The 255,663-nt window shown below is 51.1% G+C and overlaps 6 protein-coding genes, 1 long non-coding RNA gene and 3 pseudogenes across 14 annotated transcripts; 7 read left to right on the forward strand and 3 right to left on the reverse strand.

Moving 5' to 3' along the window:
* The first annotated feature begins 19,668 nt into the window (after positions 1-19,668).
* Positions 19,669-27,360, forward strand: CDKN1A (cyclin dependent kinase inhibitor 1A). Its single transcript, XM_036249242.1, has 3 exons — positions 19,669-19,757; positions 23,897-24,340; positions 25,848-27,360. Exons 2-3 carry the CDS (start codon positions 23,908-23,910, stop codon positions 25,895-25,897), a joined length of 483 nt encoding a protein of 160 aa, XP_036105135.1. The 5' UTR covers positions 19,669-19,757; positions 23,897-23,907; the 3' UTR covers positions 25,898-27,360.
* Positions 27,361-37,993: 10,633 nt separating this feature from the next.
* Positions 37,994-38,083, reverse strand: LOC118622187 (annotated as a pseudogene).
* Positions 38,084-39,053: 970 nt separating this feature from the next.
* Positions 39,054-65,434, forward strand: RAB44 (RAB44, member RAS oncogene family). Its single transcript, XM_036248665.1, has 12 exons — positions 39,054-39,178; positions 43,015-43,232; positions 51,111-51,222; positions 52,837-53,011; positions 54,488-54,634; positions 55,246-55,336; positions 55,679-55,774; positions 57,587-57,774; positions 58,320-60,244; positions 63,951-64,032; positions 65,224-65,338; positions 65,423-65,434. The coding sequence occupies exons 2-12, from the start codon at positions 43,026-43,028 to the stop codon at positions 65,432-65,434; spliced, it is 3,150 nt and encodes a 1,049-aa protein (XP_036104558.1). The 5' UTR covers positions 39,054-39,178; positions 43,015-43,025.
* An 846-nt stretch (positions 65,435-66,280) lies between these two features.
* Positions 66,281-69,941, forward strand: LOC118621424 (ras-related protein Rab-44-like). The gene is made up of 3 exons (XM_036248729.1): positions 66,281-66,494; positions 68,194-68,270; positions 69,612-69,941. The coding sequence occupies exons 1-3, from the start codon at positions 66,438-66,440 to the stop codon at positions 69,700-69,702; spliced, it is 225 nt and encodes a 74-aa protein (XP_036104622.1). The 5' UTR covers positions 66,281-66,437; the 3' UTR covers positions 69,703-69,941.
* Positions 69,942-76,767: 6,826 nt separating this feature from the next.
* LOC118621573 lies at positions 76,768-83,279 on the forward strand. The gene is made up of 4 exons (XR_004957729.1): positions 76,768-77,110; positions 78,454-78,596; positions 82,465-82,536; positions 83,192-83,279. It is a non-coding gene; the product is annotated as an uncharacterized LOC118621573 (long non-coding RNA).
* Positions 78,159-162,146, reverse strand: CPNE5 (copine 5). Of its 3 annotated transcripts, XM_036248895.1 has the most exons (22): positions 161,985-162,079; positions 146,980-147,020; positions 146,159-146,205; positions 126,315-126,418; positions 125,789-125,828; positions 125,519-125,595; positions 123,633-123,692; positions 121,628-121,678; positions 121,281-121,344; positions 109,808-109,911; positions 105,451-105,555; positions 98,072-98,113; positions 96,014-96,089; positions 90,737-90,790; positions 87,267-87,328; positions 83,324-83,370; positions 81,807-81,988; positions 80,886-81,013; positions 80,553-80,655; positions 79,860-79,917; positions 79,396-79,469; positions 78,159-78,362 (listed from the first exon to the last, which is right to left on the reverse strand). In XM_036248895.1, exons 1-22 carry the CDS (start codon positions 162,077-162,079, stop codon positions 78,159-78,161), a joined length of 1,818 nt encoding a protein of 605 aa, XP_036104788.1. The 3 variants fall into 3 exon arrangements, with proteins under 3 accessions (XP_036104788.1, XP_036104789.1, XP_036104790.1); XM_036248896.1 differs by lacking the exon at positions 121,628-121,678 and having other exon boundaries at positions 161,985-162,146; XM_036248897.1 differs by lacking the exons at positions 78,159-78,362; positions 79,396-79,469; positions 79,860-79,917; ... (11 more) ...; positions 121,628-121,678; positions 123,633-123,692 and adding an exon at positions 124,794-124,941 and having other exon boundaries at positions 161,985-162,146.
* Positions 142,352-142,778, forward strand: LOC118621572 (annotated as a pseudogene).
* A 13,963-nt stretch (positions 162,147-176,109) lies between the features above and the next one.
* On the reverse strand, positions 176,110-197,932 carry PPIL1 (peptidylprolyl isomerase like 1). Of its 2 annotated transcripts, none has more exons than XM_036248639.1 (4): positions 197,667-197,932; positions 193,498-193,652; positions 177,751-177,819; positions 176,110-177,190 (listed from the first exon to the last, which is right to left on the reverse strand). In XM_036248639.1, the coding sequence occupies exons 1-4, from the start codon at positions 197,720-197,722 to the stop codon at positions 176,970-176,972; spliced, it is 501 nt and encodes a 166-aa protein (XP_036104532.1). In that variant the 5' UTR covers positions 197,723-197,932; the 3' UTR covers positions 176,110-176,969. The 2 variants fall into 2 exon arrangements, with proteins under 2 accessions (XP_036104532.1, XP_036104533.1); XM_036248640.1 differs by lacking the exon at positions 197,667-197,932 and adding an exon at positions 195,501-195,537.
* Positions 197,933-204,113: 6,181 nt separating this feature from the next.
* CUNH6orf89 (chromosome unknown C6orf89 homolog) lies at positions 204,114-246,467 on the forward strand. 5 transcript variants are annotated; one of them, XM_036248229.1, is made up of 10 exons: positions 204,199-204,283; positions 211,141-211,249; positions 213,617-213,812; positions 215,843-216,050; positions 216,510-216,723; positions 234,437-234,591; positions 234,716-234,855; positions 235,868-235,997; positions 238,762-238,885; positions 241,493-246,467. In XM_036248229.1, exons 4-10 carry the CDS (start codon positions 215,862-215,864, stop codon positions 241,585-241,587), a joined length of 1,047 nt encoding a protein of 348 aa, XP_036104122.1. In that variant the 5' UTR covers positions 204,199-204,283; positions 211,141-211,249; positions 213,617-213,812; positions 215,843-215,861; the 3' UTR covers positions 241,588-246,467. The 5 variants fall into 5 exon arrangements, with proteins under 5 accessions (XP_036104119.1, XP_036104122.1, XP_036104120.1 ...); XM_036248227.1 differs by lacking the exon at positions 213,617-213,812; XM_036248228.1 differs by lacking the exons at positions 204,199-204,283; positions 213,617-213,812 and adding an exon at positions 205,380-205,476.
* On the forward strand, positions 217,684-222,560 carry LOC118621245 (annotated as a pseudogene).
* Positions 246,468-255,663: the final 9,196 nt, after the last annotated feature.

Raw genomic sequence — 255,663 nt, forward strand, 5'->3', positions numbered from 1 at the left:
GTTCATGGATTGGAAGCATCAACATCATTAAAATGTCCATACTACCCAAAGCAATCTATAGATTCAATGCAATCCCTATTAAAATACCAATGCCATATTTCACAGATCTAGAACAAATACTCCAAAAGCTTATATGGAACTAGAAAAGACCTCGAATAGCCACAGAAATCTCCATCCTCCCTCATCTCTGATTGTATAACCAGATATCCGGTTATACTACAAAGCCACTATAATAAAAGCAGCCTGATACTGGCACAATAACAGGCATATAGATCAATGGAACAGAACAGAGAACCCAGAAACCGACCCATGACATTATATTCAATATTTGACAAAGGAGGCAAGAGCATACGATGGAGTAAAGACAATCTCTTCAATAAATGGTGTTGGAAAAATTGAACAGGAACATTCAAAAAAAAAAAACTAAACCACATCTTATACCATATACAAGAATAAACTCAAAATGGATGAAAGACTTAAATATAAGCTGTGAAACCATAAAAATCCTAGAAGAAAATGTAGGCAGCAAAATCTCAGATATCACACATAGCAGAATTTTCACCAATACATCACCTAGGTCAAGAGAAACAAACAAACAAAAAAAACTATCAATACAAGGACTACATCAAACTAAAAAGCTTCTGCATAGCAAAAGAAACCAGCATCAAAATGAAAAGGGAACCCACTGTATGGGAGAACATATTTGCCAATGAGGTATCACTTCACACCTGCCAGAATGGCTGCCATCAACAAATCATCAAAGAACAAGTGCTGGCAAGAATGTGGAGAAAAGGGGACTCTAGTACACTGCTGGTGGGAATGCAGACTGGTGCAGCCACTATGGAAAATAATATGGTGTTTCCTCAGAAAGTTAAAAATGGAACTGCCATTTGACCCAGTGATCCCACTTCTAGTAATATATCCTCAGAAACCTGAAACATCAATCAGAAAGAATAAACGCACTCCTATGTTCATAGCAGTGCTACATAAAATAACTAAGATCTAGAAACAGCCCTAGTGTTCATCAGTAGATCAGTGGTTAAAAAGCTGTGGTGCCCTGGCCAATTTGGCTCAGCGATTAGAGCGTCGGCCCGTGGACCAATGAGTCGTGGGTTCAATTCCGGTCATGGGCACGTACCTCAGTTGCTGTTCGTCCTGGCCCTGGCTGAGTTGTGTGGGAGGCAAACCAGTCAATGTGGCTCTATCATGTTGATGTTTCTCTCTGTCTCTCTCTCTCCCTCCCTCCCACTCTATCTGATAATAAGTAGAAAAATGTCCTCAGGTGAGGAATTAAAAAAAAACAAAAACAAAAACAAAAAAAGCTGTGATACATTTACACAATGGAATACGTACTATGCAGCTTAAAAAGGAAAGATCTTTTACCTTTTAAGATGGCACAGAGGGACCTGAAAAGAATTATGCTAAGCGCAATAAGCCAGTCAGAGAAAGACAAGTATCACACCATCTCACTTATTTGTGGAATATAATGAACAAAATAAGCTGATGAACAAAATAGATCCGGAGTCATGGAAGTAGGGGACAGACTGATGAGCCTCAGAGGGAAGGGGGTTGGGGGTGGGCTGGAAGAGATAATCCAGAGAATTTATATGCATATGTACTTAACTAATGGACACAGACACCAATGTGGTGAAGGCAGGGGAGGATGGGAGTGGGGAAGAGAGTGTCAAAGAGGGAAGAAAAGGAGGACATCTGTAATACTTTCAACAATAAAGATAAATTTTAAAAAATATTCTGCTCGGGGTTCAATATGATTCTTCAAACTGATGCTACATGTTGGGTACACTGAGGTATCAGTCTGGTCTTTGTCCTGGGTTCCTAGAAGGGAGCTTCTAAATCCTCCTGATTTTCCTGAGTGATAGGAGTGTCTTTGTTAATCATGTTGGGGCCCTCAGACCACACCTGAGTTCATGTTAATGATGACTCAAGATGGGGGCTGGTCACACCAGAGAGACCAACCATGTGATTAGAGGGTTGGGGATTTCAGCCCTGATATCAGTCCAACTTCCTCTGAGGAGGGGAGAGGGGCTAAAAATTAGGTATAATCAATCCTGCATCTATAGTGAAATCCCAATAAAGACTCTGGACACCCAAAGCTTGGTTAAGCCTCCTGATTGGTGAATGCATTGATGGGCTGGAAGGTGGCAAATTCTGATTCCACAGCGAGGTCTCCTGGAAAGTCTATGTTTGGGACCCTCCTCCAAGACCTCACTCTAAGTGTGAGTTCTGGTTCTGGTTTGTATCCTTTATAACAAAACTGTAATAATTAAGTATAGAACTTTCCTGAGTTCTGTAAATCATGGTATCTGAAGGGGTCATGACATTTGTAGCCAATTGATCAGAAGTGAGGATGGCCTGGGGACCCTTGAACTTGCAGCTGCATCTCAGTAGGACAGTCTTATTGGGGACTGTGCCCTTAGCCTGTGGAGGCTGTGCTAACTCTCGGTGATGTCTGCCAGACTTGCATTGTGGTGTTGTACCCATCTTTCTTCACTCTGGAAAGAGTTCAATGTTAGACACACGTGCTCATCAAATACTACACTGATTTACTGAGAAACCTGTAACGACTCCCCATTGCCTGTTTTTTCCATACGAGCAAACTGTGGCTCTTCTGCTTGGCATCAAAAACATGCCAGCCCGGATAGAGTGGCTCAGTTGGTTGAATGTTGTTCTGTGCACCGAAAGGTTGCTGGTTCGATTCCCCAGTCAGGGCGCATACCTGGGTTGCAGATTCTATCCCCGGTTGGGGCATGTACAGAAGGAAACCCATCGATGTTTCTCTCTCACATTGATGTCTCTCTCTTTCTCTCTCCCTTCCTCTCTCTAAGTATTAACTCAGGTGAGGGTTAAAAAACAACAACAAAAATCATGCCAACCGAAGAAACAATGTCATACCTTTGATGTTAAATAAGACAGTATAAAATAGAGGCAATGTGGTAGATGGTGTTAATGTTCCTTTAGTGGATATTATTGGTGCTCTGCTCAGATTTTCTCAGATCCCTTTTCAGGTTCTGTTTCTTCTCCCAATTTCCATGTGATTTTGTTTCTAAGAGTGAGGCACCTGTGACTCTTCTTGAAGGACTACTACAGGGTAGTAGCTGCTTCACCCAGGTTCCAAAAACCAAGAGAGTCTAGTTGGTTATGTACCCTTGGAGATGTCCTGAACCAGACTGATAGCTGTGGAAATATGAAGGCCTAGCTCCTCTGCCTTGAGTTGGGATAGACTCTTAGGTATAATTTACACTCCAGAAACCCCTGCAGGATGAGGCTTAGTCCAGGACTTTGCCTGACATTATACCCTTAGCTTTGTCTCCTTCCCCGTCCTGCTCCCCTACTCCTTTTCTGGATTCTTGTAGGAATACTTCTTAATAAATCACTTACCACAAATCTTTGACTCAGGGTCTACTTCTGGTTAACCTAAAACAGTTTCCACTCATTCACTACTGAACAGGTTGCCACATGACTTGCAATGCCTGGGGGATAGGGGAATCTATTTCTCAGTCCCCTCTGAGTCAGGCGGCAATGTGATGTGCTTAGAATGTGACGAGAAGTAATGTATGTTACACATTATTTAAGAATCATCATCTGTTACTAGTATTGCTCTTTTCTCTGGGGAACGGCCAAGATAGGGGCTGCTCCTTCAGCCTTGATCCCAGAACATGATATGCAAAGCAAAACCATAAGAGTGACAAGAATACATCTTTACTATTTTAGACACTGAGATTTTGGAGTTGTTACTACTGCATAAGCTAACATATAATATAGGTAAGGCAGCATAATAGTTAAGAACATGTGTCCCGGAGTTAGATGGCCTGCAGTGAAAGCCAAGCTCTACGACTTACTATCTGTATGAGCTTGGCCAAGTTATTTAGCTCAGCCTCAGTTTCTCCATCCAAAAAAATGGGAATATTAATGATATCCACATCATAAGGTCATTAAGGGGATCAAATGAGTTAACACATATAAAGTGTTTCATCAATGCCTGGCACATGGTAAGTGCTTAATAATTATTAACTAAAGTGAACTATAATTATGAGTGATAGCTCATCCCCAAGTTTTTATTGTTTTCTCCCACAACCACTGAGCTTGTTGGTCACTCCCAGCATCCAGTCTCAATTTCTATTTGGGGATCTATGTGGTTTTGTGGAAACTGACTTCACTTGGCCTAAGAAGAGACAACCAACCAGTAGTGTGCTGGTAACCTGTATCCCAGGAGGCTTGGGAGGGAAGCCAATTTCCATGGTGTAAACACTCCCTCCGCGGACAATTTCAACCTACCAAAGGTTTAACAGGTGGCTTGCAATATTCTTGAACAGTGGACAATCACCTGGTGAGCCAATACTCCTCTATGCCTCTCCTCCAGCCACAATACGTAAGAGCGAGCTGCCCCCACCAATGAGAATCTCAGGACTTCTACCACTGTAATCAGACATAAACATTTCCCCTGCATGTTGTAAAATATAAAAGCTTTCCAAAATGTATTAAATTGAACATATGAAATTCCCACTATTTAATTAGTTTTGATCTATACCAAGGGCAATTTTAAACGATTTCAGCCTAACAAACAGATTGAATGCACAGGAAAACGTCAGAAGAAAGGAAGAGGGATATCCCACCAGAAGCAAATCTGAGGTAGGACCATGTGGATTTTAAAAAGAGATGTTAATTCTTCACTCCATAATGGGTATTACGTATAATTTTGGGCAATTAACTTCTTTATTATTCAACAACATACTCCCTGGAAAGTATCATATTATACTGTACGAGCCTATCTAACATCTTTATTCTTCCAACCTTGTTTTCGTGGCACTAAACCTGGAGTCCTTTTCCATCAGGGGCGAGGAATTCAGAGAGGCCTTAGCAGATTTTGGCGAGCACCTTTCGACAGGTTTTGGGGGGCTCAGGGTCAGGCTCCCCAGGGAGTTCCGTTTGCCTGTGGCGCGTCTCTCGCCGTAACTGCGCTCACAGCGCCAGGCGCTGGGGACCCGAGTGGGGCGGGCCTCCCCCCTCGGCGCCGCCGGACGCTCCCCTCCGAGGCGGGCTGCGAGGATTAACGGGGCAGACGTGTCCGGGGCAAGGAGCTCGGTCCACAGGAGCCATTTACTAAGACCACGTAAACACCGGCGCTCCTACAGAGCCCAGCCCCCGCGGTGACGCGCGAGGCTCCCGGCAGCGCCTCCACTGCCACCGCGGCCGCCGGCGCCGCTTCCCAGCAGCCCCTGCGGCGGGCGTGGCCCCGCTTCCCAGAATGCCCTGCAGCTCGGTCCGGCGGCGGCCGCGGCGGCCAGAGGTCTGGCCCGGGCATGTCTTGGCGGCCGGTCCCAGGTCCCACCGCGGAGGCCCCCACGGTGCCACTGCCTCCTGCCACCCGCCCCGTCCCACGCGAGCGTCGTGTACGTGGACACCGCACAGCCGGCACAGATACATCAGCACACGACAGCACACTGCTTTCGGCCGCAGATGACCTCTCCCCGCACCGAGCAGCGCCCACGCACCACGGCGCACGGAGCCTGCGCAAAGCCCACACAAGTGCACCTACGCCGGCGGCACGTCTCAGCGCCCTCAGGGAACACAGAACTCATCCTATAACACACCAGACATAGCGCACACAACGCATCCCTTACACGAGCACATGCTACACACACCCTGTGTTTTGCCAAGAGACTGTTGGAGTCACCCACGCATGGAGTCAGACGTCACACACACACACACACCACAACGCACTGTTCCCTCCTTGCATGATTGATACACAAACATTCCACACTACACCAAACATGAAATATACACTTAACTTCTGGCTCAAGAAAACACATATTGATTGCACACAAATGGCATGCATATGTTACACGTACAGCATACTATACAAGCCCTACGCATATGGGTGCATCTCACAAACATGCAAACATTACGTCTTCACACACTCAGCAGTATACCTCCAACACTCAAACCTAAACGTACCAACATATCCACACTACCCACTGCTCACAGCATGAATAATCACTCACATATCCACCACACTCAGCACAATGGACATACAGGTCCTGTCTGGTAGCTTGATACCACATCAGACAAAACCACACCCACAGCTGACCCACACAACCCTAGGTACACCTCCGGTGACCCCGTCTCCTGTGCCCAGGACTGGCCTGGTTTTAGCATTGAAAGTTCTACATCCTGTGAAATCCCTCAATCTCAGGCAACCCAGGACAGCAGTCACCCTATGCATTATTCAAATCTATCTGGCCTGGACCCCTAATTAATACAGGTAATAAAGTCAGGGTAAGTCTGGAGGCAGGGAAAGGGGGCTACAGTGGCCCAGAGGGCAGGAGCCCCAAGTCCCCTCCCCCACTCCCCACCTTGTCTGTAGGAAGTAATGCAGTTAGGGAGGAAATGCCTTTCAAATGAAGTTGCTGGCAGCACCTTCCAAAAAAAGGAAAGAGGCCGAGAGGCCTAACAACACTTGCAAAGCACTTTTACTGAACTTATCTCATCTGATCCTAACAAAAACCTGTAAGGTAGGTAGCTAAGTGCTATGACACTGATGCCAGAGAAGCACAGGCACCTGCGCACGGTTACATAGCACCGGTGGCAGGCAGAGCGCGTCTGTAAGAAGGCCAGCTCTCTGTTCACCCACCCAGGCTTTCCCCCTCCTGCCGGCTGTCTGTGTAGGCCTCTATCCCCCACCCTGGTTGAGACACCTTGGCTAGAATCAAGAAGCCACCTGTCTTGAGCCACCACCTTCAAAAGCCTTTCATTCCATCCTAATGGGGCAAGGCGCCCAGGCTGCCCCACCCTCAGGGTGGATTAGGCCTCCATCTCCCTGTTAGGGTTTAAAGTACATCAAAAGAGTTCCCTGTACCAAAATAGCTCTCACAGGCCCTGTCTGGTAGCTTGAAATCAAACCAGGAGAGACAGACCCTTTTTAGGTAAAGCCATTGTGCACTGGGGGCCCCTGCTCAAAATTCACCTGCACCCCTGGGAGGGACTCCCACACTGAACCCTCCAGGACCCTAGCTGGCACTGTCCCCCCTGTTACTCCATGCGTTGCAACACACATTGCCTAATGCCAGCTTTCAAATGGCACTGGACAGTCACAAGTCCTGTGAGAACGGGAATGGAATGGGGAAGTTTGTGACTGAGTGAGGGTGTGAGAAGGGTGTAGGGTGACTTGGACAGGGAAAGACAGGATAGTAGAGATATGGGGTGTTGAGGAAGATGGGGACACACCGTTGGCAGGAGTGGAGGAGACCCTTAGTCTAAGGAGGAAGGCCGAGGGAATACCACGAACTTCTCAGAGATGCCAGGAAGAAAAGGGTCAAGTTATAGGGTGGGCTTATGTTGGGGGTGGAGAGGTCAGTGGGAGGAGGCTGTTTGTGGGGGGACACTGGTTCATTGCAGGCAGCACCCTGAGCATGACACTTGAGCAATCACAGATTGTTCCTCTGTGGAGTCCTGAAGAAAATGTAAGAACATGGGAAAATGTTTGTGATGTAATGATAAGTGAGAAAAAAGAAGGTTACAAAACAGGAGATAGAGTGGGAGCCCTATTTTGTAACACTGGCTGGAAAGACACCAGAACGTTAGTTGTTGTCATCCCCGCTGCAGTGAGGATGACTTGCATTTCTTCTTGGATCCTGTCTATACATTCCAGATTTTCTGTAATAAACTTGGAATATGATTTTTATACATACCAGAGAGCATTATTTTAGAAGAAAATTAATTGAGTGCTTATTAAATTATGCAGTTTGACATACCCCATGGTGCAGAGAAATGTAAGCCATGCCACTGCTCCAGGTCACCCTTAAATCCAGTCATGGCACCGGAGTGGTGTAGTTCTGTGCACAAGAACGTGGCCTCTGCCCAGGTCAAGTTCCTATTCTGCAGCTTCCTAGCGGTGTGACCTGGGCAGGTGCCTTGACCTTTCCTTGTTTTGGTCGCCTCATCTGTAAAATGGAAATAATAATAATAGCACCTGTAAGGATTAGTTGAGTTGATACATGTGAACACTTAGAAGAACACCCAGCACTGGACAATCACGACCGAAGTGTTAGCTGCTACTTATTAGTGGTTAAGAGCTTTGCCTCTGGAGTCACCCTGTTCAAAACCATGTTCTGTCTCAGTCTTGGCTTAGGCAAGTGATTTCATCTCTGTCTCTACCTCAGTTTCTTAATCTTTAAAATGGGGGTGAGGCCCTGGCTGCGTAGCTCAGCTGGTTAGGGTGTCGTCCTAATACACCAAGGGTCAGGGCACATACAAGAGGCAGCCAGTGAGTGCATAAATAAGTGGAACGACAAATCGATGTTTCTCTCTCTCTCAAATCAATCAATCAGTCAATCAAATGGGGATGAAAGTAATGGTGCTTCATTCATTGAATGGTTATAAAATTAACCGAGTAACCATGGATAAAGTATGTTACTCAGAAGAGTGCCTGACACATAAAAAGTGCTCAAAAAGTGGGAGCTGCTATAATACTAATTATTATTATTAGTTATTACTATTAGTATTGGGGGAGGCAGTGAATGGGGGTAAGGAACCACCAGAGCACCCTGTGTAGAGCCAGCAGGGGGATCCAGGGTGCATGAGACGGGCTCGGCTGGGCACTGCAGGATGGGCCCATTCTCCAGGTTATTCTGGTCCTTTAAATTTTAAAACTGTGGCCTCCAGATGCCACTCCTTGCACATCTGCCACTACATCCCTGATCCATATCTAGCCATACACAGAAGTGGACATATGGTGAAGTTAACAAAGGGAGGCTTCCAGAACCCTTTATTTGCACGGGAAATGCCTGGCAATATTATATTGATAATTGAGTCTTCCTTTTTTATATAGGAGATGTCCATCATTGCATCAACTTAGACCCCAACTGGATCCTCCCTTGGTTTTAGGAAGGGGTCTCCCAATTTAGACTTCCAAGGCCCCATCTGCTGACATCCAGCCCTTTTCTGTAACTGGGCCTAGTCACCAGAGACTATCTGGGTGGTATTGTTGCCCATGTGAGCCTGGTTTCCTTTGTTACTGCTACATAGTATTTCAGGTCTCCTCTTGCAGTCATAGTCTCTACCTGTCGCCATTGGGTTGATGTTATCTTGAATGAATGAATGAACGAACGAATGAATGAACGAACTTGCCTGGGGGTAGGGAACAAATGAACAAATACTGTACATTCTGAATCTGGTTTGTTCTGAAAGGAAAATTAACAGCAGGGTAATTCCTCTGTCCTGGAGTGAAGCAAGGCCCTCAGCAGACAGAGAGGACATTTTTTGCATTTATCTTCAGATAGAGTGGGAGGGAGAGAGGGAGGAAGAGAGAGTGAGAAACATTGATGTGAGAGAGACACATCGAGTGGTTGCCACCCACATGACCCCATCCGGGGCCGGGGACAAACTGCAACCGAGGTACATGCCCTTAGCGGGAACCGAACCCGGATCTCTCTGGTCTTCCGGTCGATGCTCTAACCGCTGAACCAAACTGGCCAGGGCTGGAAGCATTTTGTTTTTTTTGTTATTTTTTATCCTCACCTGAGGACATTTTTCCATTTTTTGTTCAGATAGACTGGGAGGGAGAGAGAGAAATATCGACATGAAAGGGACACATCGAGTGGCTGCCACGCACATGAGCAACCATGGCTGGGGACAAACTGCAACCGAGGTACGTGCCCTTAGCGGGAACCGAACCCAGGTCTCTCTGGACCGCAGGCTGACCCTCTAACCACTGAGCCAAACCGGCCAGGGTTATCTGCAGTTTTTATGTCCCTATTAGTGTGAACACCTCGCCCTCGGACCTGGGGTGACCAATCATTCTGTTCGCCTGGGACTGTGGAGTTCCTTGGACGAACTCACAGTGCTCACACCAGGACGATGGGTCATCCTATACAGAGCCCACTGGGGGTGTTACAGAACACGTCACATGTACCTTATTACCTGTCTAAAATCTGACAAGCTTTGGATTCTGAAATCCATCCGTCCCCAAGGGTTTTGGGTGAAGGCGTGTGGACTGTCTCTGGAAGGAGCCAGCCACAGTCTCTAGGAAGGAAATGGATGGCTGGAAGGGAGGGGGTGGTTTGGGGGTGGGGGGTTCATTGCATATTATTTTGCATCTTTTGACTGTGAACCATGTGAATGTATTATCTCTTCAAAAAATAAATACAGGAAATAAAGGAAAAACAAAACTGCACTTTTGACTAAACTGCAAATAGAATTTTAAAGATTTTTTGGAAAAAAGAAATTACTGTGCTGCTGTTATTGATACTGTCAAAACAATATTTGTCTTTCAGATTCTGCTGATCCCAGTGCATCCTGTCCTCAGGGCCACTTCGCCTAGTGAGCCCTAATTTGGGAGTCAAGAGATTTGCTCTATTTTCTAAGCTCCGAGTGCGGATCGGGTCTCCTGAAGCAGCAGGTGGATGGACCCCGGCTCTGGCTTCAGCAGCATGCTCCCCAGCCCCAGGCGACTGTTTCCTGGTGGGTAGTTATTATTTCAAAAAGTCAAGAACAATCATGCAAAACAAGTAGAAACAGGCTGGGTCAGCTGAAAAATATCCACATGCTCCCAGCCTGGGTCTGGGAGATATAATTAGCTGGTTTCATCCAGCCGTGAGTGGGAGGCTTGCTCCTCTGACACCCAGCAAGGCCAGAGGCTGATGCAACAAAAGGCAAGCCCGGGCAAGGCCAGCCTGAGAGGTGCCGGGAGATGCTGACTGGGCTCTGCGGTGCAGGGGGTGGGGTGGGCGGGCTGTTCCAGAGTTGGTGGGGGCACAGAGCTGGCCTCCTGCCCACTCCGCCTTGAGCTCCCACCCCACCGACTCTCAAGGGTCTGCTGGGAGCTTTTAAAGGTGAGAAGGGAACCTTTGGGCATGGATAGACTAAATCAGGGTTCCCAAAGCTGTGAGGGTGGAGGGTGAGGAGGATTCAATCACTGGGCAGATTTGTCAAAATACCTGTGAACTTGTGTAGCTGGCCCTCACCCAATTGTAATTCAGTTGGTTCAGATAGAATCAGAAATTGGAATAATGTATTAAAGATATTATTTTAACATGTAATCAATGTAAAATAAGATAGTTTTACATTTTATTTTACTAAGCGTTCAAAATCTGGTGCCTGGTTTATACTTACAGCATTTGTTAAATTTTCATTAGAAAATTATCTGCATTTAAATTTTTTTGCCTTTATTGATTTTAGAGAGAGAGGAAGTGTGTCTGTGTGTGTGTGTGTGTGAGAGAGAGAGAGAAACATCAGTGAGAGAGAACATCCATTGGCCACCTCCTGCATGCTCCCCACTGGGGATCTGGTCCACAACCTGGGCACCTGTCCTGACTGGGAGTCAAACCAGAGACCTCTTGATGCATGGGTCAACGCTCAAACACTGAGCCACACTGGTTAGATGAAAATGATCTGTATTTAGATTTTATAAAATTTGCAGTTGAAAAGTAGATTCACATACCTAAGTTACTCCACACATATTTAAATGTTTTCCAGTAATACTGCTATCAATTTAAAAACTTACATGTAAATTGATTAAAATTAAATGAAATTTAAAATTCAGTTCCTCAGCTGCATTCATCATGTTCCACGTGTGGAGCAGCCGCGTTGGGTCGCACAGCTCCAGGCCGCACAGGTTCATCTGCCGTGGAGGTGGTGCGGGTGGGAGAGGTCCAGGAGGGGGATCCGGAGCAGACTGGGGCCAGTTGTGGGGGGGTAAAGTGGGGAAAACAGGTGGCAGGCCTGGGCCCACATAAAAACCAGGTGGGGTGACCAGCCATGACTCCCACCAAGCAGCACAGGCCAACCCATTCAAGGGGAGTGCCCCCTCCGGGCATCTGTAGGGCTGGGCTTCCTCTCGCCAGGGAAGTGCTGGCCCTCAGGCCCCTGGGTGGCTCCTCTCAGAGAGGCTATTCCCTCCACTGCCACCACAAGGGATCCTGGGGGGTGCATGAGGCTGGATCTGAGCAGGCTCAGAATTGGTGGGTGGAAGGGTCTCCCTCTTCCCTTCCCTACCTGTGGGCAGCCAGACATTTTAAACCACCTGGCTGATTCCAGCACGAACAGAATCCAGCTGGTCCCACAACAAAGAAAAAGCACCAAAACACACCTCATTCAGGCACACACAGCCTGAAGGGCTGGAGGATTTATTTTATTATATTTATTTTTTATTTTATTTTATATTTTTTATCTTCACCCGAGAACATTTTTTTCCATTTTTTGTTCAGATAGAGTGGGAGGGAGAGAGAGAAATATCGACATGAAAGGGACACATTGAGTGGCTGCCCCCCGCACGACCAACCAGGGCCGGGGACAAACTGCAACCGAGGTACGTGCCCTTAGCGGGAACCGAACCTGGGTCTCTCTGGACCGCAGGCCGACGCTCTAACCACTGAGCCAAACCGGCCAGGGCTGGAGGATTTATTTAGCTACATCATGTTTCCAGGTAAAAGTCTCCATAAGAAACTCGCTTTGAAACTCAGCCTACTGGAGTCAACAATAAAGACTTGGTTCCGGAACCGATGAGTCCCATCGAGGAAGGAGCAGCAGCAGCAGCAGCGACAACAGCCATCACTAAAGCAACCAAGTCAGATTCTTCCAGCCAAGAGTGTGCCCACCTCACCCATACCAACCAGTCCGTATTCTTTTTCTCTGGTAGTTTCAGATTCCCACCGCTCCCTTCCACCTCAGCCCGTAGGCCCTTCCAGTTTGGCACGGGACCATTCCTCACTGAGAGCGCCACAGGTGACATCCACATGCAAGCTCCTCAGTCGGAGACGCTGGTGGCCTCGGTTCCAGCTCTGGACTCTGATGCTGTGACATAGAGCAAATCACAGAACCGTATAGTTTTCCTGATGAGGATGAACTACCCAACCCTGCTTTCCACTGTCTATGTCAGTATCTGTCACCCGTAGGCCCTGGCTGGAAGCGAAGGGTTCTTCTCTCAGCACCTTCGCTGGTGCAGCGTTAGGTCTGTCGCTTGGGCAAACCTCATCTAGTAGGACAAGCTGAGGCCATTCAGCCTGTAGTCTAAGAAACAGCCTGAAATTCCAGAACCTCTCCAGTATGGTGGACTTTGGATTTCTCTGATCAAAGTAGTAGTACCTACCAGATTGTACAGGAAAAAGATATTGAGGTCCAAGAACACCCAGCTTACAGGAGCACTGTTCTTGTGGGGGCCCAGACACTCAGCAGGAAATGACTCACCTGAAGAAGGAGAAAGGGTTCTCCCCTGTCTCACTCCCCTGCTGTGGCAGAGATGGCTAGCAGGTCCTCACAAATATGTGCCCCCATCCAGGGACTACAAGGAGCCTTGCACCTAGGTGGAGCCCCAAGACAAGTCCTTGCCAAGGGAATGTGGGTAGGAATTGGTTGCCAGTCACTTCTGAGGCAGGTGTGAAGAAATGCACATGCCTTCATGCACTTCCTCCTCCCTCCAGCTGGAGGCAGAAATCCTGGGGCCCTAGGGGACAGTGGAGCCACAGTCTGGAAAGTCCTTGAATCAGCACATGGAGGTCAGCCACTCGGCCAACCAGAACACCTCAACTGTATTCATATATGAGTGAGAAATAAACGTCTATCTGGTTATCACTGAAATTTGAGAGTTTACAATGTTACAATGGTTGATGTCATCCTAACACATACCCCTACTTTTCTTCCTACTTCTGGCCCTGAGCTGCCAGCATTTACCCAGGAGGAGACATTGGCAATTATTCCTCCCAGCAGGGGGCAAGTTTGTTAGAAACCATTGAGGGTGGGGGTAGAGAGCTACCATCTCTTCCCTGGCTCCGAGCTCAGCTCCAGTGGGGCCACCAGCATTTGGGGTTTGGGGGTTGCAGCTGTTGCATTTCACAGTGGCTCTGGTGGCATTATGACCATGTGTGACACTCAGAGCCATCCTAGAGAAGACAAGGACAAGCAGCTGATGGGGGGCAGGGGAACAGAGAGGGTGGGGCCACGGCGTGAGCCCTGGATCTGCCCTGACCCTGCCTGTGTCACCCATGGGGCCCATGGGGCCTTCACTTCCCTCTGCAGTATGAGTGTAGGACACCTGTTCTGGATGGTGGCAGGAGAGGGTGGGGAGGGGGAGAAGTACGATAACGGGTCAGAAATCCTGCGATCACTTTGTAAGTTAAGTTTACACTGCTATGCAACCAGAGGATCCAAACCCAAGAGCCTCAGAACTTTGATGTATGTGGGGCTTTTTCTTGGGAGGGGCTTAAAAGTCATTAGTTAGGGATAAAAAAAATAATAATGAAAGGGTGCAAAATACCTGCTCTTTTGCTGTCATCCAGAAGGCTGTTCTGAGCTACGGAGCCTGGGTAGAGGGGTGTCTTGGGGGCTTTGAGGCCAGTTCAGAGGACTGGACGGTGTCTGTGAGCAGTTCCCCTTGCCACCAAATGTCACAGTAGCTGAAATTCCCCATTAGTCCTCCATTCCTTTGGATTCCTTTTTTGTTCCTCCACAAAAATGTAAGCAATGATAATCCCTAACATGTGTTCAGTGCTTTAGACTTATTCCAACCATCCTGAAACAGACAGACAGTGAGGCCCAAACCCTGGGCACGAGGCGTCCCCAATCACTTTTCTCCTAACAGGAAGATTGTGGGGACAATTCTACTCCTAGGTATACATCCAAGAGAAACTCTTGCACAAGTGCCCCAGACACATGGGTAAGAATAATCATAACAGTCCTACATATAATAGTGCAAAATTGGGGCTAACCTAAGTGTCCATTGACAGGAGAAGAAATCATTGGATGCTAAATAACAGTGAAAATGACCCGTTTTCCTAATGCACTGCTGCATAACAAACCATGCTAGAACATAACAGCAACCACAACCATTTATTTGCTCATGATTCAGTTTAGGCAAGGACTCATTGGGGATGGTTGTCTCACTTCATGTGGCTTCAACTGGGACTGAAAGGTAACTTTCAAGATGGTCCCACGCACCAGCTGGCCTGTTGATGCTGGCTGTCAGCTAGGACATCAGCTGGACCTATTGGGGAGTCCCTCCATTGTCTTGCATGTGGCTTCTCCACATGACTTCTCACAGCACCATGGTCTCAGAGTAACCAAACTTCTCACATGTAGCTCCAGGTCCCCAGGAATGCAAAAGCAGAAATTGGTAGACCTTCTCAAGGCTTAGGACCGGAATGGGCACAGGGTTACTTTGGTCCCATTCTGTTGACGAAAAGAAATACAAGCCAGACATGGGGGGGGGGGGCGGGCAGTGAGAATACCCAGAGGTACACTGCATTGAGTGCTGCAGACTTTCATAAACCACCACCACCCACAGCCACATGGCTAAATCTTAGGTAAGTTATGCCATAGTAACTAATAACCTCCACATTTCAGTGACTTTCACACATCTTTCTCACATATGTATCCCACACAGGTTGGTGGGGTGCTCTGCTCCACACAGTCACTCAGGAACCCAGGCTGATGGAGCCTTCGCCATGTTGAGATGAGACCTCACATTTGCCACAGCCACGGAAGACAGAAGGGCTGGAGAATTTCACCTGGTCTCAGCCCTAAGGAGACAATGTCACTTATGCTCACATTTTATTGGCTAGAATGAGTCACATGACCCTGACTAACCTGCAAATGAGTGCTGGGAAATGTAGAGGAGCACATAGGAAAATCGGTGAGGATTACCGTCTTGGCCACATGTGATAAAACCATTGAAAACAAAGGAAAGTTCAACATGAAATTCAAGAGAGTGTTTACTTCCAGGTAAGGGAGGAAGGGGTCTGGATGGGAGAGAAATTCACAGGACAGGGTCAGTGATTTGTGAAGACACCGAAGCCTAACCTCAGAGTGCAGGCTAAAAATGGCACTTCTGTAAATATTCACTGAGCCCCAGCTGAGGCTGCTAGGTCTCAAAGGTACAAAGATGAATAAAATATGGGCTCATCCCCTCCAGCTTCCCAGCTCAGGAAATGCAGTAGGCACCAAGCAGTCCAGCAAAGTACAGCGCAGTGGATTGCTCGCCAGGAGCTCTAGGAACCAGAGGGAGCTCTGAGAAGGCCTCCCCACAAGGGGTCATGTAAGCTGGGCCATGAAGGACCAATATGAGTTCGACCAGTGGAGAAAGGAATGAAGGTGACATAGGTTGATCAGGAACAGGGAACCATATGTGCAAGCCCTTCACTCTTGGGGGGGGGGGGCTGCATTCACTGCAGTACCTCACCACCTGCTAGTCCTTAAATGATCTGATCACATTCACATGCTGAGCTACCCGGCATCCTCTGCAGGACCCACATTCATTCTCTCCCTGGCTGTGGGGAGTGTTGGCTGCTAATGCTTTCAGTTGAATCCTTTTTTAGGAATCAGCCACAGATAAGGGAGCTCTTGGACCCAAGGTCAAACGCACCCCCATCCCTACTCCCACTGGTAGCCGCATCAAAATGACTGGTGAAAGCAGGCCCTGCCCCCTTGCTTCAGGGAACTCTGCGGGACCATCCTAGCTCCAGAGCTCCCTGTGGGATCAGCTGAAGCCTATCTGGGGCCTTCAGCCTACAACTCCAGTCCTCTCTTTTAGCCCAATCCTGTTTTCTTTATACCCCTACAGGTGTTAATTGCACATATACTCCCAAGAAACATCCTTCAAGCAAATCTCCACTTCAGACTGCATATCCTGGGAAACCTACCAAAGATACCACTAAAGTGCAAATGATTACTCAATTTCAACGGAGGCCTTCCTTGGAGGTGTTTGCATAGTAATAACAATAACTAATATTCAAAGAGTGATTTCTGTGTGCCAGGCACTATGCCAAGTATTTTGCCTATATGATCTTATTTAATAAAGAACAGAATTCATGACAAAGGAATGAATTTCTCATGGTGAAATTTCAGGCTTAAGTAAGGTGAAATTTCCAGTTCAGGGATGCTAGCTGGAAGTGTTTGTGTAGCACAAATTCTGTCACAAATTTCTCTGCCTCACTGTATGGTCAGTTCTGAGCTTTGTACTGGCTGGGAATAGTCCCCAGCAAGTCAGGGTGGGGTCTCCTAATCTTATTCTTCCTTAACAACAACAGTAACGACAACAGCAACAACACAAGGCTTATTCTGCTTAGTAATGTAATATCTCTGTTCTGCCTCTTCTCTGGGGTCTCACTTCTTGGGAGCCAGTGTGGAGGTAAATTCCTCTGAAAGCCGACAGCTTCAGTTTGGGACTCCCCGGGCCTCTTCTGAGAAAGGGTAACATTGTTCCCAGCACTTCCTCTCCCTTCTTGGAAAGTTCCTGCAGCCACCACTGAGTCCTCCTCACATCCTCCTTTTTCAGGCTTGGGTTTTCCACTTTTCCTTTCCATCATCACCTCCCTCCCAGGTGGGGGCTGATCTGGACCTTTTTGTCCCCCAGGTTGAGCCTTGCTCCATCCCTAAGCTGCCTACTTTCCGGGAGCATGCCCAGGCAGCATGCTGCTGCCCTGACCAGCCCACTGGCCCTCTGGCCCTCAGGAACATGTCCGAGCATGTTGAGACCTGTCGCAGAAGAGGCTGATGCCTGTTTTGTCCTTGGGGCTGCCTCCTTTGGGGGAAATAGGGGTAGGGTAGTGGGAGACAGGAGAACCTCAGAGACCCCAGGGCAGCCTTGTTTTGAGTTTTTCTGAACAGAATATGTAGTTTTTAGCACATCCCTTGGGACTGGCCTGAGATCTGTGTGTGTGTGTGTGTGTGTGTGTGTGTGTGTGTGTGTGTGTTTTGGGAGTCAGATCTCCTGTGTGACGTCTAACAACTTGCTCCTTTGCCCTTTTCAGGGAAGAAGTCTCTTTAAGAACGTGCCTGGCTATGCATTCAAGTGTATGGTTGGAAACACTTAGTAAGTGCTTTATAGATATTTGTTGAGTCCTGTTGTGGTGGTGGTGGTAGTGAGCTAAAAGTTGTTTTAAAAAAACCTCACTTTCCAACAACAACAACAAAAAGAATTATTTCATTGTGAAGCTCCATGCCACAAAACTGTAAGTAGTTCAATACTAGCCTTCATTAAAATGTTTCCCCCCAAAGTAAACAGTCAGACAATGTCAAGTCTATTTGAAAAGCCTGAAAGCCCAGGGGATTCAAGGCAGTAGGAGAATGTGCCTGTTTTCTGTTGGGCTTTTGACAACCCAGCCTTTGGGTGGTGTGAGTATGTGTGCGCCGGGGGAGTAAAGGGAGAAGAAGGAGTTTTGTCTTCCCTGAGGTCAGCTGTGTTAGAGGAAGAAGACTGGGCATGTCTGGGCAGAGATTTCCAGACACTGAATAGTCCTAGATGTCAATAACTGTAGCTGCTCTAAGCCTGGATTTTATTTTTTTAATGGGATTTCTGTTTAGACTTACACTGTTCTCTGCAATTTTTTAAAAGCAGAAACTGCAAATGTTTTAGATGAAGAGAGGGGCAAAGACCGGGTTCAAGGGGGGCTAGGAGTGTGGAGGTGGGTGGGCACATATGGGCATGCCACTTGCTTTTTTCTGTGTCTGTCAGAGGCATCAGGGGACATTTCCAGAGATGTTCGTCATCAGTGTCACCTCCATAAACTGTCTGGAAATGATGGGTCCTAGGTGTTTCCCTCATTCTAGAGCAGCAGTTCTCAACCTGTGAATGGCGACCCCCAAAGGGGTCGAACAACCCTTTCACAGGGGTCGCCTAAGACATAACAGTAGCAAAATTACAGTTATGAAGTAGCAGCAAAAATAGCTTTATGGTTGGGGGTCACCACAACATGAGAAACTGTATTAAAGGGTCGTGGCATTAGGAGGGTTGAGAACCACCCTGAGCCTTTGAAATAGGGCAGCAAGCAGAGGGCTCTGGGCAGGAGGCAAAACGCCTTTGTCCCAACCATGGCCATTCGTTTGCTGCATGATCTGAGTAATGACACTGGACTTCTTTGAGCTTCAGTTTCCCCAGCAGTGTATGTGGGCTGTGTGGGGAAGTATCCAGGAGATAACTCACTCTCCAAGTCCTTCTCCCCTTCCTAACCTTCAAGCCCGTGGCAATCACAGAGGCTTCTTCTGGTGAAGTGAGAGTGGTGAGGGGAGTGAGGGGAAGGCGAAGGGAGGTCTTTGCTCACGCAGGACTTCCCCCTAGAGACCAGGATCCCCTTTCTGAGAAGCGTCCCCAGTCCCCTCCTTCCCCCGAGGCATTGCCAAGCAGCCCCTCCTCACCCCTTTTGTTCGAGGCCTCGACTGTGAATCAGAGCACTGAATGTGCTGCAGGCCTTCCAGAGGCTTTGCTGGGGGTGTCTGGGTGCCCTGGTGCTTGGGGAGAGGTGTTCCAGTGAGGGACCGGGGGACTAGTGGTGGCATCATGGGGGGCTTTTCTGGGAATTGCAAAGTGAGGCGCATTATTGTCGTTTGTGGATTTTTATATACTATTAATGTCACCCCTTTTCAGGGCCAGAAAGTGGGCTTACTTTAACAGTGCCATTCCTCCTGGGCAGTGCCAACTCACTTCCCAACCCCAAGCCCCACATCCGCGGCTCAGGGCGCGGAGGAAATGTTCCAGCGCAAGACCCCGAGCGCGGGGCGCGGGGGATCCTTCGGTACCGCCGGGCTGGAGGCAGGTGTCTGAGCTCCCCGGCTTTAGTGCGCCGCCGGCGGCGGAGGGAGGGCGGGTGTCCCGGGGGAGGGCGCTCCCGCGCAGTCCCGCCCCTTGTCACTGAGTGAATAAAAGGACCGCCCTCTGGGCGGCAGCAGCTGAGGTGTGAGCAGCTGCCGAGTCGGTGGCTGGGAGATCCGGAGCCGGTCGCGGAGGAGCCGAGACACAGAGACCGTCCGAGGTGAGGGAGCCGTGGCCAGCAAGGACGACCCCGGGCTGGCGGCTGGGAGCTGAGCCGCCGTGTCCCCGTGTGTCCGTGCACGCCCTTACGTGTGTGTCCGCGTGAGTGTGTCCGCAGGTGAATGGCATGCGTGGGTCAGTGCGTGGGTCTCGTTGCTCACGTAAGTGTCTGGAAGTGCGAGCTGACGGAGCCGGGATGTGCGGGGACTGCGGCGGAGGGAGGAACACGAGAACAAGGGATCGCTTGCCACGCTCCCTTCCCCTTGAAACTCTCCCGTGAAACTCGGGGCGAGGAAGGCGTGGACAGGGCGCGGCTGGCCCGTGGCGTGGGCATGAAGCCGCTGTCCGTGGAGGGGCGGGAATGCCCAGCGCAGCAGGTTCATCTGGGACCCGCTCCCGGGCAGCTCTCGGATCCATCCCCGCCCAGATCTCTGAGGTCTGGGTCCCAGACGCCGTGTCCGCCACCCCGCTGGGCGCTGAGGTCAGCGCGGCTGTGTCCCCAGTTCTTGGGAACAAGTCGGGACATGTCCTGTAAGGGCCAGCGAGGAGGTGACTCACGGTGGCAAGGAGACCCCAGGGAAGGGGACGGGTGAGGTCAGAACACCGCCTGGGCTGCGGGACAGTGGCGCCCCAGGAGTGCCCTTCCTTGCCCCTCACCCCCGAGTCTCTGTCCCCCTCATCAACACAGTGACCTATTTGGCTGGCACATAGTGTTCCCAGGGAAGCCGGGACACCGGGAGGTCCAAGACCGGGTGTCCGGTTCCGCCCCAGCCCGGCCCTGCGGTGGGCAGGCTCGCTCCAGCCTGTCAGTGCCCAGCGACTGGGCGTGCGGTCTGCCCGGTGGGCGGCGGGGCGGGGTCTCAACTCGGAGGGCAGAGGCTTCGCGTATCCGGGGCTTGGGGCGCCCGTCCTGGTCCAGAATTCCCTCTCCGAAAGCCACAGGGCTGAGCCGAGCAGGAGGGTGACTCGCCCTTCGGGTGCCCGCCCAGTCCCGGGACCTGGGGGTGGGGTGGGGGTGGGGCACTTCGCCCTCCTCCTGCAGGAAAGAATCTTGGAACTGAGTTTGGCACTTTAGGGCGTCCAGGCAGCTCCCTCCCTCCATGTCGCGTTTCGGGGAGGACTTTCGAGCTGTTTTGTTTTCTTTGTTCCAGTCTATTTTTATTTTCCAGGGATCTGACTCATCCCGTGCTTTGGGCGTGGAGATAAGGTGGAGGGACCAGATCACTGCGCGCCTGTGCACTCGAGTGTGTGCGTGCGGGGTGTGTGTGTGACAGAGCTGGCGCCAGAGCGCTCGCGGTTTCCCAACAGGGGGTTTCGGAAGCCGGGTTAGGTCAGCGTGACGTGTTCGCGCCGCGTCCCCCTCCCCTTCCCCCCTCCCCAGCTGAGAGTGACGCGCGGCTGGAGTGGAAGCTAAGTTTTGGCGGGCAGGGAGCACTTTGCAGGAAACTGACTCATCACAACTCCCTCCCGCTGTCCTAGGCTCTGCCCACGCACCTCCCACCCGCGCGTGATTTCCTGGAGACTAGCTCCCTCTTCAGGCCCCGACGCGAACAGTACACACGCCTTCCCGCGGGATGCGGCTTCACCCGCCTCTCCTCCCGTGGCTACCCCTGGGCTCGGCCCACGTTGCCCCCCTCCACGTCCTTTAAAGCCCCCTAAAAGAGTATCCCATTGGTTCAACAGTGCTTACTGAGTGCTTACTGGTTTACTTGGGGATTAGAGTTAGTTCGAATCTAAAGCACAAAGCCAACGAAGAAAGGTATTCTCAATTACCTGTTTGTAAAACAAGGGTTTGTGTTTTCTAGTTCTCTCTGAACTGGGAGTTATGATGATGGATGAGAGCAGGTTTTCCTGAGGCCCCTGTGAGAGCCATAAAGAAGGGGTGGTAGGAGAGAGGATCTGTGACTGGATTACGGTCCCATCTTCAGCTCCTAGAAGCCAAGGAACATCCAGCTTCCTGATAAAGCCCCAGGGGAGTCCCTCCTCCTGCTCTGAGGCACTGAGGCCTGGGATGTCCATTTTTGCATCCTCTGTGTCCGCTCTTGTGTGCCCATCTGGGGAACTGCCAAGTACTTGTTTAATCTCCTTCAATTTGGTCTGGGGAGTGAGGGGCCTTATAGATCTACATTTTGAAAAAGCTCCCCAAGAGATTCTAATGGGCCTTTCTGGTTAAGAAACCTCAAAATTAGTGAGGGAATAGGGTTCATCACCAGTGCACAGAACTCGGGGCAAATAGGTCTGGGTTCAAATCCTGACTGTGTGATATGTAAGCTGTGTGACCTTGGGGAAGTTTCTTAACTTTTCTGAGCCTTGGTTACCTGGTTTGTGAAAAAAATAAAAGAGCCAATATACCCACTTTTTAGGACAATTAATATCTGTAAACTTCTTAGAATGGCCCGGGCACATAAAAATATATAAATTTCAATCTTTGCCCTGAAGACAGTGGGCAAAGGTGATTTAAAGGCTCTGTACCGTGTACCTCCTCGTTGGGGCAGTGGCCTTTGACCGTCTTTAGCTGTATGGTTTGGGGGTCAAGTATCATTTCTCTTCTGCCCTTTAAACTTGGTCTGAGGTCACCAAGTGCTTCCCCTCCCCGATCAGCTGAGCTGTGGGCCGCACTCATTGTGAGAGGTGGAATGGGGAGCAGTAGGTGTGTCATGGGTCCAGGGCTTCCTGCCCCAGGAGATCCCAGCAAAGCTTTCATGCTCAGAGCCTGCAGATCAGGACTTGTCCCCAGGAAAACCCAGTCCCTGCCAATTTCGTGCAGCCGCTCAGTCCTGGAGTCAGGCCAGAGCAGGGCAGGTGCGTGCCAGTGCTACCGTGGCTTTCCCTCTCCTGAAGTGGGAGGAGAGGGACTGGCCAGACCCGCCGCCTTTAATTTTCTTTGCCTGCAAAACGGGTTCCTTGGATGCAGGCAACATGGAGCAGGGGCTTCAAGGACATCTAGAGTCTAGACCAGATCACCTGATGGGCCTGGCAGGATGTAGCTCAGCCTGGGAGAAACTGTGACTCTGTCCTGCCCTGCCCTGCCCAGCTCCTCCTCAGCCCCAAGCTACTAGCCTGATGACATCCTTATGAAAGGCGCTCAGCCTACAGCAGCTGTCAGCTGCTGTCTAGGATGGAGGCTCAGCCAGAACTGAAGGCAGAGAGACAATAATACTCTGTTTTCCAAGCACGTCTATAAACCAGGTGCTGCTCTAAGCACATTCTCTACTCAGTAGTCTTCACATCTGTCCTCTGAGACATTTACTATTATTGTCTCCATTTTACAGATGAGGAAAATAGAGCCCAGAGAAATTAAGCCGCTCGTTCAGGATCAACCAGCAGGGCCTGAATTCCAACCCAGACCGTCCTGCTCCATAGCCCTCGCTCTTACAGCCTGTCAGCTCTGGTGGTCTTACAGCCCACCAGATACAGCCTGTCAGCTCTGTGCCATCTGCCTTGCCTAGAGGGACTCCCTGACCAATTGCTTGATCATGCTTCAACGGCCGTGCTCTTTCAACTTTCATAGAGCCAATTTTATAAATGAGGAAACCGAGGCCCAGAAACATTAAGTGACTTTTCAAAGTTTAGATAGTAAGCAGCAGAGGCAGGCCTAGATCCCAGGTGTTTTTTGCCCCAAACTCCAGGGTACTTTTAAGTATTCGAGCAGGGTTACTCCACATGGGCATCTGGGTAGGGGCTTCAGGAGGCTGGAGGCTGTCAGCCTGTCCATTCATTTGGGAACTGACCTCCTGGCCAAGGCTGGGAAACTGCTGGACTCAAAATTCACACGTACTTGGGTCATTCACACCCATGAGGGACACCTCAGGGGGGGGCAAAGTAAATTGATTTTAGCTGATAATACCTGGTGGTAAACAGGCCCCTGATCCCTTCTATTGCAATAAACTTTATTGACATAAGCTTGCCTTCAGCTGCTCACTCTCCCAGTCACCCTGGGGTGCCATGCTGGCTGAGCTCTGCCTCCACCCAGCGTCTGTTGGTGGGAGGTTGGGGGCCCTGTGGGAAGGAGGTGGTGGAAAATCAGCTGGAAGGAGCCAGAGACACCCTCTCACCTTGGGTTCTAGTAGGAGGACCTCACCTAACAAAGCACAGGAGGGTCTAGTTTCCCAAGTGACCAGGGCCTTTCTTGTGTCTCAGCTGTAGGCACCATGTCAGAGCCATCCCGGGACGCCCGCCCGATCCCCCGTGGCAGCAAGGCCTGCCGTCGCCTGTTCGGCCCGGTGGACAGTGAGCAGCTGAGCCGAGACTGCGACGCGCTAATGGCCAGCTGTGTGCAGGAGGCCTGTGATCGATGGAACTTCGACTTTGTCACTGAGACACCGCTGGAGGGTGACTTCACCTGGGAGCGTGTGTGGGGCCTGGGCTTGCCCAAGCTCTACCTGCCCTCAGGGCCGCGGGGGGCCCAGGACAACCTGGGAGGAGGCAAGCGGCCCAGCAGCTCACCTGCCCGGCTGCAGGGGGACCACGTGGACCTGTCACTGTCCTGCACCCTCGTGCCTCGCTCTCCTGAGCAGCCTGAGGGGTCCCCAGATGGGCCTAGCACGTCTCAGGGCCGAAAACGTCGGCAGACCAGCATGACAGGTAAGGACAAATGCAGAGAATGACACTGTAAGGGACCAAGACTCAGAATTTATGGTGCAAGGGCTGACCTGTCTGGTCCAGCTTGCTCATTGCGAGGGGGAAAGAGACCCAGAGAAGGGGAAGTGACTTGCCTGAGGTCACACCGCAAGTCTGCAGCCAAGACCAACTAGCTATCATTTATTTGGAACATTTATTAAGTGCTAGCCCTTCTGCCCTGGCTGGTTTGGCTCAGGAGTTAGAACATCGGCCTGTGGACCAAATGGTCACGGGTTCGATTTCCAGTCAAGGGCATGTACCTAGGTTGCAGGTTTGATCCTCAGCCCTGGTTGGGGTGGTGAGGGAGGCAACCAATCAATGTGTTTGGCATCGATATTTCTCTCTCTCCCTTTCCCTCCCTTCCACTCTATCTAAAATAAATAAATAAATAAATGCTAGTCCTTCACTAAATTTCTAAGGTAGATTTCATTTAGTCCTTATAGCAATCATATGACATTCTTATCACCCTTTTAGGCAAGGAAACAAGGGTCAGAGGGGTAGATTTCCCTAAGGCTGCACAGTGAATTTGCAATGAAGAGAAAACTAATGATAATAATTTCCTAGCTGCTCTATCCCAACTTAAATCCTCTTCCCCCATCACACACACACACACACACACACACACACACACACACACACTTTCTGCCCTTCTTTGGTTTGTTTTGGTACTGTTTTCTTGTCAACAGCTAATTCCTTGTCAGTCTCCCCGACTAGGATGTTATCTCCACAAGAAAGAGATCTGTATCTCTCTGTTCATTGCTGAATCCCTAGCAAGGTGTTTGGCACGTAGTAGATGCTTGATAAATAATGTATGAGTGATGCTGATGTTTAGGCACTTACTAGACTAGTCCCCAGACCAAATCCTTTATAGAGAGCGTTTCCATTAATCCTTAGAATAGCATACCAGTGTTATCCCTATTTTACAGATGAGGAAACTGAGGCTCAATGAGATGCAGCCAAGAATCCCACAGCAAATTTACAGCTGGGTCAGGACTAACAATAAGGATAACAACAGCTAACATTTATATGGCCAGGTGTTGTGCAGAACACTTTGTGTGGGTGACCTAAGGGTATCCTTGGAGCAGTGCTATCTGGCAGAACTCTACAGTAATGTAAATAAATATAGAGTGCCACCAGCCAACAGAGCTGGTCAGTACTTGACATGTGGCTAGTGTGGCTCAGGAAGTGAATTTTCATTTTATTTTAGTTTAGTGAATTTAAATGACCACATAGGACTGGTGGCTACAGTTTGGGGCAGCTTGGGTTAGAGCAGGCCAGGAGTGTAGGTCCCCTTATCAATCACTGTGGAGCAGGATGCTCTGTAAACGCCTTGGGGGATGGGGTGGGTGTTGCCGGAGTTCGTCCCTGGACTTGGCCTGTGTCCCTGTGGCCCCTCTGCGGTTTGCCTTGGTTGAGTAGCCCCCGTGCCCTCTTCCTCCTGGCCTGGCTGACCTCTGTTCTCTTTCCTTAGATTTTTATCACTCCAAACGCCGGCTGATCTTCTCCAAGAGGAGGCCCTGACCTGCCCCCTGGAAGCCGGTCTCCTGGAAACACAGGCCTCCTGCAGGCCCATTCTACATCTTCTGCCTTCGCCCTTCAGTTTGTGTGTCTTAATTATTATGTGTTTTAATTTAAACTCCTCATGTATATAGCCTGTCCGGCACCACCCTCCCACCCTGTCAGCTGCTGGTATTAGAATTATTTAAAGAAAACATCACACATTAGAATGGTAGGCTTATTAGATTGTCAGATATTTTTATTATGTAAACTGGTATTTAAAACCTCCTCATCCTGTGCTCTCAATCTCTCCGTTTCTTTTCTCCTGGAGGTAAGGTGGGGCCTGCATGACCCTCACCTGCTGGATGGTGCTCTCTGGAGGGCCTGGCTCCCTCTGTTCACTGTTTCATGGACAGAATGAAATTCTGCTCCTTTCCTTTATTCTCAGACTCGAATTCCTTATAATCTGAGAAGTAAAGAGATAGCACTTTGAAGGGTGCCCAGCAGAGTGGGGCATCATTCAGACTCTGGAGTCCCCTTGTCTTCTCTAAGGTTGGGCAGGGTAACCTTGAAGTAGGTACTGTTTGGAAGGGGGTGGGGATTGGCCCCTCCCTGATGCCCCTCCTGTCCTGTGAGGGCATGGGAGAGGGAGGGTCCTGCAGCGAAGCACCCACCTCCCTCGTGCCCCATGCCGCTCACGTGGGAGCCTCTCACGGGGTTTGGCTTCCACTGTTGGCTTCCCGGGACTTTACTAGGAGCCCAGGTGCCCCCTTTTCCAGCTGGGCTTTCAAGTCCTCTCTTCTCTCCCCCCACGTTCTTTCCATCTAATCCCCTCTCAGTCCTGGGCAGCTGCTCTGGGGTGCCTGTCCCCCCAACTCAGTGGATTGGGAGGGAAGGGGCACACTAGAAGTAGGTTCCCCAGTTCTACCTCAGGCAGCTGGAGCAGCGAGCGCCCCTCCTCTGAGCACTGGGGGTAGAGTCCTGGGTGGTCCCACAGGCCTCCTTGAGTGGGGATCTCTCTGATGGAGGTATGTGGGTGGGGGGAGCAGGGTTTTCTAGGAGGGAGAGTGTGACACTAGCCTCTGAAACTCATCCAAGGCTGTTCCCCACCTGCTCCACCCCTCTCCCATGTCGTTGCACTTTGAATAGCAGCGGAACAAGGAGCCAGGTGTTTCAAATGATGGGCTTGAGGCTATGGCTGGCTCGCCTGGTGGGCTGACCCAGGCCTGGGCGTTGTGAGTTGTCTTTCCTGGCACTGAACCCTGAGCCCACAGAGGCACCAAAGCACTTAGTGTGTCTGCCCCAAACACCTCCCAGCTTCTGTAACATCCTGGCTCCCATGTGTTCTGGTTCTCCTGTCTTTACCTAGACTGTGCACCTCTAAAGGGTAGGGACCACGTCCTATGTTGCTCTGTGCCCTTCAGAGCCCCCTACCCCCACCCCACCCCAGTATTGTGTATACAGCTGGTGCTCAATAAATATTTCTTGGTGACTACTTGTAAATATACCTTGTTATTTTTAAGAGTAACTAGGCAGAAGTTTTTGTTTGTGTGTTTTTGGTTGTTTTATCATTTAAAAAATTAGGCATTTAAAAATTTTAAATGCAAAAAGCATAGCAAACAGAAAGACTATGGGGCAAAAAACAAACAAGAACAAAATAAAAACAATAAATCATCAAAGATCTCTGCAAAGATCACCATTGTTTTTGTTTTTGTTTTTTTTATCCTCACCCGAGGATAATTTTCCATTTTTTGTACAGATAGAGTGGGAGGGAGAGAGAGGAAGGAGAGGGAGAGGGAGAAACATCGACGTGAAGGGACACATCGAGTGGCTGCCACCCGCACGACCAACCAGGGCCGGGGACAAACTGCAACCGAAGTACGTGCCCTTAGCGGGAACCGAACCCGGGTCTCTCCGGACCACAGGCCGACGCTCTAACCGCTGAGCCAAACCGGCCAGGGCAAGATCACCATTGTTAATAGTTTGGTTTGTTGTGTGGTCTTTTTTAGTAAAGAACATAAAGTAGCTTAACATCATTACTCATCGGGGAAATGCAAATTAAACCACTAGGCACCTATGGGAAAGACTAAGATGAAAAAGGCTGATAATGCGAAGTGTTGACGCAGACATGGAGCAACCGAAACTCACACCTTGCTGGTGCAAAACCGTTTCAACTATTTTGGAAAAGTGGCAATATCTTCTAAAGATGCCTCCCCTCCTGCCTACCTCATGACCCAGGAATTTGATTCCTATGTTTGTTCTTGAGAGAAATGAGTACAGATTTCCACCAAAAGATATGTTCATAGCTGCGTTCTTTTTTTAATCGTCACCTGAGTATATGTTTTTGTTGTTTTGTTTTTGAGAGAGTGGAAGGGAGGGAGGGAGGGAGAGGGGGAGGGAGAGAGAGAGAGAGAGAGAGAGAGAGAGAAACATTGATTGGCTGCCTCCCCCACACACCCCAACTGGGGCCATGGATCAAACCTGTAACCTAGGTACATGCCCTTGACTGGGAATTGAACCTGCAACACTACAGTGTGTGGGCCAATGTTCTAACCACTGACAACACCAGCCGGGGCCCAAGGATAGGTTTTTATTGATTTTTATAGAGAGGAAGGGAGAGAGAGAAAGAGAGAAACATCGACCGATTGCATCCGACCAGGGATCAAACCTGCCACCTGGGCATGTGTCCTGACCGAGAACGGAACCCATGACCTTTTCAGTGTATGACACAACACTCCCACCAACTGAGCCACACCAGCTGGGACCAGCATTATTCTTAACAGACCCAAACTGGAAACAACCTAAATGTTCATAATAAAAGAGCAGATATGTCAGTTGTGTATCTTTACAACATTTTAAAAAAACAAAGTATTATTACACGCTTGTTCTGATTATCTGTTTATAATTAACCACCCCAAGATTAAGTGGCTTAAAGCAATAATCACTTATTTGCTCCCGATTCTGTAATTTGGCCAAGACCTACTTTTCAAATGTTGAGTTATCTCTCGTACGGGGCATGGCTCTGCTCCAGAACCCTAGGGGTCTGAGATGAGGATCTCCCACAGGGGCTCCGGAAACTTCACACTGTTCACTCATCTCCAGCAGATATTTCTAGCACCACGGAATATGTTGGGTTGTACTTCCCAAGTGCTTGTCCCACAGCGTGGACCCATCACAGAGCCTTTTTTTGCTCTGGACTCCACTCGAACATGGCAGCTTCCCAAGTCATCCAATAAAGGAGCTGGGGCATTAGCACATGGACTCCAAAGTCTAATTTGGCCTACCCAGTTCTATACCTCTTTTAAGTGGTAGGATGTCCCCAGCATAACTTGTCCTTTCCCATAGGAGAAACATCCCAGCATGCCCCAGGCCACTGACCACTTAAAACTTAATGGACATGGTACGTCTTCCTGATGTGACTAGGAAAGAATGCCCCGGCCATACCATCAGCTTCTTACAGTCAGAGGCTGTGCAGACCGCTCTATTAAAGATACCGCATGTGACATATTGGCTGCAGTTAGAGCTACCATGAGAATAACCATCAGTCCCCATGCTTCATCTGGTTATTAAGGAGCAGTGTGGGGTGTGTTGAGTGGGGATATGATGGGGCCACCCTGCATCCTTTGGGAGTAGGACCGATCTCCGCAACTCCATCTGGGATGTGTGGTGTTGCTTCTGATGTTCTATCTTGACTAGTGCAACAATTTTAGAGACTCCTGCTTGGTTCTTCTTTCCATAATAGCTCTTACTTTATAGATTAAAGAAGGAGCATGAGGGTTCTGCCAGCTGCCAAGTCTGTCCATCCCAATGTGCACTTAGGGGCCAGGAAATCACCATAGGGTGGGCCCACAGACCCACTGGACTCTGAGATGAACCTGGACAGACTTCATATGTTCCCCTACTCTAAAAGGAGGGTATAGTGGTATTTTGGGTCACCTGGAACCAGTGTGAGCTCAGACTCTGTCCAGTGGACATCAAAAGGTCTGGTCATTCCCTTTCCACACTGCAGAGCTGTTATGGTAAACAGCCAGAGGGCACATTGGGGGGAAGAATTGAGAAGATACTTATTTTACTTACTTATGGTGGCACTGTGGGCCTTTCTCTTAAATCAGTGGGTCTAGGTCTGAGAGCTGTCTCAGACCTAGAAATCGGGTAAGAGGCTGCCACTTTCTGTCATAGCAGCTGGCATCAGCCTCTGCTCACCAATCTCCTCCATCTGTTGTGGTTAAATCAAGCAACATCCTCATTAAATGCTCTCTCTCTTACCTCTGGGGACACCACAGATCAAGGACCCCTGGTTACCATCCAGGCCTTGTGCCCACCCTGCCTCTGATGATTCGGTGGCCCTATGTGGATCCTAGCATCTCCATTGACAGCATCTCCTCAGCACTAAATTCATCCTTGACTGCTTCGAGAAGGGAAGGTGTCCTGGGCAGTGAGCTGGGAACACGGGAAGCTGGTGGGTTCTCACGCAGGAAGTCCATTCTGCCTCATCCACCTCTCTGAGCCTTCTAACTCTCCTCAGTATCTTCCAAGGCAGTTTCAGCATCACCCTCTCATTGGCTCCAGGCTGTCACCGTACCTAAGCTTTCAGGACCAGTTCAGCAGTGTGTAAGGACCAGCTCCAGGGGGCCTTGCCAGAGTGTTTAGTCCTGAATCAAGAGAGAGGCCTCCATAAACACTCTTTATCCAGCCCGGTCCCACACCTGTGAGATCTCCTCTCATCTGTTTCCCTGTTCCTACCCATACAGCCTGTAGCAGGGGCTGTACTTCCCTGCTGGGGCAATGCTGGGATCTAACCGTAATTATTGGTCTAGAGAAGTTCAGAAGCCAGCAGCCTGTTTTCGCCTAAAGCTTTGCTGGAATGCGGACACACCCCTTGGCTTACCTGTTGACAGCTGTTTCTGCACTGTTATTTTAGCAGCTCAGCAGTGTGTAAGGGCCAGCTCCAGGGGGCCTTGTACACAGGGCCCTAGTACACAGGCAGACTTGAGTATTGCCACAGAGGCCACATGGCCCAAAAGCCTGAAATATTCCCTCTGTCCTTGAAGAAGACGTTTGCTGACTGGTCTGCAGGCAGCGAGGGGGTGGCTGGATCTTCCGGAAGATAAGCATCACCTGTGAGGCCCCAGGTGAATCCTGCTGTGGACTCCAGATGGTAGGAGAGTATCCTGCTCCAGCCAGGAGGGGGCACTTCTGCAGGCCTGAGGGCTCAGGGACGCTCAGGGGGCAAGGTTCTCAAGGGCACCCATTCAAATATCTCCATTCCAGGCCACCTGCCCCCCACTTCCCTCCGGCTGGAGCTGTGCATTCAGTCTCTCTGTAGCTTCGACACCGTTATAATCAAACCCCGGGGCTGCTGTCAGCACAGCCTGCCCACGGCTCCAGAGTTGAGGGGATAGAACGCGTGTGGGGTTCTCTAGCCTCCCGCAACTTACCCTGGGTTAAGCCTGTGTTCTCCTTCTTCAAGGCTTCTAGGGCCCTTAACAAAAGCCAGCCAGCTCCGCAATCCTCATAACTAGCACTGCCCATATCTTTCGAGGGCTCGATCTATTGCCTAGGTCACTGTAACCCTGGATTCACCCGCACCTCACCCAGCCCAGCTCACACTGCTGAGTGTGGTCACTGTGCTGCCACAGCCTGTGGGGGATCACCAACCTACTTACCGCGGGGGGCAGATCCCTGTGGTCATCTCTGTTTTCAGAAGCCCACCTACTATTTCTGGTGCCAACTGTCCTAGACACCCCCCCCCCCCCCCCAGCAACCTGCCACAAGGACCTGTGCAGGGTGTTTACTTGGGAGGGTGCCGGGAGCGCCAGCAGAGCGCGGAGCCGGCGAGGGAGGAAAGGGAAAGCCACTCGGTGCTGCTGAGCAAGTTCCGCTGCGCGCACCTCGGACCACAAGCGCTCGGGAGGGCCCCCAGACCACGTGGGGTGTGCCCTAGAACTGCCCATTGCGGATTGAGGACTGCCGCCAGGGTCAAGTTCAGGGTACTTATCACACACAGGTGAAGCTAGTTCCCGTTGTTACTGGTGCAAGTGGAGTTCTTGGGGTGCCTCGAGGAAATGAATTTCCTGAGGCCCCCAGGGTAGGATGGGTTCTCATGGAAAGGTTTACTGATGGCATAAAACTAAGGGGGTTCCCCTCCAAGGTCCCATCTCCGCTCGTCTTGTCTTCAGCAGGGCTGGAGTTGAGGCCACTGCCCATAGTTTCTGCTCCATTTTAAAGCACAGTCTAGTCCAGCATCCTGCGTGTGAAGCCCACACAGCGTGGGCCACGCGGCTGCTACATGGCTATGGAGAGAGAATGCGCGAAAACACTCGCCAGTGCGGGTCACAGAGCAAGAGAGGCATCTCTCTGGGGATTTTAACCAGGCGCTTCTTCAAACTAACCAATCAACCTTCCAAGATTTTGCGTGCTTCCGATGGGGCCCACCCCCTAGCCAATCCACTGTTCCCCAGGCTAGACTGACAGGCAGGCTCCTCCCCTGCACCTCCCTGACTTTTGCTGCATGTGCCCGTCTCTCCCTTCTACCCCCCAAATCCATTACGGGATGGGGGAAGGGAAGGGTGTTAATCCCCTCGGAGAAACAATGCTGTGTGAAGCTGCAGCTCCTGGTGAGCTTCCCAGGTGACCATGCTTACAATGTCTGACTTCTCTTTTCTTTCCTTTATTAATGTAAACTAGCTAATTCGGACAGTAACACCACCATGTGGGGGGAGAGGGAAGACGGGACAGAAGGATGCAAACGTTTGAGGTGAGAAGGTATATCCCTGCCAGGAATGATTTACCAAAGCTTCAGATGAACACAGACTGGGCCTGGGGCCGAGTGGCTGCTGTAAACACCCTTCAGCCAGACTAGTGCCCAGGCCAGCATGTGGGCAAAACTCGCTGAGGCTTCCCCCTCTCACACCCAGCCCACAGAAACAGGAGCTCCAGAGGGTAGCTTTGCCTGCTTTGCTTGCTTCTGTGCTCCAGCAACTAGAGACTGTCCAGCACATAGTAGGTGCTCAATAAATATTTGCCAAATGATTCACAATGGCTTGAATTTCCTTCCTGACCTGAGCACTTGTCTCCCAAACCCCACCCCAGCCGGTCCTCAGCCCTACCCCACCCCATCCCAGCATCCCGGTCACTGGTCACTGCTCCTCACCACTAAACGATCAGTTTGGCATATGAACAAGGCCATCTACAACTGGCAGGATTATAAAAATAAGAACAGCTAACATTATCATCTGCCTAATATAGTTCCAAATGTTTGATATGGTTTATAGCATTGAACCCTTACAATATAGCTACAAGGTGGTATCTCTGTTTTACAGATGAGAAACTGAGGCAACAAACCCTGAAGTCACTTGCCTGAGGTCACGCCCCTAGAAAGTGGTGGGGAGCCAGGATATCCACCCTGATGACCCAGGTCATACTGCCTGCTCAGTAAACCAGAAAGGGGAAGTGCCTTGCCCAGGGCCACCACCACTGTGACAGTTCTAAGAGGGGGCTTGCAGGGACCTGTCTTCTGTGCCCTCCCACGGTTTTGGATGTAACCGGTTTTCTCAGTCTTATGTAAAGTGTGCTAAGTAAATGCAACTTCAAAACAAACTTCCTGGCCCCAGACCCATTCCACTGCATTGCCAGTCCCTCTAACCACCTCCCATAGTGGGAGCCAGCAGCTGGAGGCAGGGGACCCAGGTCTCCAGGTTTGAACCCAGCTTTTGCCACTGAACCCCAGAACAGAAAGTAGCTTGATTCCGGGTATGTTAGACTATGGAGTGAATCTAAGCATCTTTAAGGAGTTGAAAATTCATGAGTGCAAACGCTTTCCCATTTATGAAACGGTCTTACTGTCCTTGATCTTTGATCATTAATTCAGTTTTTGTAAACTGTAGTTTTTGGGCTCAGTGTTTTAGGTCCAGCGACACTATATTTTAAAATTAGTTCCACTGTTTCCAAAAAGACCTGGATCTAACTTTTTTCTTCGTACTCGGTTCTGTCCACCTGCCGGTTGGCTCAGAGGCAGGTGTGTCCCCTGGAGCTGGTTGTAGTTGGAGAGGCCAGGCTGAGCGCTCCGGCCTGACATCAGAGAGGGCCGAGGCCCCCGCCTTCTCTATGCCAGCGGGGCAGGGACAGTGAACTGAGGCTGCCTTGAGATCCCGGAGGCTGGGTCTTACAAATCTAACTGCTCTTCGTTCAGAGAGAAGTGGAGAGAGTCCCTCAGTGGAGAGAAAAGTTCCTGAATTCCATTGCATTTGTCCAGATCCAGCAGCAAACACTGTTGGCCCTACTTTCAGAACACGCCCAGAGTTCAGTCACCTCTCCTTATCACCTCCACCTCTGCCCTCCTAGTCCCAGCCATCACTTCCTGTCTGGATCACTTTAACAGCCTCCTCACTGGCCTCCCTGCTTTCGTCTTTGCCTGGCACAGTCTGTTCCCCCGGTGAAAGCAGCAGCAGGATTCCTGGAAACCCTATGTTGGACTGTGTCACCCTCCAATGGCTTCCATCTCACTAAACATAAATTCACATGACCTACCTATAGGTCATACAGTATGCTACCCCCGACCTCATCTCCACTTCCCTCTGTTACCTGCTCCAGCCACACTGGTTTCCTCACTGTTCCTCATGTTCACAAAGCATGCTCCTGCCTCAGGCCCTTTGCACTCACTGTTTCCTCTTCCGATATTCTTCCTCACATACTCTATTCCAGCATCACCTCCTCAGACAGGCCTCTTCTGGCCACCCCCTTTCTAAAGTACACCTTGCACCATTCTATTCCTCTCCTTTAAAACAATTTTTTTCTTTATTGATTTTAGAGAGACAGGAAGGGAGAGGGAGAGAGAGAGAGAGAAACATCGATGAGAGAGAACATCGATTGACCACCTCCTGCATGCCCCCAACTGGGAATTTGGCCCACAACCTGGGCATGTGCCCTGACCAGGAATCGAACTGATGACTTCTTGGTGCATGGGTCGACGCTCAACCACTGAGCCACACTGGCTGGACTCCTTTACTTTTGTTCATAACACTTTTGGCTACTAGACATTATATTACATAGGGGTTTTTTTTTTCTTTTTTCTTTTCACTCTTGTATCCTCAGTGCCTAGCATGGGGTCTGGCACATATTAGGTACTCAACAATATTTGTTGAATAAAAAAATGCCTTATTTACTTCAATAAAGCCACAGAAACTCTGAGTATTCTTTCCTCAGTGTTAAAAAGGGGGGGGGGGTGCTGGCCGGTTTGGCTCAGCGGTTGGAGTGTCGGCATGTGGACCAGAGAGTCCTGGGTTTGGTTCCCGCTAGGGGCACGTACCAAAAAAAAAAAAAAAAAAAAAACAGTGGGGGTGGGTAAAAGAATGGTTGGTTGTAAGACTATATATTTAGAAATTTATTAATTATGAAAACTTTTTGTTTTGAAATCATTTCAGGCATACAGAAAAGCTTCAAAAATAGTAAAACAATCCCCATATACTCTTCATCAACAGATCTTAAATATTAACATTTCACCATGTTTCCTTCATCATTCTCTCTCTGAATATCTATAAATTATTCTCAAATATATTTTTGAATGTGTGATATATAAAGATGGTTCAGAATAAACAGTGAAACATAAATCTCCCTCTTTCCTCCCAACACTTCTCTTCAGCCCAGCTGCTACCAGTAGCAGAGAAAGAGGGAGAGGGAGAGAGAGAGAAACATCGATGAGCGAGAACATCGTCTGGCCACCTCCTGCATGCCCCCCACTGGGAATCAGGCCCACAACCTGGGCATGTGCCCTGACCGGGAATCAAACTGGCCACCTCTTGGTGCATGTGGGTCGATGCCCAACCACTGAGCCACACGGCTGGGCTACCAGTATATTCTTGACTATTCTGTCTGAAATATTCTTTTTCTTTTTTTTTTTTATCCTCACCTGAGGACATTTTTCCATTTTTTGTTCAGGTAGAGTGGGAGGGAGAGAGAGAGAAACATCAATGTGAAAGGAACACATCGAGTGGCTGCCACCCGCACAACCGACCAGGGCCGGGGACAAACTGCAACCGAGGTATGTGCCCTTAGCGGGAACCGAACCCGGGTCTCTCAGGACCGCAGGCCGACGCTCTAACCGCTGAACCAAACTGGCCAAGGCTGAAATATTCTTTTTTAGAAATTGAATTTATTAGGGTGACATTGGTTAATAAAATTTTATGGGTTTCTGGTGTACAGTTCTATAATACATCATCTATATATTGTATTATGTGTCCACTACCCCAAGTCAAGTCTCCTCCCGTCATCATTTATCCCCCTTTTGCCCTCTCTTACCTCCCCCCACCCCATTGGCCCCCTGTAATCACCATGCTGTTGTCTGTCTATGAGTCTGACAGAAATATTCGATGCATTTACAAATATATGTGAATTCATGTGCACTTACATACCATAAGTTTCATCCACACTCATGCACTTTTTTTCTGCAAAGCATACTATATTCACTGTTTCCCATTTTACTATTTTCATTCAACAATATATTTTGAAGGTCACTCCATATGGGTCCACCTGGATCTTTCTCATTTTCTTCACAGCTGCACTGTAGACCCCTGTCTGGACGCATCAGAGCTTCTTTAACCAGTTTTCTGTTGAAAATTTAAGTTCTTGCCCTGGTCGGTTTGGCTCAGCGGTTAGAGCGTCGGCCTGTGGTCCAGAGAGACCCGGGTTCGGTTCCCGCTGAAGGCACGTACCTCAGTTGCAGTTTGTCCCCGGGCCTGGTTGGCCGTGCAGGAGGCAGCCACTCGATGTGTCCCTTTCACGTCGATGTTTCTCTCTCTCTCTCTCTCTCTCTTCCTCTCTCTCCCTCCCACTCTATCTGAACAAAAAATGGGAAAGTGTCCTCGGGTGAGGATTAAAAAGAAAGTTTAAGTTCTTTCCAATCCTTTGCTAACCCAGACTCTGCTGTGGTGAACATCCTTTCGGGCCGTCACTGGGTGCTTCACCTGTAGGACGAGTGACTAGAAGTGAAATTGCTGAGTAAAAAGCTTTTTACATGTTAAATATTGGCACATTCCATTACATTTCTTTTCATAAAAGACATACCAGTTTGTGTTCTTTTTTAAAAAAAATTTTTTATTGATTTTTTTTTTTAGAGAGAGGAAGATAGAAACACCAATCCGTTGCCTCCCACACACACCCCATCCAGGGACTGAACCCACAGCCTGGGCAAGCGCCTGACTGGGAGTAGAACTTTTTTTTTATTTTTTTTATTTTTATTTTTTTAATCCTCACCCGAGGACATTTTTCCATTTTTTGTACAGATAGAGGGGGAGGGAGAGAGAGAGAGAGAAACATCGATGTGAAGGGACACATCGAGTGGTTGCCACCCGCACGACCAAGGCCGGGGACAAACTGCAACCGAAGTACGTGCCCTTAGCGGGAACCGAACCCGGGTCTCTCCGGACCGCAGGCCAACGCTCTAACCGCTGAGCCAAACTGGCCAGGGCAGGGAGTAGAACTTTTGAATTTTGGTGCCTAGGAAGCTGCTCCAGCCAACTGAGCCACCCCGCCAGGGCCTATATTCTTACCAACTCATGTGGCCTGCTTCTCTGCACCCTTTGTGAAGCATGCTATTCCAGTTTTACCAACTGGATAACTTAAAATATCTCATTGTAGTTCTATTTTATTTTCTTAAACATTTAAAATATCTTTATTGATTTTAGAGAAAAAGGAAGGGAGGAAAGAGAGAGAGAGAGAAACATCAGTGTAAGAGAGAAACACTGATTGGTTGCCTCCCATCCACACTCTGACAAAGGATCAAACCTGCAACCTGGGTTCAAACCCAGGCCTCTCAGTCCATGGGACGAATTCTCAATCCATTGAGTCAAAATAAACATTTTTTCAGGTGTTTAAAAGCAAATTGATATTTTCCCCTCATGAAATGTCTCTTCTCTAATGCCAATTTCCCTAATGCATTACTGGTTTTCCACTGATCTGTAGGAACTCACGATATAAGGAGTTAATTTAGTTTATTTTTTATGACATGAATTTTTTAGTGTATTTGCTTTTTGATTTGTCCATGGTGACTTTTTTTTTTTTTTTTTGCTATTTAGTCACTTTATTTTATTTTTTAAACTTTTTATTTTTTTAGGAGAACGCTGTACCTCCTCCTCATGGTTTTGGGTGCTCTACACGTTTAGAGAAACTTCTCTAGTGATGAACTCTCTAAATGATCCCTGAAAGTATAGTCTTAGTTGTTTTATTTTTTTACTTTAAAATTTCTAAATAGTCGAATGTCCCTTTATGGCTTCTAATGCTTTGTGACAGGCCCATAAAGGCTTTGCCTGTTTCAAGATTATTTAAAAATTGCCCCATGACTCCTATGACATTTGTCCAAACATACACAAGAGCAGAGAGAATAGACTGAGCCAGTGGCTCCTCACCAACGTCCACAGTAACCAGAACAGGCCAGGGCCAGCTTAGGTCATCCATCCCTCACCCATCCCCCCATCCCTTGGTCATTTTGAAATAAATCCCCCCAAAAATAATTGAATGATTTTTAATGCATACATTTTCAACCCATATGAAAGAAATTATTTTAGAGTTAGAGCTCCAACTTTGTGTTTTGCAAATACTTAAACTATTCTCCCAATGGTTTATTGAATAAACCATCTTTCTCACTGATTTGAAACACTACCTTTATTATACACAAAATTCCCATGTATATATTTGAATTTATCCTATTATTTATGCTGTGCCCTTGATTCATCCATTTATATTCATGCTCCAGTACCGCACTATTCTGATAGTTGTGGCTCTACAATATATTTTGGTATTAGATTAGGCTATTCTCTAAAGGATGATTTAGATGCCAGCCTCCCCTGATATTCCAAGACACTGCCTGAGAGCGAGGGCCTGAGGCATGGCGCGAAGTTTCACAGACAGCATTAGCCATAACTGTGCCCACCAACACATGCGATAAGACATGGCATCACCATGGCAACCAGAGTGTGTGATGCAATTTCTGGCTTTGCCACTGAGGGCTGGGTAACCTCGGGGAGGCCACCTCACCCTTCAGAGCCTCTGCTTAGGACTCCCCCCCAGCTGCAGGGTTCTCCAGTTCCAGGATTCTAGGGCAAAGGGGCCTCGGGAGAACCAGAGAAAATTGTGAAAGGATAACAGTGGCCATTTCTACAGGAAGCCTCAGAGATGAACACAGGAGATTGGCTTGCTGAGGAACGGAAGAATGATTGAGCAAGAGACGGCTGTTAACACTTCCAGAGCGAGTGAGCTCCTCGGGCAGGTCCAGAAGGCACAGCTGCAGGCACGACCAGGAGTCTTTGAGAGGTGGGAGCCTCCTACTGCAATCTTCTTTTCTTTGGAGGGATGAGTATGGTGGAGGCAGCAGGGTCCTCTCCAGCTCCTATGACAAGGGTGCAAAGGGCTAAGTTATTTTATTGTGTGAATTTGGGGCTCTCTGCATGGTCTAATGGAGGGCACCTGGGCAGGCGACTGGGATACATTACCTGCCCTTACATGGCCATGTGACCTTGGGCAAGTCACCTGGCTTCTCAGAGCCTTCGCTTCTCCATCAAGTTAGTGAGGGGAAGAGAAGTGAGTAGGTCAGAGCAAGGCAGAGGTGGGCTCCCAGGCCCATCCACCGGGAGGGACAGTGTGGGTTCTGTGCATGTGGCTGTTACCTGCAGTCGCTGAAGTAAGTGGGGTGAGAGCAGACCCAGGCCTTGCCCCTTTGGTGAGAGAGCCCCCTGGGGACCTGCAGGTGCTCTATTGTGACTCTGTCGCTGGCCTCAAACTTTGTATGGTTTCTTGGGTGAGGACTGCGGGGAGCAGGAGTCTGCTGTGGGGTGTGCGTGTGTGTTCCTGGTCGCTAGGGCTTCTGGCTGGTAAGGGCTGAGGTAGTGGTGACCCAGGAGGGGGTCGCTGGCGGAGGGTGTCCCTGCTGCCCACTGGAAGGCGTACTGTTCTGAGCCACTGGCTGGGCAGGGGCCTTGGTGACCGTGGGGGAGTTGAGGAGGGAGTTGTGAGCGTGCGTGTGCCCACGCGCGTCCACCATGTGAGTGACTGAAGCGCGTGCCCCGTCTCTGATGGCGGGGCCTGGCCACGAGGGGCCCAGACTGCTCCTCGGGCGGGCGTGCTGCAGGGCTGCCGGGGGCACTGGCTCTGCCTGCCGGGCGCTCCGCGGGCGCTGCTCCCGGCACCTGCCGCCTGTCTGCCCCGGGCCTCCCGACAGCAAGGGGGCGCCGCCAAGTGGCCTCCAGGGACGACGGGCGGCGGGCTCAGAGCTGCCCGCTGCGAGGCCCCGGCAGAGAGGGGCTGGGGCTCCTTCGTCTGAAGTGCCTGCTGGGAGTGGGCTGTGGGGGTGCAGCCCGCGAGGGCCCGCGCAGGGCACGGAGGGCGTCCTCTGTCCTGCAAGTGGCCGCAGGGGATCCGCGTCAGGACTCCGAGTCCCCGACTGTGGGGCCCGACAGACTCAGCCCCGCGGCACCCACAGCGCGTAGACTCGCACCCCAGCACTCTGGTTCTGGAAGCTTCCGCAACGGGAATCTTATCTTGCCGCCTCCTGTGTATCTCCACCAACGGAAGTGATGTGCAACCTGCGTTTCGAAGCCGCACAACCCCGAGCGCAGCCTGCCCGCTGCCCTGCTCCGTGGCGCCCGCGCCTCCCACGCGGCCCCATCGCGCGTGAGCCACAGACGGGCCTTCCCACCAAGGAGGCGTCTCTCCAGCAGGTGGCCTTGGGGAGGCCACCCGGGTGTGGTTCTGCGGCTGGCGCCCTGGCTTGTCTCTGAGCCCGGAGCCTCCCTCCCTTAGCTTCCTCACCTGTGGGGTGCAGTCCTATCTGTGCAGCCCCGGCTTTTGTGCGGCTCTGACAGAGTGTCACCCTCACCCACGTCATCACCACCATTGTCGCTGCTGTGAGTGCTTTGCAGGGGTCACAGGTGCGACAGTGCTCGCGAGCCACGCTGTCCGGGCGTTTGGGATGGAGCAGTGAAAAGTGTAAACTCCGGACTCCCACGAAGCTTAGAGTTCAGTGAGAGGAGATGGACATTTTACAAAATAACCGAATAAAAGACAATTCTGGGGCGGTGACAACTGCTGAGAATGTAAAGCCAGAATGGGGTGGCGATTCAACTCCAACCATCTCTTGGAACCCTCACAGCACCCGGTGGTAGAAATGCCACTTTCAGTTCCAGCGAGGAAACTGAGGGACAGGGCGTTCAGTGGCCAAGGTCACAGCAGGCGAGCGCGGGCCTGGGACAGGCAGAGTCTGTGAGACTCCAGAGCACGGTGACTGGCAGTCACCTCCTCTCTTGGGCCTCCTTCTCCACAGCTGTGGGTCAGCAGGGGGGGTGAACTGCCAGGATGGGGGGGCACCTTTCCACGTTCCCCGGAGGGACCCCCACATCTGCTCACCACCCTGCCGCCTCAGCTGTGCTGAGCAAATGCTTGTTGCTTAAGTCTCGCTAGGTCTTGGGAAGGGGTCGGGCAGAGGGAAGTCTTCTCAGAAGAGGTGTGTTGGTAACTGCCCTGTGGGAGGACAAAGGCCCTGATCTATCGCGTTTGCCAGTTGGCATGGGGTAGATAATCCCACCGTGGCCAATTCCAAGCCAGCGGCCAGGAAGGGGGCACACAATGACTCTAATGGGCCGAGCCCCGAGCCGGCACACGTACCGCCGCAGCTGGATGCGTGTGATCATGCAGCTGTACCAAGAGCGACAGGCAAAGCGACAGATGGAGAGACAGACAGGAAGCCACTGCCTCACTGTAAGGTTTGGGGCCTCCCACAGGAAGGAGTTGCTTCACGCAAGTCCTGTGCATCTGCGTGAGGGGATTAGCCCAGCGGAGGCTCGCCCAGGGGCTCCCATCCCTGGAATCAACGTCATCCCGGAGGCACAGCTTCCTGACCTGGCTCCTCAGCCTGTCTGTGACCTTTGGCCCCAGCAGAGAAAGCCCAGGGCGTGGTTTCTGTCCCTCAGTTCCCCTGCACGCTGTTCACAGCTTCTAAGTCCTGCCCGCCTCCTTTAGAGCTTGGCCACGTCCCACGCCCCACACCCACAGGAAGCTGCCTGACCATGTGCACATCCAGCCCCTCTCACCCCATACAGTGTTGTGTACCCTGGACTTATTCCCTCCGGGACCGGTCCCCAACCACCCCTTCCATACTCCAGCCTCCCTTTCTCCTGCCCTGGAGCCCCACCTGGACAAAGCCTTATTCATCAAAATCCTTATAATTGACTAAGTTAAGCAATTCAATGACAGAAGAAAGGACCCGAATTAATTGGACAACCTTTACTTGAGCACCTACTATGTGCTAAGGAGCTGGGAACAATGTGGACCGAGGTACACAGTGACAACCATAGGGGGAGCCCAAGGCATCTTGGGGCCCCAGACAGGAGTACTAAAACCTACTTGAAGTTGGGAGTGGCTGCAGGGAAGGCTTCTTGGAGGAGGCGAACTCTAAGCTGAGGTGGGAAGAGATATCAGCTAGGTGAGGGGATAGAGTCCAGGAGGCTGGGAGCAAGGGTGGGAGGGAGGCTGGCGTCCTGGGCATGGGGGTGGTTCCAAAGGGGTGCGGTGGACTTCCAGGGGTGGGGGTGGGGGAGTGAGGGAGGGCACATCCCACAGGGCCACATGTGGGGGTGTGAGAGGGTAGAGAAATGGTTTTGAGGGGATAGAGGCGGAGGCGGGTGGAACTGCGAGAGGGAGGAGGCAACCTGGAGGTCCCCTCCCTGAGATGAGAGGAGGAAGTGAGCTGCAGGAGCAGCAGGAGACGGCTCGCGAGGTGCTCTGGCCCTTCAGACAGTGAGCCCCTGGGCCACCCTGTGTAACAGCCCTGAGTCCTACAACGGAACCCATCCTGCGCTGGGGCTCTTTCAGAGAACAGCCAGGGAAGGTCTAGGACAGTTGAGCAGAGAGCTGAAGGAGGCGAGGGCACATGGATAGCTCGGGAAGAGCATTCCAGGCGGAGGGAACAGAAAGGGCAAAAGCTGTGAGCAAGATGTGCTGGGGGCCATGAGGTCAGAGAGGCCAGTGGGTCCAATCGGGCCGGGTTGCATCGCCCACGGAGGATTTTCTCCAGGCTAATGGGGGCCGTGGGAGGGACTGAAGCAAAATGTGACCGTGTGCAGCAGCCCAGTGCCCCCTCTTCACTCTGTCCCCAGGCCAAAGCAGCATGGAGACTGGACAGAAAGTGACCCGAAAAGGCCGGAAACTGGGCTCCAGCCGCCGGCGGCAGACACGGGAGCCCGCTGATGGCCAGGATGCCACTGTGGCTCCGGAGCCAGAGTCCTGGTCCTCCCAGGCAGCTGCAGAGCTACAGGGCTTCTTCCAGCAGTGTGGTGCCAAGGAGAGGGGCTTTGTCACCCGCGAGGACCTGGCGGTGAGTCGAAGACCCTGTCCTGTCCCCGGAATCCCTTTTCAAGACCTGCTGTCTCAGGAACGAAGGGCTCCCTGCCCTTTCTTTTTCCTCTCGTCTAAACTTTGATCTCAGAACAGGCTAGGAATTTGTTTATACTAATGTGTAAACGACTGATAAGGCTTTTTGTATTACACTCCTTTAGAAACATTTACATTTTAACAAAGGAAAGGACTTTAAGCCAAAGAAGTAACTTGCCAATGATAGCATTTTAGGCCTACTGGGCAGGGAAGTTTATCTTGGGGAGCAGTCAGAGGTCTGGAAATCAAACCATGTCGATGACTAAACTTGAATGAAATGTAAGATCAGTCATGGTTGTGTGTCCCGATAAGGAGTCCTAAGCTGTGGTCTAGAGCAGGTTGACGAATTTTTCTTTAGCTTTCCCTCATTCCTTGCAAAGGGGCCTATGCGGGTTGCTCGAGTCTCGCGGGCCTGCAGTCTCCTCCGGATACTCTCCACGTTCCTTCCCCCAGCAAAACTGGCCTTTCCTGGGCTCCAGCCTCAGGGCCACAAGGCAGGAGTGGATGATGTTAAAATATAATTTTCTAAAGGGAAAAAAAAAGACTTTCTTTTTTTTTTTTTTATCCTCACCCGAGGACATTTTTCCATTTTTTTTTTTTTTTGTACAGATAGAGTGGGAGGGAGAGAGAGGAAGAGAGAGAGAGAGAGAAACATCGATGTGAAAGGGACACATCGAGTGGCTGCCACCCGCACGACCAACCAGGGCCGGGGACAAACTGCAACCGAGGTACGTGCCCTTAGCGGGAACCGAACCCGGGTCTCTCTGGACCGCAGGTGGACGCTCTAACCGCTGAGCCAAACCGGCCAGGGTGAAAAAAAAAGACTTTCAAGAGAAAGAGAGAGAAATAGAAATCAGCACTTGTCAAAGGTTTTACCTAATTAAGTATTATTGTTAATTAATGAGGGAACCAGTAAGATGTTATGATGGGTTCAAAGGACGGTTGAGAAGCTGGGATATTTATAGGCAATTTGACAGAAGAGTGTTATGATAAGATCGCTGCATTCAATTTTATTTATTTAAAAAATTTTTTTCTTTATTGATTTTAGAGGGAGGAAGAGGGAGGGAGAGGGAGGGAGAGAGAGATAGAAACATCGATGAGAGAGAAATACATTGACCACCTCCTGCATGCCCCCAACTGGGAATTTGTCCTACAACCTGTGCATGTGCCCTGACCAGGAATCGAACTAGTGACTTCTTGGTGCATGGGTCGATGCTCAACCAGTGAGCCACACTGGCTGGGTTCCTTTACTTTTTATTCCACTATATAAAGATACACAACTGACATATCTGCCACTGGGGATCTGGCCCACAATCTGGGCATGTGCCCTGACCAGGAATCGAACTGGCGACCTCTTGGTGCATGGGTCAATAGTCAACCAATGAGCCACACCAGCCGGGTGCTGAGTTCAATTTTTACAATGACTCATGTCCAACACGCCATAAATCTTCAGGGTTATTTGTTCTGCTAGGCAAAATTATTTTCATCTCTCCTGGACAAAGATCTGCAAGTTAACAAGTAACCTCAGTAAGTCTGGGACTTTGAATTAAAGGTAAACAATGAGACGAACTAAGTGCATTCCTTTAGTCTACACAGTGCTTGAAGAGATGTGCTGTCTACCTTACTTCCAAGTTTCGGACTTTTAAAATCTCTGTTCTTGGTTCTGCTGTCTAGAACGACCACCTGTCTCAGCTTGCCTGGGGCTGGAGGGGCACCCAGGAGGCAGCCCTCTCCGTGCCCAAGATGCCCATCCTGCGTCTATTCTAAGGCCGGGAATCCCACCCAAGACTCTTTGCAGAGCTTTTACCTGCAGCCCCTATAAATATAAGGGACTCTCTTCCTGAGGGTCCTAATTTTTCTAAGGTCCCTCTCCTGCCCAGAAGAGGCCTTCCTTGTCACCTGGTGCCTAGGAGGGCTTTGCAGGTGCTGGCTCCATGTTTCTGCCAATGGACTTGTCACAGCTGATTGGAAGAGAATCATTCTTTGATAGGACACTACAGTTACACACTGACCTGCCTATATCTCTGCAAGCAGGAGGGCAGAGTCTTATTGGACCTGTGTAAATGACTACGTTGCCATGGAAAGCAAGGAGGTTCGGTAAAAGTGTTGGTTTCTGAATCAGGATGGGGTCGGTGAGATTCAGATGCCATTTAGCGTGTTTAATTTCAGTTTGCGAAAGCCATCTATTAAACTAAAGGTTAGAGACAGATCAAGAAGACAGAGAACTTTCTCTTAGAGCCATAAAAATAATACCAACTATGATCCCAACTACTAAGTACAACTAGATTTCCTCAAGCCCTTCATTCAGTTCCATGGAGTCCATTCTTTTTTTTTTCTATTTATCTTCAGATAGAGTGGAAGGGAGGAGAGTAAGAGAAAGGGAGAGAGAGGGAGAGAGAGAGAGAGGGAGGGAGAGAGAGAGATAGAGAGAGAGAGAGAGAGAAAGAGAGAAAGAGAACCATCGACCTTAAAGGGACACATTGACTGGTTGCCTCCCACACAACTCCGACCAGGGCTGAGGATGAACCGCAACCGAGGTACGTGCCCTTGACCAGAATTGAACCCATGACTCATTGGTCCGAGGACTGACGCTCTAACCGCTGAGCCAAACCAGCCAGGGCTGGCGTTCATTCTTGTTCTGCTGGACCTTGGGTGAGCTGGCTGCTTCTGGACTCAAAAGAATCCTAGACATTGTCAGCCCACTAGCTTAATCTGAAGGGTGGCCAATGGCAGCTCGACGTCCTGTCCCCAAGTGGAGCATCAGCAATTGGAGGACCTGGTGCAGTCCTTCCCCTCAGGCTTCGAGTCTGTCCTCTGTGGAAGACACAAACAGTGGCCTGCAGCTTTTAACTGAGCCTTCAGGCAAAGCAGAGACGTACTTAGTAATGGGACTGAACAGCTGTGGTTGTTTGTTACAGTAACTAACAATAGCAGAGTAGAAGAGAGTCAAGTTCTCTACTGGGTGCAGTACATAACTATTTCATAAGGGTTTGACCAGTGTTTCCCCTGAGGATAAGGGCGTAGTATTGATAGCAATGGCATTGAGAAATCTCCATGGCCTTCCCATAAAGCATGCAATTTCTGAAACAGTTGTATTAATAGTTTTTATCTGCGTAAACTTAGCTTAGGAAAGGCTAAACATTTCTTCTGAGTTGGCAATTCTTCCTCCGAGACTGTTCTTTCTTGCACCGAAGCCATGTTTGACATCACATTTTGTTATAGGTTAAAGCCTCGGTTTTTATTTTCTTCTAAATGCAACAAATATTACAGTGTTTTTCTTTATGGGTAATGATCAGCTTATTGTTTTTTACAAACAGGTGTTAAACACAACTGTATTAATTAATCTTAATGAACTTTAAAAAATATACACTACATCTTTATCCATTCATCCATCGATGGACATTTAGGTTGCTTCTGTGAATAATGCTGCAATGAACATGGGAGTACAGACCTCTTTTTGAATTAGTGTTTTCATTTTCTTCAGATAAATACCCAGAAGTGGAATTAATGAATCATATGGGAGTTCTATTTTTAATTTTTTGAGGAACCTCTATACTGTTTTCCATGATGGCTGCAACAATTTATATTCCCACCAACAGTGCAAAAGGGTTCCCTTTTCTCTTGCCAATACTTGTTAGTTCTTGCCCATTTTACTCTTATAATAGTGGTGACGTATTTAATAAATATAGAGAAATACAGAGAAAGATATCCTGACTTTTTAAAATTCATTTAGGATCTGAGATTGAGAAGTGGCTACCAGGGAAATGTGGCCACTGGATTAAGAGGCTCATGGGAACCTGAGAAGTAGTACTTGGTTACCTGTTTAAACAAAGTGAGTGAAATACAATATTTTGAAATATACATAGGAGAAGTTAACACAATGGCAAGGCTGTTTAGCTCTTTCAGAAGAGAAGCACCTTAGAAGTGTGTTTTTAAAAAATTAGCATATGATAAAGCCGAACATAGCAGAGGGAGTTTCGGCTGAGGAGTGGAATCAGACATCTTGGCAATCACACAGAAAATAAATAGTAACCTCTTTCTAACCCTTGCTCAGAGCTCTAAAACCAGTTTACTGTTTTTTCTTTTTTAAAAAATATTTTTTAATTGACTTTTTAGAGAGAATAGAAGGGAGGGAGAGATAGAAACATCGATGTGAGAAACATCGATCGTCTGCCTCCTGCACGCCCCCTATTGGGGATCGAGCCTGAAACCCGGGCATGTGCCCTGACTGGGGATCGAACCGGGACCTCTCAGTCCAGGAGACGACGCTCAGTCTGCTGAGCCACACCGGCCGGGCCCAGTTTACCGTTTTAATAGAGATGGAGCCCACTTCCAGTTTTGCTTTGATATAACACATGGCAGTAAAAGTTTCTCAAGTTTTGTTTTTATTTTTAAATCCATCAAAATAGAGGCAAATTTGGCAAAACGTTAACATATTTTGTAGCTTATTTTCAGACTCAAGCATTATAAGTCAAGGCAAATGAGGTTCCCTTTCAGCAAACCCTCTCCAACTCTCTGTAGCCCTTCAGGTTTTGCCTTTTACAGTTTTTCATGTTCTGGAACAAGCAGGCACTTGAGACAAAACCACTTCCATTATCCCTCCAAGACAGAAACACACCCCGTTCTCTTTGTAGACACAGTGGATTTCTCTGTTACTGTTGTTCCTACTATAGTCTCAAATACCCATAGTAATTACAACTCTTAACCAAAGTAATTAGCCTCTATTTCACAGACTGAACTGGGGGTAAATACCTGAGATCTGTCTCTCATACAAGCATTTCAGTGGACTAGCAGAGATCACAATACACCTAACATGACTTTCTACAGTCACACCTGTCCCCGGAACAACTTCTAAAAAAAATTCTAATCAAACAGACCTTACCATTTCAGTGATATTAACTAATAATTCACACTGTTCTGCAACCATCAGCACCATCGGTCTCCAGCACCTCTTCGTCTCCCCCAGCTGAGCTCTGGTCCTATTAAACCCTAACTCCCATTCTTCTATCTCCCCAATTCTTCTTCCTAGCTCCACGATTTGACTACTGCAGGCCCCTCATCTATGTGATATCATGTAGTATTTGTCCTTTTGTGATTGGCTTATTTAACTTGGCATAGTGTCCTCAAGGTTCATTTATGTTGAAGCATATTGCAGAATGTCCTTCCTTTTTAAAGCCGAATAATATTCTGCTGTATGTATCCACCACATTTCATCTATCCATTCATCCTGTGATAGACATGTGAGTTGCCTCCATCTTTTAGCTATTGTAAATCTTGTTGCTGTGAACATGGGTGTACAAATGTCTACTCGACTCCCTGCTTTCCCTTGCACAACTACTCAAAGTGCCCAAAATGAGCGCACGCATTAATGTGACCCTGAAACACAGCTGCTCTCCAGCATAAAAGTAAAAAGCAAAAAGATATAAACTTAAAATGATGTTTAGCAATTAAAGTTTCGGTATTACATTTTTCTTAATTTAATATTTATTCAGGTTTTTCAGATTACAAAAGGTCTTGGGAATTGTGTTTGAAATGACACACTACAAAATATAAGTACTTTTGGTATAAAATTTGTTGGAATAATGAATCAATGTAGTTGAACACAAATTTACATTTTCATAATCTGATTTTTTTTCAGAAGTGCATAACTTGGTTTAATTTTTCTCTCTAACAGATTTTCTTTTCCATGTACTTGTTTATTTTTATTTTGATTGAATTTATTGGGGTGACATTAGTTAATAAAACTATATAGGTTTCAGATGTACAAGTCTAACATTTTTATAATCATAAACATTATGTACAGACAATGTTGGTTTATTTGAACAGTAAGACAAAATAAGAAGTATACGACATTCAGATTAACTAATTTCTTCACAAACATATCTAGATGTTATAAAAAATGAAATATTAAATTTAATATAAAGAAGAGAAAACACAGATAACTATTATTTGTCTTATAAACCAAAATTCTTTTTTAAATTTTATTCCTTACCCGAGGATACTTTTCTATTTATCATCAGATAGAGTAGGAGGGAGAAAGAGAGAGAGAAACATCAGTGTGATAGAGCCACATCGACTGGTTGCCTCCTGCATGACCCGACCAGGGCCGGGGACAAACTGCAACCGAGGTATGTGCTCTTGGCTGGAATTGAACCCGTGACTCATTGGTCCATGGGCTGATACTCTAACCGCTAAGCCAAACCAGCCAGGGCAAAATTCTTAAACTAATCTAATTTGCCCAAATATTCACCTTTGTTATGTGAACCTGGGTCCTTAAAAGTTTTCTGAGCTAACAATTTCTTGTATGAGGGGCTTAAAAAAAAGTTGAGCACATCTAAAGCATTTAGAAATCTAGTTTCTTTATTTGCTGTGGCTTTGGGAAACGTTAGCTTCATGCGCCATAGGTCAAAAGTCAACACAGAAACAAAAAAACTCACCACTCCAGATCTCAAAGAGCTGTTCTCCTTCCCAGTGGGCACAAAACTCTAAACTAACTGGAGGTCACACGTAGACAAACAAACACTACCACCACCAACGAAAACTTAGCAAATCTGCCCTGGCCGATTTGGCTCAGCGGTTAGAGCAGCGGCCTGCAGACCCGAGAGTCCCGGGTTCGGTTCCCGCTAAGGGCATGTACCTGGGTTGCAGTTTGTCCCCGGCCCTGGTTGGGTCGTGTGGGTGGTGACCAGTCGATGTGTCTCTCTCACATCGATGTTTCTCTCTCTCTCTCCCTCCGGCTCTATCTGAAGATAAATGCAAAAATGTCCTCAGGTGAGGATAAAAAAAAATAGCAAATCAGATTTTCCGTTGTCTTTTCAATGAACATCATGTAGGCCAAATAGATCACAGAATAATCAGTCCATAACATAAAATTCCCTATCATTGCTGCCATCAAAATAAAAAACATAAATCCAGCAAAAAGAAAAAAACAAACTAGAGAAACAGAGTCAGCAGAGCTAACGGTCACACTTCGGACCCCTCCACGCGCCGGGAGCAGTGCGCCCACGTGGCTCCGGCAGCTGAGCCCCTGGGACCTTCCACGGAACCTCCCAAACTGTTCAAATATAATTTCCAAAAAGGTAAATTCATAACCCTTAGGCAAAAATAAAATGAACTCATATCAAAGATTTTATTTAGCACATTAATTAATGAGAGATGTTATGAATAATTAAAAGAGTATTTAAAAAGTTAGATAATTTAATAAAGAAACGTTAGAACCAGATTGTTGAGTTGGAGTTTTAAAAGCTGGTGAATGTCCAATAGGCCATAAATCTTCAGGGTTATCTGTTCCCTCAGACAAAAGTTATTTACATCTCTCCTGGACAAACCCTGAAATTAACCGGTGACTTGATTTAGTCTGGGACCGCTCATCAGCTCCCGAGATGAATGAAGGTCCTTCCCATGGTCTAGAAGGTGCTCGGTGGCTTCAGCCCCCTGCAGAATACTGAAGGGATGTGCTGCCCACCTTTTGGACTCATTTTCAAGTTCCAGATTAATTTTTGGACACTGATAAACACAGTCTGGGGAGGATTCGCTACTGTCCTTTATTAGGGTCCTTAAGGGATGAGACTCAGAACAGGCAAATGTTGGTGTAGGATGGAGGAAGGAAAAGGTGTGGAGGAAGTTCAAGGCTCTGCTGAGAAGGCCGTCCCAGGTGGGGCCTGGGAGTCTCAAGGGCAGGCTCTGGCTCAGGTAGGCCACGGGACTCCAAAGGTGGGGAGAAGGGAGGTGGAGGTAGCTGAAGACAAACACCCTCCATTTTTTGAGGGTGGCCCAGAGCCTCCCCAGTGGGAACAACACCCAACATACTCCTTCCTTGCAGGTGGCCCAGTTCAGCTTCCTGGGCGGTGAGGAGGAGCCGGAGATGATCTTTGACTGGGTGGATGTGGAGCGGAAGGGACACCTCTCCCTCGAAGAATTCAGCTCTGGGCTCAGTATGTCTGTCCCTGGAGGGCCTCTGGGGGCTTGTTGCACAGCCTGGCGTCCCATGCAGGTGCCGTGAGCTGACAGGAAAGGCAACATGACACCTTGCCAACTGTGGCGATGAGGACTCTAAGCCTGGGTGGGAAGGCACTTGGTTTGAGCCCTAGGGCTCCAGCCCAGGAGATCTGACCGCTTACTTTCCCACCAGCCAGAACGGTTCATTCGCTGGGGGCTCCCCTGAGCATCCCCCTCCTCTAGAGAGGCCACCAGGCTTGCTTTCTGATGCCTCCCCTGTCATCTCCCCAACAAGGCTTCCCTTGAGCTAGAAATGAAGCACCCCCTGTTCTTGAGACCACAGGCCTTGTTTCTGTCTGTGGAAGTTCACATTCTGGCTTTGGTTAAGGGAATTCTAGGTCCCAGGGAACAGCAAAGAGTGATATTTAGTGGGTGGGGGATCCCAGGCCCGTAGTCCTCACTGAGCAGGGCTATTTCAGCACCTGCTTCTCAAGACAGGCCGCAAGGACTTAGAGAGACCAAGGCCAGCAGGAAACAACACTCCCACTGATCTTCCTGATGGGGGAAGACCTGCTGGCCCAGGGAATGGAAGGTGCGGTGTCCTGGCAGAGGCCCTGCAAGGCACAGCTCAGCCTTACAGTAATGCAAAGCCGCCTGGAGTTCTCAGGTCTTCTGAGTTTCCAAAAGTTTGGAGACAACAAAAGGGAGGCCAGGACTCTGCATGTATAAGTTGGTGCTGTCTGGGAGGTGGTTGCTCCAGTTCTGATATTGAGAGGGTAGGAGTAAGGAGAGAAAATTGGGGCCTGGGATTGGGGTGGGAGCAGAGGGAACATTGTTGTCCATGTACGTCCAAGGGCCATCTCCACATCTGTATCCAGTCATGCCCAGCACACCAGGGACTTCCCAATGCCTGTGGGACACAATCTAAACCCCTTTCTGGGGCCCACAGGACAGCACCATCCAGACTCTGCCAACCTCTTGGGCTCACTCAGTGCCACTTACCTCCTCCAGTGTGCCAATCTGTTTTCTACCACAGGGCCTTTGCATGTCTGTTCTCTCAGCCTAGAATACGCTTCCCTAGGAATCCACATGGCTTATCCCTTCTTGTTATTCTCATCTCAGTTCCATTGTCACTTCCTTGGGGCACTCCTGACCACTGGCTCTAAAGTAGCCCCTGTCCAGTCTGTTGATGGAAATTGCCCTGTTTATTCCTTTAGCTCACTTAGCAAATTTACTCCTTTAAAAAATGTGTCCTTTTCAGCACTCACTACAATGTCAGTTCCAGCAAAGTTTTGTCCCCAGCACATAGTAGATGCTCAATAAATATTCTGGGTGAATGAAAAACGTGTTGGCCACCATGGAGCTGCTATGTGACTTCCAGCAAGTCTTTTGGCCTCTCTGGGCCTCCTATGTTCATCTGTAAAACGAGCACAGTGCCTACCTTCAGGAGACTCCCAAGGTTGGCATGAGGAATGTGTAAACATGGCCCAATATAAGTGTGACCAAAACAGATATAATTATTTCTCCAAGGGCTGGACCAGAGCAAAGTGGGAGGTCAGGGGCTGAGCTCAACCCCACTTTGCTGCTTTCTGCCCTCCTCTGTCCCACAGAGAATATCTTTGGCTCCAGCCCAAGCACCCGCAGGCTCCGTGGAAGGAGGCCACTGTCCTCCAAGCGACGATCTGCAGCCACCAGCGTCCCTGTGCTGGAGGAGGCCGACGCGGAGGAGAAGGAGGCGTTCTTTGCCTTCATGGAGCAGCTGGGGGCTGGCCACTTACTTCCTGAGTAAGGCCAGCAGTGTGTGTGCGGGGTCGGGGCAGGACAGGCGCTGCCAGTCAGTGTAGGTGAGGACTTGCCTGGACAGTGTCAAGGTGGGAGGCTGCCAGGTAGAGCTGGGTGCAAATTCTGGTTTGGCCACTTGTTAGCTGCGTGACCTGGGGCAAGTGGCCTAACCTCTGACCTCTGTTTCCCTGGCTGCAGAGCGAGCCTAACAGCGGTTGTGGGATAAAAGAAAGCCATGCGTGGAGATGCCTGCTCAGGAGGACACCCCTGGCCGGCTGGCCTGCCCGACGATCGCTCCTCAGGGTTATTGAGCAGGGAGTCAGCCTCCCAAGGGTACTCACATTCTGAGCGGCCTTTCTTTCTTTCTTTCTTTCTTTTTTGTTTTGTTAATCCTCAAGTGAGGTTATTTTTTCCACCGATTTTTAGAGAGTGTGGAAGCGAGGGAGGAAGAGAGAGAGAGAGAGATGGAGAGAGAGAGAGAGAAAGAGAGAGAGAGAGAAAGACATTGATTGATTGCCTCCCACACAAGCCCTGGACCAGGGCTGGGGATCAAACCTGCAACCCAGGTATGTGCCCTTGACTGGGAATCAAACCTGCAACCCTTCAGTGAATGGGCCAATTGACGCTCTAACCACTGAGCACACCAGCCAAGGCTGATGTTGCCTTTCTTAACCCAAAAAGAAGGTCCCCTCTTGAGTGATGTCAGTGCTGTGGTGCCCTGGGTTGGGTAGGTTTGGAGAGAGGAAGGTGTTTTCTCCAAACTGTCTCAGGCTCTGGGCTCGTAGGGTTCACTCGTGCTCAGAAAAGGGAGGTCTCCCTGAAAACGCCCCTCCCGCACACTGGGGCTGCCCACCCCAGGGCTCTGTGAGAACAAGCCCGCCGAGGGCGGGGCCAGAGTCCTGGGACAGGCAGGGTAAGCCGCAGACGACGCTGGGGGCAGGTGTGTGGGGAGCCGTTTACCTACTTGGCAGCTTGGCCTGGGCTCAGCCCTCTGGCATCTGTCTTCACAACTTAATTAAATCTGTGTGAAAGCAGCATTTATCAAGTGCCATCCATGTGCCAGGCCCCAAGCGGGTGCTTTCACGGGTGTGTCTCATTCTCTGGAGAACTTGCTGGGCAGGTATCAGCCTCCCTATTTTACAAATAAGCCCAGAGAGGGCATGGTACTTGCCAAAGATCACACAGCTGCGGAGTGGGAGAAGGCAGATGGAAACCTCGGGCTGTCAGGCCCCCAATCCCCCTCCCCACAATTAATCACCAACCCATAGAAAGACAAAGTGTTGTGGGGGCTCAGTAAGAGAGAGGGCACATCTGGGAAAGATTCCCGGAGGGGGTGGCATTTCATTGCACCTGCAGGGGTCAACAGAATTTCGTGGCCCAGGTGCCCAAGTCTCTCGGAGTGTTGTCATTCATATGGAGGCTGGGGGCTCCCCTGCTTCCTGGTCCCCTCACCTAATCTCTGGCTCCCCCACTCCCCAGGCAGGCGGAGATCTGGCAGCTGTGGAGGAAGCTGAGGCAGGAGGAGCCCCAGCTGGCGGGCAACCTGGAGGACTTCCTGGCCCAGATGACCAGCCGCCTGCAGGGGGCGCGGGCGGACAGGGAGGCTCTGGAGCTGACCCTGAGGAAGTGAGTGGGGCTAGGAGTCCTCGCCCACTCCGTGCCTGCCAGGTAGTGGGAGCGCTTTACGTGTCAGCCGAACCGTAACTGAATCCCCGCTCCCGGAGAATGGAGGCCTGGGTCCGCAGGACCTGGAAGCTGGAATGGGCGGGGCTGAGCTGGAGGAAGGGTGACCTAGGGGCCTTGGGGAGGACAGAGCTGGGCCCTCATGGCGAGTGGGGATGCCAAGCGTGTCTTGGAGCAGGGCCACTGTGGCACCAAACCCCGGGAGCACCATTCACACAGACGACAGTGCGTGTGGTGACCCTGGGGTGGGCATGGGCACCGCCCTGCAGGAGGTGGGGCATGGTGACAGTGGGACCATGTGACAGGGCCAGGGGATCCAGTATCTTGGCAGTGGTTATAGGAGTCAGTGTGATGGGATCAGAATGGCCCACATCAAGGGCACACAGGTCAGGGGCTGTTATTGAGATAACTGTTCCCAGGGTGAGGGGTCAGTTATCCCTGACCAAGTGAGGTGAGCAGCACAATGGACTGCAAACCAGGTCCAGACCACCTCTGCCAGCAGCAGGGTCCCCGGGTGCCAATGGGCTGCCCGGCCCACCTCCCACCCCTTCCAGGCGGGACTCCGACCACCAGCGCGAGGTCCAGCAGCTGTACGAGGAGATGGAGCAGCAGATCGGCCAGCAGAGGCGGCGGCTGCAGGCCAAGGTGGGCTCCCCAGCGCGCCCCCTGTCCTGGGCTCCTCGGCTGGCCCTGCTACGGGCCCAGTGACTGGCCAGTGTGGGGGGCAGGAAGTTGCTGGGAGTGGATCCTCTCACACTCCTGACCGGGGTGGTGGGGTGAAGAACGGCGAGCCCCCGTCCTCTGCCGGGGTTCACTGTGTCCCTAGGAGCCAGTCCTTCTGCTCTCAGGGCCTCAGTTTCCTTGTTGCCCCGATCCAGGCCCGAGCCAGGGAAGACCCCTCTGGCTGGGATCCTGCACCCCAGGCTGGGGTGGAGGTGAAGTGTGGGGAGGGCCGGCCCACAGGGTCTGAGACCTCTCTCTCCCCAGAGTGACTCCCGGGACCTGGCCCTCAGCTCCCAGATGCAGGAGGTCCTGGAAGCCAAGGAGCGGGAGGTGCAGCAGCTGACCGAGGGCCAGAGGGAGGTGAGTGACAGGGCACCCAGGAGCCCAGTTTCTGAGGATTCACAGGCCCAGGCACGGCGCTGGGCTCCCCTGTAAGAGTGGCCCCCTGGGAGAGAGGTGTCTTGGGCCCTTTTCAGAGGGAGGCCGGGGGGGGGGGGCAGCAGGAGCACTGGGACAAGAGCCAGAGGTCTGGGTTCAGATCCCTGCGGTGTCAATGAAGAGCCATGCAAATCTGGGGAAATAACTCTTGTCTTGGCCTTGGTTTCTCCGTCTGTGAAATGGAACTAGGCACGTCTACTGCATCTCCCAGGGGTTGCGCCGGAGAAGGTGGGACATGGGGAAGTGCTGCGGAGCAGGGAAGGCTGGGCAGGCACCCGGCCTCCCTGCAGGGAGATGGTGGTAGGGTGGCGTCCAGCTCTCTTCATCGGCAGCTCTCTCAGCTCTGAGCCTTGGTTCCTCCTCAGAGAGGGGAGTTCAGAACTCGCCTTGGAAATGCCGTGCGGATCGGAGCTGCTGCGCTGGGGGCCTCCGATGGTGCCTGTGCTCACACACCGCGGTGGTCCCTGTCTCCGACTCTGACCTGGCCTCCTGGTCAGAATGTCTGCTGCCCTGACCCCGGGCCCCTAGCCGATGGTCACTGCCATGGGAACTGAGGCTGAGTCTTATGGTCCGAGACCCTGCCCCATTGTCTCCTCCTTCAACTTCCAAACCACTGACCTCAGTAAAATCACCATGTGTGGTAACCAGACCAGCGTCCCTTCAGCACTGTGTAGGTTCCCAGAGTCCTCCCTGGCATTGCCTCGGCTGTCCCTGTCACCTGGTCTCGCCCTCCCGACACAGGGTGGTGTCCCAGGTGCCCAGAAGCAGCTGCGCCTTGGAAATTGAAGCAGGCCCTTCTGCTGAGGGAGGAGGTTGGACTTTCCACGCAGGGCCATTTTGTCCTGTCCCCCGTGGACCCAAAGCCCTGCCCCAGGCCCTTCATTTCTTCACCCAGCGACTAGTTAGGAAGCATCTACCTTGTACCAGGCACAGTTCTAGGTTTGGAGGAACATGACAGACACCAGCCCCTGCCCATGGAGTTATTGTCTAGTCAGGAGGATGGATGGTGAAATAAGCAAGTACAGTCTGTAACGTGTTAGATGAACGCGCTAAGGAGAATAAAGTAAAGCAGGGCCAGGGATAGAGGGTCCTGATAGATCATGCCAGTAAGGACCTGAAGCAGGGGAGGGGTGAACATGTGATATCTGGGGAAGAGCAGTCTAGGTAGAGGGAAGCATGAGTATAAAGGCCCTGGGGTAGGCATGGGCTGTGAATGTTCAAGGAACAGCAAGGACACCTGTGGGCTGGAACAGAGGGCGGGGGCAGGAGTGGTGGGAGAGGAGGTCAGAGATGTAACAGGGGTGGAGTGAGGAGTCTGTGCAGGGCCCCCGAGGCCCCGGGAGGGCTTAGCCTCTCGCTCCGCGTGGACAAGCAGCTCGCCATCTCCAAGTCATGTGACTTGCCGTTGGCCCAGGAGCTCCCTGCAGACCAGACGGCGCTCAGAGGTGAGCAGTCATTGCAGAGCTTTGAACAAGAGGCGGGCGTGACCCCGTTCACGTGTCGGGCCCTCATGTGCGGGCAGTTGTGTTTCTTACAGAGTCCTCGTCTCCTCGCTACCCCAGCAATTCACGTGTCTCCTGGAGGGGAGGTTATGGAGCCAATTAGGCCAATGAGTGGTCACCCTCCAGTCCTGATTTAAGCTGGGTCTCGGGGACCTGGAGTCTCTGGCCTTGCGAAGCTGTTTGTTGTGCTGGAGGCAGCTGGGCGTCTCTCCTCACCGTCCTCCTCCCGCAGCTGGAGGCCCAGCTCCGCCGCCTCAGCAGCACACACCAGGAGGCCAGCTCGGAGAACCAGCAGCTTCGGGAGGCCCAGCATGACCTGGCTGGGCGGCTGGACAAGGTACGGGAGCAGCTGCAGGTGACCAAGGGACACATAAACGTCACCAGAGCCCGCGTGTCCTGGCAGATGGAAGAGGAACTGAGGCAAGTGGCTGCCACCCTGGGCGGGGGTGGAGACCAGGGCCTTCCTGGAAGAGGAGAGGGGGCTCTGAGCTCTCTGAGGCTCTGGTCAGCGCCCAGAGCACACACGCCCTCCGAAACCTCACAACAGCATTGCCAGGCTGAGATTAGTGTGCCCATTTCTCAGACAAGGAAACTGAGGAAGAGAGGGGAAAGTCATGTGTCCAAGATCACACAGCTGGGATTTGCACACACGTACACGCGTGTCTCGTGCGGTGGTGGACCCCAGGCAGGTACTCTATCTGCCACAGCTCAGAGGAGTGGGATGGGCCAAAGTGGTCAGAGAAGGTTTCCTGGAGGAGGCGAGGCTTCGCACTGGTCTTGAAGGACGAGCAGGATCGCAGGAGGGGGGGTGGGGAGTGCGTGCCCGGTGAGGAGGACAACCTGAGCACAGACTGGGGGGGGGGGGGGCCAGGCGTGAGGTGTGCAGCTGACAGGGTGGGGAGTAGGCAGGACTGGAGTGACATCCACCTGCCCCTCCCCTGACGAGCTTCCCACACCCTTTCTAGTGTCCCCAGAGCAGGCGAGGAGAAGGCTCCCGACCCTCGGGCAGTCTCCGCTGAGGAGGCTCCCCTGCCTGGACTGTTTGGGGACAACGATGACTGGGACCAGCTCCTGAGCAGCTTCAGCAGCACCCCGAGTAGAGCCCTGCAGCTGTCCTGGAGCCCACCCCCGACCCCAAGGTCCCCCTCAGCCCCCCAGACACCCCGAGTGGTCAGGCAGATCTCCATCACAGAGCTGCATGCTTTGCCGTTTGGCCAGCAGCCATCTTCGGATCCAGATGGGGCTCCAAGGAGCCCCCCTGAGGTGCCTGCCAGAGCCAAGGAAGGGACAGGAGTGGACCCAGATGTGCAAGACCTCAGTCCAGAGCGGCCTGTGCAGCCTCACAGAGCGCAGGCTAAGGGAGAGTCAGGGCCTGGCCCCGAGGCCCCCTTCCTCTGGGGTCTGCCTGGGGCCCCAGCTCCGGGGTCAGGGAGCCTGGGGGCAGCTGCATTCCTTCCTTCGGAGGATGGACGCCCTCCCCAGGTGACCTCTCCCCCTTCCCAGGCCCCAGCCGGGCCCAGCAAACAGTTCCAGGCCTCATACTCAGATGACAAAGACTCCTGGACTGGGTCTGTCCCAGCCAAGCCACCCAGGCAGAGAGAGGCCCTCCATCAGGACCGTCACACTGCTGACTCTGAGCTGGGAATGGGGTCCCCGGGAGCTGGAGTCCTCAGAGCAGGGCTGGCTGAGCCCTCCCTGGGTCTGGAGCGTGTGCCTCAGTCTCCCACAGAGGGATCGGAGCAGGGCAAGCTGGGCCTGGATGAGCAGGAGGGCCTTCCTGGGGGGCTAAGGGGAGCTCATGGCCTGGTCCAGCCAGATGGGCTGCCTGCCCTCCCGCAGCAGAGTCTGAAGGAGGAGCCCGGGGCTGAGGAGAGCAAGCAGGCGGGCCAAGGAGGGCAAGGCCTCAGTTCAGAGCAGCCGGCTGAGGCTCAGGGCCTGAGGGCTGGGCATTCAGAGCTCCCCCAGCCAGGTTCCCTGCCTGCTCCTGTCCCACACGACACACTGCAGGCTGAGGCTGAGGCAGCAGCCCCTGCTCCTGGGACACCGTCACCTCCAAGGGGCTCTCCCCCTCGGGGGGCTCAGCCTAGGGGTGCAGCAGGGCCCCAGCAGCCCATGGAAACGCTGCCCACCACGGCTGTGCTAGAAGCCCAACCTGGGCCTCCACCCACAGCTGCTCAAGCAGAGGGAGGACAAGGGCCGCTACAATCAGGGGGGCCAAGGGAAGAAAACGGGCCCGAAGACCTACAATCCAGGGCGCCAAGGGAAGAAAACAGGCCCGAAGACCTACAGTCCGGGGGGCCAAGGGAAGAAAACAGGCCCGAAGACCTACAGTCCGGGGGGCCAAGGGAAGAAAAGAGGTCCGAAGACCTACGATCTGGGGGGCCAAGGGAAGAAAACGGGCCCGAAGACCTACAATCTGGGGGGCCAAGGGAAGAAAACGGGCCCGAAGACCTACAATCTGGGGGGCCAAGGGAAGAAAACGGGCCCGAAGACCTACAATCCGGGGCGCCAAGGGAAGAAAACAGGCCCGAAGACCTACGATCTGGGGGGCCAAGGGAAGTAAACAGGCCCGAAGACCTACAGTCCGGGGCGCCAAGGGAAGAAAACAGGCCCGAAGACCTACGATCTGGGGGGCCAAGGGAAGAAAACAGGCCCGAAGACCTACAATCCGGGGGGCCAAGGGAAGAAAACAGGCCTGAAGACTCGAGAGCAGGCTCCAGGGAGACTGGGCTGACCCCATCCCCCGAGGACTCCATGGGCAGCGAGTGTCTAGCTGACCCTGATTACATCTTCCACATCATCTTCCTGGGAGACTCGAACGTGGGCAAAACATCCTTCTTGCACCTGCTCCACCAGAACACCTTCGCTGCTGGACTGACAGCTACTGTGGGTAAGGGCCATGGGGGAGGGCCCTGGGGGAGGGCCCTGGGGGAGGGCCCTGGGGGAGGGCCCCTGGGGGAGGGCCATGGGGGAGGGCCATGGCCAACAGGCTGGAGCAGGCCTGGAGGGAGCCATCCCTGGGGAAGCTGCAGGCTCCGTCCTGGCCAGAGGCCCTGCACTAGACAGTGTTTTATATGGGCATCCTCTTACTATTTTACTAATCATCTCTAATTACAGGTAATTTGCTTTTTCTGCATTGATCTGATTAGCTTATATTGTGCCACATCAACAAAGCACCCTGCAATTTAGGTGCAAGTGCTGGTTGATGGTGAAAACAAGCAAGTCCCACCCACATGGCCCAAGGCAGGCCCCTGCAGGGTGGCACTGGTTGGATGTGGTCATGACTAGCCCCAGGCCAGCCAGGCAAGCTCTGGCCGGAAGTTGCCTTGGGCAGGTGGAATGTTTTACACGGAATGTATTTGTAGAGTGTGGTAAATTAGGAACCTGGATGCCTGAGTTCAAATCTTGTTCTGCCACTTACTAGCCATATGGATTTGGACAAATTATTTACCTGAGACCCCAGATCCCCCTCTGCATAACGGGGACAACGGAAGTGCTGACTTCCCAGGGCGGTTGTAGGGATTAGCTCATAGTACACGGGAAGCTCTTAGAGTACTATCTGGCACGTAGCAGTGCTAATAAATATTAGTTATTTTTATTGTTATTATTGTAAGAAAGTATTTGATAGTGTCTCATTCAGTGGCTCCTGCCAAAGCTTCTTCTCCCTAAAAATACTGGGACATGTGGCCTCTTGCATGTTGTTTAGAAACACGGAAAGCAAGCTTGTGGGAATGAAGAGGAAACCGCTCAGAGATGAAGATGGGGTGAAGTACATCCTGTCAGTCAGGGTGCACGCTGACCGGGACCGGGGCCCACCTGTGGACAAATCACAGCCCACACGCAAGAGAGGCCCCAGGACAAGTTTTCAAACTTTTCTCTGCTTAAGAACCCTCACTAGTTAAAAATGCAGTGTCTTAGGGATGGGGAGCCCCTAGCAGACCTGGCACATGGGGGAGGGTTGCAGGGCCTGCGGGGCCACCGTTATTGATCACCTAAGCTACTGGTTACTAACCACCTACAATGCACCAGACATCTTACAAGAGTCCCCCCAAAACCGAGTCTCCCCTATTATTATGTAGTAAAATGTTTCCAGAAAATTCAAGCAAGAAATACACAGACTGCATTATTGAAAAACACAGGGCCAGGTGGCATCCAGTGCTGGCCAGCTGGGAGTACTTGAGATCCAGGTGTGTGATCCAAACCTGTCTCAGTCCCAGCTGCCGTTTTTGCCCCCAGGTGACTTCCATCCATCTGTCTTCATTGTCACTGGGGATGATTCTGGCTCCGCAGCCATGAACATTTCCCCACTCTGTGTCACTGTCCTCCACTCTCAGAGGATGAGAACTGTAGCCTGCCCTGGCCAGTTTGGCTCAGCGGTTAGAGCGTCGGCCTCGGGACAAAGGGTCGCAGGTTCAATTCTTGGTCAAGGGCACTTATCTCAGTTGCAGGTTCTACATGAGGGAGCAACCAATTGATGTGTCTCTCTCATATCGATGTTTCTCCCTCTCCTCCTCTCTCCCTTCCACTCTATCTAAAAATTAATGGAAAAATATCCTCGGGTGAGGATTAACAACAACAACAACAAAGAACGGTAGCCTGCCTGCATTTGAGAATAGGGCTGTGGGGGAGGATCAGAGCCAGAGCCAACTGAGTCATATCAAATGTGCATTTTTGCCTGGCTTTTCCGTATCTATCCCCGTTTTTCAGATGAGGGAAACAGAGGACTGAAGATCTGCTTCTGTTTCTTGCCCTAGCCAGGCCCTAGAGTTCATCCCCAGGGCCGTCTGACTTCCAAGCACCAGCCCCACACTGGAAATGTTACCCTTTTGGGTTCAGCATTTCTTTCTCCCTGAGGCTGCTCATGAAAAGGAGCCGATCCGCCCTGGCCAGTTTGGCTCAGCAGTTGGGAGCGTCAGCCTGTGGACCAGAGAGTCCCGGGTTCGGTTCCCGCTAGGGGCACGTACCAGAAAAGAAAAGGAGCCGATCCCTTGGGGAGGAGAAAACATTATACTCCTAATGGTTTACGTGTTATGTTGTAGCATGTTTTGGGGGGAGAGTGTGAGCACAGTTGGGTGGATTGAAGAGGGGGATGGGCAGGGAGGTGGAAAAGGAGTAATGAGGGAGGTATTCAATGCAAAGAATAATTGTTCATTGTTCACACGGTGGGAGCTTACGCTGAGGCTGGACTTTATCAGGGCGTCGGGTTCCTGCAGACCCCGAGTTTCCTCAGACCTTCAGGAAAGAGGGCAGTAAAGGGACGTGGCTGTTACAGACAAACTTCTCCACCACCTCCCTGGCTGCAGAACATGAGGGTGGGGGAGGCGGGCTATGATTCCAGCCACCCCCAGGGGCCAGCAGCAGGTGTTGTGGGGGTCTCTGCCAGCTCAAGGCTGATTGAAGACACCCCTTTCCTGAGCTGGCCTGGGCCGGTGGTGGGCTCTGCAGCCTCAGGGCTCCCTTAGGAAAGGGGGTGGGGATGAGGACAAAGAGGCCCTTTCCATCATCCCCACCCCACCTGATTTCCATGGGAAGTAGAGGCCAACAGGAAGATGCACCCCAAAGATTCCAAACCTCTGTGGGATTTCATGATTACCTCTGTATTTCCAGGAAGGCTCTGGAACCATGACCCCGGGGTTGAGGTTCAGAGAGATAGAATTAATAAGGATAATAAAAATCACCACCTCTCACTCTGGTTGGTGTGGCTCAGTGGTTCTAGAGTCAGCCGAGGACTGAAGGGTCTCGAGTTCGATTCCCGGTCAAGGGCATGTACCTGGGTTGCAGGTTCAATCCTTGGCCCCGGTCCGGGTCGTGTGGGAGGCAAACAATTGATGTGTCTCTCACATCGATGTTTTTCTCCCCCCTCCCCCTGCCCCTTGCCCTCCCTTCTACTCTATCTAAAAATCCATGGAAAGGTATCCTCAGGTGAGGATTAACAATAACCAAAAATCACCGCCTCTCAAGCCCGTCCTCCCTCCCAGCAACTGAGCTAAACTTTGGACATAAGTCATTTAATCTTCCCAATCACCCTGCAACGTGGGGCTTTTTAAACTGCCACCTTGCAGATGAGGAAGGAGGCTCAGAGAGGTGAAGCGACCTGCCGAGGTCACACAGCGGCACAGCGGCCGAGGGTGGACAGCACACAGCGCAGTGTGTCATCTCTGAAGCCAGCGCTCCATCCACCTCCCGGCTGCCTGCCTACCCGCTGTCTGGTTGAAGGGGAGGATGCACCCATAATTAGGATATGAAACGAGTATCATAAAAATAAAGTAATGAAACCTTTTCCTGAGTGGACTAAGGAATAAACATCGCTGTGCAGCTGGAAAGACAGATGTGTTCACAGAGCTGAAGACAACGCAAGCTTCCCTGCATTGGCCCGGTGCAGCGGGCAGGGAGCCCACGGGCTGGTGGTCAGGGAAGGCTTCTGGGAACACATGGACCCTTGACTGTGGATGGGATTTGGGGAGTGGAGGGAAGCCCAGCAGCCGGAGGTTTCCATTCCCTGAGGCCGGGGTTGGGGACAGGATGTGTAGGCGGCCTTGGCTAGAAGTCCTGAAGGTAACCGGAAAGTAGGCCTAACCTCTCTCTGTGTGTCCTAGGAGTGGATTTTCGGGTCAAAAACCTGCTGGTGGACAACAAGTGCTACGCGCTGCAGCTCTGGGACACAGCTGGCCAGGAGAGGTAAGGACACTCTACATTAGCAGCACCAGCAACCTGAGCGGAGCCTGGGGGCCAGCAGGTCAGGGGAGGAGGGATGAGTCAAGGCCCCGTGGGGAAGAGGATCGTCCCAACATGGCCCTCAGGGACAGCCACCCAATCACCTGTCCTTCCGAAAACACCGGTCTTCCACTTGCCAGTTAGGCAGCAGTGACCAGAACTTCTTTGACCCAGCAGTTCCATTTCAAGAAATTCACTCTTCTGAGAAACTCGTATATGACGATAATATGAAAGGGACCGAGACTGTTCATAACAACGTTTATATTACAAAACACCGGAAACAACCTAAACATCATCAATAGAGCCAGTGAGATAAGTCAAGGTGTATCCACACAACAGAATAGTATGAAGCCACAAAAAAGACTGAGGACCCTCATTATGTACCAACAGGGAAATACCCCCAAGACATTTTATTGACTAGAAAAAACAAAGTAGAGATTACCGAACATTAACGAGTACAGTGAGGGTTTTACCCTGTACATGTGTTAGCAGGGACAAAGGGTAGGTGCGTGTATGTGTGTATAGATATGTGTGTCTGCATATACATTTATGTATATTCATAAAATACCTCTGGAAAATATTTCAGAAACTGGTAACCCTGGTTGCCTCTGAGGAGGGGGACTGTGACTGCAGAATGGGTGTCGGAGACTTTTCACTGGGTGCCCCTTGGTACCTTTTGACATCTGAGCCATGAGAACTGTTACCTATTCAACAATAACTGCACTCTAAAAAGGAAAGTATATACACACTCTCTTTGGGAAGCAATGAGAAACAGGAAAGATCGCCCTGGCCGGTTTGGCTCAGCGGTTGGAGCGTCGGCCTGCGGTCCCGAGAGACCCGGGTTCGGTTCCCGCTAAAGGCACGTACCTCGGTTGCAGTTTGTCCCCGGCCCTGGTCGGTTGTGCGGGTGGCAGCCACTCGATGTGTCCCTTCACGTCAATGTTTCTTTCTCTCTCTCTGTTCCTCTCCCCCCCCTCCCACTCTACCTGAACAAAAAATGAAAAATATCCTCGGGTGAGGATAAAAAAAAAAAAAGAAAAGAAAAGAAACAGGAAAGATCGATTCTCCCACTTTGCCAACGGAGTGGCTGTGGCCTTGAGAGGCCCCGCCCCGGGACCCGCCCCCAGGCCTGGCCTCACGCAGGTTCCCGGGCAGGTACCACAGCATGACGCGGCAGCTGCTCCGCAAGGCTGATGGAGTGGTGCTCATGTACGATGTCACATGCCAAGAGAGCTTTGCCCACGTACGCTACTGGCTGGACTGTCTCCAGGTGAGCAGATGGTTGCTAAGGTTGGTCCTAGTTTTTGGAGTCAAAGAGGAACTGGTATCCTGCTCACTCTGACTTTTCTTCCAGGATTACAAATGATACAACAGAAACATAAATGACAAAACTCACTGAGGGCATGTGGCTGGAAGGGCTAGGGGTAGTACAAAGGAACCACAACCACACAGTACAGCCTCCAAAACAAACTACTTCCTTTATCCTATGAGCATTTCTTTCCTACACAGAGCAGCTCCGTGATGTCTTCTTTACACCTGGGGATAATGCAATTCCAGTACCACTCTAGGTGACAATTCCTTTGTCCACACATCTCTAGTTCTTTCCCCCATATACTTAATTGATATACATATGCTGAACTTCTGCAATATGTACTAGCATAGCAGAAGGATGTGAAATAAGACATATCATCTTTTTTCTATACGTTTCTAGTCTGGTTGAAGAGATGCAAAAGAAGTAGAATAAGGTAATATATAAGGGTGACTGGGCTGTGGTCAGACAAGACCCAACTATCCCACCCCAACTCTGTGACCCTGGACACATGACTTAGCCTCTCTGAACTTCCATTTTCCAACTTCTCTCATAGAGTTGTGAAGATTAACTGATATAATTGATTTCAGCACAGCACCTAGTATATAGTAAGCACTCAGTAAACTAAAGCTATTATTATTATTCATGAAACAATGAGGAAATGAGCCAAGGCTCCCTGGGTAACCAAGCACTGGGCTGTTGAGCACAGGCAGAAAGAGAGAGCCAGCCATGGGCAAAATCAATCCATGAAGACTTCTTGGGGGAGGTGCCTTTGAGGTTGGCCTTGGAAAATGGGCCATGCTTGCAGGCAGATAAAAGGGGCAGCCTCACTGCAGATGGAGGGGAGAGTCTTGTGATTAGAAGGGTGTGGAGTGAGTGTGACATGGAAAAGTGGGCGTGTGGGGTGGAGGAGTCACACTGCCAGCTTCCTGGAGGTCAAGGCCAGCTCCACCCAGGGCCTGGCTCACAGCGGGCACCCAGCGTGTGTGGCTGAGGGAATGTGTTCTGTGCGCAGGACTCCGGGTCCGATGGAGTAGCCATTCTTCTCTTGGGAAACAAGATGGACTGTGATGAGGAGCGGCGGGTGTCCACCGAGGCTGGGCAGAAACTGGCCCAGGTGAGCACGTGGGTCTCAGCCTCTCCCCGAGCCTGGACTGGGCAGACCCTTCCCTGGAGGGTAGTGAGTAGGTCACTCTGGTCTGGGCGACCAAGAAGGACTCATTGGCCATTTCTGCCCCTGCCCGGCCAAAGGCCAGGTCAGAGTGGACGGCAGCCTGGCCACCTCTGCCCCCCGCCACCCCAGCCTTGGACCCAAGCAGGAGGCTGTCATGGCGGGCATGGCAGTGAGCCCCACTGCTGAATTAGCAGATCCCCACCCAATGTCCTGACCTACATAAAAAATATCTTCAGAGTAAAAAGGTTTTAGATGCTTCACTTAAAATGCCCAATCAAATCTTAATTTTATCTCTGGTCTCTAATTAACATAACATTCCTTCTAATTTAATCTATTTTAAGACTCAAATTCTTCCCCAGGAAGATTAACATCAAAGGGCTCACCACCAGCGGGTACTATTTATTTATGAACAGAATTTGACCACATTTCAGAAAGTCTGGAAAACAATAAAGGAAAAGGAGAAAAGAGTCCACCCCTTGCCGCACCTCTGATACCCTCCTGGCATTTCACTTGGTATTTCCTTCCCATTTCTCTTCCCACTTCTCATAGCCCTGAGGTCGTCACTGCGGCGCCTGCTCGGTGGGAATGTTTTCCTCTTAAAAGTAGTAGCTCATCTCTTTGACATCGTAATTCCTCCTCTAGCAATTTATCCTAAAAGCAGCAGAAATAATAACCGGAGAATAACGTAATGGATGCCTGTGTACAATGTAGAACCAGAGGATGATGTTTACAGTAGTATTTATAAGGATAAACATTGGGCGGCAGTTGGCGGTTAAATCGCGGGCTCCTGTGAGGCCGGCATCTACCACTGAGGTCCTGGGAACACATGCAAGGGTGTGGAAGAAGTGTTCACACTACACTGTGAAGTCAGAAAAGCAGCTGCAAATCTGAGTACAGGGTAGGTTGGCCCCTAATGAGACTGCTGATATTAGACTGTTCAGGGACAAAACTGCAGTTTCATTGGCTTAACCTAGAATGACGTGTAGCCCCCACCCCCACACACACTAAAAGGGTTATATAACAGGATGGAAATATATATGCTGACGGGAGTGGTATATATTTTGTATTTAAAACAATTGTTTTCTTTATTGATATTAGAGAGAGAGAGGAAGGGAAAGAGAGAGAGAGATAGAAACATTAATGAGAGAGAACATTGATTGGCCGCCTCCTGCATGCCCCCAACTGGTGACCGGGCTCACAACCTGGGCACGTGCCCTGACCGGGAATTGATCTGACGACCTCTTGGTGCATGGGTCGATGCTCAACCACTGAGCCACACCAGCCGGGTTGTATCTTGAACTTTTTAATGCTATCTTTTCTAATATTTCCCCCCTTAAACATTAAAAAAAAACAAAAAAAAACATAACAAATGATTTAAAGATATCAAGGACATTTCTCCAAGTTGGGACACTGGCTTCCTTCCCACCATCACTCTGAATGTAGAATGTTTCCGGGATGTCATCTGTGACACCTTGGCCAGCCAGGGTGGAGGGGCAGTGGGCAGAGGGGCGAGGCAGGGGGACAAGGGGCTACGTGGAGATGGGGCTGCCTACCCTTTGGGGTTGGCCAGTCTTTTGGTGGGGGCTGCTGCCTGGACTCCGTGTCTCCCCAAGGCACCGTAGCTTGTCCGTCTGGTTTGCAGGAGATGGGCATCTCCTTTGAAGAGTGCAGCGCTGCCCTGGGTCACAACATCCTGGAGCCCATGGTGAACCTGGCCAGGTGAGCGCCACCCCGCCGCTTCCCACCCAGAGCCCTCCGGGCAGCCTTCAGCCCACTAGTGTGGGAAGTTCCTATGGAACACAGGGCTCAGCAGTGTAGGGACGGAGAGAGCACTGTGTGGAGAGTCTCCCGACTCCAGTTCCAGCAGTCCCATTCACTATATCACCTCCCCAAACACGTCCCCTCTCTGAGCCTCAGTTTTCTCATCGGTAAAGTGTTTCCAAACTTCTAGTGACTTCCACTGGATTTAGAATAAAATCCAAATGCCTCACAATGTCCTGCATGGTCTCCAGGGCCATCTCCCTGCATGTGCGTGCACAGGACATGCACACACACACACACACACACACCCCACATTCACTAAGCTTCAGCCACTCAGAGGGGCTCCCCTGACCACACCCCCTCCTACCACTGTTCTGGATCACAGGTCTCTCTGTCTATGTCCTTCAAAGCACTTCGGGACATATTGTAATTACACGTGCATTTGCCTGCCTCCTCCCTCCCTGGGCTGTAGATCCTAAAGGGCAGGGCCTGGAATAGTAGGTGCTCAATGAATGCATGGAATGAGTAAGAGGGAGGGGTATCAGATCGGTTGGTCTCTAAGCTCCTTCTCTGACAAAATGACTACAGTGATTTGCTAATCTGTAAACTTGTTTAGTCATGATGCCCTCTGGCAAAAACCTGCTCAATGACTTCCCTTTGCTTTAGGATAAAAGCCCAGGCTCTTTCCCCAGGCGCACTGAACCCTGAACGCCCGCCCGCGGTCGGGGCTTCTTTCTGCGCATTCCGTCCTCAGCTCTGGGACTCAGCAAAGTGTCCAGCACATAGTAAACACATTGTGAATGAGTGAACGTGCGCTTCTTTGACTTTCCCAAGCTTTCTCTTAACACTGAGCCTTTGCTCTCTGCCCGGGATGCACCCCCTTTCCTGCTAGCGAGCCCTTGTCCACGGCTGCGTCTCAGCCCGTCCACTGCCTGCTTCCTTTCTAATCCCTCCAGGACCTGGTGTGAAGTCCCCATTCCTGGGTCCTGATCAATCTGTCTCCTCTCTGCCTCTCTCGCTGCTCAAGGCCAAGACATGCTGGCTTCAGTGTCGTGATCAGAGTCCCTTGCACAGTGCCTGGCACATAGCAGGCTGGGAAGAATGACAGAAAAGGGACAGAAGCCAAAGTGTTTGTGGCCCCGTTTTTCTGGTGCCATGTGGAATGTAGGGCAGGGGCAGAGCAAGTAGGAGAGAGAAGCTCAGGGGTGCAGCCCTCCAGCCTCCCAGCTGCACCCACAGGCTCCCCCCTGTTGCCCCTGGGAGCTGAGAGAGGACTGAGGCCTGGGTGTGGTCGTGCAGGTCACTCAAGATGCAAGAAGACCGCCTGAAGGGCTCTCTGGTGGAGGTGGCCCCTGAGAGGCCGCCGAAGAAAGCCGGCTGCTGCTCCTGACCACCTGGCCTGGGGGACGCCACCCCGCTGCGTTTCCTGTTCCGCAGCTCCTGTCCCCCCGCCTGGACACAGCACCAGCAGAGGCCAGCGTGGGAGTTCAGGAGAATCCCCTCGGGGCAGGACTCGCTCGCGGGGCAGGGGCTGTGCTCTCTGGGGAAGGGCTTTGCTGAGTAAATAATCCTGGGGGGGGGGGGACTCTCTAAAGGAAGGGAAAGTCTAACAACTTAAGGAAAATACACCACAATATTGGCAACACATCTCTGGGTGGTAAAATTATAGGGTGAATGTGGGAGGGAGTGTTATTTTCCTTTTTATAAGTATTTGTATTTTCAGATCTACAATGACTGGGTATTCCTATATAGTCAGAAATAAAAATAACTGCTGAGGGGGAGGAAAGAGACTTTTCAAGGATCTTGCTTTGGTGCTGATTACTAATTGGTACCGCCTGTTAATGACAAAGCACTCTGTTCATTAACGTGGCCCCGCCGTCCTGTGCCGGGCGAAGCCTGTGAACTTGTCTCACACGTGTAGCTGTTTGCAGGCTTGGAGTTCCCTCCGGGAAGAACCCGATTCCCGGGGACAGCAGTGCTCTGATGGCCTGTCCGCCCTGTCTCCCTGAGCCCTGGCCCTTCCCCAAGGTCTGCCTCTAAGGGTTCACATTTGGTGACCCCCCCAACTCGTTCCAATGCCAGGTGCCCCCTGGTGCAGCCCTCTGCCCGGAGGTGTCAATCTCTGGATGCCCTCGAGGCACAGCTGGGGTGTGACAGGTGGGGGTCTGGGGAGCAGCTGGGGAAACTGGATTTGCTCACTCATGGGCTCTGTGGGCGTTCCCAGAATTGCACGACACTGGCCTCCTGCAAGGGTTTTCGGTGCCCTGGGGAGCTTGCTCTGAGAGACTAGAGATGGCTTCTGGCCGGTCTCCTGCCGCTGTGTTCACTGCAGATGTCTGTCCCGGCCTGGTGACCACAGCAATGTGCACCTCCCACTGCCGTCCGGTGTGTGCAGGGCACCGAGCGTGGCACTTGGTACTCATTCGGGTGACTTCTTCAGCTGAGTTAGAGGAAGCCCCAGTTTCATAGAGAGACAAGCAAAGACATGCAGAGAGATGCAGAGAGAGAGAAAGGAGAAAGCGGGAGGGCAGGAGACAGGACGGAGCCTTCCCACCTGTTGAATCCGTCTTCGCTCGTGGCCCCATCCCTCTGCTCGGTCCTACAAGGGATGCCTCGGTGGCAGTGAGCTCTCCGTCACTGGAGGCACACAAGCACAGCCAGGCACGAGGTGAGGTGGAGAAATGCAGGCATCAGAAGCCACCGAAGCCTGGTCCAGATGCCCTTACTGGGCCCCTTTTGACCTCTAGACTACGCAGGACCATGCCCGTGGCCCAGCCTGTTCTGTTCCTGGCCCCTCGCTGATTCTCTCTCCCCCAGTGTCTTCCCCTCCTGGATCCCCTCGGTCAGCCTGGCCTGCTCTGGGCAGTCTCCGGGCGATAGTGCTCAGAGAAAGACAGAAGAGGTGAGCTGTAGTGAGTGATCCCCGGCCCGGGGCAGGGGTGGGGCAGGTCCTGCTGAAGCTTTTGGCCCAGGGACCTGGCAGGCACCAACACCTCTGTCCTGGGGGTCAGTGAGTTAATGAAGCAGGTAGGGTGTGATTCCTGGGGCGGCTGGGAGAGCGGATAGAGCCCTGTCCTCTGGGGGACCCAGTATACAAGTGGCCCGGGGCCCGCCCCTCCCCTCTCAGCTCTGCCCCTTGTCAGGCAGCCAGCGAGGCTCCCCAGAGGTGGTGCTGGAGGGGACTGCACACCTGGCCAGAGCCTGGCTTTCTCTGTGCAGAGTCACAGGGTTCAAGTCAGCAAGCAGAGCCCAGGAACCTCGGAGCAGCATGAGGCAGGCGAGGAGACGGCAGGAGGGACTCAAGGTAGACTCCAGAGTGAACTTTGGGGCAAGAGGTGAGTTCTCAACACATGTCAGCCAAGGGGGATCAGGTCACAACTTAGCTTGAGGCTGATTAAGAAAAGGAGCGTGGAACGGGGTGATGGGGCTCAGGGTGTGGGGTGAGAGGGTGGGCGGGGGATACATGGAGCCTGGGCAGGGGTAGAGCTTTTTGGAACGGAGGGGGAGCAGGAGCAGAACACAGCCATCACTTACCAAGCACCTACTATGGGCCAAGCGCTGTTCTGAACACTTAACTGTACCATTTCATCCTCACATAAAGCCCATGAGACGGGGCCTGTTCCTAGCCCCGTTTTTACAGATGAAGAATGTGAGGCACAGAGGATTGAGTAACTTGTCCACAGGCACGTAACCAGCGGGGTTTGAACCCAGGCTCCAGCGCCCACTAGCTCAACCTATGGGAAGGGATGGTTGGACGGATGCTAGGGGAGCAGGTGGGTCCCTGAGCCTCTCCTTCCCTCTCCTCCCCTCCTCCCTCATCAGGCCCCGGTGGCAGGGCTGGGCCAGGTGGAAGGAATACCAAAGCAGTGACAAGTCCTGGGGGTGGGGAGGGATTGGGGCTGGTCTCTCTCTCCCTCCTTCCCTGGCACAAGTCTGGGAGCTGAGAAAGTGCTGGTGGCAGAACCCACCGAGGCCCCTCTCTGGTCTCTTCCCAGCTGTCCTCAGGCCTGAGGTCCTCAGGTCCCAGAGACCAAGCGGGTTCTTCAGGCAGGATCTGCAGAGGGGCTCAGGGGACCTCCAGGCCCGGCTCTGAGCCAGTTAGAGAGGGGTCTCCAGCCCTGTCCCCAGTGTGGGGGAAAGGGGATAGGAACTGGAATGAGGACCCCTCTGTTCTGCCTTGTTTGTTGCTGGATCCCCGGGACCTGGCTCAGGGTTAACACTCAGGAAATATTTATTCATTGAGTTAACAGGCAAGCCTTTCCCGACTAAAGGCGAGAGGCATCCATGTCTGCTCTTCAGGGTAGCAGGTGGAGACATTAGCCCCGGGGCTTGACCCGTCTCCCAGGCCGAGTCCTCTCAATCGGACCCCCCCCCCCCCCCCGCCCCAGCATGTGGCATGTGGGATGGAGTCGGGGTGAGGAGGAAGAGCTGACAACCAGCCACAGAGGGCAGTGGTTTCCACGCCGGCCTGCCCCGCAGAGCCGCCTGCCAAAGCCCAGACCAACTGAGTCGCGTCCCTAGGGTGGGACCCATGTGTTAGTATGTTTGAAACGCCTCAGATGAGTCTAATGTGCAGACAAATTTGGGAACCAGTGGTCTGGATTTGACCCCTTCTAAAGCCCTTTTGCATCCTCTTTCTTACTTGAACCTCAAATGAAAGTCTGCCTGTTTCAGCCCTGGCTGGTTGGCTGTTGACTGGGTGTCCTTCTGTGCACCAGGAGGTCCCGATTCAATCCCCACTCCGGGCACCTGCCTGGGCTTCGGGCTCAAGCCCCAGAAGGAGAATCAGTGTTTCTGTCTCTCTCTCTCTCCTTTCTTTCTCTTTAAAAATCAGTAAAACTAGCCCTGGCCGGTTTGGCTCAGCGGTTAGAGCGTCGGCCTGCGGTCCTGAGAGACCCGGGTTCGGTTCCCGCTAAGGGCACGTACTTCGGTTGCAGTTTGTCCCCGGCCCTGGTCGGTTGTGCGGGTGGCAACCACTCGATGTGTCCCTTCACATCGATGTTTCTTTCTCTCTCTCTGTTCCTCTCTCTCCCTCCCACTCTACCTGAACAAAAAATGGAAAAAAAATGTCCTTGGGTGAGGATAAAAAAAAAAAAAAATCAGTAAAAATATTTTTAAAATAAAATCTGCCTGTTTCACGGTCAGGGCAAAGTTTACTTAAAAAAAGAAAATGTACATCTATCTCTATATCCATGATATTCATTTATCAGATTCCATTTGTACTCAATGAAGAAATTTTAGAAATAAAAAATTAAAAAGAAAAAGGAAATTACCTGAATCTCGCCCTTTGGTGACACTTACTATTGACATCCGTTGTGTTTTCTTTGTTACCTCACTTCTTTACAGTTGAGGAAACTGAGGTAGAGAAGCATTAGGTGATTTTCCCAAGGTCATGGAGCACCAAGTAGCAGAGGCAGGACTTGAACCCAGGGTGCTCCAGAGCCTGTGCCTCCAGGTTGTGGCGAGGGGCTAATGCATGTCAGGGCATCTCCTGCACACGGGGTCTGTGAGCAGAGTGGGGCTCAGCAGGGGAGAGAGGGAGGCGGCCCCCGGACGGGTTTCCACGCTGCCCTTGTGCGTCCAGAGCAGAATGGAGCCCAGTGCCACGGTCCCCACCAGGCTCACAGCCACCCATGTGACTGCTCTGACTTGACTCTTTGGCCTCATCCTGCTGGTGCGGCTACTGGCCAATGGGCTCATGCTGTTGGTGGTGGCCGGAGTCCAAACCCCCACCCCCACATGCCGGTTCCTCACCCCAACAGCCACTACCTTCTCTGCCGGCCCTCCCCCAGCTGTCACACACAACCCTCTAACCCGATGCAGGAGCACAAATAACGTCAACCATGGAGCCGAGAGTCTGGGCCTGGGAATCTCTGAGCACCCTCCTTTCTGCTCTGTGGTTTCTCTTTATGACATGGCTGGGAGAGCCCTTTTGGAGGCCCTTCCTTCTCTTCAGAGTATCTGGAGGTTACCATCTCTCCTCCCCCATGTCTAGGCCTTCCTTCTGGCCTCCTGGGAGTAGGCCTCAGGCCTGCTTGTTGGTCTGAGAGATTGTCTTCATTGAAATTCCCAATACAACATGGTCTGCTTGGTATAGTGCTACACACACACACACACACACACACACACACACACACACTGACCCCAAGGTCAAAACCACTGTGTCGGACCAAGTCAAACTGGTCTCTACGGCAAAAACCACGGGGTTTTCTGAGAGGCACTCAGAGCGGGCCGTTTCCTGACATCCATGCCAGGGCCCCAGTGTCCCGTGGAACCATCTCGGGAAGGAGGCCAGGAGAGGGAGAGGAGTTACAGCGTTGAGCACAGTGAAGATGCTCTGGCCGCCTGAGGCAGTGGCTCAGCCTCAATCCTCCTCCCAGGGGTACTCCTCCCAGGGTACCTCCTCCCAGGAGTACTCCTCCCAGGGTACCTCCTCCCAGGGGTACTCCTCCCAGGGGTACTCCTCCCAGGGTACCTCCTCCCAGAGGTACTCCTCCCAGGGGTACCTCCTCCCAGGGGTACTCCTCCCAGGGGTACTCCTCCCAGGGTACCTCCTCCCAGGGGTACTCCTCCCAGGGGTACTCCTCCCAGGGTACCTCCTCCCAGGGGTACTCCTCCCAGGGGTACTCCTCCCAGGGGTACCTCCTCCCAGGGGTACTCCTCCCAGGGGTACCTCCTCCCAGGGGTACCTCCTCCCAGGGTACCTCCTCCCAGGGGTACCTCCTCCCAGGGGTACTCCTCCCAGGGGTACTCCTCCCAGGGGTACCTCCTCCAGAGTTCTCCCACAGGCGCCCGAGGGGAGGTAAAATGGGCCCCCGCTTATGGGAACTTCCCTCTTTCTGAACCGTGGCTCCACCCAGCTCCCACTCAAAGCAAGTCAGAGGGGCAGCTAATTACAGGGACAGCTAGGAATTAGCTAATTTACTACAAGATCCTAAGACGTAAACAAGTCCCAGACTTTGGTAGAATTAGTACCAAGTGTCTTGTGATGTGCAGGTCGGGAATGCTTTCTGGAGGCTTGAGAGCAGCCAGGTCCCCGATGGCCACAGTGATTTATGTGAAGAGGGACAAAGGGGCAAGTGGTGTTTGGTGTGTGCTGAAGTGCAGCAGGTCCTGTGCACGGCACACGCTTCACGTGGGCATGTCTACATGTCACTCCTCTGGCCACACAGTCATCCTGGGAGGGAGACGTGGCGGGGCCGCCGCACGGAGGAGCACTCCGGTGCCCACAGACCCTGGCCCTCCCTCTGGCTTGGCCTCGGGACCCCAGGGTGGTAGGAGGTCCTGCGCACAGCTGCAGAGCAAGGGTAGCTCCCTGAGGGTGCAGCCATGTGAGCGTGTCTCCAAATGTGAGCGAGCCCGGGCACTAACGTCAGTCAGTACTTGTTGAAAGATGAGCGAATGAGTGATCAAGTGCAATTAAGTGACCCACTGGCTTTATTTTATATATATATATATATATATATATATATATATATATATTAATTTCATTTTTTAAGATGGAACTAGTTTTGGGGAAGGGGACATGTTAACATCTAAATAAAGTTCTCATTTGTTTGTTTGTTTGTTTTTCCCACTTAAGAGAATAATCCGATCTTGTTACCTCTTTCACCTCCTCAGTGGCTGCTTGTTTCACTCGGACTCATGCCGAGGCCTTCCATAGCCTTCCAGGCCCATGCCTTCTGGATCCTCCAGCTCCCTGACCTAATCTACACTACCCCTTCCTAGTGCAGAGCCGAACACACCAGACTCCTGTTGTCCTCCAAACACACTAAGCTCCCACCTCAGGACCTTTGCACTTGCTGTTCCCTTTACTTGGAACTCTCTTGCCTCCCTCTCTCATTTCCTTCAGAATCAACTGCCACCTCCTCAGAGAGGCCCTCCGTGACCACCTCATCTAAAATACCACCCTGGCCCTGGCCAGTTTGGCTCAGCAGTTAAAGCATTGGCCTACAGTCCAGAGAGACCTGGGTTCGGTTCCCGCTAAGGGCGTGTACCTCGGTTGCAGTTTGTCCCCAGCCCTGGTTGGGTCGTGCGGGAGGCAGCCACTTGATGTGTCCCTTTCACGTCGATGTTTCTCTCCCTCTTTCCCTCCCACTCTATCTGAACAAAAAGTGGAAAAATGTCCTCGGGTGAGGATAAAATAAAATAAAATAAAATACCACCCTGTTACTCTCTCTTCTTATTCTAATTTCATTTTGTAACTTATCACACCTGAAACTATGTTGTTTATCTGTTTGTTCGTGTGCTTGCAGCATTTCCCCGTCTTATTTATGTCTGTTATCCATGTGGAGACAGGGTCAGTGCTTGATTCATTGTTGCATCCTAGTGCCTAATACAGACCCTGCACCTAGTAGTTGCTCAGTAAATCCAAACAAAAGAATGGAAGAAAGAGAGAGATGAGAACCTGGACAAACAGCAACCTCTGCACTTTTTTTCCCAGGAGAAAGGAAAACAAGGAACCTTAGTAAAAGAACCAAATTTACTTCAATTTAAGGCAAATTCCACACAGAGACTGTCTCAGACACAGGCACAGGACCAGACAGCATAAAAACACCACCATCATGCATGACAGGAAGGGAGTGGTGTCAGGAGCAGACAGGGTGGGGCCTGGTCTCCACCCATGCACAGGACGTTCAGTGGGCTGAGGAGCCCCATGCGGCAGAGGGACTGGCATGCATGGCCTGCCCCACGGGGTGAAGGCTGGGCAGCTGGGTGGGCCCAGGGGTGAAATCACCTTTCCCATGGCAGGAGCAGGAGCTTCTGCTCAGATGACAGCCCAAGGCTAAAGGACTAAGGTGACGATAGGATGGAACAGGGTGACCCTAGAGCCAAGACGGCCTGGGGTGAGAGGGTGCACTGGTGGGCAGTGGGATGGGGAAAGCTGGGCATGGGCTGAATGGACTCTCCGGGCATCAGAGCAGAAGGTAACCCCGGGACCATCTGGTCAACCCTCCTGTCTTACAGATGTGGAAGCCGAGACCCAGAAGGCCCTTGCTTGGGTCCCCAGAGCAGCCAGGGCTGCAGCCAGGGCTTGAACCCAGGGCTCCTGGTTCCTGTCCCTGTGGACAGAGGGGCAGTGAGGGAGTGCTGGGGTAGGGCTGCTCCTTGCCCAGCCTCTTTGTGGACAGCAAAGGCGTGGGCACCAAAGATCCTGGTGGCCTCTGGGGGACGGTGGGGGCTCCAGGGAGAGGCCTGTGGGTCTGTGTGTCGTCTGGGCCTGAGGGGCACCGCTCCTGGCCCTCGTGTGGCCTGGGTCCACCGTCACAGCCTCCCCTCCCTGCAGCTGTAGGGTCCCCGCTGCAGCAAGTGTCCCTGGGAGGTCGCATGTCCAGGCGTTCCTGCCAACCCACCAGCCTCATGGGGTTCCCAGGGACAGGGACAGGACAGATACTGGGGTGGGCCAGGGGCCAGGCAGAGGAGTAGACTGCAAGGAAGAGGATAGGGAGAAGGGGGCCTGGAGGAGGGAGGCCCAGCCCAGGCTTCAGGGCCATACAGGAGCAGATGGGACTGTCCAAGCGGGCGGAGGGGGACCCCAATCATCCTGATTGTTAAAACCTGCCTGGCTGGGTTAGAACCAAATGTCAGGGGAAAAAGAGAAGAGCAGGGGCCGAGAACCCCATCTCTACCACCTGTACCCCCCAACTCACTGGGTTTGGGCCGTAAGGGAAGCCAGGAAATTGGGAAGGAGTCTCCAGAGGCCCCGCCCTCTGCCAGCCTCCCAGGCACATGGGTTCCAAAGGCTAGACTGGGCAGACTGTAGGGTGGTCGAGGGACCCCGTGTACCCTTCTACTGGCCCCCTGGGCCCCAGCCACCCGCCGTGGGCCAGGCTCAGATGTGTGTGTTCAGGGGGAGGCAGGGGGTGTGCGGGCTGGAGACTGCGAGGGGGAGCCCGCCGGGGCCTCAGGTGGGGGGCTCGGGCGGATGCCCTTTGCCTTCATGTAGGACACCAGCTGGTCCGGGATTTCGGCCAGCACGTCTCGGGCCAGGCGCGCCATGCTCAGCACGTGGTTGCCCGTGCGGTCCACGTAGTCCCTGAAGGGCACGAACTGGCCGGCGGGGAAGGCAGGGTTAGGCAAGGTCTCTGCCTGGACCCCAGCCCCCAGATCGCTAGGCCTGATCTGGTCCCTCTCCTCCCAGCCTCCGCCCACTTGGATGCTCTGAGGAAACGTCATCACGTCTGTTGTTTCATTCACTCGAACACTTAGTGAGCACCTGGTCCACGCCAGGATGTGGCCCTGAACCGTCCTCAGTCTGAGGCCCGGCCCCAGGCACTTAGCAGGGTAGGAAATGCTGAACGAATCCCCTGGCTCCTGAAATCCAGCCCCCGGGAGCCTCCCTCCCCTCCCGGCAGAGGCCTCTCTGTCTCTTCCACCCTGCTGCTCCTCTTTCCTCAATCAGGCCCCCTGCTTCCTTCAGGGGTGCCCCCCGCCTCCAGGCCTTTGCCTACGCGGTCCCACCTCCAGACTGCCCTGCTCTGGTTGCTAGCCCCCCTCTGGTCTCCACACCTGGAACGACCCCTGCCCACCCCTAGTTTTTTTAATCTAGGGGGTACGGAGAATGTGTTTTTATTCCAAATCTCCTAAGCAGTAGGACTGTCTGCAGGGGATGCCGGGGGGGGGGGGGTGCTTGCTGAGGTGCCTCTGAGGCTGGACTGGACAGGGACGCCCTGAGGACCAGGACTTTCTGCTCACTACGTCTGCACCCTACAAGCAGCTGCTAAGACACCCGTTCAATGAGCCCAGCGGTGCAGCGACACTGAGGTCCCCTCCCCTCCAGGGCCCTGCCTGCTCACTGGGAAGGGGCCCAGCAGAAAACAGCAGAAGGTGCAAGTACCCAGGCTGGTGCTCTGGAGGAGACAGGAGGCCTGGCCGGGGGTGGGGGGGTGGTAACAACGGTGTTGGGGTGAGTCTTGGACATGGCTGAGACATTCCAGCCCAGAGACCACGAGACCTGAGGACTGACCCCTGTTCCCTCCTGCGGCGGCCAGGCCACTCGGGCTCCCCGCGCCTCCCTCCGGGGTCCTTTCCAGAAAAGCCCCAGCAGGGAGTGTGGAAGGGGCAGGCAGGGGCTGGGCTTCACCTGGACAATGTCCCGCTCAGCCAGCTTCCCCCGGGAGGAGATCCGTATGTCATCACCGTCCAGCTCCACCATGGCTGTGTGGGAAGGACGGGCGTGGGAATGGGGGGACAGTGGACATGCCCCCCAGTCCCAGGCCCATCCAGGGCAGAGACTGTCAGACCAGAACCCCATGTAAGCGATGGGGAAACTGAGGCCAGGAGACTGGAGGAGCCCACCCAGGTGAGTCTGTGCCCCAGCCCAGCTTCCGGCTCCCCCGCACCGGGCTCACAGGGTTGGAAGAGGGAGCAGTGACTGGGGGCCTCCTCTCCACACCCTGACACGCCGCCGTGCAAACAAACACCCAGACGCCCTGCCTGCCGACCCAGACAGTCCCCACGCCCAGTGTGAGTGCTCACTCTCTGGAACAGGGTCATTCTCAAGGGCCTGCAGCGTCTGGGGCAGCACGGGGGAGGAGGGGGACTCACCATCGAACTCCGCCTGGCCCACGCCGATGATGATGATGGACATGGGCAGTTTGGCAGCCTGTGAGACAGCAGGATATGGGGTGCTTGGGACCCAGCAAGGGGCCGGTTAGAAGGAAGAAGAGACCATGGATAGGGACAGAGGGTGGGTCAAAGAAGAAAGTCAGGAGGACAGGGAAGAAATGGAGGGGAGAAGAACAGACACACAGAGAAATGCAGGCAGGTGGGGAGAGGGAGAGAGGGCAGCTGCAGACACAGACCCGGGGACACAGAGGTCGGGCACCAGAGAGGAAGGGAGGCAGAGGGATCTGGGTCACAGGCCTGCTTCTGCCAGACACCCCATCCCCCTCTGCCCCGGGCCTCCATCATGTGGGACCCTTGTGTGTGGGCCTGGAGGGAAAGCCCTCTGTGGCTGGGCCCATACACGGAGACCACGGCGCAGCGGGAGCCAGGCTCCTGGAGCGCCCACACTCTGCCTGGCCAGACCAGGCTGAGGTCTCAGAGCCGGTTCATGAGGGAGCCGGAGGTGACTGGAGGGAGCGGCCCCTGTGTGGCTAAGAGGCGGGTGGGGAGCCAGGCCCGCCGATGCTGCGGCCAGAAGCCAGAATGGGCGGGAGAGGACCAACCAGGCCCAAGGTTTCCCTGAAGGATGGGAAAGCATGTCCCTCGGGTTCCGGGTCCCCCCACGAAGCTCACGTTGACGATGGCCTCCTTGGTCTGCGCCATGTCCGAGATGACCCCGTCGGTGATGATGAGCAGCACGGAGTACTGGGAGCCATCCTGCACCTCGGCCGCATTCCTGGGGTGGGGCGGGCAAGGTCTGTCTGGGCGGCTCTGGGCATGCCACCCCCCATACAAGGGCCCTTAACACCCTGGTGGGGACAGCTCTTGGACTGGAGGGGGTCTCTAGGGTCAGGGCTCCCTGAAAGGCAGGTCAGTGGGAAGAGACACTCCCTCCCACCTTCCTGAGGGAAGGTGTGGTCAACGCCTTGGCGGCTGCCGGGATGGGGGCCGCGGCCCAGCACCCACCTGGCCACGTGGGTGACCACCGGCGCGAAGTTGGTGGGGCCGTAGAGCTGCACGGTGCGCAGGCTGCGGTGGTAGGCCTCCAGGATGCCGTCGATGCCGCAGCACGAGGGGTTCTCCTGGTTGCCGTTCTGGGGCAGGGATGGGGAGGCTGAGCCCAGGCAGGAAGGGGGGTGGGAAGGTGGTGGCCGGGGTCAGTGGGAGAATAACCAGGTGGCGGAGGACAGCGGGCCTGGGCTCTTCTCCACTCTTCTCTGTAGGGGTGGGGCAGGGTGTGGGCCAGGGAGGGTCCGCCCTGAAGGGCAGTGCATGCTCTGGTGGGGGCCCGCCCCTGCTCCTCGCCCCACTCTACACCTGCTCAGACCAGCCCCCCGCCAGCTGGAAGATGACGGCAGGACCCAAGCAGCTCTGGAAGGGCCAGGGCTGCTCCATCCTCCCGTGTCCCGTACCCAGCACAGTGCTTGGCACCCACAGGCATGTGAGGGGCGTCACTGTGAGTGATCCAGTGACCGCCGCAGTGTCCCCAGCGCAGGGCAGGGAGGGAGAGAAGGCGGCCTGAGGAGTCACCCCCACAGGGCCCCCATCTCAGCACCCATTAGGGAATTCCCCGCAGTCGTCCACACCCAACCTACACCCCTCTATCCTCATTTCTGGGGCTTGAGGACTAGTGACGCCACACACCCACTCCACCTCCACGTGGTCTTGTCAGGAAGGAGGCCAGAGCCCACGGTGGGTGGCTTCAGACGTGGACGGGAGTGCTTGGTGAGCAGGGTGGGGAGCGGGTTTCTGGAGGCCCTGACACAAGACTCCCCATGCCGGGCAGGCAGCCCCCCAAGGCTGCGCCTGAGTCCCTGCACCCCACCCCAGCTCGTCATCCCTTCCCCCAGCGTGGTCAACCCTCAGCCCTTTCTCCAGGCCTCCTACCAGCGGGAACTCGTGGGACACCCTGCCGTCCGGGGGCAGCTTGGCCCCGAAGCCCAGGGCGGGGAACATCTTGTCACTGTCGTAGTGCTGGATGATCTCCCCGACGGCGGTCAGCGCCAGGGCGTAGGCGTTCAGCTGGTAGGGGCTCATGTAGTGCAGGGACGTGGACTGCGAGGGGTTCCCTGTGGCAGAGGACATGGAGCATTGCTGGCCTGCACACTCCAAGCCCCACGTCTTGCCTGCAGGACAACCCCTACCTGACCCCCGGCTGCGGCCTGCTCAGCACACCGGTGGGCCAGCACCATCTCTATCTGCAGGCAGCTCCGGGCCCCCCTCCTCCGCTCAGAACACTCCGAGGCTCCCCAAAGTCCTTACCAGGCCCCTACATGATCCGGTTACCTCCACCCTCATCTCCACCACCCTCCCTGTCACTCACTCAGCCCCCTAGGACTTGGGCAGTGGTGGTTCCCTCTGCTCCGGGACACTTTCCTGCAGATGTACACACGGCTCGCTCCCTCACCTCTGCGGTTGCTACTCCTGTCATCTCAGTGTGGTCTTCCCTGAGCAGTCCACCGGGAGTGACAACCTCCCAGTCCTCCCTCCCCCTCCCTCATCCACAGTCACCACTAACATTGTTCATATTGTACTTATTTATTAGTGAGAGGCAGGACAGCACAGTCTGCAGAGGTACCAGTCCTGTCTCTACCTGCTACTGGCTGTGTGATCGTGGGTAAGTTCCTTCGCCTCTCAGCCTCAGTCTCCTCCTCTGTAGAATGGGGATGATAACAGTCCCTACCTCATAGGATTGTTGAGAGGATTCAACAGGTGTTATGATGACTCTCCTCACTGTTATTGTCACTAAGGACCCTCCCAACTCTGGCATCCTGCCACTCTATCTATGATGCTAGGGGTTTCTGAAACACCTGTGGAGTAGGAGACCTGGGCATCGGATTGGCACAAACATGAGCATTGAGCACCACTAACAGGGGTCCAGACTCCAAAGCAGGTTGCGATGCTTCTAACAGTACAAAGTCTGGCCCTTGGAGACGCAGTCCCAGCCCAGTACTGGAGCAGGTCAGAGCGGGGAGGAGCCGGGGCAGCCCCAGCAAGCGGAGGACTGTGGCCCTGGGTGGTGTGGCTGCCCTCGCCCGCCCGGACCACAGCGCTCAGTCCCGACTCCGTTCCCCCGCCCGGGGCTGCACTGCAGAGGGTGTGGGATTCGATCCTGTGAGCAAGTGCCTGCTCCAGGGCCCTCCACGGCTCAGAGCGGCACTGTCCTATCCCCCCACCCCCACCCCAGGGGGAGACTAGGTGTCCTCAAGAGCAAGGCTGTGGCTCAGGGCCCAGATCTGATAGTGGCCGTGTTTCTGTCTTTGGCTCTCCAGGCCTAAGCACCTCTTCTTCAGTGAGGATGACCAGTCTGGGAGACCTGGCTGCCAGCTGGGGCCAACTGCCACCGCCCGGAAAGCCCTCCCTCCGCTCCCCCAGTCCAGCTCCCCTGCTCGTCCCCCGCTCACCATTGGAGGCCGTGAAGTCGATGGCCACTGTGAAGTTGATCTGGGTCCTAGAAGAAGGAGAACAGCAGGGCGGTGGGGAGGGTGAACAGCCTGGAGGGAGTGGGAACTCTGGCTCCACCGCGCCCCTGCCTGCCGGGTGCGTGGCCCTCCATCTGGAAAACTGGGACAGGCCCCCAGCCGCACCCTCCCCCAAGGCCTGCTGAGATCCGAGTCGAAGTGTGAGAGCTCACTGAGGATCCTGATGCCCTGTGCTGGCGAGAGATGGTCCTTAGTTATTTCTCTCCGAACCTGCCCCTGGGCCTACCTGAGGCCAGTGAAGTCTACTGAGTCCCACTTACTTCTGGCTCAAATTTGGAGTCAGATTCAGGGTTAAAACTTATTTGACAAATGAGAGAGACAAATAGACACTGTGCATCTACTGAGGGAAGAACAAAACGCCACCCATGAAGTTGTCTTGCCTCAAAATTGAACTTAACCTGACTGAGCCTCCAGGGCTACCTACCTAGTTGTTTACAGGAAATACAGGGGACAGAGGAGCATGTTCAACGACACCAGGGGGGGTTGGCCGGTGAACGCCAGTTGGGGAGAAGACCCGTGGACCAGCAGTAGCAGGATCACCTGGGGACTTAGAGGGCCCTAAGTGTCCTGCAGACCCACCGAATCTGAAGCCCTCTGTGGGTGTAGGAAGCTGTCTTAGCAAACGCTCCAGGTTCGAGGGCCCCAGGGTGGGGGTGGGGGTGGGCGCAGGGAACCAAGAGATGAAAAGAGAGTTGAGAGACCAGCCAACCAACCGCAGTGCAGGAGTGGGCAAAAGTAGGTCTGCAGTTGTAATACAAATAAACAATAATACAAGAATAAACTGTTTTGTGTTCTCATGACTGTAAACCTACTTTTGCCCATCCCTGTATATGGATCTTGTCTGGACTTTTGCTTCAAATAAGCCAATTAAAACACTTTATAACTCAACTGGAGAAATCTGAACACGGACTGGATATTCAGTATTAAGGAACTTCCAGTTTTTAGGTGTGACTGCGGTACTTGGTTATGTTTGACAAAGAAAGTCCTTGTATTTCAGAGATGCGCCCTGAAGTGTTCGGGGGAATGAACTCTGCCTGGGATTTGCTTCAAAATAATGGCGCGGAAGGGAGAGTGGGCAGAACAGACTGGCCGTGAGCGGGTAATTGTTGCATCTGGGTGAAGGGTACCTGGGGTGTATTATGCATACCTTCTCTCCACTTTGGCATGTGTTTGGGATTTTACCATAATAAAAAGGTTTTGAGGCTTCGGATTCAGGGTTGAGTTTGCTGAGGGTTTGGCTGTTCCAGGTTCTGTGCTGACAGAACAAAGCTGACAAGACATGAGCCCCGAGAAAGTCCGTCCGCTGGTTCCCGCAGTGAGTGAGCAGACACCAGGGGAGCTTATAAAAGGAAGATCTCAGGAATGCCAGTTCAGCTGGTGAGATGGGCCCAGAATCTGCTTCTTTAATGAACGTCCTCTGCCCTCATCTGGGATTCTGAGGGGGAAGTTCTGGGTTCACACTTGGGGAAACTCTGTTATGATGGTTCTAGGTTGGGGCCAAGGATGATGTAAGATGAGGCTGGGCTCACCTCACCTGCATTTAGCAGATGGTCCCTTTCAGATGGTCCCTATTAGAAACAACAATCCTGTCTCCACCTGAACACAGCTGAGCTGTTGCTCATGGACCCTTTGTCCCCTAGGAAGTGTGAAGGACGTGCAACCAAAGACGCAAGCCATCTGCTGGCCAGAGACGTTTCTCCCCACATTTCTTCATCCTCATCTGTTGTCTGGGGACAGAGCATCTAGCGGACCCTAAGCTCTGAGGGAGAAGGAGCCACAAGATGGCAAGAGCCTGGGTCCCTGAGTGAATGTATGGAGCATCCCCCAGCTCATCTCTGCCACCCCATGAATAAAAAATAAGCCATTTTTTGTACTAAGCCTTGAGGTTGGGGAATTATTTGTTATAGAATTTGACCAACCCTATACATCTGCTGTTCTTTGTCACCTTTTTAGTGTGGAATATAGACTGTATCTTTGTTAGAGGAAAGGAAACATTTGGAGGGGAAGAGCCCAGCTCCCTGGGCTGCCCTTGGGAGGGTGGTTCTGGTCTGCAAGACGATAGCCGAAGGACAGACAGGACTTCATTCTTAAGTAGTCTTCCCTGCTCTGGGTTCTGAAATGACTCAGGGAAGGAAGGGACTGGAAAGTGCGTACTTTTGTGGGAAAGTTCCTCCCTGAAGGCTCACCTCTCCTGCCTGAGGGCACAGCAGGGCAGAACACAGGCTGCTGAGCAACCGACTCCTTCTCGGATGTGAAGGAAGAGGTGCCCATACCCTAGGCACCCCCACTCCTCCAGGTGGGCCGGGGAGGGAGGTCAGGGAGGAGAGGATCCCTAGACAGATGTCTCCATCACTGCCTGCCTGGACACGCACGCCGGGCTCTCGATGCCTGGAGCCAGCCTCTCACGCAGGCTCTCCAGAGTGTGTGAAGAGAGGCATGGGGCGGGTGGAGGAGGGGAGGGCCAGGGCGGCTCCAGTGCCCGAACTTGCCCAACACGCCAGGCGCCAGCTTTGCGCAGCAGCCCGCCCACCTCTGAGGCTCCTTCTCCAGGAGACGTCACGGCACCCAGCCCTTTAACTCAGCAGTCCCCATCTGCGTCCCACCCCGCCTGGGCCAGTCATCACTGCGGAAGAAAGGCAGCATGTGGTGACAGGAGGCACCCTGCCACTAGCCCGGCATGTGGCCTCAGGAAAGCTATGTAAGATGGAGACCCTCCCCGCCCTGCCCACTGTGCTCTGTAAACTGGGGTCTTAAATAAATGAGAAGGACGAAGCGGATGAGGGTTGGTTGGAAATTACCAGCTACTATGACATGTAAGGGGTGGTTGCTTACTGGGTGGAGAACAGAGAGGTTTTGATGAGGGAAGGGAGCAAGGGCAGGGTGGGGAGTGGGCTCAGGAGGGGCAGGGCGTGGGGGCGGAGAGGCTCTGGGTGACTGCAGGGACGGTGTGCTCAGTGGCTAAAGGAGAGCTCCCAATCATGTCATGGGAGAGCGAGGGTGGCTGCCCAGGCCCTAACTTTTCCCTCTGCCCTGGAGAACCAGGCACCCAAGTGCCCACTTGGCTATGATGAACCTTTGGCAGCTGCCCTACCTGTCTCCTTTCCAGACAGGTGTAGTTACTCACCTGCCTGCACCTGTGGGCTCTTGGCTACCTACACTCTGACCTGGCACCTGTCCTTGGCAGAGTCAGGCTCTTTCTCCATGAGCTGTTGGCTGGAGCAACTGCCTTAGCCTGGATGCTAAAACCTCTGCTTCTTTCTGCTCCTTAAACCCATGTTTGACCACCTGCTGGGTCTGGGACCACTCCCTGGCTCATCTCCCGTTCCCTTCTGCCCCTCATATGGCCCTGATGACAACAGGCAAGTTAACCACAGCCCCAGAAGACCAGAGGTATCAGAAGCTCAGAGCAGGAAGGACTCTGAGAATTCACCAACCTCTCGTGTTCGCAGGAGGAAACCGATTCCCAGGGAGGAAAAGTGACCTGCCCAGAGGAATCCAGCAAATTCAGGGCAAAGAGGGCTCTAGAGCCTGGGCCTCATGACTCCTCAGGCAGGGCTCCTTCCTCCTCCCTGATCCCTTGGTACTCTGTCATGGAGTCCCTACCACCTCCAGGCCGCACCTGGGCACTAGGATCTGATGGGACCTGCTGGCCCGCATGGCCCAGGAACGCCCTCTGCAGCCGCTCAGGCTCCAGGGGCAGGCAGGGCTCCGGGCGCGTTGTCTGAACCCAGGCACGAGGGGCTGCCCAGACAGAGCCCAGGATCACAGACGTCAGCCAGGGCCTCAGAGGCCGGGGTGGGGCCAGAGCTGCTCATGCCCATGTTTGAGGCCCCTTCCCTCTCCCTGAGGCTGCCTCTCTTCTCACCCTCCTTTGATGTAGTCGAGAAATGTGCACTCCGACTCCACGGCAAAGGAGAGCAGCGTGACCTTCAAAAGAAAAGGGAGCGTGGTCAGCGGGGCGCCCTCAGCACGTGCCCGCCTGCACACATCCTCGCTGGGGCTCACAACAACCCTGTGCCGTGCGACCGGTGTTCCCGTTTTACCTCCAAGGAAACTGAGGCTCAAAAAGACAATGTGATGTGCACGAGGACACGCAGCATGTGGCCAAGGGAGAGGGAACCTGGCCTGTCTGACTCCAGAGCCTGCGCTCTTACCCTGGAAGGACCCCGTCTCTGTCACTGGAGCAGAGGCTCAGGCCAAGGGCACGAGCTTCCCGAAGTAGGCATGAGTGTGGAGCGTGGAGGGCGAGGGGGTCTTCCTGGCACAGTCCCGACGCCCTGCCACGCTGACGAGCTCCACAGCTCCACATCCCGCTGTTAATCCTGAACCGGCCCCTCTGGTCTGCACTTACCTGAAACCTTTTGTTGCCCCTCACCCCTCTGGTGTCTCTCAATCTCTGCCCTCAGACCTAGGACCCTCATAAGCAGCCTGTCCTTTCCCTGGAGGTTACTGACCGCACAGGACCCCCTCTTCCAAGCAGAGGCCTCGACCTATGCCCACTGGAGGCGCTGGCAGCAGCTTCGCCGAGACAGGCAGCTACCTGGCAGCTCGTTATAATGATGACAGGATCTCGGAGACAAGCCTGGCAGCCGAAACCAATTAAATGAGGCAGGACTGGGGCAGGGGACCTCTCCCCAGCATCACAGAACTCCACCCTAGGACTGGGGAGCTCCCTCCCGGTGTAGATTCAGCCACCTTTATCGACTCACGAGCTGGGCCAGGGGGGGCCTCCGCTTGACGAAGCCCTCGAGCCATCAGGTCTGCGTGCAGAGCTGGGCCTGAGACCCGCGCCCACTGGGGTTGCGGCGTTCAGCACCTGGACAAGCCTCCTTTCCCTGGAAATGGACTGTGGCAGTGCCTCTACCTTGACCATCATCAGACTCCTTGAGGAACTTTTAAACACCCTGCAGCCCCGGCGAGGCCCCCAAACCAATCACAACAGAGTTTCTGGGGGAGGGCCCTGGCCCTGGGCCTTTCTGTAGCTCCTCGCGTGAGTCTAACCTGTAGCCAGAGTTGAACCCTCATCCAGGACCTGGGAAGTAATTCCCTAACTTGCCTGACCATACGGATTCACCCAGGGACTTGCTACTCAAAGTGCGGTCCCTGGACCGGCACGGTCAGAATCTCCATGTTGCTGGTGAAAAACAGAACGGCGGAGTCCTGGAATTGTAACGAGATCCCCAGGAGATGCTGTGCAGTCAGTCTGTGCAGTCAGTGAAGTATGAGATGCACTAAACACAGATGGCTGGGCCCCAGCCTGGAACCTAGGGAACTGTCCTGGGCATTGGAATTTTAATAAACACACTAGACCCTGAGTGATTCTTCCTTAAGGCAAAGATTGGGAAATGCTGCAGCAAAGGAAAGTCAGAACCTGAGCCCAGTGTGTGACCTAAGACAAGTCAGGTCCCCTCTCCCTGGGCCTGTCTCTTTTCTTTTCTTTGCTGATCCTCATCTGAGGATATTTTTCCATTAAATTTTTTTTTTTTTTTTTTTTGAGAGTGGGAAGGAGGGAGAGGGAGAGAGAGAGAAACATCAATGTGAGAGAGACACATCAATTGGTTGCCTCCCACATGATCCTGACCGGGGCCAAGGATTGAACCTACAACCCAGGTATGTGCCCTTGACTGGGAATCGAACCTGAGACCCTTCAGTCTGGTGACTGACACTCTAACCACTGAGCCAAACCAACCAGGGCTGGGACTCAGTTTCCTTATCTCTAAAGTAAGAAAGCTGGATGAGATCAGTGGTTTTCAAACCTTTTATAAAAACTGTACATCCACTATTTCTCAGCTAGGGGTAGCTGCTGCCTCCCCTAGAGGCCTTGGGGAAGTAGGGGAGAATTCTGGGGGTCTCGCAATGACTGGGGCTCTACTGGCAGCTACTGGCTGAGGCCAGGGCGCTAAGCACCTCACAGTGCAGGGGGAAGTCCTGTGAGAGAAAGAACCATCCTGCCAGAGACAGCATGGCCCCTGGAGACACTGCGGCTTTGGACAAAGGAAACACAGGGTGGGCAAAGTGGGTTTGCAGTTGTGAGTATGCAAATCACAGGATTTATTCTTGTACTATCATTTATTAATGATTGTATTTCTTTCCATACGAACCACTGTAAACCTACTTTTGCCCTACCCTGTATTACTCCAAGCCCATCCGTGAAGCAGTTACAACCAGAGAAGGAGGTTAGGCCCCGTTGGGGAAGCGGCCTACTTTGCTGTCCATAGGCCTGCATCTCCATGTGTCTGTCATAGCCCCCCAGTGCAATCAGCAGGGTAGGGATGACTTATTGGCCCCCTTTTACAAGTGGAGAAAATGAGGGTCCTTAGAGGAACCCCAGGGCCCCTGACTATGGCCTCTTCTGGGTCTGGAGTTACAGTCAGCCTGACTCAAATTGCGAAGCTTGGCTGCATTAGCTGATGCCGCTATGGACCTCGAGCGGGGAGGGACATGAATGTATGAACTTGTTTGCACTGCAAAGATATTGGCTTCTTCTATAAATACAATGTGGGGTCTACCTCAGGGCCTTTGCACATGCTGATCCCTACTAGAATTCTCTTTCCCCAGTAGCCTCAATACTTGCTCCCTTCACCTTCTTGAATTTCTGCTCAAACGTCACATTCTCAGAGAAGATTTCTTTGACTACTCTATATAAAATAGTAGTTTTGTCCCTGGCATTCCTTATCTCTTTAGTTTACTTTTTTCCACAGCACTCATAACCACCCGACACACACCGGTATATGAATGTATATATACTTGTTTCCTGTTTCCTCCCACTAGAATATCAATGCCAGTAGGGCCAGATTTCCATCTGTTGAGTAAATGCATGAAGATCGGCCCCCAGCAGCCGCTGGGCCAGCGGGACCCCAGGGTGGTCGCGGCCAAGCAGGGGCGGTGCCCGCAGCAGCTTGGAGCTCTGAACTGAACTGGAGGGCTGCCCGCCGTCTCTACCACTTTCTAGTCTGCGGCCTCTGCTGAGTCACGTCCCGCCTGCAGTCTGGGTTCCCGCTCTCGAGACAAGGGGATGATAACAGCTGTTATTTCCCAAGGAAACAACCTGTGCAACGCACCGAACTTGGGAATTTCCCAGAGTTAGGGCCCAACAAGTGCTACACCTTTTCCTCTTCCTGCAGGAAGTCCCATGGGAGTTTCTCTGGGATTTGTCACTCTGTGTCACAGAGCCTGTGGTGATACAAAGCGTACATACTGCCTACACCCTGGGCGGTTGCTCCACAGCCCGGCCCCCTCCACCGACTCCCCAGGGCTGTTCCCACACCACAGGAACACGCGGACACCAGGCGTCCTGACACCAGACCAAGCTCGGGCCTCACGGTGGCTACTCACCGTGCCAGAATTCACATATTTCTTTTTCTTCATTTTCTTTTTCGGGTTTACCACCTGCAGGAAAAACCAGTTACAATAAGAAGGTTTCCAAACAGGTAGACTGGACCCCTGGGGCTCCCACCGGCCCCGGATGTGGCCCAGACCCTGGTAAGCAGAGTGGGCTGAGAACATGCAGGTTCCCAGGGAGGAGGGATCAGGGAGGTCTGTGAGAGACTGGCACTTGGATTTACGCAACTGGGTTCCCCGATTGGACCTAGTGTCCCATAAGCAAACACTCCAAGAATAACATTTATTTAACCTTCTTTCCCACTGCTCCCCAAACACACCCTCCACCCCATGCAGCCAGAGGAGGCTCGATGTTGCAAAGGGGCCCTGTCCATGCCTGCCCTGTGAGCCGGCGCGGCTGCTCCCGCACCCAGAACACACCCCCTCCGCCCCACCACCCCTCCTGCTCCTCCTTGGAGATCTAGCCTTAGGGCTCCCTGGGCCTGTGAGGCTCCCCTCCCACAACCGCCCTCACACCCCAGCTGGAACCTCCTTGACTGTTCTTAGCGCGCAGGCTTTCATTCCAAACCAGACTTGTCATCAGAGAATATACCACAGCGCTAGCTAGGCACACGGGAGGTGCTGAAAAACATTTCTCAGTGGGTTAACTCAGTGGTCTCAACCGGGGGCGATCCCTCCCCACCCCTGGAGGGATATCTGGAAATATTTCTGGTTGTAACAACCGGGGAGTAGGTAGAGACAAGGGATGCTGCTAAACATCCTACAACACCCAGGACAGCTCCCCGAAACAGTCACCAAGTGTGAGACACCAGCAGCGTCCCGGCTGTGACTCCTGGGCTGGCAGGGAGGACCACCCTGCCCTGCGAGCCCTCCACGGGGCTACCACAGCACGACATGTGTACTCTACCCCGAGCCTCACCAGCTCTTGTTTTCCACCTGACGTCTAGGCCCAACCCCTCCCTGAACCACTACCTAAACAAAGCAAGGCGATCCTCACACGCTCTGTCCTACTGTCCAGTGAACCCACCCCCTCCCTCTCCTGTTCTTCCTGCCGGGCAGCCAGCTGGTCTTCAGCACAGACCTCCTCTGCCTGAGTGACCCCTGATACTCACTTCTGGAGATAACGAAACTAAGGCACAGGGACACCCAGTGTTTTGCTTAAGGTCACACAGCTGGTCTACATAGTGACAAAATTAGAAACCAGGTTCTTACTTTCGGCCACCTTGGTAACAAATACAAACACATTCCGTCGCAAGTATTTACAGCGCGGGGTGTGGTGGGGGCACCAGTTCCTCTCCTCTGGAGTCTTTACTCCAGTTGGAGGAAGAGGACGCCTGCTCAGGACAGATGACAAGGGCCGCCAGGAACGGGGAGTCGGGAACGTGCAGTTGCTAGGAGGAAGGACCGGCCCAGCGGAGCCAGCGAAGGCTCCCGCACAGGAGGACTGAGCGCAGGTGCGGAGGGACAGGAGCATTTGGACATGGAGAAAGGGAGGGAGGCCTCCAGTCAGAGGCGTTACTGGGGGGAGCACATAACTGGGGTCCAGTTTAACTGCAGAACCACGGGGTGGAAGAGTAACTGGGCTGGCTGGAAGAGAACTCATGCCAATTTAAAGGTCTGAACATCAGGCAGTAGCCAGCAGGAAACTCTGGTGACCTCTGATCTCAGAGGGGACAGGATCACAGCAGGCTCCAGGATGCTGGGACCTGGTGGAGGTGAGTACAAGGGGATAAGGAGGGACATCCAGGGGCATGTCTGCCTGGTTCTGCCACCTCAAGGCTGTGTTATCTTAGGCAAGTCACTTAACTTCCCTGTGCCTCTGTTTCCTCATCTGTAAAATGGGAGTAAAAAGGATCCCACAGAAGGGCATGGGGATGCAATGGGTCAATACAAGTCAAGTTTAGGACAGGGTCTGGAACGTAGTAAGCACTATGTACGTATCGGCTGCTATTCCTTTTATTACTACTGCCTACTACCACCACTGCCACCAGCCTCGGCCACAGGTAACGAGGGCTCTGGGTGTTGGAACAGGTACTGAGCTATGGCAAAACAGCACTGCCAAGGCGTGACCACAGATCCTGCGCCCCGGGCATGGCTGTGGGGGCAGGAGAGAAGGGGGTTAGGGGTGACCAGGCAGACACAGAAGGAAGGACGTGCTGACGTTGGGCACAGGTGGGACGTTCAGGTGGGAGGGTCGGCAAGCTGTGCAGGTAGCCAGTGGGTCTGGAGAGGAGCCCAGAACCTCGAATCCTCCAGAGGCGAGAAAGCTGCCCAGAGGACACGGGGTTCACAGACACACTCATGGGCAACAGCCACACCGGTAAGGTGTTGAGAGGAGGGCACAGTTGCAGCTCTGATGCTGCACCGTGCCTCAGTTTCCCCACCTGTCCCAGGAGGGTGTGGAACTTTCAGAACTGAGTGCATCTCAAACTTTTACTCCAAAGCAGCCCTGCTAGCTGAGTAGAATAAGCGTGGACTCCTGGGGATCTGGGCGTCACCCAAAGACCTGGCCACAGCACATTTCTTTGAAGTCTTCTGTGCTGTCTTTAAATTAGCCAGTATTCCACATTTCCACTCTCTAATTATAACTGTTTTAATATAAAAGCAATGTTTTGTTCTCAGATCTTCATGCGAAGTGGCACTGAAGAGACGCCCTGTTTATCTTGAGGTTTCATGCACCCTCAGCATGCCCCACCCCCATGTGCCAGCCTCTGCCTCCCAAGGGGCTGCACAGTGAGGTTCCATGAGTGAGACCAGCGCCCCCTAGGGGTCAGGCCAGGAACCTCCCAACCCCTGGCTGGAGTTCTAACCCTGTTCCTCTCCCTCTCCTCACATCCGGAGTCCCTAGGGCCCTCAGGACCGATTTGGGGTCTGCTCTCCTGTACAAAGGTCATGGAGTGGTCCTGGTTGCCAGGAGCTGCTCTGGCTCTGGGGACACAACAGTAAGTGAGACACAGGCCGGCCCCAGGGCCAGCAGCTGTGAATGAAGCCATGGAGGCCGAGCTGGGTGCAGAGCCTCAGACAGCGGCACCACTGGGCTGAAGGCAGGGTGGGCAGAGCGGAGGGCAGGGGCCAGACCCTACGGGCCTCGTAGGCGTGTGACATGTGTGTCTACCTAAACAGGCCCACCGGTGCACACAGATTGCAGGTCACTGGGGCAAGGCGCCGTGTGAAGGAGCTCGGACTTTACCCCCTAGATAAATGGCCCTGTAGGATCTCAGCGAGGTGGGGCATCTTTCTGAATCTCCTCCCCCACCCCCTGTGAGAGCCAGGCTGAGGTGGCGGGTGGAAGTACTACCAAGTTTGGAGCTGGGCAGCAATGTGGTCAGGTGACCACTCTGGAGGTGCACTCAGGTTACCGCGTGGAGGACGGGACGAGGTGGGAAGGCCGTTACGGGCTGTTGCAAAGTCGCCGCTCAGTGGAGATGACCGTGGGGTGGGCGGGAATGAAGGGAACACATGTCAGAATATTTCATTGGCAGAAGAAGTAGGGTGCAGTCATGGATGGCGAGGGGCCACAGCTGTCAAGCACGGCTCCCCAGGTGCTGTGGCCCCATGATGACTGCATTTGGTTTGGGAAGGCCGGGTCCAAGGAGTGGCCAGCAGACAGCTGGGCATACAAGTTAGACACCCGGGGTGATGCCAGGGCCCAAGGTGAGGGTCTCTCCCGGCAGAGGCCTGTGCTGTCTGCAGGAGGACTGTTAGAAAGGCCTCCCGGGGACACCCCAGTGACACCCTGGCCCGCGGCCCATGTGGAGTTCCTTTTCTGCCTGATGGCATTTCAGCGTGGAGACAGCGCTTCTGCTTCCCAGAGCTGCCTTCGCTTGTCAATTACAAGGGCGCGGGGATCCCTGGCCAAGAAACAAGTCAATCGAACATTTCTGCTTTTGGCCTGAGAGACCGTGGCCTCTTCTGGTCTGTCAGGCCTCCTTAGAAGCCACACTCCCAGAGATCTGACCTCTTCCCTTCACTTCCCTAAAAATCTCCTTAAAGGAGGCCAGAGAAAGACAGAGCCTGCTTCTCTCTGCCGGGGTGGGCGGGGGTGGGGACAGACAGCCTTCCCTTTGTCCATGCAGAAAGCAAAACCATTAACTGTGAGGAATTCAACGAAACTCACCCACGCTCCACCTTCACAATGGCCTTGTTCAACTGAATTCAGTATGCGGCTGTCTGATAAGCACCTACTGTGTGCCCAGCAGCGGCTAGACCAACGTGAAGAGAGGCACGTCACCTGTCCCTGGGGAGCTTCCGTGGAGTCGGAACACAAGACCTGCCCACTCGGAACAGGGGTGCAGGTGCGGGAGGGGAGGCCTGGAAGGTTGGGATTCAGCGGTGGGCGTCAAAGCCAGCCCTTCAGCCTCACCAGCTGGGTGGCGGCTGTGCGAGGCTAGAGCCCGTTGGCAGGGTGGTTGCGCAACGGAAGCCTCCTGGCACACGGGACACGAGGAGACAGCCCTGCCGTCACGCTCACAAGAGCCACATCGTTCTAGGACCTCGTTCCATTCCCCGTGGGTGTGGAGAGTGGTCCAGGGGCTCAGGCAGGGTCACTCGGCTAGCGTGAGGTACAGTCAGGCTAGGAACCCCAGCAGCAACAAGGTGGGGAGCCCGCATGGGAGCAGGAGCTCAGCTAAGTGTGGAAGGTGGGAGGGCACCCCAGAGGGACAGCACACACCGGCAAAGGTGAGGCGGCAGAAACTGTCTTTCGGGGCAAACACTATTATCTCCAGAGAGACTGGGTGCCCTGTCCAAGGTTCTCCAGGTCTAAATAGAGGTGTCCCGACTCTGGTACCTGAGTCTCTCCTTCCAGAAAAGGCCCTGACACTGTTCTAATGGAAAGCAGAAGGCCATCTTGAACTCGGGATCTTGGTCGCAGGCCCGGAACCTTCTGATACTGTCCCCCACCTTCTGCCCCACCCCACCTCTATCCCCCCGCCTTGTTGAAAGTACTCTTTTGGGGTGCAGTGGAACTCAGTGATTCAGAGTCAGATCAGTCTAGGCTGTTTGCCTTTTGATTCTGCCGTCTACGGAAACTTGTCTTCCCTACCTTCTCTGAGACTCAGTCCCCGTAACTGTACAATGGGACACCACCACCCACCTCACAAGAAAACCTGCAAAAACCCTAGCCCTGCACATGGCTCCCTGTGGGCCTCGATGGCTGGGAGCCCCGTAGCATCGGAACAAACCCAGACTTCGGCGTTGGCTCCCTGTGGGCCTCGATGGCTGGGAGCCCCGTAGCATTGGAACAAACCCGGACTTCGGCGTCTGCCTCACCTCGTAGATGTTGAATTGGCTCTGTCCGCGGGCCAGCTCCCGGTAGCTGGTGGTGAACTCCCCAATGAAGTCGTGGCTGCAAAGAAAGGCAGCTGCTGGGCCCAGGAGGCCCGGGCTCTGCTTTGCCTCTGCCCACCGCCCACCCCACCCCTCACATCCCCAGGCTCCCAGTTCTGTGCGGGCCTCTTCTCCAGGGCACACGCCAGCAGGGAGGCTGGGGCCTTGGGAGGAGCCCAGTGTCACCCACGGAGCAAGAAACCCAACGGCCAAGTAGCAAAGAGCAGGGCCCAGAGAAGGGGACCCATTTCTACTTGGATTCTTGTTTGAATAAACCAGCAACAAAAGGTATTTTGGGGACAATAAGGAAAATTTGAAAATGAAATGAATATTAGAGGGTAGTCAAGAATTACTGCCAAAGTGTCAGGTGTGATAATGGTATTCCTAGTTATGCAAAAAATGCCCTTATTTTTCAGACATTCCCAATGAGATATTTAGAGATAAAAATGCCATGATGTCTATAATCTAAACGACATCAACAAAACATAGATAAAGCAAATACAGCAACGTGTAATACTTGTTAAATTCCGGTGATAGGCTTAAAAGTGTTCATTAAATGTGTATTTGACATTTTCCCAATAACATTTGTTGAAAGGATAATTAGCACTGTGTCCATCCAGGGCACCGAGGGTGTTTTCTGCAGTGTCTGCTCCTTCTGGGCTCTGCGTGTTCACAGCAAGAGCAGCCAAACCTCAGACAAAGCAGAACTGCCACCTGCCCTGTGGTTGGCTGCCTTTGAGGTCCCCGAGCTGGCCGGGAGTGCCTGCTGGAGGGGGCGCCCGGGACGGGCTGGGCCTCGCTGCAGTCCCCACTCCGTACCTGCAGCTCTCCACTGCAGGCTGTGAGCTCTCTGGGGGCTGTCCCCAGCTTTCTCCGGTAAAGGAGAAGAGGGAGCTCCGAGCCCTGGGCGGAAACATGAGGCCGCCTTGGTGTGGTGACAGAGGGCAGGAGCTTACCGGAGGACGGGGTTACCGGGGCAGTGGCGGCTCTGGCCGGCCTCTTTGGAAGGTCTAGACCTTCCTAATGCCGCGACCCTTTGGTATAGTTCCTCATGTTGTGGTGACCCCCAACCATAAAAGTATTTTCGTTGCTACTTCATAACTGTAATTTTGCTACTGTTAGGTCTTAGGCGACCCCTGTGAAAGGGTCATTCAACCCCCAAAGGGGTCGCGAGCCACAGGTTGAGAACCGCCGGTCTAGGGGAAGGCGAGCTCCCTGGCAGGGGCTTGGGCCTGAGAGCTGCTTGCGTTGCAACACCCTGTCCACAGGCTGCGAGGTACCAACGGAGATTAAGGGGTGTAAAGCCCTCTGCGATCCCCCTGCTCGTGCCACACAATGGAGGGGTCACAAAAGCCAGGGTGGCACATTTGGATTTGGTTCAACAGACAAGTAGGGGCCAGCGAGGCTTCGGAACGAAAGGTGTGAGAGCGCTTGTCCTCACCTGTGAACTCCCAGAGCCAGGCTCACCCGGGACACTCAGAAGGGAAGGCACTGGCCTCCCACAGCCCGAGTGGGAACCGCCCTCCCCCCGCCAGGCCCTGCCCGAGGCTCCTGGGTCGGTTCTCAGCAAAGCTGCCCCTTCCCGCTGCCTGAGCTCGGCTTCTGCAGCTCGGCCAGCCCACAGGCTTAGCCTCACACACAGAACAAGCCCACGAACGCTCAGGCGTCGCCTCCATCTACACCTTACAACAGGCGCGATGTAGAAAATCCAAAATCCTCCCAAACACGGGGAGAGTTTAGGCACTGGCTGGCCGCCGGGCAGCTGAGGAGGAGCCTCTGTGCCCTTTGCACCACGCCCTGCGAGACAGGGGTCGTCTGGGGCCAGCACAGCTGGCAGGGACCAGTCACGGGGCAGTGGATGTTCCACAGGAGAACCCGGGCCCCTTCACCCCCAGAGCTGCCACGAGTGGGGGCCAGGGCACAGCTCTCCCCACGTGAGGGCGGGGCCCAACCTCCCCAGGGCTGCCCCACCCCGCCCCCTTTGCCCTTCTGCCGGCTTACCTGCCATCTCGATCCCAGTCGTACACCTCCACCTTGATGGTCCTGTGAGGCAAAGGGCCGGTGGTGGGATGGGCTCGACCCAGCTCCCACGCGGCCTGAGGATGGGCCCTTCTCAGGCCCCCAGGCCTCCATGAGAGGCAGCAGCCCCAGAGACAAAGGAAATATCTTGAGGCCTTTTAGCAAAGGTCTTAGGGACAGAGGTGGCCCAGAGCTGTGTAGGGACTTCCTCGAGTTTCAGGGAGGGTTAGATATGGAAAAACAGCCTCAGACTTCAGTTCACCCGCCTTCTCCTTGGCCACCCTAGATGAGGCACAAGCCCTAGCATGAAGCCACACTGTGGACTTATCTGGGATGGGGCCATCGTAGTGAGGGGGGTGCTGCTCCCCAGATCTCAGGCCTAAACAGGGTGGGCTCTCCTGGGAGAAGTAACGAGACAGGAGGACTCCGGGGTCCACGGATCTGAGTGGGGGAGCCAGCCCTGCATGCCAGGGATGGGCCAGAGGCCGGGCCCAGGGAAGGCCCGCTGAGCCGTTCTATGCTAGGACTGGCTCCTGAGTGAGGGTGTAATTATCTTCACATTTTTGCCCGGCTGCTTTAATTAGTTTGTTTTGACTCCTGTGCCTGGGGCTGGGCTCTGGGAGCCCATTTTATTTTTAGCCCGTTTCCATGGCAACAGGCTAGCTGGACCAGAGGCGGAGGAAGGAGGTGGAAGGCTGCAGGTTAACCCTTGGTGCCAGTGGTCCTCCAGGGATGCCCAGGGATGGGGGAGCTGCCAGGGTCCCCCTGCAGGGTCAGGGTCTCGGGAGGTAGGAACTGCAAGGGAAGCGGGGCGGGGGGGGGGGTCCTCCAGCCTTCAGTTCTGAATGGGGCACGAGGAGGCGGCTGTCTGGGCCTGTTTTCCATTAACATATCATCTTGCCCGTCTCCCCGGGTCTCTGAGGACTCAGCCTCGGGGTTCTGGAACCCCAGAAGGAGGCGCTGTCTCCCTTCTCATGAGCCTCCACGAGGCGGGATGGGGCGGCATCAGGGCAGAAGGGGCTCCGGAATGAGGGAAGGCCCCCCAGGTCGTGCACCAGCTGCATTTTTGTTACTAAAATGCAAAAGGGGGCGGATATAGAAGCCCGCCATTTAACGAAATCCTTTAAATTCTTGTGAAAAGCAAAAAACAGTGTCTCTAAGATGAATGCCTGCAGGTGGGCTGGGGAGCCGGAGAGGCTGGTGTGGACATGGGTGCTGGGCCCCTAGCTGGGGACCTGGGCTGTCATCTGGCCTCTCTGAGCCCCAAGCCCCGCTTTAAAGCAGGGTCCTACCGTCCTTACAGAACAGCGGCAAAGACCAGTCGGTAAAGCCCGCCCGGCAAGCGGGTGGCTCTGTAAAACGTTCCCTTCTCTCCACTTTAGCATCAGCCATACTCGAGTGGTGTGTCATATGAAAGTCACTTAAATCAGGGACACCTGAGCCTGAGTACCAGCGCTCTGCAACTTCCGATTCCTGGAATGACAAGGCTGGAAGTGACCCGGGAGGCATCCGAGCCAGGCCCCCTGACAGATCACTGGGGAGCTTTTCAGACACACAGACCCCAGGCCCAGCTCTCAGCAGCTCGGGGCAGGGCCCAGTGCCTCTGCATGTTCCGGAGTGATAGCCTCCAGCTTCCTTTTCAGACGGGGAAACTGAGCCCCACGAGCACCCATTAACTTGCCCCGAGTCACACAGCTGGTGAGGGTCTGAGCCAGGACCCTGCCCCACAGTCTCCCAGTCCTTCCAGAGCCCTCCAGCCCTGCGGGGGACCTTCAGGGACCCCAGGAAGGAGTGTCTCTCCTCAGACCACTGACACCAGCCCCTCAGGCGGCCAGACCAGTGACAGCCGCATGCTCAGAAGCTATAGGAGGACCCTGGTCACAGCCACAGCCTTGGATGCCCAAAATATCACAGGGGAGATTTTTTAATAATCCCAAGATCATCGGGCCTGATTGCATTAGTGGTGCAGGCACAGGTAGTTTGGGAAGACCTGGTTGATTCTAATGTTCAGCCAGAGCCGCTGACCTCTGGTCCTCAGCCTTGATTGCACATTGGATTCCCTGGGGAGCTTAGCAATCCAGGGCTGCTGCCTCCCCCCGACACTCGGACTCAGAATCAGTGGGTCTGAGTGCACCTGGCAGGGGGATTGTTAAAAGCTCCTCAGGGGATTTGAACTTGCAGCTGAGGTGGAGACCACTGAGTGTGAGACTCCTGTGCCATGGAGGCTCCAGGGCCGGCCATGCAGCCTGGGGGTCCGATTAGCTCAGAGGCTGCACACTCCAGCCTTGGGGGAGAAGGAGGTGAGAGAAATGCTGCCCAGAGACAGGCAAGCCAGACACAGCTCTGAGTACCCTGTTGACAGCTCTGTCGCTGTCCAGCGCTGACTGGGATGCCCCACGTCACCTCACATGCCCCTTGTGGGCTGCAGGCCTTGGCTTCCAACCCCTTAGCACAGGCCCAACAACGGCTCACGTCGGACCCACTGTGGTTTCTGAGGACAGCACCCAAGAGAAGGGGCTCCTGGGTGTGGGGCAAGGACACGGGCCTCTGCTGCCCACAAAATGAACACCTTATTTAGCATGAAAGGCTCAGGCCATGGAGCCCCTAGTCGGAGAGGCAGTGGGGTGGGCAGGGGAGACTGCGGGCTCGGGTGGCAACCCCAGCTCTCCGGCTACTGCTGCGGCCTGAGCGACTGGCCTGCCCTCGGAGACTGCACGCCTCCGTGAAATGGGAAGTCAGCTACATCCTCCCCGGGTCAGCACAGGACACGTGTTGCTCTGTCCCACCTGAAACGCTCAAGCCTTTTCCCCGCTCCTGCTCCCGCAGCTCCCGTTCGCCACGAAATGTCAGGGGTTGTGTTTGCTTCGTTCACGGCTGCATCTGCGGATTCCGGAGCAGCGCCCAGCTAATGCTCGGCATGTGACAGGGGTGGTATTATTAAGCACCTGCCGGCTGGCTAACTACGTCTATCAGCTTGGTGACGTGGGCCGTGCAGTAGCAATGCCCTCCTTCCCCAGAATCACAGGGGGAGGCCCAGAGTGTGTGGTTTTCCCCAAGTCACACAGCTGGTCAGCAGCCACACCAGGCCGGGGCAGGAGCCAGTGTCCTGTAGGTCAGTGGACGCCTGGGGCCGGAGTGACAGAGCTGGGCTGAGCCTCAGCAGGACGGCAGGGCTGAGGGGCGAGGGGCTTCGGCAGAGATGCCTGGCTTCCCCCCCCCAGCTCACCAACCTGCCCGGGCTCCAGACCTGCCTCCTAATGAGCCTCTCCCAGGCTGGAGGACGTACATTTTGCTGCCGCTTACAAGTTCCCAGGGCTGACAGGCCCTGAGGGGTTCACACTAAACTGACAATCAGTTCAACATTCAGAGAGGCTTCAGGACAGAAGAGGAGCCGGGCCTCCCGGGGGCGAGGCTGGATGGCGGGCGGCACGGTGCGCCCGGGCTGCAGGGCGGACTTCTGTCTGAGTTCAGCCTCTGCAGCTGTGAGAGGGATGACGAGACACGTCTAACGAAGGTCACAGCGCTGGCCCGGCCCCTCCCGGCGCTCAGCGGGTTGTGGGGTTCAAAACAGAAGCAGCTGGTGCTTCCAGGGACAGACAGAATGTGATGTTTCAGAGATGTGACAGCCCCCAGCTCCCCCTCTGCCCTCTCCAGGCAAGGACCCAGCACCCTAACACCCTCTTAAAATCCACTCATTCAAGAGCAAGGTGTGAGTGAGTGACAGCAGCCCAACCAGGGGAATCTGGTTTAACGGGGACAAACCCTCAAGTCACAGAATGTTCAAGGAGAGAGCGCGGGCTTCGGGGAAGACAGGGGAAGTGCTTCTTGTCATCACCCCACATCACCCACTGGAGGGCTGGACGGGCCCTGACCTTGATGCTCAGCTGGGTCACTTGAGTTTGACCTTGTGTGGACTGGAGACACAGCCCACACAGGGGGACCCCAAACTACAGGGCCAGCCCAGAGGTATCTTCTGGAAAGAAGAAAGGTACCGTCTCCTTGCCCTGCCAAGTTACATAAACTCTGGTCCTCCCCTTTCCCATCTGTGAAGTGGGGGTGTCACCATGCCCACCTTCTAGGGTTGCTGTGAACTTTAATTCACAAATAAGATAATGTATTAAAACCACGTAGGACACAATTTGGCCCACACCCTAAAGACCCGGTGATCTTCACAAAGTGAACTGGCTTCCGCCCACCTTTCCCAGGAAACGGGCCTCTTGTGGCTCCCTGGCTGGGCCCCCCCGCCCTGGTTTTCACCACCGCAGCTGACACGTCCGTTTGAAGTCCCCTCTCAGCTCCCGGACCACGGTCCCCTCTTATCTCTCCTGCCATCTCCTCTTCTTCCTCCTGCTCCTGACCTGTGGCATCCCCCTCCCCGCAGGGCCTTGAGTACCCCTCCTCCGCCAGCCCCCTCCTGGGGGTCCCAGGCCTCTGTCCCACAGCCGCCCACTCTGGGTCCCTGTCACACTTCCCATTTCTGTCAGTGATACCATCTTCTTTTGTCCCCCAAGCTCCAAACCTAATGACCTCCCCGTCTCTGTCAGTCCCGTCTCCAGGCAGGTCTTCCTTCCCCTCCGTCCTGGGGCAGACCTGCCCGCGCCCTGGGCACGGCTCTCCCAGAGCCCCCTCCACACGCACCCACTCACACCCCAGCTCGGCCACTTGGCAACAGTGTCGGGGTCAAGAACGCAGATTCGAGAGCCACCCCAGTGTCCTTACCTGTGAAGTGAGCATAGTGTTAGGACCTTTTCCAGAAGAGGTACTAACTGTTGGGAGGATTCAGTTCGTTCATACACACAAATTAGCACGAAGTGCAATGGAGCGCTTGTGTTACGATCACCGTCTGTCTCCTGCCCTGGCCTGGGAGCAGCCTAAGAGGGAGGCTTGGGTCTGACCGCTCGGGGTGCCCACAGCACCCAGCACGGCGCTCTGTGCCTGGCTGGCATGGAAGACGGGCTGCTGGGTTCAACCAAATGCATCTGTGAGGCTTTAAAGAGGATCCTCCCTGCCCTGGCCGGTTTGGTTCAACGGTTAGAGCGTCGGCCTGCGGACCAGAGTCCCATGTTCGGTTCCCGCTAAGGGCACGTACCATGGTCGCAGTTTGTCTCCGGTCCCGGTTGGAGTCGTGTGGGTGGCAACCACTCGATGTGTCTCTCTCACGTCAATGTTTCTCTCTCTCTCTCACCCCCTCTCTCCCTCCTGCTCTATCTGAAGATAAATGCAAAAAAAAAAAAAAAAATGTCCTCAGGTGAGGATAAAAAAAAAAATAGAGGTGCTTCCCTCGTTTTCCTGCAAAAGCCCCCTCCCCCGCCCTGAGAGGGCTCCCAGACGCCTGCACCTCCCAAGTGGTTGCTGGGTACATGGGTCACCCCTAGGGCTCAGTGAGCGGCCTGCTCACCTTCACCCAGCCAGGCCCCCTTCATTCACACCGCTGTCACTCATGCCTGGTCCATCTACTTGTCTGTGGAGAAGGACCCCGGAGGGAGAGCCAGCTGGGCTCAGCCTGGGAGGGGAGATGGGAGCCTGCCTGGGTTTCTGGGTGACTTGCACTGTCCCCCCACAGCCTTACCTCCTCTAAGGGCTGAACAGTGAGCCCAGGCCTCTGAGCCTGGCTGCTCTCCTCACCATCCCAGACGAGCTGGATTCTAAGACCCTGGAAGTCCCTCCCCAGGGACGCAGAGTTGTGAGGGGTCAGCTGGACCGCCCCCCACAGCCTTGCAGCCTTCCCTGAGCCTCCTGTAGCCCTATGCTCCAACCACCCTGTCCTCCCATCCCCCACTCCAGAAGCCCGAGGACCTGCCCAGGCACGTAACTTGTGTCCGTTTGGCTAGAAGGCCTACTTTTGTCTCCAGTCACATCTTGCAATTACTTTGCTGTCTGATGCATTTGTGTGCACATCTGAGCTCCCTGTGGTCAGACTGTAAGCTCCCTGAAGATGGAAATGAGGCTACCTTCTCTTGAGCGGTGCACAGCTGGAGACGTAACGAGCATGTAGTAGGTGTTCATGACCACCTGAGGAATAGACTGTGGCTTTTCTGTCCCAACAAGAGGCAGGAAAAGGTGCCACCTTATCTTGTGGATCAGCAGCCTAACATGTTAGGAGATGGGGTTCCTGAAGGCGCCCCCACCCCACCACACAGAGCCTGTCAGTAGCCACTGGGAGCCGGGTCCCAGCAAGCCCATTCTGATGCCACCAGCCAGGATGCCTGTGTTCCTGTTCGAGTGGCCAGCAGAGGGCCAGCTTCCTCCAGGCTGGCGGGGCGGCGCTGCCTGCGGACCTGCCCGCCGCCCACCCGCTACAGCAACCGCCAGGGACCAGGCGGATTCTCACGACTCCACACAGACCAACACCACCTTACAGCTCCCGGGCACTTAGCACGATTTGTAATTATATGTTTCTGTGTGTGATCATTGGATTAATGGCTGCCTCCCCCACTGGATGTAAACCCCGCGAGGCTGGGTGAAGGGTGAAGACTGTGTTTTGTTCCCTGCTGACTTCCTAGCCTCTAGCGTAGGTACGGCGGGGAGTCCATAAACACTGAAGAAATGCTGAATTTGGTATTTTACACACACCAAAGCCTTCCTGTGTAGGCTGTGTCACGCGAACCTCACAGCAGCCCTATGGGGTAGGCAGACATTAAATACCCATTTTACAGATAAGGAAACTGAGAAAGGGCAGAAAGGGTAAAGATTTGCCCAGATTGACAGTACTTTTTAGTCACAGAGCTGATTAGAAACCAGGTGTATTCACACTCAAAATCTGCACTCAGGCGATGACGATGATGAGGCGATGACAATGATGATCTTACAGGTAATAACAGCAGGCTGTGTCACATCAGCAAGTTGCACAAGCTGTGTCCCACCCCTCACCCCCATGTATGGCGGCTTGCCGGGCAGAGAGTGTCTTAGCATCCTGACTCCCTGAATCCACCTGCCAAGAGCTGGGGCTGGTGGGGACCAGGCCTCCTCTGTGTTTCTAGAGCCCCGTCTGGCCCCCACCTGCCCCTCCAGAGGGAACAATGACAGGCTGCTGAGCTCCAGGCCAGGACACCCCAGCACCCATGAGGCTTCCCTGGAATCCCAGGCACCTCCCATCCCCCCAGCCTGGGGAGGTTCCCACCAGTGGGGATGTCTGACCGGAGGGAAGAGGTGGGGTGGGGGGAGGGCTGTGAGGAGATAAAGGCAGACACTGCCCAGGGAGGGCGGGGAGGGGCCGGTGGGGAGGCTCACGAGCCCCACCCTGTGCAGGGCCACCCATGCACAGCTCCAGGAGTCTCTGCTCACACTGAGGGGACCACCCACATCCACGTGAACCAGGCCCCCTGCACCTGTGCACAGGGAGGGACTTTTTCTCCGCTCACCGATCATAGTCCCCGTTGCAGAGGGCTCTCACAGGAATGGAGAAAGTTTGCCACACTGGATTTAGGGTGTTCTTCATGACCTCAGTCTTGTGGCAGATGGTGAACCTGGCAAAAAAGAAAGGGAAGGTTTCAGAACCCCGCCCAAGGGAGGTAGAATCCAGGTCAACTGTGGGACTAGCTGGCTAATCTCTACAGTTGCCAGAAACAGAAATTGTGGCTTTGTGAGGTGATGAGCTGACCGTCACTAGCAACATCCAGGTAGAAACTAGATGTCCACTTCCTGATGATGCTGCAGAGAGCATTCCTGGGGGAGGGGGGATGACGTCAGGAGAGGCAGGTTCTGGGCCCTCTCTGTGCGACCTTGAGCATGTCCCTCCCGCTCTGGGCCGCTGTTTCCAGGGAGTTGGCCACTATCAGATGACCTTCCACTGAGATCCACAGAAGAATCTGTGGATGGGCTTCAGGGATCTGTGAACCCCTGAAATTTTCAGTGAAGCTGGGTGTCTGGGCTTCATGTGCTTGCTGTTTTCCTGTCTGTCCCCCCAGATTTCCTTGTTCATGGCTCACCCCCTCACTTCCTTCAGGTGTCAGCTCTGTGATATGAGAGCCTGCTATGAGCGCCGTATCTAAAGCTGCCAGCCCCTGGCCCTGACCCCAACATCCCGAGTCCCTCCATGCTGGCTTTCCATCTCACCCGCCACCATTCGACAGTTGACATAGTCTGATTTTCTCCCTATTTATTGTATAGTCTGTCACAAGCATGGAAGTTTTGTGTTCTTTGGTCACTGGTATGTCTCTAGTGCCCCAAACAGTGCCGGGCACAGTTACTGTTCACTAAGTATTTTTTGGAATTAATTACTGAATAAGTGTATTTCTCAGAGAACACTATCCACAGCTTTCGCTGGCATTTCAGTGCAGAGAATGAAAGCCCCAGGCTGAGATGATCTCGAAGACCCTTCAGCTCTGAGTCCTGAGCTTGCTGTGCAAACTGAAAGTGCAGAATTGGCTTGTCCCATCCGGGCCCCAGGGCATCGGCCCTGCCCGCTCCCCACCCGGGCCTGCCCTGCCACATGGGGGCAGCGGAGCCGGTGTGCTGGGGCCACCTCCCTGAGATGTCCCAGCATCCATCCCAGCCTGGAAAGGTCACTCAGGGAGGTGCCTGGGCTCCGCCTATGCCCACACAGCCTGTGCCATTTCTTCTCTGGCAATTTTCAAGTCAAAATGTCATTTCTGTCACCAAGGCTCAGCGTTTCTCTTCTCCGCTCCTTCTCGCCCACCCGCTGGAGTGTAAGATACACGTGGGAGACCTCCCACCACACCCAGAGCTGCAGATGAGACGAAGGGGTCGGAGGAAGGAGGGGCCGCTGCCCATGGCTGGGGCAGGCCGAGAGCAGGAGGAGGAGGCTGGGTGGGCCGCGGAGGGGCAGGAGCACGAGGGGCAGGGACAGGAGGGAGGCTGGCACTGTGCAGAGGCCCTGACTGCTGAACCCCTAGAGTCACAGGGACCGGTGTGGCTCCTCCAGCCTCCTGGCCCCTTTGGACCCACTGCCTCCCCCGTCTCCTCTCCCTTGCCAGCCAAACGGCCTGCGCAGGTCTTCTAAGCTATCAGCTTGATGTCCTCCCTCTTGTTTTTCCTGAACCCTGTGTAGTCTGGTTTCCGCGTCAGACTCTGGCCTGAAGCCCCTTCTTCAAGTCCCTGCCCCACCAAATCCACAGGCCCTTCGACTCCCTGCGGTGCCCCGGGTCAGCTTGCCCTGGACTCGGTCCACCTGGACCCTCGCTCAGGGGATGGCACAGGAGTGCACTAACCAACAGTCCTGCAGGTGTGGCCTCCAGTCCCAGGGCCTCTACTACCAGCTGTGCCACCCCAGGCAAGTCACTCTCTCTCTCTGAGCTTCCCTCTCATTGTGAATGGGCGGAACCACAGGAGCTGCAGGCCCTGTTCTAATTACCCGTATTAACTCATTAGTCCCCACAGCAACCCTTGGAGAGCTGTGGGTCGGATCAGCCCCTCGGGCAGAGGTTAAGCTGCAGCCCAGGATGGCAGCCCGCAGCCCCACGTGAGGACTCACATCTGAACGAACTCAAATGAAATGGGACTGAAATGCGTTCCTCGGTCGCACTAGCCCCGTTTCCAGTGCTCCTTGTGCCTAACAGTGGCCACACTGGACAGCGAGATACAGAACATTCCCCTCGTCCCAGAAAGCTCCCCTGAGTGAGAGCCGCGCCTGAAGGTGACAGCACGGCTGGCAGCGCCGGCCCCCAGGCGGCGGCGACGGGAGCCCCCTGCTCTCACTCAGCCTTACTCCCAGAGGACTGGACTGAATGAGACACAGTAGGAGGTGCAGGCCAGGAGCACGGAGGGCGCTGGTGGATGCTCCTTCCCTGTCCCTCCTGGTGTGGCAGGCATGACATTTCACTCCCCGGGCCCCTCACTGGGCCCCTCACTGACCTCCTCCCATCTCCGGGGGGGGGGGTGTCTTCCAAGCCTTCCGCTCTCCTCTCTGCTCCTCGGGGTCACCTCCCTGCTCTCCCCAGTCAGCCTCTGCGGGAGCCTGCAGACTCGCCGCCTCTCGGGGCCCTGGGTGGTTTCTCCAGCTGCCCGGGACCCTCAGGGAGACACCCAGCCCGTGCTTCAGGTGAAACCAGCCCCCAGTAAGCTGCCACGGCGCCCCCGTCTGACCAGCTGGCACCTTCGACCCTCCAGTCCCCGCACTCCACGGCCAGAGAGGGGCTGTGACCAGGCCCCACCAAGTTTTGCCCACTGAGGTCTCCGCTGTCCTTTTGCCCCCGTGCCGCCCTCCCCCCCTGCACTCCACAGCACAGCTGCCAGGGCTCACCCCCCACGTGTCAGTCAGAGCCTCTCCCTCCTCCCCCCATCCATCCTACACATGCTCTGCAAGAAGAACGTTGGAAACACTCTGCAACACACCCCTTTCCTGCTCCCAAACCCACACCCTCCGCCCTCCTGGTCAGCCACCCGACCTGAGACCGCCGGTGTGACCCAGCGACGCCCCTCTGGAGGGACCTGGCTGGGCACTGCCGTGGGCACCGGGAACACCACTCAGGCCTTTCCCTCCATCCTTCAAATCAAGTCAAAATCAACAAGAATTATTTAAAGAAATTCTGCTGAGAGTCCTTTGGTGAGACAAAGAATCCTTTTGTTATGCAAATGATCGCACCTAATTTTCCTTGTTTTGTACGTTTAGATTTAAAAACCTTTTTTCCCTTGAACTGAAACACACCTCTTCCCTGCCGCTCCCTGGCCCTCAACACACACTCGCGCACACACACACACACACACACACTCACACATATACACACTCGCACACACACTCGCACACACACTCACACACGCATATCCAGAATCAAAGGGAACGTGGCGGAGGCCGTTCTGCCTCTGCTCCGGGCACACTTGCTTTGCACTGGCCTTTCCTCTAGCCTGTTATTCTTCCCTAAGCTTCCCCCTTGGACCCATTGGACCCATTTTCTTCCTCCTCTTCCAGCCCTGCTTCCCGTTCCCCTTCTGCAGCAGCGTTTTTCTAATTAACCTTCCTGGCCCCGTTACCTCCCGGTCCTACCGAACTCCATCTGTAAGTGGCCTCAGCCTCCCAGAACTCTGGTGCTTGAAGAGACCATAGAGACCACCTAATCCAACTGGTTTGTTTTACTGATGAGGAAACAGGCCCAGAGAGGGGCATCACTTGCCTGGGGTCACACAGTGGGCTGTGGGAAGGACCTAGGCCCCCAGACCTTCCACCTAGAATCTGTCCTTCTGTGTACACAGCTGACCTACATTTGCCAGTGTGTGTGTGCATGTGTGCGTGCGTGTGTTACTGTCACAGTGTGGGTGGCTTCTAGGGTAGGGACAGGAGAGGAGGAAATGGGGCTTCAAGGACGGTAGAGTTTTGAATGAAGCCTGCAGTGAAGTGTGGGGGAGTGGGGAGGGGTTCAGACTTGCCATGCTGGGGGTGCAGTAGTGGGGGGGCACATGTAGCAGTGGGGTGTTCAGAGGGCTGTGGGGGAGGGAGACTGGACGTGGACATATGGACTGATTTGTGTGGAAGAAGGCGGGGCTATCAGAGGGGCCCCTATTCTTGCACTTGCCCTGTTCCACCCACTCCCCTTACCTCCAGCACACCTGACACCCACCACGCTGAGCCCTCGCAGTGGCACTGCTGGCTCGGAGGCCGTTCCCAACCCCCACCAGCCTCCCCACGTGGCCAGGGCACCACTCTGGGTCCCTGCCTTCGCTAGAGCACCAGCAGGAGGTGGACCAAGCACCCTGCTGGCCGGTCGCCACAGCCCCTCCATCCCTGACCCTGGAAAGAGGGTGGCATGTTGCCAGGGAACTCACGTTCCATCCTCGTTGCTTCTGTAGAACACCAAGAACGGGTCGGACTTCCCGAAGAAATCTTTCTTGTCCAGCTTGTTGGCACAGAACTGCATTGTGGCCACATCCTGGCGGGAGAGGGGAGAGCGGAGCCGTGAGGCAGGAGCAGGCGGGAGGGCGCCCGGCCCGTGGAAACGCGGCGCCAGGGCCCTGGAGGCAGGATTCCGGCACCAGCGCTGGAAAGGGCAGCGGCTTCCACTGCCCTGCACGGGGCCAGGCCCTGGGCTGCACCTGCGAGGGTCTCATGCCACCTTCGAATGACCTCATTGGCAGGGCTAGCAGAGCCTCTGCTGTGAAGCAGGTAGATTCTGGAGAGAGCTGCCCCAGTTCCAGTCCTGGCTCTTTGTGACCTTGGGGAGGGAGGTGACCTCTTGGAGCCTCAGTTTCCCCTCTGTCACAGGGGGCCGATCATAGCACACACCCCCAGGGCTGTGTGAGGACTGAGAGCAGGTGTGCGAAGCGCTGTGCAGAGAGCGGGCAGTTGCGCCCACACGGCCAGCGTGGGTGCACACGATTCCACTGCTGGTCAACTGAGCGGCTTCGAGAGGTGAAATGACTAACCCAGGGGCACTGAGCTCGGCCCGCGCTCTGTCCAGTCACCGCGCCCCTCACACGTGTGTGGTTCCCAGAGCACGTGTGATTAGGCATCGCTTTCACACACAACTAAGTCTCTAAGGTGGATACAGCAGGACCACGAATCACCTCCTCAGCGAGGAGTCAGAGGCTCAGGGCCGGGAGGGACTTGCCCAGGTTCACCAGCGCAGCCTTGGGGTTCTGACTCCCCGGATCAGGTCACAGCCCCGCCTCACCCAACACTCAGCCAAGGGTATGAGAAGGTACTCAGGCCCTAGTTGGACCGCTGGACCTCTCCCCTCATGGTGCCCAGACCCTTAGCTCACTGTGGCCGAGGCACCAGGCAAAGATGCCTCCACCTCCTCCTCTCCACCCATTCTCCTGTGGCCTCTTCAACCTGAAAGCTTTGCGTCCTGACAAATCACCTGTCAACTGGCCAGAGCTCAGGGCTCTATCCTGTCACCCCGGGGCCTTCAGATAACTGCCCTAGAGGGAAGCCACCCAGCTTTCTCACGCCACCCCTCTGAGTGAAAAAGAGGATCTCTTGAAATCAGTGAGGACAGCCCAGTGAGGACACACTGGTGACAGAGATGACGATGCCGCCTCCCAGAGGCTTGAAGGATATGGTCGAAGGTTGGGGAGGGGTGGGTACGATATAAAGGATAGGAATATGGTCGCTGGAGCCAGGCTGCCTGCTTCAGCTCCATCCCTCACTGGCTGTGCGACCTAAGGCAAGTTACTCACCCTCTCTGTGCTGTTTCCTCACCTACAAAACGGGGTACTGGCAGTGCCTACCGCACATGCTTGTTGGGAAGGTGAAAGGAGTCAACGTGAGCACAGTGAGGGCAGCGCATGGCGCACATTAAGCGCCTGCAAGCGATTGCGATGATCTGACCACGTCTCCCCTCCCCCCAGCACGGTGTGTGGCCTCTGTCCCTGCCCCACCTCCATTTCCACCACCTCGCACACCTGCCTTCAAGGACATCCGACACCAGCACATACAGACATCCTTCCGTTCCTTCACTCATTCATTCATTCATTCAACAAACACTTATTAGTCACCACCTGTGTGGCCAGTCACTGAGCTCAGCGCTTTGCAGCCTTATCACAGTCAGCCCTCAAAACAGTCCTTCGTCACTGTTACAGCTGAGGGAGCTGGGGGTCAGAGAAGCTAAGGAACCTGCCCAAGGTCACCCGCTGAAAACCGGAAGAGCAGGAACTCAACGTGAATGAACTGATTTCATTTTTTTTTTTTTTTTTTTATCCTCACCCGAGGACACTTTTTCATTCTTTGTTCAGATAGAGCAGGAGGGAGAGAGAGAGAGAGAGAAACATCGATGTGAAAGGGACACATCGAGTGGCTGCCACCCACACGACCAACCAGGGCCGGGGACAAACTGCAACCGAGGTACATGCCCTTAGCGGGAACCGAACCCGGGTCTCTCCGGACCGCAGGCCGACGCTTTAACCGCTGAGCCAAACCGGCCAGGGCGAATGAACTGATTTCAAACTCAGGCCTCTTCCAGCAGCCCCTCTGCCTCGGAGAGAGCCCATCACAGTCCACAGGGCGCTGCCCGGCTCTCCTGGGCTCGGTGTGTCTGGGCAGGGAGGTGCTGGGCGCTGGGGACCTGGGACAGAAGGACCCCTGCAGGGAGGCTCTGGGGAGGGGCCCGCACACGGGGTGCCCAGGTAATGACGGCTTTACTCATGTCCCTCATCATCGCCCATCTGAGAGGGAGAAGGAGGCTCGTCTGGGGCTCCCGAGGCCTCAAGCCCAAGGAGTCCTAGAGCCGCCCACGAAATCTAGGACTTCAGCCCTGGAATAGGAGACTCGCTGGCTTATTGAGCACTTACTAGTGCAGAGCTCGGTAAATACGTTATTCTTCGTACACTATTTATGGACACCACTCATTGAGTCCTCGTAACAACTGTTCGAAGTGACTCACTCCTCTACCCTCCTCCTTCTATAGATGAGGAAACGGAGGCTTGTAGGGGTTGCCAGATGCCCGGGTCACACAGGGGGAACCCAGGCAGTCAGACCAGGACGCTCCCTCCCACCCTCCCAGAGAGATCCCCGGCTCCCGAAGCCCAGCTCCTGTCTCTCCCCGGGAGGAAGCGCCAACCCCACCCCACGCCGGGCGGGGGGAGCTCCACCCATGGCCTAGGAGAGGGAGGCAGCCTAGGACCTGTGACCCCGGGCCTGGCTCTCCCCAGGGAGGCCCCGAGGTGGCATTGGGAGACCCTGAGAGAGGAGTAGGCCCCACAGGAAGCCAGGATTCTGAGTTCTAGTTGGTCCCAGCAGTCCCTCCGGCCCTCTGAGCCTCAGCTTCCTCATCTGTGAAGTGACATGCTGAACAGGATGTCCGCCACTGTCCTTTAGAGCTGGGAGGCCAGTACTCAGGGGACAGTCTGGGAGCCCGAGACTCCTCCAGCCTCCCCAGGACACAGCTCTGTTGTGTCTCCAGATGTGACGCCCCCCATCTGGAGGTCACCTGAACGAACACTGGTGAACCACACACAACAACCTGCACTGTGAAATAAATACCGAAACAGGTGTCACAAAATCCAGGGGCAAAAGCTCTTGGTTTTGCTTCCTGGGAGAAGCCCGGGGCCCTGCAGACCAGGAAGAGGAGCAGGAATGTTAGAGAAACGAGTGCAGAACGGAGGAGAGCATGCTTCCAGGGCCCTTCCACGCTCCGCTGGCAGGGCCGCTGTCCCAGCGCCGCACCTGACACAGGACAGCACAAAGGAACCAAGGCCGCCTGCTTGGAACCCCAGCTCTGCCACTACCAGCTGAGCAGCTCTGATGTTCTGCTCTGATCGGTGGAGTATGGATGCCCGCTGTGAGCCAGCTGAGAAGACACAGGAGAGGACATATGGGAAGTGCCAGGCCCCGGTGCCTTGCCCAGAGCACCTGAAGAACAGGAGCCAACGCTGGCAGAGTGCCATCGGCCGCTGGGCTGACCCACATGAAACTGCCAACGTTCACGTGTCATTCATCTAGGCAAATGGCGAGGTAGTACGGCTCTACCTCCTGTATGCCAGGCACTACTGGCTCTTTTCATCCTCTCAACAACCCCAGGAGGTAGGTGTACCTGTCATTCCCCTTTCAACGATGAGCAAACTGAGGCACCGAGAGGTTGACACCCTGGAAGCCACACGGCCAGGAAGGAGAGAAGCGGGGACTGGAACAAGACAGTCTGGCTCCAGAGATTAATAACAGATTCCAGATGACGGACCCCGAATCATCAAGATAAGTTTAATTATGTTCTGTAGCCTCAGTTAGAGGAGTCAGAGAAGTGTGAAATCCATTTTAGAAAGACCTCCTCCGTGCAAACTAGTTAAAATGAAAATAAAATAAAAAGACTGGCTCCGAAACTCGGCTAACTGGAAAAATCCACCAGTGAGCCCACCTCATCATTTCCCTGCTGAGGACAAATCCACGCGGCGCTGCTGGGGGCTTATCTTGTTGCTCACCCTGATGGCCCCCCTAACACAACCTAGACCCGGAACAGCCCCCAAAGCCCATGATGAGCATCTGGGCTGTTGTGCTATGGTCGAGCCCATGGGGATAGACAGACCTTCAGGGAGATTTCTAGACTGAAACCAAGGCAAGCTTCCCCTCTAGTGGGTGCACACCCAGTGGGGAGTCCCCGAGGGTAGGACCCGGTTAGTTTTCTGGGGACTGTGCTTTTGAAGGTGGCTCTGACTTATGTCAACAATCATATAAACAAGGCTGCAACTGCTCCCCTTGAATGAGGGTTAGTGAGTGGGTCAAGCCTCGGTCTATGTGTGAGCCCAGGAAGAGGCTGGGGAAGGGGCAGCAAGAAGCCTGGGCCAGCAGGATTAGGAAGCAGAAATTCTGGCCGAAGATCAGTGGACCTGCTGGGTGACAGCCTCGCCCTGAGGGAGGGGCTGTCAGCACAGGAAATGCTGTTCCCAAACCAGAAGCCTCTCTGGGAACCAACTGCAGAGAAGATAAAGCACCTCCTGCAATATATAATTTCCTGCAATTTCTGCCTTTTCACCCTATCTTTTTAAAAAACATATTAAGTTCTTCTAAAACAGCAGGATTGCCTCAATTTGCATCTTTCCGCATGTTAATGAGGCTGCTTGAGAGACCGGAGCAAACAGCCTTTCTCGCCAGGGTGGCCTGGCCTACTCTAGCATGTTAGCCCTCCTGGACCCAGGAGAAGGCTGTGGAGGTCAGAGGTCAGGCCCAGAGGTCAGCACAGGGGCTGAAGGCTGGGAGAGGAAAGCAACACCCAGGAGGGAGAACAGAAGGCTGCTCTGGGCTGGGTCTTGCTGGCAGCCAAGGGCCAGCAAAGGAATAAGGCAAGTGCAAAATTTAATTTAGGGTGCCAAAAACCTCAGTAATCAAAATAAAGGTGTTAATGTGGTATTTAAAAAAATAAAAATTGATGATAAATAAAATATCAAAACTTTAAATAAAGCCATTTTACAAGTGAAGACACTCAGACACAGAAAGCTCCAGTAACTTGCCCATGGTCACACAGCTGGTGAGCAATGACATTTGGTCTGGATCCAGAGCCCAAGTTCTTCTTCTTTTTTTGGTACGTGCCCCTAGCGGGAACCGCACCTGGGACTCTGGTCCACAGGCCGATGCCCCAACCGCTGAGCCAAACCGGCCAGGGCTCTTCTTTTTTTTTTTTGTTTACAATTTTTATTAATTTATTTTTGTTACAGATGTTTCTCCTTTTTCCTCTCTCTCTTTTCTTTAATATGCTTTTTTATTAATTTTTTAGAGAGAGAGATAGAAACATCGAAGTGAGAGAGAAACATTGATTGGCTGCCTCCTGCACACCCCCTACTGGGGATCAAGCCTGCAACCCAGGCATGTGCCCTGACCAGGAATCCAACCTTGAGACTCTTTAGTCTGTATGTCAATACTCTAACCACAGAACAAAACTGGCCTGTGATATTGTCTTCTCTTTAAAGTTTGCTGGGCTTTCCTAAAATGAGAACATTGTCTTTTTTAGTCAGAAAAAAGGAAGACATTGATTAAATAGTAAAAGAACACCCTGGCCAGTTTTCTCAGTGGTTAGAGCATCAACCCACAAACTGAAGTCTTGGGTTTCTTTCCCGGTCATGGGCTCATACCTCAGTTATAGATTCAATATCTGTTGGGGGACGTGCAGAAGACAACCAATCGATGTGTCTCTCTCACATTGATGTTTCTCTCCCTCCCTCCCTCCCACTCTCTCTAAAAATTAATGAAAAAATATCCCCGGTTGAGGAGGAAGGAAGGAAGGAAGGAAGGAAGGAAGGAAGGAAGGAAGGAAGGGAGGGAGGGAGGGAGGGAGGGAGGGAGGGAGGGAGGGAGGAAGGAAGGAAGAAAACCATTAGCCACAACCCCCAAATTCAGCACTCCAGCAGTCCAGCAGGAGGGAACACAACCCAGACTTAGGATTGATTCTGTGAACAGTGACCCCTGGAAGGGCTTCTGCATTCAAAGAGGGGCCCAGAGCCCCAACCTGCCAGGATAAGACTGCAGAAACTAGAGACCAGGGTGCAGGTGTTCAGGGACATCAGCGAAGACCCCATTGACTGGAGTTCATTCGAACACTGATGGTGGGTGACACTGATCTAGGAGCCTGGGCCTGTCTTTACACATTGACTAATAAGCACATGGAGTTTAGGCTGGCTTTTCTCTGCCATCTGAATGACTGGCCAACTTTTCAAACAACTCAATCAATTGTGCACCTGCTGATTTGATCATTCAGGGCTGAAAACCCTAGACTGACCATTTCCCCTCCCACTCCTTGAGCCTGTGTCTGGGATATCAACCAAAATCCATCAACTAAAGTTCAAAAGAAAAATGGAACAATTCAGCTATGAGGATGTTCACTGCAGTATTAATTATATTGTTGCTTATAAGAGAATAGAGCCACGAATTATGAGCCATCCACACAATAAAGAAATAATATGCAGCTATTAAATACATGTTTTCCAAGAATATCTTATGACCTGGGAAAATAAATCTTGATACCATATTCTACTGATAAATAAAAAACAACTAGAAACCATATTCTACTAATATAAGGAAAAAACCATATACATATACATATACATATACATATACATATACATATACATATACCTAAACACCCAGAACATAGCCTTGGAGGCAAGGCATCAAATGTCAACCATGATTATCTCTGGGTGATCGTTTATTCTTTGTATCTTCCAACTTGTCCATTATGAACATTTTTTTAATTATTGTTAGCATCAGGAAAAACGCTTTGCTTTGTTTTCTTTCTTTCTTTTTAACTAGAGAAATGATTTCTAAAACCAAAAACTCATAAATGAAATTTTAAAAGGGTGATGGTTGAACGCTGGCCATTCACCATGTAGAAAGAACACTTATATCCGTGCCCTGCAGGCTTCTGAGTCTCAAAACCTTCACTGCATCCCTGACTTCATCTTACCTCCTTCTTCTTATCTTTCTCCCTTCCTCCTAGGGCTCTTCCCACATGGAGACACTGGCCCTCCCTGAGGTCTGTCTCTAGAACAATGAGAGTTCTGACTTTATCAGGATTCAAGGCTGCTAGGTCCCACAAAGCCTGGCCCCCATTCCCTCCTACACCCTCACCTCTCTGAGATCAGTCTCCTCACTGCCCCAGGGTCTTAGTACAGCTGTTGCTTTTGCCTGGACCCATCCATCTTCCCCCAGGGAGCTGCAAGGGTTCAGTCCCCACCTGTATGTATTTTGGCATTATATAGTGCTGTCCATGAATTTTCCTTCAAGACAGCAAAGAATGCTCCGCAGTATTCGTTATAAAAAAGAGGCGGTGTATCTGACAGGGCTGAGGACTACTGCTGTACTGTGGTTGCTGGTTGGCATTTCTGTCTCTCACACTAAATTGGAAACTCTGGGAGGGCGAGGACTGAGCCCAAGCATATTTGCTGAAATGAAATGAATAAATCCACGAGCAGGCTCTGAGAGGTGAGTCACACTCTCGCTGTGTGTGCAGGGACATGACTGGGAGGCACCGAGGACGTGCTCACTGGCCAGGAACCAAGGTTGGGGTGCCCTGCAGGCCTAGGGGGAGCTAAGGGTCCTGGAAGGTGAGAGCAAGGAGCTGCCTGCTCCCTACACCAGCAGCACCCCTGCCTCTCCGCAGAAGCCCACCACTTACCAGGCCTGCTAGGCCCGCTAAAGGCTATTGGCTCCACAAACACCGAAAACCCAGAGCTGTTCACGGACCGTGGAGGCCCATGGCGGCCCATGGCTTCACTGTGGGTGAGGATTCGGAGTCCAGGCCTGGGTAGAATCCTGCAGTCGTAGGCCCTTTCAACCTCTCGGCGTCTGTAAACTGGGGTCCCTCATACCTACCCAGCCCCCAGCCTGTGGTGGGAATCAAACAGACTGTAAACATGAGAATCCAGGTCAACTGTGAGGACTATGCAAACATCCGTCACTGTTACATAGAATAACAATAGTTTTACTGCTGAGCAGAATTAAATGGTGATTCGGGAGCTTAAACGCATCATTGTCAACATTAAGTATGACTGACTAGTATTTTGGAGCAAATGCTGATTGTTGGAACTTTCTTGGTGTTTGAATTCCAGATGAGCAGGGCTTTTCTGTAACCTATCGATGTGCGCTGGTGAGCACGCTGGTCACCCTGGAGTCCACTCTAACGCTCTGCTGGTCCTGCCCGCCCACGCCATCCCGCGATGCAGGAGGGTTTGTCTACTTCTGCAGAAAGTATTCACTTGGGCAGGAAGCTCTGCCTGGTGCAATCCCGTCTCTCCACTCCACCCTCTTCCTTTGATCCTCCCACTGAAGTCGGAGCTGGAACAACAGAGGCAAAGCCGCTCAGATGTAATTATTTTAATTCAGCCAGATGTTGGGAATTAGTCTCTTTTCCTCGCAAGTATTCTAGGGAAAGACAGAACTCAGCCAAAGATGGCCCAAAGAAAAGGAGCTGACAATCTCAGGGAAGGAGGGGACCTCACCCGCTGGAACAGCTTAAACCCAGGAAACTGCCATCCCTGGATGCAGCAAGGAGGGGGAGTAGGGAAGGAGGGGTGGGGGGCTAATAGGTATTAAATTCAGACTGTTCACCAATCCTGGAAAACTAGACCAATAACAGCACTCAGCATTTTCTGGAGCTTTAGAATTTCCAAAGCACTTTTACTTTTATGATCTTTAATTATAAACTAGGGAGGAAGTCACTGGCGGAGCTAGAAGCTTGAGGGCAAATGGAATTTAGGCTTCAATGAATTCAGCCTTTCCCAGGCACCCTGCAGAAGCCGGGCACCAGGCAGGCACAGCCCACCTCCTTTAATCCGCACAGCAACCCCCTGCGCCCCGCACGCAGGTGGAGAAGCCCAGGCTCAGGAAGCGTAGCCAGAAGCTCTCCCCTGCACGTGAGCTGCGCTCCGGCCTCGTCTGAACTCCAGTGGTGTCCAGAGTGTGAGCTGCACAGGTGCGGCTTCATCACCTGCTCTGTGCTGCCTGCTCACTCAGGTGCAGGTTTACGGCAGGTCCTCGTGAGCACCAGCTGCGCGCCAGCCCCCCCGGGTGTGGACATGGGGGGTTCAGCCGCTGTCAAATTCCTCCAGACCCACTAAGGGGAGCAGACCAGTAGAGAAACCAGACCAGCAGCGGTGCCGAGTTGATGTGGTTCTTGCTATACTGCCCTGTGCTACCCACTGTGTCTTCCTCTCCAACTGGAAGCCCCTGACGCAGTTTGGGACCTCACAGCCTCGTGGCTCAAGACCCGGGCTCTAGAACCAGACTGCCTGGGTTCAATCTCTTCTACGCCGTGGCCGTGTGACCTTGGGCATGTCACTTAACCTCTCTGTAAAATGAGGACCACAATACATTGGATATAATAATATATCATACTACCTGTTCCGTTACATAGTATAATACATCAGATAAACAACTTGATGCATGTAACCATTTAGCACAGTGTGTGGCTCAGAATAATCGCTCAGTTAATGCTGGCTAACAATTCAGACCTCCCTACCAATAGTTCTCAAAGTCTGGACCAGGAATCTCACCTCCCCCCCTCCCACCGGAAAGGGGGTCCATGAGGCCAAAATTATGTTCGTAATAATGTTAATAAGACATGGAGTTTTCCAGAAGTGACCCAACAGTGATGTCACAACAGACTGACTGCAGAAGCAGATACGAGAATGCAGTTCTTTTGTGTCGAGCCGGACATTAAAGAGATGTACAGAAATGTAAAACAAGGCCACTCTTTCACTAGATGACTTTTGTTGTGGAAAATATAGTTATTTTTCAAAAAAGATGTTATTATTTTAACCAATAATGGGGTAAACTAATTGTCATTTTAAAAAATATGTTTTTATTGATTTTTAGAGGGAGAGAGAGAGAGGAACATCGATGTGAGAGAGAAACTGATTGGTTGCCTCCTGCATGGCCCCTACTGGAGATCGAGCCTGCGACCTGGTCATGTGCCCTGACGGGGAATCAAACCAGCAGGGCAGGCAACCTCGTGGTGCATGGGACGACGCTCAACCACTGAGCCACATAGGCAGGGCTAACCTATTGTCATTTAAAAATAAATCTGTAATACTTTCAACAATAAATATTTAAAAAATAAAACAAAATACATCAATAAATATTTTTTTTTTTCAATTTTAAATAAATACTGATGGCTAACACATAATAGTTGCTCTGACCTTCCAGGAAGGTCAGAAAATCTTGTTTTCCCTCGTCACTTCCAGCCCCGCTAGCCTGAGCTGCAGGTGCGCGGGGGAAGCAGGGTCCCAGGTACCCCAGGCTTGAGCTCACCCGCTGCTGCGGCCTCCGCCTTCGCCTTTCTCCCCGGGGCCCGTCATGTCCCCACCTGTGGCTCCTAGTTAACTGAAGAGGCGTGCAGGCCTGATGGGCTGGGGAAAGGAGCCTGGGTTTTAAAATCAGGCTGACCTGGATTAGGATCCTGACTACCACTTCTCGTCCTTTACCAGATGACTTAGCCTCTCTGAGCCTCAATTTTCTCATCCACAAAATGGGACCAACAACAGTATCGGACTATTTTCAGGAGTAGTGATAACTTATGTAAAATGCTCATCGCCTGACAAATAAGAACTATATTTTATCATTAGTATCAGCCACCGGATCCCCTGAGCCCCTTCAGCTGTCCCCATCTGCTGCTTCCCCACACTCACACAGAAGAAGTAAAACGAAGGCTGCCTGGGATTGAGACTCTGCTTCCCAACACACACACACACACACACACACACACGCACAGGCACACGCACGCACGCACAGGCACAGGCAAACGCACGCACACACAGGCGCACACATGCATGCACAGGCACACACACACACAGGCACACACACGCACGCACAGGCGCACACACACACGCACAGGTACACACACATGCATGCAGACTCTCACACACGCGCCAACCACACGCCCTCACTCCCTCCCCCCCATGCAAGGTGTCACCCTACCCCACAGCTGAAAGTGAAAGATAACAACGAAATGCCAAGCGCCCAGGCACCAAGACTGAAAGGCCCCTCTGCTGCCAGTGCCGGTGCCAAGGCAGGCTTGGCTCAGGACCCGTGAGTGGTGCCACGAGGGCCTGCTGGGAGTGGAAGAGCCCTGGCGTGGGAGCCCAGCTCTGCTGCTGCCGGTGGGCGAGTCCTTCCCCTCTCTGGGCCTCGGCCAGCTGAAGCAGACAAGACCTTCACCTTCCAGCTCTGCTGTCAGAGTCCTAGGACAGTAAGACTGAGGCGCCCTGTCTTCCCATTCCCTCCAAGGACACACGTGGCCCCGGGGTCAGGGAGGCCAGCCTCCCCTCCATTCCACAGCACCCACCCAACCAGGTCCTGTCCTGGAGTCCCTCTGCCACTCACCCTGCAGTTGCTGAGCTCCTCAGCGGACAGGATGATGGTGCCACATTTCTTCCCTGGGACACCACTGGGAGAGGAGGAAAAGGAAGGATGGAGAGCCAGACAAAGACAGAGACAAAAGCCTGAACACTCCCTGAACCAGCCCTTGTCCCCCCCACCCCCACCACAGCGATCTGCCCCAGCCCCCGAGAAGACACAGTCCCCTGGAACACTGTGGCAGGGCGGCCTGGTGCACTGCTTTGGGGGCCAGGCCCCGGGCCTGGAGCTGCCCGCCCCTGCTCCCCGAGAGCCCACCAGGAAAGCAGCGTCTGCAGCGAAAGTCCGAGAATCGGAACAGCATCCAGACTCACCCGGAGGCTTCCAGACCAGTGGTTCTCAAACTTTCCATCCAAAGACCACTTCTGTGGGCAAAAGACCTTGTGGGCTAGCTACCCCACCCTATGCCCAGCTGACCCCAGAATCCCAGAACATTCCAGCCCTGAGCCGCTCAGATTCACCTCCCAGAGCAGCAACAGGGAGCAAAGCAGAAGGGCTGGGATACCCTGGGGGCAGCGAGCCCAGTCTCTCTCCCACGACTACCTCCCCGGAACACTTGGCTGAGCTCTCTCTCCTCCCAGAGAGATCCCAGCCAACCATGCAGCTCCTCGGGGAGGTGGACAGCAAGGACCTGAAGTTGGCCCCCCCCTGAGAATCCTTTCCGTAGGGCACGCCCCAGGTGGGGCTCCACCCAGGTGACCTGCACCACCTCTCCCCTTGTTCAGGAGGGATCCACCCCCCCAGGCACCAGCCCAGCCCACTCTGATGTTTGGGACTACCCAGGGGGTCCCAGTGCAGCCAGGGGCCACCGGAAGGTAGAAAATGTCAGGCTGTCCAGCAGCTGCATGACTTTGGGTTCGTTACTGCACCTCTCTGAGACTCAGTTTCCTTACCCATAAAATGGGTGTGATGATAGCATCCACTTTACTAACTAATATTCACACACAGCACCTGACACAGAAAAGGCCTTCAAGGAGCATCGTTCCCCTCCCTGCCCCTTCCCTTTACAATCGGACAAAGCTGATAAAGTCCAGCCCCAGCTTCAGGCCAGCCTCAGAGCCACGGCTGTCTGTGGAACACACTTTGAGAACTACTGATGGAGCTCTTCCCAGCACCAGTTTTCAGAGGGAGGGGCCTTCAAACAGATGAGGCAGGGGTGCAGGGGAGCCCATCCTGGGCCAGAGGGGCAGCCCAGATCTCTCCACATCAGGGGAGCAGGGGCCACATCTGGGGTTTCCCTGCCACTTGTCCTCTGAGACAGGGGCAGCTGAACTGAGTGCCCCAGAGCCCCTCCCTACCCGCTGTCTTGGAAGTAGAGATAAGATTTGTTTGACTAGGTGATAAAACCCTCACACCAAAGCTTCTCCATCTGGCCTCTCTTTGCTCTGGGCCCCTCTTCTGTTTCTGATCTTCTCTTCCCCTCTCCAGCCCTGCTCCCACCTGCTCAGCCTTCCTTTCTGTCTCTCTCCCTCCCTCTGGTCTTCCCTCCCTCCCTCTGTTTCTCTCTCTGACTCTGGCTCTTTCTAATTGCTGCTTCTCAGTTCCCTTGTAAAGCATCATGCACACCCTCCTGCGCTGTGAGCCTCCCTGGGTCCCCGCGCCCCCCCCAGCTGGTCTGGTGCAATCCAGCTGCTGGGACTCCAGCCCCTGGGAGCAAAGGCCAGCGGAGCTGTTACCCAGCTAAATGCTCATCTTCAGGGGCACCTCCAGGCTGGTCCCCGAAGCCCGTGCTCCTTCCCCTGCTGCCTGCTGGGGTGAGCACCCTCCCTCCAGCCAGGAGAGGACAGGGAAGGAGTGGGGAGGGTCTGCTGTCTACAACTGCATGCCGCCAAAAGCAGATGGTCAGCGCAGAGGCTGCCCCCAGCTGGTGAGCAAACGCAGAAAGGGGGGTCAGCTGAAGCCCCGAGGAGGAGGCTGACATCCAGCAGTGGGAGCCGGGGAGGAAGGGGGAGGAGATGAGGAGAAGGGAGGGAAAGAGGGAGAGAGGAGGGCGAGAGGTGAGAGGCAGGAGAAACCAGGCTAGAGAGAGGATGGGAAGGAAGAGTGCCCAGCCCCTCTGACTCCTGTTATCAGCCCCTACCTCTAGCCCCACCCTGCTCACCAAAGTCCCATGAGCCACTGGGGTTCCAGCCGGGATGGAGGCAGGGGCCAGCTGCAGAGGGACCCAAAGTGCCTGAGTCCTTGGGGAGGGAGCCAGAGCCCTCTCTGTCCTCGGACCAGGGCTGAATGCACAGTGGTGGAGTGGGGACTGGGCCGGGACTCAGGCCCTCTGCACAGCGGGCTGAATGTCTGAGGACGCCAGGGTGTCTGGTGACCTACCCGTTGGACACAGCCGGCATGGGTTTGCCCGTCCTGGAGTTCAGGCTGAATGCTCCGATCCTATGCAGAGAGGAAGAGAGAGCATGTCATGGTCCAAGTACCCCTATCCTCAGAGGCCGGGGTACTTGGCATCTGGATTCTTGGAGACAGGTTTCTGTTCTGGATCAAACACCAAAACAGGACCAAAAGCCACAGGTCGGGGAAGGAGAAGTCTTCTCCCCAAACTCTGTTGTAAAGTCCTGGGCAACTGTACCTCAGGGGTTCTCGAAGTGGGGTTCTGGGCCAGAAGCATCAGCACCCCTGGGAATGTGTTAGAAATGCACATTCTCAGGCCTCGCCCGGGACCCGAGGATCTGAACCTCGGGGTGAGCCCAGTGGGTGTGTAGCAGCCTCCAGGGGCTGCCCAGGCTGCCCAGTCAGAACCACGGCCCGGCCCTGGCGCCTCAGCGCACGGCCGCGGAGCGGAAACGCCGCGAGCAGCATGTGAGACCACAGAGGAAACCCTGCCCCCAGCAGGTGCCTGGCGAGCGGGAGCTGTTCACAGGCCGAGGAGTCAGCTGCACTTCGGCACGTGAAACCTTCGGGGGACAGAACTGCTCCCCCTACTTCAGCACCACCGGCGTCTCCACCAGCCCCCACAGTTAGATCTTGCTTGCCCTTGAAGTCTTGGCTTCCTACCCCATCTCCCACCTCACGTCTTCCTCAATCCCCCCAGGGGTGCCCTTCGCCAGAGGCGGGCCGGTGGGTAGTGACTCAGGGGCGTCTGACCCAGGCAGTTGGGAGCTGAGAGGGGCAGACTCACACTCACTGCTGAGATCCCACTTTCTATAAGCTTCAGAGCCCCCAAACCTGGGTTTGCTCCCTGTTCTTAATAAATGGTAGCTATTTTCTGTGAACCCAGAGGAAGTGACCTGTAGGGGGCAAGGAGGCTTTTCTGGGGGCCCTGAAGTTACCACACAATTACTGGGGGTTCAGAGACGAAGGCCTTGGAGAGACACCCCTACAAACATACTACAACAGGTTCTGCAGTTATTGATCAACGGGAGGGACAGCATCCAGTGTGAACCTGGCAGAAGCAGGTGGGGGCTGATGGCCAGCCCAGCCTGGTCCTCCTTTCCTGCCCACCCCGCCCGTGCCCCGAGCTCATCTCTCACTTAGGCTCTGCTCCTGGGGCTTTCTGAGACATAGGAACAAGAAAGGTCACCCCACCACCTGGCCAGCCCTGGCTGGTCCCTGAAGCCACCCTCAGACTTCACTGAGAAGCCTTGGACTCTTCATCCCAGAGCCTGCTCAGAATAGTGGCGTTCCCCTAACAGCACCTAAGGCCTTTGAATGCAGGCCATGGTGGTGGGGGGGGGGGTGCTCACCATACCCAGCGCTGGCCCCAGGGTGAACAATCCGAGGAATTCACTATATACGTAGAACCCTCCGTTCAAACAAACCCCAGCTCTCTCACTTCCTAGCTGTGTGGCCTTGGACAAATTACTTCCCCTCTCTGGGCTTTGGTTTCTTCTCCTCAATAAGGATAGGGATGAGGAACTAGTTAACATCTCAGGGCAGCAATATGGGGCTCCAATAACCAAGCCGGAGTCCCTCTAAACCAGTGGTTCTCAACCTTCCTAATGCCACGACCCTTTAATACAGTTCCTCATGTTGTGGTGACCCCCAACCATAAAATTATTTTCGTTGCTACTTCATAACTGTAATTTGCTACTGTTGTGTCTTAGGCGACCCTGTGAGAGTCTAAGGTAACTGGGGGGAGCCCTGCAAGAGGAGGGCGATGGGGTCTCCTGATGCCCTCCTCTGAGCCGGCCCTCAGCGCTGGGCGGGAAGTTGGCCCATCACTGAAGAAACAGCCCAGGCAGGCCCCTCTCCTCTACACTTACGTGAGGGGCTTCTCCAGGCGGCTCCCGGGGGACCCCACAATCTCTCCAAGGGTGCAGAAGGCCTGGCCCAGGAAATCCTGCATATCCAGGGTACAGAAAAGACCAGGGTCACCCACTCGCTCACAGCCGTCCCAGCTCCCCATCACCCCACCCTGGGAAGTGACAGGATCCCGCATCAGACACACTCTGTCACAGTGAAGCCCGAGGCTGACTCGGAGGCTGACACTTAGGAGACTTTCCAACTCCCGGGGCAGTCGCAGGTGCACTCACGTGTTTGGATAGGTCAGGGCTCTTTGAGTCGACGTCGTACCTGCAGGGAACACAGAGAGGTGCTGAAGGCCGCCAGGACACCTTGCCCAACCCAGTCTGGGTTAGGACCCCTGCACCCCAAAAGGCAGTCTCTGATCCCAGAAAAGCTGGGACAAAAGGAGAGGTCAATGGGGACCTCCCCATGCCCTGGGGAGAAAAGGGCTCCCAGAGGTGGAGCTAGAGTTGTCCCCAAGATCTTTCCTCACCCCCCCAGGTCAGGGGTCAGGTAACTGCTCAGCGCCCTCCCGCACTTAACTGAGAGCAATGGGGGGGTGCTTTGCTTCCTCTCCTCACCCCCCTTCCACCTCCTGATGAGGCTGGACTTCAGCTAATAGTCACTTTTCTTCCAGGCCAACCCCGGGCTTCCTCTAACCTCCCTGCCCCCACCTTCCCTGTTAGGGGACCTCTGCCCAATACAAGTCTTGCGACCCCCCCTCCCACCACTGCTTCCTCCCCAGCCTCGGCCTCAGCACCATCGTCCACTCACAGGTCAAAACGGAGGTTCTGCTTCTCCTCGAAGAAGTAATCCACGATGAACTTGCGCACGAAGTCGGGGTTGAGTGTGTTGTCGATGACTTCGGTCCGCCCGAACTACAAGAGGAGACGGGTCGTGGGCTCGGGCCAGGCTGGCGGGGTGGGGTGCACTGGGCTGGGAGCCCTCCGTCCTGGCCCGGGGAAGAATGGAAGCCATGCCTCTCCTGGCCCCGGCCCACCCCAGCAAGGCCAGAGCGCCTCCATCTAACATGGAAACCGTCCCCATTGCGGCTCCAGCTTTCCTCCTCCTGCCTCTGTCCAGGCTCTGCCCACGTTGAACTGGTCTGATGCATGGACCCCTGAGCAGGCGCCTCGCTTTCCCACCTCACTGCCGTTGCCTGGCCGCCTTCCACCTGGCTCCCCCTTCCCAGCCAGCGGCTTGTCCTTCGTTCCTTCATGGTTGAGGCCGCCTCCTCCAGGAAACCTTCCTGATTCCCTCAACCGGAGAGTTTCACTTCTCTCTGAACTCGTGTCTGCCCTTATGACCACCTCTTTCCCTGACTGATTCCAGTAGGTGTGGACGTGTTGGATGCCTCCACTGTAAATACGAGGGCAGAGACAGGGACGTGGGATCAGACCCGCCTTCGGGCATCCACACCCTTGTGTAATCCCTCCCCTTGAATGTGGGTTGGATCTAGTGACTCACTTCTAGTGAACAGACGAGAGCACAAGTCACTTCCAAGACTATGTGATAAAGCGCTGTGACTCCCGTCTCGGGCACCCCCTCTCCTGCTCTCTAGCTGGCTCCCCTCGATGAGGGCAGCTGCTGTGCTGTGAGCGGCCCTATGGAGAGGCCCATGTGGTGAGGAACTAGGGGTGGCCAACCCACCCCTAGGAATCGGAATCCTACCAACCATCCCCGACAACTCAGCAATGGACCCTGCCCCAGCCGAACCCTCTGATGACTGAGGCTCTGGCCAACACCCTTGACTTCGGCCTGTGAGGCAGAGGATCCCACAAAGCTGCACCCAGATTCACGACCCTACTGTTTCAGTGGCTAAGCTCTGGGCCAGTTTGTTACTCAGCAGTGGATAACTAACACACAGACTCAACTTTCTTGGTATCCCCTGGAGCATATACTCCAGAATTTTTCACACATCACACACTCAATAATTGAATCCCATTAACATCTCCCCCCCAATGACTTAGGGAATCAGAATCGCTTGGAGGGTTTGTTAAAACAGGTGCAGGCCTCACTCCCAGAGGGCGAGGCCTGAGAATCTGCATTTCTAACAACGCAGGTGATGCTGCCACTGCTGGTGCAGGGACATCCCTCTGAGAACCACTAGGCAGCGCTGTGGCACACGGGTCCCAAGTTGCCAGGAGTCTTCCATGCCTGAGAGGAGGGCAGTGTGGGCATGATTTCGTCAAAGCAGCTCTTACATCAATACACGGGCCATAGTTTGTGAGATTTTGTTTCAAAAAAAGGACACGGCTGCACATTAGAATCCCTGGGGAAGTGAGATATTGAAATGTACAAAAAGCAGATTACTGGGTGCTCCATTTCACATATTAGTCGCATGTCTGACTTCAGAGAGGTCTGCACCTTTCCTTGTCTTGCTTTACGACTCTGTAAACCGTAGAAGGCACAGAGTAATGCTAATGATTCTTGTTTGCAGAAATGCAAATACATTTCCTAAACTGGTATGCAATTGATTATTTGATTATTACCCTCTGGCTACTGACAGTTTTGCATCATTTTTTTTTTTTTTTTTAATCCTCACCGGAGGATATTTTCCCATTGATTTTCAGATAGAGTGGGAGGGAGGGAGAGAGAGAGAGACAGGTGTGAGAGCAACACAGGGACTGGCTGCCTCCCACACAACCCCAATCAGGGCCAGGGATCAAACCCCGACTGAGGTATGTGCCCTTGACCGAAACCGAACCTGAGACTCTTCCATCTGCGCTCCAACCGCCGAGCCAAACTGGCCAGGGCAGATCTGCATCTATTTATAAATTCATCTCAGCATTCCTGATTGTCCATATGTGTGTGTTATTTGAATTACAGTAAGTCCTCACTTAACGTCATTGAAAGGTTCTGCGACTTTAAGAGAAATGGTACATAATGAAAACAATTTTCCATAAGCTAATGGATATCAACAAGAGTTAATATATAATGGATCTAACAAAATGACGTTGAACAAAGGACCTTATTTGAGAACCTGCTACATTTGATCCAGTTGTAGTATCTGACTGGTTCCCTCATTAATTACTGAGTTAAATAAATATTTGCCATGTGTTCATTTTATATTTGTATGGAATTCATGATTTTACTTTTTAAAAAAATGTATCCTTTAATAGGAACTTAAAAAAAAAAATCCATGCTTGCCCTGGCTGGTTTGGCTCAGTGGTTAGAGCGTCGGCCTGTGGTCCAGAGAGACCTGGGTTCAGTTCCCGCTAAGGGCATGTGCCTCAGTTGCAGTTTGTCTCCGGCCCTGGCTGGGTCATGTGGGTGGCAACCACTTGATGTGTCCCTTTCATGTCGATGTTTCTCTCTCTCTCCCTCCCTCTCACTCTATCTGAACAAAGTATCGAAAAATGTCCTCGGGTGAGGATAAAAAAATAAAAAACATTCATGCTCAAGCCCCACCACAGAACAATTAAATCCAGATCTCAATGGGTGGGGCCTGACAAAGTTTCCTAGGTGACCCTAATGTACAGATGGAGCGGGGAACCAGTGATGGAGGAAGGAAGGAAGTGAACACTTACTGAGCTCCTGCTGATGCTCAGTAGATAAGTAGATCATTATCTTATTGGATTCTCACAAAGACCTTGTGAGTTATTAGCCATTTTACCAGTGAGAAAACTGAGAATCAGAGATGTTAAGTAACTTGCCTAAGGCCATACAGCTTGGCAGAGCTGGGATCTAAACCTAGGCATGTCTAACTCCAAAGCCCATTATACATCTTTTTTATTTTATCTAACGGGCAGGAGTCTTATGAAAATCAAATAAAGATGAGTTTTACTTCACATGTATTTGCAGACTGTGTGCAAGGCAGTGGGGAAGACTTGGAGTTGACTACGACTGGGTTCCGGCCCCACTCCTAAATTCAAGCAAAATCTTATCATGTATAATTCTCGTTCCAAATGAGTTCTTGCATTTTCCTCTCCTGATCTTTCTAATTCTTTTTTTTTTTTATCCTCACCTGAGGACATTTTTGCATTTATCTTCAGATAGAGTGGGAGGGACAGAGGGGGGAAGAGAGAGAAATATCAACGTGAAAGAGACACATCGACTGGTTGCCACCCACATGGCCCCAACCGGGGCGGGGACAAACTGCAACCGAGGTACATGCCCTTAGCAGGAACCAAACCCGGGACTGTGGTCCATGGGCCAACGACGCTCTAACTGCTGAGCCAAAGCGGCCAGGGCGTCTTTCTAATTCTTAATATTCCTGTCTTCAGACAAAAGGAAAATACCTTCTAATGGCAGAATCTTCCAGGTAAACACCCAGGTTCAAGAGAATCCTCTGTGCAGGACCGGCCCTGTCTCGTCCTTGGTGCATCGCCCTCTCCCCTCAAACAGCCTGGAGTCCCTCAGCAGGCCTGGGACGAACCCCAGCCCAGAAGGAGCAAGCATGCTCTTGTGCACTCCTCTCTCCCGCCGCCAGCAGAGATGCAGGGAAAACACCCATTAGGAAAGATGACAGCGCTGCTTTTAAAATGCCACTTGAAGCTTCAATAGAGGGGAATTCCCTAGAGACGGATCTCTGCTGGAGAAGAAAATGGAGTTCCCCTGGAAACAGGACAGGGAGGGGGACTCCAAGGGCCCCCAGCACCAGAGAGCAGGAAAGAGGCCAGTGAGCCAGGCGGGGCAGTGATGAATTGCCAGGACTCAGGGGTAATTAACATGTGCTCATCACCAAGGACTGTGAAATCCGCAACCCAGGGACTTACTAAAGATGTTTGATAGCCTTCATTACTCGGGCTAATAACAAAGAAACAACATGAGAAAACTTAGGGTTTACAAATCCAAGAAGCCCCCAGGTCCCTCTCAGGCACAATTTACATCCCTATTAATGATGGTAGGAATACAACTGAACTGATTTTCCAAAAACTCAGTGTGGCTGTATTTCATTCTACATAGAATGGTTGAAATTCCAAGTGGGAAGGGACTCGGAGCAATGCGGTATTAGCTGTGGGAAGCACATGTGTAAAGGACAAACACATGCTATGTGAATGTACAGAAAGATTTTTCCCATTAGGCAGACCTCACCCCCTGGACTTTAAGAATAGCAAGAACTAGCGGCCAGAGTTAATAGTTAACCATTATATTGTGTGGTTAACAATTGCATTGTACAGACCCGAAACTGCTTGCTCCCTCAGGCATAATGGCTAACTGCAGATATCTGCTTCTGTATGTGCTTGCTTGCTTGCTTGCAAACCTTCAGCCCAATTTCTTAACAGGGGCTAAGACAACTACATAAGCAACCCACCCTGAGCTCCGGGCTGCTCTCTCCTCTGCGTAGGATGGGACAGTCGCCGAGCTAATAAAGCTCTCTTAATTTGAACCCAGTTCGGAGTCTGAGTCTGGTCTGTCTCTTTGGTCTACAACACGTGGAGGCCTGTGATCTGACTGTGTACTTGGGGAAAAGGGAGGATGGGTGAACCCTCACCACCTGTCATTGGAGCAGAGCTAGCCTTGAACACTTTCAGCTCCCTAGAAATACTGCCCCTCCTTCTGGTCCTTTCTGAACCCCTCTGTCCACACTCCAGGGTCTGAGGATGGGGGGGACCAGGCACTGCTCACAGTCTGGGTCACAGGCCACCAAACACCAGGCACAGGAGTTCTCTGATCAACAACGCTGAAGAGAAGCCCCCAAATCTTTGTTTTACCAAGCGGTCTGATGCAGAGGGCTTGGGGTGGAGGGCAAGTGTGGTCTGGGTAGGCTGTGGTGTGTAACTGGGAAACAGGCTAGGCAACCAAGGAGGTGAGGGGGCCTCCCTGACCCCAGGGACCTGGGGCAGGCTCCCAGTGGGGAGAAAGAAAATACAAATGAGAAAGAGGCTGGAATTAGGGTATTATACCCCCTCTGAAAAGTTCACTATGTGTCCCTGGCAACAAAACCCAGTGGGTAAAGCCCCCGACATGCCACCAAAGATGCTCCCCAGGGCTCCTAAAACCTCATGACTGAGCCCCGAGAACATCAACTCAGCATTAAATACATGTCATCAGCTCCAGAGAGACCCTCAAAGGGGAGGTGGACTTGAAACTTCTTTGAGGACTAAATTAAATGGCTCCCAGGTGCTCTGCATCACAGGAATGGGGGTAGGAAGGCAGCTGTCCCTCCAAACTGCCCTGGGACGAGGGCCAGTGCAGGGCTGAGAGTGAGAACCCAGGCCAGGCAAGTCTCCCAACATCCATGTCAACTCATCGCAATGCCCAGAGCCAGGGTGGTAGAGGGGGCAGCCGGGCCAGGGGCCCAGGACCCCCACTGGCCACGGTCTGTTGCTTATTATCTACGTGAGACAACACAGGAACCCCTCAGGGGCTGCGTGTCCTCATCGCTCAAACAGAGCCGAGCATTCCTGATCCGGAGGAAGACAGGCGGGACGAGGAGCCCCGTGCCCGTGTCTGCTGCGCAGCGGCCTTCAGCACCCGTCATAACCCTCTCGTGGCCCTACTGCGTGCCAGACACCAAGGCTTTCCCATATATGAACGTGTTTAATCTTCACTCTTATGAGGCAGTACTATTATTATTCCCATTTTACAGATAAATTCACTAAGATAAAGCTCAGAGACATTGAGTGACTTGTCCAAGGTCACACAGCAAGTAGTTAGCGAGAGGATTTGAACCCAGGCAGATCTGGCTCCGAATCAGTAAGGAGTTTTAGTAGTCACTAACCAAGAAGATGTTAATGCTACGAATGAGGCTGGATCTCCATCCCTCCGGCAGCCCAAAATCTGAGTTTCTTCAGTGCTTACTGTCCCTCCCCCCTTGTGGACTCTCCTGGGGGGTCTGGATGGTTCTACAGGTCAGGTGGTACAGGTGAGTGACCCTGACCTATACCTGAGCTCACCACCATCCCATCTCCAACCTCTACAGACAGAGAGAGAGAGAGAGAGAGAGAGTGTCCTGGTTCTGCCTGTGATTTCCATAAACATTCATTGATTAACAAGTTGACCTACAACCTAGACCTAAAGATCTCAGAACTGGAAGGAACCAAATCCTCTCAACCAATGAGAAAAGAGTCAGGAAAGGGGTTTGGGGTGTTCTGACTGAGGTCGCACTGCTAACCAGGAAAAGTGCTGTGACCATCCTGAGCTCAGAGCAGTGCCCTGTCCTCCCAGAAGCCTGTCAACGTGGCTTCTTCCTTCCATCAAATCCTCCTCCTTCTGTTTTGTATCATGACTTCTCTTCAAAATGCTTCCACACACCCATGATCTCATTTAAAGCCCGCTAACCTGCGGGAGCTCACAGTATTGTCACCCCCACTTTACAGATGAGGAAACAGAGCTCCAGAGGTCAGAAGGGCCTCCCGGAGGCTCCCAGCAGCGAGGGAGGGGTCCAAGGCTCCCAGGGGTGACAGAGTCACTGTGGTCCCTGCCTCGGTACGGAGCAGGTGGCTCTGCATGCCCGAACAGTCTGAACGTCCCCTGCCTTAAGCAGCTCTTGCCTTTTTACAAATGACAGTTTTGGAGACCTCCTCCCAGCTGCAAAGCCCCCAGGGCCGCGCCGGCCGGGACAGGCAGGGCTGGCGGAGTGCTCTCTACCTCCACACTGCACACCCTTCCCCAGCTGGACACCCCTGTGATGTTCAGACATTACTGATGGCTCCTTCACCGGGGATTCTAAAAGTCCTGCTGCAGAGCCCAGCCCTGGCCCCTTGTGAATCTTGTTCACCGAGATTAAAATCAGAGGCCAGTCCTGGCCAGTTTGGCTCAGCAGTTGAGCGTTGGCCTGCGGACCAGAGAGTCCCGGGTTCGGTTCCCACTAGAGGCACGTACCACACACACACACACACACACACACACACACACACACACACACACATTAGAGGCCAGAAAGCAATCCAACCTAAACAGAAATAGGAAAAGGGAATGTATTGGCTCTAGGAACAGGTCCAGGGTGGGTGCCCAGGCCTGGGGATGAGGAGGGCCCAAGGTCTGGGCAGCTGGGAAGAGGGCCTGGGTTGCAGAGAGGGGCACAGAGGACCTGTTTCCATGCCAGGACCTGCCACCATCTTGGATCTGGGAAGTTCTCTCCGGTTCTCACACTGGAGGGGTCCAGGATTCTGTAGCCACAAAACCAGGCCCAGAGTGAGGAGGGAGCCGGCCTAAAGCCACACAGGGAGAACGTGACTTCTTGGCCTGCTGACCTCCCAGGCCACCCCCTGCTCTGTCAGGTCTCTTGGGTGAAGAAGGGCAGAGGTAAGTGAGGGACTGAGGTTCAAAGGCCTTCCCAGCGCCCAGGCCTGGACAGAGAAGGTTCCCTCTCTGGCCTCAGGCACCAGCAGCAGCCTGTGAAAATCTACCAAGTTTATAATGAAAGACTTCCTGCCTAAAAGCTTACTTCCTAATTAGCCATTGTTCAGATAATCCGTTAAATCATCCCAGCGCCTGGGGAAATAACCCTTTTACCAAAGAGCCTGGCTGCCAAGCTGCTAGCAAAACACTCACCACCAGTCTGTCCCCTGGTGGCTGGACCCTGAGCTTCGGGTCTGGCTGCAGCATGTAGGGGAAGGGGCCTGAGCAAGCCCCACCCTAACGGCACCCCTAAAGTTCTATAGCCCCTAACAAATGACCTCAGGATGCCTCAAATACCATCAGTGGTTCCGTTCTCCCGGTAAAGCACTGATTTCTCACTCAGAGATCCTCCCTCCCTCCCTCCCTCCCTCCCTCCCTCCCTCCCTCCTTTCTTTCTTTCTTTCTTTCTTTCTTTCTTTCTTTCTTTCTTTCTTTCCTTTCTTTCTCTCTCTCTCCATCTCTCTCTTTCCTTCTCTCTCTCTTTCTCTTATTCCTCACCCAAGGATATTGATTTTGGAGAGGAAGGGAGAAAGAGAAACATCGATGTGAGAGAGAAACATCAATCAGTTGCCTCCTGCACGCGCCCCAACCAGGGATCGAACCTGCAACCTAGGTACGTGCCCTGACCAAGAATCAAACCCACAACCTTTTGGATGGACGATGCTCCATCCAATGGAGCCACCCGGCCAGGGCTCACTCAGGGCTTCTTATAAGAAGAGCCATTATTGAACATATTCTACGAGCCAGGCACTTTACATGGATGAGCTCATCTAATCCTCACCACAGGCCCCTAAACCAAAGCACTTGCCAAAGAGCCCCAGCTGGGAAGGTGCAGCCCAGACTTGAACCCATCACCTTGACTTGGGAGCCCACGCTCTCAACAGCTCAGCCACACTGTGAAGTGCACCTGGACGCTAACACGGAGGAGTAAACAGACTGATCAGTCACCAGGGCCTGGCCTTGAACCTGGGGTTGACTAGGACAGCAGACTCCTTTCTCCAGATGAAATCTCGGGCTCCCATCTCATGTTACCTGGAACTAGCAAACACCTCTGGCAGAATGGGGGAAGGGCAGCAGGACTCACACACAGATTCACGGCTAGGCCCTGAGGCACCACATCAAACCTGGAGCATCAGACTGAAAGTCAGGCCGGGGCAGATGGGAGGGGCCCGGGGCTGGACCACAGCACACCCAGCTCTGCCGCTTTCTAGCCGAGTCACTGGGCAGAGCAAGACCCCTCCATGCCTCTGCTTCCTCGTCTGGGGTGTGGTGAGGGCCTGGGGGCATAAGGTGCTGCTGATGTGGAGACGGCACAGGGCAGTAGGAATGTCCCTTGTCCTATGGCAGGAGCCGCAGCACAGGGGACAGAGCCTGGCCCAGCTGTCTGACTGTAGCACATAAGTGTAATATTTGCAAGTATTGGGTATAGCCAGGCACTGTGCTGAGTGATTCTGTCACTTAGTCCCCGACAGCCCAATGAGCAGGCCTTGGGGTGCTAGTTTACTGGTGGAAACCAAGGCTCAGAGAGGTTCAGGGAAGCGGCAGAATGAGGATTTGCAGGCACACGTGACAGTGCCTCACTGTGTCAAAGCAGCTTCTAAAGTCCCAGCCTGAAGAGCAGGTGCCCAGGACCCATTAGCTCCCCAAGCCCGGCCTTGGTCTCGGACTTCCAGCTCCTGGCAGGGAGTCAGGGCCCTGAAAATTCAGAGCAAAGACCCCGAACGGCTGCCCAAGGGACTCAAGGCTAAAGAGGGGCCATTCTTTGCAGGGACAACTCCTCTCTGCAGAACGGGGAGAGTCCGAAAGCCAACCCCGTGCTCTGCTTGGAGTCCACCTCCTGAGAAGTCCACCTCCTCCTCTTGCTCTGGGCTTTAGCAATAACATCAATCCACTCAGTACTTTAAGTCTTTTGATTAAAATCTATGTCACATGGCTGGGGCCAGGTCCTGTGTTGTTCATTGGGGATCCCAAACTGGACTCACGGCCTGACGGGCAGAGGATCATTTTATTTCAAACTCTTGGCCATTGGACAAACTGGATCCTCACTGCCCTTGCGCACAGTCTCATCCCAGAACATCCACAAGCCCACAAACGACATGTCCTTCTACTTCTGCCTTTCCCGCTGCAACCCACACCACACAGTGGCCAGAGGTGTCTTTCTGCAACACAAACTAGGCTGTATCACCCCCCTGCTCAAACCCTCAAATAGCTTCGCGTCGAACTCAGAGCAGCATCTGAGCTCCTACATGGCCGATGAAGCCCTGCAGGAGTGCCCCTGCCAACCTCTGTGACCGCTGCCCCTGCCACTCTCTGTGTCCACATCACCCACTGTCTTCATTATTCACACCACTCAAACTACGCTGGCCTGCTTCTTCTTTTTAAACCCTCGCCCGAGGGTATTTTTCCATTTATCTTCAGATAGAGTGGGAGGGAAAGAGAGAGAGAGAGAGAGGAGAGAGAGAAACATTGATGTAAGAGAGACACATTGACTGTCCGCCTCCCGCACAACCCCAACCAGGACCAGGGACCAAACTACAACCAAGGTACGTGCCCTTGACTGGAATCGAACCTGCAACTCTGGTCTGAGGGCTGACACTCTAACCACTGAGCAAAACTGGCCAGGGCCCTACTGGCCTTTTTCCTGTTCTGGGTCGTGAGCTTGTTCCCACCTCGTGGCACCACTCAGGACTCAACTCCAGTGGCTCAGAAGGGCCTCCCTCAACCTCCCCAACTAATCAGCCCCTTCTACCTGGTCACTCTCTGTCCCATCACACTTTTCCACAGCACGTGTCAGTCAGCACCTGAAATCATGCGGTGTTTTTGCCGATTACACTAAGCCTCTCCAGAGAGGGACTCGGTCTGTCTTATTCCCCACTATGTGCCTGGATCAGTGTGTGGCATGTACTAGGTGCTCAATAAATGTCTGTTCACTGACTTCTGAAAATGTGGTCAAATCTCTTTGGAAACTGTGATTAAATCTAACACTTTGTACTCCCAACAGGATTCCCAGTGGGGCGCCGCCTCCCTCCACCCCTCTGGGCCGCAGTTAGATTGAGTCGCTGCCGGCTCAGGGGCACACGGGCGCATTCTCCCCTCCAGGCTTTGCTCGGAGCCCATTCCTGCAATGCCACTTCTCTCTCCCGCCATCCCTCAAGGGCCCTTCCCCAGGGAGCCTCCCCAGCCCTCCGAATCTCTCCCTGCTGTGAGGTGCTGAGATCACCTCTAGACTACTAGGGTGGCTCTTGTCTGAAACTTGGGGCTTCTTAGAGGACCTGTTCTAATACACTTATCAAGATGAAGAAAATGAATCTTTTAAATCCTTCCATGTCTGGGTCTGGTCTTCCCAGCTCCCCATAAGGTCTCTGAGGGCAGGGAACGCCCTGCTTTGCACCCTGGAGGATACCAGAGTGTCTTGTCCAAGTTACTTCTCTTGGCCTCCACGCTCCTGTCTACAGGATGGGTTACCTGAGATAAGTGTGTGCCTGGTACTTGTCTGCACCCACAGCCCATCAATGAGACTGTCAACAAGCACTCTCTTACCAAGTGCCTACCTGGCTCCTCCAGCTCCTATGTTACCTCTAATCCTTACAGCCCAGCAGGTAAATATTGCTAGTTGCCCACTTCACATGTAGGACACTGAGGCTCAGAGAGGGTAAGTGTCTAGTACAAGGTCACACAGCTCTAAGTACTGAGGTCCTGACACAAAGCCTGGTCTGTCTGACTCCCAAGAACTGCCCAAGACACCACTGTCCTCTGGTTCAATAGGGAGAAAACCTGGTTTCCTGTGTCGCCCAGGGCCAGTTTCTTTGCCCTCTGGGTCTGGGGATAATCTGTACCTGGCCACAGAGGTGTCAGGATTTGAGACGAGGAGTTGGACATGCGGCACATGGCAGGCACTCAGTAAAGGATACCTGTCGTACGCAGATGTTCTGAACACCTTGGTTGACTCTGATTCTCAGATTCTTTTTTTTTTTTTATCCTCACTCGAGGACATTTTTCCATTTTTTGTTCAGATAGAGTGGGAGGGAGAGAGAGAGAGAAACATCGACGTGAAAGGGACACATCGAGTGGTTGCCACCCGCACAACCCAACCAGGGCTGGAGACAAACTGCAACCAAGGTAACTGCCCTCAGCGGGAACCGAACCCGGGTCTCTCTGGACCCTAGGCCAAAGCTCTAACCGCTGAGCCAAACCGGCCAGGGCACTTCTCCGATCCTTAAACAGTGGGAGTGTGGAGAGCCATCCTGGCTGCTGGGAGAGGGCGTGGGGGCCCGGAGAGCGCTGAGGACGGAGCAGAGCCGGGAAGGCCTGGCCGCCGCGGGGGCACTTCCTCTGGAGGAACAGAGCGGGCAGGGAGTCCGCCGGCCTGTCGGTGCAGCGAGGGAAGAAGGCAGGTAGCAGGCCAGGAGGTAGGGTGCGGAAAGCTGGGGTCAAATAGTTTGGGTTTTGTTTTATTGCTTATAATCTATTACTTTAAGTTATTAAAAAATTTCTTTTTTCTTTATTAATTTTTAGAGTGAGAAGAAGGGAGAGGAAGAGAGAGAGAGAAACATCGATGAGAGAGAACATGGATTGGCCGCCTCCTGCATGCCCCCCACTGGGGATCGGGGCCACAACCTGGGCATGTGCCCTGACTGGGAATCGAACCGGAGACCTCTTGGTGCATAGGTCAAAGCTCAACCACTGAGCCACACCAGCCAGGCTTCAGTTATATTTTAAAATGAGTTTCATCCATCCTAGGCGTGGGAGTTGCATTTGAAAGGCGCTAACTAGGTGGCTCACCTCAGAGGCATGCGCTCATGGGCACGGAGAGCCCTACTAACAGGGATGCCAGCAATGATCGCTCACAGCCCACAGGAAGGTGTGGAGAGACACGGAGGTTAGAAGGGTCGAACAAACACTTCAGCGGGGCATGAGCATCCGAGGGCACCAACACCCTCACGCCCTGGAGAGGGTCTGGGCTCCCCACGAGCAGAGGCTGGGGTGGCCTGACCCTCCCCGACGCTGGAGCCGCGTCCCAGGCCTGCTGCAGCGAGCTTCCAGCAAGAGGCAGGCCCTGGGACTCCGCGGAGCTTGTGAGGACAGGAGCTGGGGCCACATGCTCATTAGCCTAGAGTCTGACCCATCTGTTAGATAACACGAAACTGCCAACAGTTTCAAACTGCGGATCCACGTGGTTCAGCCTAACGTGCCGGTGCACGTGGCACAAATCAGCCCAGTCCTGCTTCAGTGGCCGCGAGGCCCAGGGTCCAGTCCGGGGCAGGGCTGTGCCTGTACCACCTCTGACTGTGGGTGGTGCTGGCATCTGCCCTAAAGGCCCAGCAGCTGTGGACAGCCAACAGGTCGATGGCTCGTGCCGTGGGCCAATCCCACCTGCTCACGGCCACTGCGGCATCACCATGAGCCAGCAGAGCGCCAGCAGGGCGGACCAGTGGCACCTCGCCTGTGGCCATTCTGAGGGTATCCGGGTGGGAAAGGTCTGACACCAGGCTCAGAAGCTGATGTTTCATCTAAGAGGCTCGGGGACGAGGTGAATCCCTGAGCTGTGGTCTGAGAGCCGCTGGAACCAAGGAAAAGCCCGTTTCTGTTCTGCAGGAACTGAAGGGGAGAGAAGGGACCCTGCCTGCCAGGGGTGAGTGTGGGGGGACCTTCAGAGCCAGAGCAGGGAGCACGGTGGGGGTCTGGAGGGGGCAGGAGCCAGAAAGGCCATCACTGAGAGGCAAGGTCTCGCGGGCAGGCTGAGAGGGATGCCCCAAACAACCCGGGGGGGGGGGGGAGCACAAAGGCACCGCAGCGGCAGGGAAACGGGGTCTTGCAGTAGCAGCAGCCACCATCCTGGCGGCCGGCGTGCCCACGTGCAGGGCTCTGCTGGGCACAGCACAGCGATCACGGTTCCTGGAAGAGCCCTGATGAGAGACCCTCCCCACACGGGTGGGGATCCTTCCCTTCCAGCCCGTCTTCCTGGAGCCCTCAGTCCTCGGACTCGGGTTTTACAGCAGTACTCAGGATGCTGGCTGTCATCTGTCCCCGCGAGGACAGGCTTGGTGCAGGTCACAGGACTCCAAACGGCCTCTTCCACGGTGGCGGAGCACCCAAGTCCTCAAGCTGGGCGACATCCATTGCAACTGAGAGTTCTGGGCATTTTCTTAGTCTTCCCAAGAAGGTCTCCTAACCCCCTTGACAGGCGAGTACACTGAGACTTGGAGAAAGGAAATACCTCCCCCAGGCCACATAGTCGGTAACTATCAGAACTGGGATGGGAGCGCAGGGGTTTGGACATCAAGTTAGGACGAGGCATCTGATTCTTATTCACGATGTCCTTAGGCCATTCACCAGATGGAGAAACATGGGGTGGGTTATAACAAGTTATGTAGATGCTATGTGGCTGAACAGCACACCCCAAAGGTCAGTCCAGTGGAGGACCCCAGCACGCCAGCCCGCTCAGCTGCTCACCGTCTGTGCCAGTGGCAACTGCTGGCCCAGGCCCCGGAGACAGAACCAAGACGCGGATGCAGGATCGTAGTTCAACACGATCTTCGCAGACCGCACGAGAGACTGAATCCACCACATGACCCGTAATGGAGATAGATGTAAAACCACACTTAGATTCAGAAACTCCATTTCCAGGTCTGAGCTGAGGGAACCCTTTGTGAAGAGCAGCTCATGTGAGAAAGACACAGGAGCCCCAGACTCAACACGAAGTCGAAGTCAAGGGTCACAGAGGCCGGCAGAGTAACAGACAGCATGGACTTTGGGTAACCCTGGGAGAGACAGAGTGCAGACCCAGGCAGGAGCGTGACCGTCTAGTTTGAGCCCCTGTGAGGAAGGAGCCAGCCCATGATGCTTTGGGCTGGACGAGTGGACGGCACAGGACACACACTTGGGGAAGGACACTGAAGAACGATGTGTGGCCCTGGCCAGGTGGCTCAGTGGGTTGGAGCATCATCCTGTACACCAAAAGGTTGCGGGTTCAATTCCTGGTCAGGGCACATACCCAGGTTTTGGTTTCCATTCCTGGTTGGGGCACAGATGGGAGGCAACTGATCCATGCTTCTCTCTCCCATCAATGTTCCTTTCTCTCTCTCTCTCTCTCTCTCTCTCAAATTAGTAAACATATTGTTGGGTGATAATTAAAAGTAAACAATGAACGTGTGTTCCGGGAGGGAGGCGGTGGTAAATGGCCAAGAGACAGTGACATGAACAGGAACTACTGATAGAAATGGTCACATTCGAAGTCTGCCCAAAAGCAAGCTAACAGGGCCCACGAGCAGTCTTCAAACATTGAGGGAAAAGACACGTGGAAGAGAAAGTCAGCTTAACGTCGTGCCTCTAAGAAGGGCAGAATTAGGAACAAGTGGAACTGTGCCCTCTATTTGTAACCATTACTTCTACAACGTCATGTTTTAGGAAAGCACTTTCCCGTGAACCTCTCTGTGCTTCAGTTTCCTCCTCCGTGAAATGGGGCCAATAGCAGGAATAATGAATAACAGCAACGCTCCTTCACAGGGGTGCGGCGAGGACTCGGCGGTTGCTGTGGGGGCGCCCAGAGCAGAGCCTGGCACAGCACTGTCACCCAGCGTATTCTATCGGCACCACCACTGCTGCCATCGTTACCTCCCCGAACTGCAAGGGAGCTCTGCTGGTTGTAAACCGTGTCTGGTCCCCCTTGGTGTCCCAGCATCCTCCCTGTCACACAGTAGGTGCCCAACACATGCTCATTGAATCAAAGTTATGTGAAGGCACATATCAAGGTGCTCCGAGGATATTATTACAAAGATTTAGCAATGAACCATCATCCCCAGCTGGTGTGAAAATGTTCAATGGGCTGAGGTTGCTCAGAAACAGACTGAGTCCTCGGGCAGGGATGTGCGGACGGGCGTGCGGTTGGGGCCACGTGCCCTGCAAGCGGTATGGGTCGGTCAGCAGGCCATCCAGAGATTCAGGATACCCATCTCCTCCTTTCCAAAGGGCCCTCAGCCAGGACACCTGGCAAAGGAAGGGCAAGGACCCCCCCCAAAACACACACACACTTTTCAAATGGGAAACCAAGGGGCATTCCCTAATATGTCCCTCTTGTCACTGAGAGCATTTCCGAGACCCTTCCCACCTGGCCAACCTCTTCCCCGGGACATGCAGAGGCCCAGACAGCCTGGATGCACAGAGTGCTCGATTTCCTGGGCTACAATCATATCTCGAGTCGATTTTCATAAAATGCAGTGACAGATTTAGGTGCTGGGAAGATGGCGCTTTCTCGGAAGGCATTAAAATGACCTAAACGGTTCAAATCAGCTGAAATCCAGCAGCTGGGGGCTTTCATTCTTCTGCGGCCTGTGCAAACCCAGGTCTGGGCCCTGCCAGGTGCTGCTGGGCCTGCGCCGACTCCCTCTGGTCACAGGATGCCTGTCTCTCCCTGAAGGTTCCGCTAACAATGTTTTGCGGTGAACTAGCAGGTGCGGTGGCACTGGTCTCTGTGTGCTCTTAGAGGCCGTCTTCCCAGAGAAGCTCTTCGCCCAGCGACCTGAAGATGAATACCAGAGGACTTGGATCTCAGCTAAAGGACAGTATTCCAGCTACTGAGCTATCCGCAAGTGGACCTTGTGAAAATCATGATCTTCTCCGAAAAGGTTTTTCTTGTGTGAAAAATGAACTTTTGCCCAGTCATCCTCTGAATTATCAGAAAAATATTTCCAGCTCAACCAAGATAAAATGAAATTTTCTACACTGAGAAACATCCAGGGTCTGTTTGCTGCACTAAAATTGCACATGGAATTCAAGGCAGTGCAACAGGTTCAGCGTCTTCCATTTCTTCCATGCTCAAACCTTTCGCTGGATATTTTGAGGGGTAGTGATGAGACTATTGGATTTGAAGATATTCTTAATGACCCATCACAAAGTGAACTAATGGGAGAACCACACTTGATGGTGGAACATAAACTTGGTTTACTGTAACGCAGTATGCTGACCACAGAAATGGATGGGCGACATCTTGTTTATAGTCATCTTTTTACTATCATTTTATGTGTACAACAGTAAACGTACTGACACGTGTGCATTGTTGCCTAAGTATTATCAGCATTTGAAATTATTTGGGTCTTTGGTTTATGACCATGTGACAATTGAAAGTGCTAGAGATGGTTTTTAAATTCCTGGTTTATATTAAAACAATAGTCTTTTAGGTCTTTAAAAAAAAAAAAAAAAAAGGCAGTCTTCCCTCCAGGACCAGTTCCAGGGAGATGGATCCTGATTTTTCTTTAAATTCTCCATTTCTGAATTGGAAAAGAAGTAGGACCTCAATCTGTTTGAGTGCATCTTCTCTTCTCCAAAACAGCTAGAAGCCTGCACACTAGGGGTACTGTTGGGGCCCAGGGCAGGCCACCCCCAAATTCCCCATAATGACATATTGACAACTGGGAATTGAAGTCCCTTGACAAGTGGCCCGCGCAAGAGGGGCACACCGACCCGCCCTTGTCTCCCTGATGCAGGGAGCCGTCCCGGCCCAGAAGCTAACGCCTGGCGGCAGGGGGCTGACAGCCGCCCTCATCACTAGGGTTAAGGAATCCAGAAACCTCATCTAAGCAAAGCGCTTCCTCCTTCACTAGTTTACTCCCCAAGCCCAAGCTTTGTTTAGATTCCTCAGTGACGAGCACTCAAACCTGAATGTCCTGCCCAGTCATTTCCTCACAAATGGATTGCCCCTTTGCCTAAAAAGTATAAAAAGATGGCTGGTTCACCATTCGGAGAACATCGGCATTCATGGTCTCCCGTGCACACCTATCAAGTCGGTTTTTCTCCTAGTAATCTGGTCTCGGGTCAATTGTATTGTTAGTTCAAGAACTCAAGGAGCGGGGAGAGGGGGGCTCTCTCCTCCCAACAGTGCACGGGCTGAGCTCTGCCCTGTCAGCCCCGAAGGCTGGGCGTGGTGCTGACGCCTCTCAGAAACAAGGTCAGTCTCCTTGATCTCTGGGGATCCTCCTGCTCTGAATTCTGACCCCATGACCCCACCTGTCTTCAGACTAACAGTTGCCTTTTCCTGTCTCTCGCCAGCCCACAGCCTGGGTGCCAGCCTCGCTCATCTGCTCGCTGTTGTTCCGGTGTCTCCACTTGCCCCTCTGGATCCACGCCTGCCTTCTCACCCTGCTCTGTGTCCAGGAGGCTGGCCGGCGTGGACCACATCCGCACCCCCACCCCAGGTCTTCCAGTGGGCTCCACCACAGACGGACAGGAGGTTCCCTGGGCTGACCACGTCCCTCCACTGAGGGCTCCTGCTCCTGTCTGGAAGGCCCCTTACCTCCTCAGACTTCCCACTGTCGCCAGCCTCATGACTCATGACCCCCCACTGGTTCTCCTAAAACCCACCCACTGCTTTATTCACTTAGTTATTTAATCCACCCGAGGACACTTTTGCATTCATCTTCAGACAGAGCAGAAGGGAGAGAGGGAGGAAGAGAGAGAAAGACACATCAACTGGCTGCCACCCACGTGACCCCAACCGGGGCCAGGGACAAACTGCAACCGAGACACATGAGCAGGAACCAAACCTGGGTCTCTCTGGACCACGGGCTGACGCTCTAACCACTGAGCCAAACTGAACAGGACCCACCCACTGCTTTATAAATAGCCCCTTATTACATCTGTCCCCCCACCACCAAGAACCTAGACTGACAGGCTCATTTCTGCACCTTAGCTGGTGCCACAATCTCTGCCACTGGGCCTGGTGCCGCGTCCCCGGTCTCACTGACACCCAGCTCCCCCAGTAGGCACTCGCTCAGCACTGGGGTCGAGCACCCCTATTCGGCCCCCTGAGGCCCACTCTGCCCCCTCATAGAATGTGGCTGAGAGGGAAGATACCTGGAGCTCCCTCTGACCCACATCCTCCTCTTCCCCACCTCCTGCACCCTTAGCCCGAGGGCTCTGTTTAGTCAAATTCCATTTTAAAAAATCCAATGAGCTATTAACCAGCTGTCACCGTCTCTCTGAACTCCATGCTCCTCGCTGCTGCCTCTCCTGTTAGGACCATTCGTGCGTGTGACTCCCCTTCCAGGCTGCAAACCCCGCTCCAGCTGGTGCTCTGTTCTTCTCACCGGCTCCCTCTCCCTGCCACCCGCGCCCAGTTTGTTGCCTGGCACCCCATAAATGCCTCCTATGGCAAATATTGACAGGCTGCAGCCCGCAAGGCGAACGCTCTGGATGGTGCTGTACAATATTTACCGAGCAGGGACAACGCCCCAGGCACGTCACACCTCATCTTGTTTCATCCCCACCCCAGGCCTGCAAGACAGGTGTTATCCCCATGTTACATATGTGGAAACTGAGGCACAGGCGGGTGAAGCAACTTGCCCCAGGCCCCACGTCCAGAAAGGGCTGGAGCCAGGATTGAGCACAGGTGTGGCAGCTGGCACAGCCTCCCTCTCCTCTTCCCACCCTGCGGCCGTGCCAACAGTCGGGACCCAGACCCACCTGGGGACACGTCTCAACTACAGAAGGCAGCCCCTGGTGAGCAGTGCTGGCTGAAGGGCCTCTCCACACCTTCCGGAATGAATCGCTAAGGCATTAGCACATTCCTGCTTTCTATGAAGCGTAGCCAAAAGGCCTCAAAAGTAATTAGTTCATTTAAGTAGGCTAAATGTTTCCCCAGCAATCTGGTGTAGCTTTAATTGGCATGGAGTCTTGGAGAGAGTAAAAAAGTAAACTTTAGCCCAGACCCTTTGCAGGTGTTTCCCATACATTTTATGGATCAGATTCACTCCCTTTGGCCACTTGCTCCTGCCAGGCCTGGCGGGCCAGGGAGCAGGGCAGGAGGTGCCCTGGCCGTCCGCCCGCGAGGAGGAGGAGGTCGGGACACAGCCGGAAGCGCTGCAGCTGTACTGGCTGTTCTCACTCCTGTCGCCCCGGCCCCCAGGCTCTGGGCGGGGCTCCCGCCAGGCTAAGGAGTCGGATTTGACTCAAAGCAGAGGGGAGTCTGAAGATTTGTGGGTGGGGGTTCACCTAACTGAATGCTCACGTTCCTCAGAACCACGGGACGGCTGCTGTGGGTGGGACACCGGGCTAGATGCTGTCCCCGTGGTTCTCAGGCCACGGAGATCTCGCTGGGCCTGCACTTCTCCTGTCTCCCCTCAGACTGGGCTCCCTGAGGACGGGTTTACCGTCACCACCAGTTTCCTCCTCAACTGCAGGGACCAGACGCCCCACTCCGCACACCTCGCTACCCTCCTCTGGGGCGCAGACGCTGCAGCTACAGACAGCAGGTGGGCCGTCTCCAGAGTCAGATGAACAAGCAGACTACAATCGGGGACAGTCGTGGTTCTGCTTGGGGAAGGGGCTCAGCCTACCTCCCTCCACTGCTTGTTCTCCATTCCTTGAGTATACATGACGCACACTGTGGGGAGAGGAACAAAGGTTAGCACGCCAGGCAGGCCTAGAGGAAGGTGGTTCCCAGATGAGGGCCCTGGAGGGGCCGGGGCCTTGGAGGGTCTGGCCTGGGTAGCAGTGTTGGGTCTGGGGGCATTGCCAGCTTAGCGAAGGGGGCCTAGGACATCGGCGTGTCTTGGAGGAGTGCCCTTTGGGAAGGGGTCAGGGTCCATTCCATTAGCATCTAGGTCTGAGCAAGTGTGAAGTGTGAGGCAGCCTGGCAGGCGGGCACGATGGAGGGCCTGCCGGCAGAGGTGAGCATCCGGACGCAAACCATCCCTCTCGGGCCCAAGGCAGCCTCAGAAGGCCTGTTAACTATCATCAGCCTCCCTGCACTGTCGGGCCAACTGAGGCTCAGAGGAGGCCAATGACCTGTTTGAGGTCACATACTTGAATGGCATTTCTCCAGGCAAGGACCCTGGACTACAAAAACAGTGCTCGTTCCCCCAGACCACAGCCAACTGGGCTCTCAGATGCACTGGTTTCCCTGGGACTGAAAACTTCAGGCCCAGACACCCTGACCCAACCGGACCCACAGGGTTGTGTTGAGGCTTCACAAGTACGGGGGCTGGGAAGGGCCAGCTGCCCAGGTTCTTTCTGCACAGTATTCATGGAACTGCCTCAGGGCGCCCACTGCCCCTGGCACGGACTGAGCGCCCAGTAGGAGATCAAGCTTGGCCACCGCGACCTGTCACAATGGGGTTGCTGTTGTTACTGTTATTATTGTCAGGGCAGGACTTACGTGGGTCGGACTTGGAAAACATGTCTTTGTCCAAAAGGTTCCTGAAAGAAGGAGAGAGAGCAGGAGTTAGCAGAGCCCAAGAAAGGAGGCTCTCGGGGGACTCAGGCCTTTCCTGAGACCCCAGGCTGTTTATTTGGCACTTGCTCCTGCCAGGAGCCCACAGGGTGGACACTGGAGGGTCCTCAGCTCAGCTTCCGAAGGAGTGCAGCTCCGGACCTCTCCCCCACCTCCTGACCATCCTGCAGCTCCGGACCTCTCCCCCCACCATCCTGCAGCTCCAGACCTCTCCCCCCACCATCCTGCAGCTCCGGACCTCTCCCCCCACCATCCTGCAGCTCCCGACCTCTCCCCCCACCATCCTGCAGCTCCCAACCTCTCCTCCCACCATCCTGCAGCTCCCGACCTCTCCCCCCACCATCCTGCAGCTCCCGAACCCTCACCCCACCATCCTGCAGTTCCCGACCCCTCACCCCACCATTGCCACACTCATGCTGGTACCCTGGATTCCACAGCCCCCACTCTTGGGCCAAATCTCTATTTGCCCAATGTCTTAGCCTGTTGCAGAAATTCTCCTCTTACCATGTGTCTGTTTCTCGAAAAATAAAATCAAGCCATCAGAACGTATCCATCCAGTGTCCGTTCTCTCAGAGCTTTACTTGCCAACAGTTTATCCCATCACCTCATCTGTGCTGATGGATTCATGAATTATACCTCCCAGGGGCTGCAGACTCATTTGGTCAAGGCCACAGCTAACACATGGCCCTGGTAATCAGACTTGCAACATTCAGCGAGGTGATGGACACCATGTTTGGGGACTTAGAGGTCTTTAACAGGTGTGAGCCCCCTGCCTGCCCCTGCAGTCACAGCTCTGGCCCATTGGACTGCGTGATGGGTCAGGCACTGTGCTAAGTGTCCTGTAAAGAGTAGCCCCCAATTCTCACACTGCCCTCCGAGGTCAGTGCTGGGGAGACCAGGCAAGGGTCTGCCCTGCACACGTGGTGTCCCTCCAGCTCTCTGAGCTGTTTCCTCCTCTGCACGTTGCAGACAACAGTGCCAGCCTGGAAGGCTGCGAAAGCCCTGCGCTGCCCCGCCCCCCGCTCCTGCGTACCCCTGGCTTCCTCCTGCTCTCCCCAGGGCGTTCCTTCTCTGGCAGGTGGGCTGCAAGTACGGGGACGTTTATGTGCACAGGGCAGCCTTCCAACAGCGACGGGCAGGAGTTAGAGAATAATTACCAGCTTCCTTACTCCCCTCTGCAGTCAACCCCCTGAGGCTGCTCCAGTCTCCCAGGGGGGCCCCGTGGGACGCAGCCCCAGGACACCTATTCATTAAAGACCAGAGTTGACTGGGCAAAGGCTCCCCACATGCCCCATCCCTGAAGGAGCTCCCTATGGGCCCCTCCTCCCTGCTCCAGCTGCTCCCCACCCCCACTCCCTTCCTATAGTGCCCTGAATTAAGCTGTGTCCTGGCCAGCCCTCAGCCCTGTCCCGACGCCCTCCAGATGACCTCTCACCTTTCCCCTCCCACTCCCACACTCCCCCAGGGCCTTTGTGCCCCTTGAGCCCCTTCCCCAGAGAGGAGATGGGTCTGTGTGGCTTCCTGTTAGCTAACTCCAAAGGTCAGAGCTGGAAGGAGCTGCACACCTTCTCCTGAGGAGGGCGCCCGGGGCCCAGGGAGGGGCCAGGCCCACAGCAAGCTGTGGCAGAGCCACAAAGGCCTGGAGATCTTACACTGAGTCACCATCGCCAAAGCCATCGGACGTGACAGCTTGTCTGGGCAGCCTGACCCCACATTCAACTCAGTCGCCCATCACCCCGTCCGGACTTGGGAGCCAAAGGCCTACTGACAGGCAGATAGACACACAGATGCAGTAGCAATTTGGCGTGAGCACGTGAGCACGTGGCGTCCCCTGCTGCCTGGGAAGGCCCCAGATGATGCCCATGAATCACCCAGCTGCAGTCCCCAGGCAGATTTCCAGAGATGTCTCTGAGAGATTCCCCAAATCCACATCCTCTACTCCATTCTCTTCATTCGGGGGGGCTTCCCCGCAATGGCACACAACCCCTCTGCTAGCCGCCCCCACCCCTCCACCACACCTGCTTCCAGCCAGCTGTCACTCTGGAAACCATCTGATAAACCTCCCAGCCCCCGCAGTGAGCATCAGAGGAAACTATAGGACTGGAGGGGCTGCAGGTAAGACGCCACTGTATACGTGCTCATCCACACCGAGGCAGCTGACCTGTGCCTGGGTTGACCTGCCCTCCTGCAGAGAGCTAGGCTTGGAGGCAAGAGCGTCTGTCTTGCTTTTAACAAAGAACAACGTGCCTTAGCACCAAAGATGACTCTACAGTGGTGGAACCTGAGGCCCAGTGAGGAGCTGGGAAGTAAGAAAGAGGGTTGGGAGGCGGGACTTCTCTGCTAAAGCAAGTGCTAGGCTTCTCTCTGGATGCTGTAAAGAACTTCTATAATTACATAAAATCCTAGAATGGTCAAGCTGCAAGGGGCCTCAGAGGTCGCCTTGTCCAATTCCTTTATAAATCAGGAATGTGAGACTCAGAGAGAAGGCAAGTGACTTCTCCAAGGTCTGGGTCCCCTCCAAGTCTGGGTCCAGAACTCAGACTTAGTCATGTCTAGGCTAGTAAGAAAGAGAGTGAGATCCTGGCTTTCAGCCTGGGCGTGCGTGTGGTGTGTGTGTGTGAGTGTGTGTGTGCGTGTGCGTGTATTGTGTGTGTGTTGTGGGTGTGTGAGTGTGTGCGTGTGCTGTGTGTGTGTTGTGGGTGTGTGTATTGTGTGTGTGTTGTGGGTGTGTGTGTGCGTGTGTGTGTGCGTGTGAGTGTGTGTGTTGTGGGTGTGTTGTGGGTGTGTGAGTGTATTGTGTGTGTGTTGTGGGTGTGTGAGTGTGTGCGTGTGCTGTGTGTGTTGTGGGTGTGTGTATTGTGTGTGTGTTGTGGGTGTGTGTGTGCATGTGTGTGTGCGTGTGAGTGTGTGTGTTGTGGGTGTGTTGTGGGTGTGTGAGTGTGTGCGTGTGCTGTGTGTGTGCTGTGGGTGTGTGAATGTGTGTGTGTGAGTGTGTGTGTGTGTTGTGGGTGTGTGAGTGTGTGTGTGTGTTGTGGGTGTGTGTGTGCGTGTGAGTGTGTGTGTGTTGTGGGTGTGTTGTGGGTGTGTGAGTGTGTGCGTGTGCTGTGTGTGTGTTGTGGGTGTGTGAGTGTGTGTATTGTGTGTGTTGTGGGTGTGTGAGTGTGTGCGTGTGTTGTGGGTGTGTTGTGGGTGTGTGAGTGTGTGCGTGTGCTGTGTGTGTTGTGGGTGTGTGAGTGTGTGTGTGTGAGCGTGTGTGTGTGTTGTGGGTGTGTGAGTGTGTGCGTGTGCTGTGTGTGTGTTGTGGGTGTGTGAGTGTGTGCGTGAGTGTGTGTGTTGTGAGTGTGTTGTGGGTGTGTAAGTGTGTGTGTGTGCTGGGTGTGTGTTGTGGGTGTGTGAGTGTGTGCGTGTGCTGTGTGAGTGTGTGAGAGAGAGAGCGCACACCAGCTTTATCTTCACAGAGAAGCAGACAGGCTTTTCTTAGCTCTGCCCGCCCTCCCAGCTGGGCAAGAGGCTCACAGCCGTACTAAGAAACAGAATCCAGCCAACTAGCTTTGGTGGCTCCCTGCCCAGTGACCTCAGGTCTCTCACTGCACCCTGGGGCATGGGTCATCCTGGCCACGAACTCAAGGGCAATGCCAACCCTCTTCCCTCCATGCTGCTGAGATCATGCTTACATCCTTCCAGACCCACTCCCATCCTTCCTCCTTGATCTTGCCTTTCCTGAACAGACACTGACCAAAGGCATTTCCTCTCCCTGCTGAGCTCTCTCTGGCCTGGAGTGTGCAACCCTCCGATTCGTACCCAGTGCACCCTGGGCAGCAAAAGCAGGGGTGCCTCTGTCTCTCACACTGGCTCCTTCAGGACAGGGACCCCGCCTGTGTGCCGGGCAGCCCAGCACCTGGCCCAGAGCAGGAGCCTGGCAAATTAGATGGCTGAAGGCGACCAAAGCAATGGGTGAGCGGGGTCCTCGTCTCCTCACCGGCACGGCGCCTGGGCATGCTCACAGCAGGCCCCGATGCTTCCTCTTAGCTAGAGAGCCTACTGGTTAAGCGCATGGGCTACAGTCAGACATGTTGGGTCCATAGCCCAGACCTGGACAAGTTCCTTGCCTTCCTTGTACCTCAGTTTCCCCATCTGTAAAGCGAAGCTAATCTCAGTTCCTCCCTCAGGACTGCTGTGGACCCAGCAGCTCTCAACCAATGAGGACTGTCAGATGGGTCTGTCATCATGGGCCAGGCCAGAGCAGTCTCTCCCACGGTGGGTGACAAAGGAGAGACAGGATGGGTGACATGGCACCTCCACCCTCACCAGTCCAAGGAAGCCCACCCCCGACACACGCACTTCCAATGCCCTGCTGTGAAGTGTGAGTTGAATGCCCCACGGGTGAGGGCCACCCCACCACCCAGCCTCAGGCTTCCCCTCGGCCTCCCTTCCTTGAGGACCCCTGCTCCTCTGCCTGGTCCCGGCACCCTCCACGTCTCTGACCCTCGCCGCGTCCACACTTGCCCCACCTGTGCCTCACCTCGGCTGCCTGTCCCCCTGGCCTTGAGAAGCAGCTTCACCCCTGCACAGTGGGCCTCTCACTTCTTGGGACTCGCCCCTTCTCCCACTTATAAGACGGATTCTTGGGCCCCATTCCTGGAGTTTGACTTTGTAGGTCTGGGCAGGGCCCCAGAAGCCATGTTTAAAGAACACACACACACACACACACACACACACACACACACACACGGTTTCCAATAACAGTGGTCGATACCACACGTCAGGACACCGGGTCTTAGGGCCTCGGCCTCACCCACTGCGACAGCGTACTCATGCGTGGCTCGTGAAGGCTCTCACATGGGTCTCACGCTGATCCCCTGGGGACTCAGAGAGGGTGAGGGACTTGCCCACAGGCACACAGCCAGTAGGAGCCAGGGGAGTGGAAACCAGGTTTCCCACCGCCGAGCAGGGCCCGAACCACAAGGGCACAGACAGGCTGGCCCTAAGTGCTTTTTCTCCACATTCTGTCTTTGGAGAGCTCACAGAGACATTTTTTCCAACAGGCAAATGTATTTTTCCCCCAAAGAGCATCAAATCCTTCAACTGTCTGCTCAGCAGCCTGGAAACTGGCTTCTTTTGTTCTTCAAATCAAGGCCAGGGAAGCAGGGCTCCGGGCCCCTTTCCTGTCCACTCTCCCCCAAGGAGCCGCTTCCAGTTCAGTGGCAGCGCGGGAATGACCGAGACCGGGTGCTGAGGCCAGCGGTCTCCACGCCCAGCCAGGGGGGCACGGGGAGGCTGACATGGGAGCTCCTGGCTGGTGCCGGGGGGGGGGGGGGAGGGCAAGGGCAGCAACTCCCATCTGGAGATTAAAAATGTTGAGAGTACAAGCTGTCAGAGAGAGGAAGAGAATCCTGTCCTCGGGGAGCCCTGTCTGAGGGGGACACGGCCCCGTCCTCAGGGAGCCCCGTCTGAGGGGACACATTTGTTCCTGAGTGAGCTGGGGGTCCCCCGCCCTCACCCCGTCTCCTCCGAGAAGGCCCGCGCGGCGGCCCGGACGAGAAGGAAACCCGGCAGGAGCGCCCACCCCACGCCCCGACCGGAGTCTTCACAGGCCCTGAAATGTGGCAGGTTGCTCCCGGGGTGCATGCTTTTGGAGGGCATCCATCATCTTCCCGAAGAGGTTCATTAGGCTGAAGCAGTTAAGAAAACACGATTTATCTTCTTTCCTCAGCACCCCCCAACCTCTGACAGAAGGTGGGGTGTGGAGAGCAGAGACCTGCAGCTTCACGGCTGGTCCCAAACCCAGCTCTGCCTCCTACTAGCTGTAATGGCCTCACTAGCCTCTTTGTGCCTCAGTGTCCCCACCGGTACAGTAGGGGGCAGTCCTCTCCCGGGGTTCTGGGTGCACGGTGCCCAGCACATGGCAGAGCTGCCAGGGCCTGGCATCCAGTAAGCGCGCACTGAAGGCCTGTGGACAATGCGGCGGCTGCTGGTGGCGCCCCAAGCTCTCCGCCGCGGGGCTGGAGCGGGACCTCGGGCGCTGGCACGCCCCTGCCCACCACTCCCATCTGACGGAGTGGCCCTCCTTGAGGACAGCTGACGGGACAGGTGCGCCACCATCAGGGAGAAGCAAGAGCCGCGAGGAGGCCCACAGAGACCCCTGAGCCTGAGGGGCCACCAGCAACACCCCACTTCTCTATGGAGCAGTTCGGCACCAAGCGCCGGCCAACCCCCAGGCAGGCCAAGGGGATGGGAGGGGAATGACAAAGCCTGCACCACACGCTCTGCTGGGTACTTACTCTGTGACACCCTGCGCACCCCATCAGTGCCAGCGGGCAGCCGTCACCCCATGCTACAGGACAGGCAGCTGGGCCGAGAGCTGTGCCTGGTGTCACAGAGCTTGCAAGGCGGCGCCCGGAACTCTGGAGCCCGGGCCCATCTGGACACGTCACAGGGAGCGTCTGCATTTCCAGAGCCCGGGGTCCCCCAAAGCCCTCCCAGCCAGAGCTCCTCACGCCTCCCACTTTCCGTTTCTTGGCCCCAGCCTCGTCGGGGCTGCTCCCACAGGAGCAACGGAAGGGAACTGGGGGCTCTCCATCTCCTCCTGCCCTGCTCCCCATCCTCACAGGCGGAGGTGATCCAGGCAAGGCTCTGAAGGAGCTGGGGTGACAGGAACCCTGGCACCCAGACCCTGGCACTTGCCCATCTCCCTTTTCAGATCCCATCCTCGCCCGTGTGCGCCGTCTCCCTGCCGATTTCCTCATCAAGGTCTAAAAAGCAGTTTCCAAGTGGCTTAGAGAGTGCTCCTTCCCGGGCTATTTGCATTTTATCATTATTAATTATTGTAATAATTGTCCTTCCCATGCTGCGTGACCAGGGAAGAGAGTCCCGGCTCTGGCTGGCCTCACAGGCATCCAAGCTGGAATCTCTACACATGGTAATTCTGTGACCCTGGACAATCTACTTTGCCTCAGTTTCCCCATCTGTGCATAGGATCACATATGGGCCTTGCACAGTTATTGTGAAGCCAAGCGTTTAAAATAGCAATGTAAGAAGCATGCTCAAGTCCTCTCTCCCTGTGCCCACCCCATTCATCAAGTCCTTAAGGTTTCTACGTCAAAATCACATCCCAAATCTGCCCGCTCTTCCTCACGCCACCCTCAGCATCACCTCTCACTTGGATGCTGCAGTGGACTCCTGCCTAGCAATGCGCTCCAGTCCCTCCCTCACCAGTCAATTCTCTCAGAGTACCTCGAGGAAATGTTTAGAAGGCCAATCAGATCACATGACTCCTGTTTAACCTACCCCCAACTGCCATTAGAATAATAAATCATCCTTAGCAAGGGCCACAGGCCATGATCTGCACCTCTACTCCATTTCCTCTCTGACCTCAACCTCCTCCACTCCTCCCTGGGTATTCCAACTGCTCTAGCCACACTAGCCTCCCTGCAGTTTTGCAAGTATACCAAGCTCTTTTCTGCCACTGGGCCTTTGCACTTGCTGTTCTATCTGAATCACCCTCTCTCCAGATCCTCCCCCAAATGGATTTCTCACTCATTGGCTCTCAGCTCAATATCACCTGCCCATCCTGTCTAAAGCATCCCCAACAACCACAAACTTATTTGCAGAACACATATCTCTATCAGACATTATCTAACAAAAAATGTGTTTATTTGTTTATATTCCCTACCACCAACACCAATGTGAGTTCTATGAGAGAAGAGAGTTTGTCTCTCTTGTTCACCACTATGTCCTCGGCATTTCGAACTGTGCTGGGCACAAAGAAGCCTCTCAATAGCAAATGAGAATTAGTATCAATTATCGAATGAATGCATGTGTCAGTAGTGATCAGTTATTAGTACCTATCATCACTTTGAGATTAGTTAGCACATTCCACTGTACATAAGACTTCACAAATACATTCTCTTGTCTTCATAACAATCCTACAGGATGTTAACAGAACCAGTATTTCCCTCATTTTACAGATGGAGAGACTGAGGTTAGAGAACTTAAATGACCTGGCCAAGGTTTCAGAGAAGGTAAGTCAGGAATTGTGTTGACTTTCAGTGTCCTGCCCAGAAGAGATAAAGCCCTCTTATTGGGACTTTCGGGCATTACGCTAGGCCAGCAGAGGTGAGTGACATTAGGGGACAGAGGCACCTTGCAATGTTTTGACATCACACTAAATCTTTTCTTCTTGCTCAGGAAATTGACAGGAAGAGAAGTAGTCAGGGGACCAGCTAAGTTGTGTTTGGATAATCAGTCAGTCACCTAACACTGGCTGTCCACTGGCTGCAGGAAAAAACAAGGAGCCAGTCCTCAGGGCCCAACCCTAGGCCCCGTGTCCCCAGGAGCTCAAGGAACCTATGTGTCACCTGGAATGCCTATGTGTCACGCCTCCTTGTGGCAGAGTCCATGGCTGCCTAACGTCAAGCATTCCTCATTCTTTCTGCCAACAGAATCCACACTGGTTCGGGTATCTGATGGAGACACCCAGAAGTCAGAGTTCTTGTTGCTGCTGACTCAATTGTGTACTCCCCAAAATGTATACATTTAAATGTGGTGGTATTTGGAGATGAGGCCTTTGGAAGGAAATTAAGGTCATCTGAGGTCATAAGGGTGGGATTACGATGGGATAAGTGTCCATAAAAAGACACACTAAAATCTGGCCAGTGTGGCTCAGTGGTTGAGCACTGACCCATGCACCAAGAGGTCGCCAGTTCGATTCCCGGTCAGGGCACATGCCCAGGTTGTGGGCCTGATCCCCAGTGGGGGGGCATGCAGGATGGGTCCAATCGATGTTTCTGTCTCTCTCTCCCTCTCCCTTTAAAAATCAATAAAGAAAAAAAAATTTTTTAAATACACCACAGAGCTTGCTCTCTGTCTCCTTCTCTGCCATGTGAGAACGTAGCAAGAAGACGGCCATCTGCCCTGGCCTGTTTGGCTCAGCGGTTAGAGCGTTGGCCTGCGGTACGGAGAGACCCGGGTTCGGTTCCCGCTAAGGGCACATACTTCGGTTGCGGTTTGTCCCCGGCCCTGGTTGGTCGTGCGGGTGGCAGCCACTCGATGTGTCCCTTTCACATCGATGTTTCTCTCTCTCTCTCTCCCTCCCACTCTATCTGTACAAAAAAATGGAAAAATGTCCTCAGGTGAGGATAAAAAAAAAAAAGAAGACGGCCATCTGAAACCAGGAAGAAAGTCTTCACCAGAACCTGAGCATGCTGGCAACCAAGTCTACCCATCTTGGCCTTCCGTTCTCAAGAACGGTGATAAATAAATGTCTGTTGTTCAAGCCACCCAGTCTATGCTATTTGGTTATGGCAGCCCAAGCTGAATAATACAGTAGTCTAAGGTTGTACAGGAGACCCACTTTGGCCATTGAAACAAAAGAAGAAATCTGCTGAGAGATTTTAGAAGGGACTGTATTTTCCAGAAAAAAGAATTTTTCAAAGCGAGGCCTCAGCCCCATGCCTTGCTTCCTGCCTCTGGTGTGGCTGTGGTGCCCGCAACAGGCAGCCATTGAACAGTAACGAGGCCACCATCTGGATAATGGCAGAATACAGAGACAGTTGGGTCCTTGATGGCGAAGTGAGTTGATAAAGCAGCAGATAACCTACCTCCAGACTCACTGTGATCTGAGAAAAATAAATGTATTTAGGGTTTGAATCACTATCGAACTTTCTGTTACCTGTGGCTTAAGTATTCCTAACTGAACCTGACCTCTCTGTGCCCCATAGCTTCACAGCCTCATTCCTCTCCCCTCCTCCCCACCCTCCCTTCCCAGCGGTAAGTCACCTCGGCACTGGCCTTGGGTCTGAGCAGGGAGAGCTGGGGACTGGGAAAGGAGAGATGGTAAGCTACCACCACGTGGTCGGAGGTATGGAAGGCTGGCTGCCATCCCATAACCCTCTGAGGCCCCTGTCGTGATCCTCATGGAGACCCCACTTCCGGTCTCAAAACGCCCTCAGAAGCTTTGGAGTTTGAGGAAATGGAATTTGAAACCCCTTTCCAAAATGTACTAAATGTGTAACCTTGTCAGGTCCCTCAACTTCTCTGAGCCCTGATTTCCTAATCAGCAAAAAGGGAAAGTTCTACCTACCTCACAGGACTGTTGCAAGGTTAGAAGGATACAGTAATGTTGGAGGGAGCACTCTAAGGTGGTCCCTAGACTCCCGGCCCCTGGTGTACGAACCTGCAGAATCCCCTCCCCTGAGTGTGGGTGGGACCCGGGAATATGATGAGATGCTCACTCCTGCGACTACTGTTACTTTATATAAGACGCTGTCACCACGGAGCGGGGAGAGGCTCTCCTGCTGGCTCTGGAGAAGTGAGCTGTCATGATGGGAGAGGCCCACGTGGCTAGGACCTGAGGGCCTCTAGGAGCTGAGCCACCCCGATCCAACAAGCAGCAAGAAAGCAGGACTTTCATCTTACAGCTGCAAGAAACTGAATTCTGCCAACACCTAAATGAGCTTGGCTTGGACCCCAAGCCTCCGATGAGATCACAGCCCCTGCAGGTACCTTGATTTCAACCTGGGGGGACCCTGAGCAGAGATGCCAGCTGGACCATGCCTGGGCATATGACCTACAGAAACTGTGGGATAATAAATGGCTGTTGTTTTAAGCTGCTAGGTTTGTGGTAATTCGTTACACAGGAATGGAAAACTAATATAATAATCTCAGTTTGGACCAAATTGCCATTTGACTAGGTCAAAAAGTGTTGCGTACAGGCGGTTGCACGTGGTTCAGCCCCATACAGATGTGAAGCGCCTAGCACGTAGTAAGCACTCAGTAAAGCCACTGTTAGTATTCCCCTGGCTCCACTAAAGCCTGCCCTGGCTAGTCAGTGGCTCACTGACCTCTTTTTCCCGGGACTGGCTTTGACAGTGCCTGCTGCCCCGGCCCTCCTTCCCCGGAGCGCCTCCCCTGCCTGTCAGATGAAAGCCTTCAGGGCCCATTCGCACTCCTTCTCCGAGGCCCAGGGACAGCTCCGAGCCTGACTGCCTCTCCTGCCCCAGGGAAGCAAAACACCAACCGGAACCGACAGCAGAAAACAACATCTCTGGGGCAGAGGCAACAGCTGCCCAGCAGCCCCAGGCCAGCCGCCAGCCGGCGGGGAGAGGGTAGCTGCTTGAGAGATTCCAGCAGGGCTGAGCAAGGCCTGCCTCTGACCGCACCCCCTCGCCTTCTCTGGGGTCGGGAGCCCCACCATGTGGAAGCGAGCTTTGCCTCTTCCAGCAGGATCCTGTGGGGAAGTGCAAAGGTTTCCTGTTACATAAAAAATGCAAATCGCTCTTTCTAAGCAGCAGGCTGGTCCTGATCGGTGCATCGAATGACGCATAGAAACTAGGAAAATAGTGCGACCCTTGGGGAATGGGACACTGGACAGGTGAGTTTTGACTGGGTCTGCATGGAGGCTAACCGAGTCAGGAAAGGTCTGGAACAGACCACCAGAGGAAAGAGAGGCTGCGGCTCACACTCTCTACAGTGTCTGCTGGTATGTGGTTCCATAAACCATCTACCCTACTCACTCAGAATCTCCAAATGTTAAATACATGTCAATAAAGCTGGGGGGGTGGGGGGTAAGAATCTCTACGTGGATCAGATCTTCAGGACCCACACAGAACCTGGGACTCAACTAAAGAGACAGATCTGTATTTACTTTCAGGTGTCAAATAACAGGCAACGTACATTACATTCATACAACCCTCCTAGCCATGATGAGGATTATTAGACTTCCTTTAAAGGTGAGGAAACTGAAGCTGAGTAGTTTACCCAATGTCACAGGGATAGAACTGGGATTTGAACCCAGGAAGACAGATCCCATAGCTCATGTTCTTAACCACTGAGCAAAACAACCAGGCACTTTATGATCTTTGGTCCTAAGTTCACCCAAGTCAGTAAAAAACAATTATTTGGGAGTGAACTATTGATCAGCCCAAGAGATACCCTACCTACAACAGAGGCCGGAACACGTCCATCACAGTGTCATCCGCCTTCTGCAGAGGCTTGGTTGGGCCCGTGCTGTGGTCCTAGCTGAGGCTCAGACGTGCCCCTGTACCAGGCAGCTCTGCTCAGCTGGGAGAGCCCTGGGATGGCGGGCAGGTGCTTGGGTCCTTCCCCAGGCAAGAGCAGGGAGCTTCTAGAACTGCAGAGGTGGCAGGGATCTTCCCAAGGAGCAGAGAGGGAAGGGGACTGGCCCCCAGTTCCCTGAAACACCGGCCTCCCTCGATCCCAGCTATTCATTCTGAAGCTCCCTGGGGTTCTTACCCCACCAACACCTCTGCCTGCCCTAGATGCTCAGGGCAGGGGCACCCCATAGCCTTCTCCTGGGGCCCAGGCAGTGCTGACCACGGGAGGCAGGGAGGAGGACTTGACTCTCATTAATAGGTGACTGTGGAGTGTAGAATATACTAGAGAAAACCAGTCTGTGCAGCTCTCCCTCCTCCCCATCCTCCTCCTTTCCTCCCCACCTCCTCTTTCTTCTAGAACCTGGATAGTTGGACCTGGTTGAGGAAAAGAGATGGATTTACAATTTCAAGCTCACCTATATTTTTTTCAGGCCTCCCTTCTGTCCCAGATGATTCCCCCTCCTCACTCCTTCCTCCCAAAACCCACTTTCCACCCCCAGGCTTTCAGGAAAGCAGGAACAGAGCCCGGGCAGGCCCCTCAGACCGCTGGATCATGTGTCCTGAGAGGGAATGGATCCCAGGGTTGATCCCAGGTACACCCCCATGATCTCAAATGCATCCCTAGGTCCCTTTCAGGCAAAAAGTCTGACACCTCTACTTCCAGAGAGCAAACAGGAGGGACCAAGCATTGCGGCCTTACAATAAACATTGTAGCTAGTTATTGAGCACCAACTGTGTGCCAAACAAGTGCCAAGTAGTGCACTGGGAGCTTCGTAATCCTCTATTCCTGTAAGTTAATTCCTCCAACAGTGTTGTCGAGCACCTGCTATGATGTGCCAGCCACTTGTACAAGCACATGAGCGACCTCGGCAAATGAGGTTCCTCATTGTTTGCACTTGAAATGGGGGGAACCTAGGCTGAAAGTCAGCCACAAGTGCTGGCGCAGATTCCGTTTCAAGGTGTCTGCCCCCAAAGCCACAATGCCATGTGCCCTCTGCCTCCTCCCCTCTCCACTGGAGTAGAGGCTTCGTAGATCTGAGTCAGGATGGATCTCTGCCCTCAAATGCTTAGCTAGTTGCTTTGGGGGAGGAGGGATCAAGTCCACACACCTGAGCTGTCTTCAGAGGCTGAGTGCTCTCAGTATGTAAATGACCCCATGGCCCAGGCTGAGTACTCAGGACCCAGGGGACACAGAAGACAGTGATTCGGGTTGGGTCTCTCATGGGTGAGAAGGAGGGCTGGAAGTGGGGGCACGAGGCCAGGCTTTTCAGGGTGCAGGGCATGAACTGGCAGAGATGGAGGAGGGGTGAACTCTGGATGGGGCATGGGTTGTTCATGGGCTTGGCGGTGGGAGGATCCTGAGACAGCTCTGAGAGGCATGACTGAAGGCTGGAGGGGAGTCAGGCACAGGGACGTGTGACTTGCTGGAGGAGGGAGGGCGGGCTGTGGCAGCTGCTGGTGGCTGAGGAGGTGAGACTGGAGCTACTAGGCCATCAGGATTCTCCAGCAGAGTAATGGCAAGATGCAAATGGCGCTGGGGGGTAATTCTGACAGCATTGTGTGTGGGACTGGGACAGACATGAGATTTATCACCGGAGCCTGGCTTAGGGGGTGCAGCTATGTTTGACATCAACCCTCACTCTCACTCACCCTCAATCCCCCACCAATCCCTCCCTCTCTCACCGCCCCACCCCCACCCCCACCCCCAGGGCCCAGGTCCTCTGGCTCTATTTGCACCTACCCACTGCCCGGAATACAGGGGTGGGTGGGCCATGAGGCTAGGTAAAGGGTCTGACCAAAGAGGGTGGGGTGGGTGATTTGGAACGATGGCACAGCCAGGACTTGAGTCATTTGGGGCAAGGGGATGGCATCTCAAGGGACCTATGCCTGGGCCACAGTGCCCCTCACAGTTCCAGCAAGGAAGTGACCCTAGGCCAGCCACAATGTGACTGCACTAGGGAAAAGTACCCCCATCTCCACCTGCACTCCCTTACTACCTGGGGCAGCCTTCCCCTCAGATAGGAGAACCTGGCAGAGACCCAGCTCTGAGATGAAGTTACCCCCAAAGCCTGTGTGACACGACAGGATTTTAGGGTAGAAGCCCACAGAAACACCCTCCGCCTCCCCTGCTGGACTCAATTACACACGCAATGTTATAGTCCTTTGGCTTAAGATTTTGTACCCAAGTTATTGTTTTTTTAATGGTATCATTTACAATTGTTGTCAGTTACCCACACCTCTGTGAATGAATGAGCCAATATGATCCTTTTCCAAGAGTCAGTTTTGTTGATGGAGGTGAAGACAGGCGTTAGAATCCTGGGGTCTGAGACGGTGGGGGGGCGGGGGAGAAGAGGGTGGGAGTACTGGGGCAAAGGAGGGGGAAGAAGAGAGAAAAGGAGGACAAGAAGGCAGGGGTTGGGCACACCTGGGAGGGATGGTGTGCCCCTGCCCCAAATAACTCAAGTCCTGGCTGCGCCGTCGTTCCAAATCACAGCCGATCACTCACTTCTAGATTTGGGGAGGAGTTGATCAGAAATAACCTGTTCGAAGACCCGGGTATAGTCTTTCGCTCCCTCCCTCTCCCCACTCGGACGCCTGGACCCCTGTTCCTGTGTCTTCATATCTCCTAGCAGCGACAGCACCGAGAGCAAACTTTCGGGAATACGACCCCAAGCCTGGCTTCCATTCCACCGTCGCCACCCGCGGCTGGCAGGGGCTCTTGCTGGACAGGAGGGGATTGGGGAGGGGGAGGCGTCCTGGAATCGAGAACACGGGCCACGGGGCGGGACAGGGGAACCCGGCCAGCGGGCGGCTCACCTGCAGGACACGGTGATCTCCACCTTGGTGGCTGGGATGCTGCCCGCCAAGGAGTCGAACTCGCTCAGCGACGTCATGTCCTCGGGCTGCTCCATCGCCCACCGCGCCCCCCACCCCAAATTAGTCAACCCCTGCGCTATTCACGCCTTCGTGGGAGCAACTGAAACCCTGGGCTCTCCCCCAACTCCGGAGCCAAGGCTGGGCGGCAAAGGGAGGAGAGAGAGGAGCTTGAAGAGGGGGCGTGGGAAGTGAGGGAGGGAAGGGGGGCGGAGGGAGCGGGGGACGAGGATCTGGGGGGTGGGGTAAGGGGGTCGCAACGAGGAGGCTGGGGGCCTAACGGACAGGGGCGAGACGCCCAGGGAGCTGGGGCGCAGCGGGGCGAGGCGGAGGGGCGCGGGGCGAGGGCGCCGGGAGGGACGCGTGCAGATTCGGGCGGGGGCAGAAGGGGTGCAGGAGAGAAAGGGGGCGTGGGGGGCCAGAGGGGCGCAGGCAGCGGGGGTGGCCGGACGCCGGCAGCTTGGAGCCCGGAGCGCTGGGCTAACCGCCTCTTGCTGGGTCTCGGCGCGGGCGGCGGCGGGGCTGGGGACGCGGCAGCGAGCGCCACCTCCTCCGCTCGGGCTCCGACTCCGGGGCGCCGGGGCTGCGGGAAAATCAAATCTGCCAGAAGCCGCCGCCTCCTGCCACCGGGCCGGGCTGCTTGCGGGGCGGTGAGCGCCGGAGGGGGCGCCCGCAGGGGCCGGGGCGGGGCCGCGGGCGGGGTCTGCGCGCTGGGCTGAGTGTCTGTGAGCGTGTCTGTGTGTGCGCGCGTGGCAGGCGTGGGGACGCGGCTCCAGATGCTGGGAGCCTGGGGGTGACAGCCTGAGATGGTCGGGTCAGTGCGCATCTCCAGCTGCGCCGGCCCCCCACCCACTCGAGGGGTCTCCACCCACGGGGGAAGGATACGAATGTGCGGGCCAAGAGGCACCTGTTTGAGAAAGGTCTAAACGGGGCGCGGCGGGGGGGACATACGCAAAAGAGAAAGAACCCACACACACCCAGAGGGTTGGGGAGTTCTCTGCAGCGGGTGCCCCCACCGCGAGGGGGCGGGTCTCAGTCCAGAAGCGGACTCCGCCTCTTCTGGGGACGCGTATGGGGGCGACCCCAGAGCCCCGGGGAGCTGCCTCGGTGTTCTAGTGAGGGCCCTTAGGCCTAGGAGGGTCGGTGCCTGGGCTCGCCCCAATCGCTTCTGGCGCCTGCCGGGCCTGGCCACGCCGAGTCAGCCACGTGAGCCACGCGCCAGCGCCCTCCCCAACCATGGCCCGTCGTGAGCACAAGGCTGAGCCAGCCCCCGGGTCTAGAATCTTCCTCCACCACACTGAGAGGGCAGCCTGAGCTCCCTGGGCTTCTAAGCCACCAGCACAGAGTAGGCGCCTGCTGTGCGGAGGCTCTGATCCCGGCGAGGGGGGACACTGAGGCACCTCTCAGGAGGCCCCACCCCTCCCCAGCTCATCCTGACGGGCCTGGGGTCACAGCGCCGTGGCAATTTCCGGGGCTGAGCCTGTGGACTCGCCTCCAGAGAATCCTCCGCAGCCCCTCCTTAGCCTGGGCCTAAGCTTTGCTGAGATGGAGCCTCCTCCTCTGAGCCCCCGCGGAGCCCTTGGCACGCGCACCTCTGTGCCGGGGGAGGGGCCGGGGAGTCCAGGAACCCAGGCTGGACCCCGAAAAGCCACGCCCCTGGGGTCCTGTCTTTAGCCCCTGAGTCTTAACTGGTTGGTGGAGATTCTGTTTGAAGTCAATTCCCGGAACATCAAATACAGCCAAAGTCAAAGATAAATATAAGAACACATTCCTTGGACTGAGTTAAGTGTTTTCCTTTTACCCATGGCACGGTATGGGCTGGACTAGGTTCTGCCACCTGGGACCGGCAGCAAGGGGCAGAGGCTCTGGCATTCCCGGGGCAGTGGGGCACAACTGGGTGGGAAGGCCCCCTAGGATTTGGGCCGGAGGCCCACTGTACATGGAGAACAATTTGGGCCTCCTCTCCTGAGGGATACAAAACCAGACTTGGAACTATGCCCTTCACACCTCATCCCCATAGACCTGTCCTAGACCCTGCTCCAAACATACTTGTGGGACGCGTTCCTCATTCATTCCACTGGCATTTATTTACTGAGTATCTGCTGTGTTCTCGGCCTGTGCTAGGGCCACTTGGGAAACTTCTTTGAGAACGATGATAATCACCATTATATTTTCAAAGAGCTTACCCTGGACCAGACACCATACTTAATATTTTTAAAAGATATTATTCACATATCATAAAATTCACTATTTCAAAGTGTACAGTTCAGTGGGTTTTAGTATGCACAGTTAAATTCTCAAAATAAGTATAGGTATAAGGTATTATTATCTACATTTAAAAAGTAAGGTAGCTAGCGCCTAGAGAGGTTAGGTAGCTTGACCATGATCACACAACTGGGAACTTGGCAGAGTGAGAATTTGGACCCCGGCTGTTGAGACCAAAGCCTGACTCTGAACAAAAGACTTGAGTGCCTCTTTAGATGGGGCCAGGTAATGGAGCATCATAAAAGCCATCTATGACCTGAGGCCCTGTTCGGGGTGGGGTGGGGGGGCAATAATAGGGAGCCATTGCAGGTTGTTCAGCAGGTGAGTGGCGAAATTGAAATTCTACTATGTAACCTTGTAATATGACAGCATCTAGAGTAGCAGCCCCTAGGTCTCTTTCTAGAGTGGTTCTGGACATGTCTCTTTCTCTCCAGTACCTCTCGGTCATTGCATTTCCACGGCTGGCTCTTTGGCAAAAAACAGAGTAAAGACAGGAAAAGAGCAGGAAGTGTCTCCAAAGAGTTCCCAGGCTAGCGGGTGCCCAGGACACACATGCAGGCCGGCCCCAGTGCAGCGTGGATGCTGTGGAGGCGTTAAGAGCCTCAGGATAGAGAAGCATGACCAGTGACTCTGCTCCAGGAGTGGGAACAAGGGAGGGTCAGGGGGAACCGCTAAAAGGAGGTGAGATTGAGGACATCGAAGATGATGTCTGTTTGGTTCCCCTACAAGCAGACCCTGAGAGAGAGGTTTGAAGGTGAGTAGTTTATTTGGGACACTAAGGACATGCTATGTGGGGAGTGTGGAGGTGAGACAGGGAAGGCAGCCACTAGGTGGTTATCAAGCCAGTTGTCACTATGGGTGACCAGGGCTCAACCCCACCAAGGAGGAGAATGCACCTCAAACCAGCCAGCCAGAGGGGGCAGGGGGCAGGGTGTACAACTGAAGTCAGTCACTGGCTCAGTGGCCGAGGGCTGCTTCTGGAGGGAGTTAATGCCCTGGCACTTCTGGCCTGACCGGAGTGGCCATGCAGGCTCCAGAAGCCGGAGAACACTTCAGGTAGAGACACTCAGGCACCGGCAGCTGGATGTGGGACTCAAGTGCACGGAGGAGGCAAAGGTTAGGGCATCGACCGGAGAGCAGCCGCCCCAGATGGTGGCCTTCTGCCTGGAGGACAAGGCCGAGCAGTCACCCTGGCAGAGAACCAGTATGACTGAGGGCCAGAGAGCTGTGTTTGGGGACCCTGGTGTGGCTGGAGCCCCCGGTGAGGTCCAGAGGGAGAATAGGAGGCCAAGAGGAGAGGGACGATGAGGGGCCAGAGGCCTCGGCCTCCTGCGGGCACAAAGGCTTCTCAGAAGGGGGCAGCGAAGGAGGGCTGGTCTGAAAGATACTCCCCAACCACATGGCCAACCAGTGAGCCCCAGAACACAAAACCTGCTGACCAGGCCCAGGGCAAAATGCTTACAGTTCTTGCCCAAATGAACTGCTCATGGTTTGAATGCAGCCCATGGGTGTTGCCATTGGGTGGGACATTTCTCCTTTGAGGGCTATAACTGAGGCCACCTGTGATGTCCAGCGGCCAGATTAGAAGTAACCACGGCCCTGGGCCACCCCACCAAGTAACTAACACTGTCCCTCTGATTAAGAACTGTGCGCACGGAATGGCCCATGCCCAGATGTGGAATAATCAGCATCAGCGTTTTGCCTTTGCCATCCAAGACTGCAAACATGCTCTCATCTGACCTAATCGTGGTGTTAATGACAGCAGAGCAATTTTGAGAGGCAGCTCGCAGCATTGATAAGGAGAGGAAAAGCACCACCAGCTTCGGAGGCAGGCTCCTCACACGGAGGCGGCTGTGCCCTCCCCGCCGAGGCGCCCTGTCAACGCTGCCTTCGCGTCCTCCTGTTTGAGGCTGGGGATGGTCGGTGGACAGGAGCACAGAAGAGCAGGGCTGCAACTTAGAACGAACTAGGAAAAGGTGTTCTTGACTCTGGGTGAATGCAACCTGTGGAGCAGAGAGCAGGCTGTAACGGAGCCTCCGCTGACTCCCTTGGCAGGCGTCCTTGTGCAGTGAACGCCCGGCACCACCATACATGGCGCCCTGGAGAGAGAAGAAAGACAGAGGGCATGGCAGGAACCCGAAACCACTGTGATAGTAGGAAGTAGGTGCGATGCGGTGTCTGATTCCATCCATTAATAGAAATGGTAGAAGGGGCTTGGCTGGAGACTATCTAGGTTCAACCTGTTCTGTCAGTAAAAAGCTTAGAGAGGGGAGCGATGCATTCAAGATCACATGACGCTCCCCTTGATGAGATACTCCACTAATAACAGCAAGGTCAGGTACCCAAGAGCAGTGAGGACCTGGCTGAGGTGTGGGGAGAAGCCATAGTCTTCCTTTGGGTAGAGGAAGAGGCAACAGCCAACCACAGGGCTCTCCACACACCCAGCCCCTTCCTCCTGGAGGGTGGCAGATGCCCCATCATCCCACAGAACCCATGCCGCCCCTCCCTTCCTTTCTCCCAGATCGCAGCGCCAGCCAGCTCGGTCCACGTTCATCTGGGTAAAGGGCAGCCCCAGGGCCCTCCCGAGAGTCCGGCAGCCTTTCCTGCTTCTGGGATCCCCCCTCCCCCCCTCTCCTGCCCTGGCATCCGTCTGCAGCCCCATGGGCACGGGCTTCCTCTCTCACTTCTCATGCCCTCCTTTTCCTTCCAGCCACTCATGCTTTTCCAAGAGGGAGGCCTCCCTGCCCTGCCAGTCCAGCTACTGAAATCTTCACACTGACCAGGGGATCCGCTTGAACAGTCGGGTGGTGGCACTCCTCTGCCCGAGACCGTCCACTGGCGCCCTCCCGCGGTCTCCCTGACCTCTCCTACTCAATCATGTCTTTCTCTGGCGCCACTGGCCCCACTCCAGCCATGCTGGCCTTGTGGGCCCTGTAGGCTCCGGTCTCAGGGCCTTTGTACCTGCCGTTCCCTTAGCCTGGAACACTTGCCTCTTGGTCCCTCAGGTCCCTGCCCACATGCCCCCTCTGACCACACCACCTACCACGGTGTCTCATTACTCTCGTCCTGATCCTCCTCCATTTTTCCTCATATAGTATCCTTGTCTGTCTCCCCACTGGAAACCAGGTTTATGCAAGTGAGGATTTCTTGTTCACTGTGCATTCCCAGTTCCTAAGGCAGTGCCCGGCACATAACAGGTTCTCGTTTGTCAAAGAGCTAAATGAAAAGTCCATCTGGAAACATGGACTCCTTCATAACCACCCTTCAGGCAGGGCCCGAGTCCCCGTCCTGCTGAATGTCTCATCCAGCTTTTCATCCAACAAACATTTATTGAGCATCTGTTATGAATTCAGTTGTTGAATTGTTTGACAACTATCAGATCAAGAATCTCTGAGCCCCTTGGCCAGGACCACAGAGGAGGGAAGGGATTCTTATAAATGTATTTTGTTTCCTGAGAACCTCCCACGTAATAACAGCAGAGAGGATTTGACATCCATCACAAACTTAATCCTCAGAGTAAGTCCATTTGACAAACTGCTCCTCTGTGCCCTGAGCTTTGCTGGGTCATCGCTGGGCACGGAGAGGAGGGAGAACCAGTCTCCCCGAGCTCTGTCCAGGGGAGCTGGAGAACTGGCTTTGAGTTTATCTTCTAGGAATATGTAGAACAATGGGCATCGTCCGCCCCACCTTGTAGATAAGGAAACTAAAGTGTAAAGCAGTTCAGCACCTAGCCCAGGCTCACGCAGGTGAGCGGCAGCGACGGGATGCAGACCTGTGGGTGCCTGACACCTTGCTGCCTCCTCCAGTCCTCGCTCAGGGCTGTACGGGAGCCTGTGTCTGCCAGCACCACCCAGGCCCGGTGCTCACAAGTCCACAGGCCCAGTCCGGCACCCCGCGATCTGTGCTCAGGGCCTGGATCTTCACTTCTCACAGCGTCCAACACAGACATCAGAGCCTGCCACCCCCACCCCCGCCCGCCTTGAACCCCGTATGAGCTGGGAACTGTTAGCTGTGGCATCAGAAACCTCAGTGCTGCCGAGGACTTTAAGGTAATCCAACTCACCTCGATTTTATAGATCTGCAAACTGGTCCTAAACAGGGGAAGACATTCGCCTGGGGTTATTTTGCTGAGCGGCAGCAACTACAGATAAAAGCAAATGGCAGCTCTGATTAAAATCAGTCTTCTGGATCCTTCTCTCATTGTAGCTCTTTCAAGGGATGGGTCCCCTTAAATTTCTGCTGACTGATAAATGCCCATGTGCCACCTCTGGGCCTTCCACAACGAGGGTCGCGGCGACTCTACACCCCCCCACCCCCGGGCCTTTACACCCCACAGGCTCAGCCACACGGGCTGTCCTGGCCTTTCCTCTCCATTTCCTCACCGCCGGGCCCCAGTCCTCCCCACCCACCATCTCTTCCCGGAAGCCAGCCTGGATTCTCCCAATCTGGCTGTTTCTCCTTCCGCTGAGCCCCCCAAACACTTCTTTTAGGTTGATTTTTGTTCTCCTCTTCCCCCTGCAGGGGTGGGCCCTGGGGACCTTGGTCCTCGAAGCCTGGCCTTGCCCAGCCTCAGACCTCCTCTCTTTTCGCTGGACTTAATTACATCTGAATACATTACCCCAGTCAGCCAGCCTGCTCTTGGGCCTCCTGAACTCTCTCTCCTCTCCATATAATCCCATTTCCTCTTGTTTGAGCATCTTGGGAAATAGAGACCGAGTCCTCACATTTCTCCAGGAGCTTAAAAGCCCAGTGTCCCACCAACACGCTTGTGCCTTCTGGTCGGCCTGCTCAGGCCTGGATGCGGAAGGACCGGATGTCACCCCTCATTCCTCCGCTCCACAGCGCTGTGAGGCCTCAGCCGCAACTCCGCCCCTCCCCACCTCAGGCTAACGGGTGGAGTTGGGGCTGTCATTTCACCCCAGCCCTCAGATTCTGTCACCACTGCTCCTTAGCATCTCCCTTGGCTATACCTGCACTGCGCAGCCTGAAAAGCCACTGTGGGTGAAGCATTTTTGTTTTTTAATCCTCACCTGAGGACATGTTTGTGTTTGTTTTTTAATCCTTACCCCAGGATTCTTTCCCCCCATTTATCTAGAGTGGGAGGGAGCGAGGGAGGGGGAGAGAGAGAGAGAGAGAGAGAGAACATCAATGTGAGAGGGACACATCGACTGGTTGTCTCCCGCACAACCCTGACCAAGGCGGAGGACCCAACTGCAACCGAGATACATGCCCTTGACCTGTATTGAACCCACAACTCTGTTGAGCCAAACTGGCCAGGGCACGAGGACATGTTTTTATTGATATTTTTAGACAGGAAGGGGAAAGAGAGAGGAGGGGAGAAACATCGATCAGTTGCTTCCTGTACGCGCCCCAACTGGGGATCAAACCTGCAACCTAGGTATGTGCCCTGACTGGGAATCGAACCCGCAACCTTTTGGTATAGGGGATGAGGTTCTAACTGAGCCACCTGGCCAGGGCTGAAACATTTTCTTAGGCTCTAAAATCATTTTCTTTTCTTTTTTTTTTTGTTTTTTATCCTCACCTGAGGACATTTTTCCATTTTTTACTCAGATAGAGCGGGAAGGAGAGAGAGGAAGAGAGAGAAACATCGATGTGAAAGGGACACATCGAGTGGCCGCCACCTGCACGACCAACCAGGGCCGGGGACAAACTGCAGCCAAGGTACGTGCCCTTAGTGGGAACCGAACCCAGGTCTCTGTGGACCGCAGGCTGACGCTCTAACCACTGAGCAAACCGGCCAGGGCTCTAAAATCATTTTCATGCCAAGCTGCCTGCATCTGCCTGCCTGGCTGCTGAGGAAAATGGAAACGCACGCAAAACGCTACCAGCCTGGCTTTTGCAGAAGCTCAAGTCCCGGCGTCCCCGCCCCTGGAGCTCGCCTGCATCTCCAGCTGCCTGCAGTGCCCTCCCTGGGCTTTATTAACTCTGGGTCCTGCAGTGGAATGGGGAGCTCATCAGACACACTTCACATGTTGCGTCCTCTACCCCTGGCTAAGAAAAGTTGCCCTGATTACGAGAAGTATGTGTTCCCGGTTCCCTGATAATTCTATCAGGAGCCAGGGCGAGGCTCAGGTGTCAGGCTTCGGGAGCTGTGGCTGACGGCTGACGGGGTCTCCGAGAATGCCTGCCCGCCTGCCTGGGGGCAAGAGGCCCAGTGCCGGTGTCCTACATTCATGCTGTGACCTCAAACCCCTCCTTGCGTCTCTGCTCCTTGGGTTCCCCCAGCTTTAAAAATGGGGATAATAACACCCATACCACCATCCCCTCCAAGTGGGTATGAGATGAGGACGTGCTGGGAGTTACCTGGAAGAAAAATACCATCAGGAAATTGTCCAAGTTTAGACCAGAGGGACCCCTCTGGTCTGGGCCCCTCACTGACAGATAGAATTGAGATGTGGGGAAGGTTGTCAAGGTCACACGGTAATCTGGCTTGTAAACCAGTTTCCATATTTTTTGAGGTGGAGGAGAGAGTAAAGAATGGTAAGGAGCCCTGGCCAGTTTGGCTCAGCGGTCAGAGCGTCGGCCCATGGACCAATGAGTTGCGGGTTCGATTCTGGTCAAGGGCATGTACCTTGGTTGCAGTTCGTCCCTGGCCCTGGTGGGGTCGTGCGGGAGGCAATCAGTCGATGTGGCTCTATCACATCGATGTTTCTCTCTTCCTCTCTCTCCCTCCCTCCCACTCTATCTAATGATAAAGGAAAAAAATATCCTCGAGTGAGGAATAAAAAAAGAATGGTAAGGAAACCATCCTCGTGGGAGTTTAGGGTATGACAGAGAGCGAGAGCAGACCCCAAGCTCAAAGCTCAGCCCTGCCACGCGGAGCCTTCATGAAACAGACTCGTCTCTGAAATGGACATTGTGCGCCCTGTTCACAGGCCCTCAGAGAGGACTAAATGGAACAGACATAAAGCCCTGGCACCTGGTATGTTCCCCAATCTCAAGTTCCTTCCCTTTTCTTGTTTTATCTTTAATAGCATCACAAATGCTTTCAAAAAGGAAGGCACAGAGGAAACGTTTGCTCTTAGAGCTGAATGTTGCCAAAAACACAATGTGCACCTCAGATTCCCATTCCCTCGGGGCCTTTTCTTATACAGTGAATGTGAAAAGGCCATTTTCCCGTCAGTGTAATGAGGAAGCAGAAATAGTGCTTCCCCTCCCCCGCTGCCTCTGCTGCGCGGCCTCCTCACAGGTACCGGCCGGCTCGCAGCTTTTAACGGAGCTGCGGCCAGATCCTCACGGAGAGGAAAGTGATTTCCATGCGATTCGCTGAGTGGTGAGGCTAATACAGTTATGATCCAATAAACACACTGATTAGGGTAATTTGTGCTCCTTCCTCCTCCCTCCCTCCCTCCCTGCTGCTGGGCCCGGGCAGGCCTGGTGCAGGCTCTGCTTGAAAGGACCGTGGAGACAGCCCGGCGGGGGCTCCCAGCCAGCCTCGGCCTGGGGACGCTCCAGGCCGGAGCAGTGGGTTTGACCGCCCAGCCTGTGGGGCAGGAGGTTCGGTTCTACCCCTGCCCTGCCGGCAGATCATTTCCTGTCTCTGCGCCTCATCGTCTACCTGTGTGTGTCAAAGGAGATAAAAGGGCTGAACTTAGGATCAGAAGCTCCCAGTTCATGTCCTCGTCCTGCCTTTTACTGGCCACGCAACCCAGGGCCCTGCTATGGCATCCAGTCTTCACTCTGTACGAGGCTTTGTGCTACTTGTTTTTGGTCCTCAGTTTGCTCATCTGCAAATGGGCATAATAATGCCAACCTCAGAGGTTGGTTTGGAGAATTAAGACAAGAATATATATATATAAGAGGGTTCCACGAACCACGGAACAGAGAAAGGGCAACAATAACTTTTTGTTTTCTTCTGAGTTTCCTTCTGGCTGACTTGCTCTGAAAATATTTGCTGTCGCTGGGCATAACAGAGGAAGTCCAAATTTACTTGTCGAATAAAGGAATTCAACTGTAAAGTGGAATAGTAAGCGGCTTAGAGGGACTTGTCCCTGTGATGTGGTGTGCTACAGAATCAGGCCTCACAAGGGCTCATCCCGCCTTACCTGAGTGGAGGCTGCTCCTCCATCCAGTCCAGTCCGCAGGAAAGGGGGCGGTCGGCCTTGCGACAGAGAGCACCTCCTTGGCCGGTTCAGTGCCAGGCTGATTTCTCAATTCTGGCTCCTCGCAGTCTGAGTAGTGGCTGGCTTTCTACCTCCAAGGGGTGGCAGCCTGGCTAGAATCATGGACGGCATCCGTAGACTTCTGCCTTTCGAAGAAGCTGTGAGGCCAAACTGTATTCACAGTGGCCTCTAGTGGCAAATTTCCAAAATACCATACTAAATGGAAACTTGGCAGCTGAAAGAATCATCTCAGAATGACCTAGATTTAGAAATGTAGGGTTAGAAAGGACCTGGTTCTGATCTTTGCTTGATGTACCAGGAAACGAAGTCCCAGAGGTAAAGCGACTCGCCCAAGATGGCACCAAAGCCTTGCCTCTCTGTCCACAAACCTGGCCCCAAACTGGCCACCTGTGGTTTCAGATGCAGCCGGCGATCATGAATTCCCATTAGGAAGAACAGAGGACCCAATTTCCAAATCAGACCAAGCCAGCCTTAGAGTGAGACCCTAACTTGTGCTCTTGACACTTGGCTTCTCTTATCTATAAACAAATGTTGCTAAAAGATTCTCCTACCCCCCATCTTGATATTTACCTGAAGAATTGTAATCTACCCTATAGCAATGGGGCTCTAAGGCCATGAAGTGATTTGTAGGCAGTAAACTCCACTTCAACAAATGTGCTTTTCAATGTTTCCTCCTCCACCCATTGCGAGAATGTAGTGCCAGAAGGGGCCACGGCTCAGATTGGCTTGAGGATGTGGGAATAGGAATCCTTCCACTTGTGCAGGGGAAGCTATTTTGACATATTCTGGAGACGCAATCCAAAAATAAATCAAGCTGAGGAATTCCAGAGGGCTTAGTGGAGAGGCTTTGCTGCCATACCAGCTGAAGCCTGGGCATGAAGACTTGGGGTAAAATTATTTCTGCAGGTGGATCTCAATCTTTTCCTGACAGGGAACAATTTTTTATTTGATTCATTCAGCAGTAACTTTGTTGTTGTTTTTTTATCCTCACCCGAGGACATTTTTTCGTTTTTTGTTCAGATAGAGTGGGAGGGGGAAAGAGAGAGAGATACATCGACGTGAAAGCGACACATCGAGTGGTTGCCACCTGCACAATCCAACAAGGGCTAGGGACAAACTGCAACCGAGGTATGTGCCCTTAGCGGGAACCAAACCCGGTCTCTCTGGACCGCAGGCCGACACTCTAACCGCTGAGCCAAACCGGCGAGGGCTCAGCAGTAACTTTGAAGACTTGCATAAGGTTCTGGGGGACTCAGAGAGGGGAATAAGACAAAGTCTTTGCTCTCGGAGGGGGATCCAGGGGGAGGGAGAGGTATGCAAGGTCAGGCTGCTCATGTTGGGATACAGAGGGAGAGGTACACGTGGTAGCTTCAAGGGCCACTGGGAATAACAATCGCTGTTTTCTTTAAAAATTTTTTTTTTCTTTATTGATTTTAGAGGGAGAGGGAGATAGAAACATCGATGAGAGAGAACATCGACTGGCTGCCTCCTGCAGGCCCCCACTGGGGATCAGGCCCACAACCTGGGCATGTGCCCTGACCGGGAATCGAACCGGCGACCCCTTGGTGCATGGGTCGACGCTCAATCACAGAGCCACACTGGCCGGGCTATAGTCACTGTTTTCTAAATGCTGGTCCCTGTTCTAACTCATTTAATCTTCACAATAGCCATATGAGGTTAGGCCCATTATCTCCATTTTATGGTTTAGGAAACAAAGGAACAGAGGCTGGCATCGGAACCCCAGCAGGCCAGTTCCAGAGCCCTTCTCCTTCATTGTCACCATTGCTGATATCTCCCCTGCATTTTCTGTAATGTCTGCTAACCATACCATCTTACCCACTGGGGCACGCACACAGGACCTGGTGCCCACGACGCACTGAAGTGGGAGCGGAAGGCGGAAGGCCACGGATCCTTAGAGCTCCATTTAGCAGCCAAAGCCGAAAGCTGGTGGAGCTCATCCAGGCTTTGACTCTTTCCACTCTTCCAAGACCACCCCTGCTCTAGGGGAGGGTCCGGTTGTGGTCCCCACTGCCCCATGCTCTTAGGAACCATCCCCCAATTTCATGTTGGACAAACGTGACCTCTAGGCTCTCACTACTCAAGAGTGTGGTGTCTGAACGAGCCGTCACCACCTCCTGGGAGCTGCTAGGAACATGCTCTCCTCTCCGGAGGGTGCTGGAGCCTGACCCGCTCTCGCAGGCTCCCCAGTGACTCCTGCGTGGTGTGGTGTGAGAAGCCCTGGGCTAGGGCCCTGGGGACATGCTTTCTATAGTCTGGGTGCCAAACTTCTTCCCCATCGGACACTTGTTTGAAGGTTTCTTTCATTGGCTTGTTTACACATAACATCAAGCAGTCTCCGAAGAAAGTCTGTAATCTCCTACCCTTCCCCCCGAAGCTGCATTTCTCCCTTCCCTTGATTAGCTCCGGCAGCCCCACAACCTGTTCTCACTAATGTCCGATATAAACTCATCCTTGCCTTCTCATAAACCATCCTCACCTCAATCTGAGACGTGACTGGAATGGGCTCTCTGTGCCCCGCACACCCCCTCCTGAGCCTTCTCCTAACTGTACTTACCCTTCCTGGGAGTGTGTGAATACTCACAGGACAAAAGGATTAACCAGGATTCCTTTAAAACAGGCTCTCTTTACACAGAAACAGAAATGTCTACATCTCTGGCTAACTGGAAGAATCTCTAGAAATTGTGAAATAATTCAAATTTCATTCTTTGAGGTCACATCCTTTATGAAAACTGGTTCACGCTCACGGGCGATCCCGGCATGTCTGGTGCACCCCAGAAACAAGGCACTGTGCCTGTGCCTCGCTCTTCCCAGGTTACTCCCGCCTCTGCTCCTCCTCGAGGCTGCCACAATCGGCTCCCGCCGCGCCCCACTTGGGTGGAAGTGGGTTTTCAGGACTATAATCCTGGGAGGTAACTGGATGAGTGTCTTATTCCTTGCTCCTAGAGGTGGATCCAATGTGTCTGCCCAGTTCAAGCTGAAAGAAACGTATTCTAATTTCCCAGAATAGTACTTTGTACCCCCAAAGTGTGTCTGGTAAGTTACAAAGTCATTTACAGTTTGTTGTTGGGTTTTCCTTTTTTCGTTGAGAGAAAAAAGCATGGAGAAAGGCTGAACGTGGGGAACACTCGGGACTAGAACCTTGGTTGCCATTCCAGGGAGTAAATCACCATGCCCAAAGCGCACAGAGGGAGAAGCAACACGCCTCTCTTCAGTCAAGGAGCTAACAGCACTACGCGTCTCTGCGCCCATGGCCACAGGCAGGTGTGTCTCTTACAAGTCTGAGGGATGGCTCAGGTCTCTCAGCACGTCTGCCTGGTTCGTCTAGGGAATCCCCTCACTCAGACATACTCATCAAGATCCCTTAACTTCTTTCTTTGGTTCTGCCTTTTTAAAGTCGACCAGCTGTTGAATGGGAGAAGTCCATGGAGATCACAAAGGTAAAATGATGTGAAATCTTCAGAGGAGCCCTAAAATACTACTTGAGATGGTTCAGGGGTTAAAATGACTCACAGAACCTTATATAATATTTAAAATCAGACCACAGCAAACATTTCAACCATCAGTGGCATTTTATTTAGGAAATTTCTATGTATTACATAGATATCAACTTCCTTTTTCTCATAACACCCTCTAAAAAAATCAGAAAGATTAAAAAGAAAAAAAAAACCTTAACATATAAAACCTCTTAATTTCTCTAAAGTCTTAGGGTTAAAAAACACTCAAGTGGTACTTCTCCTTTATGAGAAGGAGAATCACAGTCTGTTCCTGTGCTCACCAGTTTCCTACTCCATCCTGGGGAAAAAATGGTCAATGCTTCTGCATCCTTTTAATAAATTCGTTTCTTAATTATTACACATTATCATTCCCCACTCGACACCTTCTTGGAAACTTGATTGTTGGATGCAGTTTTCATTTGGCAGAAACCCAATGTGGCTTTGCGTGGGCTGTCTTGGTGTCAGAAACAGCAGTGTTGATGTTCTGGTTTTGAGAGGGAAAATAGAGAGAGACGCAGACATTCCCGGGAAGAACAAATGTAGGAGACTGAAACAGGGTGTGTGCAGAGTTCAGAAGGCTGATAGACGCTACTCGGTTTTGAATTCTGTGGCCGTCAGCCACCACACGCTGCAGTGTAGGCCAGAATACAAATCTTCGCAGAAAGAAGTGTGGTTGGGTACTGAGAACTGATGGAGTTGGCTTCATTTTGTCCCAAGTGTACCAGAGCAGATACACACAAGGAGCAGTAGGGGCCGTCTGAGTGAGAGGAACCTGCGTATGATCATGTATGGGCATTTCTGCGAATGCTCTGTCAACCTAGGCTCAGGGAGAAGTGAGAAGAAGCATCCTATTAAAATACACTTCCATCTCTAACTCACTCAAGCCCCCAGGCCTCCTTAGCTCCATGATTTGCAAGGCAAAAATGAAGTTCAGAGTTATGTGTCATTCTAGGTCATCTGGAAGCCATCTCAGAAGACCTGCTGTGCCCCAGAGAGCAGCAGGACTACCCAGAAGGGTAGGCCTTGATGATCTTCACATCATCCACAGGGCGGTCCTGGGAGTTTGTTTCCACCATTCCTACTCGGTTCACCATTCCTATACCCTGGCACACCCGGCCAAAAATGGTGTGTTTGCCGTCAAGCCACTGGGTGGGAGCGAGGGTCACAAAGAACTGGCTGCCGTTGGTATCTGGCCCTGCATTGGCCATTGCTAGAATTCCAGCCCCTGGTGGGAAAAAAATAAGAGAAAGAGTATGACTAACCCCCACGGCTCCGATCTGGAGCTGCTACTACACCACTGTAGGGATGAAAATAACCCAGACTTCGTTCTGGCCTCTATCAACGACCACCCCGCCCAGACAACCTCCCTCAGGGCGGGCTCTCGTCCTTGCAGAGGACATCGCCTGCACCACCTGGTGACCTTGTCTTCACCTACTCCCCAGTCTCTGTCCATGATGATCTTCATTAATCACTGGACCATGTTCCCAAATCCCCTAAAAAATCCAGCAAGGTGTCCCGCTTCTTTGAGGAAGCTTCTGTTTTCCTGTAGTTTATGAGAGCAACATTCAACAAGCAGAGTCTAGAACACTCAGACCAGCCTCTGATCGCTCAGCTCCCCGAGGGAGGCACCACTTCTCTAATCCTCAGGCTCTCCGGGGCTGCACCTGGGCAGCTACACAGCACCACGCCACCATGTCAGGCATTCACCTTGAATCTCAGCCAAAAGAATGAACTTTCAAAACCCACTCTCCCTTCCCATCCGGTCCAGCCAGAGGATATACTTACCCGTGAATTTCAAGTCTGGATGAAGTTCATCTTCAAACTGCTTGCCATAGATAGATGCACCACCGCGACCTGCCGCATTAGAAGACGAGAAACCAGTCAGCCAGTCCCCACGTCCCCTCTCAGCGAGGACTGCGGCCCGGGTCAAAGGGTTTTCAGAGAACAAGGAGAAGGCAGCGAGCCTGCCATATGCAACCACACAGCCCGCCGCAGAATCAAACACAGACACAGCACAGTCAGTCACTGGTGTCGTTCAGGTGAGACATTTCTTCTCAAAATAACACCAAGAGTGTTTCTTTCATTTATTGAAGTAATACATGTTCACTGTCAAAAATATAGAAAACAGCCCGGCCGGTGTGGCTAAGTGGATTGAGTGTCGGCCCACAGACTGGTTCGATTCCCGGTCAGGGCACATGCTCAGGTTGCGGACTCGATCCCCAGTGGGGGGTGTGCAGAAGGCAGCTGATTGATGTTTCTCTCTCACATCAATGTTTCTTTCTCTCTCCCCCCTCCCTCTCTCTCTAAAAAAAATCAATAAAAACAGATTTTTTTTTAAATGTAGAAAACACAAAATATTATCAAAAGAACATTCACGTGCCACCATTCATAGTTTGATGTGTTAAGATGTTTCTTAATTTTTTAGCGCTTTTCTGAGTATTTTAGACAGCAGTGCCACAAGCCCGAACCCTGTTGCCCATCACAGACTGCTAATCAGTCAGCATTCTTCCCTGCTGAGCTGAGATCTGCCTCTGAATCCTTAGCAACCCAGAACTCCTGGCAGCCATTTTTAATGGCTCAGAGACGGCACAAGAACTGAAAGCTATTTGCTGTCCTCAGCCTAATGGAGGAAAATAAAATTCATTTAACGCGAAGTCATCTAGCTTAAGGAGAAACAGGGACAGTGGTAAGTGGCAACGTGGCAGGAAGGGAGGCAGTGTATAGGAAGGAGACTATGAAGAAACATGGCAATGGGATATTTGCTAGCAACACCACCACCACAAGGTATTTATTTATATTATGTCCACAAGAGCTTGGTGCTATGCTGGATGCCCAGGTTTCATTGTTAGAGCAACATGGTATGTCCACTTATTTAGTCAACCATGTGCCTTGTTGAAGGACTTTGGTTTCTCCAAGTTGACCAGCCGAGACAATGCACCTGGAACAAACTGAACCCTGGATTTACCAGCTCCCTCTGCTTGCCTGGCAGCCAGAAAACAGCCCAGACACAGGGAGCTCACCTCCTTTAACACAGCCTGCTGTGCGGGTAGCATGTCAAAGCACATGTCCACCCTGGAGGCCCCTGGCCTGGGCTGTGGTGTTTCCATGGCAAAAATCCTCTGCTTTGCCTTTTAGGACGCTCAGCCACAGGGAGCCTGTCACCGCCCCCGCTTCTTTGCACAGAGGAATGGGGGTGAATCCTAAGGACTCAGAGGAAACCTCCCACCTGGCCCAGGCCACCGATTCCTCTGGAAAATTACTGAACACCCAACTATGTAAAAATTCACTCTAAACATTCTAACCTGCCAGTATACCTCCAAACAGCAATTATGTAACCAGTATGTTCCCTCCGACTACAGAGTGGCGGTTCCTGTCAGTCTGGCTGGGAGGGGCGGTTGGGGCCGAGGACGAGAGCAGGGGGCGCTGGCAGCACGCAGGACGAGCCCTACACCCCGGCCTTAGTGCGCCGCCGAGGGTGAAGTTCAGGAGAGCACTGTCCACCCTGGGGCTGGGCCCGGCAGTGTGATCCTGCCTGCTGAGGTGCCAGAATGAAACCTCAAGGCCACTGGAACCGTCACACAAATGGCACGGCAAACAAGGAGAGGATGCAGGAGCCGCGGATGAAGCCCGGGGTGTTCGGCGATCCGAAGGAGACAAAGGGCACGGAGGCCCCTTCTCATGCGGCAGAGTTTGACCGACCACAACTAGTTCCGGCCTCTGCAGCGCGTTCCCTCAAGATGCGCTATCTTTTCATAACCTAATTCGACTCAGAAGGGTTTGTAGCGAAATGTCATCAAGACAAATAATTCCAATCAAAACATTCCGTTGGGCATGTGGACCAGGGGAGTGCTGGGGGGGGGGGGGGGGTGCATGACTACAGAGCTCTCTGGTACAGAGCAGGCTACGCGGAGTTAAGATCACTACACACGGATGAGGTCCAAGGCTGCGTCCAAACCATGCTTCGTGCCCAGTCTAGTGCAGACACAACAGAGACAGGCACAGACCCTCTTCCCAACTCTGCCTCTCCAAGTTCTCTTCTGTCTTCCCCTTTCAACATTTACTCAATGTATTTAATATTTCAGACATACAAAAAGACAAATACAACAACTATCCACCTTCCCCTTAAGAAATAAGGTGTGGCAAACCCGTCCAAGACCCCATGCACACACACCCTGCACCCCTCCCCACGCCCCATTCTCCCAAGAGCTAAACTGCTTCGAAAAGACACATTTCCTTCTCAGGTAACCACCATTCCAACCAGGAGTTTGTGATTTCCATGCAGTTTCTTGTTTATTACATACATATGCATCGCCCTTCTGCATGTTTTCAGGTTTACAGAAACGTACTCTTCTGAAGTGAGCTTTTTCCTGTCCCCACTGTTGGTCACCTACTCTGTTCCACGCGGCTCCCCGGAGTCCTCACTGCACTGTATGAGGACACAACCCTATTTTCTCTCATGCCGAGGGTTCTCTAGGAACTCCCGATGTCTCGCTACTATAAGCCATGCTGTAGTAACCATTCTTTTACCGTCCGCAAACAAGTGCAGGCGTCTCCGGGACTCTACCTCACTGGGGACATACATGCAGGGCCACACCTGACAATTTCACCATGACCAGATTTTCCAGATGTCTCCCTGTGTGACCCCCCCCCCCCCCAGTGCTCACTCTTTCTCTCACTGCTCCAGGTCCTCTCGCAGACCTTCTAACACTTGTCAGTCTAACAGGTGTCAGATCTCTTCTGTTTTAACCTGTTTCTCTGAAGCTGTGCATGACTTCATGTTTATTGGCCATTTGGCTTTCCTTCTCTATGAACAGCCACTTTTCTTATTGAGTGGTTTGACATTTTAAAATTTATCCTTTTTCAGTTAATGCTTTTGCAAATACCTTCTTCCAGTTGACTCTTTTCACTTTTTTATGAGGTCTTCTGATGCACAGAAGTTTTTGCAGTTGAAATTCCTTAATCTTTTCCTTTATGATCTGTGCTTTCTTAAAAAAAAAAACAAAAAAAAACCTTCCTTTATCCCCAAGATTCCTCAAATGTCTTTTCTTCTTCCTCCTGTTCACTGACTGTGAAGACCTCTCAAGACAAACTGGAGTGGCATCTAATACATGGAGAGTGGTCTCTTACCTTGGTGCTACTTGTCCCCACCACTGCCACGCCATAGCTGATAAGACCACAGATTAATATCCAGCCCCAAAACAGCCACAGGTGGGCCCGCCAGTGACCCATAAGGAGACTGGCCAAATCAATCAAAAGCCTTTCTTCTGGTAAGAGAACCTCTAACAGACACTGCAGGTCAGCTGTCCTCTGAGCACTTCTAACACCCTCTCCATGGCCTGCCTCAACCTTAGAGACAAGGAAGGCAGGTACTGACTAGATGCTTTTGCAGCAAGCAGTGGCCAGATGACCCAGTTCTGACTTACTGATATACACAGAAGCCTGCTGACCAGCAGAGCTTCTGGGAAAGCTATAGCTCTCCTGATAAAAAGGGACAAACGCACTCCTTAGTGTTTCATCCACAGCCCCTTCTCCATCTTCCTTCTTCCAAAGCAGAGGTGACATCAAGAGCAGCAGCAGCCTTCTTGCAACCATAAGACAAGTTTGAGATCAAAAGCCATGGCACTAACAGTGGTGGAGTGGAAACACACAGCAAGCCTGGGTCCCTCATAGCTGTGCTGGGCAGCTGAACCAATGCCTGCAACCGCTTACCTCTACACATTCTGTTACACCAGAAAAACAAAAGTTCTCTTTGTTTAAGTCATTACTGCTTAGTTTTCTGTTACCTGTAGCCAAAGCATCCCAAACTGATACAATCACACTGTTAGTAACAGTAGGAAGAGAGAACTGACTCCTGGAGCTGCTGTTAGAAAAACCTGGGCAAATGCCAAACACCACCTCTAACATGGGAAACAATAATGCTACAGATCTCCAAGAAGTTTTGCAGTTCCTAAAATATTCTCACCTGCCTCTGGGGTCAAGAGATCCAAATTTCTGTTCCAACTCCACCATTTACTAGCTCTGTAACTTTAAGCAAGATACTTACCCCCTCTAAGCCTGTTTCCTTGAATGCAAAACCCTGTCTCATAGGATTGTTAGAATTAAATGAGATAATGCACAGAAACATGCAGTATGTACACGAAGCAGTAGAAGTATCTGCAATGATGAGTTTCCTTTAACTGAGATAACCTGAGCATTTTCTGTGAGAAGCAACTGCAGGTTGTGATTCTGGGTTTATTCCAGTGCCTCTGTCCTCAAACCTCCATCATTCCCTTGCTGCTCCTTGCTCTTTGTGAATAACTTTCCTTATTTCACTGAGAAAAAGGCTCACACCACCAAATCCACTTCCCTTCCTTCCTCCATTATTAATACAGTATGAATAAATCGTTCATTTAACTATCTCACCACCACAAACCACTCACCTTCAAGGAACTTTGCAACTACAATTTCCCCCTCTCCTATATAAATTTTTCTTTCTAGTGGGTGATTCCATCAGCATAATAACATGCTATGGCCTGGATAGTTTTGCTCAGTGATTAGAGCGTCGGCCTGAGGACCAAAGGGTCTCGGGTTCTATACCCAGTCAAGGGCACATACCTGGGTTGCAGGTTCCATCCTGGCCCCAATCTCGTGTCGTGCAGGAGGCAACCAATCGATGCATCTCTCTCACATCAATGTTTCTTTTCTCTCTCCCCCCCTCTATCTAAAAACTCAATGGAAAAATATCCTTCACTGAGGATTAACAAAAAGCTAAACAAAACATGGTATGAATATTTCCCAGATTAACCAAAAACAAAAAAACATGGTATGAATATTTCCCATACATGCTTCTATTGATTTTAGAGAGAGGACAGGAGAGGGAGAGAGAGACAGAAGCATCGATGAGAGAGGAACATCCATCGGCTGTCGCTGCACACCCCCTACTGGGGATAGAGCTCACAACCTGGGCATGTGCCCTGACCAGGAATTGAACCAGTGACCTCCTGGTGCATGGGATGACGTTCAACCAACTCAGCCACACCAACTGGGCACTATTTCCCATCTTAAAAAAACAAACAGCCCTGGCTGGTTTGCTAAGTGGTTAGAGCATCGGCCCATGGACCAAAGAATTGCAGGTTCGATTCCAGTCAAGGGCATGTACCTTGGTTGCAGTTTGGTCTCCAGCTCTGGTGGGGATCGAGCGGGAAGCAACTAATTGTTGTGTCTCTTTCACCTCTTCCCCCCACCCCCACTCTATCTGAAGATAAATGAAAAAATATCCTCGGGTGAGGATTGAAAAAACAAATTCCATGTCCTAGCATCTCCCTATATTTTTTGCATCTCATTCACAGAAAAACTCCTCAAAAAAGCTGTAGAAGCCAGGCCGGTTTTTCCCAGTGGTTAGAGCGTTGGCCAGTGGACCAAAGAGTCGCAGATTCAATTCCGGTCGAGGGCACATACCTCGGTTGTGGTTCGGTCCCCAGCCCTGGTCGGGGTCGTGTGGGAGGCAACCAATTGATGTCTCTCTCACATTGATCTTTCTTTCTTTCTCTCTCTCCCACTCTAACTGAAGATAAAGGGGAAAAAAATATCCTTGGGTGAGGATTAAAAAAAAAAAAGCTATAGATACTTGATGTCTCCACCTCCTCTCCTGCCTCTTGGATGCTCTTTCAGACTTTTGCCTTCACCACTCCAATGAAACGGCTTTTGTCAAGGTCATCAGTGACCGCCATGTCCTTAAACCCAATGGCCAATCCTCAGGCCTCACCTTGTTTGATCCATTAGCAGTATGATAGTTAATTCACCCTTCTTGAAACCCCACCTTACTGGTGGCTCCTCCTTTTTCTCTGCTGGCACGTTCTGCTTTTCCGCTTTCCTTTCACAGGTGTTAGACCTGCACTGACGTGTGAAGACCTTTCCAACCCCCACTCCCTCACCCCTTTATCTTTCACAGGGCTTACCCCCACAAAGCTCTTTAATGTCTAACTCTGTTTTGGCATCTGCTTCCCAGAGGACTAGAACCCATAGAACTACTATCACCCTAGTCCAAACTACAAGTTCTAGTTTCGACAACAAAAGCATCCAATTGGTCTTCTTGTTCCCAGCCTTGCCTCCCCTTGTCTGCACCAGTCTACTGTCCACCAAGGCCAGAGGGATCCTTTTATTTATTTATTTACTTATTTATTTATTTAATTTTTAAAAGGAGGTAGATTTTATTTAAAAAAATTTTTTCCCTTTATTGATTTTAGAGAGAGAGGAGAGGAAGAGAGAGAGAGAGAGAGAGAGATAGAAACATCAATGATAGAGAATACCGACTGGCCGCTTCCTGCATGCCCCCCACTGGGGATCTGGCCCACAACCTGGGTATATGCCCTGACCGGGAATTGAACCAGCGACCATGGTTCATGGGTCAATGCTCAACCACTGAGCCACACTGGCTGGGCAGAGGGACCCTTTTAAAACAAGTCACATTGTGGCAGTCCTCTGCTCATAATCCTCCAGTGATATTTCATCAGACTTAGGACAAAACCCAAAGTCTTCACCACAACTTACAAGACGCTCCATGATCAGGGACTCTGCTACTCTTCGAAGCCATCTCCTGTCACTCTTCCCTCATGCACCTGCTCCAGTCTCACCGTCCTCGATGCTGCTGCTTGCTAAGCACTCTCCAGCCTAAGGCCTCTGATCCCTGTTCCCTCTGGAGTCCTTGCTCCTGACAGCCTCATGGCTCACTACTTCACTTTATTTAGAACTCTGCTCACATGCCAGGTTATCAGAGAGGGCTTCCCTAGTCACACTATCCAGAACAGCACCTCCCGCACTCCCTATCCCAGTGGTTCTCAGCCAGGGATGAGTCTGCCCCCCGGAGAATCAGACAATATGTGGGAACATTTTTAGTTGACACACTGAAGGATTCTACTGATATCTAGCGGGTACAGCTAAACATCCTACAATGCATAGGACAACCCCAAACAACAAAGAATTATCTTGCCCCAAATGTCAATAGTGCCAAGGTCGCAAATCCCTGCTCTATCCCCTTATACATTATTTCTTCTATATCATGTGTCATGACCTGACAGTATATTATGCACTTATCTGTTCATTGTCTGTCTCTCCCACTAGAATGAAAATGCCATAAGGGCTTTCTTATTCCCTATTGTATCCTCAGCTCTTAGAACAATGCCTGGACCATGGTAGAAGTCTAACAAACATTTGTTAAATAAACTAGGATATTTTTCCCATTGATTTAGAGAGTGGGAGGGAGGGAAGGAGAGGGAAAGAGACATCGGTTGGCTGCCTCCTGCACATACCCCAACCGGGGCTGGGGATCGAACCCGCAACCCAGGTACATGCCCTTGACATGGAATTGAACCTGTGACCCTTTGGTCTGCAGGCCGAAGCTCTAACTGCTGAGCCACACCAGCCAGGGCAATAAAAACCCTTTTTTGAGCTCCCACTGCGTCAAGCCTGTGCTAACCATTTAATGAAGATCAGCTCATTTACTGCTCACAACCACCTCATGAGGCATATATAACCACACTCCCCATCATAGTTGACAAGTCTCAGCAAGGTTACATTAACTAGTTTATACTTAATGAGTATTCCTTCCCTGGCCGGTTTGGTCAGTGGTTGGAGCATCCGCCTGTGGACCAGAGAGTCCCGGGTTCGGTTCCCACTAGGGGCACATACCAAAAATAAATAAATAAATAAGTAGATTAAATGAATGAATGAATGAATGAATGTTTCTGTGAGGCCAGGATTCAACCTCACGCCTACCAGGCCATAGACCCTGCAGTTTACCCCCACACTACACTACCTTGCCATATCCTATGCTGGATTAAATTTCCCACATAGTTTTCTTATCCCAGACTTAAGAGTTCCAAATGGTCCCTGGATGATGATAGATCAAATCTGAACTCGTTTGGGGGGATCTCCATGAACTGGCCCTATGCTGTCTCTTACGACTCTGTGTACTCTGCCCCAACCTGCTCCTTTATTGTCCCCTAAACATGCCATTCAGGGGCCTTAGAAATCGCATCTTATGCATTTGTCCTGAGTGTGAAGAGGTGGCTGGGTTGTGTCACAGAGCTGGCCCAGCGGGTGAGATGTGACACCTGGGGTGGTCGGCTCTCCTCCACCCTACATGCCTGTCACTCGTGTGTCCATTCTGTACTCATTCTTCTTCCCAAATCCAAAATGCCCTTCCCTGTCCTCCCACAAGTTAAAATTCTACATTCCTTCAGGGCCTACATCAAAGTATGTCCCCTACCCATTCTAATCCCACTCCACTGTACTTTTTCTCTTATTAATTACTCCAACCTATGTTATATAATAATCCATAGCATACCACACCATTCATTTGCATATTGATTATATTACTTTCTAGATATTTCTTTTTTTCTCCTTGGGGGTCTGACCCCATTTATTCATATCCATACAAAACAGGGTCTTATGCAGATCAGCATTAAAAAATTATGTGCTTAACAATGGTCCTCAAACAAAACGATGACATTTTAGGCGCAGAGAACCGGCGGAAGTGAAATCAGCAGATTTTCACCCGGCGAGCGCTCAGGTCTTCCAGTGAACTAGCCAGACGGCCCACGCAGCCATCACTGCGGATGTCCCAACGCACAAAGCAGTGGCCACAATCACTGCACGCCTTCCCCACCGCCCGGGCCACGGCCTATTGTTTTCTGAGGAAGCCCTCAAACCTGGGGCGCTGTGTGGGCCCAGGATCTGCTCCACGATCCAGCCCCAGGTGCCAGGCTGGAGCCGCCCCTGAAGTCGCGGCCCCCGCGGAGGGGGCTCTCGAAAGCTTCGGTCGCAGCAGCGGTAGCAGCCTGGGGCAGGCTGCAGGCGAGCACCAGGGGCAGCAGAAGGCCCACGCCACCCTGGGGGCCCCTAGGGGCGAGGGAGGCGGGCCCAGGGGGGAATCGCCTCTTCCTCCTCTCCACCACAAGCGACCGTGCGCACCCCCATACCTCCCACCTCGGCCCAAGGCCGAAACCCTAGATATTTCTTATAATGAATATACTGTCTTCCTGGCAGGGCAAGGAGTCCTACAAGGAAAAGAAAGCTGCCTTGGCTTCTGCCCTGGCCGAATGGCTCAGTTGGTTGGAGCATTGCTTGTACACCAAAAGGTTGTGGGGAAGAGAATAAGGAGGGAAATGATGGGTAAATTTCTTTAGTGTTGGCTTCTCTCTGTTGAGATTTGGAAAAACATTTGACAAGGTCCCCAGGTAACAGCACCCAGGCTGCAGGTTCAATCCTGGTCAGGGCACGTATGGGAGGCAATCGATCGATGTTTCTCTCTCTCAAATAAATAAAAACATATCCTCGGGTGAGGATTAAGAAAGAAGAAAGAAGGAAAAAAAAATGCCTTGGTTTTTAATGCTTAAGTATCCGTCACAGGCCTTAGAATAGCACAAGATACCCAGCAGACTCCTAGTAAATATTCACCAAATGAGTAAAATTAACAATGAGCTTGCTGTTAAACATGTTACATTTCAGGTGTTCCTGGGGCAAGAGGAGAGATGAAATCCCAGTGAGGGAGACGCACAGCATAATCAGCATACTCACTGCAATCAGGCAGCCAGTGAGCACCGTGAGGCCAAGTAGGAGCAGAAGCAAAAGGGCTCGATAGGATGTCATGTCTTACAGGGAGAAGTTGGTAGAAACAGAGAAAAGACACTCAGAGGGCTAAGTAGAGCCAGCATAAAGTTATTACAATAAAGGAAATTTAAAAGAAGAAAAATGGTTTCAAATGAAGCAGGAAGTCAAAGGGTATTTGAATTGCAAAAACACCTGGAAAAGACATCAGAGAGATGCTGGAAAGAATCAGTTCATCAGGCTGAGGACAGTCGGGATGGAGTGGTAACTTCCACTTGCTGAAGAGCCCAAGATGCCAAATGCTGAGCACCTGAAATCCTCAGCAAAAGTGTGCCAGCTAATCAGCTGGCAGTTCACACCAGCGACCTGGGAGAACCTAACTCATTTACCTTCAACCACAGACCGGCCAGCAGGCTGAGCTCATTCGTTCATTTTACTTGAGGCTGGATGCAATTATTTAGAAATCTTTTCGGTGATTCAATTTCATTAAACTTATAACATGGAAATGTGACATTATGGAGGGTTGAGAACAACTACAGAAACACAGAGAAGCTCTGGCATGAGCAACTCACATCTGAGTCACTTCCCATTCTTTCATCTTAATCATCGACTCTCAGTTCACTGCTGTTAGGAATGAGAAGTTTGCCTCATAACAACAATGGAAGAGAGAAGACAACAGGAAAGAAGGGTATCACTGTGCAGGCAGGACACTTTTAGATAAAGAATATGGACTCTTCCTCCCCCAATACCTGATGAAGCAAACACAAAAAATTCTAATTTAAAGAGCAAAAACTTCACTAGCATCAACCAAATAAGAAAAAGGAAACAAATGTACTCCAAAAATTCTGAAGTCAGCCAAGGAAAGAAACAGATTTGTCTGCTTGCACTCTGTCAAAGTTGTAATCAGGAAAGAAGAGTATCACCCAGAGAATCCTCACAAATACCCTCCATTAAAAAAAAAAAAAAAAAATCCTCACTGGAGGATATTTTCCCATTGATTTTTTTTTTTTTTTTAATAGAGAGTAAAAAGGGAAGGGGGTGGGGGACATCAATTAGAAAGAGTCACATCAATTGGCTGCTTCCCACACGTGCCCAGACTGGGGCAGAGGATCGAACCTGTAACCCAGGACATGCCCTTGACCGGAAATCGAACTCACAACCCTTCAGGCTGACGCTCTAACCACTGAGCCACAACAGCCAAGGCAATAACCTACAGTTTGAGAAGTCAACAGAGGAAGTGGGTGAGTAGCCCTGAAAAAGTTAAAGAGAGGGCTGTACACACCATAGGTGCTCAGGAGTGGCAGGGTGGGCTACCTGCACTGGCCACCTTAGGGGGTGAATGGGGGGCCCCCAGGTTTCTGGGCCACCTCAGGAACTCAGTCTGGGAGAAAATGTAATCCAAGAATGGCTTTTCCGTGGCTGTCTCAAGCTACTGATGCTTCAGTAAAAATAGGTTCGAAGACAAGGTAATACATCAACAGAATAGAGAAAAAATTGCCGAGCTAAGGAAACAGATTTAGAACCAAATGACACCAATACAGCACTAATAAATAAATCAGAGCAGGAAATAACAGACTAGACATGACTAAAATTGAATAAGGGACAGAATAAAGGTGTGAGATTATTTCACTGGATGCAGGGAAAAAAAATGGAAAAATATCATCTCAGGCTCTCAAAAGAAATGTGATAGATATGGAAGGCAAAGGTGATGAAACAAAGAATTCATTTCCCGAAATAGAAAATCCAATAAGTATAACAGAAAATATTCATAAACTCAAGTTTAAAAAAAATTCCCTTACTTGAAGGAAGAAATAAATTTGATCTCAATACAGTCCAAAGCCATGATGGAAATCAGAAGGTGATGGAACAGAATTGTCTAGAAAGATCTGAGGGAATAAGTGTAGCCCAAGAATAGCATACCTGGTTCATGGTCTTTTTCAAGTATAAATAAGGGCAGCAGGCAGAAATTCTCAAACACGATTGAGTTCAAAAATATAACAGCCTCTAGCCCTTGCAATAAAAACCACTTGACGAGAAATTCTGCCTGCTAGCACCTGTGGACAGAAAAGCCTAGTGGTGAGCACTGAACCTTCACCGTCACTGAAGGAATCAAGGGTATAGAATGGAAAACCCTGGTCGTCGTGGTTAGAGCGGCAGCCCGTGCACTGAAGGGTGTCAGGTTTGATTCCCAATCAAGGGCGTGTGCCTGCATTACAGGTTCAATCCCCACCCCCACCCCGTTGGGGTGGGTGCGGGTGGCAACCAATCAATGTGTCCCTCGAACCACCGTTTCTGTTTCTCTCTCTTTCTCTGCCCCTCCTGTCCTCCTTCCCTTCTACTCTCTCTAAAAATCAATGAAAAAAAATATCCTCGGGTGAGAATTAACAACAACAAAAAAATGTAAACTCTGACAAGGAAAAACAAAACAAAAACTTGGAATGAGGAAGGGAGATAACTGAAAATATATAAATTGGTCTCTATTCCCAATTCTTGGCTCCTAAAACCCCTGTAAATTCCTGAGTGATAAGAACACTGGGAGCATCTTTGGATCCTGATGGGGGCTGGTCACCAGGAAGCACAAGCCATGACTAGAAGCTTGGGATTTGCAGCTCCCCAGGTACCACCACCACCACTTCTCCAGAGAGGGGAGAGAGCCCTGGAAATAAAGTTAACTGATCAAGCCTACATGAGGAAAACTCCAATCCCAACAGTACAGGATTCGGAGAGCTTCCAGGTGGGCGAACACATCTACACCAGGAGGTGTCCCTGCCACTGCCGCAGGGACAGAAGCTCTGGCATCGGGATCCTCCAAGACCTCGTCCTATGCACCTTTTCATCTGTATCCTTGACCACTGTCCTTCACTTCAACAAAGGGGTAAATGTGTTTCCCTGAGTTCTGTGAGCCACTCTGGGGCGGGGGTGTGTGTGTGTGTCATTGGACCCTCCCATCTATAGCTAGTTGGTCAGAAGCACTTGTACCTGGGCTTGGGACTGTTGTCTGAAGTGAGAGAGAGAGAGAGAGAGAGAGAGAGAGAGAGAGAGAGTGTGTGTGTGTGTGTGTGTGTGTCAGGGGGTAGTCTTCTGAGACTGAGCCTTTAACCTGTGGGATATGATGCTATCTCCAGTTAGAAAGTGTCAGAACTGAGTTAAATTGTAGGACACCTAGCTGGTGTTGCAAAGAAGTGCTTGTTGTGAGGAAAACCTTCATACATTTGGTGACCATAAGTATCAGAGAGAAGTGTTCTATGTAAGTATGTAAAAGTAAAGGAGAAACACAGGAGAGAACTCTCTTTTTCCCAATACAAGGAGGTATGCAAAATTGAGTTTTTCCTAAACAAAAGGGATGGATAGAAATGTAAGTACTAATTGCCTCATCTCTCATAGCAGGAAGTCAATTTTTCTGTTAAATATATACAGAATTAAATACAGTGCTTTTTGTGTAAAAAAACAATAGCATGCAGGACACAGCCTTTCCATTTAGCTATTCACCCACCCATCTTTTTAACTAGGTGTGTGAAAAAAAAGGTGTCTAGAATAATGGCCACCAAACATTAACACTGATCATTTCTGACCACTGGGATATTGGGGAAATAGTTAATGGTGGTTAGAAATCTTTAGGAGGCATACATATTAATGATTTTGTATTCTTATTTTTTCTACTTTCCTATACAGTCTATATTTTGCAACGTGCCCACATATGTTGAAAAAATGGAGTGCCCTGGTCCTAAAGGACAAAAGAAGAATGAGACTGAGAAAAGACTGCCAGAGAGAACCACGCTATTTAAAGGTAAAAGATCAGGAACAGGAATCGGCGGAAAGAAAATGCAGACTGAGTAGTGGCCCTTCAAACTAACAAATGTTATTAGCATTTCACTAATAAATCCCATATATTTTTTTATTATTATTATTTTTTAATTCTCAGCTGAGGACATACTTAGAGAGAGGAAGGGAGAAAGAGAAACTGCAATGTGAGAGCTCCCCAACTGGGGATCAAACCCACAATGCAGGTATGTGCCCTGACCTGCAATCCCACGGGCAACCCTTTGGTGCACAGGACGACCCTCAACAAACTAAGCCACTACTGCCAGGCACTAATAGATCCCATTTAATGATGGCAACTCTCACCCTGGCTGGGTTTGCTCAGTGGTTAGAGCGTAAATCTGTAGACCCGAGTTTCGGGTTCAGTTCTGGTCAAGGGCATGTACCTTGGTTTCAATTCAGTCCCCGGCCCTGGTCAGGGTAGTGTGCTAGGCAACCAGTTGATGTGTCTCTCACTTTGACGTTTCTCTTTCTCCCACACTATCTGAAGATAAATGGGAAAATATCCTCGGGTGAGGATTTAAAAAATAAATAAATGACGGTACTTCCAAATTCATACCTCCATCCCCAACCTTTCCATATTCCATTACTTATTCAAAACCTCTACTTAATGTGTCCAAAACCAAAACCAAATTCTTAATCTTCCCCCCGCAAACATCTTCTTTCTTAGCCTTCCCCACTTCACTAAATTCAAGTCAAAAACTTAGAAGTCATCCTTCATCATCTTTTTCTCACACACCCACCCATCCCCTAATCCCAGCAATGTCATTGGCTATATTACTATCAAAACATAACCTCGACCCAGTCACTTCTCACCATCTCAACTACTGGCCTCATCTAACCATGTATTTCTAGACTAGATGACTACAGACTAGACTCTAACAGGTTCCCAGTTCTCACTCTTGCCCCTATGTCTGTTCTCCAAACAGCAGCCAGAGCAATCTTTTTAATTATTATTTTTTAATCCTCACATGAGGATACGTTTCCATTTATCTTCTTTATCTTCAGATAGAGTTGGGGGGGGGGGAGAAAGAGAGAAAGAGAGAGAGAGAGAGAGACAGACACCCAACCAGGCCAGGGACCAAACCACAACTAAAGTACGTGCCCTTGACTGGAATCAAACCCTCGACTCTTTGGTCCGCAGGCCGATGCTCTAACCACTGAACCAAACTGGCCAGGGCCAGAATGATCTTTTTAAAGCATATGTCACATTGCCCTGGCCAGTTTGGCTCAGCAATTAGAGCATCGACCCTCAGACCAAAGTCTCAGGTTTGATTCCAGTCAAGGGCATGCACTTCAGTTGCAGTTCAATCCCTGGTTTGGGTCGTGTGGGAGGCAACCGATCAATGTGCTCCCCCCCCCATTCTGTCTGAAGATAAATGGAAAAAATATCCTCGGGTGAGAATTTAAATAAAATAAAATAAAGCATACATCACATCACATCATTCCTTTGCTTAAAACTTTGTAATGGCTCCCATCTTATTCAGAATAAAACCCAGTCTCTACATGCCCTACAAATCCTACATGGACTCCTGCCTCAGGGCCTCTGGGCCTGCTCTTCCCTCCAGTCATAAGGTTCATTCCCTCACTTCATGCAGATCTCTGCTCCATTAATAACCTACTAAGAGAGGACTTCCCTGACCTTTCCATTAAAATCACATCCCCACATCTGTTTTCTGCTTTATTGAGAGCAAGATGTTTTCTTTGTTCATGGCTATATCCAAGAGCTTAGAGAAATATGTGACACAAAGCAGGTATTCACTATTAGTTAAATGAACGAATTAATCAAATAACTCAGTAATCTATTTTTCTCAAACACTGCAAATGTCTTTTTTTTTTACTTCTGATTATCAGACTACTCTATATATTACTATAATTCAGGCAAATATTATTTGCGCTTAGTAAGCAATACATGGAAGTTATGAGAAACTCTATAAAGCCCAGGAGTCCAGATTAGTTTCTGGTGAAGTCCCCATGTGTGTGTCTGCGGGACAGTGTGTGCTGGAGAGGGCGGGATAGCCACCAGAATCACTAACCCAGTCCCTGGTATGTAGAAGAGAGCCCTGGCTACCATACAGCAGTTACAACAGAATAAAACTTCAGAAAATAATGTTGGCTTAACTGTACCTGTCCCTGTTGGGTCACCTCCCTGGATCATGAAGTCTTTGATGATTCTGTGGAATTTGGTGCCATTGTAGTAACCTCGACGAGACAGCTCAGCAAAGTTCTTACAGGTCTTTGGAGCGTGCTTCCAGTACAGTTCCAGCACAATGATCCCCATGCTGCAGGAGGAAAATGGTAGAGTTCCAGTCAAGAACAACGTCACAGCCCTGGCCGGTTTGGCTCAGCGGTTAAGAGCGTCGGCCTGCGATCCAGAGAGACCGGGGTTTGGTTCCCCCTAAGGGCACGTACCTCGGTTGCAGTTTGCCCCCGGCCCTGGTTGGGTCATGCGGTGGCAACCACTCGATGTGTCCCTTTCACATCGATGTTTCTCTCTCTCTCTCTCTCTCTCTTCCTCCCACTCTCTCTGAACAAAAAAATGGAAAAATGTCCTCGAGTGCGGATTAAAAAAAAAAAAAAAAAGAACAAGATCACAGCACATAGGAATGATGTGGAACTGCTCCAGGACTCTTCATTTTCAAGCTTGTAAGTCGTGGAATTGGATAAACATCAAATTTCATGCTCAGCAAAGGAAAACAATACAAGGCAAATAACATCAACACAGTCATCTCTTCTGAGTAAACATGCAGGGTTTCTGATACTTCTTTTAAGTAACGTAACTGTGGACAACTAGAAATTGTAACATCATATATATATAAAAACACTGATCATCAGAAATTAATATAACCACCCTGCCAGTTTGGCTCAGCAGTTAGAGTGTCAGCCCACAGACCAGAGAGTCCCGGGTTTGGTTCCTGCTAAGGGCATGTACCTCAGTTGCAGTCTGTCCTCAGCCCTAGCTGGGGTCATGTGGGTGGCAGCCACTTGATGTGTCTCTCTCACATCGATGTTTCTCTCTCTCTCTCTCTTCCTCCCGCTCTATCTGATGATAAATGTAAAAATGTGCTTGGGTGAGGGAAAAAAAAGAAATTAATATACCCAACCCCTAAATTGGGGGCAGGGGGACTTTACACTTAATTTGTAAATTTTTTTAAAGAGATAATTAAAATATTAGGAATTCATTATTTATTTATACATGCATAAGTTTCTGGGTGAGGGGTGGAAACTAAGTGAATGGGAGATAGGAAGGTTTTCAATGAATATCTTTTTTAAACTATATATATATATATATATATATATATATATATATATTTTTTATCCTCACCCGAGGATATTTTTCCATTTTTTGTACAGATAGAGTGGGAGGGAGAGAGAGGAAGGGAGAGAGAGAGAGAAACATCGACGTGAAGGGACACATCGAGTGGCTGCCACCCGCACGACCAACCAGGGCCGGGGACAAACTGCAACCGAAGTATGTGCCCTTAGCAGGAACCGAACCCGGGTCTCTCTAGACCGCAGGCCGACGCTCTAACCGCTGAGCCAAACTGGCCAGGGCTAAACTATATATTTTTGAACCATGTAAATATATACCTATTAACAAAAAATTTTAATGGAAAATAAGGTACAGCTTGTGTGTATTTAGAAAGGGCTGCAACAAAGGCAAAACGTGATTATTTCAAGTCTTTACACCTATCCAATGTGATGAACTGAAGTACTGCTAAGGAAAAGGAAGAAGGAAAAGACGTAGGCCAGGGGCCTTCCCCTCTCCATCACTCACCTAGACTTGAAACTCCAAGAATGTGAGAAATGAGTCAATTCTGGATGGCCTGAATACCCAGGGCCAAGCACAGTGTAAGTAAGCACTCTGTAAATGCTGTAGATAGGTTCTTGGAAACTGTGACGTTTAGCACAAGAATATATAAAGAACCAATTTTACCACAGGCTAACTGATACAAACAAGAGTTAAGTTCCTGTGGCATACTTCTAATCATAAAAACATCACCAAACTTCTAAATAAAGACCCAAACACTTCTAATCTTTTACATTGAAATAAATGTGAGCTATGCATACACTTAAGAAAGACTAACAAAAAGACTAATAAAAACAAGTTAAGATAATTATTTTCCAACCTGCTTATTCCAGGTCAGGATCTGGGGTGGCTGGAGCCTTATCCCAGAATCTCAGGGCAAAAGGCGGGAACCAAATCTGGACACCCTTCCTCAGAGCACACTCACACACATGCCCACACTCAGACTGGGACAATGTAGACATGCTAATTCACCTAGCGTGCACATCTTTGGGATGTGGGAGGAATTTGGACTACCTGGAAAAAAACAGTGCAGACATGGGGAGAACATGGAAACTCCAGAGACAGTGGCCTTCTAAGGGAAGGACATTAAAACAAAACTTTATTCGAGGACCTGCTGTAAACGTGGTATGTGCCAGAACACAGCTTTCTACTGGCAACTCATCTTTCACACTGCTATTATTCAACACAGATTAATAATTACTCTGTGCAAGGCACAGTTCTAGGTGCTTTTCTCTTCATGAAGCTTACATTCTGGTGGATTTTTTTTTTAAATACAGGTAATAACTTTAGAATGGCAATTAGAAAGTACCTATACAATTTTGAAATGGGCATACTTTTTTACAGCAATTTCAACTTCTAAGTATCCAGTCTATGGAAAAATGTACTTAAGTGCTTAAGAATACAATATGTACTAGGATATTCATTCCATTATTTGTCATAACTAAAAACAAGAAGCAATTTGGATGCCCTTCATAGAGGGAATGACTAAAATATGAGACATCCATACTGTGAAAGGCTGCATACATTAGTGAAAGAAAGGTAAATTACAGGAAAAAACATAAATACAATATGATCATATGATCTTATTTTTGTTAAAGGATAGAACATAAAAGAGATGTTTATGTGTACATAGAAAAAGGTCTGAAAGATCATTCAACAAACTACTAAAAGTCTTTTTTACAGGAGGGGTGGCTTTCACTGCTTATTCTATACACTTCTACACTGCTTGAACTTAAATTTCGATTTACTTTGTAGTTTTTAAAAAGTGTTAACAGGTGAGTTCAGAAATTACTTTCAAGTTGGTGCCTGAAGCAGAATTTTGCCAAATAAGATAGGGAAAATGGCCTGGGAGCAAAAGCAGCATCAGAGAGAACTGTGCTCTGGTGGAAAGCAGCACAGGCAGGAACAGAAAGAAGGCAGAGAGATGGTAGATGGTGGCTGGACCCTGGCTACCGGTGGGGCAATGGCAGATGTAGCCAGAGAGGTAGAAAAAGTCCAGATGAAAAAAATCACCTTGAATGTCAGACTACAAAGTTTTAATTTTATAGTGTTGTAGCAGTAAGAAATCTTTTGCAGTGCCTCTCAACCTTCCTAACGCCGCAACCCTTTTAATACAGTTCCTCATGTCGTATGTCGGCGGACCCGCCTGGAGACATAGAGGAGCCGTGTCTCGGAAAATATGTTTTCCGATGGTCTTAGGCGACCCCTGTGAAAGGGTCCTTCGACTCCCAAAGGGGTCGCGACCCCCAGTTGAGGACCGCTGAGTCTTACGGAAATGTGTCCTATTTTGGAAAGATCACTCTGAACTTTTTCCAAAGTGGCAATGGAATGAATGAGGCCAAGGAACCTAGCAGGTGAGGCTGGCATACCAGGCTCTAAAGGAGGTTCCCATACTTACTTAGCTGTGTGGCTTTGGTCAAGCCATTTAATCTGTAAGTTCTGGCATTTCCCTGCTAAAATTGGAGGAGAGAAGGTGCAATAATACCTACATGGTTTGAGTTGCTAGGAGGATTAAACTAAATGTAATGCTTTGCACCTGGGGCACAGCACTAGCTGGTTGGCGCTCAATGTGATTACATTTGATAGGAGGGGAAACGTGTTTCTTCTTGTGTTCTCCTAACAATTGTAGAGCTTACGACGTTACAACTGTACTACTTATCCCGTTAATATTTACATAGCTGTCTCCTCCAGTATACTGTGAAGTCCTAAATGCACGGCTGTGTTTCGTCCATCCCTGTATCTTCAGACGCCAGATCCTACGTCCTTGGCTTGAATGAATGGATGAATGAACGGGGGGGGACAACCAGGCAGCCATCGCTAAGGTCTCAGCGAGGCGGTGCGGAGCTCGGACGCCCGCGGCGACGGGGCACGCTCAGCCTCACGGCCGCCGCTCCACGAGAGCCCGCCGGGAGCCCAGCCCGCCGGGAACCCAGCTCGGGCTCCGTGTCGCCTCGGCCAGCCCGCCCCAGAGGCACGACCCCCTCACCTGGTCTCCAAGTATACGTTGGGCGGCTGCCAGGAGTCCGGGGGGATGGCCGCCATAGCGAAGCCGGCGGACTTTCTCCAGCAATTGCTACTTCCGGCGTCGATTCGCTGGGGACCCGCCGGCGCAGCGCACACTTCCGGCACCGCGGTTCAACCCTTGCGAAGCCAAGATTTAGGGAGCTGAGAAAAAGAAGAGGAAGGATCCCACCTCCAAGGCCGGAAAGCTGGGGTGCGAGGCGAAAACAGTCTGGTCTCAAGGGCAGAAGAAAGTGCATGCACCTTTGGCGGGGGTTCCCAGGGGAGCTACCGCGCCACTCCACGGACGCTCTGATTGGCTCGTTTAGGCGTGGGAGGCGGGAACAACCAACAAATAAGCACTGCGGTTGGAGTTTTGGTCTAACTTTCAATCCCAAGAATTTCCTAGTCCCACAGAAAAACTGGGACCGGAAGGAGAGGAACGGAATGAAAGGGTATAGTCCGGCAGGTGTGGCTCAGTGGTTGAGAGTCCAGCCAGGCACCGAGAGGTCTCCGGTTTGATTCCTGGTCAGGGCACATGCCCAGGTTGTGGGCCCGATCCCCAGTGGGGGGCATGCAGGAGGTGGCCAATGATGTTATCTCTCATGGATATTTCTCTTGCTGGCTCTCCCTCTCATTTTCTCTCTCTGTAAAATCAATAAAGGGGAAAAATAAGTAAATTAAAAAAAAAAAAAAAAGGCGTATAGAGGTGAGAGTTGCCAGCAACTAGCTTTGATAAGGCTCTGTACAATTAACATAGCACTCACACTTTATTATTGTTATTCTCATTTTTCAGATGTGAAAACTGAGACTCAGCAGTTCGCTGACTTGTTTGTCCATAGGCATTACATCAGATCCAAGCCTCCAAACTCCTAAGGCCGAGAATCTGGGGGGAAAGGGAAGGGCCTGGAAGAAAATGAGAGATAAGGAAAGGAGAGACAGTGGAATGAAGATCAAAGGGATGAGGGTTAGAACAAGGCCTAGAGTGACCTGCAGGGACAGATGGTGCCCCAAGGTTGTTAGGGGGGGTTGTTCAGGAACAAAGGTGGAGAAGCAAAGTAGAGGCACTGCGAGGAAGTTTGGATGGAGGACAAGAAAGAAATGGGGGGAATAAACTTATATAGCAAATGCTATGCACACTACTTAATGATGATGGCTAAAGGAATGCTTATTTTGTGCCAGCATGGAGCTAAGCACTATTGTGTACTTTCACATTGTTAAACTCAAACACAAATGAAGACCAGACTTGAAAATTCCCTGAGCAGACAAAACAGTTTAGTCACACAAGCAAAACATAGGCCAGTTCTTGTTAATGCCTGTGAAAATTATAAACAGAACTTAAACTGTTCCCCAGATGTGATCTAACCACTTTTAACCCATTTTCTATCAGTAGGAAAATTCTAATTTTATAACCAGTCACTGTGAAGAATAAACAGCCATTATCTCCTCACTATGTAAGCAGCTTTATAACAACGTATCTCTGAGCCTCATCCCATGTTCGGTTTGAGTGCTCCCAGTTTGCAAACTGGGTGTTTTTTGTGCACAGTAAATTTTTGCTAATTATTATTCCAGTGATTCAGTGGCTTTTTTCTCATTATTTCTGAACTTTTGACAACACTTAATCTTCAAAACCCCATGAGGTACATATTGTTACTCTTTTTTATGTTGAGGAAACAGATTAATAACTTGCTCAAAGTACCAAAGCTTTGAGCCTCTGCTCTTAACTACAGTGCAATCCTAGTTTCCTTCATTGTCAACAGGGAATGTAAATATCAGGTTGTAAATATCAAACTAGACAGCGAGCTCTGTGAGTGAGACCTGGGCCTCCTGCATCTCTGTGCCTTACAGAGTACTGAGCATAGAGTGCTCAGGTTTTGCTGAATTAATGATGGACATAACACAATGTCTTAGTCCTGGCTCCTGTGGCCCAGTTGGTTGGGTATCTGTCTCAAGCACCAAAAGGTGGCTGGTTTGATTCCCAGCCATGGCACCTGTTGGGGTTGTGGGCTGGATCCCCAGTAGGGGGCATGCATGAGGCAGCCCATCAATGATTCACTCTCATGTGATGTTTTTCTCTTCCTCTCTCTCTGAAAAAAATCAATAAGAATACTAAAATGAAACAAAACAAAAACCAATGTTTTAAACTGATGAATGCTGTGCTAATGTAAGATATAATTAATTTACATTTCCCATGGTGTTGTGTTCATGCCCTCTTTGTGTTCCTTGAGCTGGAAGGAAAGTCTTTATTATTGGTCCATTCTGTCTGTCGTTACGAGTTGCTTTTTTCTGGACCCTTTGTAGTCTCTTACTATGTATTTTGGGAGGCTTAGAGCACAGTGAGGATGCTTCGGGAGTTTACATAAGAATAAGACAGTGTTCTGCTGTCTCATTCCAAAATATTTCCTCAGGAGGCTCAAGAGAACAATGGGTGTCAGTGACTTCAGGAAGGAGTTGACAAAGAAGCCTGGATTTGTTTTCTGCATTATAACTAATAGTTCACATTAAATTAGTCAGAATAGTTCACACTAAATTAGAGAACTATTAAATTTAATAGTTCACATTAAATTTACTTCATTGATTCTTTAAGCTTACTGAATCTTCTGAATAAATGTCCTTTAATTTAAAAAAATACATAAATTTTTACAGAAGCATCATTTTTCAGGCTGGAAACCTAATAATCATCCTTTCTGATTTCTCTAAGGGTCACATCATCAAGACCTGTCAATTCTTTTTCCAAAGCAGAGGCTCAAAGCTTTGGTACTTTGAGCAAGTTATTAATCTGTTTCCTCAACATAAAAAAGAATAACAATATGTACCTCATGGGGTTTTGAAGATTAAGTGTTGTCAAAAGTTCAGAAATAATGGGGAAAAAAACCCCTGAATCACTGAAATAATAATTAGCAAAAATTTACTGTGCACAAAAAACACCCAGTTTGCAAACTGGGAGCACTCCAAAGATCCCCAAATTATATCCCCTCCTTCCCACTCCCACTTCTGTTTCAGACCTTCAAAACCAGGATTATTTCAGAAGCCCCCTAGCTGGGTTCCCTGCCGCTGGATTTCCCCCCACTAATCCAACCTACACACACACACAGCAGCCAAAGCCTTCCTCCGAAATGTCTTGTATTATGTCACTTTGCCATGAAATGTAAAGTAGTTTCCCTCTGCCTGTTACAGTCCCATACCTCTTGGCCTGGGATTGAAGGCCCTTCATTGGCCCCCTCACTGACTTCTCCAGCCTGATTTCCTCCTGTTTTATCCATGATTTAAATGTGCCACCAACATTCCCACTCCCAGGCTTTGCCCAGGCTGTTCTCTTTCCTTGCAATGCTTCCCAAACCTCGCCCATGCCTTTGTCCCAGCTCCTTCAGAAAACCTCTCTCCTCTTTCTGTCTACAGTAGACTCTTTCTCCTTCTCTCTTCTTGGTCTTTAATTCTGTGCTGCTTTCCATTGTTGTCTAACTGCTTGTGTTAGATTCTCTTCTCTCCAAGTAGAATTTAAGAGCCTGTGTTCGGGCCCATGTCTTGGTTCACTTCAGTTCTGCACTCACACAGGCCCCGTTCCACACCAGGACCTGAACAGGAATCTCAGTTGCTGAGCATAGCTATGGCACCAACCCACAAACAAGCAGTTCTGTTACACAGGGTGCTGTTACTTGGGGACCTTGTCAAATGTTTTTCCAAATCTCAACAGAGAGAAGCCAACACTAAAGAAATGAAATTTAGCCCTGGCCAGTTTGGCTCAGCGGTTAGAGCGGCGGCCTGCGGTTCGGAGAGACCAGGGTTCGGTTCCCGCCAAGGGCGCATACCTCGGTTGCAGTTTGTCCCCGGCCCTGGTTGGGTCGTGCGGGTGGCAGCCACTCGATGTGTCCCTTTCACGTTGATGTTTCTCTCTCTCTCTCTTCCTCTCTCTCCCTCCCACCATGTCTGAACAAAAAATGGAAAAATGTCCTCAGGTGAGGATAAAAAAAAATGAAATTTACCCATCATTTCCTTCCTTATTCTCTTCCCCAAACCAGCTTCTCCTCTCATATCTTTGACTCCTCACACTCCCTCAGCAACATCCTCCCACACATTACAGGTTACCAACCACTGTCACGCTCATGATCTTCTCTCCGTCTACACTGACCAGGTTTTGCAGTGGAAAGCTGCGAGTGGCTAACAGAAGGAAGCAACCAGCTTCCGAGCCCCCCAGGATTTATTGTGTCCTGGAACCCGAACCTTCCCCTGCTGTCTTCTCCTGAGCCTTTTCTACTACCAGCAGCCTTTCTGATCTGTTTTACCTGGGAAATGTTTCTTAAGTGGATTCTCATTCTCACATTCCCTTTACCTAGACCATCAAAGTTGTTTTTCCCTTGAACTTTCCAAAGTTAATTTTCCCTTTTCTGATCTTAGCCTTCATCCTCCACTGGAGGTATGTGTCCATAGCAGAGCTCTGATCATGTCATACTCCTGCTCAAAACCTTCAGTGGCTTCCCACTGCCCACAGGGTCAAGTCCTAGCATCCAAGGCCTTCCTGGCTATGCCAAAGTGATCTTTAAAGATTGTTTTTTTCTTCTATAAGTAGTCTTGGCCTCAGCCAGATTGACATTCCAGGCTTCCAGGATGTGCTGGTTGCCTTGGCCGGTTTTGCTCAGCGGTTAGAGCGTCAGCCTGCGGTCCAGACAGAATGTGCTGGTCTTCCCTTCTTCTGAACCTTCTCACTCCTATACCTTGTGCCTGAAATGTTCATTCTCAGGTTCCAATGTCCGAATCCTCAAAGGCCATCTCCAAGCTCACTTTCCCCCTAAATTTTTTCCTGGCACATCTACCAGCCACTAGGCACTAAGGAAGTTAGAGATGGGTCACATGCACTGTGCCCAGCCCAAAGGAACTCAGTTTCTAGGAGAGGCAGACAGTGAAACAAACACACAGCTACAGGATAGTGAAGCGGGGGCTGTAATAAGGACGTGCACGTGCTTCCTGAGCCCTGGCCGTTCCAGGGCTGGCTTGGGGGAGTCAGAGGTTTCTCTGGGAGTGATAACCTGAGCTGAGATCTGGACAATGCTGAAGCCAGGAGAGGTTTCTTAGAAGATCTGGAGCATGATAAAGAGCTTGGGAAGTCAGAGATTGTTTCTCAGGCTATCCTGGAGCTGCGTGGGATCTTGGAACTTGATTCTGAGGGCAATAGGGACCCATGAAATGACAAAATCATATTTGTACACTGGAAGTGTCACTCAGGCTGTGGTATGGAGAGTGACAGGAAGGGCCAGATTTTTAGGACATCTGGACTCCCAGAGCACTTTTTTTTTTTTTAATCCTCACCTGAGGATATATTTTTTATTTATTTTCTGGTAGAGTGGGAGGGAGAAAGAAGGAGAGAAAGAGAGAGAAACATCGATGTGAGAGGGTCACATCGACCGGCTGCCTCCTGCATGATCCTGACCAGGGCTGGGGACAAACCGCAACCAAGGTACGTGCCCCTGACCCGAATCGAACCCTCGAACCCGCGACTCTTTGAGATGCTTTACCGGTGAGCCAAACCGGCCAGGGCCCAGAGCACATTTTTTTAAAGTAAAAATTTTAATTTAAGTATGATATACATCCAGAAAAGTGGACAGATACTGAGACAGTTCAATTAATTATTACAGAATAAACCCACCTGTGTAACCTCCGTGAAATTAAAAAAAAAAATGTTTCCAGCTCCACAGAAGCAACCCCATCAGTCAGTAGCCCTCCCCATCCCCCAAAGGTAACTAGCCACTTCTCATGTATGTAACCTCAGCAAGCTAACCTTTCCATAAACCTCAGCTTGGTCGGTATGAGGACAAATACGGGGCTACTTATGTTATAGGGTTGTTGAGGCGGTTTCACGACTATAAAGTGCTTAGTAATGTCTGGCACAGAGTAAACTCAAAAAATATTGAGGCTTGGCGAGTGTGGTTCGGTTGGTTGGAGCATGTCCCAAACACCCGACGGTGGGGGTTCAATTCCCGGTCAGGGCATATGCCCGGGTTGCGGGTTCGATCCCCCGTTAGGTTGCTTGCGAGAGGCAACCGGTTGATGTTTCTCTCTCACATCAATATTTCTCTCTCTCTCTCTCTCTCAATTTTTTAAAAATTGAGTGGGATGTGTGTAAATGAATTCCGTTTGCTGGTCTTTCCTCTTTCAGACAAGGAGCTCCGAGATGAGGGCCTGCCCTCCGTATTGCTCCCACACCCAGCCCTAATGCCTGTCCCGCTCCCTGGTGTGCAGTGGGGGCTCCGGGAGCGCTCGTTGAATGAATCCGCTCAGGTACGCAGGCTGCGTTAGCGCAGGGGAGGTGCTAGCGCACCGTGACCAAGGCCGAGGAGCACTGAGGGAGAACTGAACACCAGGGGGAGCAAGAACCCGTGCTCTCCAGATCTCGCGAGAGGACCCGCGTGCACGCTGACGTCGCGCGTTCTGTGTTTGGCGAAGCGCGGCCGGGGAGAAGCAGCTACTCTAGGGCGTGCGGCCTCGCCTGTAGCGTGGGAGTCGCTTCCGGGTTACGCGCCCGGAAGCAGGAAGTTATCGGCTTCTTTTTCTCGCCCGGCGGCTGCTGTCCCCGAGGCGGGAGGAGCCCAGGGGGCGCGGGCCCCGCATGTGAGTGACTGGGGCCCGAGGCCGGGAGGGGGAGATCGCTCCGTGACAGTGTCGCCGCCGCGCCCGTCTGTGACATCCTCGCGCAGCCCCTCCCCTGCCGCTCCAGTCCTGTGTAGCCCCTTCGCTGACCTCTTTTCTGAGCCTCTGCAGTTTTGCAGACTGACAGCAACCCCCCCGCAACTCCCCCGGGGTCGACTCCCTTAAGATCTCTCCCCCGCTTTCCTCGGTTGTCCCGGGGAGAGCAACGCGAGGTCGACCCTGCTTGAGCTTGTGTCCCAGGCATCACAGCAGTGCCCAAAACATGAGAGGTGCCAGCGAAGTTTAGGTGTCACTGCCCTTGGACAGATATTTTTGTATATTGACATTAGGTTCTCAAAGCCTCTACGAAACATTTTTCTAGTTGTTAAAAGGGGATTTGTTTTTTAATGTGGACTTGGTGTGTGATAATCATGGTATCTCGGATTTCAGAAAGGAATGTGATTTGGTTCATTGACCTGAATAAATAAGCTATTTGTAGTCGTCTTTTAGTGCAGAGAAATTCGCCTTTTTCGTGTTCCATAGTATTTGAAGGCCAGTAACCATACAAGCTACACTTTCTGGCCTAAGAGCCCACATAGCCTTGGTATTCACGAATATATTTCTTTTGTGATCACTTTATGATAGAGACTACTCTGAGATATTATGACTTTATCTGGTTGCTCATTTGGTTGTTCCCATGGTGGAATCTTATGTGAACATCTCTCCCATAATAAATTTGTGTGAGTTTGAGTTATCACAATTTCCCTCTAAGTAACAACATGCCTTAACCTAAATTCAACTTTGAAATTTTGAGGGCTCTAATATAAAATATAAAATAATATTTTCCCTCCCATCTTCTAAGTTCTGGTTGAGCTAATAATCAGATTAACAGGAGAAAATACAAATTTTCATGGGTATGTACAGGGGATTCACATAAGCGTGAAATTCCCAAAGACAGGCAACATTGGTGCATTTGTCATTTTGGACAAAGGAGAAGTGGGGGGTGGAATCTTAGATTTCAGAAGTGAGAATGAGTGATTTGCAGGTAATTGAAGAAGAGTGCAACATAGATGGCGGGTAAATTTTTGCTAGGCAACCCAGAAACAATGGAGTCTTCCTGAAGCAAGTTTTTCCATCTGAATCTCTTAGGGCAAGAAAGCCAGGAAGAATCAAAGGTATTTTGAGTCTTTTCTTGATAACCAACTTAAAATTAATATCCCAAAAGGCATCTTTAGGATGGCAAAACTTGGTCTCCTAAACTACATGAAGTTCACATAGCCCAGCTTGAATACCAGAGAGAGGCCATTTTTGTCCTGTTAGGCCAGGACAAAAATGCTTTGGGCCTAAATAATTTTCAGGACCCAGTTTGAGCCCCTATTCCTCCACAGCTGCTTTACAACACCATAGAAAATGTTCAAGTATAAGGTTCCTGACCTGCTCACGTAAACCATTGGGCTAATGTATTTTTTTAAGTAGAACAATGAAAAGTAAAATAAAGAGCCCTGGCTGGTTTGGCTTAGCAATTAGGGCTTTGGCTTGTGGACCAAAGGGTCAAGGGTTCGATTCCTAGTCAAGGGCAGGTACCTGGGTTGCAGGTTCGATCTCTGGCCTGGCCAAGATCATGCAGGATGCAACCAATCTATGTGTCTCTCTCATGTTGATGTTTCTACCCCCACCTTCTCCACTCTATCTAAAAAAAAATTAATGGAAATAATATCCTCTGGTGAGGATGAGCAACAACAACAAAAAAAAGTAAAATGAAAAGACCATTAATTACACTGAATTAGTTTGGGAACAGAATAATCACTTTAGGTCATGGAACTCTGATCAAGTTCCATGTCTCTTAGGTGAATTTGCATGTCTGTTAGTTTCTTGTGTTGTTGTTTCTATTTCTGCTTTCAAGAAACAATTTAGTATGAGAGGGAGGTAATAGATACAATACAAAGTGATAGAGTTATGTTTAAGGTTCAAAGTTCAAAAGGTTTAAAAATCAGGTTTGGAAGAGAGTTCAGTCATTGGACAAAGCACTGGAGGCTAGGCTTTGTAGGCAGAGGAAATTATGTGTATAGAAGCAAAAAAATATCCATGGGAGAGATGTTTGGGGCCTTAACTGCCATTAGTACAGAACTAAAGAAGAGATGAATGTGAAAACTGCAGGAGATAGAATTGAGGATTTAGTGACTGGTCCATTGGTGGGGATGAGGAAGGTGGAGAAGTTATAAATTTGGAGAACTGGTGTTTCCATTAATTAAGAAAAGGAATGTAGCAGGAGAAGTCAGTTGCAGGAGGAAAATACTAAGTCAAGTTAATGGACACATTACATACAAGGGACTATAGGAAATTTGGGGTTTGAGTTTGGGAGAGAGTTCTAGACTGGAGAAGAGATTTGGGACTCAATAATAGCTAGTTTTTAAAGTCATGGAGGGACAAAGGGAAAGGGGACAGGAGGAGGGTGGGAGTGGGGAGGAGGGGATCAATAGGGGAAAAAGGAGGGACATCTGTAATACATTCAACAATAAAGATAAGTTAGAAAAAATAAAGCCTTGGAGGGAATGAGAAGGTCAAGGACAACTGTGATGAATGCTGACATTCAGGGACATAGACTCTGGGAATAGAACAGGAGAATTATGCCAGGGTTTGGGAGCACTCGATGGAGAGATAACGGGTAGCCATGGCAGCTGCTGCGGAGAGGTCAGGTAAGTTGATAACTGAAAAAACGTCCTTTGGACTTGGCATGTAGAGAGCCATTGATGACCTTAGTGAAAGCAATATCAGTGATGTGAGGGGGACAGAAATATGATTTCAACAGGTTAATAAATGAATGGAGATCTGAGAAATAGGAAGATGAGGTAATGCTCTCTTTTTTTGAGGGGCTTGGCTCCAGAAGGAGGGAAAATGCATGCACTGGAAATCTAGAGAGGAAGGATTATTATTTTTTAAATAGTAGAAACTGGAAAAAGTGATAGAAGCAGGTAGAGATAAATTTAAAGCTCCTGCTTTAAATAGGTCAATGTCATAAAAGAAAAAGAAGCCAGAATCTGTTCTAGGTTTAAGTAGACCAAAGGGACACAGCAGCTAACTGATATGTGACACATTGGTTGGCTCCTAGATTTCTAGAAAGCAATATGGCCTTTTTGAAAGAAATTTGACTATGGACTGGATATTAGGTAACATTAGAGAATTATTAATTTTAACAGGTATGATAATGATGCCTAACGTTTTATATAATAATGTCCTTACTCTTCGGAGATGCGTGCTGAAACATTTAGAAATGATTTTGTGATGTGTTGCAACTAACTTTTAAATGGTTCTGGTAAAAACAGAGACATACAGAAAGCAAATATGGTGAAGTGTTAATGGTGAATCTAAGGATATATAGATATTCGTTGTACTATTTCAGTTTTTCTGGAGGGTTGAAATGTTCAACATAAAAAATTGGGAGAATAATGTAAGAGGCATATTTTCAGAGAGTGGAGAAAGTACTACACTCTTCAAATCTTATTGGGCAGAGATGACCAGAAAGGGACCATTAGATTCAAGTGATGATAAGAGTGAGAAAAAGAAGAATTCTCTCAATTGTAAATTTTAAATACTTATTGTAATTTTTAATTGCTACTCTTTTAAGTTATGTTTTATCAATTATTTTTTCTTTAATATGTGTGTTATTTCTTAGTGGTTTGTATTACCATCCAAAGACCACATTTTTTCCCCCTGTAGTAGAATGTATCTCCAATTAATGGGAATCATTGGGCAAAATAGAATGGATTATATTGGACAAAATAAAATGGATTAGCATACTAATAGCTAGCATAATACTAAAGAATTTAGTAGGGGAACAACAAAATTTAGTATTACTCTGGATATTGTTCCCATTGTTGAAGATTGTGACATATTTAGATGGGCTTTTGAAACTTTATTTCTCAACTATAGTGTTTCCCCTTTTGTGTTTTAACTAGTATTGCCTCTTAGAGTTGCCTAGCTGGCACATCTGTTTAGTTTGACAAGCTGAGAACCTCCGGGATGATATCACATCAGTATTTAGGACACCTTTATATCACTAGAGGAATTAAACAGGGCAAAGGAGAGGTTTGCATTTAATCTGACTTCTTAATCTGTTTTCTGCTTTAAACAAACATTTTTATTGCTAAGTTCCATCAGAGTCATTCTGTTATGCCTCTGTGCTGTTTTTCCTAGACTGAGACCCAGAAGGAATGGTGGAGAACCTTACATCAGAGCTGTCAGTTTCTTCCCCCTGTTCTTGAAGCATTCCTTCAGAAGGGACAGCCCCCTGGCTTCCCTCCTCCAGGCCTCTGTTGAAAGGAGGATTGTGCATCCTCAACACTCTTAACATTTTGAGTAGGACAGTTCCTTGTTGTAGAGTCTGTCCTGTGCATTGTAGGATGTCTAGCCTTTGCCCACTAGATGCCAGAAGTACCCCCTCAGTTTTGACAATGAAAAATATCCTCAGACATCACAAAAATGTAGCCTGGGGAATGGAATCACCCCAGGCTGAGAACTGTTCTACAGCAGTGTCTCGTAATTGGGAGTGTGCCTCTGGTCAGCAGGGAAGAGGTTTGAAAACTTCTAGGGTCCCTCTCCCAGAAGTTCTGACAATTCAGCATATCCGGGGTGGTGCATGTGTGATCCTTTGATTTTTGTGATGCTGCCAGTGACCCTGCCTGTGCCCTTGCAGGTATAAGGCACTGGTAAGAGTCAAACTCACTCATCGGAACTTCCATCTGTGGCAAAGCTCATTTCTGCCAGAGTTGGACCTTTCTGGAGGCAAAGGAATTGTCATCAAGCCTCAGTTGATTTCATTCAGTCCCCTCAGACTTGATGCTTAGCCATGACTTTGTGTTTGATTTTTTTAAATATGTTTGTTGTTGTTGTTAATCCTTACCTGAGGATATCTTTCCCATTGATTTTTAGAGAGAGTGAGGGTGGAGGGAGAGAGCCATAGATGTGAGAGAGACACATCAATTGGTTGCCTCCCACATATGCCCCAACCAGGGCTAGGGATCAAACCTGCAACCCAGGTACAGGCCCTTGACTGGGACTCAAACCCACCACCCTTCAGTGTGCGGGCCAGTGCCCTAACCACACTGGCCAGGGCTAATTTTTTTTTAAGGGACATAATTTTATTTTTATACAAATTCTTGTGTCTGAAGACTGACTTTCACTAGATCTCAGGAAGGGAGCTGCTCTGAAAGTATGAAAATCTGACCTAAAGAGACAAGATTTGTATTGTTTAATTAACATCATATCCACTAGATGCCAGTAGTACCCCTCAAATGTGACAATAAAAAATGTCTCTAGACTTTCTAAATGTCCACCGGGGGGCAGAATTGCACCTGGTTGAGAACCACTGACCTAATGGAAGGCAAAAGAAGGCCTTATTATCAAGATCCCTATGTGCTCTTAGACATTTTACTAAATTATCAGTAACAACCTTTCTGATAACGGGAGCTGTGTTAGAATATCAGGGAAGAAGGATGTATAGCTTGTAGAAACATATTCAGTATTGTATTGTGTACTTGAATGACAAAAAAACTATTGCTTTTGCAATTTATTTTTAATTTATTTATTTTATCCTCACCCGAGGTTTTTCCATTTTTTTTTGTTCAGATAGAGTGGGAGGGAGAAAGAGAGAAACATCGACGTGAAAGGGACACATCGAGTGGTTGTCACCCGCACAACCCAACCAGGGCCAGGGACAAACTGCAACTGAGGTACATGCCCTTAGTGGGAACCGAACCCGGGTCTTTCTGGACTGCAGGCCGACGTTCTCACCGCTAAGCCAAACCAGCCAGGGCTGCAATTTATTTTTAATTTAATTTTTTTATTGTTGAAAGTATTAAGATGTCCCCCTTTTTCCCCCCATTGACCCCCTTCTTCCTGCCCTCCCCCCCCCGCCTTCCCCAGCCTAATGTCTGTGTCAGTTGGTTGTGCATATATTCATATAAGTTCTTAGGTTTCTCTTCTACCCCCTCTTACCCCCACTCCCGCCTCGCTCTGAGGTTTGTCAGTCTGTTCCCATTTCCAAGATTCTGGGTCTCTTTTGCTCGACAGCTTAATTTGTTCATTATGTTCCACAAATAAGTGAGATCATGTGGTACTTGTCTTTCTCTGACTGGCTTATTTCACTTAGCATAATATTCTCCAGGTCCCTCCGTGTCGTCTCAAATGGTAAGAGATCTCTCTTTCTTACAGCTGCATAGTACTCCATTGTGTATTTGTACCACAGCTTTTTTATCCACTCATCTACTGATGGGCACTTGGGCTGTTTCCAGATCTTAGTGATTGTAAATAGTGCTGCTATGAACACAAGGTGTATATATTCTTCCTGATTGGTGTTTCAGGCTTCTTCGGATATATTCCAAGAAGTGGAATTCCTGGGTCAAATGGCAGTTCCATTTTTAATTTAATGAGGAGACACCATATTGTTGAAAAACAGTTATCAAAAATGGTGATAGTTGGTCCTCCTTTAAGCCTCACCGGCACTCTGTCCCCTTCACGATTCTCCTAAGGGTGCACCAATATGATGTCTTCTGCCTGAGGATTCCTACATGTGTCCTACTTCCCAACACTTCAAAATTCAAAATTTTTCACTGGATTTTTTTCTAGAATTTCCTCTGCTCTCTGTTCTGGTCCTCTACTGAGTTTTAATGGATTTTGACTAGGTATTGTTGGATTATTTATTGTAGTGTGCTTAAATGAAAATTATTCCTGCTTGCTTGCTTAGAATTATCTTTGTTAATTTAATGGGGGAAATCTATCTCTGGAATCAAACAGAGATGTGAAAAATATTGTAATATGTTGTCACTTTATTCTTTTTCCAGGAATCATTGGTAGTTGATCACTTTCCAGGTCTCAGCCACTCAGTTGTGATAATCAGGGGACACGGTGTTGTGGCTTCGGAACTGCCAGCTCAGAATAGGAAAATACTTGGTAAGGGAGGCAGCATGCAAAAGGTTAAAGGCACTAACCCTGAAGTCATACTTGGGTTCACATCCTGGGGTGTAATGAAACCTTTCTGACCTTTAGTTTCAACATCTGTGAAATGAGATTAATCACACCTACCTTATGGGATTGCTGTGATGATTTACTGAGCTAATGTTCCTAGAGTGCTTAGCACAGTGTCTGGCACCTGGGATGGCGTAACTGGAAATGGTAATGTAGGAATGCAATTGGACATGAATCTTTAGTTTCTAATGAATTGAATTTGTTCTACTTCCTGAAGTGTTCATACACTTAAAAATTTTAGAGCTAGAGGAGATTTTAAAAACCTTCTAGTTCAATTCTCTTACTTTTTGGATAAGGAAATAGACCAAGTAACTTAGCAGAATCATGGCAATGTAGTGTAATAAATGCCACAACAGGGCAAGTTCAAGATCTGTAAGTATATATTTTTAAAACATCTTTCTTTATATGTAATGTATATGCCATGAAGTTCACCCACTTAAAATGCACACTTCATTGGTTTTTAGTTTATTCACAAAGTTGTGCGGCCATCACCACAATTTAAGTTTAGACCATTCTCGTCACCCTAGAAAGACCCCTGTATCTATTCACAGTCATTTCCCATTCCTCCCCACTCCCTCTTCTAGATCACTAACTAACCTGCTTTGTGTCTGTATCGATTGGCTTATTTTTCACTTTTCATATAAATGCAGTCATATAATATGTGGTCTTTTATGAGAGTCTTCTTTCACTTAACATAATGTTTTCAAATTTTATCTGTGTTGTAGCATGTGCCAGTACTTCATTTCTTTTTATTATCCAACAATATTTCGTTGTGTGGATATGCCACACTTTACCCACCCATTCCACAGTTCATAGACATTTGGATTGCTTCCATTTTTGAGCTGCTTGAACATTTGTGTGCAAGTTTTTGTGTGAATATATTTTAAATTTTCTTGGGGTCATACTTAAAAGTGGAAGTGCTGAGTCATTTGGTAACTCTGTTTAAGTTTTTGAGGAACTGCCAAACTATTTTCCATACAGCTGGACCATTTTACATTCCCAGCTGTGTATGAGGGTTCCAATTGCTCAGCATCTTTGCCAACACTTGTTATTATCTGACTTATTAAATATAGCCATCCCAGTAGGTGTGGAGTGGTATCTTATTGTGGTTTTGATTTGTATTTCCCTGATGGCTAATGATGCTGAATGTCTTTCATGAGTTTATTGGCCATTTGTATGTATATCTTCTTCGGAGAAATGTTTATTCAAATCTTTTGTTCATTTTCTAATTGGGTTGTCTTTTTCTTATTCTAAGAATTTTTTATGTACCTGAGCACAAATATTTTCCCCTGTTCTGTGGGTTGTTGTTTCACTTTCTTAATAGTATCATTTGTAGTACCAAGATGGTTAATTTTGACATATTCCAATTTATCTTTTCTTTTGCTGGTCATGTTTTTGATGCCATATCTAAGAAGATATTGCCTAATCCAGTGTCAAGATTTTCCTCTGTTTCCTTTTAAGAATTTAATAGTTTTAGCTGTTAAGTTTAGGCCTTAGATCGATTTTGAGTTAATTTTTGTGTAAGATAGAGGGAAGGGCCCAACTTTATTCTTTTACATGTGAATATCTAGTTGTCCCAGGACCATTGTTGAAAATATACATTTTTTTAAAAATATATGATTTTATTGATTTTAGAGAGAAAGGAAGGGAAAGGGAGAGAGAGAGAAACGTCACTGTAAGAAGGAAGCATCTATTGGTTGCCTCCCAAACATACCCCAACGGGATTGAGCCCACAACATGGGCACATGCCCTGACTGGGAATTGAACTGGAAACCTATCGGTGCACAGGAAGATGCTCTGCCAACTGAGCCACACTGGCCAGGGCAAAAATATGTATTTTTAAATAAAGTTTACCCCATACTTTTATCTAAATCTTGAAATGTGGAGGTCTATATGGCCTTAAAGAAAAAAACACTTTGAGCAAGAGCAGAGAGTTTGAGAAAAGGATGTATCCCCTTTAGTGAGTGGGGTTCCTCCTTCCCTCTCCCAGTTCCTCAGAGTCTAGATGACCAGCCATTAGAGGTCTGAGTCTGATCTGGCTTGGGGCCCTGGTACGAGCATTCATTAAAAGCTCTCTCTGTGTGGCTCAGTTGGTTGAGCATCTTTCCATACACTGATAGACTGCTGGTTCAATTCCTGGTCAGGGCTCATACCTGGGTTGTGGCCTCGATCCCTGGTTGGGGTGAGTACGGGAGGCATCCAGTATTTGCTTCTCTTACATTGATGTTTCTCTCTCTCTCCCTTTTCCTTCCTCTCTTTAACTGATCAATTAAAAAAATTTTTTTTAAAAAGCTCTCTCTCTAGGTGATCCTAATGTGCAGGCATGCTTCAGCACTAGTGAGCTAAAAGGCTTCTAGTCCCAAAGAGGACCAAACAGGAGTCATTAGGAGGCACTGCTGGAAGAGAGTGCTGAGGTGTGCTGGCTTGTGGCATTTCAGGCCTCCTTGTCCCTGCTGGACCTGCATGACTGTTGTCCTCTGCTCTACAGGTAGCAGCACCTTCTTACTGAAAAATAAAGTTTACCCGTCAATAGTTTTAGAGATTAGAAGCATTTTGGGGATGAAGTATGTGAAATAAGAAGACCTTCTGCATTCATTCATTCATTTATTTATAGAGAGAGTGGAAGGGAGGGAGGGTCGGGGAGAGAGAGAGAGAGAAACATATATATGAGAGAGACACATTGACTTTGCTGTTGGGGATTGAATCTGCAACCCAGGTACGTGCCCTGACCGGGAATCAAACCTGCAGCCCTTCAGTCCACAGGCCAGCGCTCTAACCACTGAGCAACATGGGCCAGGATGGACCTTCTGCATTAAAAAAAAAAATAGAAGGAGCAGAAATCCTCAACCACTGTTTTTCTTTTATAAATGAAGAAAAAGATTAATGTTCAGTAACAAAAACACTTTTTGAAAATAACTAATTTTATTTCACAAATGATACAGAGAGAATTTTGCTTGCCATTTTTAATCCTTGACTATATAGCCACCATGAAACCATTTGTCTTAAAAATAATCATGAGGATAAATTGGATCTTGAAATTAGTTATAGATTGTAGGTCTTTTAAGTGTGTAAAATACAAATGAAATGCCCTTTATTGTCTAAAATTGTATTTGTGGAAATCGGGAGACCTGCAGCCTGCAAGGTCTGAAGAGTTCCCCATGCCGTGATCTTTGTGTTGCCTGAAATTCTTGCTCTGCCAGGAACAAAGCGAATCAGCATGTTCCTCACAGTAAATCTTGACTTCAGTGATCGGTTCCTCATCTTGTGTTGCTAAAAAGTCTGATAAGGAGAAAATTCTGAGATGTTCTAAATTAAATTACAGCGGCTGGGCAGCCAGAGACTGAAAGAAAAAATTGGTAGTCTGCTATTGCCTGAGGGCCAGCTAACAAAAGACTACTCACATTCCTTCCATTGCCTGTTGGAATTTGGGTTTAATTTCCAGGTGGCTGCTTGCACAGATTATTTTTGCCAGGCAACCATGACGGTCCAGGAGCCTCTTCTTGTTTTCGGGCTGCTGCTACAGCCACTCTACATGTGTCTTCATGTGTAATTGGCCACTGTCCCAGAGCTGGCCCCCTACACCCCTTTGCCCACTGTTAATGTAAATTTCTTTCAGACCACCTCTTCTTCCTTTCCCCTGCTTGATGTGTAGAAACACTCGCAAAACTCTGGGAGGGTGGACATGTGTCTTTCCTACCTAGCCTTGCTGCTGGGGGTTTAAACTCCATGCCCAAGACCGGCCTTTTTGGAGGGCATTTTTGTCTCAGTAAAACTTACTTGCAAAAAGACTTTCAGCCTTGAAAGGTTTTTTTTGTTTGTTTGTTTTGCAGGTCCATCTGGTACAAATGCAAAGAAATAACTGATGAACAACATTCTTCATATTCTATTTCTTGATTTTAGTAAATTACCAATAGCAGAGTTTTTGTGACAGGTTTCAGAAGTCACTTTGGATGGCACTAGTGTTTCAGAGTCCCATTAGGGATTTATGGTGCATAGACCAGTGCTCCTCAAAGTGTTTGGATCCACTGCTGGTCTGTAAACCGTTTGTTACTAACGGTGTACACTTAAACGCTTGTGTAGCAAGTTGACATTGTCTCATATAGTCATTGTGTTTTACAATAGTATTGTCCTGCCCTGGCCAGTTTGGCTTAGTGGTTGGAGTATCTGTAGGGTTTCAGGTTTGATTCTGGTCAAGGGCACATACCTGGGTTGTGGGTTTGATCTCAGGCCCTGGTTGGGGTCATGTGGGAGGCAACCAATTGATGTGTCTCTCTCATGTTGGTTTCTCTCTCCCTCCCTCCCACTCGCTGTAAAAATCAATGGAAAAATATATTTGGGTGAGGATTAACAACCACAAAGGAAGTATTGGCATGTTGGCCTGCAGTGGATTGGGAAAAGCACAAAATTATTCTTCCCCATGGATGGTCAAGAAGTACTGTTCTAAAGCAATTAGCTTTGAGGAGGAAGAACTTTAAAGAAACCATCTTTTTTTTCTTACATTTATTTTCTCTCTCTCAGGGATTTTGCATTGGAAGACATGGATCTTGCTGCCAATGAGATCAGCATTTATGACAAACTTTCAGAGACTGTTGATTTGGTGAGAAAGACAGGCCATCAATGTGGCATGTCAGAGAAGGCAATTGAAAAGTTTGTCAGACAGCTGCTGGAAAAGAATGAACCTCAGAGGGGCCCACCCCAGTATCCTCTCCTTATAGCTGTGTATAAGGTAAAAATGTGTTCTGACTTGGAAAAACTTAGAGCACAAATCCTTCAGCTTTCTCTCCAAATACCCCTATGACTGATTCCACCATTGAACCTTGGTTTTTCTATGAATAAGTTGGCTTTCCCTCTTGTTGCCATGTGTTACTAGGAAATTTGACTATTTTGTTAACTGTCCTAGATGAAAGCTGTGTATTTGTATTTCAACTGTATTTGTGTGTATATTTTTAATGGTGGACATACCTCCTGGTCCTATGATAGCAGTTTGGTGAGTCTTGCAGTCAAACTTGAAATGCTTTCAGAAGTGAATATAAATGGCTTGTTTATGAAAACAAGCACATACCCAGGTTGCGGGTTTGTTCTTAAAGCACATTGGAAATAGTAGACAAGGCCTGTTATTTTCTTGTCATAAAAGAATTTTGTTTGCTGAGATAATTACTAACCATTTTCCTGTCTTTCCTTGTAGATCCTCGCAACCCTGGGATTAATCTTGCTCACTGCCTACTTTGTGATTCAACCTTTCAGCCCATTACAGCCTGAACCAGTACTTTCTGGAGCTCACACCTGGCGCTCACTCATCCATCACATCCGGCTGATGTCCTTACCCATTACCAAGAAGTATATGCCAGAAAATAAGGGAGGTCCTCTGCATGGGGGTGATGAAGACAGATCATTTCCAGGTATATGCTGCATTTACTACTGATGAGATACAGCCTTCTTGACAATATATGATGGGAAAGGAAATAACATTTATTGATATGTAATGAGAGATACTTTTCCTATATTGTCTTATTTAATTCAATCCCCGCTATAACTCTGTGGGATAGGTTTTATTTTCCCCATTTTACAGATGGAGAAACTAAGGGTCAGAGAGATTAAGAAACTTGCCCAAAAAACACATCTCATGGAGCCCAATTCAAACTCTGATTCCAAAACACATGTTTTAGGGCTGTTTTCATTCATAGGAAGGATTTGAATGTATCTCTTCTACCTTTTTCTCTCCTGTGATCTGAATCCATAGTAGATATTTTAATAAGTAGCTATAGGTTTATTGAAAGTATCTGAGTTCAGCTTCTTTTTTTAAAAAAAATTTTTTTTCTTTATTGATTTTAGAGAAGGAGGGAGAGAGAGATGGAAAGAAACATCGATGAGCGAGAACATCGATTGGCTACCTCCTGCATGCCCCCCACTGGGGACTGGGCCCACAACCTGGGCATGTGTTCTGACTGGGAATTGAACTGGCAGCCTCTTGGTGCATAGGTCGATGCTCAACCACTGCGCCACACAGGCCAGGCTAGCTTGCTCTTAACCAATCCCCTTAACAGTCCTTAGCCGTGGGCTGGGTTTCTGTCTAGGAAGCTCTCGCTCTTTCAATTTGTCTTTTCTCTCTGTTTCACAGTGCACTTATTTAGTGCTCCTAAGTGTGTACTTTTGCCAGTACATTGAATTTAAAAAACATTTAAATTTGGTAAAGTGCCTCAGTGGCAGCATAGGAATTGCTAGTGTGACAGACATTTTGAGGAGTTTTCTTTGAGAGTAATGAAACGTGGTAAGACTTGAAATTTACTCTTTGAGAAAGACTAGAAGGACATTCTTTGGGGATATTACTGTCTTTGGTGGTGTTAATCATATTTGCCCATATGAAGGGATGTGTAAATTAATATCACAAATGGATTATATAATTTTTGTGTAACCATGTTCTGAAAACTTTAGAACCCAGCATAATTGTTTAGGAAATATGTTTTCTCTTTTTTTATTATTATTATTTTTTTCTTTTCTTTTTTATCCTCACCTGAGGATATTTTTGCATTTATCTTCAGATAGAGCAGGAGGGAAAGGGGGGGGAGAGAGAGACACACACACATCCACTGGCTGCCACCCACACTACCCCAAACGGGGCCGGGGACAAACTGCAACCGAAGTACATGTCTTTAGTGGAAACTGAACCTGGGACTCTCTGGTCCGTGGGCTGATGCTCTAATCGCTGAGCCAAACTGGCCAGGGCTATTTTATTTATTTTTTTATTTATCTTTATTATTAAATGTATTACAGATATCCCTCCTTTCCCCCCCCCCCCTTGATCCCTTCCTCCCCACTCCCACCCCACTCCTACCTTCCCCACAATATTGTCTGTGTCTACTGGTTATGTATGTGTGCTTATAAATTTTTTGGTTTATCTCTCGCACCCCCCCTTCCCTTTGAGGTTTGTCAGTCTAACAACCAATTTGTACTTCTTAATCCCTTCATCTTTTTCACCCAACCCCCTCTCCCATCTGGCAGCCAATAAAAAGTTCTGTGTATCTATGAGTCTGTTTCTGTTCTGCTTGCTCATTTTCTTCCTAGATTCATTTGTTGATAGATATGTATTTATTGTTCATATTTTTTTTTATCTTCTTCTTCAAGAAGACCCATCAACATTTCATATAATACTGGTTTGCTGGTGATGAACTCCTTTAACTTTTTCTTGTCTGGGAAACTCTTGATATGTTCATCGATTCTAAATGATAGCTTTGCAGGATAGAGTAATCTTGGTTGTAGGTCCTTGCTTTTCATCACTTTCCTGCACTCCCTTCTGGCCTGCAAAGTTTCTTTTGAGAAATTGGCTGACAGCCTTATGGGGGCTCTGTTGTAAGCAACTAACTGCTTTCTCTTGATGCTTTTAAGATTCTCTTTTTGTCTTTAACCTTTTGCATTTTGATGTTGATGTGTCTTGGTGTGGACCTCTTTGGATTCATCTTGTTTGGGACTCTGTGTTTCCTGGACTTGTATGTCTGCTTCCTTCACCAAGTTAGGGACGTTTTCTGTCATTATTTTTTCAAATAGGTTTTCAATTTCTTGCTCTTTCTCTTCTCCTTTTGGCACTCCCATGATACGCTTGAAGTTGTCCCAGAGGCTCCTTAAACTATCCTAATTTTTTTGGATTTTTTTTTTCTTTTTGCTGTTCTGATTGGGTGTTTTTTGCTTCCTTATATTTTAAATCGATGGTCTGCTTCTTGGCTTCACCTACTCTACTATTGCTTCCCTGTAAATTATTCTTTATTTCAGTTAGTGTATCCATTTCTGACTGGTCCTTTATTATGTTCTTGAGGTCCTCACTAAGTTCCTTGACGTTCTCATGAGGTTCCTTCACATTCTCACTAAGTTCATTGAGTGCCCTTATAAGCAGTGTTTTGAACTCTGCATCTGTTAGATTGCTTATCTCCATTTCGTTTAGTTCTTTTCCTGGAGGGTTTTTTTTTTAATTTGGGACATTTTTTAAAATTTGGTTTCTTTGTCTTTTCATTTTGGCTGCCTCCCTATGCTTGTTTCTATGCATTAGGTAGAGTTGCTGTGTCTCCTAGGCTTCATAGGGTGGCCTATTGTAGTAGGTGTCCTGTAGGGTCCAGTGATACAGCCCCCCTGGTAACCCAGCTGGGCCCTTAAGGTGCACCCTTCATATGGAATTTACACCCTTCTGTTGTAATTGAATCTTGATTGCTGTTGGCAATCAAGAGGGACTTATTCAGGCTGATCAGCTGTAAGGACTGGCTGTGCCCACTATCCAACGACCTCTGATTACTTTGGATGATCAGCTGTGCAGGGGCCCACCACACAGAGCAAGACTTAATTCAGCAGGGCTCTGGTACCCACTGATTCCACACATTGATCGTGTGTCACTTGTGGAGGTGGTTGGATGGTGGTGCTTTGATGTGGTCTGAAGCTGTCCACTGGGTGTGCTGGCTCTGGGACAAGGTCAGCCACTGCCTGTGTTCTACCCAGGGCCACCAGGCATAAGCTACAAAGCGATCCACTGATGGCTGCTTCTTGTGCTGGGCTTGGAGGTGCCCAGCAAAAGCCACGTTGTGAACCAAGGCTGGTCCTTCTAGTGCCAGGCCTGGGGCCACTTAGTGAGAGGTATGGGGCTTGTTGTGGCCAGATGCTGCTTGTTTGATAGAATTTAGGAAAATCTCAAATATGTTTTCTCTTCAGAAAAAGTTTACTAGTTGAAGCTAAGCTTTATAATCATAATGCCAGTCTTTTTTTCCCCCCAATCCTCAGCCAAGGATATATTTTTTAAATTGACTTAGAGAGGAAGGGAGCGAGAGAAACATCGTTGCCTCCCACACGCACCCTGACCAGGGATCAAACCCACAACCTGGGTATGTGCCTTGACTGGGAATCGAACTCGTGACCCTTTGATACATGGGACGATGATCCAAACAACTGGGCCACACGGGCCAGAGCAATAATCAACACCAATCTTTAAGCAAAGACCTAATCAGTCATAAAAATCATCACTTGGCTTGAGTCTCCTTTGCAAGCTTTTGTTGTACACTTGAGGAAATCACAGAAAGATTTCCAAAATTATATCAAAATCAGAGGAAGGGAACATCATAAATCAAAAACTCAGCCTCATGAGTATTTTTTTTAATTAGCTCATATGTTTAGAACTTTTAATTCCAAATATAACTTCCTGTATTTATTAGGAAGGTTGTTTTTGAAAAGTAATCAACAAAGCAAAAAAAAAAAAAAAAAGTTTCTAACTCCTATCAGAAAGTTCCAGAGCATGTGGGAAGGAGGCAGAGAGTCACGTCAGTCAGGCCGCTGTTCTTCAGACGCCCAGGCTCCTGGAAGGCATCTCCTGCTCTTTGGAACATGAGGTGAAGTCGGTGGTTTTTAGGACCAGGGTGATTAATGGCAGTTTCTTTCTTTCTTTCTATCCTATAAAGTAAATCTCCATAGACGATTGCGTTAAGAAATAGTAGTCAGTGGGCAGTGATTGCTCATTTTCTAAATTAGAATTAAAAAATTCAAAAAATGTTAGCATCTTGTCAGCAAGCCTGATTTTTTTGGTCCACTCCAAATAAATATTTTGCCTTGCAGATGGAAATAAAATGAGTCCTTGGAGCTCAGTTATAAAAAGAGAGCATTGAAAGGGTGTGGTTTTAGCTCTTAAATGTTGTTGATTCTATTCAAGGGCTGCTTTTAATTGTGATGTGGATAGTGATGCACTGTATTTTCCTGTGTGATAATTCCGGGAAGCTGTAGACATGTAAAGCTAACGGCATTTGCATAGCATTTGGAAGGAAACTTACGAATGCAGCACGATATAAGGGATAAATATAAATATACTGGAGAGCCCTGGCTGGTTTGGCTCAGTGGTTAGAGTGTGGACCCAAGGACCAAAGAGTTGCCGATTCGATTCTGGTCAAGGGCACGTACCTCAGTTGCAGTTTGGTCCCGACCCTGATCAAGGTCACGTAGGAGGCAACCAATCAATGTGTCTCTCTCACATCAATGTCCCCCCCGCCCCCTTCCTCCCGCCCAACTCTTTCTGAAAATAGATGGAAAAAATATCCTTGGGTGAGGATTTTTTTTTTTTTTTTTTAATCCTCACCCGAGGACATTTTTCCATTTTGTTCAGGTAGAGTGGGAGGGAGAGAGAGGAACAGAGAGAGAGAGAGAGAAACATCGATGTGAAAGGAGCACATTGAGTGGCTGCCACCCACACAACTGACCAGGGCCGGGGACAAACTGCAACCGAGGTACGTGCCCTTAGCGGGAACCGAACCCGGGCCTCTCAGGACCGCAGGCCGACGCTCTAACCGCTGAGCCAAACCGGCCAGGGCGGGTGAGGATTTTTATAAAAAGAAAAAGAGCCCTGGCCAGTTTGGCTCAGAGGTGGGAGGGTCAGCCCAGGAACCAATGAGTCAGGGGTTCGATTCCAGTCAAGGGCACATACCTCAGTTACTGGTCGTCCCCGGCCCTGGTCAGGTCGTGCAGAAGGCAACCAGTCGATGTGGCTCTATCACATCGATGTTTCTCTCTGTCTCTGTCTCTCTCCCTCCCTCCCACTCTATAAAAAAAAAAAGAAAAAGAAACATATTGGGGAGTATTAATTTAGGAGGGCCAGAAAAGTAAAAAAGTTAATTTGTTCTTCCTAATTTCATGGTACCAAAAAACAACTGCCTTTCTGTTTGGATTACTTAGCAGCGCCTTTAAAGTAGATGTGCCCAGCTGGTGCGGCTCAGTGGTAGAGCATCGACCTATGCACCAAGAGGTCGCTGATTCGATTCCCGGTCAGGTGGGGGGCATGCAGGAGGCGGCCAATCGATGTTCTCTCTCATCAATATTTCTATCTCTCTCTCTCTAATATCAATAAAAAAATTTTTTTCAAATAAAGTAGATGTAGAGGCCTTTGTGTGCTGATAGCGCTCTCGCAAGCATAGTGAACGCAAGCATAAAACCCGCAGGACTTTCTGTAAGAAATGTGGCAGGCATCAACCCCACAAAGTAACACAGTATAAAAAGGGCAAGGATTCTCTGTATGTGCAGGGCATACAGGAAGCAGAGTGTCTATGGTGGGCAGACTACGCTGATTTTCCACAAAAAGACTGAAACTACAAAGAAGATCGTGCTGAGGCTTGCATGTGTTGAGCCCAGCTGCAGATCGAAGAGAATGCTGGCTCTTAAGAGATGCAAACATTTTGAACTGGGAGAAGATAAGAAGAGAAAGGGCCAAGTGATCCGCTTCTAAGCTTCATATTTTGTCTTATGTGACAATAAAATCAGGAGGATATGTTCACATTAAAAAAAAAAAAATGGATGTAGAGGGATAATGCTGTGGGAAGCCCTGGAGTGTATTGTTTCCTTAAGGGCTGGCCTGTCGAGCAGTCCCCAGGGTCATCTGACACTCCTTGTGAATGATGGAGGGCAACGGAAGCTGTGATGATGTACCAAGGCACCACCAGCAAAGGTAGTAGGTTTACTCCTGGCCACTGGTAGTTTTTTCCTCTTGACTCCTCTTGAACAGAAGCATCTGAAGTGAGGTTCTTTTTCTAGGTTTCAGCCTGGGGCAGGAAAGCCTGCCCCTAAATCTGCTTGAGTAGCATGAAGTGAGCCTGTAGTGAGCCATATCAACATCCCTCATTGCCGCAGGAAGTAAACAAGCTGCCACTTATTTAGTACTTAGCAGATGCCACGCCCTGTGCAAAGGCTTTCCATACATTGGCTCATCTTTACAACATCCCTATGAGGTCGATTCTGGTTTTATGTCTGTTTTGCAGATGAAGATGCTGAGGTACAGTGAGATTAAGTCACTTGCCCAAGGTCCCAGGGCTGGTTAAGTAGTGAAACCATGATTTGAACACAGGCAGCCCATCTTCAGAGTTTGAGTGCTTAACTTGTAGTGTGAGTAGTTTGTAGCTACACAGCACCTAAAGAATAAGAGTTAAGTTTGATTTGGGAGTTCTATGCTCTCTCCCCGGAGTCACCAGATGCTTTCTCTCTCAGCTCCCAAGTCCCTGAAGAAAAGGTTCTTTCCTGGCTGGTACGAGTCCAAAAATAAGCAGTCCTCTAAGCTGTTGATCTCTTAGAATTTTTCTGAACTAGTCTTTTCCTAGGCATTCAGCCCAGCTCATTCGCCTTCCTGTCTTCGCCATCATAGGTAATATTTAACTTATTGTTTGACTTAATCTTTTTACTTACCCATAGTTTTCCCGTCACGTTCTTAGTTCCTCCCTGCCCCTCACCTTATACCTTTATGTCCACTTTGACCCTGCCAGCGGCCGTCCTGTTGGCTTCCACCCTTCCATGGAATCATTGAGTCTTAGAGATAAAAAGCAACTTTTTAAAAAGGTACTGATGTAGTACACACCACCACTTAATAAAGAGGATGTTGAGGCCGGAGAGGTGAAATAACTTCTTACCCAGCTAAAAGTGGCAAACTGGCACTTGAACCTTAGTCACTTAACCCCAGTGTAGCATTCTTTCCATCACACCACACACACTGCCTGCTGTCTCCGCCCAGCCAAGCCAGATTCCAGCATGTTAGGTTCAATTATTTTGTTTATTTTGGGCATTTAAATTATAATACTTTTTTATATCGAGGAGGCCTAGGGTTGTTCTCACATACAAGGAGAAGGTGCATCTCTATCGGCATTGCATAACTACATAACTTCAAGGGAAGGTTGAAACATCAAGGAGTGTTGGGAATAGCAGATCATTCATTGACTTAGAACTGAGCATCTAATCAGACTTAGAATCCAGGCCAGTGCCCAAGATGAAACACTTGGACCTCAGGCAATGCCTTACTCTTATTTTCAAATAAAAGAATAAGGCACTGCTTGAGGTGGTAATACCAGCTCTGTCAAACATTACTGTGTATCAGGCACTGTGCCATATATTTTCTCAGTCTTCACAACAGTCATTTCTTTTTTAAAATATGCCTTTTATTGATTTGAGAGAGAGAGAGGAAAAGAGAGGGAGAGAGAGAGAAACATCAATTAGCTGCCTCCCACACGTATCCCGACCAGGGATCGAACCCGCAACCTGGGCATGTGCCCTGGCTGGGAATCAGACGAGCGACCTTCTGGTGCACAGGATGATGCTCAACAAACTGAACCACACCAGTCAGGGCTCCATGTTTATTTCAAAGATGAGGAAACTGATGTGCCAATGGGATTGACTAATTTACCTAGAGTCTCACATTTAGAGACATTTTTATACAAGAAGGACTCGTGAAAATAGATGAACTCTGTGGTTTGGAATGGTTCAAATGCATTGCTTTCTAAAGGCAAGACTGTCAGCAAAAGGATTTCTTGGGTTCCTTCCATCCCTACCATGATGAAAATGGCTCTGGGTATGCTGCTGCTCGTGCAGGGACCAGGCCAAGGGTGCCGTCATCATCGGCACTTCATCCCTGCCTCATGCCCAGGCTTCTAGGAGAGGTGCTAAGCAAAATGAGCTGCTGCAGAGTAGCCTGATCAAATACTGAGCACACACCAGTAACGTTGCAGAAACTCAGTGGTGGGCCTTGTAGGCTTTTATTGGGTATATTTGTAATATAAGAAATCTCCAAGTTCTATTTATTTAGAGGTTTTTTCCATATTCAGACTACTCATTTTTTTTTTTTTATCCTCACCCGAGGATATTTTTCCATTTTTTGTACAGATAGAGTGGGAGGGAGAGAGAGGAAGAGAGAGAGTATGAGAGAAACATCGACGTGAAGGGACACATCGAGTGGCTGCCACCCGCACGACCAACCAGGGCCGGGGACAAACTGCAACCGAGGTACGTGCCCTTAGCGGGAACCGAACCCGGGTCTCTCCGGACCGCAGGCCGACGCTCTAACCGCTGAGCAAAACCAGCCAGGGCTTCAGACTACTCATTTGCTTTGTCTCCCCATGGACTTAATTCTAATGTGAAAGCTTCTAAAAAGTCAAAGTCCCTTCCTTCCTCCTTCCTTCCTTCCTTCCTTCCTTCCTTCCTTCCTTCCTTCCTTCCTTCCTTCCTTCCTTCCTTTTTCTCTCATTCATTCATTCATTCATTCATTCATTCATTCATTCATTCATTCAATAAGTGTGTATTGAAACCCCATTGTATGCCAGGCACTGTTCTCAACAGAGCAGTGATCAAAACAGACAATCCTCCTGCTCTGGTGGAGCTAGTCTTGGCTTTGTGCCTTTCTTCCCTATCCTCTTTACCCAGAGGGAGTTTTTTGTCCTGGAAAGTTTTTTTTCACTTTTCTCCAGGTTAATAATTCGCATAAAAGGACTCTCCACTCAGAATTTCAGGGCATGTTATGGTTGTCCATAGCGAGCCAGCCTAAGTGCATTTTCTTTATAAACAACTCTCAGGCACCAGGAAGCCTCCTGACAGGCCTTGGCCACCACTCTGCAGAATGCCCAGTTGCAAGGAAGGCCAGGAGGTTACTGTTTCTGCCTTTCTTAATTTTTAGGCCATGTTTTGTCTCAGAAATTGTTTTTGATATCTCAAACTGAAATGATTCCATCTCAAACTGGTGTGAATTTGGAATAGAGGTCATGAGTTTTATTGAACTCTTACATGTAGCATTTCACTCATCTGTCATATATTATTATTTATTTATTTACTTTTTGTTAATCTCACCAGAAGATATTTTCCCATTGATTTTTAGATTAAGTGGGAGGGAGTCAGGGAAAGAGGGAGAGAGAGAAACATCTATGTGTACACATCGATTGGTTGCCTGTCACATGTGCCCCAGTCCAGGGCTGGGGATCAAACCTGCAACTGAGGGAGGGTGTCTGGGAGGGGAAAGGAGAAACATCTGTAACAAAAATTAATTAATTAATTAAAAAACAACAACCCTGCAACCCAGGTACATGCGCTTGACTAGGAATTGAACCCATGACCCTTTGGTGTTTAGGCTAACACTCTAACCACTGAGTCAAACTGGCCAGGGTGTGTCCTCTTTTCTTATAAGATTGGATTTAGGGCTCATCCTACTTCACTGTGACCGTACCTTAATTAATTACATCTGTAAAACCCTATTTCTAAAATGGTTACATTCTGAGGTTCCAGAAGGGCATGAATTTTGGAGGGACACTATTCAACTCAGTATACACATTTCTCAGGATTTCATATTATTTCATTCTGTGACTATTCCATAATTAAACAGTTTCTAGTGTGTTTGTTTTTGGCTATTATAGAAAATGCACCTGGGATATTTATAAACACTTATCTTTATATATATACACTAGTATTTCTGTAAGAGAGAGTCTCAGAAGTAGACTAGCTGGATCAAAGGGCATGCACAGTTTTGTGGGGTTTTTTCATCAGTTTTTTTAATCTTTATTGTTGAATGTATTACAGATGTTCCTCATTTTTCCCTCATTGACCCCCTCTCCACCCCACTCCTGCCCCCCTCCTGCCTTTTCCCACACTGTTGTCTGTGTTCATTGGTTATGCATGTAAGTTCTTTGGTTTATTTCTTCCCACCCCCTCAACCGCCTTCCCTTTGAGGTTTGTAAGTCTAGCAACCAATTTGTACTTCTTTTTTTTTTTTTTTTTTTATCCTCACCTGAGGACATTTCTCCATTTTTTGTTCAGGTAGAGTGGGAGGGAGAGAGAGGAACAGAGAGAAACATCGATGTGAAAGGAACACATCGAGTGGCTGCCACCTGCACGACCAACCAGGGCCGGGGACAAACTGCAACCGAGGTACATGCCCTTAGCGGGAACCGAACCCGGGTCTTTCCAGACCGCAGGCCGACGCTCTAACCGCTGAGCCAAACCGGCCAGGGCCCAATTTGTACTTCTTAATCCCTTCACCTTTTTCACCCATTCCTCCAACCCCCCTCCCATCTGGCAACCAACAAAATGTTCTCTGTATCTATGAGAATGTTTCTGTTCTACCTGTTCATTTTGTTTGTAGATTCCATTGTCGATAGATATGTATTCATTGCCGTTTTGTTTGTTAATATATTTTATCTTTTTCTTCAAAAAGACCCTTCATCATTTCATATAATAACGGTTTGGTGGTGATGAACTCCTTTAACTTTTTCTTGTCTGGGGAACTCTTTATATGGCCATCGATTATAAATGACAGCTTTGCAGGATAGAGTAATCTTGGTTGTAGGTTCTTGCTTTTCATCACTCTGAATATTTCTTGCCACTCCCTTCTCGCCTGCAAAATTTCTTTTGAGAAATCAGCTGACAGACTTATGGGAGCTCCCTTGTAGGTAACCAACTGCTTTTCTCTTGCTCCTTTTAAGATTCTCTCTTTGTCTTGAGCCTTTTGCATTTTGATGATGATGTGTCTTGGTGTGGGTCTCTTGGGGTTCATCTTGTTTAGGACTCTCTGTGCTTTCTGGACTTGTATATCTGTTTCCTTCACCAAGTTAAGGAATTTTTCTGCCATTATTGTTTCAAACAGGTTTTCGATTTCTTGTTCTCTCTCTTCTCCTTCTGGCACCCCCAAGATGCGAATGTTGGCACGCTTGAAGTTGTCCAAGAGGCTCCTTACACTAGCCTCATTTTTTTGGATTCTTTTTTCTTTTTGCTATTCTGATTGGGTGTTTTTTGCTTCCTTATATTTCAAATCGATGGTTTGCTTCTTGGCTTTACCTACTCTACTATTGAATCTGTGTAAATTATTCTTTATTTCAGTTAGTGCCTCCTTCATTTCTGACTGGTCCTTTTTTATGCTCTTGAGCCCCTCACTGAGGTTGCCAAGGTTCTCACTAAGTTCATGAGCATCCTTATAAGCAATATTTTGAACTCAGCATCTGTTAGGTTGTTTATCTCCATTTCACTTAGTTCTTTCCTGGGGTTTTGTTCTGTTCTTTCATTTGGGACCTGTTTCTTTGTCTCCTCATTTTGGCTGCCTCCCTGTGTTTGTTTCTATGTGTTACTTAACGGGAGGTGTGGGCCTAGCTGAGACCAGATGCTGCTTGTTTGAAAGAATTTAGGAAAACCTGAAGCAGGATCCAAGACAGGCCAATCCTATGGTTAAGCAACTGGCAACAGCTTGGGTGGGCCTGAAAGTGGGTGGGGCGGGGCCTCATGGAGTCACCAGGGCGGGGCAACCAGTGTGAGCCAGGTTGCTGGAGTCCCAGGTGTGGCGGCTGTCTGCCGCCCCAGGGGACGGCTCACCAAAGGAACAGGGTCTCTGACAGCACATTTGTCCCGGAGAAAGCCGCCTCCCAAGCCCTCGCTCCAATGCCAAACAGCTCAGTTCTTCCCTGTATGTCTCTGGTGCCCCTTGAGCTGCCTCCCCTCCAAGCTCAGAGGGAGTGAGTCCAGTAAGTCCGTGCGCGGGCCCTTTAAGAGGCACTGCCTGGGGCTTCAGCTGCCTCAGCCTCCCTGAGGCTCAGTTCCCGCTGGTTTTTCCAGCCAGAAGTTATGGGGATTCTCTGCCTGGCACTGGAACCCTGAGTGAGGTGCCTGGTGTGGAACGGGGACCCCTCAGTCCTCAGGGAGGACCTTTCCAGCCGGTGTCGCTCCTGATTTTTATCTGACACACGTGGGTGTGGGACCAGCCCGTCCGCCTCCGCCCCTCCTACCAGTCTCGATGTGGCTGCTGCTTTAATTTTGTAGTTGTAGGACTGCCATTCAGCTTGATTTCAGGCGGTTTTGAATGATGGTTGTTCTGTAGTTTAGTTGTAACTTTGATGTGGTTGTGGGAGGACGCGATACCGCGTTTACCTACGCCACCTTCTTGACTGGAAGCTCCACAGTTTAAATTTTAATAAATAATAACTACCAAATTGTCTTCATAAAACTTGCATATGTTGACCATCAACACTGGATAGTGTCATTGTTTTGCCAATTAGAAAACAAGAATGGTAGCTCATTTTAAGTTACATTTCTTTGATTATTAGTGGTGTTGGATGTCTTTTCATATGTCTTACAGGTCATTTATATTTATTTTTCTGTGGATTATGTGTTCATATTCTTTGCCCATTTTTTTTTTTTTTTTATCAAAGAGGAATTCATTATGTATTAGAGAAATTAATTCTTCACTTCTCATGCAAATACTGTTTGAATCTCTTCATTTATTTCTTTGTGGTACCTTGGCATCTTGGTTTATGCCTTACTTAAGAAGCCTTTTTTGCTTCCAAAATTATAAAAATGATTTCATATTTCCTTTAATTATTTTATTATTTTTAAGATTTTTTTCCCTCCATTTATAGCTTTAATTTATCTAAAGTTTATTTCAGTGTATAGTGAAAGGCAGGGATTAAACTTTATTTTCTTCCAAATAGATAGCTGCTGTTCCAGTATAATTTACTGAATCCATCCTTTCTTCAGTGAATTAAGATTGATGTTTATCATGAATTAAATATTCATATATATTTTTTCTGGATCTCTTGCCACATTATTTATTCTGTTTTATTAAGCTTTTTTATCTGTTTCTTTATGAGAACATGTAGTCAGTTCTCATTATGTGCTGTGGTTATGTCCTGTAAAAGCCCTGCAAACAGTGAATTCCTGACTACTGACCCATTGCCCCTGGGGAAGTAAGAGTGAGGGTCCTGAAAGCCTCTGGCCACGTCATCATCAGCTGATCAATAGGTGACCTTGTTTCATGTATGTTTCTGTTTAAAGACACCTTATTTTATAGTATTGACTCAGTGACAGTGAACTCAGTCAACAGCACTATAACTCATGTCTGAACGAAGTTTGTCTAACACATGTATTTTCTTTCTAAGGCACATCACAGCCTGTACTTAGGGTCACTAAAAAGTACTTTAGCACTTGGCTCGCAGGACTTTTGTTTTATTATTACAAACTATTTTTTAGAGCAGTTTTAGGTTCACAACAAAATTGAGTAGAAGGTACAGAGAGTTCCCCTGTCTCCCCTCTCCTCACAAATGCACAGTCTCCCTTGGGGGCTATTTTAAACAGCAAAATCACTGACAGAAATGCAGAAAATATGGCACTAAATAGACAGTGAAAAGGACATTTGTTTATAGCAGGAGAGGTGAGACAGAAAGGCCGAGCGAGGCCTGGTTCTGCCTCAGCTGGGGTCGCTGCTCTGCTCGTGAGTGGACGACTCTGGAGCACTGGAGTATTGCTTGGGTTACAAATGCACTTTAGGGAGTAGGCAGTAGGAACCTCAAATGCCAAGGATTGACTGTACTGCTTTAATTATAGTAGCTTTACAAAATGCAACATATTTTTACACCTGGAAAAACCATTTCCTCTTAATTTTTCATTTTCAAGAGTTTATTTTCTACAACTCTTAGGATTCAGTAACAGAAAGACAAATAATCCAATTAAAACGGGCAAAAGATTTGAATTGACATTTTTCCAAAAAAGTTATACAGACAACTAATACGCATACGAGGAGATGCTCAACATCAGTAGCCATCATGGAGATGCAGACCAAAACCACAATGAGAAGGCGCTTCATGCACACGAGGATGGCTACAACACAGTGATAGACAATCAGAAGTGTTGGCTAGAATGTGGAGAAATTGGAACCCTCATCCACTGTTGATGGGAGTGTAAAACAGCACAGCTGCTTTGGAACACAGTTTGGCAGTTCTTCACGAAGTTAAACACAGAGTTAGCAAATGACCTAGTAATTCCACTCCTAGGTGTGTACACAAGAGAACTGAAAACATATGCCCACCCAAAAACTTGCACGCAAATGTTCATAGGAACATTATTCATAATAGCCCCCAAGTAGAAATAGTCCACATGTTCAGCAACTTATGAATGAATGAATAAAATGTAGTATATCCATGTACTGGATGTAGTAGAAAAGAATGAAGAACTGATACGTGCTATAACATGGATGAACCTTGAAAACATTATGCTAAGTTAAAGAAGTCAGACACAAAAGCCCATATCTGAAATACCAGAAGAGGCAAATCCATGCTGAGGGCTGGCAGGAGAGGAGTTGGAATGGGAGGAGACTGCTAAGAGCATCAGGGTTTCTTTTTAGGTTATGAAATGTTTTAAACTGAGATGATGGTGCTGGTTATATAACTCTATGAATATACTAAAAACCACTTAATCATACACTTTGAATTTTATGGTATGTGAATTAATCTCAATAAAACTGTTTTTCAATGTAATTATCGACACAGGAAAAGCTAAATAGTGCCCTTTCCCTCCAGTCCTGCCCTCCTCATGCCCAAAATGTCATGATAAATCTTCAGGTCTTCTCTGTCTTCTGTGTCGCTGCTCCCTCAGGGGAGGACTCTTGGGCAGTGTCACCACACAGGTGTTCTGGGTAGTGCTGCTTAGATCTGTAGACCGGGGCATCCCTGCCCCTGGAATCTCCTTTCTTCCCAAGCCCATTGCCTCAGTTTAGATTCATTATATTTCACCTCTCATCACAACACAACCCTGCCCACCCCCACCCCCCAAAAAAGGGGACAAAAACAAAATGCAACCAGGTCTTCCTCTTCCCAGTCTCTGTCTGTCTGAACCGCAGGCCTACACTCTAACCGCTGAGCCAAACCGGCCAGGACCCCAGTCTCTCTTCAAGGACACCCTAGTCACAACTCAGCATAACCCTCCTGAAGCATCAGGAAACCCCTGTCAAAGGCCGCTGATGGATCCTTGTTTAGCTCCCAGTAGAGTCCTCAGTGCACCTAGCCCTGGGAGCCTCATCACAGTGTCCTCGGAGCACTGCTCCCCCCGCCCCAGCCACCTGCTCCCTCTGCCCTCCCCTGCTCCGGGGCCTTGCTGATTCCTGTCGCCTCTTGCTCTCAGTGTGCTCCGCTGAGAAATGAGGACAGTGATGCCCCTTCAGTAATTATGTGTAAACAGTAAACCATACAGCACGTGAAAGTGACCTGCATGGGGCCTGGCGGTTAGCACATCCGTCCCTTCTCCTGCCTCCCTCACAGTGCTTTGGAAACGGAAACGCTACGTAATTACAACACGTTGTTATGATATGTGTGCCTCATTGTATGTCCATTACCCCGAGTTCTTGTATTTTGGCAAGAAGTTACCATATTTGGCCTCTAATAAGGAACATTTAAAAATATTCCAGAAGAAACAAAACTACACCTGCAGCCTCAGAGGGCCACTGAAACAGGCGCCACTACAGGGTTTCCAGCTGCCCCGGAGGCTGGCAGTGAGCAGTGCGCGGAGAGGTCCCTCTCGGCAGGGTGCAGTAGTCCCCTGCGTGGCACTCTGCCCACAGGCTGAGACGGGTGGGGAGGGTAGGTGGCAGCTGCCTTGAGGAATCCCAGGTTCTGTCTGCCAGAAATGGAGGATGCTCAGGTGAGAATAAACACAGGCTTCCCCTGATAGAGTTTCCTACACCCTAGTACTGCTGCTGTAAAAAAAACAAGGACAAAGTCCTTGTTGCTGGCTACAGTAATATTCTGTGGTCAAGAGTCAGTTTCCAAGTGTGTTTATTGATTTAACGAATTGACTTCTGCCCTGCTCTTGTGACTCAGTGGTTGAGCATCAACCCATGCACCAAGAAGTTGTTGGTTCAGTTCCTGGTCAGGGCACATGCCCAGGTTGTGGGCCGAATCCCCAGTGGGGGGCGTGTAGGAGGCAGCCAATCGATGTTCTTGCTCATTAATACCTCTATCTGTCTCCCTCTAAAAAATCAATAAAGAAAAAAAAATTTTTTTTAATCCTCACCCAAGGACATTTTTCTGTTTATCTTCAGATAGCATGGAAGGGAGGAAGAGAGAGAAGCATCGATGTGAGAGAGACACATGGACTGGTTGCCTCCCACATGACCTGACCAGGGCCGGGAACAAACCACAACTGAGGTACGTGCCTTTGACCAGAATCAAACTCATGACTGTTTGGCCAACCGCTGAGGCAAACCGGCCAGGGCAAGAAAATTTACTGAAAAATGAAAGAATTGACTTCACATTTTAGCCACATTTTGTTTTCTGTTGTCTTTTGTTCTAGGCTCTCTCCTGGTTTGGTTTCCATTGGGTTTTAATCAGAAACCATCTGGTGAAACATTTTGGATTCAAATTAGAGCTTATCACAAACACATATCTCAGAGAACACACATAAAACCCAGAGTGGAACAAAAAGAAAACAAGAAATAGTGCAGTGACATTGTAAACAGCAGCATGCCAGAGGGAAGGAATGGAGGGAACTTGAGAAGGGCTGTGTAGAAGCAGAGCCAGCCCCTCAGACAGGGACCGACCAGGGACTGACCAGGGACCAACCACTAACTTCTGGGTCAGGGTGGGCAGTCTTCCTTTTCTCACCCGCCTGCAGCCTTTGGGGGTAGAAACCATAGGTGGTAGCCCCTACTCCCTCTGAGCTGCGGTAGAGCGTCGTCCCTGGGCAGATACAACTCACTTTACTCCGCAGATGGGCTCCTGGAAAGTCCTGTCTCCTCTCCACCCCTTTTCTCTGCACCCTTTTCTCACTCTTCCTTCCCAGAGACATCCTGGCCTCCACTTGGGCTTATGAACTAGGGCCTGGGCACATACCCAGAGTGTTGGAGAAGCACGCAGCGGGACTCATCCCTGATGGTGGGAACCCCCTTTATGCCTGCCCCTCCCCCATGTGCTGTAGCCGGTTCAGACACTCGGGCCACAGGTTAGAAAGTGGTGGAAGAGCCCTGGCCGGTTTGGCTCAGCGGTTAGAGCGTCCGCCTGCGGTCCGGAGAGACCCGGGTTCGGTTCCCGCTAAGGGCGCGTACCTCGGTTGCAGTTTGTCCCCGGCCCTGGTTGGTCGTGCGGGTGGCAGCCACTCGATGTGTCCCTTTCACATCGATGTTTCCCTCTCTCTCCCTCCTACTCTGTCTGTACAAAAAAATGGAAAAATGTCCTCGGATGAGGATTAAAAAAAAAAGAAAGTGGTGGAAGAACCACATCTCCAGTCCCAGGTCACTGTCTTCTCTCGCTGTTCCACTTCACTTGTCGACTTGACATAGGAAATATGTGTACATGTCAAAAAATATTTTCCATGAAGTGTAGAAGAGTCTGCAGAGAAAAGGACCTTTCCTTCCCACCCTGTCCCCTGGGCGCTCTGCTCCCTCCTCAGAGTTGACTATTACGTATGCACCTTTTCAGAGGTCACCAGTGCTTGTCTTTGTTGGCTTTCAAAGGCATTGATATAGCTTTCCTCTTTGCTTCATTGCTGGGACTGCAGGATTAACTTGTGTTCTTCCTGTGTCTGCTTCCTCTGTCTCCCTTCCTTGCTCAGATTTTGACCCCTGGTGGACAAATGACCGTGAGCAGAATGAGTCGGACCCCATCCCTGCCAACTGCACAGGTTGTGCCCAGAAATTACCCCTCAAGGTAGTGCTCCTGGAAGAGGCCCCAAAGGAATTTGAGAGACTCCATCCTCTGGTGATCAAGGTGAGCGAGAAGCCTGATTCTCCCACTGACTACTCATTTAATGGCCAGACACCATCAAGCTCTGTGACATTCCTGGTCGTAATTCTGTGTTGTTTTGCTTTGCATTTGTTCTCGGCCTTGCCAGACGGAGCAGCCCCTGCTGTCTGAGGAGCTTCAGCATTTTTTGTGCCAGTACCCGGAGGCCACAGAAGGCTTCACGGAAGGGTTTTTCGCCAAGTGGTGGCGCTGCTTTCCTCACCGGTGGTTCCCGTTTCCTTATCCTTGGTGAGTGTGGAAAGGGGGCAGACCAAACGCTGTGCAGCACCCCGTTCAAGTCCAGTGATGCTCAGGCGCTCACTGGACAAACGAGTGATGAGATAAAGGGACGAGTGGAAGAAGTGTGTCAGGAGGAGTGCCACCATGGGTGGACACCAAGGTGCCTGATCGATTCATAATTTATACCTAAGTAGTTGTCAGCATTGTGTTTATGCAGCACGGTCCTGAGCGTTGCGGGCTGAGACAGAGCTCGAAGACCGGAGGAGACACTCGCTCCTCGGTGCTTTCTGTGCCGGCAGCGCGCCTTGGTGCTTAGTGTCTGCTGCTCAGTGGTGACGCTCGGATAGCTCTGGGAAGTAGGAATTATCATTGTCATTTCTCAGATCAGAAAAAGTGGGAATCAGAGCGACTTAGTACTTTGCTTCAGGTCACCCAGCCAGGATTGAAACTCAGACCTGTGTCCCGTAGAAGACATGGCCCATTTCTTGGCGTGCTCTCTAGAAAGAAAAGGAAAGCCAGTGTCCATCTAGAAACATCCAAAGGGGACTAAGATTGCTTTTTCAGGCTTTTTGTTGGATAATTACTGGGTGCTTCTGCCTTTCTTTAAATTTGCTATTTCTTTACGTGATCAAAGACTCAGTGTAACGAGCTGGTCAGGCTTCCCACCGCATGTCCCTCCGCCCCGGGAGAAGGATCATGACTTTCGCTGCCTCCTCCTCCCTTGGTCTCTTCTCCCACTTGGCTTGTTATTGCTTCAGTCTCTTTTGCAAGACAGAATGAATGGATTGTTTCCTTCCTTCTTCTATATGTTGTTTTAGCTGGATTATATAAACACCCACCCACATGGACCGATCCATGGATCAGCACGACTGTTCTTCATGGACCTGATACTTAAGATATCGCCCTGATATTTCCCCTCTTCACCCTCCGCCCACAGCTTTCCCACCCTCGCCCAGCCCTCTTAGTCATGGGGGCTGGCTCGCCCAGTTTAATTACTTTTTTCTCTTCCAAACTTTTACAGGAGAAGACCTCTGAACAGATCTCACGTTTTACGTGAGCTTTTTCCTGTTTTCACCTACCTCCCATTTCCAAAAGATGCATCCTTGAAAAAGTGCTTCCTTCTTCAACCAGAACCTATTGTGGGGAGTAAGGTAGGAAATTTTGACAGGACTTAGAGCCAGAACTTTCCTCATTTGGGGACCTGGGCCAGGGTCTTCCCTGCACATGCACTTAGAGGGCGAGTTGAAGGGACACCCACATGATCCAAGGTTCTGGCCTGCTGTTGGCAGCCGGAGGCCCACAGCGGCTGCTCTGTTCTGAAGGCGTGCTTATGGGAAGTCTGGCTGCCCTGCCAGGTGACCTCGTACAAGCCACTTCTGCATTCAAGTATATAGAATCCTGAGCTTTGAAGGGGCCTGAGCATGCAGTTAGTCTGACTTCTTTACCTCAAAGTAGAAAGCAGGCAAACTATAAATGAGTCGTATATAAATGAATAGTCCAATTTACTCATTTTGTAGGTAAGGAAACTGAGCCCCAGAGAGATGAAATGATCTGCCCAAGGACACAGCAAGTTAATAGGAGGGCTCTCCCCACTCGCACTCCCAGGTTGGCTTTCCCCAGAAATAAAGGAGGAACTTCAGGCAGAGAACTGGAAAAGCAAAAGGCTTGGGAGCATGCAGAGGTTTGGGGACTAAATGGTTGACAGGCACATGCCCGAGGCAGGCAGCCCAGATAAAGTGGCTGCTTTTCACCCCAGCCCAGGGCCAAGTGCCCAGCCCCTGCATCCCGTCCCCACTGCAGCCAGGGCCTCGGCTGCTGTCTGTGACTGTTCGCTTCTCTGGATGGCTCTTGTTGAGTCTCATTCCTGAGGAAGGTTTTGGAGACTGAATTGGTTTGAAAGAATTAAAATCATGAATTTTTACTTTGTAAAAAAATTAAATTTCCCAAAGTAGGATCCCTATCAGCTCTGGTTTGTGTCTTCAGCCTTCTGATACTATTGGCTCCAAATTTGCTGAATCGTGTTAAAGGAATTTCAAAGCCTAGAAAAACAGTCGTTGTGTCTAGAAGCAGAACTTGTGTCTGCCAGCAGGAGGGTGGGAGTGCTGGGCTCTTCTCGGAGTTTGAAGACGTTTTCCTGCTGTCATTGGCCAGAGCTCGGGCCTAGAATGATTTCATCTTCATACTGAGGATATGATTCTGGGCGAGGGCCTTTATCTTGATCTTGGTTTTCCCACTTGAATCTGAAGTTAATTTTACCAGCCCGCTTAACAGGGACACAAGGAGCCCAGCCAGAGGGGTAAACACGGAGCTGCTCAGCCGCCTGTCGCAGTCATCTTGTTGTGATTCTCAGAGATGTTTTGGGAAGAGGAGTGACCCAAATAGGCAAGCATCCTGAGAGTCTGGTTTCTTGGAGCATCTGTTCCCCACCCTGGCCCAAGTTCTCCACAGCCTGTTACTCCACCCTGTTGTCCATGTCCCTGGGTCCTGGTAAAGTCACATGTCTGTGAGCCCAGGGTCCGGGAGGCAGCCTTGGGGTACAGAGGTAGGGATTCAGTTGTTAAGAGGCACTGGGGGAAGGGCGAGGGGCCCCTGTACCCACTCCACATTGTTGCCCGACTGGCCTGCTGCAGCCTGTTGTCTGTGTCTTCCCCTCCTGGGTGTGGGGGAGCGCGGTCCTGCCCCCTCTCAGGTGTATTTGAAAAGAAATACATCCCCTTGGTTCTGGTCTTCGGAGATTTTTTCCCCCAGACTGCAGATGTCAGGGCTTCTGCTGGTGCCAGTCAGTTGCAGGCAGCTCATGACATCAGTCCTCCCTAGTCCTCCTGTCACCGCAGCAACAGTTGAAATGGCTCTAGTGTGACCATGAATCAGAGTCATGGCCAGGGATGTGGGAGCAACAGAGAGACCAGGCTTGGGGACAGGAGAAGATGGGGCCAAACCTGGGACTCTGGAGACCCCCATGGCGAAGAGAAAAGCAGGACGTGGTCCCCCGAGTCAGACTTCTGGTTCCTGCTTTATGTGGGCAAATAAAGGTTTTCTGGATGGGCAGGGGCTGGGAGGGGAGGCTTAGGTTCCCTCTCACCATCTAGGTAGGAAGAGAAGCCTTAATAAGATCAGCATCTCAGTTTGTCCCTGCCCCTGCCCCAGCCCAGCCGGGGTCCCAGCTGTGCCTGGCACACAGCAGGTTGCACTTCATGCCTGTGGGTGGCTGAGTGCTCCCTCCGCAGTGCAGCCACGGCCTCTGCAGGTGCGTATCCTGGTTGTCTCCTTGGTTTTCAAACCAGAGGCCAGTCTCACTGCCAGCAGCTTTCGGTCAGCAGCATGACGAGCCTGCTCACCTGGCTCTGGCCAGCAAGTGTAAACTGGGACTTGCCGCTCCCCGAGTCTCATCAGAACCCTGGCAGTAAGAAGGAGTATTCCATGGAACATTGGCCAAAGGATATGTAGCCATCTATTAGTTTAAAAGTCTGGATCAAACTGGACCCTCAGAAGACTGTGTTCGTAGACCAACATGTTTTGGCCTTTGCTAGACTTTTGTTAAATTGCAGTTAGATGTTTTGCCTTCTTCCTACTTTGAAGCTGTGGCTAGAAATAGTTGTGAATGATGAAGCTTGTGCCAGTTCTGCTGTAGGCTGCTGTTGAGGCTGTCACCCACTTCCTTACACAGTGTCTCTTTGGAAACCATTAGGAGAGATCTTTACCCTGGTCTCAGTACTGGGAGATGCCATGCTTTGGAGAAACTAGTTTGATTTTGTCTTTTGGATGTAATTGTGAATTATATTTTGGTTCTTTTTTCCTTTTTGCTCAGGCTGCTGAGAAACTCAGAGCCAAATGTGTGTGGCTGTTTGTGTATTAATCTCCCACGCCCCTGGGTCTTATTTTGTTTTCCTTTTCTCCCCCCCATGTTTCCTCCAGATGCACAGGATGCACGACCTGTTCACCGTTGGCAGCGGTGAGGCCATGCTGCAGCTCATCCCGCCCTTCCAGTGCCGGCGACACTGCCACTCCGTGGCGATGCCCCTGGAGCCGGGCGATATTGGTAAGTGGGGCCCAAGGAGGGCAAGGTCCGCCCCGGCATCTTTTTAGCTTTTAACTCAAAAAATATTGTAATAATTAAGTATTGCTTTCACAGAGGTCAATTAAATAGAGTAAAAAATAGCAGTTTTTTAGTTAACAGAGTCAATATTTATGCTTAGATGGAAGAACTAATAAGAAAATGTGGCAGAGAGAAATGTCTTATTATACATACATTTGGAACATGTGTCTGAATTAGAGAGTATTGTGGCAAATACTTAGAGCAATCTTTTATTTTACAGATGAGGAGATTGAGATCCAGAGAGGAGAGGTGACCATTCCAGGGCCCCCCACCATCAGTTAAGCAGAGAAAGTGTCAAGTCAGGGGAGGGACATTCCAGAGTCAAGGAAACCCCTTTCTTGTGCCCATTTTGCTAATGAAACAATGAAAACAGCCACACAAGGAAACATGACTTCCCATGTGGGTCCCTCAGCCAGGTCAGAGCCTCACAGTCATGACTCACCCTTGGCTCCACGATTTCCCAACTGTGACTCGTTCTGTGCATTAGATTCTAAAAATCAGTTCCAGAAAAACAGGTTTAAATCAGCTGCTGTCAGTAGCAATCAGTGTGACTTGAGAGTTTTCTTGGCAGAAGCAAATAAATCAGCGAGCATCCCCATGGCCTGCCTTGTTCTTCTGCCTCACAGAACCCAGGGCAGGCCTGCCCTTGGCAGAGCCCAGACTGGTTTTTCCATGGATTTCCTTTAGTTTACCTATTCTGAAAACCCCAATCCTTAGAAACCTCTCACCTCATTTGGAGAAAGGGTGCAGGCTGCAAACCGTGCCAAGGTTGAGTCCAAGTTACATAACTTTTATTTCAGTTTAGAAATGAAAAAATACAAATGCACAAATGAAGCATTGACTGAGAATGGAGTGCAGCTGGCCTGGCCCTTGAGCATCACTGCAGAAAAGAAGATTCCTGTGTAGAAATGGTTCCGAACCTGTTTTCCATAGTGGAGTGACCCTTTCCTGAGGCGTGGCCACGGCGAAGCCTGTATGGCATTTGGGGTTGGGAGATTGTCATTGTGCATGAACGAGTTTCTGTCTTATGTTCTACAAACGCCTGACAGTTCAGACAACTACACAGACACCTTAGTTATCCAAATTCCAGGTTTCCACTCCCAGAAGCATCTCGGATGCCAATTGACAGAACTAGGGGAAAAGAAGGAAAGGGGTGACTAGCAGTGATCAGAGAAGCTTTGGCTCCAGAGTCTGGTGACCTGAAGTCCAGAGCCCGGTGCCTGCTGAGCTGGGGCTGGCCGGCCTGCGGACTGGGAGGAGAGGAGCCCTGTGCTTGGCAGTGCCCACGAAAGGCCAGCCAGGAGTGTGGAGAAGGGACAGGAGACAAGAGAACATGAGGAGGAGGGCCAGCCTGGGAGGGGCCGGGGAGAACAGCGGGCACCTGAGCAGTGGCAGGAGCAGAAGCTGCCTCAGTTACAAATGAGCAGGAGAGCAGACGACAGCGGAGGTGGATCTTCAGTGGTTGGAGGACAGATGGCACCTCGAGCACCTCAGGGACCCTTAAGAATGGCGGTGTGACAAGCAAGCTTTGTGATCTTTGACAACATAAGTATTGTCCTGTGAAGGTCGAGGGGGAGGGGACAAGGTTATAGACCACCAGAAACCTGTGATCAGGGCATTTTCAAGAATGATGTAGGGGTCGGGGCTGGTGAGCCCGTGCATCTGCTGGGATTGTTCAGTCACTGCTCAGTGACCTTTCTTGACTCACCAGGCAGAGGCTAAATTCTAGTCGGTGCTCTCCATTTAAAGATGAGTAGGTACATCATACTCGAGACAATTTTACCAAGAGATTATTGAAGTGGTAAAGGTTTTACGTTTACCTTTCTAGCCCACTCAGATGCTACAGATTAGTGTTTCCTAAACAGTTCTTCAGACCATTCATGACCCTCCGGATGGGAACTGGAGCCCATTGGAAAGGCCCTGCAGATCAGGCGCCTTGGGTCAGTTGACTTAGGGAGATACCTGTCTTGTCCATACACAGTGCACATTAGTGTACAAAAGGCTCTGTAAAACCTTCGAGAAACCTAGTGTTTCTCAAACTTAGTTGGCCACAGAACACTGGACTATCCTCCAGGCCGCTGTTTGCAGAACACAATTTAGGAAATGCTGTGTTGGGTCAGTCTGGATGTTCTATGCTAATGCCGTGTTGTAGATAACCTCAGGAACACTGGCTAGGGGTCCCGCTCCCCCTCAAAACCCATCCTGCCTTCTGGCTGGAAAGGATGCGATCACTCTGGGAGTTGATACCCAGCACAAGCCCGTACAGCACATCCTGCCTTTGTAGACCTGCCGGGTTGTAATTCGGGTACCCAGGTGAGGGGCGCTGGTGAAGCGCTTGGTTCAGGGGCTCGTGTTAGATGTCAGGCTGCAGAGAAGACTGATAGTAACTGGGAACATTTGTGCCAGGAAGAGCTAAGACCTTCAGGGCAAAATGTGCCTGGCTTTGCAGGTGTGTCCTGAGCGCATCTCCCACAGACCCGCCTGGCTCATGCCCACAGGGTGCCCCGTCCCTGACATTCACATGCTTTCCTGTTGCTGTTTCCCTCCAAGGCTATGCTGCTGCCGCCCACTGGAAGGTCTACATTATAGCCAGAGGTGTCCAGCCTCTGATCACCTGCGATGCAACCACCCTGTCAGAACAATAGGAAACAACTGTGTAGAGGAACAGCTTGGGGAGCTGAAGACCAGACTGAAAGACGGAAATAATTAAAAAAAAAAAAAATGAAACCACTTTCCAGGGGTCGTTACTTGGTTCCCCGCCCCGTGCATGCGAATGTGAGCCAGCTTTGAGCCAGGCTGAGGGCCGGAGCCCGGCCCTTCGGCTGCTCAGCCAGGACTTGGCCAGTACCTGTCTGTGAGAGACTGAGCGCCTCCAGGTCTTCTGGCCCCGCAGGCTTGAGGATGTGCTTCAGGCAAGGAACAGAGTGGTGCCTTCCCTCACGTGCACGGCCTGGCCCCCTCTGCTGCCCCTGGCCACGGAGAAGGCAGCCAGCGTCTGACCGGCACCATCCTTCGGCAGGTGGGCCTGCGTGTCCCGTCTTCCTGGCCACACCACCCTGTGCTTTTCCAGGAAAGCCATGGCTGATTGAAGAAGGCCTTTCTGTTTACCAAGCAGAATGGAATCTAGAACCACTGAAAAAAGATCAAATAACCTCAAATTGCACTCAAGAACTGAACTTCTTTCCCAGCATCTGTGGCTCGTGGAGTATCAGTGATGCCAGGCTGGAGCCTGCTTGTAATTGAAATGGTTACTCCTAAGTAATACTTTTCTCCACTTTGTCTTTTGTTCTCCCCACCGCCCCCGCTCCTTCCCTTCTCCTGGGCTGTCTGGCTGGTTCTCAGCACTTCGGCTCCTGGCCCCTCCCTTGGCTGGGCCAGGGCCCCGTCCTGCCGAGGCAGCAGTTTCTGTCAGCTGAGTTGCTTTGACCAAGTGTCTTCAGGAGGAATGAGCTAGATGCTGGCTGGGGAGAGGGCACCTCCCCGGGTTTGATCTTTAGGGTCTGACTTTCTGCAGGGAAGATGTTTTACAGATGTGTGGAGCTGATGTTGTAATGTAGTTGGGGAAGGAACTCCAGACCCCAAGCGTCTGCCAGCTGGGTGTGCAACTGTGTGATCCTCTGTCTTAAGATGATCTCTCTTTTTGTATGGAAACAAGGTGAGGTGTTTCTTTTTTGTAACAGTGCAAAGCTGTATCCTTTTGATTGGGTAACTCACTATGTTCATTGTTTCCCTTAAATGCTTTTAGTGTGTATTAATCAAATGGTGTAAATTAGGATGCTCTTTTTTTGTTTCCTTTCTCCCCTCTATGATACTGCTGGGTATCTGGCCTCTGGTCATGCTGACACACGATGAAGCACACCGTGGCCGCTGCTTCCAAGGGCAGGAAGCGAACGGACGCAGGAGGTGCCTGTGTCAGGGCTGCGGGTGGGCGGGCAGTGGTGAAGGGAGCGAGTGTGACTGCCTGTGCGTCCTCTTCACCTGAGCGCTGCCCCCACCTGTCCCCAGGCCCTCTGTCTGAGCATCTCAGCAGCAGCAGTGGGGTCCCTGGGTGCTCAAGCCGCCTGTTTGTGGGCTGGTCAAGGGCAAGCAGGGTCACAGAGCTCAGGGTGGAAACACTCGGAGCCTCCTCCGCGAGTGTGGACGCACCAAGGATGAACCATACCTGAGGGACTTTTTCGGTGATGGAATCAGCGCCTTGTGTTGATTGACACAGGAAAGACAGAACTTCTGTACATATAAGTCATGCTTGCTAAGCAGTTATGCTTTAGGATGTTTTAGATCAGAGGGATCATGTAGCGGCCAGCTTTGTGCAGGCTTTTCAAGCCCTCGCAGGTCCTTCTCCCTGCCCACGTGGGAGGGAAGAAGGATGCGTTTTCCTCACGGAGGCCCTTTGGGTGAAGAAGAGAGGCTTCCTTAAGAGCAAAGCAACTGTTTTTAATGAGTGAGATTTCTGTTTCCTTTTATGAATTACCCTGTGTCCCTTCCCCATTTTACTCCTGCTCTTCTCACCTTTAATGTTCAAAAAATACCACTTCAGTTCAAAACCGAAAACTAAGCACCTTGCTCGTGCTGGTGTTCCGGGGCATGCCCTGGGGAGTCCTCGCAGCCCCAGCTGTCCACGGTTCACCCAGAGTGGTGTGGCTGCTCGGAGAGCCTTGTGCATGCGCTCCTTCGACCCAAGTCTGCCCAGTTCAGAACCGAGTGTAGATTTATGTTAGAGGAGAAATTCTCCAGAAAGGGTTTTCTGTGCTAATTACTGAGTGCAGTACATAGAAATAATTTGCCTTCTTCTGAAGGTGACTAGTAACCTGATTTTACCCCTCACCAGCCCTGCAGGAGTGGCCTGGGCGCAGGCCTGCCTCTTTCTGGTTCTCCGAGACTTGTGCTCCCCTCACTCTCAGCTCCTCCGAGGAAGCAGCGCAGGCCTCTGTGTGACCCGGGCCGGGAAAGGGTCACCTAGTGAGGAAGCAGTGTTGGGGGATGATGGGCCCCCTAACCAACCCCCACCTCCACCACCACAGTAAGGACGAAACCACAGGCCGCTAAGAAGAGGGACTTGCCCATGCGCTTGTTGGGTGTTTACAAAGAGGTGACGTGACCTCCACACACGAGTTAGGTTCACTTCCTTATAGGTTCCCAGAGCACAGACGTGTGTCCCCAGAAATCCGCGCTCGGGGCAGAAAGGCTCCTCTGGCACCAGCACGAAGTGTTTGTGTCCAAGTGGCCTGAGGTCTCGGGTTGGTTATTAGACAGGACACCTCTTCTGGCTTATCTTTTCCCCACCTCCATTTCTCTCAGGGAAGGGACAGAGTAATATAATAGTGGTTTATGAAAACTACCTATTTGGCAACATATAAATAATCTATGAAACAGGCAGACTTGGGCTCATTTTTTTCAGAGAAAGGAACAGTGCCCATGGTCTCTCCATCTTCACTGAGTCCTGTGAGGTAGACATTAGATCCTCATTGTACAAGGAAAGCAGCCAGGGCGTAGGACGTGTGTGCCGGTGGCCAGCAGTGGGCTCTGTGGCAGTGTTTCCTGCCTCAGCACGGTGCCCAGCACGGAGGGGCACCCTGGACTTGGTGAGTCCCACGGGTAGGAGAACCCAGGACAGGGTCAGCAAGCCAGGAACTCTTCAGGGTTTGTGTTTTAAAACTGTTTTGGACAGAAATGGAGGAGAGAATCTAACCAGATGACTTTTATAAAAAGGCTTTCACTTTTTCCTCCCCATTTGAAAACTCTGAGTGTGTCTGGAACACGGCTGTCCAGCCATTTTCCCGGCACTCCACGTTTCCAGATGTGTGGCCAGAAGAGGGACTCTGCCCAGTTCCAGTTGTGGGTCCCCTTGGAGTTTACATCACTTGTTTTTCAGTTCTCAGTTTTTCATTCCTTTCTTCCAAAATCCAGCCTAGGCTCCAGTGTAGGGACAGTAACTTGGACAGAATCTCAAGTTCCTGAGCTGCAGGTGAAGGCCTTCGTCATACTACTAAGTCTCGATGAGTTTGCTCATTAACCGGTGGCTTCCAGAGTGAGCCCTGGACACCCACAGCAGATGCCCTTCTCATCTGACCCTTGCCCTGCAAGAGAAGCCACATTTTAGGGAGAAAGGGGAGAGTTGCATGTCTGGTTGCGTGGACAGAGGCGATCTTGCCTACCTTTGTGACCTCGTTAGTAAACGGGTCTTTTAGGCTTTGAGTTCTAGTGATGGAGGAGAAATTCTTCTGCCTTCACAACTTCCACATTCACTAACTTCAGTGGCGACCCATTACCCACTAACCCACTGACAGGGGGAATGCCAGAGATGTGCTTTGAAAGGGTGAGTTAGGTTGAGGTCCCTCCACGTTTGGACCTGCACATACAGTGTCCAGAGCCGACGCGTGTCAGGGTCAGGAGACCGGGCAGGCAAGGTCGTACGATGAATGCCCCACGGCAATGGAAAGTGGGCGGCTCTGGGGGTGTGCTGTGTCACCTTGGCATGCGTGTCCCTGGCCGCCTCACCCCCCACCTCAGAGACAGACAGGGGCCTCCTTCCGTGCACCATGTCCGAGCCTGCCCTCCCAGACACCGTGTGATTAAGTGCTGGCCGTGGCGGGAAACCCTCCAGCCACTGTCTGTCGTCCAGGTCCCTTAGTATCCAGTTTCGCTATCCTGCATAATTTAAGCATTAGAGCTAAATGCATCTGTCATTTCCCTTTCTCTGGAGACATGGAAAGTCCAGACCTTTCCCGAGGCGGAGAGAAGAAATGTTATGTAACTGCCGGCCGAGGCTGGAACTGTCCAGACACGGGGCTGACCTGGAGGCTGTTCCTCCCGCACTTGTCACCAGTCCCGGGTCACCGGTCCAGGACTGAGCCCTGGCTGCACGCCCTGGCGGAGGAGACGGGAAACCGGTTTAGTTTTCAGTGTCAGACAGAAATTGGGCAGTGGGGACAGGTTTCATGAACCTCCTTTCTCCTCACACCTCAGCAGGTAGATGAGGTCATCCCGGGAGGCCCTGGAACTCAGCCCAGCAGTGTCCCAGCCTTCACACCGGCCCCTCTGCGCTCGTGACGGTTCAGAAACAAACCATCACTGGTCTGAGGACTGAGGGCAGGATCAGACACGTGGCCTTTCCGAGGGAACCCCCAGTCTCACCACAGGCATCGTGCCCTCCAAACTTCTGTCTGCGGTCTCTTCCTCCTCCCTCCCTCCTGCAGGAGGCCAGTGCGGGCGGGAGAGGGCAGGGGAGGCGGCGGTCAGCCAGGAACTCCACTCGGCCTCTTCCCTAACCTCTCATCTCAGACAGGAGCTGGCAGCGGCCAGGGCAGTGGGCCGGGGTGGCGCCTGGCACAGGACAGACACCTGCGCCGGCCACTGTGCTCTGATAGTCTGAACTTATGTGTGTTCAGTGCAGAATGTTGACCGTAACTTAATGTACTGCGAACTTGTAAGACTTCCGCCATGTAAAGAATGTATGTAAATTAAAGTTTTATGTAACAAAAGTTTTTACTTTTTTGCAATTAAAAGTGTGTATGTTGGTTGATAACTTCCCTATCCTTGTCATTCTTTAATTTCCAGTTTTCTCTTTCCCATTACTCAGGAGACTTCTAGCCGCATCCTGTTCACGAGGCAGGCCTTTGGGGCTTCTGTGGGCCTCGCGGTCCCCTGTCCCACCTGCACTGTCCTCTCTAACGTCCTCGCCAGCTTTGCACTCACTCGCATTCGCAGACTCTTCTTCTATCCCAGGCCTCGCCCACCATGGCTTCCGATCTGCTGTTGCCATGGGTTCTCGAAGCTCAGTCCTCCTGTGAGTACCTTCCCATGACCCGCACTTTGCCCAGAATTCACAGGAGCCCCGGTGCCCTTCTCCTTCTCGCCTGCTGGCTGTACACAGCCAGACGCCCTCCCGGTGTCGCCCCGCCTGTGGATGTCCTGGCTTCTCGCAGGACAGCCAGGCCCCTTGCTGGTTCTCTCCGGCTGCCACCAGATTAGGGCCACTCGGCACTCAACGCAGATTCGATTTAAGTCATCTTGGTGTGTGCGTGTTTTTTGGTAACTTTCTACATAGTTTTATATAAATGCATGAATATGACCATTTCTTATATAGTGCTTAGTGTGCTGTTTTATTTTCCTTCGATGCTTGCTGTGCCTTCGGCCCTGGGCCCCAGTGCCCTCGCCTGGTCCGTCAGTGCCGTGTGTGCACAGCCTTGCTCTGCCTGTGTGTTCCGTTTCCTCGTGCCCCTGTCATCACACATCAGAAGGTTTCATCATCACTTTCCCAGACGGATCCCGTACTCAGTACCGCAGAGTCGCCTTCAAGTCAGCTGCGTAGCTCTGATCCATTCGTGTTAATGGCTAACGTTCCAGGGGGTGACTGCGCCTTCATTTATTCAACTGTTCTCTGATTGAGGATAAATCACATCCTGGTAAATGATTATTTAGATTTTAAGTCAAGAATTCTGGACTTAATTTAAAAAATACTTGTCCATGTAAAGGTGGCAAAGTCACCAGTTTCAGTCCCCGCCTTCCTCAGCCCCTCAGTAGCCCTTGACTCTGACTTGTGGAAACATCTCCCCTCTTGACTTCTGGGACACTCACTACGCCCGGAGCCTCCCTTTTCCGTGTCTGCCTCCTCTGTAGGACCTTCTGCCCGGCTCTGAAACACTGGTCTCCCCCACGGCCCGCCCTCGCGCCCTCCTCCTCTCTCTGGGGGATCTTACCTCAGCCCTGCCTTGTGCCACAGGCAGGCCACCGCCCGCCGCGTGCCCCCCCAGACTTCCCCCTGACCTCGTCCTGTGGGTGCATGCTCTCCCGAAGCACCTTAACCCGCCGTGTCCACAACCGCTGTGGCAGCCTCGGAGGGCTCCTCCTTCTCTCTCGGCCTCTACTTCTGATCTGGACCGAGCTCTGGAGGATTCCAGGTACAAGTCCAGTCCCACCGCTGCTGTCTCGGGGTAGAACCTCGCAGTCTCAGCCCTAGCCTGCCAGTGGTTGCGCACGTGTTTCTCGTGACATCCCACCGTCCCAGTTCACCGCCCCCAGAGCTGCCCCAGGGACCTCCTTCTAAAGCAGTCACCCCTTGTGTGCTCAGTGCATCTCCAGGCCCTGATGCCCACAGGAGGAGGAGTCCTGGCAGCCGCTCCTTACCTCGCTTCTTCCCCTCTGCTATGCCGGCCTCCACTGTAATTCCTGGAAACAGCCAGGCTGCCTTTTCTTTTCTTTTTTTTAAATTTTAAAATAACTTTATTTTTAAAAGCAGTATCAGGTTCACAGCAAAATTAAGCAGAAAGCAGAGTCTCCATGTCCCCCAAACACACAACACCCCCACTATTGATGTCCCACACCACAGTGGCACCTTCGCTACAATCGAACCTACATTGACGCACTGTTCTCAAAGTCCACAGTTTACAGCAGGGTTCCCTCTTGGTGTACAGTCTGTGGGTTTGGACAAATGTGTAATGACATGTATCTGCCACTATCATATACAGAGTAATTTCACTGCCCCCCAAGTCCTCTGGGCTCTGCCTCTTGGTCCTTCCCCCGCCTCCCTGCTAACTCCTGGCAACCACAGATCTTTTATTGTTTCTATAGTTTTGCCTATTCAGATTGGCTTCTTTCTTTTTAAAAATTTTTTTTACCTTTATTGATTTTAGAGAGGAAGTGAGAGGGAGAGAGAGGAACATCAATGAGAGAGAACATCGATTGGCCACCTCCTGCATGCCCCCCACTAGGGATCGGGCTCACAACCTGGGCATGTGTCCTGACCAGGAATTGAACCGGTGACCTCTTGGTGCATGGGTCAATGCTCAACCACTGAGCCACACTGGCCAGACTGGATTGGCTTCTTTCACTTAGTGACATGCATTTAAGCCTCCTCCATATCTTGTCATGTCTTGATAGCTCATTTCTTTTTAACACTGAAAGATATTCCATTGTCTGGCTATATCACAGTTTGTTTATCCATCTACTGAAGATATTTTGGGTGCTTCTAAGTTTTGGCAATTATGGGTAAAGCTTCTGTAAACATCCATGTGAAGTTTTTTTTGTATGGATGTAGTTTCCCACTCCTTTGAGTAAATACCCAAAGAAGCATGGTTGCTGAATTGAATGGCAAGAAAATGTTTAATTTTGTAAGAAGTCACCAAATGTTTTCAAGTGGCTGCACCATTTTGCATTCCCACCAGTAATGAGTTCTCCACATCCTTACCAGCTGGTGTCAGTGTTCTGGATTGGGCCATTCTAATAGGGGAGTATCTCATTATTTTAATTTGCAGTTAGTTCCCTAAGACATATGACGTCGAACATCCTTTCATATGCTTACTTGCTATCTGTGTATCTTCAGTGAGGTGTCTGGTCAGATCTTTGGCCCGTTTTATAATTAGGTTGTTTGTTTTCTCATTGTTGAGTTTGAAGAATTCTTTGTATATTTTAGGTAACAGTCCTTTATCAGATGTGTTTTTTTGTTGTTGTTGTTCTTTAGGATATTTAATGGAGCTATTAAAATATTCTTTCCTCAAAGCAAAATATTATTCTAGTCTGTACATTTATTTTCTGAGATGCTATTAAATTGTTCATGGAAATGGCATTTTTCTGCATACACTTATTTTAAAAATTTTAACATACCCCAAATATCAAAATTTTTTTTTTTTTTGTTATCCTCACCCGAGGATATATTTTTCCAATTTTTGTACAGATAGAGTGGGAGGGAGAGAGAGGGAGAGAGAGAGAGAGAAACATCGACGTGAAAGGGACACATCGAGTGGCTGCCACCCGCACGACCAACCAGGGCCGGGGACAAACTGCAACTGAAGTACGTGCCCTTAGCGGGAACCGAACCTGGGTCTCTCCGGACCGCAGGCTGACGCTCTTAACCGCTGAGCCAAACCGGCCAGGGCTCAAAATTTTTTTTAATCCTTACTCGAGGATATTTTTCCATTTATCTTCAGATAGAGTGGGAGGGAGGGGGAAAGAGAGGGGAGGAGAGAGAGAGAAACATTGATGTGACTGATTGACCCCTGCACAACCCCAACCAGGGCCGCGGATGAACCGCAACTGAAGTACATGCCCTTGACTGGAATCGAACCTACGACTCTTTGGTCCTCAGGTTGACGCTCTAACCACTGACCCAAACCGGCCAGGGCTCAGATATATTTTTTATAAATCTTTTCTTCCAGTTGATGGCTTGTCTTTGTAATACATACAGAAGTTTTAAATTTTAATAAAGTCTAACTTAGCGATTGTTTGTTCTCTGCCAACAGTGTTATAGTTTTGCATCTTACATTTATGTCTATGACCCATTGTGAGTTCATTTTTATGAAGGGTGCAAAGTCTGTGTCTAGATTCATTTTTTTTGCATGTGGGTGTCCGGTGGTTTCATCACCATTTGTTGAAAAAGACTACCTTTGCTCCATAGTATTGTCTTTGCTTCTTTGTCAAAGATCAGTTGACTATATTTATGTGGGTCTGCTTCTGGGCTCTGTTCTGTTCTGTTGATCTTTAAGTCCTGAAGTTGGGTAGTGTCAGTCGTCCGACTCCATTCCTCACTCAGGAACGTGCTGGTTATTCTGGTCCATTGCCTGTCCATATAAACTTCAGAATGTTTGTCAGTATTCACAAAATAACTGGGAGTTTTGATTGGGATTTCATTGAATCTATAGATCAAGTTGCATCCGGATTGTTTTTAATGAGAAGTTATAATTCCTATCCCATGATAATATTTTTGGACTTCAATATGTCCTTTTTGCTGAGTTTAAATTCCAATTTATTAGTGCACATTCTTCCAACATTACACATGTTCTTTACTCTCTTAATAAATCAAACTGACAAGCCCTGAGATACTGCTATTTTACCAATCTTTTTGTTTGTTTGTTTTTTTCAGAATAATGACTTATTTTTGTAAAAATGATATGTTCTTCTTACCAGAATTGAAGACAGTTTGGGTGATCTTATGAAAATGTCCACTTAGCGATAACTACTGACATTAGGTGAACAGCATTCTAGGTATCTCTAGGATATTTCCAGCTGGAAGGCTAGATTGAAATGCTTTTATTAAAATGGGGCCAGTCGTGCTATTTAAAGAATAAAAGTACTAAATCAATTTCATGTGAATCTAACAGAAGAAAAAGAAATAACATGAGTTCCTAAAAGATCTCTCTGAAGATCATGAGAAACATGAAGAAACTAGAATCTAGTAAGATTTCCTTTTTAGATGACATGGTTCACGGCTCTGAAGATGAGGTGATTGTTTGCTCTTTCTCCTGACTCATCTCTTCCTCTACTTCCCAATTTGTATCGATTATACCTATATTGATTCTGTCAACATTTATGCATTTTATTCTCTGAAATGATAATTCTCATGGCTATTTAGCCATCACTGTGGCTCACCACCAGTACTTTTACCTCACTTCTTCATTCCTGAGTTGTTTTTAAACTCTTGGTTGGCTGAATCTCATCATTAGGTTTTTCAAGGATGGTTCATGCATGCTGTGTCTTCTGTGTCTGAGGATGTTTCTGTGGTCTTTACACTTGAATGCAACTTGGCTGAGTAAAATATTCTTGCATCACACTTTCACTTGCTCAGAACTTGAGAGACTTTTCTCTTTGTCATTTGGCAGCAGAGAATATTGGTAGGGACAGGACTGGCCAGCCCGACACTCCCGTTTATACTGAAGGTGATTCTCTCTCTTTATTTTCCCCTTATGCTTTAAAAATAAATAAATAAATCTATATGCCTAAAGAATTTTCTTTCTTGTCCTTTTTATCAGTGTTTCCTGGAACAAGGCATGCTCTTTTGAATTGCAATTCCATTTTTCATTCTCACAAAGATGTCTTTTATTTCTTTATAAATGCTTTTCTTTTTTCTCTAGTTGTTGAGTTCGTTTCAGATTCTATTTTATTTCTGTTTCATTGTCTTGATCTTTTATGACTATTGTTTTCTCTTTTTTTAATACTTGTCTTTTTTTTTTCACTTACCATGATTATCTTAAAGCTTCCCTCTCTATTAATTTATTTTTAGCCATATTTATTCAGTTTATTATTTCTGATGTATTCGGTTTATTTATTTATTTATTTATTTATTTATTCGTTTATTCGTTTGTTTATTTATTTATTTATTTTTTATCCTTACCCAAGGACATTTTTCCTTTTTTTGTTCAGATAGAGTGGGAGAGAGAGAGAGAAAGAGAGAGAGAGAGAAACATCGATGTGAAGGGACACATTGAGTGGCTGTCACCGCACAACCCAAGCAGGGCCGGGGACAAACTGCAACCGAGGTACAAGCCCTTAGTGGGAACCAAACCTGGGTCTCTCCGGACTGCAGGCCAACGCTCTAACCGCTGAGCCAAACCGGCCAGGGCTGATGTGTTAGTTTTATAAAGATCCCTCAGTTTTTTCCCTTTTTATCTCATTCTGTCGTTTCATCTTTGCTTACTTTTTTGAATTCTGTGTTATTAAATTTTCCTATAGTTCAAACTGCTACAGGGAATTTTTTTCTGTCCCTTGGATTAGATTTTCTTCTAGACTTGGTTTCCATCAATCACACGCATGTTGCTTTTATTTTTTTCCACATATTTGTGTAGTTCTCACCTTACTTCTTTTCAAGGTCTCAGGCCTAATGTGGCAGCTCTGACCATACCTTTGGTTTGCTTCTGTATAACCTGGGTATATTCTCAATTCTAAGGGTATCTGTACCCACCGCTAAGATTTAACAAATGTCAGCATTTTGCCACATTGACAAAGTGTTGATTTATGAAATCCATTTAGACCTCGGAGATATTGTGGGTCCAGTTCCAGACCCCCGCAATAAAGTGAGTGTCACAATAAAGTGAGTCGTAATCTCTTTTGCTGGTGGAGGGTCTTGCTTTCCATTTGTAGAACAAACAAGCAAACAAACAAGTGACACCTGTAAGCGCACAATAAAAAATGCCTGCCTGTACTTGCCACCAAAGGCCCGTCTTTGCTCTTTCCTACCTGAGCCCCTCCTCACCAGGTAGACAGCTAAGACCCTCTCTCCTTCCCTTCTCGACCTCCAGCTGGCTTTTCCTTCTTCACTCTGCCATAATCAGGAACTCATATTTTCTTAACTGCCTACCATATTCCATCTTTCCTTGTTTAAAAAAAAAAAAAAAAAAGCCTCATGTTCCAACCCCAGCTGGAGAAAGTACTGAAAACAAAGTTAAAGGAAACCTAGTAAGCATAGCCCTGGCTGGGTAGCTCGGCTGGTTAGAGTGTTGTCCCAAATGCTGAGGTTGTAGATTTGATCCCCGGTGAGGGCACGCAGGAGGATCAACCAGTGAATGAATAAATAAATGGAACAACAGATTGATTCCCCCTCCTCCTTTCTTCTCTCTTTCATATCAATAAAAAATAAAAATAAAAACCTAGTAGGTATAAGAAAATATAGTCTTAATCTAAACACCAACTCAATAAGCTCCTCCTTTCTTACCACTGAGGCAGGTGCCCACACACAGAGCCCCTTTGCCCTCAGGAGCCTGTCCCCCAAAGTGGAAGGGCTGGGCACTTAGGAAGAACCCCAGTCCTGGCTCACTAGGAGAGTGACTTTGGGGAGTCCCACTGACTGCTCTGGTTTGGGTTTTCTTTTTTTATTTAATCCTCACCTGAGATACTTTTCCATTTGTCTTCAAACAGAGTGGGAGGGAGAGAGAGAAACGGCGACATGAGAAAGACACATTGATTGGTTGCCTCCCGCACGACCTCGACCAGGGCTGGGGACCAACTGCAACCGAGGGACGTGGCCTTGACTGGAATCGAACCTGCAACTCTCTGGTTTGCAGGCCGAGGCTCTAACCACTGAACCACGCTGGCCAGGGCTGGTTTGGATTTTCTTATCCCTAGATCAGTGCAGTTAATCCCATCTCAGAGGGTCAGATCAGGATACCTGCGACCCAGTGTGTGAAGCGCTTGCTCTGTCCCTGCGCAGAGCAGGTCCTCGTGCGTGTCCTCTCCTTTCCTCTTGTCCTCAGCCTGTCCTTCCTGACTCAGCTCTGCCCCTCTGTGGACAGGCTCCCCTAGCCTCCAGAGCACCCTCGGAACCACCAAGGGCAGACCTTAGAGATTCTCTGAGGCATAAGGTAGTTGGTGGTTGAATCACGAGAGGAGCCCACCCAGTGCTCTGACCACCAGTCCTTCTAAATGTATGAGGGTCCTGTCTCTTTCTGCTCCTCGCCCCTCCATAGTTCTCTGGGCTCCCGTTAGCCCAGCTCCGTCCTGAACTCTGTAAAACTCAAAGGATATCACCTGACAGCCCGCATCTAGCTCAACTTTTGTCCTGTTTCCCAGCGTTTCATACTTTCTGTCATTCTGTCTGGCCGGGATTTGAGGGACAAGGGCAAAGCTCGTTCTTCTCGGTGGAACCCAGCCCAGCTCTTCCCATATTCTGTTGGAGGCCCTCTGCTCTCTCCTGCCCCTGGGTCCCTCAGGAAGCGCACAGGGACAGAGGCGGCCACATTCGCCTCCCACCCACGCACATCCCATCCTGGCTGATGCGCACAGGTGTGCAGCCCAACTGCACACTCGAGGCCTCAGGAAGAACGAACTGTGTTGGTCCAGGAACACGTCTTGGTCCCGGGCACTCCCACCTCTGCCCGACCCAGTGCCCAGCAGCTCTGCCCCTGCCGACCTCCAGGCATCCAAGGTCCGGAGTGGGGCAGAGCACCGGGGTCTTCTGTCCAGATGTCCAGCTTCAGGCCCTCACGCTTACAAAAGGAACGTGGCCCTAGCCCCTTGGGGTTTAATACTCTTGTCGAGGAGACGCGGGGAGCAATAGTAAGGTGCATTTTAAGAACTGAACATCACCCGGCCGGTTTGGCTCAGCGGTTAGAGCGTCGGCCTGCGGTCCAGAGAGACCCGGGTTTGGTTCCCGCTAAGGGCACGTAGCTCGGTTACAGTTTGTCCCCGGCCCTGGTTGGGTTGTGTGGGTGGCAGCCACTCGATGTGTCCCTTTCACGTTGATGTTTCTTCCTCTCTCTCCCTTCCACTCTATCTGAACAAAAAACGAAAGAATGTCTTCGGGTGAGAATAAAAAAAAGAGTAAAGAACTGAACACGAGCTCTGGCCGGTTGCTCAGTGGTTAGAGCATTGGCCCACAGACGAGGGAGTCGCAGGTTTGATTCCGGCCAAGGGCATGTACCTCGGTTGTAGTTCGGTCCCAGCCCTGATCAGGGTCATTCGGGAGGCAACCAATTGATGTTTCTCTCACATCGATGTTTCTCTTCCTCCCTCCCACTCTCTCTGTAGATTAATGGAAAAATATCCTCAGGTGAGGATTAAAAAAAGAACTGAACATTGATCAGAACAGATGTGCAAAGTCACCTGAAGAAACGTTTCCCAGATTTGACTGAAATCAGAATGGAGACATAACACAGAGAAGCATTAAAGATTGTACCCATCAGAAGGTGGGGAGAGTGGCCCCCAGTGGAAGCCCAGAGAAGGGGAGCCTTGGAGGCAGAGGCTGGGGGTGCCCATCTGATTGTGCAGACAGTGCCCCTCAGGAGGGTGGCAGCGCTGACCTTACCCACACCTTTCTGGATTCCACAGCCGCACCCATGCTGAGCTGCAAGGGGATGCCGAGCCGGCACGGGGCGCACTGGGGTCACCAGCAGCGGCCAGGCCGTGAGCTCCGCGAGGGCAGGCTCCTCGTGAGCGGTTCCTGAACGGATGCTGTGGAATGAAAACTGCCCCAGGGAAGAGAGGCCTGAATTGGGCCTCAAAGATATTATTGGACT

This window comes from Molossus molossus, unplaced genomic scaffold (genome assembly GCF_014108415.1).
Source record: "Molossus molossus isolate mMolMol1 unplaced genomic scaffold, mMolMol1.p scaffold_m16_p_8, whole genome shotgun sequence".
NCBI lineage: Eukaryota > Metazoa > Chordata > Mammalia > Chiroptera > Molossidae > Molossus > Molossus molossus.

Bases quoted from the DNA above. Each gene is read 5' to 3' on its own strand.
- CUNH6orf89 (XM_036248226.1), top strand. The intron at 216,724-234,436 runs GTATATGCTGCA...TTCCTTGCTCAG, and splicing joins TGAAGACAGATCATTTCCAG to ATTTTGACCCCTGGTGGACA. The intron at 234,856-235,867 runs GTGAGTGTGGAA...AAACTTTTACAG, and splicing joins TTCCCGTTTCCTTATCCTTG to GAGAAGACCTCTGAACAGAT.
- RAB44 (XM_036248665.1), top strand. From the start codon at position 43,026: ATGGAGACTGGACAGAAAGTGACCCGAAAAGGCCGGAAACTGGGCTCC. The intron at 55,337-55,678 runs GTGGGCTCCCCA...CTCTCTCCCCAG, and splicing joins GGCGGCGGCTGCAGGCCAAG to AGTGACTCCCGGGACCTGGC. The intron at 60,245-63,950 runs GTAAGGGCCATG...TGTGTGTCCTAG, and splicing joins TGGACTGACAGCTACTGTGG to GAGTGGATTTTCGGGTCAAA.
- CDKN1A (XM_036249242.1), top strand. From the start codon at position 23,908: ATGTCAGAGCCATCCCGGGACGCCCGCCCGATCCCCCGTGGCAGCAAG. The intron at 24,341-25,847 runs GTAAGGACAAAT...CTCTTTCCTTAG, and splicing joins TCGGCAGACCAGCATGACAG to ATTTTTATCACTCCAAACGC.
- PPIL1 (XM_036248639.1), bottom strand. From the start codon at position 197,722: ATGGCGGCCATCCCCCCGGACTCCTGGCAGCCGCCCAACGTATACTTG. The intron at 177,820-193,497 runs GTACAGTTAAGC...CTAATGCGGCAG, and splicing joins AGGTGACCCAACAGGGACAG to GTCGCGGTGGTGCATCTATC. The intron at 177,191-177,750 runs GTAAGTATATCC...TTTTCCCACCAG, and splicing joins TCCAGACTTGAAATTCACGG to GGGCTGGAATTCTAGCAATG.
- LOC118621424 (XM_036248729.1), top strand. From the start codon at position 66,438: ATGGACTGTGATGAGGAGCGGCGGGTGTCCACCGAGGCTGGGCAGAAA. The intron at 66,495-68,193 runs GTGAGCACGTGG...TCTGGTTTGCAG, and splicing joins CTGGGCAGAAACTGGCCCAG to GAGATGGGCATCTCCTTTGA. The intron at 68,271-69,611 runs GTGAGCGCCACC...GTGGTCGTGCAG, and splicing joins CCCATGGTGAACCTGGCCAG to GTCACTCAAGATGCAAGAAG.
- CPNE5 (XM_036248895.1), bottom strand. From the start codon at position 162,079: ATGGAGCAGCCCGAGGACATGACGTCGCTGAGCGAGTTCGACTCCTTG. The intron at 121,345-121,627 runs GTGAGTCTGGAT...CTCCTCTCCCAG, and splicing joins ACTGGTCTGGAAGCCTCCGG to TGGTGTCCCAGGGAAGAAAT. The intron at 109,912-121,280 runs GTGAGTGGCAGA...CTCTCCCGCCAG, and splicing joins AGGAGCTCAGCAACTGCAGG to GATGTGGCCACAATGCAGTT.